This window comes from Sorex araneus, chromosome 3, assembly GCF_027595985.1.
Source record: "Sorex araneus isolate mSorAra2 chromosome 3, mSorAra2.pri, whole genome shotgun sequence".
NCBI classification, from domain to species: domain Eukaryota; kingdom Metazoa; phylum Chordata; class Mammalia; order Eulipotyphla; family Soricidae; genus Sorex; species Sorex araneus.
This window is the reverse complement of record NC_073304.1, coordinates 134,425,588-134,713,945: the sequence shown is the minus strand read 5'-3', so window position 1 is coordinate 134,713,945 and position 288,358 is coordinate 134,425,588. Positions and strand designations below refer to the sequence as shown.

At 38.7% G+C, this 288,358-nt stretch overlaps 2 protein-coding genes, 1 non-coding gene and 2 pseudogenes across 5 annotated transcripts in view; 2 read left to right on the top strand and 3 right to left on the bottom strand.

Annotated features, from left to right (window-relative positions):
- Window positions 1-97,102, bottom strand: part of MACROD2 (mono-ADP ribosylhydrolase 2) — a 2,262,400-nt gene extending 2,165,298 nt beyond the window's left edge. For all 3 annotated transcript variants that reach the window (XM_055132027.1, XM_055132028.1, XM_055132029.1), the window contains exons 1-2: window positions 96,772-97,102; window positions 88,869-88,985 (exon numbers count right to left, since the gene is read on the bottom strand). In XM_055132027.1, the coding sequence (XP_054988002.1) occupies window positions 88,869-88,985; window positions 96,772-96,817 (163 nt within the window). In that variant the 5' untranslated portion in view covers window positions 96,818-97,102. The remainder of the gene's footprint in view (window positions 1-88,868; window positions 88,986-96,771) is intronic.
- LOC101541709 (eukaryotic initiation factor 4A-II-like) lies at window positions 55,912-58,284 on the top strand (annotated as a pseudogene).
- Window positions 59,183-76,674, bottom strand: LOC105943089 (non-POU domain-containing octamer-binding protein-like; annotated as a pseudogene).
- Window positions 97,103-148,681: 51,579 nt separating the features above from the next.
- SEL1L2 (SEL1L2 adaptor subunit of ERAD E3 ubiquitin ligase) lies at window positions 148,682-270,200 on the top strand. The gene is made up of 19 exons (XM_055132141.1): window positions 148,682-148,690; window positions 150,395-150,560; window positions 182,272-182,374; window positions 193,825-193,987; window positions 223,495-223,548; window positions 225,511-225,570; window positions 225,658-225,739; window positions 227,232-227,386; window positions 227,944-228,000; window positions 243,163-243,231; window positions 244,926-245,003; window positions 249,038-249,100; window positions 249,559-249,646; window positions 251,271-251,419; window positions 252,586-252,751; window positions 253,253-253,327; window positions 258,548-258,720; window positions 268,992-269,120; window positions 269,975-270,200. The coding sequence occupies exons 1-19, from the start codon at window positions 148,682-148,684 to the stop codon at window positions 270,092-270,094; spliced, it is 1,959 nt and encodes a 652-aa protein (XP_054988116.1). The 3' UTR covers window positions 270,095-270,200.
- An 8,643-nt stretch (window positions 270,201-278,843) lies between these two features.
- Window positions 278,844-278,978, bottom strand: LOC129403919 (U8 small nucleolar RNA). Its single transcript, XR_008629557.1, has one exon. It is a non-coding gene; the product is annotated as a U8 small nucleolar RNA (small nucleolar RNA).
- Window positions 278,979-288,358: the final 9,380 nt, after the last annotated feature.

The following is a 288,358-nucleotide window of genomic DNA, read 5'->3' as shown; positions in this document are numbered from 1 at the left end:
AGGCAGGGGTGGGGGTGGGGTGGGGGAATGGGAGGTATACTGGGGGTTTTTTGGTGGTGGATTATGTGCACTGGTGAAGGGATGCTTGTTTCAGCATTGTATAACTGAGACTTAAGCCTGAAAGCATTGTTATTTTCCACATGGTGATTCAATTAAAAAATAAATAAATAGATCTTGCAACAATCAACAGTGAAGAATCCGGGCGTTCCACTAAGCACCGCAAGCCGGAGACTGCTCTGGACCCCAGACTGGGCCAACAACACCAGGGAGCCAGACGGAGAAGGTACAGCCAGCACGCCTTCTCCAGATGGAGCCCCAGTGACACTGAGCTTCTACTAACACGGCTCCGGGATGCAGGACTGGTACATCTCCAAACGCGGCCACGCAACCTTTCCTGAAAAATGAAAACATACACTCTAATGATGCCATCCAACATATCTGACTGTTGGAGGAAAACCTCCAAATAATTATAGTGAGATTTCTGTTGAAAATCGAATGTAATCAAAGTAAGGAAAGAGTAAAGTGAAAATTATCTGCCACATAGGCAGAGGGGGAGTGGAAGGGGGGTTTGTGGGGGGTTTAGGTGGTGGAACATGTGCACTGGTGAAGGGGTGGGTGTTTGAGTATAGTATGACTGAGACTCAATCCTAAAAGCCCTGTAACTGTTCCCACCATGACAAACTAAATAAATAAATAAAATTTCAAGGCTAGGACAAATGGAGACGTTACTGGCACCCGCTCGAGCAAATCGATGAACAACGGGATAACAGTGATATAGTGAAACAGTGATAACCAGAAGTGGTCCCCAGGCCCTCAGAGCACCACTTTAGGCCCATATCCACTACCTTGCAAATAAAAAGATAAAATTTTAGATACCATCAACATTAAAAATAGAAAATTAAGTTGAATACCTCAGAGTAGTACTTTCTCTGTGAGTTAATAGCTAAGAATGAGTACCAATAGACTAATTTTGTTTAACTCCTACTTCTCCCAATTAGTAACTATAAGATCATAAATAAGTTATTCTAGCCATGCCTCCATGTGTAGATGACTGGCTCTGTGACATGACACTTAATCTGACTGCCTCACTTTTACATTAATATTTGCCCTATAATAAACTACCACTAAATAATATCTTCTTTTTACAAAGGTAAAAAACATTATTTCAGCATGCATATTCTAAACTCATGAACCACAGTGTTAAGTAATGTTTTCTAACATATTATTTTTAATAAAGAATCAATATATTTATTATATTTTGTTTTAGGGACAACACCCAGCTATACTCAGGGATTACTTCTTCTGATGCTCTGAGGGCCATATGCGGTGTCAGGGATTGAACGTGGGTCAAGTGTATACAAGGCAAGCTTCTCATCCACTGTACTATCTCTCAAGCCCCTATTTTTATTCCATGAAAAACATCAGGTTTTGTTTGTGCTTTGCCAATGTTTGACCCAATGATAAAAACTTTGTTGCAGAAAAACCTAATTCTATTTCGATTATCACAACTTTTACAAGATTACAAACGCCTGATATCCCAAGTGAAAATCATTTGATGATAAATATTTGGTGACATTTATAATTTGGCAAATTATAAAATCAATACACAAAATACTATGGTTTTTCTATATGCAGATAATGAAAAAGAAGAAAGTCCCCCCCACACACACACACCCAAACAGAACCCTTGGCAGCCCAAAACCTCCAGAACTCAATCACTGCCATGCTCATGGCGGAACTCCACAGGCTCTGCTGAGCCTCATCCATGAATAAACCAGCTAAAAAACTCAGGTATGTAGATTTTGTGACCAAATCTCCAGGCTCTGATGGGTGACCTCTCACCGATATGGGAGATATCGGTGACCTCCTCTCATCCCCCTGTTCTTACAGGACCCTGGCAGCCATGCTCATGAACTACCTCTGGCACCATATAAGCTCATTAACTGGCAATGATCCAGAACCTCACAAAGAAATCTCTAAAGAGATCAACAAGCTGCCAGGATGCCTCTAGATCCCAAAGGCACTATCCAGTTAAAAGTTTAAATGCAGCTGTATCACCGTATTAAAAATTTTAGAATTCTTGGAGCATGACATCTCATACTCAGTACCATTGGTGTACCAGGAGTAGCACACCACATTGGATGGGATGTAAAGTAGAAGGTAATCAATCTCGATAAAAAAACCATTAGCAGACAAAGGTTCAACCTATAATAGCATGTTAGTAATTTCTTATACAAGGGTTTAATGGTCCAGAGTGAGATAAAACAATTGCCACATACTTTCTTCTAAGGAAATCTTTTTTGATCATTTTTAGCAAATTATTCATAACAAGCAATACACAATAAATTATTTAGGGTCTGCTACTGGGATAGGCTTGGGTAGTGGTGAAATAATGATGCTGGGAAGGTGTAATGGTGGTGGGATTGGTGCTGGAATATTGAATGTAATAAAATGTGTACAACTTTATAAATATAAAATAAAATTTAAAATAAAAATAAAATGAATACCCAAAAGACTATGACTTTTCTATATGCAAATAATAAAAAGTAAGAAAGTGTTATTTAAAAAAATATATTCCATTCACAATTGTCACAATTGTGCTCAACTAGGGAAGTAAAGGGATCTATGCAGAAAAAACTACAAAATACTACTTCAAGAAACAGAAGAGATCACCAGGAAACAGGACACATCCCCTGCTCCTGGATTGGAAGAATTAACATTGTCAAAGTGTCAATACTCTCCAAAGCATTACACAGATTTGCAGTCCCTACAGGGATACCCATGACATTTTTCAAAGATATAGATCAAATACTCCTGACATTCATATGGAACAAAAAAACCCATGAGTAGGTAAAGCAATCTTTGGGAGAAAGAAGATGGAAGATTATCACCTTCCCCAACTTCGAACAGCACTAGAAAGTTGTAGAAATCACAACAGCCTGGTATTGGAATAAAGACAGATCCACAGACAAGTGGAATGGAGTTGAATATCCTAACCCCAACACTCAAATATATGATCACCTATTCTATGATAAAGAAGTGAGAAATATGAAGTGGACCAAGGAAAGCCTCTTCAACAAGTGGTGCTGGGAAAACTGGTCAGCTACATGCAAATAAATGAAACCAGACCTCTTTCTAATGCCAGACAAAAAAGTAAGAACAAAACTGATTAAAAATTTCAGTATGATACTTTGTCAATTCATAAGGTATATGGAGGAAAATAGGCAGAATCCTCCATGACATTGAAGCTAAAGGTATCTTCAAAGGTGAATCACCACTGACCAAGAAAGTGGAAGCATTTCTACTATACCTTTTTACCTCTCCGGCATATATTCCCAGGAGTGGTATTGCTGGGTCAACTGGGAGCTCAATTTCTAATTTTTTGAGAATCGTCCATATTGTTTTCCAAAAGGGCTGAACCAGTCAGCATTCCCACCAGCAGTGAAGGAGAGTCCCTTTCTCCCCACATCCATGCCAACACCAGTTGCTTTTGTTCTTTTGAATGTGGGCCAGTCTCTGTGATGTGAAATGATATCTCATTGTTGCTTTAATCTACATCTCCCTGATGATTAGTGATGTAAAGCATTTTCTTATGTGTCTTTTAGCCATTCTGATTTCTTCTTTGAGAAAATTTCTATTCATTTCCATCCCTCATTTTCTGATGGGGTTGGATGTTTTCTTCTTGTAGAGTTCAACCAGTGCCTTGTATATCCTTGATATTAACCCCTTGTCAGATGCATATTGATATATTTCCTATTCTGTAGGCTGTCTTTGTATTTTGGTCACTGTTTCTTTTGAGGTGCAAATCGAAACAAAAATGAGATATCATCTCATACCACAGAGACTGGCACAAAGAACAAGAACAAGAACAAACAGTGCTGGTTCGGATGTGGGGAGAAAGGCACTCTCTTTCATTGTTGGTGGGAATGCCAACTGCTCCAGAATTTTTGGAAAATGATATGGACATTTCTCAAAAAAACTAGAAATTGAGCTTCCAAATGATGCTGCAATACCACTATTGGGAATATACCTTGAGGGTGCAAAATAGCACAGCAGAAATGACATTTGCACCTACATGTTCATCGCAGCACTATTCACAATACCCAGAATCTAGAAACAACCTGAGTTCCCAAGAACAGACGACTGGTTAAAGAAACTTTGGTACATCTACACAATGGAATACTATGCAGCTATTGAGGTTATGAAATTTGCTTATAAGTGGATGGTCATAGAGAGTATCATGTTCAGTGAAATGAGTCAGAAAGAGAGGGACAGACATAGAATGAGTGCACTCATTTGTGATATATAAAATAACAACATGAGACTGACATCCAAGGACAGTAGACAACAAGGCCAGAAGCCACATTGGAAGCTTGCCTCATGAGCCTGGAGAGAAGGCAGCTGGAATAGAGAAGGGATCACTAAGTCAATGATGGTTAGAGGCATCATTCGGAATGGAAGATGTGTGCTGAAAGTAGATAAAGGACCAAACGTGATAGCCTCTCAGTACCTGTATTGCAAATCATAATGCCCAAAAGTAGAGAGAGAGAGTATGGGGGAAATTGTCATAGAGGCAAGGGGAGGATTGGGATAGGGAGGAAGATACTGAGGACATTGGTGGTGGGAAATGTGCACTGGTGGAGGGAGGGTGTTCGATCACTGTATGACTGAAGCTCAAACATGAAAGCTTTGTAACTGTATCTCGCGGTGATTCAATACTTTTTAAAAATGCCACCATTTGGTTTCCTTGAAAGATATTCAAATCAAATATGGATTTTTAAACTAGAATATATTTTTAAAGTTCTAAATAACTCCATATATAGAACAAATATGTTACTGTAACATAATTCACTTAGTTTACTCAAAACAGTCAGAATTATCAGAATCACATGGAAATGTTTTCTCCCTCATTTTAAAAATGCACATGAGAATATATTTTTTCCTAAATAGCCAAACTGCTATAGGCTTGCTGCCCAATGACCCACATACCAAAAGATCATAAATGCACTCAAGTGCTATTATTGACAGTACTAGTAAATATCACTATTTCCTTCAACAATAAACAAAAAACAAATGGCATGTTTCTGATCAATTATTCTCTTTAAATACAACAATGAATACTACAACCAGGGGTCACTTCATTTGAATAGCAAATCACTGACTTTTATTTAACACAATTAGTACTGATTACAATATATGTTTTCCGATATCCTTTCCAATATCCTTTTGCTTTTATAAATAGAACAGAAACTTGTCACTGCTCCCACATGAGCAATTTATGTACACAAACCAGTTATTCATACTTATACATAACTATCTTTAACCAATTGTAAATTGAAATACTTCTCAATATAGACATGTGATAGTAATTATTCTTATACTATTGTCAGGAGGAAAATAATCAGAACTAGACAATAAAGTAATAAAGAAGCCTTTATTCATGAACAATAAAGCAGAGAGAAAGAAATCTAAGTGTAGACCTGGACACAATATTCAATAAGCATAGAGAGCAGGGATTTTAGCCAGGCAACAGAAAGAGGGTCAATGGATAAAAAAAAAAAAAAAAAAAAGTTACCAAATCAATGGGGAAGCCAAAAAGAGACTGGCTAAGAGACTTGGATTTCTTGCTAAAAATGACAGGACAAGGAAATGAAGTTCTCATCTGAGGTATGGACGAGATGCAAACTCTGACCAGATATTGAAAATGAAATCAAGGGTATAGAATTCGAAGTGACTAAGCAGGATTCTAGTTACAATGGGCCTATGCAGGTCTATCAAGATCTGGAACTAGTCAAACAAGATTTAACAAGGGCCTGGCAAAAGTTTGTGAGTTCTTCCTTTAACTCAAGGAAAGAAGTTTTCTTCTTTCTCCAAAAATAGTATGCATTGTTCTTTCCTTGGAATAATATTGGTTTCACTTCTTATTATGTTGTCTTTTACTCATTAAGGAATAATTAGATGAATCATCATTTGAAACCTGGTAGTAGAAAATGTCTGGCATAAGCTACCAAGCATGTAATAGAAATGTCTATGAAAAGGAAAAGAAAAACAAATATTAATGATTGAAGCAGACAATACATTGTTGGTCCAAAAGACAGACAACTGAGAAGCTTTCTAGAGGTTGGGCTTAAGTATCCTTTGCAGCTTGGAAGGCCTTGTGATGATATAATGTGTTCCACTGAACTTTCTGAATGATCCACAAAACATCAAGCACAAATGTCACCTGTACATAATCTTGCAGTGGTTTCTTTGAAGTCTGCATCAGGTCATTCAACTCCAGCTCAAAACGCATCAGGAAAAGAACAGTTTTAATTCTCCATGATATTAAATCAAGATAAGAGTAAAGAAAGTGGGAAACATTATTTTGAAGACTTATGAAGTCAGGTGTTGGAGAAAACTGCAAAGAACTAAGAAAGAGTTCAAAACAATGAACAGGACTACAAGTTAATAACCCACAAGTCTGTACTACTACTGCATTCCACCGAAACATAAAATTTGTCTTTACAGTCATCCAGCCTTTTATATTCTTGTTTACAAAATAGTCTGGTCTCATTAGACTTGGTCTATTTACATAAGGACAGCAAGGATAGCATTTAATCATTTAAGTCTTTTGAAGTTGATTTGCTGGAATTTTTCACAAAGAATCTGAGATTAAATGTCTAAAAACCTCTTGAGTCTAAGAAGCCATGCCAAGAACTTACTACCAGATTTACTTGTAATAACTATAGATTTGGGTGAATTCCACTCTTTAAAAAGTTGCCAAACCATATTAAAGTTCTCAAACTTGCCAGTAATTTTTCTTAAGCATCTGTAAGGTTCAGAAGCATATAAACCTGGTAGCAGACCATTTTTTACAACAGGACTTTATAAGCATTGGCTCTAAAAAGTCACCATAGTTTTTAAAACCTGTTTAATATCTGATTTCACTATAACCTTTTCAAATATTATATTCCAGTCAAGGTCTAAAATAGAACTTTTCCCAATAATGTTCTATTACAAAGAAGATAAACCCTGACTAAATTTATACAAATGATATGATTGCAATGAACAAGAATATTCAATAGTTTTTGACTTCTGGAGAAATCCAGTAGAGAGAAGAAATAAATATATTGATTCTTTTTACAAAACTGTTGGGGTCTCAGTAGCCAGCCTGAGACTTTGGCCAGATCCCCTGCCCCTGAAAGAAAGAGCCAGCCCTGTTTACAGGGCCCAGGGACTTGCTTCAGCATTCCACACATGTAGGCACTCTGGTTGAAGGTGAGGAATGTAATAGTTACCATCTGCCTAAGCTAATACACCTGGCCCTGAGAGCGGGAAATGTAAATCATTAACATCTGGATTGAGCCTAACACGGTAAAAGTGATACATGTGGATTGCCCCTGAAATGTATGTATAAAAACCCCTGTGTGATGGGGCTGGAGTGATAGCACAGCGGGTAGGGCGTTTGCCTTGCACGCGGCCAACCCGGGTTCGAATCCCAGCATCCCATATGGTCCCCTGAGCACCGCCAGGGGTAATTCCTGAGTGCAGAGCCAGGAGTAACCCCTGTGCATCGCCAGGTGTGACCCAAAAAGAAAAAAAAAAAATCCTGTGTGAGAGTTAATAAAACGGATTGCTGATTGACCACCAGCTTTCTCCCCTCCGCATGGTTCTTTCTCGGTGGCGGTGGGAGTCCGCGGGTGCATGGAGGGTCAGGGCAGAGGCTTCTCCCCTTCCCACTCCCTCTCTTATAGAAAATAAGTCCGGCGACCAGGGGGATGGTACTCCAGTGTGCCGGGTCAACTGGCCAGGACCCCGACATCTGGCACCTGAACAGGGACAGTGTGGACGTGGACAGCGCGGACATTGCTGGAGCAAGGTATGACCCCCTGATCGCCCCGAATCCATGCAGTAAAATAGGCGACTGCATCGGAGATACCCGGCTGGTAATTCAGGTAGGGGAATGAACGAGCGCTCAAGCTCTGCCCCCTGATAGTAAGGTAGACGATCAGAAGAGTCCTCCTTGAGACAGGACTGTTTCGGTCCGTTCCTACTTTTGTTTTTACTTCTCCCCCAACCTCTGGGGTGCCTAGCATCTATCCTTTTTTTTTTGGCATCTTGCCTCATTCTTGCTGTGTGTTTTTTCGACCTCTGTGTTCTTTCCTCTGCCTTGGTGGTCTTTTAGCGGAACCGTCATCTATCCTGACCTTCTCAACCCCACTAAATATCATGGGCAACTCCATTCAGAAGGTGCCTAACCTAGGTGTGAAGGCCTTATGTTATCTGCTAAAAAGCCAAGGGTTATAATTTTGAGGATAGGGCATTTAAGATTTGGAGCGCTTGGGTTACTACTGAGGACCTCTTTTCATGGGATACCTGGGATCAGGTAGAAAAGCTTGTTGTAGAACAAGCCAAAAAGATAGGCAAGGGGCCCCCCGCCAGGTTTGTATGCAGCAGTGGCAGCCTTAAAGGCATTCTTCCGGGAAGAGAGTGTCTCTCCTGATACTAGGCAGGCAGCCATTTCACGGTCGCCCTTTATCAATCGGGAAATAGAGGATGGAATAGCTGAGATTTGGGGGGAAGACAGACCTGAATCCTCTCACCCCACTGCCTCTCCAGAAGAAGCTTCTGCTCCCTTTTATGACCCGAGACTGGAGAAGGATTACCGGAGGCCCTTTGGGCATTCCGGTCAATCTCAATCCAGGGGGGAGGCTCGACCTTCAGTTTGGTATCCTTGGGAATCCAGGGACTTGAAAGAGTTAAAAGGCAGTGGCTAAGGATGGGCCCAACTCCCTGTGAGCTGATACCATCCTCCAGGGGCTAGCCCATCAGCCCTGCACCACTGCAGACTGGAGAGCCCTTTGTCCAGCAGTGCTCCCCAGCACCCAGCTTATAAAATGGGGCACTTTCTGTAAGGAAGAATGCCACACACAGGTGGACCATAACGCTGCATCCCAACCCCCCATCCCCATAACATACCTGCCTCCAGCAGGCTACCATCCCGGACCTTTATGGAGACCAGGTTCGTGTCCTAGTGTTATCAGCCTGGTGGTAGCTTGAGGAGGGTTCCACTGAGCCCCGTCCCCAGGTGGACTGTGTCAAAAATAGGGGAATACCTCCCAACCTTTGACAGGGTCCAAAAGAGCATCAAGTACAAGTTTCCCCCGGGGCAGCTGAGAAATCAGTTTATCAAACTGTTAGTATGGGACAGCATGACTATGGAGCATAGGACCACTTGTGCAGGCATGAAAACTGGCTCCATAGAAAATTGGATATGTGCTACCCAAGATTTAGAGTCCCCTATGCAGCAGACCCAGGTGCTAGCCGCAGCCTTACAGAATCAGAATGAGGGCCTTGCAGAAACTCTGGCAGGTGCACTGCAAGCTCAAATGGAGTCTATGACACAGGCACTTTCCCAAGCCTTTGTGTCACTTTGTGACAGAAATCTTTCCAACCACGGGGCAATGGAGAGTGTTATACCTGTGGGGAAAAGGGGCACTTCCACAGGCATGTTCAATGCCCCAATAGAAGATCCTGACAATACCCAGGAGTGTGATGATGCCCTTGAGGAGGATATCCCTTCTGTTTAATTTCTAGATAGCAGTCCTGCTCCTGATTCTAGGGACAGGGGATTTGGCCAGGATATCAGGCTGGCTTCTGAGACCCCAACAGTTATGTTATTTTTCCTGGATCCCACTGGCATGCATCTGGGTGTTAGATTTCTACAGAAGAATGCCAAAGATTCTATAATAGAATGACAATGTCTGCAGTAGATTGTCAAAATATTAATTACTATAAATCCAGAGTATCTATTAGAAATACACAGGAAATGGAAAATAGTTACTAAAGTCGCATGGGAAAAAAAGTAGAGCAAGATTCCATTCAAAATAAATGTCTGCATGCAAAATAACAAAACTGCAATTAAAGTTCATGTTGGAATTGAAGCTGTAATTAAAATATTTAGTAAATATTTAGTTAACTGGTAAAAAAAAGACAAAAATATCACTCTCCTGTACTAAACCCATGTAGAGTATACATCAACTATGATTATTATTCATGAGATTTGCTTTGTCCTATGGAATGTTAACAGGTATAATCCAAAATCTGCTTGTAAGACATAGGTATATTTATTTCATCACTGTTTATAATATAGAAAAAATATGAAAACAACAAATTTCCAGTACAGATAGTTAAAGAAGATATATACATAATGAAATATTATTTAGCTATAAAAATTAATGAAATTGTGCGTTGAGATATAAAAGATGGAGTTGATGGTGTTATGATAAGCTAAGACATAAGGAGAAAGAGAAATACCAGATAATTTAACTCGTCTGTAATATATAAACAAACCAAATGAATGAACAAGACCAATAAAAATTATCTAGACTCCGAGCAGAATGGAGGAAATGGAGGAACTGAAAGGGGTTCCAACTGACGGTGGCAGGGTGGTGATGGGCTTGATGGGATAAAAACACTGTTTAAGTGTAAATTTGTACCCTAAAACAGTAACAGTATTACAAGCCAACATTACCTCAATTTTTAAGAATGTTGCCCAAGAAGAGAGTTAAGGAGCAGCTTGTATATTGATATTTACCCTCTCTTGCCTATTAGGGCCATAATATTAAAAGTCCCAAGGATGTTTGGAGAGACAGCACAGAGGGTAAGGCACCTGCACAGCCAGGAGTGTCACTAAGGAGTAAGGCTCGAATATAGCTGGGTGTGGCCCAAAACCAAAAAGATTTAAAAATCCCAGGTGAATACTGGAGAGTAAGGTATCACTTCAGATACAAAATATCCCAGTTACAGGTTCCAGTTGCATGCACACAGACACACATATCTACAGGGCATAATGTAAAACATTTCTTCCTGGGGATCCTGGGTAAATTTTGCAAATTTGTGAAATCACTGTGTATTTATGTGTGTACTCTCACATGAAAGTGCTTTTAAATGTCACCTGGATATTCTGTAATTTAATTAAATGAATAAACATTAGGGTTCAAAATTTCATATACTAGACTTTTCTATATGGTTTCTGCTACGAAATCAACTCCTAATTAATTGATATCAAGCATGTCTATCTAAGAGATATATGTTTACATCTATCTCTGATAAAAACAGAATTCATTAACCAACTTATTATAAACTCTTCTAGAATACATGTTTGGTTTTGGGGCGTAGATGACAAGAAATGGAATCACTGCGCCACCTGGGAGCTCTGCTATATACTTTTAAATATTTTAATTGAATCACTGTGAGATAGACCATTACAAAGCTGTTCATGATTGAACTTCAGCCATACAGTATTCCAACAGCCATCCCTCCACAAGTGTATATTTCCCAGCACCAGTGTGCCCAGGTTTCCTCCTGCACCCCCTAAATGACAAGCCTCTCCCCCTCCCCTCCTCACCCCTTCCTCCGTCCCTCCCTCTTTCTCTCTCCCCCCACCCCTCTCTTTTGGTCTTTTGGGCATTGTGGTTTGCAATATTGATACTGAAAGGTTATCAAGAATATCCCTTACCTAATTTTAACCCTCAGATCTTGTCCAGCATGATCATTCTCAGCTATTATTGTCATCCTGGTCTCTTCTCTACCTTCAGCTCCACACACACTTGTGGTAAGTTCCAGCTATTGACGAGTCCTCCTAACCCCTGTTCTCCCTGGCCATGGATATTATCCTTCTACTATGTATTTTTTTCAATATACCACAAATTAATGCAGTCATTCTTTATCTGTCCCTTTCCCACTCATTTCCCTCAGCATGATACTCTCCATGTCCATCCATTTATAGGCAAATTTCATGATTTCATTTTTCCTGATAGCTGCATAGTATTCCATTGTGTAGATATGCCATAGTTCCTATATCCATTCATCTGTTCTTGGGGACTCAGGTGGTTTCCAGATTCTTGCTATGGTGAACAGTACTGCAATGAACATAGGAGTGCAGATGGTGTTTCTGCCCTGTGTTTTTGGGCCCACAGGGTATATTCCCAGAAGGGTATTTCTGGATCAAATGGGAGCTCAATTTCTAGTGTTTTGAGAAATGTCTATATTACTTTCCGAAAAGGCTTGACCAGTCAGCATTCCCATCAACAGTGAATAAAAGTCCCTTTCTCCATATCTCCGCCAATACTGGTTGGTTTTGTTCTTTTGAATGTGTGCCAGTCTTTGTTGTAAGATGATATCTCATTGTTGTTTTGATCTGCATGTCCCTGATCATTAGTGTCACTGTCACCCTGTTGCTCATCGATTTGGTAGAGCGGGCATCAGTAACCTCTCTCATTGTGAGACTTCTTACTGTTTTTGGCATATCCAATACGCCACGGGTAGCTTGCCAGGCTCTGCCGTGCGGGCACAATACTCTTGGTAAACTACTGAGATGATTAGTGATGAAGAGTATTTTTTCATGTGCCTTTTGGCCATTCGAATTTACATATACTGAACACATACAAACTACAGCATCACAAACAAAACTATAGCTCACTCACTGTTATAGTTATATATAACTATATTACATACAGGTTGTGGAAGAATTATGTCTAGTTTGTATCCCAGCTTTATCACTTACTAGGTATGTGGTCTCAACTGCCTCCCTGTAAAACTGTGAGTAAAATACTATTAGGGTGACTTTTAAGGCTGAATGAATTTTTAAAAACAGTAAAGCATATGAAACCATTTCCTAAACAAAATAAAAATACATCTAATATTTACTGGTAAGAAAAAGAAAATTACTATTGCAAGTTAAGACAGAATCTGTCCTTTGCCACCATCTAACATTTATATACAACGTAGAACAGTACTTCCCTTGCAAAATATACATATTGACTACATTAAAATATTCCTCTCCTGGCAGATTAGCCAGAGGTGATTCAGCGGACAGTCTAGGAATAAGAAGTTTCTCTCACAAATCACCAAAGACATTAAAATGTGGTGAGCACATACAGTCCAGGGGCAAGATGTATACAAAAATCTAGGAAATTAGAAAAGAGTGGCTAAAGTATAACCAGAGAACAAAATCCAACATTCCCAGTGTCAAAAGGTTAACTGAGAAGAGACAGAAGCTGTTATATTCAGTTAATACAGGATCTGCAGAGGCTCAGATGAATTTAAAGGAGCAGAGGTTGAACATACCCACTAATTTCAAAAACTATCTGCTCTTGTTTTCCCTACAAACCTGCACTCAAACTCATTAGGTTAAACATTAAAATGCCAAAAAAATTTTCCTTTAGTACTCCTTTCCTGGAACGATAGCACAGAGGGTAGGGCATTTGCCTTGCACGCAGTCAACCCAGGTTCAATTCCTCTGCCCCTCTTGGAGAGCCCAGCAAGCTATCCCGCCTGCCCGCACAGCAGAGACTGGCAAGCTCCCTGTGGCATATTCAATATGCCAAAAACAGTAACAAGTCTCACAATGGAGACGTTACTGGTGGCCGCTCAAGCAAATTGATGAGAAGACAGTGCAGTGCTACTCCTTTCCTGTGTCAAAACAACTTTTAATTTTCTTTCAGGATATATTTAATATTGGTAACAGTTTTTTGGTGACAATTTTATATTGGTGACAGTTCTCTAAAGTGATTACAAATTTTGATTGTCTTGATTCACAAGTTTTTTTCATTTATTGTCATTAGTATAATTTAGGCATTAACAACTGAAGTGCAGCAGGAACTCACCAAATATTACATAACTTAAACCTATCTGCTGGCCACCAACTACTGGCAGAAGAAAATTACTGGCATAATCAATTAGAATTGGAAGTAAACCTGAATATAAACATAGATCCTCAAGGAAACTCTTAAAATCAACTTTGTTTGAAGAAAGGATGTTACAATGGAGGCATGAAAGGCCAAATACCAGAAAATATATTCAGGAGTGCTGTATTTTGAATGTTAATCATTTATCTGATATATTGCATGCAAATATTTTCTGCTATTCAGGAGGCAATATTTTTATGTTAGTCTAAGTTTCTTCTGTCATATAAAAACGTTTTTAACTTTCCGTTGCTGCTGCTGCACGAGCACGATCTCGGAGGCCAACTGAACTACTCTGGACATGAGCAGCTTCCAGAAATGCCTCCAGACTGTGAACTGAGCCACTTCCCCACGCGGCGCCAGCAGGGCAGGGTTTCTCTCTCTCAACCCTTCCTTCCTGGGCACAGCATAGCGATCACCGCTTTTTGAGCACAAAATGGAGGCACCAGTCCGGCTGCCGCGGGACGCGTGGGAGATCCCAGGGAGCAAGGGGTACAGGCCCCACCCTCTGCCGATATTTAAGCCCAGTGGCCACACGTGTTCAGCCTTTCCGCTGCTGCTGCTGCACGAGCATGATCTCAGAGGCCAACTGAACTACTCTGGACACGAGCAGCTCCCAGAAATGCCTCCAGACTGTGAACTGAGCTACTTCCCCATGTGGTGCCAGTGGGGAAGGGTTTCTCTCTCCAGGCTTTTCCATCTTATGAACACCACAAAAGGGAAGTGAAAACTTGCAGCGATGCAATTTCTGGCAGAATTTTCCCTCGACTTTATACAGAAATCCAAAACCGCGTGGCCGCGACCTAATATCTCTTATTTGTCAGCAATGTGAAAGGGTTCCTTTTTAGCAGGTAGGACTTTGGGGGGGGGGTGAACTGCAAACAATAATAGTGAGTTTTTTGTTGAAATATTGAAGGTAATCAAAGTAGCAGCCATTTCTCTAGACTGTGAACTAAGCCATAGCCCCACGCCAGCCAAGGAGAGGAAATAGCCTTCTTTCTCAGTTCTTTTCCCTTTTCGGGGAGAAATGCGGCATGGCATCAGTCATATTATGAGGTCTATTAAACAGGCATGAATTTGGTGGCGCAGGAAGGGGATAAAAGGGAAAAAAGTAATTATGTACTTGGAACAGTGGGACACTTGGGCAGTCTCGGACCGAGGCCAATACCAGCGCATGCTAAGCCGAGATTCCACCTGGGTGGCCACACTTTTGTGCAGCCGCTTTGCTGCTGATCTACCAGAATCTGGAAGCCAACTAGACTATTTTGGTTCCAGAAACTGCTTGCAGCCACGTCTCTAGACTGTGAACTAAGCCATAGCCCCACACCAGCCGAGGATGGGAAATATCCTCTTTCTCGTTTTTTTTTTTCCTTTGTTGGGCAGCGTGACCTCAGCCATACTATGAGGGCTATTAAGCAGGCATGAACTTGGTGGAGCAGGAAGGAGGAAAAAAAAAAGAGTTATGTACTTGGAACAGCAGGACTTCATATCTCTTCATTCTCAGCAATGGAAAACTAATTATTAAATGCTTCCTTGGCAGTAGGGCTCTTTTTTGGAGGGAAACTCCAACAACAATAGTGAGTTTTGTGTTGAAATATGGAATGTAATCAAGGTAAAGAGAAAATGAAGTGAAATTCATCAGTTACGCAGGCGGGGGTGTGGGGGCAGGGGTGGGAGGTATACTGGGGTTTTTGGTGGTGGAATATGGGCACTGATGAAGGGATGTGTGTTTGAGTATTGTATAACTGAGACATAAACCTGAGAACTTTGTAACTTTCCACATGGTGATTCAATAAAATAAATTTTAAAAAAGTTTTTAAGTAATTCCAGTTATTTTTATTACCTTAGCCAATGGCGTCAAATCACTGAAAATACATTTGAGGTCCAGATCCTAGAATGCTCTGTCAATAATTTCAATATATTTCATGTATCTTGATCTAATATCAAGACCTTTAATCTACTTTGAATTTACTTTTAAAAGTAAATTCACTTTTAATATGGTTATTAAACCATTTGTTATTAAACCACTTATTAAACCACTTTCCAGCACCATTTGTTGAAGAGGCATTTACTGCTTCACTTTCATGAAACCAGCTCCTTAGTCACAAATTTACCTATCCCTCCATCTGAGGGTTCTCTCTGGCCTCTCAATTCTAACCCATCTGTCTTTCCCTCAAGGATTGCTTTAGTTATTCGGGGGGGAGAGGGAAGGGGGAAGATGCTCCATATAAAATTTAGGAGTGTTTTATTCATTTATTCGAAAAACATCATAGGAATCCTTATAGGGACTGAGCCGAATCTGTACAATGCTTTGGAAAGTTTTGTCATTTTGATAATATTAACCCTCCCAATCCATGAGCAGGGGATGTGTTTCCATTTCCCTGTGACCTCTTTTATTTCTTGAAGTAGTATGTAATGTTTTCTTTACATAGATTCGTTGTTTCTTATATTGATTCAAAGGTACTTGATTTTCCGAGGTACAATTATAAATGGAATGTTTTTAATATCTCTTGTTATTTGCATAAAGGAAAACCATGAACCTTTGCAAATTAATTTTAATTAACTATACAAATCTATTATTTTAGGAACTTTTCTGTAGTCTTTAGGATTTTCTAAATATAGTATCATATCATCCATAAATAGTGAGAGATTTCTTCCTTCCCTATCTGGATGTTCTTGATATACTTTTCTCACCTAATTGCTATGGCAACTACTTTGATTACTAACTGAACAGCAGTAATGAGTTGGTAACCATGTCTCATGCCTGATTTTCTTAAGTAAGATAAGGCACAAGACATGGTTGGAAAGACTTTCAGTTTTTCCCCATTTAATATAATGTTTCCTGTGGGCTTGTGATAAATGAGGAAAGATTCTCCAATTCCCATTATGTCAAGATTATGAGTGAGCATGGGCTGTAGCGATAGCAAAGTGAGTAGGGTGTTTGCCTTGCACTTGGTTGACCTGGGTTTGATTCCTTTGTCCCACTCAGAGAGCCCGTCAAGCTACTGAAAGTATCCCGCCTGCACTGCAGAGATTGGCAACTACCCGTGGTGTATTCGATATGCCAAAAACAGTAACAAGAAGTCTCACAATGAAGACGTTACTTGAACAAATAACGCCCACTTGAACAAATCGAGAAACAGGATGACAGTGATACAGTTATGAGTGGCTGTTGGATCTGGTCAAATATTTTCTCTGCATCTATTGATATGATCACATGATTCTAATTTTTTTAATTTATGTAGTGTTTCACACTGATTTATTTCATATGTTAAACCATCCTTGCATCCCCAGGATGAGTATCACTTGGTCATGGTATATGATCCTTTTAATTATTGAATTTTATTTGCTAGTATCTTATTGAAAATCATTGTATCTTTGTTCATCAGGGATAGTTGCCTGTAATTCTCTATTTTTGTGCTTTCTTTGTCTGGTTTTGGTATTAGAGTGATGTTTGCTTCATAGGAACTATTTAGAAGTGTTTGTGTGTTTTGTTTTAAGTTTCCTAGAAGGATTGGCAGTAGGTCCTATTTAGAGGTTTGAAAGAACTCACTAGTGAATCCATCTGGGCCTGGGCATTTGTTTGGGAAAGACTTTTGATTACCTTTTCAATTTATTCAATAGTGGTAAGTCTGTTCAGGTATTCCAAAACATCTTGGTTCAGCCTTTGGATAATATAGGAATTCAATTATTTTTCCATTTCTCTGGCTTCTCCTATTAAATGGACTAGAGATTCTCAAAGTAATCTCTGATGATCCTCTGAATTTCTGTGGTATCTATTTGACTTCTCCCATTTCATTTCTGATTCATTTTAGTAGGGTTTCCTCTCTTTTTTGTGGGTCTTACATGGTTTATCAATATTGCTTATTTTTTCAGAGAACCAGTTCTTGTTTTCATTTCTCAGGTTGCGTTTTTTGGAAATGTGCATTAATTTCTGCCCTGAATTTTATTATTTTCTTCCTCCTGACTGCTTTGGACTCCTTTTGTTGGTCATTTTCTACTTTTTTAAGTTATAGTTATGTGGGCCCTTTCTTCCTTCCTGATGTATGCTTCAATAGCTATGAACTTTCCTCTTGACTGTTTTTGCTGTGCCCCACAAGTTTTGATAGCTGTTGTCCTCATTTTTGCTTGTTTCCATAAAACTTGTAATTTCCATTTTGATTTCCTCTCAGACCCAATAATGAGCTATTTTACTTTCAGGTGTTTGAGTTACTTCTCTATTTCAATATGTGATTAACTTCTATTTTCAGTGCATCATGTTCTGAAAAGACAACTGGTATGATTTCTATCCTCTGGATTTTGTGGAGGCTATGTTTTGTGTCCCAATATCTTGAAAAATGTCCTATTTGCATTGGATAAGAATGTGTATTTGGCCTTTGGGGGATGAAAAGCCTATATATACAACATATATAATGCATGTAAAATATACAAATATATACATACAATATATATTAAATATTCTATTTAACATACAATATTTCTCCACTTCTTTTACACTTCTTCCTTCAAAGCAAGTATTTTATTGGACTTTAGTCTGATACCAAGAGGTGATAGAGCGGTGATGAAATCTCCAATCACCATTGTGTTTCTCTCAACGTCTTCCTTCAAGACTATTAAAAGTGGTTTTATGTATTTTGCTGATCACTCACTAAGTACATACATACGTACATATGTTTATGATTGTAAGTTGTTCCTATTGTACATGTCCCCTGATCTTTAAGAAATGATCCTCATTCTCTTGCAATCTTTTTGAGCCTGAAGTCTATGCTGTCTGATACGAATATGGCTCGCACGACCTTTTTGTGGGGGTTGTTTCATTGAAAAAATGTCTCCAAACTGACTTCTGAGCCTATGATTGCTCTGAACATTTAACTGTGTTTCTTGCAGACAGCAGGATGTTGGGTTTAATTTTCTAACTCATCCTCGCCACTCTGTGTCTCTTAACTGGTGCACTTTGTCCACTGACATTGAGAGAGAGATTATCAAGTTTTGTGCCATCTTTTTGTAGAAGTCTGGTGTGATTGTAAACTTTATTTTGTCTTAATGTAGCTCCTTCAGTTCTCCTGGTAAAGATTATTTGGTATCTATGAAGTTCTTGAGCTGTTACTGATCCATGAAGTGTTTAGTGTTCCTTCAAATCTGACTGAGAGTCTGGCTCGGTAAAGAATTTTGGTGGTGTTGATTTCAATAAAATTTTTACTACATCCCACCAGGGGTTTCATTTAATAGGTCTGCTGTAAATCTTAAGGACACTCCTTTGTATATAATTTTCTTCTTTGATCTTGCTACTTTCAGTATTCTATTCCTACCTAGTGTTTTTGTTAATCAGATTAGGATGTGACTTGAGTTTGGTTTGTTTGGGGGGTAGGCATGTCTTTTAGTTTGTACCCTTTCTGTCTCCTGTATCTGGGTGTATGTGCTCTTCAGTTCTGGGAACTTCCTATCAATGATATCCTTGACTTTTGCTTCTTCATCAGGGTTGAGCTTCTGGTCCTCAGGGATCCTAATGATTCTTATGTTGTTCCTCTTGAATTTATCCCAAAGCTCTGTCATGTGTTTGTTTATTTTGAGGCTTTTTTCATTTTCTGAAGCTTTTCTTCACCTCAAATGATTCTGTCTTCTGCAGCTCTCACTCTGGTGGTGAGACCTTCCAATGATTTTTTATTATCACTTAAGTTCTTCAGTTCTATGATTTGTTTGTAGTTTTCTCATTTCTGCTCTCGTGACTTCTTGTGTTCTACTGGCTGTCTGTTCAACTGTTTGTTTATTTGTTTTGAGCTCATTAGCACCCTAATCATTTCCACTCTCAAATCCCTTTCAAAAAGATTGTAGAGGGAGTTGTTACTGATTGGGACTTCAGGATTGTAGTCTTCACCCACTAACTGTTTTGGGGGTTCTGTACTGCTTTACTATGGTTCCTTTTGCAATCTGTAGGTACGTGTTTCCCAGTTCACAGTCATTGCCTGTGAAATCTCTGGGAGAATTTAATGGGGGATGGGAGAATATCTTGCAGGTGCATTAGCAGCTGCCTGCTTAGGAACTGTGCCTTTTGCCTTTCCCACAACTCTAACCTGTGGAAAGAATAGGGAGTCATATCTCCTGGGATAAATGTTCTTTAGTAGTGATTGAGGATCCTCTCTGTATCAGTCATTGGCTAGACACCTGGAGGGGCTCTCTCTCTCTCTTCCCTCCCTCCCCCAACCCCACTCTCTCTCCTCGCCTCTGGGTTGCTGTCACTGCCACTCATAATTAAGTAGTCTTTAAATTGTAAAAATTTTACTCTTCATACCCATTTTCATTTCCTCCTAAATGAAACTAAAATAGAGACCCCGATCCTAATATACTTTATAAACTTTATTTTCAAAACCCTGCATATCACCCTGCCTTCATCTCAAACCCACCTCCTCAATGCTTGTATAACTTAGTAAATGTTTTCACTAACAAGAATGACTCTTTTTCACTTTGATAAACTACTCATATAAGATTGTACAAAAAAAAATTCTTTTTAAAAATTAATGAATTTTCTATTAAATGCCTTAAACCTTAAATAGTTATCACTTACTTTATAAATGATTCCCCAGTCTCTGACTTTAAGGCTAGATACATGTTTAGGTATTTAAACCCTTCCAGGTATCTAGCTAATGACTGATACAGAGAGGATCCTCAATCACTACTAAAGAACTAAAATCTGGGACAGAGATATAACTGCAGGTAGGAAGTCTGCCTTACAGGAAGCCAACCTATTCAATCATTGGCAACCCATTTGGTGTCATAAGCCTTGCCAGGAGTGAGACTAAACACCACCAGGTTTGGTCCAAAAAAAAAAATACACAAAAGCAAGATTTGAGAGAAAAAGGCAAGAAAAGAGAGGAAATTAAAAAGAGAGGAATAAAAAAGAAGTGTAACTAATAATAGTTTTAAAATAAAGCTTTTCAGAATATTTTAGTGAACATAATGGATTATGTCAAAATAATGCAAGTATGTCACTATGCAGAAATGATGACTTGTACTTCCAAAATGATACACACACATTTTCTTTCTAAAAAAAATTTTTAATCTAATCACCATGAGAAACATTTACAAAGTTGCTCATGATTGTTTCAGTCAATGTTCCAATAGCCATCCCTTCACCAGTGCACATTTCCCACCACCAATGTCCCAGTTTTCCCTCTGCCTACCCCTCCCCTATGATTTTAATAATATATTTTTTTGTTCATTTCAGGGCTGTGCTCAGGTATCAATCCTATCTCTGTGTTCAGGGAGGGATCACTCCCAGAGTGCCCAGCGGACCATAAGGAGTCCCAGGGAACAAACGAGGGTCAGTCATGTGCAAGGCAAGTGCCTTACCTGACGTGCTATTTCTCCAACTCCCAAAGTTTTTATTCTTTTATATTTGATTATCTTGTTGGAATAGGGTAGGTACACCACATGTGTTCCATATAGGACAAAGGAAATTCTGGGAAGAGTGTAGAAAATGAAGATTTTTATCATGCTTCGGGATAAATCTACTGGAAATTAAAGTAGGAGAACTATTACTCTAAATTATTTTATTATAAAATGACTAACATTTTAGAAATATTATTGGAAGTCCAAAGATTTTTTACAAACTATACATATCATTCATTAAAAAGCAAAACATATAACTTACTGAGATCTTCCCTATGATGTCACTATGCTTAAAACGATAATGATAAATTCCTTTGTCACACATATGATCATTACTTCTGAAGTTATAGGTCTGCTGAATTTAAAGATTAGAAATCCAATATTCTATCAACTTTATCTTTCAATAATGTATACATTATTAAGATTAGAATTTCACTCTTCCAAGACTAGAGCCTCAAAATTTAGTGCTCAAAAAAAGTTAGTGCTCATGAAGTCAGAATCTAAATATATACAAATTATTATTGCCATTTCTCTCAAAGAAATTTTCATTAGTTTTGCATAAGCCTTTCTTCTTACTGCTCACTGATCGGTGTTAATTTTGAAAGTAGTCTTTGTAGTAGTTTTGTTTTTTATTCCACTCCCTCCTGCCATACTCCTTTCCTCTTCTAAAACTTAAAACCACATAATTACCAAACTGAAGTAGAAATCCCAATTCTGAATGGAAAAGTTATTTTGAGATATAATGCATATATCTGCATAATTTATATATACGTGACTTTCACTCTTAAACCTATTTTGTTAGATTAGCATGATTAAAACATTACAAAAAACTTTTAAATCTTTTTATATATTTATATAAGATTGAGAAAGCTGACAAACAGAACTCAGTTTTTTACTTAGTTCCTCCCCTGCTAGGGTGTTCTTCCTCTTGGGTTATTGATGTATACATAGACTTTATATACCATAGCTTGCCAGGCTCTGCCCGTGCAAGTGGGATACTCTCAGTAGCTTGCGAGACTCTCTGAGAGGTGATATATACACACACACATATACATGATTTATTGCATGCTGTCTGAACTCCATCAAATATGGTGTGGTAATTATGGAAAATGGGTAGGAAGTGTCTTATAATGTGTCCAGAAAGCAGCCTGGAGCGTGGAGGCAGTTGGGTAGTAGAGGTCGGCTGCTGGGGTTAGGTCCCTTGGGGCGGGGAGGGTTCTCACCTGCCCCCCTCTGGGGCACCCCAGTGAAAACAGCCTGGCGTGGAGTCCAGTGGCATTGCTAATGGGGGCCTCATTTTATACTCCTGTCTGGGAGGTGCAGCCATTGAGATCTGGAGGGTGGCGGATGAGATTACCTGGTACCGGCAGGGTGTGACAGGGTGTGGTTTATGGGTGTGATCTCTGGGTCACGGGAGTTTGGGGGATAGCAGGCAGAGGATCTCTGCTTCCAGGTTTGTTGAGTTCAGAATCCAAAGTCACACAGTTCTGCATTATTTTGGTTCTGTGGGACTTCATTCATGCGTGAGGTTCGGCCAGTGTGTCCAGAAAGCGATCTGGAGCGTGGCAGCGGATCGGTAGTGGAGGTTGGCTGCTGGGGCTGGATTCCTTGGGACAGGGAGGATTCTCACCCACCTCTCTTTGGGGTGCCCGAGTGAAAACAGCCAAGAGCAGAGTCCAGTAACATTAATACTGTCACTGTCACTGTCATCCCATTGCTCATCGATTTGTTCGAGCGGGCACCAATAACATCTCTCATTCAGAGACTTATTGTTACTGTTTTGGCATATCCAATACACACGGGTATCTTGCCAGGCTCTGCCGTGCGGGCTCCATACTCTCGGTAGCTCGCCGGGCTCTCTGAGAGGGGCGGAGGAATCAAACACGGGTTGGCCGCGTGAAAGAGGAACTCCACAGTATTGTGGTTTGAGGTTTCCTTATGTTCATGCATGTGGCTGTAGCCTAGTAATTGCTGTTTTATTCAATATTCAGTTTTACATATATGCCACAATTTATCTACTAGACACTCACTTAACTATACTTCTAAAGACAATCTTGAGTTTGTATTCATTTACACAGGTACAAGACTATCATGATGGTATATATTTTAATATATCACATATCATAAAGCATTCATAAATGTAGTGCCAAATAGCTTTCCTAAGTGACTACTAATTTACTGAGTCAACCTTTAGCCTTCTACAAGTTATCTGCTAACCCTATTAATCCACTGAAATGACTCAGCAGCAAGCTCTTCAGTAAATGACTTTACTGTCAAATCCAAAGACTACCTTTCCAATTCCATCTCACTCCATTTCCTGGGAACATTCACGACTACTCTTCTTGAACATATCTTTTTCTTAATTTACATCATCTTTTATTTGTGCTAGTTTTCTTCTTACCTAACTAGTCACTCTAAATGCTGAAGTTCCCCAAATCTTAGTTCTAAATCCATTTTCTTTTCCTGATGCATGCACTCACCCTGGAGATTTAATCAAGTCCCCATAGGATTTAAAAATCAGTAATGTTAATAGTTCTTATCTGTAACCCACATTCGCTGAGATAGAGCCTTCATCAGCCAACTGCTCTACTTCCAAAATAAATCTCAAAACCACCTACTTATCTGCAACCCCCATTGCCTCAAACTGGTTCAAATAATTAGGTCACCAAAAAGCATTCACTTGGACTAACTGGTCCCCATCTTCAAGTTTTAAACTCCCAACATTCTACAGTGTATTTGCAGCAACCATATTTTTTAAAAAAAAATGTAAAAAGTTCACTCCCCTATTGAAAACATTTTTGTGGTTCTCTGAAAAAAATTGATAAATATCCTCCAATACTTATTATCACTGTAGCCTGTTCAGTAATAAATCACACATATAGACAAGTTTTTACAAGATTCATGGTCAGACCAACTAGAAACCATACTTAAAAGATTCTGGTGCTACTGAGTGGTCATGTGACTAAGGACCAATAAACTGCAACCAGAAACTGTACTGTAAAAATCAAAGTCACCAATTCTAGAGTAAGCTGTTATATGAGAAATTTCATTACTGTTTGATGTTACATACTTGGGGAACTTTTTGGTATAGCAATTTAGTCAATGATCCTCACTACTTGGAATAAAGATTAAGGTCCTTAATAGCATGTATGCTATGATTCAACTACAGTTGTCTTATTCTCAATAACTCTGCCCCAACTCAAATGAAGTCCCCCAGAAGCTCACTATGTTTTCGGAAAACTGAAATACCTATTATCAAGATTTAAACTCAAACATCACTCACCTCTTTCAAAAGAACTTTCCAAACTCTACATCTCACCCACTTTACCTAACAATCTTTACTCACTTTTCATCATAGCAATTGTCAGTCTGAAATTGTTGACCTGTTTGTTCTAGGCAAAATGTAAATGCTTACATTGTTCATGACTTTATTTCAAATTAGCACAACACCAATCAACGGTACATTTTTTTAAAGTTCTTTAAAAAGGTTATAGCCCATCACTGTACTGGCTACTGGACTGCTCTCTACCTAGTTAGTTCTATGTCCATTCTTATTCTAAAATCTTAGCTAAATCTCAGCACTCTTTCAAAAAGGCCATCTCTAACCAACACAATACTACCACAGTCTCAATTACTTTAAGTCATTCTACCACTTCTATTATTTCCTTCATGTTAGCCTTCAAAACATATATTATTTACCAATTTATGGAGCATCTGTCCCAAAGAACAGAAGTCATTTATATCACATATCCCATCTTTTTCACTTATATTCTTATTTTACCAGAAGGGTATTTGGTGCTAAACTGGTGCTCAAACAATTTTTGTGTAAATAAATTATATAAACTGATTCTAAACTGGTATATTCCAAAATTAACTCAAGATTAAAGTCCAAAAATAATTTGAAAGCAGAATTTAATCTGAATCATTAACAACAGAAACAGAATATAAAATTCAGAGTAAAAATAATTAGAAGGGGATAGTAAATAAGGTAAGGCACTTGCCTTGCATGGACCCAACCCAGGTTCAATCCCTGGCACCATATATAATGGTGCACAGAGGTAAAAATGATCCCTAAGTACGGAGCCAGGAGTTAGCCATGAACACTATTCGACATGGCCCAAAAACTTAAATTAAAACAAAGCCAAAATCAAAGAAAAAATTATTTTGCGCAATTTGAAAGGATATTTGTTCACTACATTTAGAACAGCATTAATGGGTATAATGGAAGCAGCTTCCAATGGGTATAATGGAAGCATAGTCCTATAAGTGATATAAGGACAGTGGTAGGGATTCTTAGGCATTTTAATGGTGGTTAAGTGCTATAATTTTGTACATCAAGACCATAAGAGTTCATGTAACTATAACAATACTGCCTAACTACAATTAAAAATTCCTAACTAGAATTAAAAACTACAATTAAAATTTTTGTGTGTGTGTTTTATTTTATTGAATCACCATGTGGAAAGTTACAAAGTTCTCAGGCTTATGTCTCAGTTATACAATACTCAAACACACATCCCTTCACCAATGCCCATATTCTACCACCAAAAACCCCAGTATACCTCCCACTCCCGCCCCCATACCCCCACCTGGTAAATGGATGAATTTCACTTCATATTTCTCTTTACCTTGATTACATTCCATATTTCAACACAAAACTCACTATTGTTGTTGGAGTTTCCCCCAAAAAAGACAGCCCTACTACCGAGGAAGCATTTGATAATTAGTTCTCCATTGCTTAGAATGAAGAGATATGAAGTCCTGCTGTTCCAAGTACATAATTCTTTTTTTTCTTTTTCTTTTTTTTTCTCATCCCCCTTCCCATGCCGCCCAGTTTGCACCTGCTTGATAGACCTCATAATATGGTGGACACCACGCCACGTTTCTCCCTGAAAATGGGAAACAACCGGGAAAGAGGGATATTTCCTCTCCTTGGCCGGCATGGGGCTATGGCTTAGTTCGCAGTCTAAAGAAATGGCTGCTACTTTGATTACCTTCAATATTTCAACAAAAAAACTCACTGTTATTGTTTGGAGTTTCCCCCCAAAGTCAGACCTGCTAAAAAGGAACCGTTTCACATTGTGGCCGTGCGGTTTTGGATTTCTGTAAAAATTTCTGTAAACACTTCATTCTCAACAGAATCAAAGGCCTTTAAATCAATGAATGTTAGACAGAGTGGCATCTTGAACTCTCATGAAACTTCAATGAGCTTGGTCACTGTGTGGATATGGTCGATCGTGCTGAACCCTTTTCGGAACCCGGCTTGCTTGCATGGTTGTCCTTTGTCTAGTTTTCTGCCTATTCTATTCAGGATGACTCGAGTGAACCACTTGTAGACAACGGACAACAAGCAGATTGGGCGATAGTTGCCTATGTTGTGGATGTCTCCCTTCTTGTACAACAGAATGATCCTGCTGGTTTTCCATTGGGATGGAAGCTTGCATACAGACAGGTAGCGTGTGAAGAGCCGAGCCAGTGTATTGATGAGTACTAGCGGCAGATTCTTCAAGTGTTCGGGTCTGACCTTGTCTGGATCAGGTGCTGTCCATGTCTTTACCGACAAAATGGTGTATCAGATTTCAGAAGGGAGGAAGTTGGGAATGACATATCCATCCTGTGGAATTTGGTATGTAGGCAGGTGGATGTGACTCTTCAGTGCCACTCTAGAGAACATCATGTGATGACTGGAATGGGAAGGAATGAGAGTGAAGATAGACGGTTGGCAACTATACCACCTCCACTTTGCTGATGACATCATTCTAATAAAACCAAACATTAGCCAAGCAGCACAAATGCTGCCCAACTTCGACCACAAGTGTGGAAATGTCGGACTGCAGCTGAATCTCACCAAGACAATGTTCATGAAAAACAAACTAGTCCCTGATGTTCCATTTGCTCTCAACAGAACGAACATCTCTGAACGCTGCAGCTATGTGTACCCGGGTCGAGAACTCAACATGAGGAACGACTTGGCACCAGAATTTCACAGGAGGAAGAGAGCAGTGTGGAACGCCTTCAAGAGTGTCAAAGACGTTGTTAAGAGGATAAAGAACCTCCGGCTCCGGACACATCATTTCAACTTCACCATTCTTCCCGCACTAACATATGCCTCAGAGATCTGGGCCCTAGGAAAACAGGATGAGAATGCTATTTGGGTATTCCAAAGAGGAATCAAAAATGCTTGGAGTATCATGTTTCACTCAGAGTTCCAACCTCCACCGGTGATCAAGAATCAGTCTCATTAGCCAAGGCGTCAAAAATCAAATGGGCCGGACACAAAATGCAATTTAGAGATGACCGCTGGACTAGAGCTGTTACCAACTGGATTCTATGAGACGTCAAAAGACCGTGTGGCCGCCCACCTAAAAAGATGGTCAGATTTCTTCATCAAAACCCTGAACGAACAGTTTGAGGCTCTTCGTGTTCCTAGAGCAAGCAGATACCATTGGGCTACACTAGCACGGGACAGGGATGAATGGAGACATTACTGGCGCCCTCTCAAGCAAATCGAAGATCAACAGGATGACAAGTGATGACAAGTGACAAGTGATATCTCTTCCATTGGTATCTCTTTATGACATAAGTTCTCAAATTTGTCAAAAGTCCAGTTTACATCCTTTTCTTACCTACTGTATTATCTGCCTGGCCCTGATCACTCACTAGTACTTCTCATTAGCAAAGATCATTTGTCTATAGTGTCCCCAGATGTATCATTATTTTAGTTTTTACATTTAAATCTTCAATGATAATAATTAGAAAGCAGCGATCAAGTTTTATTTTTTAATATATTTTGGAAATTAATACCAATGTTAACTGAAAAAAACAGCATCAATCAATGAAATAAATAGTATTGAGTCAAATCCACCCTGAATATGCTAACATTTAAGCAACAAATAATACAGTACAAAAATATCAGAGAAAAAAATGTGAAAAATGACAAATGTACTATAGCAAAGCTTTAATATATTTTTCATAAGTATATAATATGAGAACGTCAGGATATAGAGATCTGGTACATGGCTTTAAAAAATTGTTGGATAACACTGGGTTGACCTTGCAGCTTCCGCAGGAAGCTTAGGGTTTATTCACTCCTACTGTGTAGGAGTTTAGCCACTCCTACAACAGTGCAACTGAGGCACAACTAATAATCCTATATTGCTTTTCTCTTTTCTTTATATTATTTGTACGGTTTACTTAGCAATGTCCTTTTTGTACAGACACAGAAAGACAATTGATGCTATGGAGTGTAATTTGGGAGTTAATTGACTCCAAAATAATATTTACTCCTCGGCATCCATAATTACTTGACTTATGCCTCAGTTGCCCTTAGTTCCTAGCACTCCAAGAGTAGGGTCCCGACGAGAGACTGATGGACCCAGGGCAAGCTGTGAGCTACCCTGGCATCGAAATGGGCCAGGCCAAGTGCCATGATACTTAACTATAAGAGCACGGCCATGGACAAACTCTGTCATGACCCCAAAAAAGAGGTAACTGAATAAGGACCCTGCTGGGGTTAGGAAGACTAACCTGGCCTAAGGACTGTGGTCTGGAATATACAGTGAGATGTCCCCAGGAGAACCAAACTTTAAGCTTATTATATCTCGTACTGTGCTCATAAAAAATGATATTGCTAGAAATATTATAAGTAAATGTACTATGATTAAGTGAATTACTAGCTGAGGAGAAAGCAATAAGCCCTGGACGAAATCACGCCCTTGGGTGGGTCTCCTAGTAATCTTGAGTAATCTCCTTAGATGAGTCCTTGAAAGAGTGGTCTTTACTTCTCCTTGTTGACTTGTTAATGTTCAACCCCACCTTTGTATTCCCACCCTCCATGATTCCTATGTAACTGTGCTTAAGGAGCTGGGGGTGGAAGAGAAAGAGAGAAGAACTGGAGAGACTAAACACTGAGGAGAAGAATACACAGCACAGAGAGGGAGCTGCAAAGATAGAGAGAAAGAAGAAGTGGGGAGTTGCAGAGGGAGACAGAGACTGAGGACTGGAGATGATGGAGCAAGACTTGGGAGAAGGTGAAGACAATAGCAGAGGAGGATAGAGGCTAGAGACTAAAAGGAAAAGGATGAAAGATAAAAGGGAGAGAACAGCAGCAGATTAGAGACCAGGAAGACAGAGGCAGGAGACTGAAGGGGAAGACTAAGACTTAGGGATAGAGAAGACACCAAGAGAAGACAGAGTGAAGACTAGATGTTGAGAACAAAAAGGTCGATGATGAGACGGTCGATGATGAGACGTTGAGGATGAAATGGAAAACTGAGACTTTGGAGACTTTGAGGTCTTTGAGGAGACTTGATGATGGAACTCTGATGACCGGGGCTACAGCCATAATGACGACTATGACTGCCCCGTAAAGGGAGAATTGGACCCGCATGCAGTCCCACCACTGCAAACCTACCTGTTCACCTTTTGTCTTCTTTCATCTTGTGGTGTTGTGGTTTCATATACAAAAAATAATATATAAAATAGTATATTCAACACTTTTTTCTCAGCCTGAGAAATAATTTTAATATTGGTCTTTATATGCATCACAATTAAAAAAACTCGAAAGCTTAAATCAGTACATGTGCATTCTTTGATCACATTGTAATAAATTTAGAAATTAGCAACTTATTATTTTATTTATTTATTTATTTATTTTTTGCTGACTTGTTACTGTTTATTCAATCTTTAAACTTCCATTTCCCGCACTCGCAGCTCCGGCCTCTCTCTGGATCTACTCTGCCCGCAACTTATTATTTTAGTTAGTTTTTTTTTTTTTTTTGCTTTTTGGGTCACACCCGGCGATGCACAGGGGTTACTCCTGGTTCTACACTCAGGAATCACTCCTGGCGGTGCTCAGGGGACTACATGGGATGCTGGGATTCGAACCCGGGTCGGCCGCGTGCAAGGCAAATGCCCTACCCACTGTGCTATCGCTCCAGCCCCGCAACTTATTATTTTAAACACACACTGACATACACCCATTACCTAACTGGAAAAAAAAAAACATTCTAACTATCTCATAGGTCAAGAAGAAATTAGAGTTTTATCTACTGGACACTTTGAAAAATGACAAAATTGGGGACTAAAGTACAGGGCGTAGGGCTTGCATGAAGTTCCTATCCCTGACATCTCATAGGTCCTCCAAGCACTGCCAGGAGTGATCCCTGAGCTCAGAGTCAGAAGGAGAGATGAGTACCACCTGGTGTAACCCAAAAGCCAAAAATTAAACAAGTAGGGACCCAGCCTGCTCTGCGGCCCTAAGCACCGCGCTTCCCTCTCCTCTGGACTGCCGGCCCCCGTTGACCGATGCCCGGTTGTGGGGGGAAGGGGCGTGGCCTAATTGTCAGGGTGCGTGGCCTAAGGAAAGTGGGCGTGGCCTCATTACCGGCGGCTGCCACTAACACGGCGGCAGATAGTTTCCTCAACATCCTATCCAAGACTAACATCCTAGCTATTCGCAAGCACTAGGACAATAAAACACAAGACTTCACATAAGAATTGAAGGAAACATCTCAGTAGGAGACCAGGTTCTACAAGTAAAAAGGCAACCACTATTAACTGAGCCTATCCACAATCCTTTTTCACAACAAGAGGAAACAGGGATACTCATCTTCAAGGGCCCTCTTTCATACCACAACAACAACATGAAGAAACAGCAAAAATCCCCAGTGCAAGCAGAGGACGAGCAAAGGAGTCCGGAAACCTCAAGGGGCGCTTCCTACAAACTTGACCTCTCTGATAAAGAATTCAGAGTTGAAATCCTCAACATGTTCAATGAACTCAATGCAAAGATGGACAACTTCAAGGAGGACCTGGCGGAAACAATACAACAGACAGCCGACAAAATACGGGAAGAAATAAGAGCAGAAATAAAAAACCTTCAAAAAGAAATGAAGGATTCGGAACATGAAATCAAAAACTCTCTGGCTGCCCTCAACAATAGGATGACTGCAGCCGAAGACAGAATCAGTATGCTTGAAGATGAGCTGCAAGAGGCCTACAGGCAACAACAAACCATGGCAAGAGACCTCAAAATAGCTCTAGCCAGAATCAGAGTCCTAGGGGATGATTTCAAGAGGAACAACATTAGAATCATTGGACTACCAGAACCACAGGGAAACAACCCCAACGAAAAAGACACAGTCAAACAAATCATTGCGGAAAACTTCCCACAGCTGGACAATGCGGGCATCCAGATTCAAGGCGCCCGAAGAGTGCCAGCTAAAAGAGATCCTAACAGAAAAACCCCAAGACATATCATAGTTATAATGATGGACATCGCTCAGAGAGACACAATACTGCAAGCAGCAAGGTCCAAGAAGGAAATCGCATACAAAGGAGCACCCCTTAGATTCACAGCAGATCTATCAGAGGAAACCCTCCACGCTCGAAGGCAATGGTGGGATATAGTGAAAAAACTCAATGAAATCAACGCTTCACCAAGAATACTTTATCTGGCTAAACTCTCATTCAAACTAGAAGGAATCATACACTACTTTGGGGATAAACAACAGCTCAGGAACTTCATAGACTCAAAACAAAACCTAAAAGAAGCACTAAAGGGGCTATTGTAAGACAAGAACAACTCCGACAAGCACAACAAACCCTTGCACAAAGATGGCACAAAATCCCATAACAATAATCTCCCTTAATGTCAATGGTCTGAATTCACCAATTAAGAGACACAGACTGGCAAAATGGATTCAAAGACTGAACCCAACATTCTGCTGCCTGCAAGAAACACATCTGAATAGCCAGAACAAACACAGACTCAAAGTCAAAGAATGGGAAACAATCCTGCAAGCAAACAACTCCCTCAAGAAAGCTGGGGTGGCGTTACTAGTATCGAACATAGACTTCAGGATGAAAAAGATTAGAAGGGATAGTGAAGGCCACTTTTTATTAATCACGGGATGTGTACATCAGGAAGAAATCACACTCCTAAATGTCTATGCACCCAATGAGGGACCAGCTAAATACCTACAACAGCTGCTAAGAGACCTGAAGAAGGACATCTCGAGCAACACAATAGTAGTTGGAGACTTCAACACAGCACTGTCTCCTCTGGACAGATCAAGAAGATTAAAACTCACCAAGGAAATACTGGCTTTGAAGGAAGAAATAGAAGAGAGAGGGTTAATAGATCTATACAGGGCTTTATATCCCCAAAAAAAGGAATACACATTCTTTTCCAGTGCACATGGAACATTTTCCAGAATAGACCATGCGCTAGGCCACACAGCATACCTCAGCAGAATCAAAAAGATAGACATTGTACCAGCTATCTTTTCAGACCATGATGCGCTGAAGATAAAACTTAATCGTGGACAGATGCAGAAAACCAAATCAAACACCTGGAAATTAAATAGCTCGATATTGAACAATGAGTGGATCAGGAAGGAAATCAAGGAAGAAATCAAAAGGTACCTAGAAACAAATGAGAATCAAGACACGAGCTACCAGAACCTGTGGGACGCAGCTAAAGCCGTTTTAAGGGGAAAATTTGTAGCTCTGCAAGCATATCTCAGGAAGGAAGAAAGGGCCCACATAAATAACTTGACTTCACAGCTCAAGACCTTAGAAAAGGACCAACAAAAGGAGCCCAAACCAGGCAGAAGGAAAGAGATAACAAAACTTAGAGCAGAAATTAACGACATGGAAACCCAAAAGACAATCCGAAAGATCAATGAAACCAAGAGCTGGTTCTTCGAGAAAATAAACAAGATTGGTAAACCACTAGCAAGACTCACAAAGAAAGAGAGAGAGAGAACCCTAATAAGCCGAATCAGAAATGAAAAGGGGGACATCACAACAGAAACCAATGAAATTCAAAAGATCATCAGAGACTACTTTGAAAATCTCTATGCCACGAAACAAGAGAACCTAGAAGAAATGGATAAATTCCTCGACTCCTATAATCTCCCAAGGCTGAACCAAGAAGACCTGGAGTACCTAAATAGTCCAATTAACATCAGGGAAATTGAAATGGTAATCAAAAGTCTTCCCCAAAACAAAAGCCCAGGTCCAGACGGATTCACTAGCGAGTTCTTCCAAACATTTAAAGAGGACCTTTTGCCAGTCCTTCTCAAGCTTTTCCAGGAAATTGAAGAAACAGAAACACTCCCAAACAGTTTCTATGAGGCTCATATCTCCCTAATACCAAAAGCAAACAAAGACACCATAAAAAGAGAAAACTACAGGCCAATATCCCTGATGAACACAGATGCGAAGATCCTCAACAAAATATTAGCAAATAGAATTCAAAAACTCATCAAAAAGATCATACACCACGACCAAGTGGGATTCATCCCGGGGATGCAAGGATGGTTTAACATCCGGAAATCAATCAACATAATCCATCATATCAACAAAAGAAAAGATAAAAATCATATAATCATATCAATAGATGCAGAGAAAGCATTTGACAAGATCCAGCATCCGTTTATGATGAAAACACTCGCCAAAATGGGTATAGAAGGGACCTTCCTCAATATAGTCAAAGCCATTTATCACAAGCCTATGGCAAGCATTGTCCTCAATGGGGAAAAACTAAGAGCCTTCCCTCTGAGAATAGGGACGAGACAAGGATGCCCACTCTCTCCACTTCTGTTCAATATAGTACTGGAAGTACTTGCAATAGCGATTAGGCAAGAAAAAGATATTAAGGGCATTCAGGTAGGAAAGGAAGAAATCAAGCTCTCACTATTCGCAGATGATATGATACTATACCTAGAGAATCCTAAAACCTCTACCAAGAAACTCCTAGAAACAATAGAGTTGTATAGTAAAGTTGCAGGCTATAGAATCAATACCCAAAAGTCCATGGCTTTCCTATATGCAAATAATGAGAGAAAAGAAAGTGACCTGAGAAAAGCAATCCCATTCACAATTGCGCCTCAAAAAATCAAATACCTCAGAATCAGCTTAACAAAGGAGGTAAAGGACTTGTATAATGAAAACTATAAAACACTACTTCAGGAAATAAAAGAGGACACAAGGAAATGGAAAGACATCCCCTGCTCATGGATTGGAAGAATTAATATTGTCAAAATGGCAATTCTCCCCAAAGCATTGTACAAATTCAATGCGATCCCTATAGGAATACCCTTGACATTCTTCAAAGAAATGGAGCAAGCGCTCCTGAAATTCATATGGAACAATAAGCCCCCACGAATAGCTAAAGCAATCCTTGGGAAAAAGAAAATGGGAGGAATCAACCTCCCCAACTTCCAACTCTACTACAAAGTGGTAGTCATTAAAACAGCATGGTATTGGAACAAAGACAGAGCTGCAGACCAATGGAATAGGGTTGAATACTCTGACATACACCCCCAAATATATGATCATCTAATCTTTGATAAGGGAGCAAGAAATGTGAAGTGGAGCAAGGAAAGCATGTTTAACAAATTGTGCTGGCAAAACTGGACGGCTACATGTAAAAAAATGGGCTTAGACCTCCATCTATCACCATGTACAAAAATCAGATCAAAATGGATTAAAAACCTCAACATCAGACCAGAATCCCTAAGGTACATTGAAGACAAGGTCGGCAAAACCCTCCACGACATTGAAGTCAAAGGTATCTTCAAAGCTGACACACTACTGGCCAAGCAAGTGAAAACAAAGATAAATAAATGGGACTATCTCAAACTAAGAAGCTTCTGCAACTCAAAAGAAACAATGACCAAAATACAAAGACAGTCTACATAATGGGAAAGGATATTTATGCAGTACCGATCCGATAAAGCGTTGATAACAAGGATATACAATGCACTGGTTGAACTCCACAAGAAGAAAACTGCCAACCCAATCAAAAAATGGGGTGATGAAATGAACAGAAACTTTTCCAAAGAAGAAATCCGAATGGCTGAGAGGCACATGAGAAAATGTTCAACATCACTAATTATCAGGGAGATGCAGATCAAAACAACAATGAGATATCATCTCACACCACAGAGACTGGCCCACATCCCAAAAAAACAAAAGCAACCGGTGTTGGAGTGGATGTGGGGAGAAAGGGACTCTCCTTCACTGCTGGTGGGAATGCCGACTGGTTCAGCCCTTTTGGAAAACAATATGGACGATTCTCAAAAAGTTAGAAATTGAGCTCCTATTTGACCCAGCAATACCACTCCTGGGAATATATCCTGGAGAGGCAAAAAGGTATAGTAGAGATGACATCTGCATTTCCATGTTCATTGCCGCTCTGTTTACAATAGCCACAATATGGAAAAAACCAGAGTGCCCGAAAACAGATGATTGGCTAAAGAAACTGGTATATTTACACAATGGAATACTACATAGCTGTCAGAAAACATGAAGTCATGAAATTTGCATATAAGTGGATCAACATGGAAAGTATCATGCTGAGTGAAATGAGTCAGAAAGAAAGAGACAGACATAGAAAGATCGCACTCATATGTGGAATATAAAGTAGCTGGAGGTACAAGCTTACAATGTTGCGATTCCTGGCAGACATTTCTCTGGACTTAGTTACTAAAATACAGAAATCCAAAACTATGCTGCTGCTAGTGTGGCCTCCTGACCTCATATATCTTCATTCTCAGCAATGGAAAACAAATTACCAAATGCTTTCTTTTCAGCAGATCGACTTTAGGGGGGAGAAACTCCAAATCAATAATAGTGAATTTTTTTGTTTAAATATTGAATGTAATCAAAGTAAAGTGAAAGTAAAATGAAATTTACCAGTTACACATGCGGGGTGGGTGGCTGGGGAGGTGGGGAGGAGGGGGGAGGTATATCGTGATTCTTGGTGGTGGAATATGTGCACTGGTGAAGGGATGGGTGTTTGAGCATTATATAACTGAGAGTTTAACCTGAAAGCTTTGTAACTTTCCACATGGTGAATCAATAAAAGAATTTAAAAAAAAATTAAACAAGTAGTATACATTTATTCAAGCAATAATTTACTCATTCAACAAATATGCATCCAGTAAAGATCCTTTATTGTACTGAATTATGTCAAAACATGCCAACCCAAACATGATCTCTAGCTTCTAGAAATTACTGAGGAATCACAGAGACTATACAGATTATACAGACTATTCTTGCTTTGCATGAAGCTGACCCTGATTTGATTTGTGCCAGGAGCAAGCCTGAAGTACTGTCAGGTTTGAACCAAAAACAAAACACACGTAATTAAAAAAAAAAAAATCAATCACTGTATCACTGTCATCCTGTTGTTCATCGATTTACTGAGCGGGTGCCAGTAATGTCTTCATTCGTTCCAGCCCTGAGATTTTATTTTTTTTGAAAATCTGATTTTCAAAAATATTTTTCAATTTAGAAATATTTTTAATTTTTTATTAGTGAATCATCGTGAGGTACAATTACAAACTTACAAACTTTCATGACTGCATTTTGTCATACGATGATCAAGTACCCATCCCTCCACCAGTGCCCATTTTCCATCACCAATGGTCCCAGCATCCCTCCCACCATCCACACCCAGTCCCCTCCACCCCACCCCGCCTCTGTGACAGGGCATTTCCTTTTGCTCTCTCTCTTTTTGGGTGTTGTGGTTTGCAATAGAGGTATTAAGTGGCCATCATGTTCAGTCTATACTGTACTTTCAGCCCGCATCTCCCATCCAGAGTGGGCCCTCTTAGCACCCTTTACTTGGTGTTCCCTTCTCTATCTGAGCTGCCTTTTCCCCCAGCATGCAAGGCCGGCTTCTAAACTGTGGAGTAATCCTCCTGGTACTTATCTCTACTATTCTTGGGTGTTAGTCTCTGATTCTGTTGTTTTATATTCTGTAAATGAGTGCAACCTTTCTATGTCTGTCCCTCTCTTTCTGACTCATCCAGCCCTAAGATTTTAGCAGCCTCTCCTTATTCGTCTTTCCCAATGATTGGAGGCTTCTTTCAGGGTCAGGGGAATGAGACCTGTTATTGTTAACTGTTTTTGGCATATCGAATATGCCACCAGGCTCTGATGTGCAGACAGGACACTCTCGGTAGCTTGCTGGGCTCTCTGAGAGGCATATATATTTATTTCCCTCTGTGATGATGTGTCACGTGGCTGCTTCGCCAGGTCCAGGACTATGTTCACTCATGTGTGAAGCTTGGCCTGAGCATGTGGAAAGTGGTCTGGAGCATGGTGGCAGTTGGGCAGTAGAGGTCAGCTGCTGGGGATGGGTCCCGTGGGGTGGGAAGGGCTCTCACCCGCCCTGAGTGAAAACAGCCTGACACAGAGACTGGTGGCATGATTATGGGGCCTCATTTTATGCTCCCTTCTGGGAGAAGCAGCTGTGAGTTCTGGAGAGTGGCCGATGAAGACACTATCTGGTGCCTGTAGGAGGTGACTTATGGGTGTGAGTGACTCCTGGGTTGCCGGAGACTGGGGGAAGCAGGCAGAGGATCTCTGTTCCAGGGTCCTGTTGAGCCCAGAGTCCAAGATCACAAAGTTCCGCGTTACCTGGGTTCCATGGGATTTCGCTCATGCATAAGGCTCTGCCCGAGCATGTGGAAAGTGGCCTGGAGTGTGGCGGCAATTGGGTAGTGGAGGTCAGCTTATAATTATTTATAAAATAATTTATAATTATAAATTAGTTATCAATAATAAAAATTTAAATTACAGAACACAGACAAAGAAATAAGCGATTTCAATAGAGTATGATGTTTTCTAATAACAGAAAAACAATAGGGGCAGAGGGCAGGGAAGAAGTACTGACCAGTAGTCTAGTGATAATAAGAAATGGGAAATTGAACTGGCACACATTTAATCCTATTTTTAGTTGTTAATTCCTATTCTTATTTGTGTTGGGTGTAATTTTTTTTTTTTTTGCTTTTTGGGTCAAACCCGGCAATGCACAGGGGTCATTCCTGGCTCATGCACTCAGGAATTACCCCTGGCGGTGCTCAGGGGACCATATGGGATGCTGGGATTCGAACCCGGGTCGGCCTCGTGCAAGGCAAATGCCCTACCTGCTGTGCTATCACTCCAGCCCCGGGTGTAATTTTTTTTTAAGTAGCCTTACTCATTAGAACTCTACAGCTAAATTGCTCTGGTCACCACCTGACAGTGGGAGGTAACAAATTATACAAAAAAAAAAAAAAAATTACTACAAATCTAATGATCTCTTAATAATGCCAAACACTCCCTTCCCCAGCCCCTACCTCCCCCCACCACCCAGCCCAACTCACACAGAGACCTGTCAACTGGTGGAGCAATAAGGGAGGACACAAAACAATGCTTACTAAGGCAAACAATCAGTGGGGTGTGTCATAAAAGAAGGAATGAACTTTTTAACAATTAATGCAGTTTTAGAAGCTATCACAAGAGGGCAGTATTGCAAAGACTACGAATATATGTGTCAACAAAGCTTATATTTTAAGTACTTAAAGGAAAAAGTTTCTCAACTGCAAATGTTTATAACATGTTTTGGTTTTTGTTTTAATGAGGTAGGGTTGGGGGTGGAGGTGGACACACGTGGGGGTGTTCAGGGCTTACTCCTGGCTCTGCATTTGGGGATCACTGCTGGTAAGCTGAGGACAATATGGGGTGCAAGGGATCAAACATTGGTACAGCTCTGGTCTAAGATGCAGCTGAACTGAGTTCAATCTCAAACACACCATACATAGGCCCCTTAGGAGTAAGCCCTAAGCACAGTCGGGGTGGCTCAAAAACAAGAAACAAAATTTTTTTTTAATAAATAGCAGAGAAAAAAAAATTTTCTGAAAGAAAACAATTGTCTGTTTTCTCATTTCCTAACCACACCATATCCAGAGTTTTCTAGTTTGGGGCCCCTACAAAAACTAAGGACAAATGTGCTTCCAGAAGCTTCTGTACCAGATATGAAGGACTCTTGTATTTTGTTTCTTCATTTCCTATGGCATTTCTTTTACCATACAATGTATCTCTAAGAGTTACACCACTCCCACTCTCCTAAATCCATCTAACTTGCTTGATCCTTTACAGAATTTGAAAACAGAACTTAATTATTTGTCACAATATTCTTTACTGGTCTCATTCTTTGCATGTCACATAATCAAACCACAAGAATCTCTTCTGTCAAGTACAGTACTCAAGTTTTCTCACTGATCATTATTTAAGCTTAGAACTCCTTAAGGTTACTACCCCCACAAGATATGTATTATTGATATATATTTGGATATTCCACAAGCATCTCAAGTCTAAAATGTCCAAATCTAAATCTCAGTTTGCAGCAAAAAAAGTGTGACTCCATCTCTTCCTTTGCTGTGAGTGGACAACAGAATTATCCAACCTTTCAAGACAGATATTCTACTTCCCAAGTCATTTTTTATTTCTGTCATCACTACCGCTAGAGCTCGGTTTTCAATAGATTACAATTTAGAAGGAGTTTAAGTAATATTATGGTACCTCAATATTTGAATATAATTCATTGGTGGGAATACACAGTGCATTTCCTTTATCATAAAATGTATCTCTAAGAGTTACACCACTCCCACTCTCCTAAATTCATCTAACTTGCTTGATCCTTTACAGAATTTGAAAACAGAATTTAATTATTTGGACTAAACAACTGCCATAACACACTGATGCTACCACTGCTTTTTTTTTTCCTTGCCATCTGGCAGCTTCATTTAGAGTACCCTGCTTTATTGGATAGTCACAAATGAACCTGTAATTATTTTGAAAATAATTTCCATTTCTGTTAGTACAACGGTCAGATAGAACACCCAGTGTGAGCCATTGATGGTACACACCCAGTCCAATGGAACATTCAGTGTGTTATATCATAAGTCCCATATTGTTTCTCTCCATTTCATCCTTCTCAGCAATTTAGAAAGTTCCTTCTAAGCTGTAAAACTGGGTTCAAAGCAATTGTACAACAGATAGGGGGCTTGCCTTAGAGGTGAACACAGTTTGACCCCCAGCACCACGTACAGTCTCCAAAGCCAGCGAAGAGTGATCATGAGTGTAGAGGATCCAGAGTAAGCCTTGTGCACCACAAAACAAAAAAAGTTTTTAATGTAAAAATAATCACTTCAAGTGAGCCCTCCCCCCGCTATGTACTGATTAAGAGGCTACAAATGGTCAAGTAAAACTGATACTTCATTTCACCCCTTTTTGTAATATGCTAGATATTAACAAAGAATGTGTCAAACAGGTTCCTGACAGATGATGAATTTGGCTGACATATATTTGCCAGATATAGCAATTTAATTATTTGGAGTGTTTAGCAGGCATCTTTTCTTACTGGCTCCCAGGCATAAGAAAATTAACCTGATTTCCCTCTCAAATTCAACAAATATCACCTGCTGGTCATTTTCTAAATCTAGAAATTTATCAAATCACTTCTTCCTCAACAACTGCCTTCCAGAATAAATAACTAAAAACTTGGTTCTACTTTCTTCCCATCTTTTCTTAGTCTTCCAGTATCAGGGTTCTGAGATTCTTTTTCCTCTCTTATTTTACGGTCTTCACATCCTTTACCACTATATAAAAATGGTTTTCTTAATGTGAATGTTCTATCGTTATCAGTCCATTCCCCACTAAACACAGGCAGAATTCTTCAGATAAATGTTTAAAATGGCAGCACCAGCCACAACAGCACCACTTGGCTGCATCTTCTCACCTACACTTTTACTGAATTATTGAAACCATCTCTATTTTAAATATACTTCACATACATATTAATTTGTAAATCATGAAAAGACACTGGTAAGATCTTTTATTAGTGGTCCTTAATTCCATTTGCCACTTGCCTTACCAGTCACTCAGCTCTCTAGCACTAGAAATGGCTGACTGGACTCACAAGACTTTAATACTACATCTTTTTCCCCCTACTTCCTGGTGTACCTCTACCCATTCCAAAATTCTCTTCTGCTTTTAGGTTTTAACTTTGCACTTAATACTATTAAATCTTCTAACTAAATCCTTTCACCCTTATCCCTAAATTCCCCTAAATGACTATATGTTGTTTTGTCACTTAAAGAATTTGAGAAGCAGAATTTTCAGCTCATTATACCAAGTGCCTAAAGCAAAGCTAAGACAGCTGAATGAAACCAAATAATAGTCAGTAGTCCTGGTGTAGTAAATCAATATTTCCTAATTCTGAGGAAGTCCACTTCTGTGTAGAGGCAATAAGCATACTTTATTCTTTTTACAGCAATAATAAACAAGTAGAAGTAAAAGTAAAGCTAAACTTAAAAATCCTATACAAAGAAATAATTCAGCAGTGATTCTGGCTATTTCATTGGAAGAAAGATTAACAATTAAAAGGACTTAAAAATGAAACTTTGAGCTATCAAAAAAAAGAAAATTCATCATACAAAGGAATCAGCTGACAGATAAGATTATCTATGTATGTTGGTTGTATAGAGCAGGAGAAAAATTGCTACCTTGGGTATTAATTTTATGTGCCAGATTATGCATGAAACTATGGGAGTGAGAGAAGGTAGTTAGATTCTTTGCCATTATGAGGACAGAAAGAAAGAGAAGAAATGTGCCTGCCGTAGGAAGGAAACTGAGTATATTGGTGGTGGGAGATGTACTCTAGGAAGGAACAGGTGTTGGAACATCTTCTGACTGAAACCCAATCAAAAACCACTTCATAACTGCATCTAACTATGATTCAACTTAAAAAAATCTATCATATACAAAACAATTTTGCAAAGAGTTTTACCTGAATAACGGGGATAATTATTTCAAATGGGGTTTAAAATTTTTTAAAATAATAATAAAACCAGTCCCAAATAAAACAAAATAGGATTTTTACAAGGACCAAATAGCAATTTGGAAAACAAAGTTATCTCTATGCCCTAGCAAGTGTAGGAGTACTATGAAAAGAAGGTTTTTTTCATAGAAAAGAAAATGTCAGGTGTAAGTTCTCTATTTGCAAAATGATGCAAAACAAGACAAACAATAAGTGTTTGCCTTAAGCTTTGTGAAATTTTTAACAGCATTTACTGAGACATAGTTTATATATCATTCCACCTTATTATTAAATTACAGGAAATAAATCTTAAGTCATACAAAAAATCAGTACCAATTATAGCAAGAAAAACATCTTCAACCCATGATTAAAAATTGCTTTTTAAAAGTGGAGATAGACCAAACTTGGTTTCTGGCTTTGAGCTTGGACTTTGATCTTCCCCTGCCCTTCATGATCTTGGTTTGTCAGAACTTTAAACCTGGACTGGAATTAATGCCATCAATTCTTTGACTCTCGGACCTACAAAATTATACCACCAGATTTCTTTAGTCTTTTTCCAGCTGCAAAGACAGTTCTTAGAACTTTTCAGCCCTTTTGTGATCATGTGAATCAATTATATGAAGACCATTCATAGAGTGATACTAACCTTTGGCTTGCTTTTACAAAGTTCACTAGTAATATTACAGTGTGTAAATAATATTCTTAAAATCTATCTTGAAATAAAAAAATTGCTTTTTAAATTTTTCCATGATAAAACCCAAGACTAATATAATCTAAAGGGCACCTAAACAAAGCAGGAATTAAATAGTACATTTCATTGGCAAACTGATAAATGAGTTAATTCTAATTTAAACTGTTATGAGAAAATACATCTTACACAAAAAAGAATCAGAAGCTTCTAATGTTTTAGTCTTTTCTTTTTTATATCTTAGCTCTCTCAATGGCTTGAACAATGAGCCTGAAGAATTACATCAATGGCTAAGGTGAAGAAAATCAAATAAATACAGAGAAGAAAAAGGGAGGGAGGGAGGGAGGAGGGGAGGTTGGTTGTTAGGGGCCAGAGCGATAGCACAATGGGTAGGGTGTTTGCCTTGCAGGTTCCATCCCTGGCATCCCATATGGTCCCCCAAGCATTGCCAGGAGTAATTCATGAGTGCAGAGCCAGGAGTAACCCCTGAGCATCACTGGGCATGACCCAAAAAGAAAAAAAAAAAAAGAAAGCTTATTAGGCTCAAAAGATGTGCAGTGGGCCAGAGCCATTGTAAGCAACTGATCCAGGTTTGATTCCCAGCATTCCATTTGGTTCCCCAAGCAACGCCAAAAGTAATTCCTCAGTTATTCCAGGAGTGACCCCTGAGTATCGCAAGGTGTGATCAAAAAAGGAAAAAAAAAAGTTTTGCAGTGTAGAATTTTCTCCTCCTTTTCAACTGTAGTGAAAATGAAATATGAAAACTAGTATTGCTACCAAAACAACTATATCCCATACCCACTTCCATTATCCATATTTAGCTTCCAATTTTTATTTCAAAAATAGGTAAAATAAATATTTCTGAGTGTTTATTAATTGAAAATCACCATGACAGGTAAAATGAGGCAAAGATTTATAAATCCAGTGCCTAGAAAATTTCTTAAGAACTCCAATATCATCATCATCATCATTATCATCATCATCATCATCATCCCGTTGATCGTTGAATTTCTTGAGCAGTCTCAGTAACTTCTCCATTCATCCTATCCCTGAGATTATAGAAGCCTCTCTCTACTCGGCCTTCCCGATGATGCCGCGTTGGAGGATAAGGGGAATGAGACCCAGCTTGTTACTGGCTTTGGCAGTAACACCATGGGAAACTTTCGAGGCTCTCCCATGTGGGCAGGAAACTCTCAGTAGCTTGCCAGTTTCTCCCAGAGGGAGAAGTAGGTTATACGATATCTTCTGGGAGTTTGCTTTTAAGTCTCTGAAAAATTTCTTTAAAACACCAATATAAATAACAATTTTCAATATATAATTTATGTCTTTTAATCTTTAATAAAATATCAGGATAAAAGTTTCCACAGTGAGCTGACACAAAATACCAAGTATAATACAAAGATTAAACTGAAAAAAAGGCAGTTCATCTATTCCTAGAAAAGCTTTTGATGTAGTGCGGAAACATAGTAAATATTCAATTACAAAAACTACAAGGGGCCAAAGAGGTAGTATAGCAAGCAGGGTGCTTGCCTTGCATGTGGTCCCCTGAGCACTGCCAGGAGTGCCCCGCTACTAAAAAAAAAATGTACAACTACTTTAGATATTCCTATACAGGGAGGAAAGGCAACGGAGAACAAAAAGCCTGAAGAATTACATCAACAGCTAACAGCCAGACAAGTACTAAGCACTGTAGTAATAAAAACCTCCACAATGATCATACAGGGGAAGTGGTTATGATTAAACTCCTTTTAAAAATTAAACAATCAATATTTAAACTTCCAAGAGGTCAGGTAATGAGGGTGAAGTGGGTCTGAACCAAGATTAAATGCTTCCAATAAATCTTGCAGCATCATAAAGAAGCCCTTCGTATCAGTTGAGTCCCTTAAGAATTCCTAAAGTGTGAGGGGCTAAATGAGTAATTTTATCAGCTCTCCCTGTAGAAAGATTGCTTGAGAAAGGTAAAGATGGGGATGCAGAACTTTATTGGAAAGTAGATGACTAATGAGGCTGCCATTACATTCCAATTATCAAATACTTGAAGACTAATCTCAGTTGTGACAGGGAAGACTGAAATCAAAGTAAGCAGATGCAGACACATATGCATAAACACAAACACACACACACACACAAAGGCAATTTAAGAAACCTTAATTTAGAAACTGATCAAAGTAGGTACTACTGAAGAACAACTAACATCTAACTTAAGTAAATGATTATCTTCAGGGTCATTCTCCAAAATAAGAATAAATGGTTAAGTCGAGTAGAAGCCCTTCCCCCGCCCCCTGCCCACAGTCTGGGGCTCGCTCTGACACCCCCACCCTCACCTGGCACCTTTCGGCCACCTCACCTACCGGCCCTGACCCTCCCCATTCTCCAGGTTAGGGTGTGTCCTCATCTTAGGGGGCGTGGTCTCAAAGTGGGCGTGGCCTCTTTCCAGAGCAGTTGCAGTTGTTTTTTCCCATTCCATGCATTGTTCTTTGGCCATAATCGATAGAATCTACTCCTCTGAAGAATACCCTGGTCATCATAGTCATTATATGTTAATAGTCAACTAACCTAACCTATCCTAATTTCAGAAAAACTGTCAGTGAACACATCAAGCTGCACATAAAAGTCCTTTGTAAAAAGAGCATAGCCCCACGTCTTCAGTTGAGACCCCTCCCAAGCTAAGGAGAGCGCCTGATAGTAAAGCCCATAACAACATGAAGAAACAGAGTAAATTCCCACCACCAGGAGAGATCGAAGAAAGTATCTCAGTAACCTCAGCAGCGACTTCACAGAAATACAACTTCCTCTTGGATAAAGAATTCAGAGAGGAAATCGTGAAGATGGTTCACGAACTCAAAGCAACTATGGAACGAACATCCAATAAATTAAGGGAGGATATGGATGCAACATTGGAACGGTCCACTAAGATAATCCAGGAAGAAATGAGAGCAGAAATTTCAAAGCTATGAACAGAAATGACACAACTAAAAGAATCAGTAGATGAAATAAAAAACTCGGTAGGAGCCCTCAATAGTAGAATGACTACAGCCGAAAACAGAATCAGTGAGCTTGAAGATGAGCTGCACAAAGCATATAGGCAACAACAAATAATGGCTAAAGACCTCAAAATAGCTCTAGAATGAATTAGAGTCTTAGGGGATGACATCAAGAGAAACAACATAAGAATCACTGGAGTACCAGAAGCACAGGGAACCAATCCCAACGAAAAAAACACAAAGACATCATTGCTAAGAAATTCCCAGAGCTAGAGAATGCGGGCATCCAGATCCAAGGAGTCCAAAGGGTGCCAGCTAAAAGGGGCCCAAATAAAAAAATCCCCAAAGCATATCATTGTCAGAATGATGGATACCATGGACAGAGACACAATACTGCAAGCAGCAAGATCAAAGAAGGAGATCATATACAAAGGAGCACCCCTTAGATTCACAGCAGACCTATCAGAAGAAACCTTCCAAGCCCGAAGACAATGGTGGGATATAGTGAAAAAACTTAATGAAATGAACGCCTCACCAAGAATACTTTACCCAGCTAAACTCTCAGTTAAACTTGAAGGAACCATACACTATTTCACAGAGAAGCAACAGCTCAGGAACTTCATAGACAGGGGGTGGGGTGGAGCTATACTGGGATTCTTGGTGGTGGAATATGAGCACTGGTGAAGGGATGGGTATTCGAGCATTGTATAACTGAGATTTAAACCTGAAAACTTTGTAACTTCCCACATGGTGACTCAATAAAAAATTAAAAAAAATAAAAAATAAAAAAAAATAAAATAAAAGACGGACTCAAAGCGCTACTATAAGACAAGGAAAAAACCTACAAGTACAACAAACCCTACAGAAAAATGGCAAAAAATCCCATGACAATAATTTCTCTTAATGTTAACGGTCTAAATGCACCAATCAAGAGGCACAGAGTTGCAAAATGGATTCAGAAACTAAACCCAACTTTCCGCTGCCTACAAGAAACACATCTGAATAGTCAGAACAAACACAGACTCAAAATCAAAGAATGGAAAACAATCCTGCAAGCAAACAGCTCCCTCAAAAAAAAAGCAGGGGTGGCCATACTAGTATCCGACAACATAGATTTCAGGCTGAAAAAGATCAGAAGAGACAGCTAAGATCATTTTCTATTCATCAAGGGATATGTACAACAGGAAGAAATCACACTATTAAATGTATACGCACCCAATGAACGACCAGCACAATACTTAAAAGAATTCCTCACAGAATTTAAGGGGGACATAACTAGCACCACGATAGTAGTTGGAGACTTCAGCACTCCCTTATCACCTCTGGATAGATCGAAAAGAACAACACTCAGCAAGGAAACAATAGCTCTGAAGGAAGAAATGGAGGAGACAGGGCTAATAGACCTATACAGGGCTATACACCCCAAAAAGAAAGAATACACATTCTTTTCCAGCGCACATGGAACGCTTTCCAAAATAGACCACGTTATGGGTCACAAATTATACCTTAATAGAATTGGGAAGATAAAAATTGTATCAACTATCTTTTCAGACCATGATGCGCTGAAGATGGGAGTTAATTAAACACAGACACAGAGAACCAAATGAAACACTTGGAAATTAAACAACTCACTATTGAACAATGAGTGGGTCATGAAGAAAATCAAGGAAGAAATCAAAAACTACCTTGAAACAAATGAGAATGAAGACACAAGCTACCAGAACCAATGGGACGCGGCTAAAGCTGTGTTAAGGGGAAAATTTATAGTTCTGCAAGCTTTCCTAAGGAAGGGAGAAAGGGCCTATGTAGATAGCTTGACTCTGCAGTTCAAGATCTTAGAAGAGGACCAGCAAAAGGAACCCAAAACAGATCAAAGGAAAGAAATAATAAAAATTAGAACAGAAATTAATGATATGAAAACCTGAAAAACAATCCGAAAGATCAATGAAACAAAGAGCTGGTTCTTCGAGAAAATAAATAAGATTGATAAACCGCTAGCAAGACTCACAAAGAAAGAGAGAGAGAAACCCTAATAAACCAAATGAGAAATGAAAAAAGGGACATCACAACAGAAACCGAGGAGATTCAAAAGATCATCAGAGACTACTTTGAAAGTCTGTATGCCACAAAACAAGAGAACCTAAAAGAAATGGATGAATTCCTTGATTCCTACAATCTCCCAAGACTGAACAAAGAAGACTTGGAATACGTGAATAGACCCATTAATATTAAGGAAATTGAAACTGTAATCAAAAGTCTCCCCAAAAACAAAAGCCCAGAACCAGACAGATTCACTGGTGAATTCTTCCAAACATTTACAGAAGACTTGTTGCCAGTTCTCCTCAAACTTTTCCAAGAAATTGAAAAGACAGGAACCCTTCCAAACAGTTTCTATGAGGCACATATCTCTCTAATACCAAAAGCAAACAAAGACACCACGAACAAAGAAAACTATAGACCAATATCTCTGATGAACACCGATGCGAAGATCCTCAGCAAAACATTAGCAAATAGAATCCAACAACTCATCAAAAAGATCATACACCATGACCAAGTGGGATTCATCTCGGGGACACAAGGATGGTTTAACATTCAAAAATCAATCAACATAATCCATCATATCAACAAAAATAAAGATAAAACCATATTATCATATCAATAGATGCAGAGAAAGCATTTGACAAGATCCAACATCCTTTCATGATGAAAACCCTCACCAAAATGGTTTTGGAGGAACTTTCCTCAAGATAGTCAAAGCCATCTACCATGAACCTGTGGCAAGCATTATCATGAATGGGGAAAAACTAAAGGCCTTTCCTCTAAGATCGGGGATAAGACAAGGAAGGATGCCCACTCTCACCACTTCTCTTTAATATAGTATGGAAGTACTAGCAATAGCCATTGGGCAAGAAAAAGATATTAAGGGCATTCAGATAGGAAAGGAAGAAATCAAGCTCTCACTACTTGCAGACGATATGATACTATATCTAGAGAAGCCTAAAAGCTCTAGTAAGAAACTCTTAGAATCAATTGACCTGTACAGTAAAGTCACAGGCTATAAACTCAATACCCAAAAATCCATGGCCTTCCTATATGCAAACAATGAGACAGAGGAAAGGGACATGAAAAAAGCAATCCCGTTCACAATTGTGTCCCAGAAAATCAAATTCCTTGGAATCAGCTTAATTAAAGAAGTAAAGGACCTCTACAAAGAAAACTATAAAATGCTACTCCATGAAATAAAAGAGGACATGAGGAAATGTAAACATATCCCCTGCTCATGGATGGGAAGAATCAACATTGTCAAAATGGCTATACTCCTCAAAGCATTATACAGATTTAATGCAATCCCTATAAGGATACCCATGACATTCTTCAAAGAAATGGATCAAGCAATCTTGAAATTCATATGGAACAATAAACGCCCACGGGTAGCTAAAACAATTCTTGGGAAAAAGATGATGGGAGGCATCACCCTCCCCAACCTTAAACTTTACTACAAAGCGGTAACAATTAAAACAGCATGGTACTGGAACAAAGGCAGAGCCACAGACCAATGGAACAGAGGGGAATATCCCTACACCCAACCCCAAATGTATGATCATCTAATCTTTGATAAGGGGGCAAGAAATGTGAAGTGAAGCAAGGAAAGTCTCTTCAACAAATGGTGCTAGCATAACTGGACAACCACATGCAAAATAATGGACTTAGACCTTGACCCAACACCATGCACAAAAATCAGATTAAAATGGATTAAAGACCTCAACATCAGACCACAATCCATAAGGTACATCGAAGACAAGGTAGGCAAAACCCTTCACGATATTGAAGCTAAAGGTATCTTCAAAGATGACACGGAACTAAGCAATCAAGTAGAAACAGATAAACAAATAGGACTATATTAAACTAAAAAGCTTCTGCACAGCAAAAGACACAGTGACCAGAATTCAAAGGCAATCTACAGAATGGGAAAGGATATTTACCCAATACCCATCCGATAAAGGGTTGATATCAAGGGTATATAAAGCACTGGTTGAACTCTACAAGAAGAAAACATCCAACCCCATCAGAAAATGGGCTGAAGAAATGAACAGAAACTTTTCCAAGGAAGAGATACAAATGGCCAAAAGGCACATGAAAAAAAATGCTCTGCATCACTAATAATCAGAAAGATGCAAATCAAAACAATCATGAGATACCACCTCACACCACAGAGAATGACACACATGCAAAAGAACAAAAGCAACCGCTGTTGGAGAGGATGTGGAGAGAAGGGGACCCTTCTCCACTGCTCGTGGGAATGCTGACTGGTCCAGCCCCTTTGGAAAACAATATGGATGATTCTCAAAAAATTAGAAATTGAGCTTCCATTCGATCCAGCAATACCAATTCTGGGAATATATCCTGGAGAAACAAAAAAGTATAGTCGAAATGACATCTGCACTTATTTTTTTAATTTTTTTTAAATTATTTTTATTTATTTATTTATTTATTTTTAATTAAAGACTCATCTTGAGGGTACAGTTACAGATCCATACATCTTTGTGCTCATGTTTCCCCCATACAAAGTTCAATAACCCATCCCTTCACCAGTGCCCATTCTCCACCACCAGTAAACCCAACATCCCTCCCCCCCTCCCCAGTCCCGTCTCCCCCCACCCCACCCTGCCACTATGGCAGGGTATTCCCTTTTGTTCTCTCTCTCTGATTAGGTGTTGTGGTTTGCAATAAAGGTGTTGAGTGGCCATTGTGTTCAGTCTCTAGTCTATATTCGGCCCGCATCATCTTTCCCCCACATGACCTCTAACCACATTTTACTTGGTGTTCCCTTCCCTGAGTTACCCAGAATGAGAGACCAGCCTCCAAGCCATGGAGACAACCTTCTGGTACTTATTTCTACTATTCTTGTGCGTTAGTCTTATAGTCTATTAAACTATATTCCACAGATGAGTGCAATCTTTCTATGTCTGTCTCTCTCTTTCTGACTCATTTCACTTAGCATGATACTTTCCATGTTGATCCACTTATATGCAAACGTCATGACCTCATTTTTTCTAACAGCTGCATAGTATTCCATTGTATAGGACATCTGCACTTATATGTTCATCACAGCACTGTTTACAATAGCCAGAATCTGGAAAAAACCTGAGTGCCCGAGAACAGATGACTGGTTAAAGAAACTTCGGTATATCTATACAATGGAATACTATGCAGCAGTTAGAAAGGATGGAGTCATGAACTTTGCATATAAGTGGATCAACATGGAAAGTATCATGCTAAGTGAAATGAGCCAGAAAGAGAGGGACAGACATAGAAAGATTGCACTCATCTGTGGAATATAGAACAACAGAGTAGGAGACTAATACCCAAGAATAGTAGTATATAATACCAGGAGGTTGGCTCCATAGCTTGGAAGCTGGCTTCACACGCTGGGGGAAAGTCATCCCAGATAGAGAGGGGAACACCAAGTAATATGTGATTAGAGATCCTGCGCGGAAGGGAGATGCATACTGAAAGTAGACTAGAGACTGAACAGGATGACCACTCAATACCCTTATTTGGAACCACAACACCCAAAAGGAAAGAGAGATATCAAACTGGAATGCACCGCTACAGAGGTGGGGTGGGGTAGGGGGATGGGACTGGGAGGGTGGGAGGGATATTTGGTTCATGGGTGGTGGAAAATCGACACTGGTGGAGGGATGAGCTCTTAAACATTGCATGAGAGAAAAACAAGCACGAAAATGTGTGAATCTGTAACTGTACCCTCACTGTGACTCACTAATTAAAAATATTTTTTTTAAAAAAAGAATAAATGGTAAGTAGGCATGGAAGGAAAATAATGAATTTATTTTTAGCCACACTGTCTTAGAAACAAAAATGTAATAAACTGAAGTACTTACAGCCATACATTAAAGTATAACTATGAAATAATCTTCAATATTCTAGTCACACAAAAAATGTTAACCAATCATGAAAAATCTACTGATTGAATTTAAAATATATTATTAGCTTTCCCTAAATTTTTCTGTATATCTTATTTTTCACATACCCGTATAATACAGTCAATCTAGAAAAATCTCATTTTTCACTGAAATATAAATAGTGCTATTCATAAAGAGAGTCTCTTGCCCGCATACCTGGCTGTCTTTGTCTTCCCCGGGGCCCCTTGGAGGGGATGGGTTCCAGCTTCCCTCCCTGCCCTGAGCAGAGCTTCCAGTGGCCAAAGACCCCGGAACCTAGCCACAGCCATGCTCGAGGCCCCTCTCCACACATTCGGATGGGCCTCACGCATGAAGGTACCGGCAGAGAAACCCAGGTGTGTGTAATCCCATCAATGGCCAACATCCAGAGACTTAAAAGCAAGCTCCCAGAAGCGCACAAAGTGGCCCCGCGATATCTTATAACCTACTTTTCCCTCTGGGAGAAACTTGCAAGCTACTGAGAGCTTCCTGCCCACACTGGGACAGCCTTGAAAGCTTCCCATGGTGTATCTATATGCCAAAGCCAGTAACCAACTGAATCTCATTCCCCTGACCCTGAAGCCTTTAGAGGCTTCTAAAATCTCAGGGATAGGACAAATGTAGAGACCGCTCGAGCCACTCGACGATCAACTGGATTTCATGATTCGTGATTCATAAAACTGTTTACCATCCCATTTCCACCTAACTTAATGAAAAACTGGAAAGGCATTTTCAGCTATTATAAGATCTTCTAACCTTTGAAAATCAGTGAATAAAACACTAACAATATATGAAATAATCTCAATAGTTTTCAAGTATATCTATTCACTATTTCCTTACATCTGTACTATAAACTTAATAATAAAAGCCAGATAACAGATAAGTCAATGAAACAGAAAAATGAAAGACAAACACAAAATCATAACTCATAAATTAGCTTATATTTTATGTTGCATACATATACAAAAGTTTTGTTACAATACAATATTCTGTGAATTGTTTTAGATTTATAAAGAATTGGATTTAGCAAAGCTTTCTTAACCTCGCTGAAAGGAAAGACACAGTAATATAATTTAAGATTGCAACTAAATAAAAAATAACCTAAGTAATTTATAATTATTCAAACTGTGGGAAAGGTGTTGTAGAGATTTAGAAAATGAAAAATAAGCCCAAAACTCCAAGTGGTCCCGGCCGCTGGAAGTCACGCCCTCGACCCACCCTCGGCGCCATCTTCATGCCACAATCCACAGAGAAGCGGCAGGCATTCTGGTGAGCAACGCGGCCTGGAAAATGCTCCGGACCCGAGTCGGGGCCAGCAACACCGGGGGGCCGGAAGGAGGAGGTGCCGCCACCACACCTTCTCCAGATGGAACCCTGGCGCCACTGAGCAGCAACTAACACGGCTCCAGGATTCGGGACTGGGACAGATCCGAGCCGCGGGGGCCACTGGAGTGGGGCAGCGCCAGCCCAAAACTCCAAGTGGTCCCGGCCGCTGGAAGTCACGCCCTCGACCCACCCTCGGCGCCATCTTCATGCCACAATCCACAGAGAAGCGGCAGGCATTCTGGTGAGCAACGCGGCCTGGAAAATGCTCCGGACCCGAGTCGGGGCCAGCAACACCGGGGGGCCGGAAGGAGGAGGTGCCGCCACCACACCTTCTCCAGATGGAACCCTGGCGCCACTGAGCAGCAACTAACACGGCTCCAGGATTCGGGACTGGGACAGATCCGAGCCGCGGGGGCCACTGGAGTGGGGCAGCGCCAGCCCAAAACTCCAAGTGGTCCCGGCCGCTGGAAGTCACGCCCTCGACCCACCCTCGGCGCCATCTTCATGCCACAATCCACAGAGAAGCGGCAGGCATTCTGGTGAGCAACGCGGCCTGGAAAATGCTCCGGACCCGAGTCGGGGCCAGCAACACCGGGGGGCCGGAAGGAGGAGGTGCCGCCACCACACCTTCTCCAGATGGAACCCTGGCGCCACTGAGCAGCAACTAACACGGCTCCAGGATTCGGGACTGGGACAGATCCGAGCCGCGGGGGCCACTGGAGTGGGGCAGCGCCAGCCCAAAACTCCAAGTGGTCCCGGCCGCTGGAAGTCACGCCCTCGACCCACCCTCGGCGCCATCTTCATGCCACAATCCACAGAGAAGCGGCAGGCATTCTGGTGAGCAACGCGGCCTGGAAAATGCTCCGGACCCGAGTCGGGGCCAGCAACACCGGGGGGCCGGAAGGAGGAGGTGCCGCCACCACACCTTCTCCAGATGGAACCCTGGCGCCACTGAGCAGCAACTAACACGGCTCCAGGATTCGGGACTGGGACAGTTCCGAGCCGCGCGGCCGCTAACGCGGCCGCGCGACCTTTTCTAACACCTGAGAACATACAATCTTTGAATGGAAAACTAATTATCAAATGCCTCCTTATTAGGGTTATCTTTTTTGGGGATATAACTTCCACAACAATAGTGAGTTTTGTGTTGAAATATGGAACTTAATCAAGGTGAAGAGAAAATAAAGTGAGGTTCATCAGCTATACAGTTGGGGTGGAGGGCGGGGGGTATACCGGGGATTTTGATGGTGGAATATGGGCACTGGTGAAGGGATGGTGTTTGAATACGGTATAAATGAGACATAAACCTGAGAACTCTGTAACTTTCCACATGGTGATAAAATTAAAAAAAAAAAAAAAAAAAAAAAAAGAAAATGAAAAATAGTCTTTGTTAATGAAAAACGGGTTCAGTGACTTGACATAATAGGAACTTTAGTAGTAAAAACTCACCTCAAACACATTGTTTATTCCTGAAGTAAGATTAAAGTTACATTTTTTAAAGTTATACACTCAATTCCATGGGCACAGCACAAGATAAATTAAAGGCTTTCATTTCCTTCAATATTTATAATAGCTATTTCCTGAAACTTTCATGTTTATTACCTATCACTTTGTGAACTCATGTTCACATCATTTTAGTAAGCCTAAAAAATCATGGTATTTGCTACTGTAGTAATTTTCCTTAAGTATCAGTAATCAAACCTTAGAGCAAAATATCTAATGTTCAAAAGTAATGCCAAATCTCATAACCAAAACTATTACAATATTGACTCCATACTCCTTTCCCCTGTGTAAAAAAATAAAAGCTATTCATTTTTTGTAGTAGAAAAAATGTTACTTTTTTAAATCAATCCCGTTTTGTAGAAATTCTTTATTATGTAATCCTATTTCCTGGAGGGTCTTCAGTACTTATGAGTCCAAACTCCTTACATAATAACTGAATACACGACGTCTAAAAAAATTTTTATAACAGCAAGGTTCATACTGCTAGTTAATATTACATGTAAATGCCAGGATTATTCTAATCAGTGCCTTCTCTAGCACAATATAAAATGATATATCTTTTCCCTTTCTATTCTTTGTATGTTCTATATTCTCTTGCAAGCCCCTTTCTACAGAATACAGGTGAATTCAATTAAAATTTACCGAACAATTAGCACTGTAGCACTGTCGTTGTCCCATTGTTCATTGATTTGCTGAAGTGGGCACCAGTAACGTCTCCACTGTGGAGCCTGTTATTAACATATTGAATATGCCACGGGTAGCTTGCCAGGCTCTGCCATGCGGGCGGGATACTCTCGGTAGCTTGCCAGGCTCTACGAGAGGGATGGAAGAATCGAACCCAGATCAGCCACATACAAGGCAAACGCCCTACCGGCTGTCCTATCTCTCCAGACTGAACAATTAACTACCTCAACTGCAAAAGCAATGCTCTCCAGACTGAACAATTAACTACCTCAAATGCAAAAGCAATGAGTGATGTGAGGAAACATACTGAAACTAATATCTATGATAAGAATTTTGAAATTTCCAAAATCCATAATAACCCTAACTTCTATTTATAGTGCCAACTTATAGATTAGTGTTCCCATGGATCATAACCAGTCTTACCTTCTCCTTCATTCAGTTCACAGTAACAGCAAACTATAAATACCAATGTCCCTATGTTTTTTTTCTCTAATTATTCTACACTGTTAAAATTACAAGAGAAATGAAGTATTTTACCATGATTTTTAAATTTTTCCTCAAAAATTACAAAAGGCAGGCAGGCCCAGGAGACAGTGTAAAGGGCTGGAGTGCACGCCTTACAAATATAAGGACTCAAGTCTTATCTGGCACCACCTATGTAGTTCTGGTGTTCCTGGCACTGCCAGGTCCAAGCAACACAGCATTCCTGGGTGCAAGAAAGAAAATACGAAGGAAAAAAATGTCAGGCCTGCACAGTGACACTAAGAGTCACTTAGAGTGACACTTGTGCCTCTGAGCTGCTGGGGAGACCCCCTACTTACTGTAAAAAAAAAAAAAAATAAGAGAAGAAAAAAACACTGAAAGCAATTTGAAAACATAAAATTATAAAAAAAAATAAAGCACCTCTATTCCCTCTTAAACCTTCATATAACGAACTAATGAGACCTGAAATAAAAATTTCAAACACAGCTTTCCAGTCGGGCGCTGAGCGGCTTTTCGGTTCATGTCTGGTGGCTCCGCGGATTATAACAGAGAACATGGTGGCCCAGAGGGAATGGACCCCGATGGTGTCATCGAGAGCAACTGGAATGAGATTGTTGATAACTTTGATATGAATTTGAAGGAGTCTCTCCTCCAGGGCATCTACGCTTACGGTTTTGAGAAGCCTTCAGCTATTCAGCAGAGAACCATTATTCCTGCATCAAAGGGTATGATGTGATTGCTCAAGCTCAGTCAGGTACTGGCAAGACAGCTACATTTGCTATTTCCATCCTGCAACAGTTGGAGATTGAGTTCAAGGAGACCCAAGCACTAGTATTGGCCCCCACCAGGGAACTGGCTCAATAGATCCAAAAGGTCATTCTGGCACTTTGAGATTATATGGGAGCAACTTGTCATGCATGCATTGGTGGAACCAATGTTCAAAATGAAATGCAAATACTCCAGACTGAAACACCACATATTGTTGTTGGCACACCTGGGAGAGTTTTTGATATGTTAAATAGAAGATGCCTTTCTCCAAAATGGATCAAAATGTTTGTTTTGGATGAAGCAGATGAGATTTTGAGCCGGGGATTTAAGGATCAAATCTATGAGATTTTTCAAAAACTAAATACAAGTATTCAGGTTGTGTTGCTTTCTGCCACAATGCCAACTGACGTGTTGGAAATGACCAAAAAATTCATGAGAGACAAGTTGGCAACGATGCAACTTCTGGCAGATATCTCTCTGGACTTAGTTACTAAAATACTAAATTACAGAAACCCAAAACTGAGAGGCCGCTAAGTGTGGTCACTCGACCTCACACTTCTTCATCCTCAGCAATGGAAAACAAATTACCTAATGCTTCCTTTTCAGCAGGTCTGACTTTAGGGGAGAGACTCTCCAAACAATAATAGTGAGTTTTGTTGAAATATTGTATGCAATCAAAGTGAAAGTAAAGTGAAATTTATTAGTTACACAGGCGGGGGGGGGCTTAGGGTGGGGGGGCTAGGGGCGTGGGGGTGTTTGGGGTGTGAGGGGGCGGGGTGGAGCTATACTGGGATTCTTGGTGGTGGAATATGAGCACTGGTGAAGGGATGGGTATTCGAGCATTGTATAACTGAGATTTAAACCTGAAAACTTTGTAACTTTGTAACTTTCCACAATAAAAAATTTAAAAAAAAAAAAAATTCATGAGAGATCCCATTCAAATCCTTGTGAAAAAGGAAGAATTGACCCTTAAAGGAATCAAACAATTCTACATTAATGTGGAAAGAGAGGAATGGAAGTTGGATACACTTTGTGACTTGTATGAGACACTGACGATTACGCAGACTGTCATTTTTCTCAATACAAGATGCAAGGTGGACTGGCTTACAGAGAAAATGCACGCCAGGGACTTCACAGTTTCTGCTTTGCATGGTGACATGGATGAGAAGGAAAGAGATGTTATCATGAGAGAATTTCTATCAGGAATAAGCCGTGTTCTGATCACTACTGACTTGTTGGCTCGTGCAACTGATGTGCAACAAGTGTCATTAGTTATAAACTATGATCTTCCTACCAATCGTGAAAACTATATTCACAGAATTGGCAGAGGGGGTCGATTTGGGAGGAAAGGTGTGGCTATAAACTTTGTTACTGAAGAAGAGGATTCTTTGTGACATTGAGACTTTCTACAATACTACAGTGGAGGAAATGCCAATGAATGTGGCTGACCTCATTTAATTCCTGGGATGAGATAATTTTTGAATGCAGTGCTCGCTGTTGCTGAATAGGCAATCACAATGTGCATTGTGCTTCTTTTTTGGGAATATCTGAATCTTGTCTCAATGTTCATAACGGATCAGAAATACAGATTTTGATAGAAGAGTGACTTTAGTCATGAGCTCTTGTGAGGAAAGGCATTGGCTTATCCTCTAGAGTTAGACTGTTGGGGTTGGGTATAAAAGATGGGGTCTGTAAAATCTTTCTTTCTTAGAAATTTATTTCCTAGTTATGTAGAAATGGTTGTATCAGATGTTCTCTATCATTTAATAATATACTTGTGGACTAAAAGATATAAGTGCTGTATAAAATCAGCCAATTATGTTAAACTAGCATACCTGCCTTTATTGTACTTGTCATTAGCCTCAATAGAAAGACCCTTAAGATTGACATTTTTTTCTAGAAAGCATTTGAATGCATTTTGTTTTGGTATTGTATTTATTCAATAAAGTATTTAATTAGTGCTAGGTGTGAACTGGACCCTGTTGCTAAGCCCCAGTAAGCAATCATATCTTAGTAGGGTATAACCCCAAGTAAAATTGCCATATTGCACATGTCTTAATGAAGTTTGAATGTTTAATAAATTGTATATTCACTTTAAGCAAAAAAAAAATTTCAAACACAAACTTTTTATAATTTTTACCTGCTTTCCTCAGCAAGTTAAATAGCAGCCAATTCTCTATTAACATAGAGAACTCACTTTTAAGAACTTCACAATATTTCACTGCAACACTTCTCCACCTCTACAATATAAAGTTATTCTGAGACTATTAGAAATTACAGTGATAAACATGTCTGTACAATTCAGTCAAATTGAAATAGTCATACCCTTAAAAAATACACAATATTTTTTAGAATTTTTGAATAAGGACACTTGGGAAACTAAGAATAGAGTAGACTCAGAAGAGGGCACCAAGAATACAACCCAGTATATGAGAGTAATTTTAACTTTTAAAAAATCCTCTTTGACAACAGCTAAAGATACATTCTATACTACTGATTCACTATTAAGATATTATTTAAAAATGGATTAAATTTACTTTTTCAAAAGGTCATTGAAAATAAAGTCAAAGAATCAAAAACTGAAGAACTAAAACAACCAATGATAAGATCAAAAGCATAGTCTTCCTCTTGTCTTCCAAAACACTGCTAAAAGTTAAATTTAAAAATCATAGAAAATAGGAGCTGGAGCAATAGCACAGTGGGTAAGGCGTTTGCCTTGCACGTGGCCGACCCGAGTTCGATTCCCAGCATCCCATATGGTCCCCTGAGCATCGCCAGGAGTAATTCCTGAGTGTACAGCCAGGAGTAACCCCTGTGCATAGCCAGGTGTGACCCAAAACGAAAAAAAAAAAAAATCATAGAAAATAATTCATTAGATTATTCCTATATAATATAAACAATTTCTAAAAATGGAAATAAATCTGTTATTTAGGATCATTGTTTATGTCAAACTCAACAATATTTAGTAAAAAGTCAGTATGACTGTTCTTGATATTATTTTGACATTTTTATTTTGACATACGGAAATACAAGGTATATTAAAAATCACAAAGAAAACAAATTCATTATTAATTGTCATAAATAACAATTATTTAAGTACAATAAACAAGACCTGTTCTATTATGCTCTCTATGGAATTTTAATATATGGATAAAACTGACCACAGTATTATTAACACCATCATACTTCACTTTTTTTTAAATGATTAAAATGTATTTAATAAATTGATGCTGCTTTACTGCTCCATATCTCAGAAAAACTCCAAAGATATCAGGGACAAATCAAACATGACACAATAATAAAACTTAACAACATAACTACCTAAGATAGAAAAGCCAAAGAGACATTAAGCAACCCCTATTTCTAAGACAGTACTAGCCTATCAAGAAAAGCTGTGACAAGCAACATCATAGACAAAATGGATGTGATCCCTGGGTTTTTTTCTTACCCAAGGAAATAATGAAATCAAGTTAACACTAGATTTTTATAACTAAAGATTATTGTACTAAAATGGAAAGCTCTAAGAGAAAATGTCTTCCTTAGGACATGAAATGGTAATATGTGGGATATAACAGAACCATATGTATGTTGCCTGTGACCTCTATGAACATTTGCTTAAATTCCCAATTGGAAATAAATGAAGCATGAGGCTAAAGTCACAGGGGATTTTTGGTTTTTGTAGTATATGTGGTAGTATCTTTGGTGTTGCAGGGTCTGAATAAGCAAATAGAACAAGATGGACAAATCATGCAATGATCATGGCTCTAACTGGATCCATTTTGTGATGGTTCCCCCGTAGGCTCAACAATCACAGGAGACTTCAGGAATACAGCACACAGAACAATACACCACACAACACAGATTTGTAATGTTCTCCCCTCCTTTTCCTTTTCCCTCCAGCAACTCCCTAGATAGAGAACTACAGGCAGAGAAGAATTAACTATTGGGAGTAATATCTAACACTTTTTCAGGGTAGAATTCTGGCAAGTCCAAAAAGGGTCCTTTTCTTTAAGGGTTTTAGGAAACTAGAAAATGCAATTTTACTAGTATCAGTAAATTTGTTTAAAGCAAATTCACCTCCAGGAGCTATACAGTTGAATGCACAAGAGATTCCACCCATTGCCCCAATTTTTTCCATTGTAAGAGCTTGGCCAAAGTGCTCAGTCATTGGTGGGGTCAATCGGATGGTTCCATCTGGCATCATAATGGCAGGTCCTGGAGGAGCTGCACTACCAGCTAGTACAGGAGCGGGAGGCATTGCACCTCTGTTGTTTATGCCCATAGCACCTCCCATAGTCATCTGGCCCATTGCTCGGTCCTGTTCTCTCTTATGAGCACTGGGAGATACACTGCATCAGGGAAAGTTCTCTTGAATCCTTACTGCTGTTTCCACATCACTTTTTCTTGTAGTTTCTGCATCTCTTCCTGAGGCACCTATTCTCCTCCTCCTGCCTGAGCTCCAGCTGCTTTCGCTTTGGCATTTCTTGATTATGGAGCTCTTCCATTCTTCATTCTTGATGCTCATCAAATCCCGCCTCATGGGTATAACCTGGTGCCCATGACAAGCAGCCTCCATCTCCATTTCCAGCTTCTCATGAGCTTTCCTGATATTACGGTCCACCTGGTCTTGCTGCTACTGCTTCTCCACCTCAGTGAGCATCTTCCAGCACAGGGCATACTCAGACTCAGACTCATTTTCTTAGCCAGGTTGAGCAAACCTGGGTAGCTGTTCCTTGTGAAATTGCTGTTCTTAAACAGTTTTCCTGATCATCCCTCTTCATCACCTAACAGGAACATGAGCTCCAAGTCATAGGCCTTGGAAATGTGGTTAGCAGGAAGGAGCCTTCACTACATCTGTCCAGAGCTTTCTAAACAGCTGGTTTCCCTGAGACTTTAACAGTGGCTTTTCTGAAGGGCCTTCCTCGATCATCCACAATGATCACCGCCCCCTCTACCTGACCAAACTCAGAAAAGGCTTCCTCCAGCAGTTCATTTTGAGGAAGGTTGCTGACTGTGAGGAATACACTATGACAAGCAAAGCACAAACAAAGTTGCTTTCCATGGAGTGGCATGCTGCCCAGCTCCACTTTGCCAATTTCTGCTACAATTCATGTTTCCAAACAAATAAAGCTAAATCCCTTATCCTTATGAAGACTTCACCAGCATTTCTATATTTCACCAACAGTTTTCCTCATTTCATACTCCAGTGATGTCAGAAGGAAGACTCCCCACAAAGAGCCAGCTACAATGGATAAAGGTTTTCTCTCCTGGTTTTCTAAAATTCTTCAACAGTCATCATGCTGGCTTGTTACATATTTGCAGGTATTGATGGTGGCAGCTGCTGTTGTTGCTGCTGGTGGGGATGCTTCCTTGAAGCATAGTTTCACTTCTCCAAGTTAAAGGTTTTATTGCTTTGTATTTTTGCAGCCCTCCACTAGTCTCTCCTCAGAATAATGGTGATGCTACACAGCCTCTACCATCCCCCATCATACTTTATCTTGAAAATGAATTAATTTCTGGACAAAAGAAATCAATCCCACAATGGCACCTCTAAAGTGCTATATAAACAAAGACACTGTACTTCTTATGTTTTGGCAGACATTAGTATAATTTTATTTTTTCTTGAAAGTACTGTTGAAACTAAAACAAGAGGACTACCATTCACAGAGAATGGAGTACTTCTTAATATTAAAATTTTTATACTAGAGGCAAAATATTTGTTTAAAACATCAACTATCTTACCAAACATTAGAACCTGACTATCATTATTCCATCAAGACCAAAAAGCAAAACAAAAATCAGTTATTTCCTAATTTTCTCAGGTTTCCATTTGATGAAATCCTATTACTATTAATACACACTCACACACCAAATACATATTTCTATACCCTTCTGGTAAATTTGCCTTCTCTCAACATTTTTTTTTCTTTTTTCATCTTCAAAACTCTTCTCAAAGTAGTCTCGAATGACTCTTTCTTGACTCAAAATGGACTGGAAGACAAGATGAGAAAAACTCTTTTCCTAGTTCCCAAACTAGAAAAGAGAGAGAGAGACAGGGAGAGAGAATAATACAAAATTCTCTCTTACCAGTAACACTAAAACAAACAAAAAACCCTTCCATCACCTTTTTTCATTTAACTTACTTTAAATTGGTTAGATTTATTTTTCGTATCCACTTCATTGTGCCCCACTCTTGTATATGCCCCACTCTTTTTCAAAAACAACTTTCCTCCTACATATTCATGCAATTTCTTATCAAGTTAAAAATACAATAGTATTATAAATTGCAAAGAATACAACTAAGAAACCATTTCTAAACTTCAAGTTTACATCTAGAAAATGCCTATACACCTAGAAAATGCCTATAAAATTTGACATATGGGTTTGAAAAAAACTCTTTTTATGCAGTATTTTTATAAATTTCTTGGCACCAAAACTGTATAGAAGTCATTCATTGAGCTCTTGGCACTTAAGTCTCAGCTATTCTAGTGAAAAATCAAAAATTTGAGAATTTAGGAGTTGCCATTAATTACTTAAATTAAATGCATAGCCATGTTAAATATTTTCATGCCTGGAAAATAAATCAGTATCAAATGGCTAAATAAGTAACATAGCCAAAGACAAGGTAATTACAGTTAGGTTTTTTAAGCACATATTTAAAGTATCTAAAATTCAATACAACACAGAGACCTAAATATTTTCTACTGGTTTCTAAAAGTCGCTACAAGCTAATACTATGAAGTCAGCATGCTATATACATAAATATTTTCATAGTCCCATGGACCTTATTATCATAGAAGTGAGTCTGTGACTTACGAACTGATAGATCCTTGTAGGATGACATTACTTTGTCCTCTCCTGGCTTGCCACAAGTAGCTTGTCCCGGTTTTTCCCGGAGTTTAGGCTTACCCCAGTCTCACCCATCAAGGTGTTCCCGAATCTCTCCCATCCCTTTGTTTAGCTATAATCACTTCTCCATGCTCTCTTCCCCAAAAGAGTTAATCCGCAGCTTTCCCTTAATCTGACTCTGCTAATTTGCAAGGTCAGACCTTCCTAGGATACTGAATTTATATTATATAAGTTAATATTGCCTTTCTCCTCTTCTTGTGCCTTTTGAATAATTTACTTTAAAGCTATGTCTGTTTTGTATAGACACAAGAAGACAATATTATGTTTTTATAACTTGAGAATTAATTGGCCTCGAATATTATTCCCTCCTGGGCATCTGCTTTCTCCACTTAAGCCTCAGTTGCCCTCAGTTCTTAGCACCCCAAAAGCAGGGTCCCAACGAGGGACGGACAGGTCCAGGGCAAGCGGTGAGTTATGTGCTACCCTGGCATCGAGATGGGCCTGGCCAAAGTGCCTAATTCTTAACTATAAGTTAAGAGCTTGATCATAGACAAACGCTGTCATGATCCAAAAGTAATGATGAGACTAGGACCCTGCTAGGGATAGGAAAGACTGATCTGGCCTGAGCACTGTAGTCTGAGTTTGAGATGGCCCCTGGAGAGCAATTCTATAAGCTTTAGTGCATTTCTTATTTTGTCCATACAAAATGATTAATATTATGAATTCTTATATGTTTGCTGGCTGAGGAGAGGAGAAACACACTCCTGGGACTCCGCCCTTGGGTGGATCCTCCTGCTGAAAGAGAATTAAGTCCTAGGAGAAGCATCCCCCAAGGGAAAGGAACCTTACCCTATTGATGGTGACCACACCTATGTGTATGCCCCAACCCCCTCATGCTGTGGAGATTTAACTAGGCTGTAAGAGTGGGTTGGGGGGCCAGATCCACGAGAGCGGGAGAGAAGCGGAGAGAGAGAATGAAATAAACTGATCGAGCAACCAGTTTGGCCTTCTTCCTTCTTCCTTCTTCCTTCTGTCGCCTGCCTTTGACCGACAGCACACACAGCGGTTCCGGGGCACCGGACACGGGCGGTGAGACAGAGCCGCCCGGAGAGCCTGCGAGTGCACTCGCCCCTCGGCGAGCCTTAGTTTTTTACAGATCCTTATTATGAATATTACATCAAGATATGTCCAAGAGCAAAAAAAAAAAGAAAATATCGATTTGTTTTTCAATTCTTTCACTCTTACAAAAAGTAAGATCAAAACATCCAAACCCTCACATCTTTCACTGCCCCACTACCAACTCCCACTCCTTCCAAAAGTATTATATTTCATCTGATAAAAACACAGAAACCAAGTGAAAATATGTTAAGAGTATCAATGTGTCACTGTCATCCCACTGTTCATCGATTTGCTCGAGTGGGCGCCAGTAATGTCTCCCTTCATCCCAGCCCTGAGATTTTAGCAGCCTCTCCTTACTCATCCTTCCAAATGGTGCCATACTGGAGGCTCTTTCAGGGTCAGGGGAATGAGACACATTATTGTTACTGTATTTGGCATATTGAATACGCCACCGGGCACTTGCCAGGCTCTCCCGTGCATGTTAAAAGTAATACCTGTAAAATTGTCTTCCCATGACTTGACTGAGGAAAGGATCATTATACTCTCTCCCATGTCATCCTCCACCATCTCTTCAACCATTAGAGATGCATCCTGAATGATGGTGGAGGTTCAGAAGTTGATAGTAGCTATGCCTTACTGAGATCAAAGATAATATCCATTTCCTCTCAGAAAAGATGGGATCTTTAAGGTGGTTCTGAATATCATTTTACACTTATGTGATTTACACTCACATACTACAGTTTTGATACTAAGAAACTCCTATTCTTAATCCAAATGATGCCATGAGGATATACCTCAAAATCTTGACTTCAGTGTTTTGATTTTTTCCTTTACTATTATTTTTATATTTACATTTTTACTCCTACAAGAGATACTGGAAAATACTACACTTTATAACTACCAACAAGATATTATTAAGTTATCCTACATATAAATGTCATCTCTCATGAAAATTTCACATATAATCTGCCAAGCCCTCCAACTCATATTCTAAGCAAAAAGAAGGTTAGAGAAGTGCAAAAAGTGGTTAAGTCTGAAAGTAGTGAGAAAAGGATATGGTTGCCAGGAAGTAACAGAAAAATACAAGTTACAAGAGAACTACTGATTTGAAACTATGAATGAGGTATTCACTCTATGTTACCTGTCTCTCTTCCTCTCCAACATAACTTTTAATGCTTTATTTTATAAAAATGTTTCTTATGAAAAAATGTTATATCTTCATACCTGAAAATATCTTTACTGCCTATAGAATTTTAGTCATAATATTTTATCTCAGATTCTATCAGAATTTTCCACTATTTCTTAGTAAAAGTGACTCATTAGAAAAGACTATCATGAATCTTGATTCTTTCATCTAATTAGGGTAAGCCAGTTTACTGAATGTGAAAACTTTATAAATTTCTTCTAGTTACTTTTAAGTCCTCTTTGCTTTTAGTATTATCCTGCTATTTTTTCCCTCTGGGTATACCAATTTTTCAATCTACTAATTCACATATTTTAATTTTGGAAAATTCTCAGCCATGCCTTCTTTGAATATAAACTATAATGGCATCGGCGGGACACAGAGAAACTGTGGTGGCAGCCACAGTGTTGCCACCTGCCCAGGATGGGCCCAGTCGCAGCACTGTCAGACACAGAGACATAGTGGCAGTGCACGCAGTGGCTCATCCAGTGTGGGGTGCTGTCAGCCAACCACCGGGTGACCTGGCACAGACCCTCCGCTATAGGGTCCTGCTCTGCCAGCTGCTCAACAATCTCCAGGCGCACTCCATCAACCTCAAGGAGATCAACCTGAGGCCGCAGATGTCCCAGGTGCTGCCCAGAGACGCAGGCAGGTGCGTGTTCGTCCATGTGCAGATCATTACAACATGCCAGTCAACCAAAAGCTAACATTCAGTAAATTGGGAACACCTGTAAAGGCCCAATTTACCCAAAAGCTTCTGTCCCTCTCTGAGAGCCCAGCAAGCTACCGAGAGTATCCCACCTGCATGGCAAAGCCTGGCAAGCTACCCGTGGCATACACAATATGCCAAAAACAGTAATAACAATGGTCCTCATTCCCTGATCCTGAAAAAGCTCCCAATACGCCATCAGGGTACACTAGCACTTGACAGGGTCAAATGGAGACGTTACTGGTGCCTGCTTGAGCAAATCAATGAAGAACGGGATGACAGTAATACAGTGATACAATAATACAAAGAATAATAATAATACAGATATACAATAATTCTCCTTTTTCTAAAACTACAACTTTACATGTTACAAATATTTATTCTTCTGCCTCTAAGTATCTTGTATCTGGCCAGAGAGAGAGAGAGTACACGTTGCCTTGCATGTGGCTGACACAAGTTCAATCCTAGCATCATAAGGTCCTCTGAGCACTGCAGAACAATCCCTGAGCTGAGTCAGGAATAAGATTCAGCAGGTCAGAACCAAAAACAAAATAAGTATCTTATTTTTGGCCCAAAAACAAAATAAGTATCTCATATTTCTATGTTTCTTATTTTAGATTGTCAAGCTCACCAATTATCCCTTCAGATACTTTAATCTACTTAAACCATTCAGGGTTTTTGAGTTTCAATTAATTTATTTTCAATTTGTAAGTTTTAATTATTTTTTAGTCTTCCTGGACTTTGTATTAAGTGTTTTCTTTCATTAATGTTTTAAAGCTGTCCTTCAAGATATAATCCAACTGCTACTTAATAATTTTAGCATCAAACTCACAGAAATATGATTCTGATTTCCTGTTTACTCTTGCTCAGGATTGCTGATTTTCTTCATTTTTTTGTTGTTTCAGTTCATTCATGTTCTATAAAAAGTCATGCCAAAGGCATCTAGCTTCTAAAAGGCTTACCTTGAAGGTACAAATTAACACAAAAGTATTAATTTTTGTGTCAATCAAGAGCTCTCTAGTACTATAAACTTTTTCTTGCTTTTAAATAATTGTATCTGCCTGCAGTTTTCTAAAATAAAATAAATAGCACATATTACAAACTCAAATCTACATGAAATAAGGTACACAGTCAAATTTTTAAGGGGAATTTCACACCCAAATACCAAAATAAGGAAACGTCTGTTGATCTCTGCTAAAAGTTAAATTAATGCTAAAAACTAAATTTAATTTTCTAGGCTCTCTTTTGTCTCATTTTGTTTTTTAATTTTCTTTTCAATTTTTTTATTAAGACACTGTGATTTATAAAGTTGTTGAAACTACTTTCCAGAACTCAATGTTCCCATATCAATCCCATCATCAGTGTCAACTTCCTTTCACTGATGTCCCCAGGTTCCTTCTCATTCATTCACCAGCATGACTTCTAAACAGGCACATTTTTATGTTTAGTTGTAGTAGTTTGGTTTTCATGCTTACAGTGTTATTGTCTCTGTGTTTTAGAGATAGACATCTACCAATCTTTATACTATAAATATGCCTAAACTCCCTGATCCCAGCTTGTTACCTCTCACCATTTCTTTTTACTCCGCTCAATTTCTTTTCTTCCTTTCATTCTCATATCAATAACCTAGGGTAAAGGTAATCTAGGTATACCCCTTTGATACCTTGCAATCACTCATCCTGTTATGATATATACCACAAGTATAAGTGAGATCATCCAGTATTTGTCCTCCTCCTGACTCTCTTCACTTAACATGAAATCCTCTTTTTTGAAGGCTTATCTTTAAGAGACTTTGTTTTTATGAAGATGCCCACTTCCAACTCTTCAAATACTTGGTAGCGCAAAGATTTATCCTATCAATCCATGTAATCTTTAAAGGCAAGACTCTGGATAAGCAAGAGTTCTGAGAACAGCTTTGGAGCACTCTGGTCCCTGGCAACTTTTCTGTTGTTTTTCTCTATTCTGGGAATTCTATATTGGTAATCATATTTTTGTCATGAACTTTTCTCATTGGTCCTTTCCTAAAGCAATGTTTTCTCAATAATAAACTGAAATGTTTGCCCTTTTTTTAAATTACATTAGCTATGATTTCTGAGCTATTTTGCATTCTTGTTTCAGTATGGGTTTCCTCCCAAGTAATATTTACTTAAATAATTATTTGCTTATCTTCAATTTTTAAATAGAAATCTAGATTCTTCCACAATAATGGCTCTTATGGATCATTGCTTTATTGTCCATAAACATGTGTTCTATTCCCATCATACCCATAATGTAAAGCTGTGAAAATTTGTGTAGTTTATAACATTATTGTAGTAAAAGGGAAAAACAAATCTTTTTTTCACTACATTCAGGCTCTTGACACTTCCCGAATACTGCCCAGAGGACCTTTTCTCTACCCTAGACTGCCATCTCAAAGCTTGATGAATTTCTGACTATTACAAGACACTTTTGACTCTAAAACCAGTTATTTTGCCATATTGATTTACAAATCATTCAGTACAAAAGATTTTTGATAATCTAATCTCATTAGCTTTGTATCTTCCTTAAAACCTCTACATTTTTTGGATTTTTTAAACTTGGAAATGTTTTTGTTGTTGACTTAATGGGATAAAATCACTGAAAAAACATCTTCAAGAATTTAATTTCTGCTTCTGGCTCATTTTCTGCAAAAGTATCAGAAATGTGGGCTGAAGAGATAGTACAGTGGGTAGGGCATTTGCCTTGCATAAAGTTGACCTGGCTTTGAATACCCCAGATGGTCCCCCAAGTATCTCCAGGGGTAATTCCTGATACATAGACAGGAGTAATTCCTGAGCATCCCTTGGGTATGACCCAAAAAACAAAAACAAAAAAGTACCATAAATTTGAAGACAAGTTATTGAAACATTTTTTTCTCTCATCGTGTGCAATTTATATTTTAAATACACTCTTTATTAAAAAGATAATTAGCCAAGTTTGCAATATACAGTTTTACAGATAAAGTAAACTAAGCAAACTTGAATGAGTAACAAATATAGTACTAAATCAATAAATTTAGACTAAGATCTTCAAAACCTAAGACTATGCCAATTTTATCAGCTGCTATTTTTCTTCTTCTACCAACTGCTATTTTTTTTCAGTCAAATCTAAATGGCAGGAAAACCAAAAGAACAAAGTATATATTTTTCTGATTTAATTTTTTTTTCTTTTTTGGGTCACACCCAGCGCTGCTCAGGGGTTACTCCTGGCTCTGCACCCAGGAATTACTCCTGGCGGTGCTTGGGGGACCATATGGGATGCCGGGGATCGAACCCGGGTCGGCCGCGTGCAAGGCAAACGCCCTACCCGCTGTGCTATCGCTCCGGTCCCTGATTTAATTTTTTATGAGAAAATGTTTTATACTTTAGGTACTGGATAACAACTTCCATACAGAAAATCTACTCCAAGAAAGCATGGAAAGTATCTAACTTGGCACTAGACATAATTATTCTATTTAAATAACTTCCTACCATCCAATCCACTTCTGCCTTCTTTCTGAAATAAGTAAAAAAAAATATTGTGCCACAATTTCCACCTGAATACCCTAAGAATACATTCAAGTCATTCCACAAATCAAATCTGTTTTAATCATACTCATTAATAAAAAGCAAGTGTAGCTTTTATTTTTTCTTTTTCAAATCCCAATTTAGAATTTAGTATATAGAATAAAGCCAATTATACCAATTTTCTTTATACCCAAATATGTTACTTTTAAAAACAGCAACTTTGTAGGTTTCCAAATTTATGTCCTTTTATTCTTTTCACCAGAGTAATTCATATTAATTATCTATGAACTCTCAGTGTCAGTGTTCCTTGCAGTATTTATAAGCAAGTCTTAACACTTGCTTAACTGAATATAATGAAATCAAGAATGCTTTTTAAAGGAATACTGTACTCAACACTTTTTAAAAATTAAATAAGACCAAAAATACCATTCTTATAAATTCTAAGTTTACTTAAGTTTTACTTAAAAGTGGTGTACTGAAATAAGCCAAGGACTTGTAATATTAGTTTACTTAAAAGTTAACTTACTTAAAAAGAGGTATACTGAAATAAGTCAAACCAATATTAATATTATATATTATATATACTGGTTAATAATAATAAACTGATATTATTTCCAAGATTAAAAATTATGCCTTTGTTTTACTTAAAAGAGCTTTGCTGAAATCAAAGTCAAGAAAACACCATTATTTCCAAAATTAAAAAATTACATATGTCTTTGATACTATGATCTTCTCAGTCAGTAAAAAAGTTTATTAACATTTGGTATATTAACACTACACATATTGCCTAATAAACTGAACGGTCCTCTAAACTTTACTAAACAACATTCAATGTTGTTCAGTTAAAAAATTTCACACACACAAAAAAAAAAGAAGAGAAAAAAAAAGTCACACATTTCAAAACATTATCAGATAATCAAAATGCCTCACAACTCTGTGCACCTTCTTTCCACTCTCTACCTCCCTCCCCCAAACTTAGATTCTCTAGGGACATGCCAGTAAAAACAGATGGCTTATAGTTTAGAAGATGTGACCAGTTCTTCAGGGAGCAACCACACTGTCCATGCTTTCACCTCGGAACTGAAACAGAGTCCTACAAATACCACTGCAATATTTAGACCTTCAGACCCCTAGCATAACAATACTTTGCAACGGAGCCCTCACCTATACCTATTTATTAACATATTAACAATAAAATTCTTACTAACAATTATCTGCCATTCTCTGTACATCAATTTATGTAGTATGTATGTCCATTTTATTTTCCCTTTTCTTACTGAGATACACAGTTACAAAATTGTTCATGATTGGGTCTCAGTCATACTATGTTCCAACACCCTCTCACCAGCATACATTTCCCACCACCAGTATCACCAATTTCCCTCCCACCACCCAGCTTCTTCTCTCTCCCTTCCTTCTCTCTACCCCCTCTATTCCCAAGCTCTCCCTCCTCCCTGCTTCTATCTTTCAGCACTCAGCTCTTATCCAGACTGATCATTTCCAACTATAATTGTCCTGGTAGTCTCTACTCTAATTGCACTCCCCCATCACCTACCACTTGTGTCAAGTTTCCACCACAGACCAGTCATCCTGGCCCTCGTTTCTACTATATCTGCATGTCTGGTTGTTGTTTATGTCCGACAAATGAGTGCTATCATTCTGACTGTACCTCTCCCTCTGATTCATTTCACTCATCATGTCCATCCATTTAAAAGCAAATTTCATGTCTTCATTTTCCTACCAGCTGTATGGTATTCCATTATGTATATGCGCCACAGTTTCTTTATCCAGTCATCTGTTCTTGGGCACTTGGGTTGGTTACAGATTCTAGCTATTGTGAATAGCGCTGCAAAGAATATAGAAGTGCAGATGGCTCTTCTGTATTGTATTTTTGAACCCCTAAGGTATTTTCCTAGAGTGGTACTGCTGGGTCATATGGAAGCTCAATATCTAGTTTTCTGAGGAATGCCCATATTGTTTTCCAAAAAGCTGGACAGTCTGCATTCCCACCAGCAATGAATGGAAGTCCCTTGCTCCCCACATCCATGCAGGTACTAATTTTATTCTTTGGGATGTGTGGCAGTCTCTGTGGTATAAGATGATATCTCACTGTTGTTTTGACTTGCATTTCCCTGATGATTACTGATGTAGAGCATTTTTCATGTGCCTTTTGGCCATTTGTATTTCATCTTTGAAGAAGTTTCTATTCATTTCTTCTCCCCATTTTTTGATGGGGTTGGGTGTTTTGGGGTTGTAAAGTTGTAACAGTGCCTTATATATCTTTAATATTAACCCCTTATCAGATGGGTACTGGCAAAATAAATTTTTCCATTTTGTAGGCTGTCTTTGTATAGTGGTTACTGTTTCCTTTGAGATTCAGAAGCTTCCTACTTTAATGTAGTTTATCTTTGCTTCAACTTGTTTGGCCAGTGGTGGTTCCTCTTTCAAGATGCCTTTAACCTCAATGTCACTGAGGGTTCTGCATATGTTTTCCTCTTCATACCTTATGGATTCTGGTATGATACTGAGGTCTTTAATCCATTTTGATTTGACTTTTGCATCTGGTGTTAGAAAGAGGTCTGAGTTGACTTTTTTGCAAGCAGCTGCCCGGTTTTCCTAGTACTTGTTGAAGAGGCTTTCCTTGTTCCACTTCATATTTCTTGCTTCTTTATCAATAGTTGCGGGCTTGTTTGTGTCAGGATATTCAACTCTATTCCACTGATCTGAGGATCTCTCTTTATTCCAAATCCATACTATTTTAATTACTACTGCTTTGTACTACAGTTTGAAGTTGGGGAAGGTGATGCCTCCCATCTTCCTATTCCCAAGAATTGTTTTAGCTATTTGTGGGGGTTTATTGTTCTATATAAATATAAGGAGTGTTTATCAGTATCTTGAAAAACTCTCATGGGCATCCTACTAGATACTACATTAATCTGTACAATGCTTTGGGAAGTATTGTCATTTGGTGATGTCAAACCTACCAATTAAAGACAAGGGGGTATACTTCCATTTCCTTATGTCCTCATGTATTTATTAAAACAGTATTTTGTAGTTGTCTTTGTATAAGTCTTTCACCAGTTTTGTTAAGGTGATTCTAAGGGTTTTTTTATTTTCTGGAGCACAACTCCAGAACAGGATTGTTTTTCTAATATCTCTTTATTCTATTTCATTATTTGCATATAGAAAAGTCTGGATGGGGGGAATACTGGGGACACTGATGATGGAAAATGTGCAGTGGTGGAAGGACAGGTGCTCAATCATTGCATGACTGAAACTCAAACATGAAAGCTTTGTAACTGTATCTCATAGTGATTTAATAAAAAATAAAAATAAGTAAAAAAGAAAGTAATGAACCTCTGTGTATTGATTTTGTAACCTGCCACTTTACTCAACAAATCAATTGTTTCTAGGGGGTTTTTTGTAGAAGCTTTAGGATTTTCAAAAATACATTATTGTGTAATCTGCAAATAGTGAAAGATTAACTTCTTCCTTTTAGATAGGGATGCCCTGGTACCTTTTTCTTGCCTAAATGGTAGGCAAGTACTTCCAGTACTATATTGGATAGAAGTAGCAAGGGTGGGCAGCCTTGTCTTTTACCCGCTCCTAGAGGGAACTCTTTAGTTTTACCCCATTGAGAATAATGTTTGCTGTTAGTTTATGGGAAGTAGCTTCGAATATATGGAGGAAAGTTCCTTCCACTCCCATTTTGTTCAGAGTTTTTATCATGAATGGGTGCTGGATCTTGTCAAATGCTTTCTCTGCATCTATTGATATTATCATATATTTATTTTATTGATTATGATGTATCATGTTGATTGATTTGCATATGTTAAACCATCCTTGCATCCCTGGGATGAACCCTATTTAGTCATGGTGTATGATCTTTTGGATGAGTCATTGGATTCTATTTGAAGCATTTTGTGAAGGATCTCTCTTGCATTCATCAGGGATATCAACCTATAATTCTCTTTTTTTATGATGTCTCTGTCTGCTTTTGGTATCAGGGTAATACCTGCTTCATAGAAACTCTTTTGGAGTGTTTTTGTTTCTTCAATTTCCTGGGAAAGTTTGAAAAGGATTGGCAGTAAGTCCTCTTTATAAAAGTTCGAAAGAATTCACTAGTGAATCAATCTGGGCCTGGACTTCTGTTTAAGATTTCCAATTGCCATTTCAATTTTCTCATGGTGATAGGTCTGGTCAGGTATTCCAAATCTTCTTGGTTCAACTGTGAGGGGCTATAGGAATCCAGGAATTTATCCATTTCTTCTAGGTTCTCTTGTTTCATAGCATAAATATTTTCAAAGCAATCTCTGATGAGCTTTTGAATTTCCGTGGTTTCTATCGTGATGTCCCTTCTTTCATTCCTGATTCAGTTTATTAGGGTTCTGTTTCTTTGTGAGTCTTGCTAGTGGTTTATCGATCTCATTTATTTTCTCAAAGAACCAGATCTCAATCAATAGATATGCTATAAGTCTTATGGATGCTTCTTTGATCTTGCTGTTTTCAGTATTGTATGAATACTGAAAAGCTATGGTTTTTGTCATTTTAAGTAGGACAAAATGTAACCTATCCTACTTTTTATTCTTTTTATTCGGGTCGTTTTTAGCTGGTATTCTTCAGGTTCCTGTATCTGGATGTCTGTGTTCTCCACTTTTGGGAACTCTTCAACAATGATGTTTCTGACTGTTATTTCCTCATTGGGATAGCCTTTCTGTCCCTCTGGGGCTCTGATGATTCTTATGTTGTTCCTCTTAAACTCACCCCAAAGTTCTCTTATCTACCACTGGTTTATTTTGAGGTCTTTCTCCATCTTCTGTTACTGCCTGGAAGTTATCTGCATTTCATCTTTGAGCTGTGTCTGTCTTCAGCTGCTGTTACTCTACTGTTCACAGCATCCATTCAGTTTTTCATTTCACCTGTCAAAGTTTTGAATAACATTTCTGCTTGTAATTTTTTTTAATTTCTGCTCTTATAACCTCCTGTATTTTATTGGATGTCTGTTTCACTGTTTGAGCTCATTAAATGCCCTTATCATTTCATCTCTGAAATCTTTATCAGAGAAATTATACAGGTGGATATTCCTTGCTAAAGTTTCAGGGCTCCTATCTTTGTCCACTTCCCATGGTGGGGTTTTGGGCTGCTTCTCCACGATGCCTGTGGTAGTCCAAAGGTGATTCTTTCCAATACATTATCGGCATTCTCCCACACCCCCATTCTGCCAGGAAGAACTCTGGCAGAACACATGGTCTCTTCTTTCCCCACCAAAGATATTCCCCTCCTATCTGGTGTTTCGGTGTAATTGTATGGAGCCTCTCAACTGATTCAGGGAATAAATTCCTTGGCTTGAACTTACTACTACTCTTTGATTCTTGCAGTCACTTCTATTTTTGTGGGACTGGAGGGAATGTTAATTGGAGTAGGGGTTAATAAGCCTACATTACCCTAGGCCAATGTAGTTGGGGTAGCCAGGCTGCCCTAGTGAAAGTTCCAAGAGGCCAAGATGGAATATATGGGACATGGAGGAGGAGATTAACTGGTGGCCAAGTTAGCAACCCCAGCTCAGAAAACCACGCCCACTACTGGTCTGAACAATTGGAGGAGACAAGCTTACTGGTCTGAACTATTGGAGGAGCCAAGCTTTAGTAGGGCTCAGGGTCAGTCACAGAGTATACATTTGAATCCTGGCACTGACTTGCTTGCAGAAAAATTCTTTCCTGCAAGGTGTTCACCTGGGAAGACCTTCTATAGGGCACCCACAATGGGAAAGTTTCTTCCCACAGGGTTATTGCATGGAGAGGTCACCTGCACTGGAGCGCATGTTCACTCTGCATTTCTTAACAACAAATGTTCACCCTTTCCCTTACAATGTATGCAAAATTTTTCCTGAAAAATCCTAAATATGTTCAGGCTAGTCAATGTCATTCAAATTCTATCAAGCATAAAATTAGATGTGCCACTTTCTCTTTCAGAAGCTTGCTTGCTTGATAATCTGTCCTGGTTTGAAATGTAGTTCAATTACATTGTTTTCTTGCCAATAAAACCTGCTTTCTATTCTATTGTTCCTGTGATTTGGAGAAGGATACCAAATGAGTTCCTTTTTTATCTTTTTTTAATTTATCTTCTTTCTTTGGTGGGGGGAGGGGCTTACTCCTAAGCATTGTTGTCAGTGATTTGTGTCAAGGATCATTATTGAAAGTGTAAGGGAAACTTAAGTGGTGCCAGAAATCTAACCTAGGCCAACTGCATGCAAGGCAAATGCGTTACCCACTGTACTATCTCTTCATTTCCAATATAAACACGGATTCCTTTGTACAGGAAGAACTAATACATATTTTTGATGTCTCTTAAGAGACCATTATTGACAAATTCTTTGCATTTTACCTTGAGACACATTTTGTTTCAATAACAAAACTTTTCCTTTGATGAGCAATTAAATTTCTTCATTAAATAGTGAGCACAGAACACAGCAACATATAGGGGAAACAAAATGCAACACTAAGTGAAGGTAAGTGACAAGGATGTAAAGCCAAAGATTCTGGATTTAAATTGAAACTTACACTTAACAGGAGTTGTCTGTGGACAAGTTCTATGCCTCAATATCCACACTTGCAAAATCAAATAATATCTATTCCTACTTAATGGGATTGTTGCGATTACAAAAGTTCGTATCTGTAATGCACTCAGAACTATGCCTTGCATATTAAGTTTATAAATTATCTGTTAAAAAAAAAGTTTAAGAATTATCTTTTGGGAACCTCAAAGGCACATAGAGGGGAAAGACCTGTGCTTACTTTGCAATGCAGTCAATCATAGTTGAATCCCAAGCACCGCATATGGTCCACTTGGCACTCTCAGGGATCACTCCTGAACACAAAGCCTGGACCAGCTTCTGAACATTCCCTGGAGTAGCCCATTCCTGCCCTCTCCAACCAATCTCCCCAAAAGAAGGGAAAATCCTTTCTAATTCCAAGGGAATGTACATTTCCCTTATCATGAATCTCTAATAACAGTTCTATTGTTACTTTCATATCTAACCTTAATACACAGAGGTAAATACAGGTAATTATGCTCTTGATTGGCAACATCAATGACAAATTCAAATATGAAACGCATATTCTTTTAGTTGAATAAAACTCAATCAAGATGGAACCAAGTCAATAAGTAAACTACGTGCCTCTAATAGAAACTATCAAATAAATATTTAAAGGTGTATAAAGATGAGATCTATTTGTATTCAGTTACATAATTCCATGAATGAATGCTTTCTCATTCACTAAATAGGACTTTGTAAAAATACTTTTGTAACTCTGACTCAATGTTTTTAACTTAATTTTTAATAGTAGAAATGCAAGGGCCAGAGAGATGGCACGGCAGGTAAAATAGCAGCCTTTCAATGGGCCAAAGTAAGTTTGATCCCTAGCACCACATATGGTCCCCCAAGTAAGCCAGGAGTAAGCCCTGAGCACTACTGGATGTGGTACCAAAACAAAACCATAAAAATGCAATGGGGGATCGGGGGTAAGAACAATCAAGTAGAAAGCAATTGAGCCTACCCACTAAGAAAAGAGTTCAATAAAATTTTACTCTATAATTTCTGTAAAATTTCTATAGAACAGACAACTTACAACTTATTAAGAAACATTTACAACCCATATAAAAAACCTTACAAATTATTAGCCCCCTCCTTTCTTGTCATTTAGTTATTTTTTGGCAAAATTAATGATATCAAGATAATACATTTTACAAACTTACAAATATGTCTCTTTAGTCATGGTTTTTTCATATTTTAAAATGATGATTATGTGAAAAACTTACAAAAGTTTATAAAAGAAAAGAGTCTCCTGCCCATGCACCTGGCTGTCTACCCCGGGGCCTCCTCAGAGGGAATGGGCTCCAGCTTCCCTCCCCACCACAAGCAGAGCTCCCGGTGGCCAAAGACCTCCGGAACCCAGCCACAGCCATGCTCAAGGCCCCTCTCCACATGTTCGGACGAGCATGAAGGAACTGGCAGAGGAACCCAGGTGTGTGGGACCCGGCTGCTCGGTTCGGGACTGGGCCTCCTCCGCCCAGATTTCCCATCTCCCAGTAGCTAGGCGGTCACACCCAGGGACTGCCTGTCAATGGCCAACATCCAGAGACTTAAAAGCAAGCTCCCGGAAGTAATATCTTATAGCCTACTTCTCCCTCTGGGAAAACCTGGCAAACTACTGGGAGTTTCCTGCCCACATGGTAGAGCCTGGCAAGGTCCCTGTGGTGTATTAATATGCCATAACCAGTAACAAGCTGGGTTTCATCCCTCTGACCCTGAAAGAGCCTCCAGTACAGCATTGTTGGAAGGATGAGTAGAGAGAGGCTTCTAAAATCTCAGGGCTTGGACAAATGGAGATGTTACTGAGACCACTCAAGAAATTTGACGATCAACGGGATGATGATGATGATGATGATGATGATGATGATGATGATGATGATGATGAAAAACTTATATAAAGCAAGCTTAGACCATAATAAGTCAATAATGTAAGATACTCTTAAAAAGATATTACTGTGCCCCATCCTTAAAGACATTAACTTTTCAAGTCATATGACAAGGATCTTAAAAAAGAAAAAAAGTATAACTTAGTTTTTAAATATATTTAAAAAAATAAAAACCACCAATATTAATTTTAAATAAATTATCAAAATTTGAAAAAATAGTTAATTCTATAGCTGTTAAAGAGTTATCAATATTAAGTTACTTTCCAAATTTACTAGGTAGATACCAAGAGTCCAACAATACTAAGCAAAATTTTACTAAGAACCCAAAAGCTTTTATAAACTATACAGGAATTGGAGGGTGTTAAAATATTAGTCTCAGTACATCTCAGTTCCGGCAAGCTACCAAGAGTATCTCGCCTGCATAACAGAGCCTGGCAAGCTAGCTGTGGCATATTTGATATGCCAAAAACAGTAACAACAAGTCTCACACTGGAGACGTTACAACGGTGCCCGCTCGAGCAAACCAATGAGCAATGGGATGACAGTGACAGTGACATCTCAGGGACTCAAGTGATGACTATTAAATACTGCACAAAATTCAAAAATGCAGGTATCATGTCTTGTTTATTACTAAATCCTTGTCAACTATCTAAATTATGGATTTCAACAAAGTGCTTTGAAAATCATCACTATTTTTTATTTTCCTTTGGGAGATCATTCCTCTAAAGAAAACCCCAAGAATGCAACAGTCCCCTAGACAAAACAGTATGGGTCTTAAGAGTAAAACTCATACAAGGGGGGAAAAAATACGCCAGAAAAAAATGGAACAGATTACAAGACAAGCAAAAATATGCCCAGAATAAAACAATTTAGGCCTTCTAGACATAGAGGAAATCAAAGGCAAAAAAAGACTCAAAATTGTCACAACTTTTATATTTACAAGTACCTCCTGACTGTCTACATGTAATTTCCCAGTCTCTGCTCTGAATGTACCCACTGAATTTTGATGTGCTTACCTAAATGTTATTAATATCTTTGTCTACTTAAACAATAACTCACATGTTGGGAACCAGGGTTTGCTTGCCTCCTTCTGTATTCGTTTGTCTCTATCTCTGAGGCCTACCACCATTGGATGGGAGATCAAAAATGCCAATCTGACTGGCTTTAGACATTTTCCAAAATAATGCAGAAGTTCACAGGAAACAAACAAAAACTGTTACATTTGTATCACATTAATTTCATTATATTAAGTCACTACATACTTTCATATTATTTATGAAAAATAACAATTATATGTAAGAACAAAGTGACCAACAATTTTTAACAAAAAAACCGTATGTCATGTGCCACTTTGAAATATCAATAAGGAGTTGAAAATAACTCAACAAATGACATTGTCATATAATAAATTCCTTTTTAAGTCAACTACAATAACTTTAACATATTTTTAGTAATATACAGGGATTTTTAATTATACATTAATAAGTATTTTCACTGTAACAATGAAATAAGAATAAGAATGTACAACTCCACGTATTAAAAGTTAGGTTAATATTATTTAACATTGTACTTAACACTCAAAGTACTATACCCATTCAAGACAACTTTGCTCCAAAATTACTGACCCTAAAAGAACATTACTATCCTAATAATTCACACATAAATAAATCTCATTAGGGTTAAAAACAAGACAAGAATACCTGATATGAGCACTGTTACTTAACACTAAACTGGTGACTTTGACAAAACAGACCAAAAAAAGAAAAAAACCAACAGAATTACGAGGTACAATATTAAGTAGTTTGCTTGTCTACTTAGAAAATTCAAAGTATCACTAAAGTGTATGATTAAGGAAATTCCCAACAAGTATTCAAAAATTAACACCTTCTTAAACTTTATCAGTAACCAATTAGAAAATTAATAATAATAACTACTTTGTCAATTTTCAGAATCTAGCAATGAGCTGACATCCTACAGATGTCACCATGTAAATAATGGCCTAGCGTCTCAGCTTCACAACTGATCTCAAAAGAGATTCAAGGCAAGCCTCTAAAACTCCTGCGTACACTGGTCCCTCAGGATGAAAACTCTGATGTGCCCTTAGAAGGGGGTCAGATCAAGTGCCTGCCCTGCAGAAGCCCAGCAGACAGCAACTGTATCACACAGCTGTTGCTATGTAAACAACTGCCCAGTTGTACAGCCTAGTGACAAATCTCAAAAGAGATACAAGCCAAGCCACTAAAACTATTTGCCTCAGTCCCATAGTTCCTGGAGCACAACACCTTCAAATTCCACAATACAGACAGCCCCATAGAGCACAGCAAATTAGATGAGAAAGTAGCATAGAAGCCAACTAATCTTAATAAATGAAAACAACACAGAAAAACTAGCAACACATAGGTCAATAAACCCTCCCTTAGACAATGACTTTACTGACCCCATTGTGAAATAAAATAATTTTCATAATTTTTAAATTATTTTTTAATAATTTCACTACCATTTTGATGTAACAAGCAATATAAAATTATTTTCTGCCTGCTAAGGGGACAGACTTGAGAAGTGGGTGGGAAACTGGGGACAATGGTAGGGGGAAGGTCACACTGTTGATGTTGTTGTTGATAATGTTGGTGTTGGAACACTGAATGCCCCAAACAATTGTATTATGAAAATCTTTGTAAACCACAGTGTGTAAAAGTTAAAATAACCTTTTTAAAAATATAATCTATTGATAAACAATGAGCTTAACCAAAACTGACAATACAAAGATGAAAAGCTATGAACATCAGAGGACATAAAACACATGTAATACACATATAGCCATTATTAATAATAGTTTTATTTATAACAATTTGTTTAATAATATTAATAACCATTATTAATAATAATAAACTAAAAATCTGCAACTAAAGTTTATGACTTAATGTAAAATAAAAACTTAAAACATTAATAAGAGAATTTCCTAAAATAAGCAAATGATATGAGGAATAATTCACTAAATGAATATGCAATCCACTTAAAGTAGACTAGGTTATGTTTGGAAATGTTAGTATTTTTTGCAATAATAAACAGGAAAACAAATGATTCATGAACATGTTAAAAGAGGTTCAGACCTCACCCATAGTTTAAAGAACAGTAGAACGGTGGCATAACAAAACACAGTTGATTAAAAACCATAATTGGTACTGAGAAATATGAATTTTCAGATACCTAAAGTGGGAATATAACAGCGGGTATGATATTCAATATGGGGACTAAGAAAAAAAATCTGTCAATTGAAAACCTTAAATCTTTTGTGCTAGCAATTCCATGGCTTAAAAATTACCCAAACACTAAAGAATTCAAGGAGGAATACATAAGAACACTCTAATATAATAATAATACTAATAAAAACCCAAAACGAATAGAATCAAGGAAAATTGATGAAAAAATCCAAACATGATAAATGATGATAAACTGATGATAATGATGATCATTATCCAAATGATGATAAACTATAAAGCCCTAGGGAAACTAAAGATTTCTTAGGAAGTGAGTCCATAATAGATGACAGGTGGGGAAAATAAAACTGATTAAGGAAAAAAAAATAAACATTAAATCATGATTATAAAAGGAACATTCTTAACACTTGTATAAATTTATATAAATTTTTCAGTAACATGCAACTATTAATAGTTGAAACAGGTTTAGAGAATTATCCAGATTTATCTTTCATTTTATGTTCAATGTTTTACTCTTCATTGTACATATATCAAGTTTATTAAATGTTTAGAGAAATATATATTGGATAAGACCACTCAACATTGTAAAAATGTTGAAAGCAACCCCTTTCAAAGCTTGATAGGTTTTTAAGTACAATATGAAGAGAATTCTAAATATTCTATGAGTAGTATCTAAAATCATTCTGAAAGACTACTGAAAAATAGGGAAAATTTTTTTAAGGTAAGAATGAATTGCCCCAAATTAGCATAATACATAAATACCATAATTACAACAGTGTCACATACTGAAAGAAGTATTGATAAGTAGAAAAAAGGCTATCAACTAAATAGATTACAGCATATATAGAAATTTCAGAATATCAATAAAATAAATCAGTAGGGGTGTTGAGATATCTACTGAGAAGAAAAAATCTTAAGACCACCTACCTCTCATCCTACATAAAGAAATTTCATAATATAAACCTAAAACAAAATTAAACCAACCTTTTTTTTTTTTTTTTTTTTTTGCTTTTTGGGTCACACCCAGCGATGCTCAGGGGTTACTCCTGGCAGTGCTTGGGGGACCATATGGGATGCCGGGGATCGAACCCAGGTCAGCCGCGTGCAAGGCAAACGCCCTACCCGCTGTGCTATCGCTCCGGCCCCCAACCTTTTAAAGAAACAAAAAAGTACTTTCATATTAGAATGAGAAAAAGCTTAATTTAGTATATCCTAAAATGTAATATACTTATAAAAAAATTAGCTGATATGACTAAATTTTAATTGCTATTAACAATAGCAATTTTAAATAACAATAGTAATAAATTTTAGCACTTAGGAAGAATTATACTGTTCTATATTATTTGTAATTACTCCTTCATGCTCACAGTAATTTCTTAAATTATACCATCACTAACTTCACTTTACCTTAGAATGAAGAGAAATACAAAAATCAAGTAACTCTCCCAAGGAACAGCACAGCCACTGCTGAGTGTGGCCCAAAACTGCAGTACTGCCAGTATTCAACCTGGCTATCTTCTTAACTACCTTAACATTCAAAATACATTTTAAAAAATAACATCCTTACAAAGTAAAACGCAAAAATGGGCAACACAAAAGAAAAATGAACAAAAGTAATAGAGATAATTGACAAAATAAATCCAACAGGAAATTTCTGAAAAAATGCAAACTGAAAGAATTTACTAACTTTTACATACTAGACTAGCAGAGATGCTGTGGATTAATGGCACCTTTTGTTAGCAATTATAAGAAAACAGGTATTTACACTACATTGATATACATGTTATTTCCGTCATTTGGAAAATAAATTATCTCAGTCTTACCTACATTTTAAGTGTGCACTACTATGACCCAACAATTTTACTTTTAAAAATCAATTTTCAAGGGTCAGGAAAATAACACAAAGAGCTGAGTTTATGCTTTGCAAGCAGGAAGCTTCTGTATGCATGGTTCCCGCAAACCAAGCTGAGCACTCTCACAAGAAAAAAGAAAAGAAAAAACCCAAAGAAATCAACTCTTGGAAATCCTGATATATATATATATATTGGAGCAATAGCACAGCGGGTAGGGTATTTGCCATGCACGAAGCCGACCTGGGTTCGATTTCTCTGTTCCTCTCAGAGAGCCAGGCAAGCTACTGAGAGTATCCTGCCCGAATGGCAGAGCCTGGCAAGCTACCCGTGGCATATTCGATATGCCCAAAACAGTAACAACAAGTCTCCCAATGGAGACGTTACTGGTGCCCACTCAGGCAAAATCGATGAACAATGGGATGACAGTGCTTCAGTGCTTCATATTATCTACACAAACATATATATATATATATACATATATACAAGAATTACAAATATATCCATCAGAATCTTGTTTGCACTCATGAAGAAAATAAGTATGCATCTAGAATCAAGAATCACATCTAGGTTCAAGCTAGGAAAGTAGCTAACCTGTAGATACCTTGAATGCACATGCCTAGAATATATAAGGTCCTGAGTTTGATCCCTGGAACCACATTTTCTACCCCAACATTGCAGATATAGGATATAACCCAGGCAGGGGCTGGGGGATGAAGGCCGTAAATCACTGATGTTTCAATCAATAATCTAAAATATCAATAAATTACACTGTCAGGAATCAAAATTAAAATTATTTTACAATAAGAATCTCAAGACCCAGAAAACAAGCAACTCCTTGTTCCATTACGACAGATGAAGCACTTTAACAAACTAATTTTCATTCAGAACCTCTCCAAATACTTCCACTGTCCAAAAATGCACTGTGAGAGCCCATTCCATCAAAATGAACTAAAATTTTTTTGAAGTTTTCTTTAAATTTTATTACTCTATCATGATAAGCTAAAAAGCATTTTTTATAGATTCAAATAATCATTACTTTCAACATTTCAACAGATAACATTCTTTACATCTAAATACTAAAAGCCACAAAAACTTGAAATTCAAAATAATTCAACATATTATGCATCTGTAATTCTAATATTTGTAATAATAGTTTAATACCTCTGAAAATAACAGTTGCCTTACAACCGAAGACAACTGAAGGCAATTACAGTTGATGCTACAGAGGTAGACAGTCTTCATGAAACAATTTTCATTTGTCTTTCTACTATATATTAGGACTACCATTTAATAATTATATTCATTTGTATACATGCTACACTGTAAATGCAGGTGAATCTTAATGTGTGTCACTGGAAAGGAAAAAAAGATAATTTAAATAATTAAAATTTAGGAATTCAAGGGATATGGCTCAAAAGATTAGTGCACAAGCTTTGCATGCAGGAGCTCCAAGTTGAATCCCTGGCATTTCATGGTACCAGAGCACCACAATAGCAACCACTGGAAAAAGCACTAGGAGTAGCCCCTGAGCTCCAGGAGTAACCCAAAAATAAAACAAACAAAAAAATTTTAAAAGAACCCTTTTGTTACATATGGTAAATTTCAGAAGACTAATTCAGCCTGAAAGTGGTAAATAAATTTAGCATTTATTTCACCCTTTCTATACAAATACATTCAAAATAAAACAATGGTAAGACAAAATTCATCATATAAACTCAATGAATTAATGATTTAAATTAAAATGCTATTGTGCAACTTCTAATAATGTATCTAAGCAACAGTCATCAATGGTTGATGAAAATCTGATTAAGAAGTTTTACAATGAATTGTCAGGTTGACTATACTTAAATCTACTTCCAATGATCAATTTTACCACCACAGAAAATTAAAAAAGACATTATCTTGCAATTTTATACAAAAAGATGCACAATAACTCTAAAGCATTCCTTTCAGAAATTATTTCAAAAAATTTTTTTGAAAGCAGGCTTTTTTTAAAAAAAGTCTAATCAGGTCTCTGAATTTAACTATCTATACAGAGGAAAGCAGAGGGGACAAAGGATGTTGCTAAATACATACCGAAGATACATTCTGCAAAATCCATAATGTGAAAAAATCCCGCAAGACAAATAACCTTGAAGTAACCTTATTTATTCATCAACTATATTACAACAGGGGAGAGTAGAACAAAAAAAGAACTATAGATAAAAGAGATTGAAGAAGCATACCAATTTAACACAGTAAGTGGACCTTAAGTTCTGACACAAGTAAACAACAATACAAAAAAGCAAATCCTTTATGAGACAAATGGAAAAAACATTAAGTCTAACTGGTACTTAATTATAAAAATTATAAATATTCATTTCTTAAAATTTTTATTTACAAGCTTACAATATTACAAACTGTTGCAGAGAGTACTAGTGGGTATGCTTTCAAAACGTGTCTATATCCTTGCACATTCTCTGTATTTATACACATTTATAGACAAAATGACACAACATACAAGAATTAAGTCAATAGAAACCTATGGGAAAGGTACACAGAACACAAGTACAAATGAAGTGGTATATTATGTATTTAAAATGGTTGACAGGTGCATGAAAGTTCATTAAACTTATCAACTTTTTTATATTTTCAAATGCTCATTTCAAAATTTGAAAAGAAAAGAAAGAATTGTTCTTTGTAGACTATTAGCCTTTGAGGCATTCTTATTTTAACATACCTACTATTGAGCCCACTGCACAAAAGTAACCAGGTGCTGGAAACAAGTATAACAGGAAGACAAACATTTCTTTAAACATTGCAAACAAGTCACAAATGAAATACAATTACATAATTGCTAATACTGGGGGGAAAAAATTCAATAGTAGCATGCAATTCTTGAGATTTACTAATAGTAGACAAATATAAACAACAGGCAAGCAAGTGGGTTTGGGAAAACGGGTTGGGTACATCTCTCATTCTTGCTTCTTCTGATTTCCAGCTTTTTCCAATGTTACCAAATCAAAGTAAAAATTAGCTACAAGTAATCTCTTTCCTGCACAACGAATTTATATTGTTTGGCAAGTTTTCTTTTATTTCCTCTTGTTAGAACTACTTAAAATAAAAACTGTAAACATTCAGCCACACTTTTTCCTCTTTAACTTTCTCCTATATTAAAATAACAAGAAGCATTCAATATTTGTGGAAGTAAATTAACAAAGAAGCAATTCTGAAAACTGAAGCCTGAGGATGTCCCACATGAAGAACATCAAGAATCAGGAACATCAAGAACATAAGCATAAACATCAAGACCAAATGTCCTTCTCTAAAGATACACATGATAATAATAATAAACTAATAAATTTTAAATTAAGTCTACTGTGCTAACACAAAAAGTACTGTGCCTTTCCTGAAAAATTTGAAACAATGTGACAAAATTATAGACTTCTACTTCTTTGAAAACTTGTTTGAAAAATATTTCTAAAATTTTAAACTACTGCTGCTACAGGGACAGTATAGGGGTTAATGTTCATGCCTTGCAGGTATGAGGCACCGTATGATCTCCAAAGCATTGGTAGGTAAATCTGGAGGCCCCAGCATCACTGGGGGTAGCCCTGGAAGCTCCCAGGCACTGCAATTGTTGGCTCTGGTAATCTTAGGCACTCGAACCTCAGAGCCTGAGCAGCACTGTAGCCTCAGGTCCTCTCAGTGAACCAACCCGACTCAAGTGGAGCCCAGAATTGCCAGGAATGGTTCTAGGCCGCCTTAAAACCACTTTGAAGACCACCTCCACAACCAATTGTAGATATCAATACCTATTTGTAAACACATATAACAATTAGCAGTAGCTTAAAAATTTCAAACTAAAACATAGAAATATATAAATATCTTTATAGTTGTCCTTTACCATTTGTTTATATATGTAAAGACTATTTCAGTTGGTTAAAGCACTGAAACTCTCAATTATTCTTTCAATGTAACTGAGAAGTAAATTAGGTAACCACTGGAAGAAAATCATATGAAATAAAATACATATGAAATGATGAAATTAATAGGCATTACTTGTAGGATGAGTCAGTTTCTAGAAAAAGAAAAGACTGGTTACCACTTTCTAGATCATAACAAAGTAAGTAAAACTAGATCAAACGAATTAAACACTTTTATAAAAATATACCTTTGATCACATTACAACATCCCCATGGACTATCATGTTGAAAAAAAAAGCATGAAGGAAAATACTAAAATACAATGAGCAATTGTAAAGCACATGTAAAGTTAATTTGGGGATGTAAGACTAACTATGTAGGATCTTATTAGGAAAGAATAATGCCAGGTGTTGTTCGCTGTATCCTCTATGACTTGAATACCATATTTTGGTGTGTGATTATCTCTAGAAACATCTGAGTTTTCTAATGACTCAGTTCAACCCTACACTGCTAAAGGCTTCAAATAGAAGCAGCCAACAAAAGTGAGTAGGAATGAGCACACTAAACATTGGGCAATGCACCCTAGGTGTCACTACTGCTTTGCAAATTGTATTGGCAGCAGAAGTCTACCTCAATCTCAGAAAGAAAACTTGTTCTAAAAGTACATCATGTTTTTCATTTCATTGCAAAGCACTACCTTCTACCTTCTCTTTCAATGATTTTAATTAAACTAACTTGCATCTACTGAAGAACTAGACAAGCATGTCAGACATATACATCTCAATCAGTCTGTACAATAACCTTATTAGAACTTGATGTAGAATTGCTATCTCAATTATCCAAATTCACATACTTCAGGAAGAATAAGGTCTAAAAGATTCTAAATATTTTCACTCCCAATTCTACATGTTTTGCATTAACAGGGGAAAAAAAGGTCTAAATCCCCACCCTTAGGTAAATATTTTCTCTTTAGACACCAAAGCTTAATCTTATTGCCCCTTCCCACATATTCTGTCCTTAAAAATTCACACTAACCTTCTGGTTTTTAGTCCATAATAGTCAGTATAGTTCAATCATCTAAGACCTAACCTGTGAAATCAGAAGTTCCAATGTCACTTTTTCAAAATTACCCTTCTTCCTCAGCTATTAAATACTGAAAAGTATCATTTTCCTCTAACTTCACATCCAGACTATTGTAACGTACAATAATAAGTTCTTATTCAGAGATAAGAGAATACATGTGGCCAATAAAACTGTTTTAGAATTTTTCCATTGAACCTTTTTAATATTTACAATTTCACTTATGTTCTAACCTATATGCTTTCCCTCGATGTAGACTACAAAGACTTTTTGAGAGTAAATGCCATCAAATAAGTACATAAAAATATATACTACACGATACAAAACACAAGCTTTTCAACTAACATTATCTTAAGTTGGTTTTTCTTTTCTTACATATAAACTATCTTCCAATTAAAATACCTTGAGGAAATCTGATATAAATAAACGGAATCAAAATAAACTCTAAAGATAACACAAAGGAGGAAAATTGCTAAAATATGCAATTTTCCCAAGATAGTATTTTTTAAGTAACTGTATTAAAAGAATCATATTTAAAAATAAATAAATAAAAATGTAAAAAGAGAATCATATTTTTAAATCATATAATGTGGAATATTTTATGTTAGTGTAAATTATTAAGTTTAAAATAATAGATTGCTGAAAACAAATGGTAACTGAACAAACATTTCAAAATACAATAATGTCATCTTTTAGTTGAATGAGTTATCTATAACAATTGTGCTACAGAATTCATAAATTGGAACAGTACCTGGAAAATGTTCTAAAAAACTTACCATCATTTTGGCTCTTGCCCTTCATCTCCTCCTTCCACGTTAGGATGGTGTTCAGGGGAACATAATCCCTTGTATATTCTTTGCGTCTCTCCTCTAAGGTCATCTTCAGTAAACGTTCTTTGTAAAATAAAAGCAGAGTTCCCATTTGTATTTAAAAGTTAAATTTAGAAATTATCTTATAATTTAAATCTTAAACATCTTTAACTAAAGAACCGGTGTGGACTTGAGCCAAAACAAAATGTAGATCTAATCTAATCTCTCCATATTTGAGTGATAAGTGTCAATTTATTCCATCACTTTATCACTGTATCACTGTCATCCCATTGTTCATCAATTTGCTCGAGCGGGCGAAGTAACAACTCCATTTATCCCTGTCGCATACTAGTGTAGCCGGACGGCATATTGGGGGGCTCTTTCAGGATCAGGGATTTATTCCATATCAGAAGAAAACAAAAAGCAAAGTCTAACGGAGAAAACTTGTTACAGATAAATGAATAAATGGACAAGACACAAAATTCCTTGGACAGAGAGTCCAGAGGGAAAGCATTTGCTTTACACACAGGCCAAAACCCATTTCAATCCCCAGCACAGCATATGGTCCCCCAAGCACCACCACGAATGATCCCTGAACACAAAGCCAGGAAAAGTCTCTAAACATGACCAGGTGTGGCCCCCAACAACAACAAAAAAAATCCAAAAGTAAATAATTTCTAAATAAAATGAAAAAAATGTTTAAGATGTAAATACAAAGAGTACAAGAAAGGCAGTCATCAAGATACTAAGTTTACAGTCGCTAATGATAAAGTACACTTTCATACTTTTATATTCAATACATTTATATATAAATTGTGATATAAATTAATACTACTTCTTGGTTTTTTTTATAACAAGATGTTTAAGTACCTATTTTGATTAAAAGAATCTAAAATTTTTTTTAATATTTTTTCTCGGTTTTAGGGGCTATACCTGGCAGTGCTCAGGGAATCATGTGGTGCAGGAATCAAACAGAAGGCTCCTGCATGCAAAGCACAAGCTCCTGCCCCTTTGAGCTATCTGCTTTGCCCCAAGACTGAAATATTTTAAAATCCATCTTAGAGGGGCCAGAGCAATAGTACAGTGGGTAGAGAACTTGCTGTGTAAGAGGGCAACTTGGGTTCGACCCCTACTATCCTATATGGTCTCCTGAGCATCAGCCCTGAGCATCACCACGTGTTACTCCGGAACATCATCAAAACAGCAAAAAAAAATTTTTTAATTCATCTTTAAAAGTTAATCCATATTAGAAAAATGGTTATCATTTATATACACTTCATGCATAACAGGTATTTCACAGGTAAAACATCACGAAAATAATCTTCCCAATAACTAAATTACTGATATCATTTTCATTTTTCATTTAAAAATGAAACACATCAAGTCTAACAGTCTTCCAAAGCAAGAGCACATTCCATTAAAATCTAGTCAGGGCCAAAGAGACAGCACAGGTATTAAAGTACTTGCCTTGCATGCAGTCAAGGTATATAAATAACCCATGAGGTAGGCCAGATAGTACAGTAGGTAGGGCCCTTTCTTTGCACCTGGCCAACCCCAGCACTACATTTTGTCTCTGAAGCCCCACCAGGAGTGATCTCTGAGTCCAGAGTCAGGAGTAAGCCTGAACACCACCAGGTGAGCCTTGCCCAAATCATCATCATCATCCATCAGAACAGTGGTTCTTTAACCTTTCTACACTTGGAGATCAGCACCTGTCATATATATTGGTCCACAAGTAGGCAATTAAATTCAAGGTGGTTTACCAGAGGCATTCAACCTTTCTATACCTGTGTACTTACACTGGAAATTGAAGACCACTTCACTAGAATACAGAAAAAAAATGTAAGAAATTATATTTAACCTAAAGAATTAAAGAAATTAAATCCTCCACTTATAAACTGATTCTGACATCCTCCATTCTATTTCAGCTCTTGTGTACTATACACTTTCCCAATGTCTGCCCAATGTGGAGACTGATAGTCACCATATCATTATCCAATTCTATTTCAGTGGGTTATACAGTACTGTACTCTAGGTGAATTGATTTAAGTCATATCTAGTTTTGGGTGATCTAACTATCCTAAATTAACCACCTTAAAAGATGCTCAGAAATAAAATTTTCTGAATGTTTCAACCAAAACACAAGTGAACAAGATATGGGACACAAATATTTTCCCCTGATCTATAATTGTTTTACCTTAAGCCACATTACAACAAGAAGTGAACAGAGTAGTTAGCACAGGTACCTTGATTCCAATCCCACACCATGCAAATCTATGTGATCTTGGATTAGAAATCTCTTTATGCCTCAGAAATTTTTTGTGTTGGTGTACTTTTGGTATAGTTTTTGTTGTTGTTGTTTGGTTGGGGGTTTGTTTGTTTCATTTGGGGGCCACACAGTGCTGAGGGTTACTCTTGAAGGATTTCAGGGTTCCATACAGGGTTCTCGAATGGAACCTGAGCTGGGAATGTGCTAGACAAGGCTCGTCTCAGTTTCTTTTTGAAGTAGACATATAGATATTCCCAATTTACAGGTGAGACAACTAAGACAGATTAAATAATTTACATCTAAGGTTCCATAGCTAATAAGCAGCAAAACTAGAATTCAAATTCAGTATTAACTGTCTTGACCCTACAAAAGCTACTTTATATTTTGAGAATTAAATATAAACCATTATAACCATGTAATTAGAATAGAGCTGAGCACACAAATAAAACTTAAATATTTATTAGCACGATCATTTTTTTACTGAGTAACTAAGAATCTTCACTATGTTTAGGATATAATTAAGATCTGAAGGAAGGCGAGAAAAGTATCTCCAAGCTAAAGACCTTTAGGCACTGAAAAATTAAGTACACAAAGAAAGATAATAAATGATAGCATGTCTCCAAGACCATGAAAACTGAGACTGAGCTAAACAGAGAGATTAATCAGGTACAAAGAAGAAAAGTGCTTCCTCAAAGAAAGGAGAAAGCTAAAGTAAAGGCCACAAAGAAACAGGTGAGACTACAATGCAAAATGTTAAGGTTATTAATATTATACGACATGTATTCTCCCCATAAATTAAAAGCCAATGTTATGGGGCTGGAGCAATAGCTCAGCGGGTAGGGCATTTGCCTTGCATGCAGTCGACCCGGGTTCAATTCCCAGCATCCCATATGGTCCCCTGAGCACCGCCAGGAGTAATTCCTGAGTGCAGAGCCAGGAGTAATCCCTGTGCATCACTGGGTGTGACCCAAAAAGCAAAAAAAAAAAAAAAAAAAAAAAGCCAATGTTATCTGTTTAGTACAGGACAAAAGGGTCTTGATTGATGTGATGGGCTGCTTAAAAGATACAGTAGAGTTCAAATAATCACAAAAAGAAAAAAGAAAGGACTAGCAACTACCAAAATACTACTAAAAAGTTTCAGATCAATATAAAAATTTAGAGTGTCATTTGATATTTTTAAAAGTTTGAAAAGTAATATGAAACAATTTGAAATTTTTGTTAGAGAGACATAGAGCAAAGTGCCACACTTAAGTGTGGACATTTATTTTTAAAAAATCGGTAATAAGGTAGTAAGCATAAAACACCCCAGATATATGATAAGCTCATTTTTGACAAAAGAACTGAGGGCATGAAATGTAAAGACAGATTCTTCAACAAACAGTTCTGGGGAAACTGGATAAACATGTATAAAAAAATTAAAACTTACACAAAAGTGGATCAAAAGTTGATGAATTAAAAGTGGTTTAAAGATCAGAATCTATGAACTACACTGATGAAAAAATAAGCAGAATGGATCCACAGTCAGCCTTGAATACATCTTCAATGATACAATGTCACTAGCAAAGGCAACAGAATCAAAAATAAATGCGACTACATCAAATTAGTTTTTACAAAAAAAAAAAAGCGCTGGCTAAAACTAAAGGATAGCTACCTGAACAGGAGGAAAAGTTTGTATTCAACATATCAAATAAGGAGTTGATATCAAGATATCTGAAGAACTAACAAAGATAAAAAAAAAATTTAGCCATCAAAAAGATGGGCTGGAGTGATAGCACAGCGGGTAGGGCTTTGCACACGGCCGACCCGGGTTCCGGCAAGCGACCAAGAGTATCCCGCCTGCATGGCACGGCCTGGCAAGCTACCTGTGGAGTATTCAAAATGTCAAAAACAGTAACAGGTCTCACAATGGAGACATTACTGGTGCCCACTGGAGCAAATCGATGAACAACGGGACAACAGTGCTACAGTGCAGTGCATCAAAAAGATAGGAAGTAGAAATGAACAGGGTCTTATCTGAGGAAGACAAATGAATGGCCAACAGGTACATGAAAACATGACCATCATCACTTATCATTAGGGAAATATAAATTAATACGACAGTGAGAATGGCACATATCAAAAATATTGGTAATTATCTGTGCTGGCAGGGGGTGTAGTGAAAAAGAAACTCTCATCCACTGCTGGTGAGAATGTTGTCTGGTTCAACCTTTATGGAAAACAGTATAGAAATACCACAAGAAGCAAAATCTTTCATTCAAAAAGACATACACATACCACTATTCATTGTAGCACTTAGTACAATAGTTATGATATGGAATCAACCTATGTGTCCAATAGATAAGTGGACCATAAAGATGTAGTATTTATACACAACTGAACACTATGCAGCTGTAAGGAACGATTAAATCATGCAATTCACAGTGGCATAGATGGAACTGAAAGATATCATGTAAAATGAAGCCAGAAGGATAAATACAGGATATCACTTATGTATCGCATATAGAATAACTGGACAAGGAACTGCAATGTTTTAAAGAGTGAATGCCTAGATCACTCTTGGCCCCAGAGTATAGCGAGAAGGACAGAGAAGAAAAGAAATGGAGAGAAAAGATAGACGATAGCCAAGTAGGCAAGAAGCAATTGGAACCAGGGAGTCAAGGAGATTCAAATGGTGTAAAGGACTATAGCTAAATATCCAAACCATAGAGTCAACAATGCTGAAAACAAGAGAGCCAAACTTCAACAACTAAACTTAAAAATATGCCTGTCATGTAACTGCAGCAACATGGATGGAACTAGAGGATACCATGTTGAGTGAAGTCAGAATGAAAGCGATATACAGAACTGTGTCTCTCATATGTGAGAGTTAAAAGAACATAGAAAGCTAGCAACAAAGGTCCAAAGGCAACATAATGGAAAACTGATCCAGACAACTGAGTTAGGAAGGGAGGGGTAAAAGGGATTGGTGTTGGGGTCCTCTGGGGAGGAAGACAGTACACCAGCAATGACTATCATGTTGAAATCATGTTCATGAGAAATATTAGTAATAGAATTCTTAATTCTATTGTAAACTAAAAATATAAAATACATTTTTAAGTAATAATAAATTAAGTGGATTTCAAAAAACATCCACCTTAAAAAAAAATCCAGCCTTAAAAAAAAAAAAGTGCCTGTCAAAGTGGCAGGCTGGGGATCGGGGTGTGGGTGGGAAACACCCCAGGAATCCTGGTTAGGAAAGACACTGGTGGTGGGATTGTGCTGGGACATAGTATGTCTAAAATCAACTATGAACACTTTGTAAATTATAGTGATTTTAATAAAATTTTAACAAAAAATAAAGATATAATTTAAGTTTTGGTTCTTGAAAAGGAAATACACCTTTAATAATTGGTGGTTTTTAATTAAGGCTTAAAACATTAGCTCAAAACACTTATTATCCTTACAACAACTAAGGACAGAACACTTTAGTTGTTCAAACAGTGAAATACACTAAGAGCTAAAAACACATATAAATTCCTTTCACATTACACAAAACTTTTCCTTAAAGAATGCTTTACATTGGGAATGGTCCTTTCCTGTAAATAGGGAGACACACATCTTAGCTAGTATACTCAGCAAAAGTGCTAATAGAGTGCCTTGACATTTCAATCAGATTGGCATCTTTCCTTTACAGTAACAGCTCCAAAAATATACACCATCCTCTTCATAAGCATAAAACAGGTAAAAAGCATCATGCATCCCATCAGCTTCCTTAAGACTATCTGTGCTAGAAGATTTAGTTCCTTCTTGATGGGATATTATTTAAATGTTCCAAAAGTAGATTTCCTGATAAAACACTGAGATATACATTAAAGTCTTCAATTCATGTTTACTTTTAACATTAAACTAAGTTTGAACAAGAGGAATTTACTTTGCTAAATAACTTCTCTGAACACCTGCTCCTTCCTTGAGGTAATATTCATAGGCTTGTATTTTTCCCATTTGAAGGAAAGGGAAAATAATTAAAAATTCTAATATGACTGCTTATCACTGCCCAAATGTGAAAATGTTAAAAGAAGGAAACAATGTAACATTGTTGCTTTAAAAACGTTATCTTTAATAACAAAGTAATTTCTATAAGTTAATTATTTACATATCCAAAAAGTCCATAGCTTCTATTTTGTGTTATTATTAATAAAACAAAGCTCACATTTCAATACTATCCAAAATAAGAGTAAAAATAATGTCTTAATGCTGATAAGAAAAAATCCTTGCTGAAAATGTGCTGAAACTAAAGTGGTTACCACAAAATCAAAATTATTTTACACTACTTCATACATCAGTTTATTTCTCCCAACAGTATTTGTTTTGTGAAAATGGAATTTTTAGATTTCTGACAATATACATGTATATTTTCTCATAATGATTAAAACACAATTAAATGTCTCACAACCTCAGTTTTTAACATATAAAGACAATTTTAAGTGGCTCCTTCAGGTATGATGTCCAAGTAGCAAATTGAAAGACATTCCCCTAACGCCTTTCCTAATACAATGTCTAAAACAGGCCTTGTAGAGAGAATCCCCTTACCACCCCCGGAGTCTTTCCTCTGTCCGTCCACACGTTTAAGTCCAATTAGAACCAGGGCTTGCAAGTAAAATCTATAGGTTTAGAAGAGCCTAGAAATCAACTTCCACTCTAGCTGTCCCTTGCATCGTTCGACAAAGCTGGGACACAGATTTGCATCACCCTCACCACGGGACCTCCCCCTGTGCCAAGAGGTTCCGTTCGTCTTAACAGGAGCAAGTCTAGACCTTTGGGGCTACATTCCTGTAAAAGGATAAAGACTTGTCAAAAGGTGGGGCACAACCGCCAGGGACTCAAGGTTTGCTTTAGACTATCATCTGTACTGGGGCCAGGAGCTGGGAGGGGAGAGAAGTAAAGAGTAGGGTACTTCTGTGTCTCACGGGAGGACTCAGTGCCACGTTCGTTCAATTTCGGATCTGGAGATGCCTCCACGGGCATTTAAAAAAAAAAAAAAGAGGAGCGGACTCATTCACTGCGAGTGACATCAGTCTCCCGATCTCACTCGGGGCAACTTCAGGTCCTGAGGCTGAGGCGCGGGGAGAGCCCGCCGAGAGCAGAGCATCCGTCCTCCGGGACGAAACGCTCCTCGGACTCCTCCCGGGGAGTTTCGGGCTCCGAAAAGTCAAGGGGCTGCGTGGACTCCCAGGTGGGGCCCCCCCGCTCGCGGAGGCGGTGAGGGCAGACCGCGGCGAGTTGTTCTCGGACGAGGGTCCGCGGCGGGACAGCCCGGGCGGGCAGGCGGGCGAGGAAGTACCACCCGGGGCCGGGGCACCCCCAGAAGTTGCGCGGCCCGGGGGCGGGCGGCGGCGCGGGCCGAGGGGCGTGCGCCCACACGTGCGGTGGCGCCGGGTGGCGCGTGCCCGCCGCGGTGCACGGGCGTGTGCGCGTGTGTACACACGGACTCGCGAGGGAGGCGGCACCGGCCGGGCCGGCGCGAGGGAGACGCGGGCGCAGGGCTCCGCGGCGCGCAGCAGCCCTGACCCCCGCCCCCACCCAGCCCCCCCGGAGGCCCCCGGGACTCGCCGGGCCGGTTACCTTTCTCCTCTCTCCACACCTTTTTCTTCTTGTTGCTGGGGTACATGTTGCCGTGGGGGTGGCTGGCTTTAAGCTGCAAGTTCCCCAGGCTCACGGGCAAACAGGGTGTGTGTGTGAGTGGGAGGGTGGGAGGGGGCACTCGGGAGGGAAAAAGTGACAGAGGCTCCGCGTCCCGCGCCGCTCGCCGCTCTCCAGACGCCGCCCTCCTCCCGCTCCCCGCGCTCGCCTTCGGCTCCGGCTCCCACCCGCCAGAGCCCCGCCGCAGCCGCCACAGCAGCACCTCAGAGCCTGTCAACTAGGTCACGCCTCGCGCTAACCTAACACCCGCGCAGGCCCCGCCTCCCAGCCGCTAGCCAGCGCCGCCTCCCATTGGCTGCACCGCCCGCCGCTCTCCGCTCTCCAGCCGCCGAGAGCCCTCACTTCGGCACCAGAGCGCACGCGCAGGCGCAGGCTCGGGCCCGACGCCGAGGACGTTAGGGAGCTGGAGGGGGCGGAGCCAGGGCGCGAGGGGCTGGCGACGGCTCGGGACGAGGGCGGGACTTGGGCGGGCGGCGGGGCGGGGCGTGAGGAGAGGGCTGGCGCTTCTGGCTGCTAGGATGGGAGCGGGGCCTCGAGGGCCAGGTGAGCCAGGTGGAGGGGAAAGATGCTTCGTGGACTGAAACTGGAAAATGAATGAATACGAATGGATCGAGCTCTTTCTAACTGCCCAGACATATTTTACCAGATAATCTTAAGCTTTATCCATAGGGTGCAATGGTAGTCGAAAAAAGCGAAAATATTGGAAAGTGGTGCCAGATTACGCAAGGTCAGATCCTGAACCATATAGAAAAAAAAATTAGAAATCTCTAGAATTTGGACAAGGGCGAAGTGGACTAAACAAAATTTTAAGATTATGGAAGTAGTGGAAAACCAAAATTTATATTGGGGACAGAAGTCAAGCAAATTTAAATGAATGCTAACTAAATACAGACTACCATTTTGTTTTTCCACCAATTGATTGCTTTGTGAAGGTAATGGTCCGAAGAAGTGGATTTATCCTGGATAATACTATTTTGTATGTGTTCTGGTATAATGTGCCTACAACAGCCAGATGATCTAAAATGTAAAGGAAGTTTGATGACCCTCTTCCTCAATTTTTTTGTTTTTTGAAACATCAGATAATCCACAAGACTGGTTTGGGTTTTTTTTTTCTTTTTATTTCTTTTGGGGTCACACCTGGCGATGCACAGGGGTTACTTCTGGCTCTGCACTCAGGAATTATTCCTGGCGGTGCTCAGGGGACCATATGGAGTGCTGGGGATCGAACCCGGGTCAGCCGCGTGCAAGGAAAAAGCCCTACCCGCTGTGCTATCGCTCCAGCCCCTCCACAAGACTGATTTGATGCACGTGGTTAATACAGATTTATCTGGCAATTGTGAGGGTGTTATATACATTGTACTTAAGGCAGTTTGTAAGTGCAAATCGGATGATTTTGAAGTGATTATTTGAAATACTTGTTTTTAATAATGAAAAAGGGAAGAAAGGTTAGTCCTATTAAAAATTGCAAAGGGGGCCAGAGAGATCATATAAAGGGTAGGGTACCTGCCTGGCATACCACTGACATGTGTTCTGGGTTGATCCCCCAGCACCAGCTATGGACAACCAAGCCAGCCAGGAGAAATCTCTCTTGGCAAAGTCAGGAATAACCCCTGAGAACTGCTGGGTGTGACCGGAACAAACAAACAAAAAAAGACTACAAAGAATATACTTTCTGTTTGAGTGATGTGGCTCTCATTTTTGCTTCTGTTTTATTTTTTCCCTAGTGCTGTGAAATATGGGAATATTTATTTCGCTATGAGAAATGGAGAAGACTTCAATAAGGGGATGATATTTGAGCTAGTTATAAAAATAAATACTCAATTTTTAGCCTTGGAAATTAAAGGAAAGCTTTGACTCAAATTAGAATCAATGAAATTTAATAAATGCTTTGGGGGATAGGATTAAAAATAGAAACAAGAGGAAGTTTTGTGGGATAGATAAAGAGACTAGCAACTTTACTAATATTTGTCAATTTAGGAATAGTTGAAGGTTTTGTGAGAAAGGCATTAAGTTCTCTAGAGATACTAAACATAAGTGTCTACAGAAAAGGACATCATAATAGACTACTTCTTTTCTGTTATAAGAGGGAGGTTTTCACTTAGACTTCTACCTGTACCTCCTTAGGAACATCTTTTCTTTCATGTCAACTCAAAGAACTAGAATTATTTGTCAACTAAAACTTTCTGAACTGAACTCTTTCCTGTGTTAACTTTTAAAAAGTATACTATGATTACACAACCCCTATCAGCTATTGTGTCTTTTTTCCTTTTAAGAGACTTTTAACACTTGCTTTGTGAATGACCTTACATCCTATATTCTGCAGTTCATTCCACTCTGAAATTTAGCCTATCAATTAGCTATCTCTTACTACACTAACCCAGGACCTTCATGCTGTTTTGTGGCTTTGTCAAATCTTACATCAACTCTTATAAAATCTCTCAAAGGTTTAACATTTAACCTCACATTTCTTCTAGGAGAATTTTCTTTCTTTCATTTCCTTGCAGTTCTCTTTCTTCCTGTCTGTTCATTCCTTACCACTCTCCTTTATTAATCAGTCTTTCTATTCTATCAATTATATCTTAAAGTTTGACAATATTCACTTCTTGCCCCTAACCTCTTTTCAATTTAATACTTGCTTTGAATAATTGTATCCATTCTTATGGTATTGGTTTTGTTTTGGTTTGATTTGATTTTGTGCCACACTCAATAGTGGTCAGGGTTACTCCTGGCTTTGTGCTCAAGATAACTCCTGACTGATATTAGGGGACCATATTAGTGCCAACAATGGAACCAGGGTCAGCAGTGTGAATGCCTTACCTGTCGTAGATATCCCACTAGCCCTGAAATAACTGTTAAAAAAGTAATTCTTAACCAGGGTCCATTTTGTCTCTAGGGAGATACTGAACAGTTTAAACATATTTTGAGTTACACATCCAGGAAAAGAATGTTCCTGGCATCTAGTGCATCTAGGCCAAGGATGTGCTTAAGCATATTTGCGTAAATCCCAAAACAAAGAATTATCTGGCAAAAAAAATCAATATTGTTGAGGTTGAAAAATCCTCAAGTATACCAAAGACTTCTTACTAATTTTCTACCAGAAAGACTTTTTTAGCTTAAAACCTATAAATTCAACTATATACTGAATCTTAGCTTTAAGATAAAATGTTATGTACTGGTTAAAAGGCATCTGAAAACAGATCATCTGGATTCAGATTCTACTTCAATTTGGATTGAATTTTTTTTTAATTCAAATTCTAAGCTAACTCTTACTGAATATATGACCACCCTTGACAAGTTACTCAGTCTCTGTGCTTTTTACGTTTTATACATTTATAGGAGATAATAATATAGTGAAATATAGGTCTGGAGCAATAGCACAGCGGGTAGTGCCTTGCATGAAGCCGACCTGGGTTTGATTCCTCTGTCCCTCTCAGTGAGCCTAGCAAGCTACCTAGAGTATCCTGCCCACACAACAGAACCTGGCAAACTCCCCATGGTGTATTCTATATGCTAAAAACAGTAACAAGTCTCACAATGGGGATGACAGTGCTACACTGCTATAGTGCTACAATAACATAGTATCTTTTATAAGATTGCTATGGATTAAATAAGTTGAAACATCTGAAGGACTTAGAAACATACGAAGTAAGTAGTACATAGTAAATATGATTGACATGCTCAGTTATACAACCTCTTTTTTCAGAAATAATAAGACTTTATTTCCTTAGCCTTCCCTGAGGTTAGCACATTTAACTACGTCCTTTAATGTAGTTAACATTCTGACATCAGATCCCCTGTGCAATAATTCACTTTCCTTTCCACACCAATCTTAGAAACTGCTTTAAAAGCAAGGAGCTTGGATTTCTGAATCATTGTTTAGATGAGATCTCAAGTATCCAATAAGTACTATATCAATCAATTATATAAACAAAAAAAGTATTTGTTTTGTTAAGTATTTGCATTTAGAGGGAAGGAATTTATTTCAGCATGTAAAAAAATTATAGGGTAATACAAATACCAGTCAAAAGTGTTAAATATTAATAATATTTAATTTCTATGAGGGACTCTGCAAAAGGCTGTTTTCACTCGGGGCACCCCAGAGGGAGGTGAGTGAGAACCTTCCCCATTCCAAGGGACCCAGCCCTGGTAGCCGACCTCCACTACCCAACCACTGCCATGCTCCAGGCTGCTTTCCGGACCACTTTGCAGCGGCACAACACATTATAAGCACTTCCTACCCATTTTCCATAATTACCACACCATATTTGATGGAGTTTAGGTTCAGACAGTAGGCAACAAATCTCATATATATATATGTATATATGTATATATATATATATACGTCTCAGAGAGCTCAACAAGCTACCAAGATTATCCCGCCTGCATAGGCAAAGCATGGCAAGCTACCCGTGGTGTATTTGATATGCCAATAACAGGAACGATAGGTCTCATTCCCCTGATCCTGAAAGATCCTACCATCATTGGGAAAGATGAGTAAGGAGAAGCTGCTAAAATCTCAGGGCTGGAGGAATACGTTACTGGTGGCTGCTCGAGTAAATTGATGAACAACGAGATGACAGTGACTGTGATACTGTGAATTTCTATCAAACACTTGAAATACACTCTTCCACACTGAGCTCTTGATATTTTCCCTAGCACTTTGATTTGTTTTCGATTTATGGTTCCCTTACTCTTGCAGTTCAACTACATAGAAGCCAAAGCCCTCATTCTGGTCCCTCTTATTTATAACTTCAATCTCCTTTAAATTTAATTGCTAATGATAGCTCTCTTTAAGCCAGGAGAAAAAAAACTTTATCAGAACCAAACCATGATGACACTCTGATCTTGGACTTGCAGTTTCCAGCTCTGTGAAAAAAATTACTTTCTGTTACTTAAGTCACCTAGTCCGTTATAGCTCATTATAGAAATCCAAGCTGTTTATTATAGTCTTATTATAAAAATTAATCTCACAGACTCTCGAGAATCTTGCACAGCAGAGCTTGGCAAGCTACCATGGCATATTTGATATGCCAAAATCTGTAATAATAATGGGTCTCATTTCCCTGACCCTGAACGTGACAGGGATGAATAGAGACATTACTGGTGCCCACTCAAGCAAATCAATGAGCAACGGGATGACAGTGATACAGTAATACAGTGATAAAAATTAAAATCTTAGGAATCAAGTGACCAGATGTTTGGTGGTAAATGTAAAGAGACATATACACTGATAGAGATGTGACGCTGTATGCCCAATACCAAATCAGCTTTAACTTATCCTGTACTTTACTCCTAATATCCAATCACCATTCCAATTATACTAACCTTTAGGACTTTTCATGTCTTTGAATCATTCTCTGCAATGGCCTTTTATGTGATGTTCCCTGGTTATAATATGCATAGTTGAACCATTCTTTTTCTTCAAAGCTTATCTAGAAGTTTATCTTGTGCAATGCCTGGCACAGGTTTCCTTGAATCTGACTCCACATGATCTCTACCCACAATTTCTCCTTAAATGCCTTCAATGTTCATTTATTTTCCTACAAAGAACCTTTTACAGATTGTAACTGATGTTTGTCAGCTTGGGCCTTAAGGACTAAATAAAAATTAAGAACTTTGACTAATTTGAGTTCTCATTTGAACTGTCTGTGGACATGAACAGAATGAATTTTTTGGTGTGTTTCTTTATTTTCAGAGATGAATTCTTCAAGCTGACCTTATTTTCTTCCATCCTAGAAATTATAGAAAAGATTATATTACCCTTCCAGTCTGGTCTCTCCAGAGCTGCCTTTATTCTAGGTGAAAGGAACTTTCCCGGAAGCTCATTGGTCCAAGTGTAAGCAAATGGTTGCTTAGCAACTGAGTCTTGACCCTTCACCAAACAGAAAAGTAGCAGCTTGTGGGCCAGCCACCTAGGTCTGCCTGTGTTACAGTGAGGAGAAGCTGCTTAGAAGATGATGTCCTTGACCATGTTAATAGAGATATTGATAACTCTTGGGCTCACCACTCACTGTAAGCTTTTTCTCCTTATGGTTCTTTCTGAGAATCTTTTCTCATTAACAGCATTTAGAAAATCAGAAGTAAACTCTATTTTTAGATAAGAACTTACAAGTTCCAAATCAGATAGACAGTATTGCTACAATCATTTAAAACAATAACTGGGAAAGACATTTTTATATTTGCTTGTGGTGTGTGTGTTTGTGTATGAAATAGAAAGAACGTTGAGAAAAAATATATATGGAAAAATTATAATAATTTTTATTGAGAAAGAATTGTTGAAAGGGGTAGCTAAGTTTTATTAAGAAAATCTAATTCCAGAACATTAAAGTAAAAGTATAGGAATCAATGAGTGGTATCATGCATAAATTTAGATCCTTATTTAAAAAATTGCATTAAAATTTTACCCACAGATAATCCATATTTTCTAATTTGTAGCTTCCTTAAATTGGAAAAAAATTTTGAGGTTTGTTTCTCTTTATTTTATGTTTGGAAGACTAGCTGCTATCTTTTTTAAAAAAATGTATCATGCAAAATCTAAAAATTTGGGCTGGAAAAATATTATAGTGAATAGGGAGCTTGCTTTACATGTGGTTCACTAGATTCAATCTTCCCATGCCCACCAAGGAGTAAGAGCACAGAGCCAGGAGTAAGCCCTGAGCACCACTGGGTATAGGCCCCCATCCTCCAAAAAAACTCTAGAAATTTATTAGTGGCAGGTTGAGATTATGGCATTCACAGAGAAAAGGAAAATTTCAAAGTCCAATATGAGTGTAATCAAGGATACATATATACATCATTGTGTTTTTAGCAAGGAGAGACCAAAACAAGTAGAGCCTATGGTTGAAGAGGGAACAAATGATTGAAGACAAAATAATTGATTTAAAACAAAATAATTATCCTAAAATTTATTTAGAGTTTTATTATATCTGTGACAATAGCAGATGTTAACAGAAGAAATATGAGGAATCAAATATTCAAATAAAGCAATTGTCCTGTACTGTCCTGTTCTCCCGTTGTTCATCAATTTGCTTGAGTGGGTAAAGCAAAACTCTCAAAAATGAATAATAAAATTGACAAAGTTGAAAAACAATCTAGAGACTCAGAGATCAAACTTGATTATTTTTTTTATCACAATACAGATAGAGAGATGAATGTGCCAAAAAAAGGTTAAAGTTTTTAGAGAATCCATCAGAAAGTTACATATCGGGATTTTTAGAAAAAAAAAAATAGAAGAACTGAGAGGAAGCAATAACTAAACCAAATAAATTCTTCAAATGTAAAAAGACACAAGATTTTAGAGTTCCACTGAGTGCCAAGAAAGAACTCTTAGAATGACCTACTCCTAGAAAATAATGACAAAAATTTAACACTTTTAAGGAGAATATTCTGAAAGTCTCTAAAGAGAAAAATATATATTCAATATGCCAAAAACAGTAACAAGAAGTCTCACAATGGAGACGTTACTGGTGCCTGCTTGAGCAAATTGATGAACAACGGGATGACAGTGCTACAGTGCTACAAAGGAACAAGGACCATGATGGCTTCAAATTCATTAGTCCATTTGGTTTAAAAAGACATTGGAAGTAAATACTAAAGCAATCTCCTTTTGTTCACTTCTATGGACTCCTATGATTTGACAAACTATCAGACAAGTTTAGTAGCAAAAATTTTTCAGAAATAAATGAATTCAGAAATTTATCACCAACAAATCCTAGCTGAAGTATTAAGTAGAAGATACACTCCAGCAAAAGAGCACAAATTCAGGAGAAAAATAAAAAATCAGCTAAGCAAAACATTTAAGATAACTAATCCATTTGAGTAGATGTTTACTTTAATTTTTAAAATTTAATCATAAAATTTATTTTAAGAAATTATTATAACACCACACCTGGCTATCTTCCCCGGGGTCCCTCGGAGGGGATGGGCCCCAGCTTCCCTCCCGCCCCAAGCAGAGCTCCCGGCGGCCAAAAACCATCCGAACCTAGCCACAGCCATGCTCAAGGCTCCTGGCTACACATTCTGACAAGCCTCACGCATGAAGGTACCGGCAGAGGAACCCAGGTGTGGTAATCCCATCAATGGCCAACATCCAGAGACTTAAAAGCAAGCTCCCAGAAGCCAAAGCAGTTGCTGGATATCTTATAGCCTACTTCTCCCTCTGGGAGAAACTAGAAGCTACTGAGAGTTTCCTGCCCACATGGGGACAGCCTTGCAAGCTTCCTGTAGTGTATTCATATGCTAAAGCCAGTAATAAGCTGGATCTAATTCTCTTGACTCTGAAATTCAGAGCCTCCAATGCGGCATTGGCATCATTGGGAATGCTGAGTGGAGAGAGGCTTCTAAAATCTCAGGGATACGACAAATGGAAAGGTTACTGAGCCCATTAGAGAAATCGATGATCAACGGGATTTTGTGATTCGTGATTATAACACCAAAAGTTATAAAATATTAGAATAAATATAATAAAAATAAAATAAGACATGAGTAATAGAAGTAAAATTTTTCTGAAGAGCATTATATACAAAATCTGAGTAAATTAAAGCCATACACCTGAATGAATCCTGATATTATAAGTATATAATTAGTACATATACACAGTGCAACTTTAGTTAACTATTTTGATTAATTTTTATCATTGCATTATACAATGATATTGTTTTACAGATGCAAAGCTACTACACAAATCCCTCTGACTGTTACCTCAGATCCCTTCCTCATCCTCCTTTCCCATCCTTCTCCTAGCTTCCTTGGTTCCTAATTTTCTGATTATGGAAGGCTGGAGAATTAATACAGCAGGTGGGATGTTTGCCTTGCACATGTTTCATCCCCAGCACCCAAATAGTACCCAAGCTTCTGCAGGAGTGATCCTGAATGCAGAGTCAGGAGTAAGCCTTGATCACTTCAGGCATAGACCCCAACCAAAATCAGTAAACAAAAACAATTCTCTTTATCATTTTCCAGTGTCTAATTCTACTGGAGTCTGTCAAATCTGTTCCTTTGTTTCTTTATTTTCCATTTCTGGCAAGATCATTAGATTTTTATCTTTCTGACTCACTTTATTTAGAATGATCCCTCTAATTCCATTTAAATTGAACAATAAAATTTCATCTTTTCTCAGAACTGAATAGTATTCTGTTGTGTATATATACCATATCTTCTTTATCTACTCATCTGGTCACCAGTAGTGAACAAGATTTAATTTTTTGCCACATTCTGGCCAGCACTTACTGCTTCTGACCTTTCTCTTTTTTCTTTTTAAAAAAATTTATTTATTCTAGTCACCAACTAGTTACAAAGTTACTCATGATTAGGTTTCAAGTGTACAATTTTTCAACACCAAACACTTCACCAATGTCCACTTACCTCCACCAATGCTACCCCACACCCTATTTGCTTCATTCACACCAGTCCATTTCTATGAGAGACTACATAAATATATATAGTAAGTTTTCACTCTATGTCAATCATATAAATTATTTTAGATGGATAATATAAATTCTACATTTTTTATTTGGTTGCCCATTTTATTCAGTGCGTTTATTATATCTTATAATTCTCTCATTGTTAGAATTTCATTTGAAAAATATTGCATAAAATTTAAGAGTTTCCTTTGGAGGAAATAATCTACTTTTGTCCTGCTAACCTTAGGATTTTAACTCTATCTTTGGATTCTGACATTTTAATTATGATGGTTTTTGGTCATTTTTCTACTTGGGTTGATTCTTTTTGGAATTCTTTGGACTTTGTTTATATGCATGTGTGAATCAATCCTCAGATTGAGGAAACTCTTCACTATAGTTTCCTCCAACAAAGCTTCTTCCTCATTTCTCATTCCATTCCTTCTGACAACCTTATAATTTGAATATCAGTCCCACAGATCCCAAATGTTTACATTTTTAATTTTTTATTTCCTCTTCTACTCATATTTTATCCATCTTCTACCCAAGCACACTGATGCATTCTCCTCCTGTGAGTCAACTGCTTGTTCTCTCTGTTGGGATTTTTTTTTGGTTCTCCCTGCTGTGTTCTTCTTTCAGTGATTTCTAATTGAAGTGTTCTTTAATTTCTCTTTCATTGCTGAGACTCTCTTCTATTGCTTACTTCACTCAATGAAGAGTCCAGCCCTCAGCACTTTGAATTTTCCAGGTGTGGGTTTGGGTTGTTTGTTTGTTTATTTATTTGTTTGTTGGCTTTTGGGGTCACACCCAGAGTTGCTCAGGCATTACTCCTGACTCTGCGCTCAGGAATTACTCCTGGCAGTCCTCCAGGACCACATGGAATGCAGGAGATCAAACCCAGGTCAGACTCATGTAAGAAAGATGCCCTACCTGCTGGACTATTGCTTTTGACCCAGCAATTTGAATTTTTCATCAGTAAAACTTGAGAGCTTTTGTGAGTCTGGGGCCCTTCCTAAGTTTTCAGCACACACCCTTAGTATAGATGTGTTCCTGTGCTGCTTCCTTGTGCCCGGTATAGATCAGTAGGAATCCTTCAGGCAGCCATGGCTGCTACTCTTGCTTCTTTTCCCTGAAGTCTGGGAAATGATTGTCTTGTCTGCCTGTGAATGTGGATCTAGTTCAACGGGGTGTCCAGCAAGCCTAGATCCTGCGGTTGGGTTGAAAGTACCCTTGTTCAGGAAACTCCAGTAAACAATTTATAAATAAACATGATAACTCTGTTCTAAACTCACTTAGAATTGGAATCGCCAAGCTAAATGAGGTGAGTCAGAAAGTAAAAGACAAATACCAGATGATTTTACTCATACAAAGAGCCTAAAGAAAGAAAGAATAAGATTAGACATCTACAACACAAACACTGAGACATGATCAATAGAACTAGAAATTGGGGAAGTGGGATTTGAGGGGAAAGAGAGCTTCGGCTAATGGGGAAGGGAGTCACTAGTGGAGAGATAGGTATACAGCTCTGCAACTATACAATAATGACTTTAATACTATTGTAAACTATAATGTCCCAGTAAAAACAAATAGATAAACAATAGCAAAATTAATCAAGCAAATAAATCAGGGTAGTAAGTAATATCAGGATAAATTTTAATAAGGCAGTGGGGGTATGATGCCACCAACAGGTCAACCTGTACCAGTGGGGCGAATACATCAGCAGCCTGATAGTGCCTCCAGGCTTCCTGACACCCCAAAATTGCTGCTGTGCCTTTGGCCAGACCCCTATAAACTTGGGACTAAGTTTACCAAGGAATTAAATGGCCAAAAGTTAAGTATGTGGGAGCCATGCCCATAAAACACCTCTGACTCTGTTATACAAGCTCATTTATTGGCCTTATTTCAGAGACTATAGATAAATCTCAAAAGAGACCAAAAGCCACAGTTACTCCCCGACCTGCACATGGCTGAACAGACTGGGGTAAATCGGAGGGGGGCAAGGTTGGCTTGTGCCTGCCAAAGCAGAGCCCCCAACAGCCACTTGCTTTCACAATCCAAAATCGCTGCCATACCCCCCACCTGACTCCACAGTTCTCAGGATGGACCTCACCACGATATAATCTGCTGAAAATTCGGGTGTGCAGGTTTTGCAAGTGAAATGTCCAGGCTTTCATGAAGTTGAGGTGGGCTACGTCCCCCAACTTCCCAAAACACATGAAAGCACTGGTAGTCACCCCCATGAACCAACTGCAGCACCACCCTGTAAACTCTATTACTAGCCTTGCTTCAGAGACCCATAAATCTTGAAAGAGATCCAAATCCAGAGACACAGCAGTGAGTCCCAGAAAACACCACAGAACCGTAGATCTCTCTGGGTCCCATACCGAGCCAATTTCACCAGGGGACCCCAGATGGAGCAGGTGTAGTCTCCCCACCCACTCCAGATGGAATCTTAGCGACCAATAGCTTCTACAAGCAAGGCCCAGGTATGTGGGTTCCAGAATTAAATTTCCATGCCACATAGCAGCAGAGGTGCTGGGCTGTCCCTCCCGGGCTCCCCACCCTTTTGTTGGCCTGGTTATCAGCACACAATGTGCCTCTGGGCACCATTTTAGCACACCAATAGCCCTGGTCCAGAGATGCCCAATTGAATCCCAAAATGGATTAGTGCCCTACAGAAACATCTCTGGAACCCAACCATTTACAATCTAGGATTCAGAAGTGCATGGCCGCGTCACCCAAGATTTTCAAAATAAGCAATGGACAATAAATGATTTAGCATCTGCCCTTGGCAGGCAGGCTTAAATGGTGGTGGGAAAATTTGAGCAAAACATAATGCCCAAAAGTAGAAAGAGAGTATTAGGGAAATTGCCTGCCATGGAGGCAGGGTGAGGACTGGGATAGGGGTGGGGGGGATATACTGGGGACACTGGTGGTGGAAAGTGTGCACTGGTGGAAGGATGGGTGTTCGATCATTGTACAGCTGAATCTCGAACATGAAAGCTTTGTAACTGTATCTCATGGTGATAAAGAAAAAAAAGTAATGTGGAATTCATGCCCAATTCAATCAACTTAGTCAATGGCTGAATAAATAGCCGTATGCCTACATTTTTAAAAAATTTAATAAGCTACAAAAAGTGAGATGTGTCATATATGTGTCTGAATATATACACCCATGTGAAAAGGTTCTTGCTTTTGCAAGATAGTAAAACACTCAACCTATAACTAGAATATTGGCAAAACAATAAACATATATAGTTTAAAGTTTCAAAATGTACAGTGATAATTTAGTACCTTAAAGGAGGTTTTTCAATGTAATGGAGTAAAGGATGGACTATAATATATTATATAACAAATTACCCTTCACTTATGAGAAAAGTAAAATTTCACTTTATATCAATCATATAAATTACTTCTAGATGTATCAAGAACATACAATAAAAGTTGAGGGACTTCATTAACAGTTATAAGACTAAAACAACCTGAAAGATGTATTTACAGAATGCATAACAATAAAAGAGCTCAGAATATATTTTAAAAGCTTTTTATTAAAAGCCTAATATAAATTTGGTCAAAATAGCTGAAGTTACTTCCATGAAGAGGAAATACAAATTCCCCTAAATGTAGGAATATCTTTATCCTATACTTAACGTAAATAAAAATTAGCAACAATATACCAATGCTATCCCAATAAAGTGGCAAAAATGAAAATGTCTGGGTTAGAGTTAGAAAAATAGATATTATACAATAATTGTGTGGAATAAGAGTAATTTGGGGAATGCATATTCATGATTATCAATTAAAATTAATTATCATGATTATCAATTAAAATTAACATGGGGTATAGTCCTCAAGTGAGCAAATAAACATTTTTATAACTACATATTACAAAGGAAAAGTATTCAAGGTTATTGAATACTAATATTATATATTGTATAATATTTTATAATATCTCATAACATTGTTTATAACAAGTAATTTGAAATAATAGAATGTGCATCCATATTTACTAATTAAATATAAAATCATTATTGAAATGACTGTTCTGATCTGGAGCATACTGGGTTTCATTACATAGCATTTAAGATGTAGTTTTTAAATTAGAAAATTCCACAAAATTTTAACTAGCTTCTCTTTTTCATCTTTTTTGAAGGGTATACATACCCGGCAGTGATTGTGTTAACCAGGAAGTTTGACTCTAGTCATTTGAAGCGTCTCCTTCCCTCTCCTCCTTTCTTTTAAAAAAAATATTGTTAGTTTGCAACACTGCATATTTCAGATAATTTCTTATGTTTTTGATATATAAATTATTTCTAAATATCTCACAAAAATAAAGTTATATAACAAAGATAAATAAGTATATGCACATATCATATAGACACATGTATTTATATTCACATCACATTTACCAACTAATGTGCTATCACCATTCACCAGTAACCAATCAACCCCTTCTACCTATTTTGCCCCCTTCTTTTCTCTGGTAGCCACTGTTCTGTTGTCAAATTCTGAGGGCTTGTTTTTAATTTTGTTTTGTTTATCTGTTGACAAACTGATTTTTCAGCTCGCATTCAGTAGGTGCTGAATTACCTCAAGTACTTTTCAATATCAAAGTTATTTGGGGGCTGGAGCGATAGCAGAGTGGGTAGGGCATTTGCCTTGTACGCAACTGACCTGGGTTCAATTCCTGCATTCCTCTTGGAGAGCCTGGCAAGCTACCGAGAGTATCCTGCCCACAGAGCAGAGCCTAGCAAGCTACCCGTGGCGTATTCGATATGCCAAAAACAATAACAAGATATTATTGTCTCATAATGGAGAAGCTACTGGTGGCACCAACTCTCGAACAAATCAATAAACAATGGGACGACAGTGCTACAGTGCTACTATATATTTTAAGATCATGTACATAATTTTGACAAGTATATAATTCTAATATATATATATATATAAATGCCAAGGTACAAGAAAGGATTTTCTATAATTATTTCTTGTTTGGGCTAAATTAGAACATGCAAGTAAACCACCTATCTTTAAACTTGTCAATTGAATGGATCAATTAGTACTTTTAATCACTGAATCATTTTCAGTTGTATTGTAGTGATGTCAGTTAATTCTGCTTGATACCATTGTCATTTAGATTAACAAAGAAGGCAGAGGGAAAGTGCCTTGCCTAGGAATAATTGATACATTCTTTATTATAAAGGGATAAGTCTAGAGTTGGAGACTGTTGAGTTTCACTATCTTACTTTAAAACATACATTTATTTATCCTTAAAGTGATACACATTGATCATTAAAGGACATAAAAGCTAAAAGCTCTTTGAAACTGGTTCTTATAATACTCAAAACCTTCTTCAAAACTTCTAATAATATTCAAAACCGATCATCCATATAAAGGTTCCAAAGGTGACTGACAAATCAATCACACATATAGAAAAGCATTTAAATTTTATGGCCCATTAAAACCAGTCAATTTATTCCCAAATGTGCAGTATTCTAATGGTGAAGCAGTAAGCAGTATAGATGAAAAGTCCATTAGTGCAGCTAGTGAGAAACAAGAAACAAAATAGTCCTACTTTGAATGGAATTACCTTACAGAGGTCTGGACATTCTTCTACCTTTCATAATTTGTTTTTCTATCACAATTTATTTTTTCTTTACATACTTCAGCACTTAATTCTTCATCCATCTTCATATCATTTTTGCCTAGGCTGAGATTGTTAGTTTCTCTCAGTAAAGAGTAAGATTATACCTAAGGGCTCATCAATTAAGAACATTTAAATAAAATGCAAAAATATCTAGGTAAACAATAGTGTTCAAACAGATATACAAATAGTCTGTTTCATGAGGCCATTTTCAGTATGTTAAATAGAAATATTTTGGAAATAGCAAAGAAATGATGTTACACTAAAATACCATATTTTGAAAAAACAAAATATCATATAATGATTAAAAACTAATAAGACTTCAGAGACAGCTCTTCAGTTCAGAGTCGTTGCAGTAATGAAATATAATAATAATAACAATAAAAAATCTTCCTTTGGTATAATGAGCTGGGGTACAATCATTATGCAGATTTAAGGTTTATCTCTATTGACAAGTTAATTATAAAAGGTTATTCCACACACAACAAGGGAGATATTTTTGTTATACATGACAGTGTCTATTCCAAAAGACATCCTCAAAATAGCCTTGACTCCTTCCTATAAAATAATTATTTTGGGAAAAAAAGTCAAACTTTTTAAAAAGTGAGAAAACATATTTTGGAGAAAAAAAACCACTATTTAAAGTGAATTAAAGACCTCAGCATCAGACCTGAATCCATAAGGTATATGGAAGAAAACATAGGCATGCCATAGAAGGTAAAGGCATCTTCAAAAATGAAACACCCTTGATCAAGCAAGTGGAAGCAAAGATTAACAAGTGGGACCACATTAAACTAAAAAGTTTCTGCAACTCAAAAGAAACAGTGACCAAAGTATAAAGACAGCTCATGAAATACAAAAAACTATTCACCCAATATCCATTCATAGGGTTGATATCAAAGATATATAACACACTGCTAGTACTTTACAACCCCAAAATACCCAACCCCATCCAAAAAAGGGGAGAAGAAATAAACAGAAACTTCCTCAAATAAAAATTTGAATGGCCAAAAAGCACATTAAAAATGCTGTATATCACTAATCATCAGGGAGATGCAAATCAAAACAACAATGAGATATCATGTCACACCACAGAGACTGGAACTCATCCAAATGAACAAGAACACCCAGTGCTGGCATGGATGCAGGGAGAAAGGGACCCTCATTCATTGCTATGGAAAATAATATGGACATTCCTCAAAAAACTAGAAAATGAGCTCCCATTTGATCCAGCAATCCCACTTCTGGGAACATACCCTGGAGGCTCAAATATACACAGCAGAAACACCATCTGCACTGCTAGGTTCATTGCAGCACTAATCACAATAGTCAGAATCTGGAAACAACCTGAGCCAAGAACAGATGACTGAATAAAGAAATTAGGAAAAATGAGGTCATGAAATTTGCCTATAAATGAATGGACATGGAAAGTATCATGCTGAGTGAAATGAGTCAGAAGGAGAGGGACAGATAAAGAATGACTGCATTCATTTGTGATATATTAAAAAAATAGTATAAAACCTAATATCCAGACCAGGGAAAATAGGTCAAGAGGACTGGTCAATGGTTGGAAATTACCACAAGGGTATGTGGGGGGTGGGGGTGGGAGGGAGGGTAGTTAAGATACAGGAAGATCCATTATGATAACATTAGTTGAAAATGATCACTCTGAACAAGAACTGAGTGTTGAAAGTAGGTAAAGGGATATACATGACAATCTTTCAGCATCTGTATTGCAAAGCACAATGCCTAACATGAGAGAGAAAAAAGAAAGAGAAAGAAAAGAGGTGCCAGCTATAGAGGCAGGCTGGAGTGGGGCGTGGTTTGAGGTGGTGGGAGGAAAACTGGGGACATTGGTGCTAGGAAATTACACTGGTGGAGAAATGGGTATTGGAGCATTGTATGACAGAAACCCAATCATGAACAGCTTTGTAATACCTTACCTCAAGATGATTCAATAAAAATAAAAAATTTTAATGGAATAATAATGATAAATAGAATAAAAATTTTCTTCAGGTCAGAGAGATAGTACAGGGTTTAAGTAACAATATTAGTAAAACTCCTGGCACCTCATGGTTACAGGAGCAGTTAGGAGTAACCCCCAAGCATTACCAGATGGGGCCCCAAGAACCACCCACAAATGTGGTTAGAAAATTTAATTTGACAATGTTTAACCTAAAAGTTTTTGATTCTAAGCTTTTAGTGGTGACTTAAAAAGCAATTTGGTTGAGTCTTTATAAGCAGAATTTTATGATATATTATAATAAAATTATTTAAATCAGTCATTACTTTTAACTAAAGCACTGTGCAGGGTCTATGGATGGTCACAATCCCTGAAAAAAATAACAAAAAGAGCAAAGTTATTGAAGTATGAAGTATTTAAGGAAAACTACAGGTAGGATAAATTTACTTGGTCTTTTAAATAAATACAATTTACAAGCCTTTTATAGGTATCAGGCAACAACATTGAAATAGGACAAATATGTCCTGGAAGGAGGGCTAAAAATTGGATATCAGGAGAAGAAAGGAGAGACACTACAAATTAGAGCCACAAAAAGAAAATGAAAGAAAAAGAAAGAGTATAATGTACAAGAAAATACGAGATGACCACTTTAGTTAGTAGAATGTATTGGGAAATAAACTGATTTTTTAAAAAATCACATTTGTTAATAGCCTAAAATTGTCAAGCAGAGAAAATGAAAAGACATAAGATGTCTAACTCACATCACACACTTTCATGTACTCATTTTTTTTTAGCTCTCAGTTCAACTTCTCTCACTCCCTCCACTACTCCTACAATTTGAATTCTGGATATAAACAATGAATTTTCTTATTTTATTGATAAAAACTGGTTCTTCCAGAACCTAGCCACAGCCATGCTCAAGGCCACTCTCCGTACGTTCGGATGAGCCTCGCTCATGAAGGAACTGGCAGAGGAACCCTGGTGTGCAGGTACTGGGGTCGAGATCTCCAAGGCTGCTCAGATTGGGACTGAGCCTCTACCACCCAGATTCCCCATTTTCCAGTAGCTAGACAGTCACACCCAGAAACTGCCCCCAGTGCTGTGTAATCCCATCAACAGCCAACATCCAGAGACTATAAACCAAGCTCCTGGAAGAGAGTGGCCGCAATGCGGCTGCACGACAGCTAATAGCCTACTTCTCCCTCTTGGAGAATCTGACAAGCTAGGGAGAGTCTATTGCCCGCTGGGGAGAGCAGGCTCTCCGTGGTGTATTCATATCCCAAATACAGTAACAAATATATACATACCTCTCGGAGAGCCCAGCTAGCTACCAAGAGTATCCCACCTGCACGGCAGAGCATGGCAAGCTACCCATGGCATATTTGATATGCCAAAAACAGTTAATGATAGGTCTCATTCTCCTGACCCTGAAAGCCTCCAACTGTTGGAGAAGACGAGTAAGGAGAGGGTGCTAAAATCTCAGAGCTGAGTGTAATAGAGACGGTATTGGTGCCCGCTCGAGTAAATTGAAGAATGACGGGATGACAGTGATACAGTAATTGATAAAAACATGGACTCAGATGTTTTAAGGCATGCTCAGGATCACATCTCAGAAGAAATTTGACTCTATGTATCTTCTGATGCCAAACTCAGTGTTTAATCTTTATTGCAAGAATTTAACTTTTTACATGACATGGTACCCAACAGTCACTCGAAGAAGCAGTAATTTAGTGATGGAAGCAGAATGGAGCTAAATTTCAGGAATGATTAGGACCTGAACTTAAAAAAGGTTATTTTGGAATATAGGAATTATGTCATAAAAGGTCTCTGCCGTATTACTTATAGTGGTTAGTAGATAAAGTTACAAATAAAAGGGCAGAGTGGGAATATTTTGCTTGTCTTTAACAATACTGCACAGGATGAAAGCAAATGAATCATGATGTTTAATTTAGGAGCCAAAGATCCTCTTGACTGGAACAGAAAGTCAAAAAGTAGAAATTAACATTGGGAGAAGGTGATAGAACAGTGATGATTTAGTCTGGGAACCAGAGAGATAGGATAGCAGATAAGGCCTTGCATACAGCCAAAGTAGGTTCGATGGGGCATCCCAAATGACCCTTTGAATAAGGAATGATCCTTGAGCACAGAGCCAAGAGTAAGTCATGAACACTGCCATGTGTAGCTCAGACAAACAAACAAAAGGCCCAGCGATTTTTCTGGGGACATTGGGTCTTAGAGGAAACAATAGTATATGTCCAGTCACTTTGGCTTGCCTATTCAGTTAGATCTCATTCACTTTAATAATGATTTATTGATTTAATCCTTCCTTCTCTCTCTTTCTCTCTCTCTCTCATTTTCCTTTTAACTCTTTACCAAATTTTGCCTGGAATGTCTCTCAACCCCCTGAGCACTGCTTAGGGAGTCCTCCAAAATAATTTATTATCCTATTTCTGAAAGACATCAAATTTTGCACTTAATTTTACATTAAAAATTAACAAAATAATCAAAGTCTTTATGCATAGTATTAACTTAAATAATGTATACATTATAAATTTTAGATCACAAACTCCAATGTAAGGAATGTATGATTTTAATTAAAAAATATTTAATTTTAAGTTTCAGTCTATCATATTAGTAATCACACTAGTAACTCGATTTTGGTACTCCAATTTTCTCCTTCCTCTGGGCCTGAGGGAATGTTTTTTTGCTTATACCTTTCTTGGTTTTGATATATCAGGTAATCTCTTATAATAATTCTGTTGTCTAGATTTTCTTTTCTTTTCTCTCTGAGTGCCAAAACGACATTTCTTTCTATCATATATCATCCTTTTTTTCTGACACAATGAGCAATTGACTGGCTGAATGTTAAAAATTACAGAGTACAAATAAAATACTAAGAAAATCATATTGACATCCTAAATATGTTCTACCATGCTTTACCACTTAGAATTTGTTCCTCCCAAATTATTTCTCATTAAGAATTAATAAAAATGACACCAACCACTTAATGTGCTAGATACTATGCCAGTACCTGGATGGATTATCTAAACTCAAGTAAGCTCTTTATTTGCACACTATAGGAGGTAATTAATTAACAGATTTCTGGTTGGAACAGAATCAGCAATATTGAGTTATTCTATCTCTGATAAACTGCAACTCATAAAAATAAAATAATTACTCATTCTTAGCCTAATTCTCTAGTATTCATGGAAATTTTCTCATCTTTACTCTTGAAAAATAAAACTGAAAAGAAAGAGGATTCAAAGTTTAAAACACCCTTTTAAAACATTAACAGTAAATTAAATTTACAGTCAATATTACTACATTAATATGACTGTCATTAGTCTTTTACCAAACACCATTACATATTTGTTGGTCAAATAAGATTCAGTAATATATTAATAATTTTCATCATTTTCACACTCCTTTTGTTATAAACTGCACTTTCCTTTATATTTGTATCTGAGAACATTGATAATATTCAAGCTTGGGTTAAGTATAAAGAACTAATCCTTGCACCTTATAAATGATAAAAATAGAAAGGAATATTCTCCTCTATCTCTGCAATATCTTACTATCTTCATTATTATAAGATTGAGACATAGGTCTCTTGGAGATTGAACTGCTTATTGGCACAGAGGATGTGTCTTATCTGAGAGGTGAAAATATGAGTCACCCTATTTCATCAATGACTGGGGAATGGAAGAGCTGTGACCTCTATAATGACCTTGAATGAGTGTCAGAGTAAGAGGTTGTATTCTTGCTTTCGATAATAAAGAGAACCAGCTGTCAAGAAAAGTAGCACTCATGAGATGAAAAGGTGACACTTCTCCCAGTAGGTGGGAAGGTGCTTGTAAAATTACTCAAGAAAAAGAAATGAGTCAGGAAGAATATAGGATATTATAAAATTATTGATAGGTCTGTACATATTGTTCTTCCTTAGGATTATTAACATTATTTTTGAAATGTTTGTTGATTCATAAATGGTAAGAATAGACAAAGAGAAATCAAGAAAACATTTTTGAAAAGAAAAGTGATTCCAACAATTTTCTGAGAGACAAAAGGCCAAAATAAAATAAAGGTAAAACTCAGGACAAAATGCTTCTTCCAATTCTTCTTCACACAATGAAAAGGAAAATTCTTCTTCCAATTAAATAAAGGGACAAAACTTTTAAAATCATTATAAATAGCTGATTAATGAGAGATTATTTGAATTTTAAATCTAGTACTAAATGTGGAGTTAAACCTCCTTGTGGAGGGAATTGAACATCAACAGACTTGTCTTTAAATAGTTGCAATGGGAACCTATAACCTAAAAAGCAGTTTGCATCTTTGCTAGACACAATGAAAAGGAAAATTACACTAAGAGTCTATAGAATAAGACTAAGTTAAAAGGAAATTAGAATACTTATGATTAAATAGATGAGGAAGCTGTTGTAAAAATAGGGAATGACGAAGATCTGATTTATGCAAATGTCCACAGATTATTGAATTAACAGTCTCATAAGAATCCCATTGGCAGAATTTTCTCTGTATCTTGAATCTGCAAATTTCAACTCTCTTTACCTCTACATTTTCTTACCCATTTCTTGTTATGTTAATTCATCTGTATGCTTCTCTTCCTAGTTTAGCCTAGACATATTTTGTCCTAGGTTTTGAAACTATCCTGCCTGCCAGGTCAGTCTTATGACTTGTCTTATCCCTGCCAGACTGAATTCCTTCTCTAAATTATCCTGTGACCTATGTTTTTCTACTTTCTGATCATTTCCTTTCGATTCCCAGAGCTTTACTTTATAAGGACCTGCCTGTCCTAGTATCACCACATTATCCATTCCTACTTTCTGACCTTCATTTACCGCTGTTCACTCCAAAGCTTTAAATGATCCAGCCCAATCTTTTGATCATGCCAGAGAGAAGAGGTTAAGATTATGTGTGGAAAGATACATAATCATTATAATATATAAAACCAAAGGGAATAGGGGGTTGGAATGAAGAGGGATATCCTGGGTTGTGTAAAATCACAAAAATCCTGTGCACTACGCAATTTAAAAGAGATATCAGAAAGAAACCCATAATAAATATATTTTTATTTTTTTATTTTTATTTTATGTATTTATTTTATTTTTTAATTAGTGAGTCACAGTGAGAGTACAGTTACAGATTCAAACATTTTGTGCTTGTTTTTCCCCCATGCAGTGTTCGGGAGCCCATCCCTCCACCAGTGTCCATTCTCCACCACCAATGAATCCAGTATCCCTCCCACCCCTCCAAATCCCATCCCCCACTCTCCACCCACCTCTGTGGCAGGGCATTCCAATTTGTTCTCTCTCTCTTCTTTCGGGTGTTGTGATCTGCAGTAGGGGTATTGAGTGGCCATCATGTTCGGACACTAGCCCACTTTCAGCGCGCTTTCCCTTACCACTTGGGATCTCCATTCACAATTTACTTGGTGTTCCCTTCTTCATTTGTTATGACTTTCCCCCAGCTTGTGAGGCCAAGTTCCAAGCTATGAAGTCAACCTCCTAGTATTATATACTACTATTCTTGGGTATTAGTCTCCTACTCTGTCATTTTATATTCCACAGATGAGTGCAATCTTTCTATGTCTGTCCCTCTCTTTCTGACTCATTTCACTGAGCATGATACTTTCCATGTTGATCCACTTTTTTGCAAAGTTCATGACTTCATCTTTTCTAACAGCTGCATAGTATTCCATTGTATAGAGGTACCAGAGTTTCTTTAACCAGTCATCTGTTCTTGGGCACTCGGGTTTTTTTCAGGTTCTGGCTATTGTAAACAGTGCCGCGATGAACATACAAGTGCATATGTCATTTCGACTATACTTTTTTGTTTCTCCAGGGTATATTCCCAGAAGTGGTATTGCTGGATCAAATGGAAGCTCAATTTCTAATTGTTTGAGAATCGTCCATATTGTTTTCCAAAGAGGATGGACCAGTCGGCATTCCCACCAGCAGTGCAGAAGTGTCCCTTTCTCCCCACATCCTCTCCAAGAGCGGTTGATTTTGTCCTTTTGGATGTGTGTCATTCTCTGTGGTGTGAGGTGGTATCTCATGGTTGTTTTGATCTGCATCTCCCTGATGATTAGTGATGCAGAGCATTTTTTCATGTACCTTTTTGCCATTCGTATCTCTTCCTTGGAAAAGTTTCTGTTCATTTCTTTGGCTGATTTTCTGATGGGGTTGGATGTTTTCTTCTTGTAGAGTTCAACCAGTGCTTTATATACCCTTGATATCCACCCTTTATCGGATGGGTATTGGGTGAATATTCTTTCCCATTCTTTAGATTGCCGTTGTATTTTGGTCACTGTGTCTTTTGCTGTGCAGAAGCTTCTTAGTTTAATATAGTCCCATTTGTTTATCTCTGTTTCTACTAGATTGCTTAGTTCCATGTCATCTTTGAAGATACCTTTAGCTTCAATATCGTGAAGGGTTTTGCCGGCCTTGTCTTCGATGTACCTTATGGATTGTGGTCTGATGTTGAGGTCTTTAATCCATTTTGATCTGATTTTTGTGCATGGTGTCAAGTCGAGGTCTAAGCCCATTGTTTTGCATGTGGTTGTCCAGTTATGCCAGCACCATTTGTTGAAGAGGCTTTCCTTGCTCCACTTCACATTTCTTGCCCCCTTATCAAATATTAAGTGATCATACATTTAGGGTTGTGTGTAGGGATATTCCACCCTGTTCCACTGGTCTGCGGCTCTGCCTTTGTTCCAGTACCATGCTGTTTTAATTGTTACTGCTTTCTAGTAAAGTTTAAGGTTGGGGAGGGTGATGCCTCCCATCATATTTTTCCCAAGAATTGTTTTAGATATCCATGGGCGTTTATTGTTCCATATGAATTTCAGGATTCCTTGATCTATTTCTTTGAGGAATGTCATGGGTATCCTTATAGGGATTGTGTTAAATCTGTATAGTGCTTTGGGGAGTATTGCCATTTTGACAATGTTGATTCTTCCTATCCATGAGCAGGAGATATGTTTCCATTTCCTCATGTCCTCTTTTATTTCATGGAGTAGCGTTTTATAGTTTTCTTTGTAGAGGTCCTTTACTTCTTTAGTTAAGTTGATTCTGAGGTATTTGATTTTCTGGGGCACGATTGTGAACGGGATTGCTTTTTTCATGTCACTTTCCTCTGTCTCATTGTTTGCATATAGGAAGGCCATTTTTTGGGGGGTATTGACTTTATAGCCTGCGACTTTACTGTACAGGTCAATTGATTCTAAGAGTTTATTAGTAGAGCGCCGAGATGTGATCCCGGGGGCCGCACACATGTGCGGCCTCTCCGCAGCTGTACAAGCCTGAATCCAGACCCAGCAAAACCTCTTTCGGTGTGAGCAACTCCTCGCAGAATGTCTCCAGCCTGAGAACTAAGCCTCGGCCCCGTGCCCGCCCAGGAGGGGAAAGGTATTTCTCTCTCTCGCCTCTCTCTCTCCGGGGATGAAGGGCGCGGTGGCCGCCATATTAAGACGACCACAGATTGGGTTTTGAAACCTGCAATTATCTAATATCTGGAAGAAATCTCCCTGGACTTCTTGTTAAAGTACAGAAATTCAAAACCGCGCGGCCGCTACCGCGGCAGCGCAACCTCATTTGTCTTCACAGTAGGTCTGAATCTAGTGGGGTACTCCTAACAACAATAGTGAGGTTTGTGTTGAAATATTGAATGTAACCAAAGTAAACAGAATGTAAAATGAAACTTATCAGTTACAAAGGTAGGGGGTGGGGGGGCAGGATGGGAGGTGTACTGTGTTTTTTTTTTTTTTGGTGGTGGTATATGGGCACTGGTGAAGGGATGGTTGTTTCAGCATTGTATAACTGAGACCTAAGCCCGAAAGCATTGTAATCTTCCACACGGTGATTTAATAAAATAAAATAAAATTTAAAAAAAAAGTTTATTAGTAGAGATTTTAGGCTTCTCTAGATATAGTCTCTGCGAATAGTGAGAGTTTGATTTCTTCCTTTCCTATCTGAATGCCCTTAATATCTTTTTCTTGCCTAGTGGCTATTGCTAGTACTTCCAATATTATATTAAAGAGAAGTGGTGAGAGTGGGCATCCTTGTCTTATCCCCGATCTTAGAGGAAAGGCCTTTAGTTTTTCCCCATTGATGGTAGTGCTTGCCATACGTTCGTGGTAGATGACTTTGACTATCTTGAGGAAAGTTCCGCGAAAGCCCATTTTGGTGAGAGTTTCCATCATGAATGGATGTTGGATCTTGTCAAATGCTTTCTTTGCATCTATTGATATGATCATATGGTTTTTATCTTTACTTTTATTGATATGATGGATTATGTTGATTGATTTTTGAATGTTAAACCATCCTTGCATCCCCAGGATGAATCCCACTTGATCATGGTTTATGATCTTTTTGATGAGTTGTTAGATTCTATTTCTAGTATTTTGTTGAGGATCTTCACATTTGTATTCATCAAAGATATTGGTCTATAGTTTTTTTTTGTTAGTGGTGTCTTTGTTTGCTTTTGGTATTAGGGAGATATGTACTTCATAAAAACTGTTCAGGAGGGTTCCTGTCCTTTCAATTTCCTGGAAAAGCTTGAGGAGAACTGGCAATAAGTCTTCCGTAAATGTTTGGAAGAATTCGCCAGTGAATCCGTCTGGACCTGGGCTTTTGTTTTTGGGGAGACTTTTGATTACAGTTTCGATTTCCTTGATATTTCTGGGCCTTATTCAGGTACTTCAAGTCTTCTTGGTTCAGTCTTGGGAGATTGTAGCAATCAATGAATCTGTCCATTTCTTTTAGGTTCTCTTGTTTTGTGGCATACAGACTTTCAAAGTAGTCTCTGATGATCTTTTAAATCTCCTCGGTTTCTGTTGTGATGTCCCCCTTCTCATTTCTGATTTGGTTTATTAGGGTTCTCTCTCTTTCTCTTTCTTTGTGAGTCTTGCTAGCAGTTTATCAATCTTATTTATTTACTCGAAGAACCAGCTCTTTGTTTCATTGATCTTTTGGATTGTTTTTCGAGTTTCCATGTCATTAATTTCTGCTTTAAGTTTTATTATTTATTTCCTTCGATCTGGTTTGGGTTCCTTTTTCTGGTCTTCTTCTAAGATCTTGAGCTGCGAAGTCAAGCTATCTATATAGGCCCTTTCTTCCTTCCTTAGGAAAGCTTGCAGAGCTATAAATTTTCCCCTTAACACAGCTTTAGCCGCGTCCCATAGGTTCTGGTAGCTTGTGTCTTCATTCTCATTTGTTTCAAGGTATTTTTTTATTTCTTCCTTGATTTCCTTCGTGACCCACTCATTGTACAACAGTGAGTTGTTTAATTTCCAGGTGTTTGATTTGGCTCTCCGCGTCTGTGTGTGATTAACTTCCATCTTCAGTGCATCATGGTCTGAAAATATAGTTGATACAATTTCTATCTTTTCAATTCTATTAAGGTATAATTTGTGGCTCAGAATGTGGTCTATTTTGGAAAGTTCCGTGTGAGCTGGAAAAGAATGTGTATTCTTTCTTTTTGGGGTATATAGCCCTGTATAGGTCTATTAGCCCTATACTGTCTCCTCTATTTCTTCCTTCAGAGCTATTGTTTCCTAGCTGAATGTTGTTCTTGTCGACCTGTTCAGAGGTGATAAGGCAGTGTTGAAGTCTCCAACTACTATCGTGGTGCTAGTTATGTCCCCTTTAAATTCTGTGAGGAGTTCTTTTAAGTATTGTGCTGGTCGTTCATTGGGTGCATATACATTTAATAGTGTGATTTCTTCCTGTTGTACATATCCCTTGTATAGAAAATGGCCTTCGCTGTCTCTTCTGATCTTTTTCAGCCTGAAATCTATGTTGTCAGATACTAGTATGGCCACCCCAGCTTTTTGAGGGAGTTGTTTGCTTGCAGGGTTGTTTTCCATCCTTTGACTTTGAGTCTGTGTTTGTTCTGGCTATTCAGATGTGTTTCTTGTAGGCAGCAGAAAGTTGGGTTTAGTTTCTGAATCCATTTTGACACTCTGTGCCTCTTGATTGGTGCATTTAAACCATTAACATTGAGAGAAATTATTGTCATAGGATTTTGTGCCATCTTTCAGTAGGGTTTGTTGTTCCTGTACGGTTTTTCCTTGTCTTATAATAGCCCTCTTAATCCTTCTTTTAAGTTTGGTCTTGAGTGTATGAAGTTTCTGAGCTGTTGTTTCTCCATGAAATAGTGTATGGTTCCTTCAAGTTTAACTGAGAGTTTAGCTGGGTAAAGTATTCTTGGTGAGGCGTTCATTTCATTAAGGTTTTTCACTATATCCCACCATTGTCTTCGGGCTTGGAAGGTTTCCTCTGATAGGTCTGCTGTGAATCTAAGGGGTTTTCCTTTGTGTGTGATTTCCTTCTTTGATCTTGCTGCTTGCAGTATTGTGTCTCTATCCACGGCATCCATCATTATGACTATGATATGCCTTGGGGACTTTTTATTTGGGTCCCTTTTAGCTGGCACCCTTTGGACTCCTTGGATCTGGATGCCCGCATTCTCTAGCTCTAGGAATTTCTTAGCAATGTTGTCTTTAATTGTGTTTTTTTTCGTTGGGATTGGTTCCCTATGCTTCTGGTACTCCAATGATTCTTATGTTGTTTCTCTTGAGGTCATCCCCTAAGACTCTAATTTGTTCTAGAGTCATTTTGAGGTCATTTGCCATTATTTGTTGTTGCCTATATGCTTTCTACAGCTCATCTTCCAGCTCACTGATTCTGTCTTCGGCTGTAGTCATTCTACTACTGAGGGCTCCTACTGAGTTTTTTTTATTTCATCTAAGATTCTTTTAAGTGTGTCACTTCTGTTCGTAGCTTTGAAATTTCTGCTCTCATTTCTTCCTGGATTATTTTGGTGGACCGTTCTAAAGCTGCATCCCTATCCTCCCTTAATTTATTGGATGTTTCTTCCATAGTTGCTTTGAGTTCATCAACCATCTTTACAATTTCCTCTCTGAATCCTTTATCAGAGAGGAGGTTGTATTTCTGGGAAGTCCCTGTTGAGATTTCTGAGATCTTCTCTTCCATCTCTCCTGGTGGTGGGGATTTTCGCTGTTTCTTCATGTTGTTGTGGGCTTTACTGTCAGGCGCACTTCCTTAATTAATAAATTATTTCTGTTTAGTTTCAGAATATTATGTGGACTAAGAAGCAAATGCTTTATTTGCCAATAATTCTCAGGTAGATTTTCCTAAAAAATGCAAAGATAGTTGATTTTTCAGAGCCACAGTTACTAATGTGACAGAAACATGAATCAGAGTACCAAAGTCTATTCCAGATGAGATAAACCATGTCCTAGTGAAATAGGTGAGCCACTATCAGCCATTATAATAATAAGGTGGAGAAATGAATGGTAAAGACAGGAGTAAATGTTCAAGTGTTTCATGGAAAAGTAAATCTGAAAATTACTCTAATCAAAGATAACATTTTATTTCTTTTTTTTGCTTTTTTTAAAAATTTTTGCTATTTTGGGGGGTCAAACCCGGCAATGCACAGGGGTTACTCCTAGTTAATTTTTAGAACAGTGATTTATGAACTCTCTGTGAATTGACTTAGTGGTTTTTCTACTGGTCTTACCCGGGCTCAATCATGTAGCTTCACTCTAGTGTGTTTAAATAACTGGTCCTTTTTCTCCATATGATCTATTACTGACTTCTTTAGGGCATAGTGGTCTCAAGATATTAATCCCAGATGGTGTCAGAGGCTAAAAGACTGAAGGACTTACATCAGAAGATGAATAATATCCATATGTTATTCTTCTGTTGGTCAAAGAATTTAAAAAGTCACATCCACATAAAAGCAATTAATTGGGGTTAGTGCTACACTCTGATAGATGTTTCATAACTATTTATTCTCTCTATCTCTTGGCAACATTCTCTAGACTATGGAATCTGCCTGCTAAGTTGGTCTTCCTTCTCCCTAAGGAAAACATCTATCTTTCTGTTTCCCACTCATACAAAAATGGGTACCCCAGATGTCTTTTAATTTATTAATATCACAATTGCTTTTAATCCAAACCAGCATTTTATCAAACAACTTGGGGTTCACTGAAAGCTCCATAAAGTCACAAAAATAATTGTTTTGGAAGCAATAAACTAGGCTGTAAGGCTAGTTTATTCCTTACCACTTCACTACTCTCTCTCAGTGGGGTAGCAGAGGGTTGTAAAATTAAGCTCTAGCATACACAAAATATAATATTTCACATTGTGTAAATAAACTTATGCCATAAAAGATTTTTAGTGGATTCATTTTCTATCATGGTAATTGAATTGTGTAATTGTAAAAGCTTGACATTTAAGTACTAGTCTTTGAATTCTTTGGCAAACTTTGACAATACAGAGTAGAAAACTGATTAAAGAGCTGTTTTTCTCATCCTGCTATGCAACTTTGGACAAGTTACTCATTCTCACTTAGTTTTCTTGTGAGTAAAATTAGAATATAGGTATTATGTGCTTATATTTTATTGGATTATGGAGATTGAAGATAGTTTATAAAGCCACTGGAATATAATAAATTATAGCTAGAACTCCTTTATAGCTGAATAAAACTTCAATTGCTATCCTAAGGCTAACTTCCTTCAACTTTTTTTATTGTTATACTGTATACATATTTAAAAAACTTTTGATACAGTTTATAATTTTATATTTTCTCCTACATTTGAAACTTTAAGAGTTTCACCCATAGGGAGTAAAAATGGGGAGTTGAAGAGAGAGTATAGACAGGATTTAAGACACTTACCTTGGATGCCATCAACCCCTGACCAAGATGGACCCACAAGTACAGCTGAGAGTGAGCCTGAAACACAATCATGAACAATTTTATACTTTTATGGTGCTAATTTTTTTTAAAGAGTGATCCCTGGGTCAGAGCGATAGTACAGTGGGTAATCTGCCTTGCACATTGCCTTGATCCCTGGCATCCCATATGGTCTCATGAGCAATGCTGGGAGTTAATCCTGAGGGCAGGGCCAGGAGGAACCCCTGAGCATTGCTAGGTGTGACTCCCCACCCCTCCCAAAAAATGTTGTCACAAAGTCAGGAGTAAACCCTGAGCACTAATAAATCTAATGACATATTAAATCTCTAACATTGCTTTATTTCTGTTTCCTTTGAAATATTAATTTGCATATATTATATTACATATTGAGGGTCTCTGAAGCAGTGTTTAGAGAGCTAGAGGCAAATCTCCTGCTAAAATTTAACCAACTGGGCTGAAGTGCTTGGACCCAAAGATGTGGTACCATTCAGCCCTCTGGTGCTGGAGTTTGAACTCAGTCCAGATGTATGCCCCTGACTGTGGAATTACCCCCCTGGATAAACAAGTCTCATATAAGTATAAGACTTAAGTATCATCATAAGTATATACTTAGAGATAACATTCATTAAGCACTGAATTTGTATTAAATTACTATGCTACCTAATGAACGACCAGCTAAATACTTAAAAGAACTCCTAACAGAATTTAAGGAGGACATAACTAGCACCACGATAGTAGTTGGAGATTTCAACACTGCCTTATCACCCCTTTCCTTCTCTCCTTTCAAGCAGGATTTCTCCCAAGTCAGCCATTTAGCAAATAATAAGAAAAAAAAAGACCAAACAACAGATAATTGATATTTATTGTGGATCAACTATAGACCTGATCATATATTTTTTTAAGCACAGTGGATGGGTCAGAGAGACGGTTCAAAGGCTAAAGCACCTCCCCGTCATGCAGCTGCAACCGGGGTTCAGATACCAGCTCCAAACACAGTGCCCACGCACCACACGGCATGGCCCCTGCACAGAGCCAGGAGCAGTTCCTGATTACCACCAGGTGTAACCCAACTGTGTGCACTCTAACACACGAACACACACACGAACACACTCTCTCTCTCTCTCTCTCTCTCTCTCTCTCTCTCTCTCTCTCTCTCTCTCTCTCTCTCTCTTCCTCTCTATCTCCTCCACCCAACCCACCCACCCTCTCTCCCTCCCTTCCTTTGCAGGTTTCTGCTCTGAGCATAAGCTATTCTAGCCTTCACGCAGCCCTTAATGATCCCCAACTTTCAATTCCAAAGTCACTCCTCTCCTCTATGAAGCTTCCCTCCCAACACTGTTTGTCTAAGTACTAAGTATTTACTCAGTATCATTATGCTATAGGTCAGGTTATTTCATTCCAACAATACTGAAATGAACTTTATTACCCTCATTTTTAGACAGGCTCTAACTCATTCAGCTAGTAAATTGGTGCTGGATTGAAAGTGAGGCCTGCCAAAAGGAGAGAGCAAAAGGGAAAGCCCTGCCACAGAGGCGGGGTGGGGTGGGAGGTGGGGTGGGGTGAGAGGTGGGGTGGGGGTGGTGGGAGGGATGCTGGGACCATTGATGGTGGAAAATGTGCAATGGTGGAGGGATGGATACTCGATCACTGTATGACAGAAACGCATGCACAAAAGTTTGTGCTCTGTAACTGTACCTCGCGGGGGATTCACTAATAAAAAATTTTTAAAAAAATTACTATGTTAAACACCTTAAGTGGATTATCTTTATTATCTAATGAATTAATGAAAATAATTAGAACTAGAACATATAGACCTGTTAGATGTAAAAGAAAAATATGAGGTTTTATCTGCATGAGCATCCCTTTTCTGGCACAATTCAATTTACATACTGAATATAAAGTCAATTCTAATGTTTTGTTACTATGCAGTCATTTAACTTTTATTTAGAATTCACCGACTGCATTCCTGACAGAGGACTGAGTAGTAAACAAATTGGAATCAGTTTCTGTAAGTCTGACTTATAAAGTAAGTGGAACATACATAGAATTGTAAGACCAAGTACTGAAGTGCATATTTGAGGGAAAAAATCAAATTACTAAATATAATTTGGCATTCAGCATATAAAATGTGAACATATCACATATGTGCATATTTTTCATCAAAAGATGTAGAACCATTTTTACTATCTATCAAAATATTTTCATTTATTTAAACTATCAATCATGTGGGTAGCAGGGAACCTTGGGACACTGGTGGAGGGAACTTAACACTGTGGTGGGATTGGTGCTAGAACATTGTATGCCTGAAACTCAACTATGAATAACTTTGTAAATCATTACTGTCACTGTCATCCTGCGGCTCATCGATTTGCTGGAGCGGGCAACAGTAACATCTCCATTGTGAAACTTGTTACTGTTTTTGACATATCGAATATGCCACGGGAAGCTTGCCAGGCTCTGCTTTGTGGGTGGGATACTCTTGGTAGCTTGCTGGGCTCTCTGAGGCGGATGGAGGAATTGAACCTGGGTCAGCCACGTGCAAGGCAAACACCCTACCCACTCTGCTATCGCTCCAGCCCTTGTAAATCATCATACCTAAATAAATAAAAAATAAAACATTTGAAATGAATGATTAATCATAATAACATTGTTAACACTATAATGTGTTACCCCAATTATATCAGGTTTCTAAATAGAAGTTAAATTTATAATAAAATACGATACAATTTCTGAGTATATAAAATTTCTAATAAAATACAAAACAAAATTTCTAACAAAATACAAAACAAAATTTACAAAATACAAAAAATACAAAAAAATTAACTATTTATTTTACATGATGTATAAATGAGATTCTTTATTAAAAGTTTCCTTTTAAATGGTTCCAAAAGATGTTTTCTCAAATTATCAAATGATGCCTTTTTGACATGTCTGAGTGTTGGGGGAAATTTTCAAATAATAATAGTGGGTTTTTTATGCAAATATTGAATGTAATCAAAGTAAAGAGAGAGTAAAGTGAAAATCATCTGCCACACAGACAGGGTGGGGGATAGGATGAGGGGAATATTGGGGTTTTTGGTGGTAGAACATGTGCATTGGTGAAGGAATGGGTGTTTGATCATTGTATGACTGAGACTTAAACCTGAAAGCTTTGTAACTGTTCTCACGGTGATTCAATAAAAAAATTTTTTAAAATAAAATAAAAGACATTTGCTCAAATTTTAACATGCAACATTACTATGTTAATCTATGCTTCTCAGGTATTTATGACATTTAAAACTTTTAATTGTTAGTGCCTGGAATATAGGTGATTATATAAGAATGAGATTGTATTTTCTCCTATGTTTTAATAATGTATTAATATATGGATATTTATTTACAGATTTATTTTCATTAAATCCTAGTTTCTCCTATTATAATTAGCTTTATTATTTGTAGAATTCTTCATACTAATTCAATTTCAGAATGCTTGATTTAAGTATTAGATGATCTCTAATGTCACATCTTTAAAAATTATTGTGGATGGAATTATTTTGTAACACTTTCCCTACCAACTTTAAATTGCAAATTTATTTAAATTATTATTCTTGGAGGACTGGAGTGATAGCACAGTGGGTAGGGCATTTGCCTTGCACATGGCCAACTCAAGTTCAATTCCTCCATCCCTCTCAGAGAGCCCGGCAAGCTACCGAGTGTATCCCACCCATACAGCAGAGCCTGGCAAGCTACCCATGGCATATTTGATATGCCAAAAACAGTAACAAGTCTCACAATGGAGACGTTACTGGTGCCTGCTTGAGCAAATCGATGAACAATGGGATGACAGTGCAGACAGTGCTGTTATTCCTGGAATTAAAAAAAAATTTAAAATCTTTGAACAAGAAACTGGTAAGATTTTATTTTATTTCTTTTTAATTTATTTGCTTTGGGGCCATAATCAGTGGTGCTCAGGACTTACTTCTGACTCTGAGCTCAGGGATCATTCTTGGAGGTGCTCACAGTACTAGGGATTAAACCAGGATTGGCCATGTGCAAAGCTTGCATCTTAACACTTACACTATGTCTCTGACCCTGAAACTATTAAGATTTTGTTTTACTTATTTATTTTGGTTTGGGGCTACACCTGGCTCTGCTCAGGGTTTACTCCTAGCTCAGGGATTACTTTTACTCAAGATTACTCCTCAGGGATTACTCCAAGTGCACTCAGGGACCATATGGGAGACCAAGGATTGAACCTGGGTAAACTGTGTGCAAGGCAGGCGCCCAAATTACTGTACTATCGCATTGATCTCACTAGTAAGATTTTTCAAAGAAAGTGCTTTCGAATTCTGGACCTTCTGCTTGCTGCTCCACTATCCCAGATGAGGCTTACCTCTGATTGATATCAATGGACCTATTCTGAAATGGGAGTCAGAGCTCCCCTTAGCGGGTGGGTGGAGCTGTCTCCACACCCAACCTGTGCCCTAGCAAGAACCCACATCACAGCTCCTGCCTATCTTCTGCTTGCTGCTCCACCATCCCAGGACAGCTGGACAGGCAGAGAAGACAGCAATCTCCAGCTTAATCCCCCAGTACCTTCCAGAGGTGGTAACCACTGACTTAACTCTCAGAACAACAAGAACACAGGAAAATCGATGGGGAAAATACTGGAAAGCCCACCAAATTCAATGAGTGAAAAATACCACCAATCACATAAACAACAGTCTATCCTTACACTGCCTTTAGTGACGCCATGGTGAGGATGTTCAATGAGTTCAAAGGAATGATAGCACAGGTAGTCAGCAAAGCCCAAGAAAGTCTGAGAGTCAAAATGAAAAAAACTACTGCAGTCAGAAATGACAGAAATGAAAAAAAAATAGGTGATATCATTGCCCACAGAAGCTCTGAACAACAGAAAAATAGAAGCTTAACAAATGATCAAGGAGATCCTAGATGAGAAGGAAGAAACTACTAGGAAACAACAGCAAGTGAAAATAGCCTGAAAATAAATGAACAGCACCAGAGAACTATGGAATGAGTTCAAGAGGAATAATATAAGAATCACTGGAGTCCCTGTAAAATAGGAAGGCATAAGTGATGAAGAGACATTAGTTTAAAAATTCATTAGAACTTTCCAGAATTGAGGACTACAGGCACTGAGATCCAAGGGGCCCAAAAAGTCCCAATGAAAATGACCCAATTAGGAAAACTCCAAGAAATACACTCAAAATTACTAAAATACAAAGATAGAGATAGAATATTAAATGCAGAAAGATCAAAAGAACTTATATATAAAAGAAAGGCCATCAGATTCTACGAGCCAGAAAAATATGGAAGGATATAGTATAAAAGCTCAACGAAATGAACACCTCACCAAGAATGCTCTCTCTGCTAGTTTACCTTTCAGATCTGAAGGAACTACACTGAGCTCATGGATGGGCAACAGCTTAAGGAATTCATAGCCTTGAAGCCTGTTTTGCAAGAAATGTTGAAACAGTTCCATTAAAAGACAGGAGAAAACTCCCATCATGTGGTATTGAGTATGGCACTCACTAGTGGTGCATATGGTGGTCCTCTACTAGATTAAGAAAGGATAAAAAACATATAGCAATTTTCAAAATTGACTTTTACTGATCTATTGGCCATTTATTTATGTTTTATTGAGCCAAGTAAAAATGAAATAAATTTGTTATATGTCTGCCAAAGGGTGTAGGTAGGTGGTGGCGGAGGTGGTGGGGCGGGGGAGAGGAAATGAAGACATTGGTGATGGGATTGGTGTTGGAATGTTGAATGCCCGGAACAACTCTATTATGAACAATTTTGTAAATCATCATGTCTCAATAAATTCTCCTGAGAAAAAGAAAGAGGAAAAGGAAAAGAAAAACCAAAACAAAAAAAAGTTTATGTATATCAAATAGTAGCATGCATTCTTATATACTTTATAATTATTTTGTCAAATAACACTCATTAAAAATGAAATCTAAAAGTAAAAACATGCTTTCAAAATTTATTTTTAAGACAGGGTCGAGGAGTGGGAGGGAAACTGGGACCATTGGTGGTGGAAAAATATACTGGTGAAAGGACGGGTGCTGGAACATTGTGTGACTGAAATCCAATAATGAACAATTTTATAAATATGTATGTCACAGTGATTCAAATAAATAAATAAATAGAAAAATAAAAAATAATAATTTATTCAGCAACTAAAAAAACTTATTTTTAAATGCTTGTATATTACAGATATTGAAGCAGAAAAAAATGTCACCACACAGGTAGGTACTTTTCTCTCATATCTAATGTAAAATGTAGGTTATAATGTTCTATTGTATTTATTCAAAATGCTTAAAGATTTTTTGTAATTCTTGAATTATTTTTTATTCTAAATTGATAATATTAATTAATTCATTCAACAAATAATTGCTGATGCTACAATGGGAAAATATTTTTACTAGTCCTGAGTCTTTTCATGAGACATGGACTGTCTGAGGTTTTAAATGTTAAGATAAAAATTATAAAGATTAGTCTGATTATAGAGTCACTGCATCACTGTCATGTCGTTAATCAATGATTTGCTCAGGCGGGCCCAGGAACGTCTCCATTCGTCCTAGCAGCCTCTCTTTACTCGTCCTTCCCAATGGTGCTGCATTAGAGGCTCTTCAGGGTCAGGAGAATGAGATCCATCATTGTTACTGTATTTGGCATATGCATACACCATGGGGAGCTTGCCAGGCTCTCCCATGTGGGCAGTAAACTCTCGATAGCTTGCGAGTTTCTCCGAGAGGGAGAACTAGGCGAATGCGGCTGAGCGCTTCCAGGAGCTTGATTTTATAGTCTCTGGATGTTGGCCATTGATGGGGTTACATGGAGCCGGGGGCAGTTTCTAGGTGTGACTGCCTAGCTACTGGAACATGGGGAATCTGGCTAGAAGAGGCCCAGTCCTGATCTGAGCAGCCTTGGAGATCTCAGCCCCACGTTCTCTGCACACCTGGGTTCCTTTGCCATTTCCTTCATGCGTGAAGCTCGTCTGAGTATGTGGAGAGTGGCCTTGAGCATGGCTGTGGCTGTGATTATAGAGTCACAGATGCTTATTAAATTTCATTAATCCTATATCTTCTGATGGACTGGAGCTATAGCACAGATGGTAGAGCATTTGCCTTTCACATGGCCGACCCAGGTTCAATTCCTTTGTCCCTCTCGAAGAGCCTGGCAAGCTACTGAGAGTATCTCGCCTGCCCAGCAGAGCCTGGCAAGCTACCTGTGTCATATCCAATATGCCAAAAACATGGGGGCTGGAGCAATAGCACAGAGGGTAGGGCATTTGCCTTGCATGCGGCCGACCCGGGTTTGAATCCCAGCATCCCATATGGTCCCCTGAGCACCGCCAGGAGTAATTCCTGAGTGTAGAACCAGGAGTAACCCCTGTGCATCGCCGGGTGTGACCCAAAAAGCAAAAAATAAAAATAAAAACAGTAACAAGAAGTCTCACAATGGAGACATTACTGGTACCCACTCAAACAAATCAATGAACAACTGGATAACAGTGACAGTGACAGTGACAATCCTACATCTTCTGATATCTTGGAAGTAGGGAATGAAACACTTTCAATCTTTTATTGTTTAATTGGACTAACATGGTTAATAATGGTATTAACATTTCTGATTAATAATAGTATTAATATTCCTGATACAGGCATATATTACTCCACCACATTCACTACCAAAGTGCCTCACCTAAGTCTCTTCTCCTCTGCCCTCTTTCTCCACCTTATCCCCACCTTGGTATACTTAATTTTGTTGACAGTCTGAAGATTTACTTTCATGGTCCATATTCTATTCCCTAGACTTGCTTTGTTATATTCCATATCTGAGTGAAATTCTGCTTTTGTCTTTCTCTTTCTGACATATTTCACTTACCTAAGCACCACAGAAGGCTTTTTACACAAAGGACCATGTGGTATAATGTATGGAATTCTGGTCTCCTGTTTGCAAAATATGCACTCAGCCCTATGGATTATGTCTCAGGCTGTTTCCAGATGGATGCTTTGGTAATCAGTCCCAGCAATGCTTGGAATATCATGTGTTCTATCACAGAGCCATAAACCCAGTCCTTACACTTCAATTTTTTATAGTATTTTTATGCAATTCAATTTATCTATTTTAATATTATTTAGACCAGTGCATTTGGTGCCATATCCAAAAACTCCGGATGAGACATTAATACAGGCCAATGCATTAAATTGTTTTTCTCTTTTTTTCTAGAAATTTTATATATTCAGGTCTTATGTTTAGGTCTTTAATCTATTTTGTTATTTTGCTGAATATTTTGATCATAAAAGGGTAATGAATGTTCCCAGATGCTTTGTTTCTGCAATAATTAAGATGAGTGTGTACTTTTCACCCTTTAGTCTTTTAATGTAGCATTTACACTGATTAATTTTTGCATGTTAAAATATTCTTGGATTTTGTGGATAAATACAATTTAGTTATGATGCATATTTTTGTACTATTTGATTCTACTTTTTAGATAATTTAATAATTTATATCAATATTTATTAGGAATAAATTGATCTGTATTTTCTTTTGTAGTGTTTTTGTCTGGCTTTGTTTTTTTAGTAATGCTGGCTCAAAAATATATCCACACCAACTTGAGGGAAGATTTAAAAGCAAAATCAAAGGGTTTTTTAAGTGTGAAAATTGACTGCATACAATTTATTATTGACTATTTCTACTAGACACTAAGGAAATACTTTATTTTGGAACATATTGATATGCAGTAAAATGTATGAATATCCACATTAAGTGGCATAAATATAGAATATTAACAACATAAATTTATATCAGGTCCAAAATGGCTTTTTCACCTGCTGAATTTGAGAATCAAACCATTAAAAGAAACTTTCAATTTTCTGATAACTTTTGATTTTGAATATTCAGATAAACATTTGGGGTCCTATAAAAATCACTGCCTCTAATTCCCATATAGACATTCAATTTAGCTTCAATTTAGTTTTTCATCTTGCACTCCACCCATTTCAGTGGTAAAAACTCCACTCTGATTTAATGCAATTCTCTACTCAGTTTCTGCACCTGGATAACTAAATGTGGCTGTAAATATACATAGCCATACAACAAATCTCATTTCTGTTTTCTGACCCACAAACCTCAAGTAGACTGCAAAGGTTTCCTGAAAATTTTGAAGTTGACAACTGGTTAAATTTGTTGTTTCCCATCTATAAGGCAACTGTATCATATCTTTTCCTTCTCAGTAGGCAACCCTTGTTTTCACTAAAGACTTTTTTTTTTCTCTCACTGAGAAAATGGAAACAGTCTTAAGCAAAGTGCTACATTTATCAAGTATCTACAACCATGTACACTGTGTCAACTCCAACACAAGCACCTAAACCACAAATCTAATGGGATGCTTAAAAGACATCTGACACTTGCCATGTTGACTATTGAACTGTGAATTTCATCCCCTAACTTATTCCTCCTCTCTTTGGGTCTCTCCTATTAGTAAATGACACCTTTATCTACCTGGTGCATAGAGTAAACAACTCTTAAGGTCTTTCTTCACTTCTTCCTCTCATATCCAACAGAGTTATTATCTTAAACTTTAAGATGTCTTCTAAATCCTGGGGCTGGAGTGATAGCACAGCGGGTATGGCATTTGCCTTGCACGCGGCTGACCCGGGTTCGATTCCCAGCATCCCATATGGTCCCCCAAGCACCGCCAGGAGTAATTCCTGAGTGCATGAACCAGGAGTGACCCTGTGCATCGCCGGGTGTGACCCCAAAACCAAAAACAAAAACCCCAAGATGTCTTCTAAATCTAGTCTCTTACCAACTTCACAGTCACTGTTCTCATACATCTAGATTCTGTAGTAGTCAAATCTCTTCCATCTTCTCCTATCATGGTCTAGTCATATCAAAATATATGTTCCATTATATATATGAACAAAACAAAACTCTTTACAATGCTCCGTGGGGCTCTATACAACCTGATATTCTTTGCTGTTTATATAAACTTTGGCTACTTTCCCTGTTACTTACTGTATTCCAGGCTTGTTAGCCTCCATTCTACATTTGGAATACCCAAATATATCTGTAGCTCAGTGTGTATCTCGTGGCCTTTCAATGTACCCTTCATATGGATATCTATTTTTTTCCCAAAGACAGAAATTAAAATTTAAGAAATATATCTTTTTCAATCACCACCCTAAAAATAACATACTCCATTACTTTCAATTCCTTGCCATGATTGTGCTTTTGTGTTTTATTTACTATGTTTCATAATATACTTATGTAATTGTATTTTATTTCCTCATTGGGTATTGGGCACCATCATCATATTCTCTAATTTTCTCTTTGTTTCTATATCTCAAAGCCTTGGATAGTCTATAGAACATGCTTGATAAAATTTTATGAATGAAAGAATTATTGCAATAGTTTTATGAGGGATAGAATAGAGACTGATAGTAGCTCCAGTGAGAGAAAAATGCTGAAATTTATTTAAAAAAATGGGTTTCTAAGTTTCCCATTTGACTTTGATCAATTCATCCCCCAGAATACACATAGTTACAATAGGTTTTATGTTAATATCCTGTTCCTTGCATGTAAAAATGCAAAATACAAATTCTCTGAAAATGTATTAGTTTTTGTGTCATACTTATTTTAGAATTCTACCATTATAGTACGTTTATAATTAATAAAAATGTTTCATCAGTGGACTGGAGTGATAGCACAGTGGGAAGGGCATTTGCGTTGCATGGGGTCGACCTGGGTTTGATTCCCTCCACCCCTCTCAGAGAGCCCGGCAAGCTACCGAGAGTATCCCGCCCGCACATCAGAGCCTGGTAAGCTACCCGTGGTGAATTCAATATGCCAAAAACAGTAACAACAAGTCTCACAATGGAGACATTACTGGTGCCTGCTCGAGCAAATCGATGAACGAGGGGTCGACAGTGCAACAGATTCTTTAGCACTCTATTTTTAAATATCAGTTTTACATTTTAATTTTCTCCTGTCTAAGAACATCAGTACTTTGTTACACACTAAAAGTAGTTGTTGGATAACTATTAATGTTGTCTGTGACTTTTGGAGACATGTAGCAAATGCACTGTAAATTAATTGGCAATTTTTTTTTTGCAAAGAGAACTATTTTTTTTTATTTTGTTTTTGGGCCCATTGGCAGTGCTCAGGGGTTACCTCTGGGTCTGTATTCAGGAATCACTTTTGGTGGTGCTCAGAGGATCATAGGGTATGCCAAGGATTGAACCTGGGTCAGCTGCATGCTAGGCAAACCCCTTACCTGCTGTACTATCTATACAGCTCCTGAAAGATTTTATTCATTTATTTATTGGTATACTATGGGCAGTTTTCAGGTGCCCATACGCTGCCAGGGATTGAACTGAGCTCAAGTGCATGCAAGGCAAGCACCTTAACCCCAGCATTCCCACTCTGACCTTCATTCTGTTTAGATTTTCTTTTAGTATACAAAAGTGTTTCGATTTAACATAGTACCAATTTTTGTTTTACTTTAACTTAATTGATGTCACATGCTCTTGGTGCTTAAACCCCAAAGATCTCATTAATGCTGATATCGCAAAACATTTTACTGTACTTTTATGTTCCTTATGGTTTTATACTTGGCATTAAGATCTTTAATCTTTGAATTCAATTTGAATTTATTTTATGGGATTAGAAAATAGTCCAATTTATATTTTTATTCTTTTATATATATTATAATTTTATAATATTTTATAAAATATTCTATTTTATAGTTTGTGTGTGTATGTGTGTGTGTGTTGCTGGGAATCAAACTCAGGACTTCACACACATGCAAGGACGCAAATTCTCTGCCTCTAAGTTACATCCTCATTCTCCATACAACTTTAGTTACTGCTGATTTATAGTAGTTTAAATGGTAGCGTTATGCCTCCATTTTTTCCTTCATTTCTGTCAGTGTTGTTTTAATTGTCTGTGGTCTTTTATGATTCCATGTAAACATAATTAATTTTTGGTTCTATTTTATTTTAACTATCATTGTTGTGGGGCTTTGGCTCGTGTGAGGCTCTGAGTTTGATCTCTGGCACTGCATGACCCCTGAGCACTACAACAAAGTCCATTTCATGACAATCATACTTTCTCTGTGAGACAGCCTATAAGACTTTTTATTTAGCACTTAAATAGAAAACAAACATGGATTAGTTAGCATGTTTTTTTATTTTTATTATAAATGTGTGGACTGGAGCAATAACATAGCAGTTAGGGTGTTTGCCTTGAACGCGGCCAACCTGGGTTCGATTCCTTCCCTCTCGGAGAACCCAGCAAGCTACCGAGAGTATCCCGCCCGCATGCAGAGCCTGGCAAGCTACCCATGGTGTATTCGATATGTCAAAACCATTAACAACAAGTCTCACAATGGAGACGTTACTGGTGCCTGCTTGAGCAAATCTATGAACAACAGGACAACAGTGCTACAGTGCAGTGCTATTTTATTTTATTTTGCTTTTGGGGTCACACCCAGCGATGCTCAGGGGTTACTCCTGGCTTTGCACTCAGGAATTACTCCTGGCAGTGCTTGGGGGACCATATGGGATGCCGGGGATCGAACCCGGGTTGGCCGCATGCAAGGTAAACGCCCTACCTGCTGTGCTATTGCTCTGGCCCCTGCAGTGCTATTTTAAATGTGTGTTTCAGGTCTTCCCCTTTCATAGAAAATATGACTCAAAGTTATTTCCTCTTAGACAAACAGTAAAACATTATGCTTTTCATATAATATTTCATAACTTATAGACATCATCACCTCATTATAGTTCTGTGTTGGGAATGGATGAGAACAGTTTCTTTTTCCCAAGTACCCCTTTATTTGCCATTTTTTGTTCATATAACTGCCATTTCCACACAGTTTGATCAATTTACACAGAAGTTACCTTTGATTTTCTCCTTCACTGTATCCAGCCAATACCAAATTCCCATCTATGCTACTTCCAAAATATATTTTAAAATTTCCCCTATAATTTATCTTCATTGCTGCTTTTATCTATAATGTCATTCCTAATATGGCTGACTATAATAGCCATTCTTCCAGGTCTACTTTTATCCTATGAAATCCACTCCTCAAATATCATCTATCTAGAATGTAATCAAGGCATGTCCCTTAGAAGCCCTCCAGGGTCTTCCTTCTGTCTCTTGAATAAAAACCAACCACTCAATTTTATGTCTCCATATGATTTAATCCCTGCTTCTTTTTCTATCCTTAGATCATATTCACTTATTTAGCTTTATTGGTTTTGTTTCTATTCCTAGAACATATATGTTTATTTCTACTTTAGAGCATTGGTGGTGCTGTTCTCTCTGTCTGGAATTCTCTGCCCTTGTGCAGAACTACATGTCATTTTTTTTTTTGTTTTTTAAGTCACTTTCTCAGTAAGTAATTTTTAGGACATACAGTCTAAGTTGTTTGTATAGCTATACCTCTTTACCCATCATTTTATTATTTTTTATATTTGTTTTTTTCTCTTCATAGTATTGTTGATATCTTATACTAGTGTATTTGTTTGCAGGCAATTGTTATCTTCTCACACACAAATGAAATTCCTCAAAGAGCAAAAATATCTATCTACTTTGATATACTATATCTTCTATTCCTAGAGTAATCGAGCATAAATATATCAAATGAATAAAACTCTGATTCCTGTAGCACTTTATAAACAAGGTTGTTTCATTACTTGATTATTGCACACCTGCTGCCTTCCCAAAACAATCTGATGAAGCCATCAAAGCCCCATTAGCATTATTCATCTTTCTGTTATTGAAATTCTTTTAAAAAATAAAGATTTGGGGCCTAACATATTCAACATCAAATATATCATGGACAACACTTGAGTACTGGGATATGAAAAAAATGGTATTTACTATCTCTAAGTGAAATTAGTCCATGAAGTGTATGGTCTGAAAGTATTTTCTACTACTTTAAAGGTATTTCAATATTCTTTAGATATTATGAAACTTTATTTTAAAAACCCAATAGATGTTTACTAGATCTCTAAGACTCAAAACAGTATAGCTTATTATGAGCATAGTAAACAGAGTACCAGGAGAAGTAATTTTATTACACAGAAAAATAGAAATATTTACACAAAAGCACTCATTGTATGGATGTATGTTGTTACATTTACTGAGAATTTACTATGTGCAAGACTTTTCATGTGCACTTGTTTTTTCAATCCAGTGAAGGGAGGCAACATAGTAGCCCCAATTAAAATTTACACTTGCACTCTCACCCTTTGGAGCATCACTGAAGCTTCCCTGGAATACACAGGCTCAGGGTTCAATCCCTGGTATACTGTTTGAGATACCCCCTACTCCAGAAAAATATCATAATGTTGCCATGAGCCACTCATCTAGAATTATCAGTATTCCTAGTGAAACAAGCTCTTATCCACATCATTAAGATATCCTGTGCTGGATGTGACAGTCTGCAGAGAAGCAGTCAGGGTGCCTTTAGAAGACCCCAGAGCACAGTGGTCAGAGTGTGGCCAAATCATCACTGTCATCACTGTCATCCCATTTCTCATCTATTTGTTTGAGCGGACACCAGTAATGTCTCCATTGTGAAACTCGTTGTTACTGGTTTTGGTATACTGAGTACGCCATGGGTAGCTTGCCAGGCTCTGCCCTGCGGGCGAGATATTCTCGGTAGCTTGCCGGTGTCTCCAAGAGGGACGAAGGAAGGCAAATGCCCTACCCGCTGCGCTATTGCTCCAGCCCATTGGCCAAATAATCATGTTTATTTGTATCAAGCTATGGGGGGGGGAAAATCAAGTTACTGAGGCTTTACTAAGGGTCAAATTCAGTTTTCTAGCTATCAGAAGAGGATTATCTAAGAAGTGGAATTTTATCAAATTTAATGTGGATTAACTTGGAAATGTGGAAACTAAAAAGTGGCTTGTCCCAGATGGTGATAGAGTCAAACACCCCCCTAATCAGACACCTTGGACAAATAGAGGGTTTGCACTCATGAGAGATTCATAATTACCTTTCTCTTAATCACATCAGTCAATAAATGCTATATGGTATGCAAAATTAATAAATAAATCTATAGTTTTCATTTATTGTAAACCAAGTCAGTTTATAATAAACACAGGAAAGTGATAAGTCAGTTTACAAAGAAACACAGGGAAGTAATTAAATTGCCCAATCTTAGATACATCTTAATCTGTGATGAAAAGAAACACCATGAAAGCACTATAAATGAATTTTTAAAAAATCAATAGCATTTATTTTGGAATATGAGCAATTAGGACAATTATGAATATATTTTAGTAGTAAGCAAAGTTTATTGTAGTTAAAAAGTAAAAATTTTCATTTTTAATGAATTAAGCTAATTGTCACCTAAGCAAAATAATGTAAAATCACTTAAATCTTTAGCCTTAGTTAATTGGCTAGTTCTTTTAAACAAGATGCTATTAAAAGTGCATCTTAGTACTATTTTTATTTATGCATTTTCTTTTTGTTTATAAGCAAAATATCACAGTTTGATATTTTTGATCCAACTTTTGAAATAGCTCTAGGCATAGGAAGCACTTTTTACTCATAAATAACTTAATATTAAATTTACAGTGACAGTAACTAAAAAAAAAACCTTTTTGTAAGGCACAGATAATTTAGTTTCTCTTGTAAGAGAATGCTCCTTACTTTTCTCATTTTTAGGGAAGCAAAGCATTTTCAAAAATAAAGAAATATGCTCTTCTATTCAAGTTACTACTCAAAATATGAACTACATTAGAAATATTATAAAATATCTATAATTGAATGAAAATAAGTGATATGTGATGTAGAGTTATCTTTCCTTAGAGAATGGGGTTAGTTACAGCTAACAGAGAAGAAAGATAATCACTACAGGGTCAGAGTAAAGAAAGATTAATATGGGTTAGAGCGTATGGGAGAACTTGAGGAGGAATAATTTCACTTAGCCCAGGAAAAGAAGTGATATGGGATAATAGAAAAGATGTGGCAATAAAAACTATGTGTGTAAAGATATGGAAATAAGAAATAACCTATTCAATTTGGAGAATAGTATTTGGAGGGGTTTGACTGTTATGGATAAGTGTGTGTATAGGTATGAAATAGTAAGAAAAAAGTTAGTCGGATATCTTAAGGTCAATTTGTGAGAAATCTTGGACTCTGAAAAGCAATTTCATTTTATCCTATTGTTAATGAGGACTGTGGGTTACTGTGTCAGGCAGAGATTTGTTCAAATGAATACTTGAGGAAAAGAGCATGAGTCTTCAGGAAACAAGGAGTAGAAGATTATTAAAGCACCGTATCAGACTAGTTAAGAGCTATAGCTAATCAGTAAACTGATCTGGGAATTTAAGCATGCTTCCAAAGCACATTCTTTACACATAGAGTTTATTTTATTTTACTTTATAATTTTTATTCACACTTGCAGTGTTCAGGGGATCCTCTCAGCTCTGTGCTCAGGGATCACTTCCAGCAGTGTTCAGAGGATTGAATTTGAGCCTCCCAGAGACAATACATGCTCTTATGCCCACCAAGTTATCTCTCTAGCCCAATAATTGGAAATTAAAACATCCATCCCAAAACACTCCTCCATTGTCAAGTCCTGTTTGAAAACTTAAAATTACATTAAAAGTCCTAAGCAGAAAATTATGCTAGTACTTCTAAAATGTATCCAGAAATCAGTGAACATTACCTCACCCCATCTTGTTTCACTTCCACCATCAACTCTCATCCATTTTTTTCAATGACCATCTTTCTCTTCTACTTTCTCACAACACGATTTTTTATACAACTGGATAATTTCTTTGAAATGTGAGTCAGTCTTTCACTTACAAGGAACATGAGTCATAACCTTGATGCTGGTCTCAGAGTTGCCTCTTTGCCTGATCATTTGCTACTCCTTGCTCCCTACCTTATTTTTCTCAAGTTTCTTCATCATACTTGCATTTCTGTGTGCCTGTCTCAGTTCATTTACAATTGGCTTATCTGTACCAGAACTCTCTTGGGCATTTGTGTGACTAAGGCTTGTTCCCATTAGCTACCAAACATGATCAGAGTAATTGTCAAAGTGCCTATTTTTCTACACAGATCCTATATCAAATAGCACCAACTTCTATTCATACTTTCCCTTTACTCACTTTTTTATGAACCTCCTTTTGTTAATGGACTATTATCTTCATCACCAATCTATCAGTCTCATGTGAGCAGAGAACTTTTTATATTTGCGACTGTTTCCCCAACTCTTTGAACTGGCCCTGAGATACACAATAGATGCTAGTTATTCACTCTCACCGTCACTGTCACTGTCATCCCGTTGTCATAGATTTGCTTGAGTGGGCACCAGTAGCGTCTCCTTTTTGAGACTTGCTGTTACTGTTTTTGGTATATTGAATACATCATAGGTAGCTTGCCAGGCTCTGCCGTGTGGACAGGATACTCTCGGTAGCTTGCCGGGCTCTCCGAGAGGGACAGAGGTATAGAACCTGGGTCGGCCATGTGCAAAGCAAACGCCCTACCCACTGTGCTATTGCTCCAGTCCAGATACCAGTTATTAGTAATATTGTATTTAATTACCTTTAAAAGTTATAGAAGGCCTGGAAGAACAGTGCAGGACCTTAGAGTACCTGCCTTCAGTGCGTATGGCTGTGATTTCAAATCTTTAGTGTTCCACATGTGCCACACACAACCCTGGAAGTTTTGCTGTTTGAACCGGCAGCTCTACTATCTGTGATCCCTGGTACCACAAAGCAATTACTGACTATCTCACAGTCTGATGTCTGTGAAAAAGGAATGCAATTCCAGTGCACCTCAACTAAAAAGATGTGCAAGCACCACAGCTGGGAAGTGAGAGCTCAAGTGAGAATGTGTGAGTGTTGTAGTGACAACATTGCAGACACCATAAAATGAGCATCACAACCAAGTGTGCAAACATTATGGCCTGATATGCAGCCCCTGGAAAGCAACATAGCTAAAACAGTGTGCAAGCACCACAGTGGAGTTTTTGTGCAACCTAGCTCTTAGCAAACACAGTAATAACAATAAAAAATAATGAAGGGAATGGTAAAAAAAAATAATAGAGACCAAGACAAAGAGAAAGGGGGGAAGAATTAAAGAAAGCAGAAAAAAGAAAGAAAGAGATAACATGAGACCCCCATAGCCATGCCATCAGACTCCGAGCCAGGCTGCTTTCACTCAGGGTGCCCCAGAGGGGGGTGAGTGAGAGCCCTCCCCACCCCAAGGGACCCAGCCCCAGCAGCCGACTTCCACAATCCAACCACTGCCACACTCAAGGCCGCTCCCCACAGGCTCAGGCTGAGCCTCATGCATGAGTGAAGTCCCATAGAACCTAGGTAATGTGGAACTTTGTGACCTTGGACTCTGGACTCAATGGAACCCGGAAGCAGAGATTCTTGTCCATTTCTTCTAGTCTTGGCGACCCAGGGGTCACGTCCTTAAGCCACCTTCTGCTGGTGCCAGATAATCTCATCATCAGCCACCATCCAGATCACACGGCTGCTTCTTCCAGAGGGAGCATAACATAAGCCCCCCATAACCATGCCACTGGACTCCGCTCAGGGCTGTTTTCACTTGGGGCGCCCCAGAGGCAGGAGGATGAGAGCCCTCCCCACCAAGGGACCCAGCCCCGGCAGCCAACCTTCACAACCCAACCACCGCCATGCTCTAGGCTGCTCCCCACATGCTCGGGCCGAGCCTCACATATGAGTGAACATATTTCTGGACCATGCGGCTGCTTTTGCACCCGCCTGACACATTATAAGACACTCCCTGCCCATTCTCCATAATTACCACACCATATTTGATGGGGTTCAGACAGTAGGCAACAAATCATAGAGGGAAATATATATATGCATATAGACATATTTTCAGATATATATTCCAAAGTTCACATCACTCAAACTTTAACAACATGTTAGTGATACCCTATAGAACGTCTTAATGACTCCTATCAAAATAGAACAATATTCACACTTTTTCCTATATGAACACTATTTTGTAAGCATGTTCAGCAGTTCTTATAACAGACAATACGATATACATTATTTCAGTTGTGTTTTGGATCCGGGATTGGGGCTTGGGATACACAAATCCCAAATTTGGTGGTGGGAAGGTGTAATGGTGGTGGGATTGGTGTTTGAATATTAAATGTAATCTAATATTGCTAACTAACTTATAAAATAAAAAAATTTTAAAAAGAAAGAAAGAAAAAAGAAGAGAAAGAAAGAAAAAAGAGATAAAGAAAAAGAAAAATGAAGGAAGGAAGAAAGAAAAAAGGAAGGACGAAGAGAGGGAGGGAGGGAGGGAGAGAGGGAGGAAGGAAGGAAGGAAGGAAGGAAGGAAGGAAGGAGGGAGGGAAGGAAGGAAGGAAGGAGGGAAGGAAGGAGGGAAGGAAGGAAGGAAGGAGGGAGGGAGGGAGGGAAGGAAGGAAGGAGGGAGGGAGGGAGGGATGGAGGGAGGGAGGGAGGGAGGGAGGGAAGGAAGGAAGGAAGGAAGGAAGGAAGGAAGGAAGGAGGGAGGGAGGGAGGGAGGGAGGGAAGGAAGGAGGGAAGGAAGGAAGGAGGGAGGGAGGGAAGGAAGGAGGGAAGGAAGGAAGGAGGGAGGGAGGGAGGGAGGGAGGGAGGGAGGGAAGGAAGGAGGGAAGGAAGGAAGGAGGGAGGGAAGGAGGGAGGGAAGGAAGGAAGGAAGGAAGGAAGGAAGGAAGGAAGGAAGGAAGGAAGGAAGGAAGGAAGGAAGGAAGGAAGGAAGAAGGAAGGAAATAAAATTATTCTGTAAAAACAAAAGAGTTTGAAAATGATTGGGCTCTCTAAAAGTTCTTCCAACCGATGATTATTTTGCCCATTCTTACAAGTTAGAGAATCAAAAATTAAGAAGCAATAGCCTCTGTATGAGGATGAAGGACCCAGATAATCAGAGGCATTTCCTAAGCTTGTACTGCCTCCTCAATTCAGATGTTGATTTTTTTTCCATTGAAAAATGAAGACTTGCATTTATAAGCAAATTTCATGACTTCATTTTCCTAACAGCTGAATAGTATTCCATTGTGTAGATGTATCATAGTTTCTTTAACCAGTTATCTGTTCTCAGGCACTCAGGTTGTTTCCATATTCTGACTATGAATACTGCTGCAGTTAACATAGAAGAGCAAATGGCATTTCTGCTATGTGGGGTTTTTTGGGGGGGAGGTCCCCAAAGTATATTCCCAGAAGTCCAGAAGTGATATTGCTGGGTCATACAGAAATTCAATTTCTAGCTTTTTGAGAAATGCTCATATTGTTTTCCTAAAAGGCTGGACCAGTCAGTATTCCCATCATTGAAGAGGAGTCCCTTTCTCTCCACTTCCATACCAGCATTGGTTGCTCTTGTTCTTTTTGATGTGTGCCAGTCTCTGTGGTGTGAGATGATACCTCATTGTTGTTTTGATTCGCATCTCCCTGATGATTATGAATGGATGGACATGGAGAATATTATGCTGAATGAAATGAGTCATAAAGAGAGGGATAGACATAGAAAGATTGGACTCATTTGTGATATGTGTGTGTGTGTGAGTGAGACCCATACCCAAGAACGGTAGAAACAAGGGCCAAGAGGATTGGTCTATGGTTGAAGCCCACCTCAAATGCTGAGGGAGAAGACAGTTAGGAATAGAGAAGGTTCCACCATGACAAAATCACTCTGGGTAAGAACTGTGTACTGAAAACAGGTAAAGGAACAAGCATGATAACTTCTCAGTACTTGTATTTCAACCCACAATGCCCCAAAGGATAGAGAAGACAGACAGAGACAAACACAGAGACAGAGAAAGACAGAAAGAAGGAAAGTGCCTGGCATAGGGATAGGTGGAGGGGAGGGTGGCAGGAGGGAAACTGGGGACATTGATGGTGGGATTTACATTTTCACTGGTGGAGGGACAAGCACTGGAACACTGTATGACCGAAACCCAACAATGATTAGCTTTGTAACTCTGTATCTCATGGTGACTCAAAAATAAATAGATAAATAAAGAAATAAATAAAGAAATAATGTGAACACCTCAAAAAAATTAATTGTATTGGAGAATTACAGAGGTTCATCAAAATTCATATTTTCTCTTTAAAAAAATTTTTTTTTGTTTTTGTTTCTGTGCTATACCCAGCAGAATTCGGGGCCTATTGCTGGCTTTGCACTCAGAGATCACTTTTGACAGGGCTCTGAGGACCAGATGCAGTGACAGTGGATTGAACCTGAGTCAGCTGTACTATTGATCCAGCCCATGATTTATATTCTTTTTTTTTAATACCCAGATATATTATGCTTCCCAGATGCTTTGTTGAGTAGGGCCATGTAATCAAAATGACTATCAAAACATTGTGTGTCACTCCCAGATTTGGCCTTTTCAAAGAGCAAAGAAAGCCAAAAAGAAAAAAAGAAAAGAAAGTCAAATGAAGTGGAAGAAAAACCCCTCTCTGCATATAATCTTTCATGTTCTTTCATGCTCTGTCTGCTTGGTACTAATGCTTAAAGAGATCTTGGGATCCACATGCTGAAGTTGGCAAGCCTTGCTCTAGTTGCCTGTGTCTCTAAATAACAATATCAAACAGACTGGGTATAACTTGAATACCTGCTGTTGATTTTTTCTAGTTTATTTGACTATGCATATTTACTACCTACTTACATTTTAAAAATTTTATTTAACTGAACATCTTTCATTTTTATATTTGAATGTGGATGCCCTAAATAAGAATAATCACATTTGAAGTCCTTAATATTCACACAGAAACTTTTACATGAATATTTATATCGGCACTATTTATAATAGCTTAAAAATGGAAACAGTCCAAATGTCCATCAGCAGACAAATGGATGATAAAAATGAAGTAAATGCATAGACAAAATATTATTTAGCCAGAAAAGAATAAATTACTGGTACATGATACAATATTAAAAAAAAGTTATGCTAAGCAAAAGAAACCCTTTACAAAAATCCATGTATAAAATTCTTGGATATCAGATGTAAACCATAAAATATATAGGGAAAAAAAGAGGCTAGAGAGATATCACAGAAGCTTGTGCCTGCCTTGCGTGAGGATGACCCAGGTTTGTTCCCTGGCACCTCACATGGTCTCTGAACCCACCAGGAGTGATCCCTGAACACAGAACCAGGAATAACCCCTGAGCAGTGTCCCTGCCACATCCCCCCCAAAACAAAAAGAAAATAAGAAGAAACACTAAAATATAGGTGACACATTATAGGAACCTAATATCAGAAATGTATTTGGAGTCCTATTTAGATCCATTGGCAAGAAAAACAAAAGCAAAATAAAGGAATTCAGAGAGATGTAACTAACATATTAGTAGTTGCTGGAGATGAGTATATAGGGAAGAAAAGAGTATGAGTGTGTAGTATATAAAAAATTGTTTTTTCCTTGAGGTGATAAAAATGTTTTCGACTTAACTGGATGAAGATAGCATATAACTGTGAATACTCAACAACTGTTGAATTGCACACTTTCAATGCGCAATCACTTATAATCATAGCATGTAAGTCACACATTTATAGCATGTGAATTATAACTCGGTAAAGATTGTTTTTATTTAAAGTTACTTGATTTTATATCCCTGAATGATAAGCCTTTGACTCACTGCTCTGATATCTTTACAAACATATAGGAACTCCAGGCTTACAATTTACCTCAGAATAAAAGATGTTCAGATTGTGACAGTGTGGGTGGGGAGTGTGGGCGCGAGGGGGTGGCGTCAGAACCTGAGAACAAAAGCCTTGACTCTTCTCAGAATCTTTACTTTTCTTAGAAATAGTAGTGATAAATAATTTTTTTGACCAGGTCTAGCATGCTGCTCAGGGTCTGTTCCCAGCTCTGTGCTCAGGAGTTGCTCCCAGCAGTTCTTGGGGGAAAAACAGTGATGGAGATCAAACCCATCATACAAAGCATACACTCAGCACCTTGAACTATCCTTTCAGCTCCAACAAATAAATTTCTTGAAACTTCCATATAATTTTTGCTGAAAAAAGGTTCTTGTAAGTGATGAATATGCGTTTCCATAAAGCTTTTAAGTTTCAAAATCTGCGTTATTTTCAACTCTTCAAAACCAATGCCTAGAGCACTATTCATTAAAATAGATCAATGATATAATTTATGGTATATTGTTTGGACATTCCTAAAATTTTTTTTTTAATTTTTGGATCACACACTGCGATGCTCAGGGGTTTCTCCTGTTTCTCCTGGCTCTGGCTCTGCACTTAGGAATTACTCCTGGAGGTGCAAGTGGGGTGGGGGGAGGGGATCATGCACCTCCAGGGATCAAACAGGGGTTACCGCATACAAATCAAATGTCCTATCCACTGTGCTATCACTCAGGTCCCCTAAAATAAATTTTATTCTAGTTACATAATTTTCTATGTTCTCTGCCTATTATAAACTTGTGTAATATAATAAAACAATGTCCAGATCTTTATTTGTTCTTAGTTCACTAATTGCTATTACCATGACAATATATTAAAACTGGTTAAATTACCTTACAATTTTACAACACTGAGGTTTTAACGCTTGAAACTGCAATTCAGGTGATAATGTATAGGTTTCTTTAAGTATTTCCTTCACAAAAGTTAATAATTGTTAAACTGATTTTTAAACTGATTACTATCATTTTGATCTTTAAAAAAGCAAGAGTGGATTGAATTAGACCAGCATTTAGCCATTAATTGGCAAAATTTTTAATTTGCTATTGTTTCTATTAAAAGATTACAAATTAAAAATGTGAGCAAAAATTTTTTCTTTGTAGGTACCAATGAACAGAATTAAACAATTTTTATCACATATATCAGAACAAAGAAAATTGAACAAACTAACCAACAAAAGGGAAAATCTCATAGAAAGGAAAAATCAACATAAATTAAGAATGAAAGGACTTCAAAATGAAGATCTCTTAAAAAGGAATAAAAATTATGGTGAGTAGAATTTTCCCTCACTTATGTATTTGAAGTGATTTCATAAATTATCAAATAAAAAATTTAAAGCTACTTTCTTGTAAAGTCTTCAAATAGAATAATAAATATTTATAATACTTAATTTTTCTCTTAAAATTTTCATCTTTTATCTCCCTTATGGGCTGGAGCAATAGCACCGCGGGTAGGGCATTTGCCTTGCCTGCGGCCGACCCAGGTTCGATTCCTCCGCCCTTCTCGGAGAGCCCGGCAAGCTACTGAGAGTATCTCGTCTACACGGCAAAGCCTGGCAAGCTAACCGTGGCATATTCCATATGCCAAAAACAGTAACAACAAGTCTCATAATGGAGACATTACTGGTGTCTACACCAGCAAATCAATGAGCAACAGGATGACAGTGATACAGTGATCTCCCTTATGCACTCATAATTTGTACTGATGATGATAAGCAAGATTGATTATTAGGACCAGATTGAAAAACCTCCAAAAATATGTTGATAAAACATTTATTGTCTACTCTGTAAGTAGAAACCCTAATAATTTAAACAAAATTGAAATTAATATAATGCTCCTTTTTCTAGTCTAGCAACCTAAAACTTTTCCTAGTAAAAGCATATTTGATTAGTTAATAAGTTTCTCTTAATGCAAGAAGAATCTGAAGAAAATAAGGAATAACATACAAAGATTTTATGTATGGTATATAACTGGCACTCAAATAGGCAAGAATCATTTTCAATATATTTTGTGTTGTGAATGGTGAATGGAAGTTTTCCCTTTTCTAAGATTTATATATTCTTTAATAGTTATTAGCATGTTATTATCTATATATCTTATGCTATTCTCAGGGGTGCTCTGGTGGTCCTTTGGAGATCCACATGCAAAGCATCAGCTTGGATTCTTGAACTATCTCTCCATTCTAAGAATATCACTTTGTAATGACATTACTATATATATGTATACAATTCCTTTAAAATCTAAATTATCTACTTAAAAACATCAATGAGCTATTTTGGAAATAGAAGCATGGTCTACCTTTTATTTATCTAAAATTCATTAAATGATACTTCTATTATAAATCATTCTCTGATGGCATTTTTAATGATTTCTCATGTCATGGACTATTTGCTTTTGGTTTTGGTTTTTGGTTAACATCCATTATGCTTAAGGCTTGCTCCCAGCTCTGAGCTCAGGATCACTTCTAGAAATGCTTGGGGGACCATCTGCTGTGCCAGGGGTCAAACTAGGGGGTCAGCTGTATATAAGGTAAGCAGATTATCTGCTGGGATATCTTTCCTGGCCTTGTATTATGAAAATATTGATAAATTAGGACAATAGAAATTAAGAGAACTTTTGCTGTTTAATATAGTAAATTTATCCCTATGTATCTGTGGTTATATTTTGATTTCTAATATATAATAGTAATGGGCCTGGAGAGATAGAAAGCATGTAGGGCACTTGCCTTGCAGGAGTCTGATCTGGGTTCAATCTCTGGCAACCCATATGGTTCCTGAAACACTGCCAGGAGTAATTCCTGAGCACAGAGCCAGGAGGTAATCTCTGAGTGTTGTCAGATGTGGCCAAAAAATGGGGGGGGAAGGGTTTTTAATTGTAGCTCAGGAAACACAATCATAATAGTGTGAATATTATGCCTTAATGTACAAAGTTGCTGCAACTCCACCACCACCAAAGTGTTGAAGACCCTCCACCACTGTCTTGAGGTTACTTCTAGCCTACTTCTTTGTTTCCCATGCCAAACAAATTACTGTCTTCCCTAAATGATGAAAATCATGTAACACAGAAAAATAATTTTCTTAAGAACAAACAAGCAGAAAACAAATTTAATATTTAGTAGGGAAACAAATTTGGATTTTGATAATCTGGTGCTGAAGTCACTTTTAGCTACTTTGCACCTCACAAAGCAAGCTAAAGGGAGATGGTGGAAGTGGCACAAGGACATGGCAAAAGAAAATGCTTTGTGTCTGGAGTGTAGAGGTTATAAGGACAGCCATCTGCAGATGGAGAAAGCTTGAATCGGAGCTCAGCCATGCTGGCACTCTGTCCTTGGGTCAGCAGCATCCAGAACTAGAATTTGGACACACAAAAATCATTGTCAGCACCCACATCCCACACCTGCTGCCATGTAAGCTTATCTATTGGACCAGCTTTACAGACTCATGATTAAATCTCAGAAGAAATCAACTAACTGGAGAAAAACTCACGGATACTCTGGGGTGACACTGAGAGGGGGCGGCCACGTGCCATACTGTAGAAGCCCCAGAGCCAACTCACACCCAACAACTGCCACCATGCCAACAACTGGACTCCACTGCCTCAGAGCTGAGTTCAGCAGAGAAGCTAAACTGCCGAAATTTTCAGGTTTATCAGGTTTTTGGCTGACAACTCTGAGGTCTTTCCAGAGTGGTGGCTGGCAGCCTTCCCTCCGCTTGTACTTCTGGAAGCCCTTGAAGCCCCATTCACATCTCACAACTACCACCACATGAGCTCACTACCCAGTTAAATTTTCTGGGATATCTTCATACTCTACAATACTGACATCCCAGTTGGAGTGCACCAAAATTGGTGGGAAGGTAACATAGAAACCAACCAAGCTCAATAAACAATAAGCATTATCACCGAAGTCTCAACTAGCAACAACAGCTCAGTAAACCCTCAGACAAGGACTGAATGTCCCTACGGTGAGATAGAACAATTTTCATAATTTTTCTTTTGCTAAAATATTTTTGGATAATTCCATTAATCATTTATTTTTAACAAGCAATACAAAATAAGATACTTGGGGGCTCCTAAGGAAGCAGACCTAGGAATGGTTGGGAAAATGGGGACATTTGTGGAGGGAAGGTCACACTGGTAGTGGGATTGGTGTTGAGATATTGAATGCCTGTAATAAATGCATTCTGAGCAACTTTTTAAGCCATGGTGTTTGAATAAAGTGGGACAAAGGTAAGCTAGCATCAAGAAAATTCAATCCCTTGCTTCTCAAAATAGTCTTGGGCAAATATTGAACTATATGATAAGGATGCTGAAATTTGCTTAACACCAAATTCATTTGAAAGTTTTAAGGATGAATAAATAATGGTATAATGGTATTTTATAACTATCAGGTATAATGTATGCAATAGGTTTCACAATTCATATTTGAGTAATTTTAAAGAAATGTCTTCCTGTCTTTTAGACCTGTAAGGAATGCATTCATTGCTGCAAATTAAAAGTAATATCCACATGTCAAGATTTACATAAATGATAAAATGTGCCCTCTGGCTATGAGTAAATAAAGAAAAAAAGATCATGGCAGGAACTGTAGTACAGCCAGTATGCTTCTTGCTTTGTATACAGTCAACCCAGGTGTGACTCCCACACTCAACATGTTCCCCTGATTCCATCAGGAGTGATACCCAAATGCCAAGCCAGAAATAACCCTTGAACACCACCATGTGTAGCCCAAAAGCAAAAAAAAAAAGAAGAAAATTTCTCATGTCTACTAAGAGTAATAGGTAGAAACCAAGAACCAAGCTATTTCAGAGGGCCAGAGGTGAGAGGGAAGAGTTTTAAGATTGGAACTATCTCATTAACACTTGATTTTTGTAAGAGTTGTTTTAACAATTTTTTTTGCCTCAGTAATTGTTTTGTCTTCTTTAACTTTCTGAGTTCAATCTTTGTTTCCAAAGCCATATGGTGTCTGACATTCTTTTTTTCCCATCTATTTATTTTTTAAATTGAATTTAAATTGAGTTTAAATATATTACAAAATTTTTAAATTAAATTTTAAATGTAATTTAAATCATCATCATCCTCATCATCATCATTATTATCATCATTATCATCATCATCATCATCCCGTTGATCGTCGAATTTCTCGAGCGGTCTCAGTAACGTCTCCATTCATCCTAGCCCTGAGATTTTAGAAGCAATTTAAAATTAAAAAATTAAATTGTATACTTAAAGTGATATACACATTCATAAATTGTTCATGATTAGATTTCTGTCTTATAATGTTCCAACAGCTATCCTTTCACCAGTGTGTTTTTCCCACCACTAATAGTCCCAGTTTCCCTCCCACCCACACCCACCCCATCCCACAGCCTGCCAGCCACCATGGCAGGCACTTTTCTCCTCTCTCTCTCTCTCTCTCTCTCTCTCTATCTATCTATCTATCTATCTATCTATCTATCTCTATCTCTCTGTCTTTCCTTCTCTCTTGGACCTTATAGTTTAGAGTACTGATAATGAAAGATTATCAGGTATATCCCTTTACCTGTGCCCTTTACCTGTCACACACTTGTAGCAAGCTCCAACCATTGACCTGAACATTTAACCTTTGAAAAGGGAGCAAGAAGTATGAAGTGGAGCAAGGAAAACCTCTTCAACAAGAGGTGCTGGGAAAACTGGGCAGCTACATGTGAAAAATGAACTCAGACTTTTTTCTAATACTATACACAAAAGTCAGATAAAAATGAATTGAAGACCTCAGTATCATACCTGGATCCATAAGGTACATGGAAGAAAACATAAGCAAAACCTTCCATGACATTAAAGCTCAAGGCATCTTCATTTAGACCACTGACTAAGCAAGTGGAAGCAAAGATAAACAAATGGGACTACAAGAAACTAAGAAGCTTATGCACCTCAAAAGAAATGGTATCTAAGATACAAAGTCAGACCACAGAATAAGAAAAATTATTTACCCAATATCTATCTGATAAAGGGTTAACAACAAAGTTATAAAAGGCACTAGTAGAACTTTACAAAAAAAAATCCAACCCCATCAAAAAGTGAAGAAAGGGTTTGAGTAGAAACTTCCTCAAAGAAGAAATTTGAATGGTCAAAAGGCACATGAAAAAAATACTCTGCCTCTGTAGGATTCAAATCAAAACAATAATTAGTGCCCAAGAACATATGACTGGACAAATTATGGTACATGTACACAATGGAATACTATGCAGCTTTTAGAATGAAGTCATGAAAGTTGCTTATAAATGGATTGATATGGAGAGTATCATATTGAGTGAAATGAGTCAGAAGGAGAGGGACAGGTACAGAATGACTGCATTCATTTGTGGGATTATATTTATATACATATAAATATGTCTTTGACAAATTATTAATGTTGAGTTTACATGTTTATGGTAGTGGCAATGTTTATACATCTGGTGCAGAAATTTTCTACACTGCCATCATTACAAAGTGTCAAAGACCCTCCACCACTGTTCCAATGTCATTGCTTTCTGTCCCTTCATCTTTCTCCAAACCTCCTCTAGTGTACATATATATTTTTGAGTTAATGTTTTTGTGTTCTTTGATATATGTGTTCAAGGAGTGTAATTGCTATTTCATATAGTTCAGTTTTTCATTTTTTGAAAAATCTCCATACTGTTTTCCACAGAGGCTGAAATAGTTTACATTTCCCCCAACAGTGAGTGAATGAGGGCTCCTTTTTTACTACATCCCTACCAGCAGTGGTTATTTCTGACCTTTTTGATACAGGCCATTCTCACTGATGTGAAGTGACATCTAAATATCATTCTGATTTTCAGCTCCCTTATAATAAGAAACCAATACAAATACTTTATTATTTGCCTGCTAGTAAGTCATCTGTGTCTTCTTTGGAGAAGTATTTGCTCATTTCTCTTTCCATTTTTGGATGGGGTTGTTTTTGTTTTCAGCTTTGTGAGTGCTTACCACACCTTGGAATATTAGACTTTTGTCAATTTTATGGTATGTAAATATTTTCTTCCATTTAGTGGGGTATAATTTTATTTTCATTTTAATTTCTATGACAATGCAAAAAATGTTTTAGTTTGATACATTTCTATTTGTTTACTTTGACTTTTGTTTGCCAAGTCATTAAAAATATATCTGAGGTCAGTATTTTAGGGGAATTCTTAGGGAATTTCTCAAAGTGTTGTACAGATTTTAGTTGAGTATCAAAGTCTTTACTTCATCTTGAATTAATCTTTATGTATGGTGTGAGTTAAAGGTTCATTTATTTTCTTTATTCCTATGCTGTTTCCAGTTTTCCAATACTATTAAAAAAAATAGCTCCCCTAGCCTCACACGCTGGGGGAAAGTCATCCCAGATAGAGAAGGGAGCACCAAGTAAACTGTGATTGGAAATCCCGAGCGGGAAGGGAGATGCACGCTGAAAGTAGACTAGAGACTGAACATGATGGCCACTCAATACCCCTATTGCAAACCACAACACCCAAAAGGAGAGAGAGAGAGAACAAATTGGAATGCTCTGCCACAGAGGCAGAGCGGGGTGAGGGGATGGGATAGCGGGGTGGGAGGGATACTGGGTTCATAAGTGGTGGAGAATGGACACTGGTGGAGGGAGGGGCTCTCGAACATTGCATGAGGGAAAAAACAAGCACGAAAATGTGTGAATCTGTAACTGTACCCTCACTGTGACTCACCAATTAAAAAATAAATAAATTCTAAAAAAATAAAATAAAAGTCTGGAGGTGTCTCTACAGGGGAAAAATTTTTTTAAAAATAAATTATTATTTAAAAAAGCTTCCTTCAATTAATGCACTTGTCTCATTTGTCATTTATTAACTCTCCGCATATATATTTCATTTTCAAGTTTTTGATTATATCCCATTGGTCTGAAAGTCTTTTGCCTTTGAGAATGATGTTAGCAGTTGGTTTGTTATATAGGGTTTTTACTATTCTGAAATACATTGTAGAATTTCTATTGTAGCATTATCGATGTTTATTGGTATGATCATATTATTTTATCTTTCCTTTTATTAATGTGGTGTTTGATGTAAATTTATTTATAAATATTGAACTCTCCTTACATTAGTTGAATAAATCCCTACTGATTATGGTATGTGGTTTTTGGAAGGATTTTTTAATCTGTTTTGTTTGGTTTGAGGGATGGTTGGCCTCACCTAATTGTGCTCAGGGATCACTCCGAGGCGCCATATGTGGTACCTTAGATTAAACCAGGATTGGCTGCATGCAAGGAAAGCTTCTTACCTGCTGCATTATCTCTATTATAACTTGATCCTTTGTACTTTTCTGTTTGATTTTTGGAGGTCCACAGTCACACCCAGCTACTACTGGCTCTGTGCTTAGGGACACACCTGGTTAAGCTTGGGAAACAAAGTGATGCCAGACATTGAACACAGGCCTCCTACATGCAAAGCAATTATCCAGTCCATTGGTCTGTTGCACTATTGCTCTAGTCTTCTATGATCCTTTTGACATATCTTTTCTAGGTTTTGTTGAGGATTTTTGCATCTATGTTTGTCACTGTCACTGTCATCCCATTGCTCATCGATTTGCTTGAGCAGGCACCAGTAACATCTCCATTGTGAGACTTGTTGTTACTGTTTTTGGTATATCGAATATGACAAGGGTAGCTTGCCAGTCTTTGCCATGCAGGCAAAATACTCTCGGTTCCTTGCTCGGCTCTCTAAGGGGTGGAGGAACTGAACCCTGGTTGGCCGCATGCAAGGCAAACGCCCTACCTGCTGTGCTATCGCTCCAGCCCTTATAAGCATCTATGTTTATAAGGGGATATTTCTCCAGGTTCCTATTTTGTTAGTAGTATCTCTGTCAGGTTTTGGTATTGAGTAATGTTGACTTCTATAGCCTTTAGGACAGATTCTGGTTTCTTTGCTATATTGGGAGAAGTATAGATAATTAGATAAGAAGTATAGATAAGAAGCTTGAGAAGTATAGATAATACATATTTGAAGGTTTGATACAATTCACTAATGAACACTTCCAATGTGAACTTTTGTTTTGAGATAACTTTTTTAATTACTGTCTGAACTTTCTTACTCAATTAGTCTGCTCTTGTTTTCTATTTCCTCTTGAGTGAGCCTTGGAAAGCTGTATAATTCTTAAAAAGTATCTATTTCTTGTAGGGTTCTTCATTTTAGTAGCTGTAAATTTGACTCAGTGTCTCAAAGCACAGAAAAGATCTACCTGATTCACTTGAAAGGCAATCACAAGACTCACAAGACAATAATAACTAAAGGTTTCAGATGAATGGCATAAACTTAAAGGATGAAAGATTTTTTTAGACTTATAATAGAAGTGTAACTATGAAACAGAATTAATTAGGGATAATTAGAGGTCACTAAGATTAAGATTTTACATAAGATTTTTTTTGGTAGATGACCCCAGCTTGTATATAAATAAATGATCAAAGTTACTATACACTAAAGCAATGTGTGACACTATATAATATAGCTTTCTTATAAAATTCTTAACATTACATCAAAATTTCTTTCCAATAGTGGTCTTTGATGTTGGGCTGTCTCAAATTATGTGTATCAGAGCTGAACTAAACAACTTTGCCATGCAATGCTCTGTGCAGAGCACAATGAAACTGTACCCTCCCTCACTGAATACTATCATATGTCATGTCATTTCCAAGACTGTGGTGGTTTTTAGCACCTCCTCATAGTGACAATATATAACAAATAAAGCAAATTTAAATAGTAATTTTCTCACCTAAAAATATAATCTAACTATAAGACACTACTTCAGGAAACAAAAGAGGACACAAGGAAATGGAGACACATCCCCGTCTCATGGACAGGAAGGGTTAAAATTATCAAAATGACAACACTGCCCAAAGTATTATACAGATTCAATGCAGTCCCTATCAGGATACCCATGACATTTTTCAAAGAAATAGACAAAACACTCCTGAAATTCATATGGAACAATAAACCCCCATGAATAGCTAAAGCAATCCTTAGGATAAAGAAGATGGGTGGCATTACCTTCCCCAACTTCAAACTGTACCACAAAGCAGTAGTAATTAAAACAGCATGGCATTGGGCTAGAAACAGACCCACAGGCCAATGGAACAGAGTTGAATATCCTGTCACAGACTCTCAAATATATAACCACTTAATCTTTGACAAAGGAGCAAGAAATGTGAAGTGGAACAAGGAAAACCTCTTCAACAAGTGGTGCTGGGAAAACTGGACAGCTACCTGCAAAAGAATAAACTCTGACCTCAGTCTAACACCAGACACAAAAGTCAAATCAAAGTGGATTAAAGACCTCAATATCAGACATGAATCCATAAGATACATGGAGAAAAGTGGAGGAAGAACCCTCCATGACATTGAAGCTAAAAGCATCTTTAAGGATGAAACACCACTGACCTAGCAAGTAGAAACAAATGTAAACAAATAGGACTACATCAAACTAAGAAGCTTCTGCACCTCAAAAGAAACAGTGACCAAAATATAGAGTCCACAGAATGGGAAAGAATATTTACCCAATACCCATCTGATAAGGAATTAATATCCAGGATATACAAGACACTAGTAGAATTATATAAGAAAAAACCCTCTAACCCCATGAAAAAATGGGGAGAATAAATGAACAGAAGCTTCCTCAAAAAATAAATACAAATCCACATTGCTAATCATCAGGGAGATACAAATTAAAACAGCAATAAGATATCATCTCACACCACAGAGACTGGCACACATTCAAAAGTACAAAATCAACCATATTGGCATGGATTTGGGGGAAAAGGGACACTCTTTCACTGTTGGTGAGAATGAACTGGGAATGCCGACTAGTCCAGTCTTTTTGGATAACAATATGGGCATTTCTTTAAAAACTAGAAAAGGGGCTGGAGCGATAGCACAGCGGGTAGGGCGTTTGCCTTGCACACAGCCACCTGGGTTTGATTCCCAGCATCCCATATGGTCCCCTGAGCACCACCAGGAGTAATTTCCGAGTGCAAAGCTAGGTGTAACCCCTGAGCATCGCCAGGAGTGACCCAAAAAGAAAAAAAAAACCTAGAAATTGAGCTTCCATATGACCCCTGCTTCTGGTAATATATCCCAAGGGTGCAAAAAAAGCACAGTAGAAAAGTACATCCGCACCTATAGGTTCATTGCAGCACTGTCCACAATACCCAGAATCTGGAAACAACCCGAGTGACAGAGAACAGATGACTGGTTAAAGAAACTTTGGTACATCTACACAATGGAATACTCTTCAGCTGTTAGGAGAGATGAAGTCACGAAATTTGCTTATAAATGGATGGACATGAAGAGTAGCATGCTACGTGAAATGAGTCAGAAAGAGAGGGACAGACATAGAATGACTGTACTCATTTATGGAATATAAAATAACAAAATATGAGACTGACACCCAAGGACAGTAGACACAAGGGCCAGGAATATTCCTCCACAGTTGGAAGCCTGTCTTATGAGCTGGGGGAGAAGGCAACTGGAATTGAGAAGTGATCATGAAGGCTGGAGGAATCATTCAGGATGGGAGATGTCTGCTGAAAGTAGATAAACTGATAGCCTCTCAGTATCTGTGTTGCAAACCATAATGCCCCAAAGTAGAGAGAGAGTATGGGGAAATTGTCTGCCATGGAGGCAGGGGGAGGGTTGGGCTGGGAAGGGGGGAGGTATACTGGGGACATTGGTGGTGGAGACTCATGGGATGGGTAATGGGATGGGTGTTTGATCATTGTATGACTGAAATTCAAACATGAAAGCTTTGTAACTGTTATAACTGTATCTCACGGTGATTTAATAATCAAAAAAAGAAATATTGAATGTAATCAATTATTGTGAACAACTTTATAAAAAAAATTGAAAATATAAAGAAAAAGAAAAATCTCCCCCCAAAAAGAAGAGAAAAAGAAAAAACATTTCAGCCATTCTCTGCAGGGCTCAGGACTTTCTTCTCCTGGCTCTGCATTCAGTGATCCCTGAGCATAGCCAGTTATGGCCAAGACTCAAATAAATAAAAAATATGTAAAAAATTAGTCTCTTATAATCCAGTTATTCATGCTTAGATATTTACACACACATAAGCACTAATTTAATAGACATCAGCACTCCCATGTTAACTGTAGCATTCTTTACAATATTCAAGAATTGCTAAAGATAGTGTTGACTATTCATTAATTGATGAATGAATGAAGAAATATGTTAAGTATAAGATGCCATTGGGAAAACTGGATAGCCACAAGGACGCTACCTGCTATACTATCCTCTGGCACCACAAATGACACTTATTGAAGAAACAGGCTTTCCTTGTTCCAGAGGAGATTTTTGGGTCCCTTGTTATAAATTTGTTGCCCATATATGTGGGGTTTTATTTCTGAGATCTCAATTCTGTTCCATTGATCTGTGTGTGTTTTTATTCTAATACCATATTCCTTTAGTTACTATTGATTTGTATTTTGAAGTTGGTGAATGTGATGCTTTCAGTTCTGTTTCATATTTTTAAGGAGTAGACATTTCTGCTATTTTGGATAGTTTATAAAATCAATTTTATTATTTCTTGTTCTATTTCTATGAAGATTGTCTTTGGGCTTTTAATAAGGACTGGTTGTATTAAATTTATTCATTGATAAAGATAGTAAAGCCATTTTAGTGATGGTAATTATGAATTCATAAGCATCATAGGATTCTTCTCATCTCTTTGTGTTTTCTTTTATTTATTTCAACAGTGTCACAGATTTCCTGATATAGATCTTTGACTTCTTTCTTTGATTAAATTTATTCCAATATCTTTATGCATCTTAGATTATAAATGGAATAATTTTTCTAATTGCTTTTTCTGTTGATACATTATTTGCACGTAGATATGTAATACATTTGCATATTTTATAGCCTGTCATTTTATTTATTTTCAATAGTTTTAATACTGGAATATTTGGAAGAAAATCCTTCCTAATTCCCAGTGATCACATCTTAGCATAAGGTTCGCATACCAAATATAATAATTTATTCTGGGAATACATGAACATCAGACTGTTTTTGAAATATGAATACATTTTGGAATATGAGTATCAAGAAAATGCAAGAAACAGAATAAATGTTAGTACAGGGATTAAGGCCCTTTCCTTACATACCACCTACCTTAGTTTTGAATCCCCAGCACCACAAAGGGTCTCCAGAGCACTGCCAGGGGTCACTCCTGAAGTAGGAACAGTCCCTGAGTACTCCTGGGTTTGGCTTACTTAGTTTTCTCTTGATTCCCAAAAGAAAAAGAAAATAGAGGAGCTACTTTTTCATTTTCAGTAACCTACCAACATGCCCCTTGACAAAATATTTCTCAAGTATAGCAAATAGCATTTGTACCCTATAACTTTACAGCGGTAAGGCATTTGCCTTGCATGCGGCCGACCAGGGTTGGATTCCTCCATCCCTCTCGGAGAGCCCGGCAAGCTACCAAGAGTATTCCACCCACATGGCAGAGCCTTGCAAGCTACCCTTGGCACATTCAGTACACCAAAAACAGTAACAACTAGTCTCACAATGGAGACGTTACTGGTGCCCTCTTGAGCAAATTGATAAAAAACGGGATGACAGTGCTGCTGCTGCTGCTGCTGCTGCTGCTGCTGCTGCCCTGTAACTTTAATGTAACAACTGTGCTTGTCATTATAATTTAAATAAGTAAAGACTTTTCAAGATAAGCTGATTGGAATTACATATATACACATATATCACTGTATCCTGTTGTTCATCGATTTACTTGAGTGGGTGCCAGTAACGTCTCCATTCATCCCAGTGTTGAGATTTTAGCAGCCTCTCCTAACTCATTTTTCCCAACAATTGGAGGCTCTTTTCAGGGTCAGGGGAATGAGACCTGTTATTGTTACTGTATTTGGCATATCGAATACACATGGGGAGCTTGCCAGGCTCTTTAGTGCATATACACATAAGATAAATTTTTATTTTCTTACTCTAATTTCCAAAAAGAAAACTTTGAGAAATGCTCTAGTAAGAAAAATTAATAAATAGGATATGGAGATAGTTACCAGATTTCAGAGATGTCATCATTAGAGGTGTTTAGCAGTTAAAATGCAGCTGATGAGAGGAAGCTGCTGCAAGTCACGTAATAGAGAAATGATAAAATTAAAATGGTCTTTATTTTGGGATTAGACTATCAATAAGGGACTCCGCACTAGGCTGTTTTCACTCCGGGCACCCCAGAGGGGACGGGTGAGAACCCTCCTCGCCCCAAGGGACCCAGTCCCGGCAGCCGACCTCCACTACTCAACCGCCGCCATTCTCCAGGCTACTTTCCGGATGCTCTGGCCGACCCTCACACATGAATGAAGTTCCATGGAACCCAGATTACAAAGACACTTCCTACCCATTTTCCATAATTCACTGTATCACTGTCATCCTGTTGTTTGTCTATTTGCTCGAGCAGGCACCAGTAACGTCTCCATTCCATAATTACCACACCATATATGATGGAGTTCAGACAGTAGGCAACAAATCATAGAGAATAATATGTGTGTGTGTGTGTGTATGGTGTTTGCCTTGCATGCCACCAACCCAGGTTCGATTTCTTCGCCCTGGCAAGCTACCAAGAGTATCTCCCCCACGCACCAGAGCCTGGCAAACTACCAGTAGTGAGTTTGATATGCCAAAAACAGTAACAAGTCTCACAATGAAGATGTTACTGGTGCCCGCTTGAGCAAATTAATGAGCAGCGGGATGACAGTGATACCGTGATATATATATATAGTGATATAGGTATATATATATTAAACTATATATATCACTACATATATATTATATATATACATATAAATATATACATATACCTCTCGGAGAGCCCAGCAAGCTACTGAGAGTATCCTGCCCGTACAAGCAGAGCTTGGCAAGCTACCTGTGACGTATTCAATATGCCAAAAACAGTAATGATAGGTCTCATTCTCCTGACCCTGAAAGAGCCTCCAATCGTTGGGAAATATGAATAAGGAGAGGCTGCTAAAATCTTCAGAGCTGGGAGGAATAGATATGTTACTGGTGCCCGCTCGAGTACATCAATGAACAATGGGATAACAGTGATACAGTGATACTCAAATTTCAGCATTCTCCAAAATATATTGCAATATAAGTAGTAAAGAAATAAAACCTTAGATTCTAAGAATGCATTTGAATAGTGTTTTATGATTAAACACAATGTTTTCATGCCCATACATTTCTTTACATGTTTGTTTTCCCTCATACTAACTTATCTCTTTAATATCAAACAAATAAATGGGACCAGAGAGATAGTACAGAAGGCAGGGCACTTGCCTTGCACATTCTGACCTGGGTTTGGTCTCAACATATGGTCCCCTGAGCCCTGATCCCTGAGTCCTGCCAGGAGTCATACCACCTAAACTCAGATCCAGGAATAAGCTCCGAACACCTCTGAGTGTGACAGAAAAAACCAAAAACATAAGACATCAAGAACCATTTCTTTCTTAGTCTAAATTTAACATAATTACCATTTTAAAATTCTTAGCAAGACAAATCAATAGTCATACAATGAAAACAATGAAGCCTGTACCTCCAGGCTTCTTTGTAATAATACCTGATCTGGTTCTTCTGGACATTACTCATCATTAATTTTCTTGACAGACAAAATTATTACTGAGTTTCTTGGCTGGAAGAAATGAGTTGGAATCTTGCCTTAAGCCATTCTTGACTTCTTCTTCCATTCTTTTGGGGCTTGTGATGAACTGGGCTCATTTATCTTTTATATTCCGATTTACTGAATTTTGCATGTAAGCGAAAGATGCTGTGAAGTTCCTGTCAGTTCCCTCTTTCATATCCCCCACCAGAGAGACATTTAGCCCAAGAAGGATCAATCTAGTTCCAATGACAGATCAGATTAGGAATATAAAGGCCACACCATCAGAATTAATAAATGCTTGGAATCTTAGAATCATCTTCTCGTAAATCCTATCTGTATATCTGCTTACTCTTCCTCTTGCTTACCAAAATGTTACTTTAAATGAACCTGATTAAAAATGATTTTTTTAGATTACTGAAAATCTGCCACATGGGCCAATCCTTCATGAAAATCCTGCTGCTACCTACAAATGATACCTAGAGTGTGCCAAAACTTCTACTATTTTTAGAGTAAAACTGGCTCACAAGAAAGTGAAATCCCCAGGTGCTAAAAGTGATTAAAATAAGCATGCGAGCTGATGTTTTGGCAAGTTGTGATTGGATCTTTTAATAGTTGAGCTTGGATTTTAAACTCCAGATTAAGGAAGTAAAACTGGCGTTAATTTTTTATAGGAGAGAATTGGAAGAAGAAATTTGAATAATTCTAGACAGCTTCTAGAGCTGTGTGCTGTGAAGGAAGAGATTATGGGAAATAAAAAATATCACCCATCATTACAGGGTGACAATACTTAATATTGATATTTGAAATATCCAGGGAGATCTTTGTCACCTTAAACTTCCACAGGAAAAAGTGTGCCACAATCCTGCACTTACACAAGAATCTAAACTTATGTACCTTGATTTTTTTTTTTTGGTGAATTCTTCAAACCAGTACGTAAACATATAAAATTTATCTTTAATTCTTAAATCTAGAAATGACATCAACAACCAAAATACATTTTGTGGAAAATATTTTGATAATTCCTAATCCCAAAGTCTCATTGAATATGAGATTAAAAGAAAATTTTATAAAATCTATAATCATAGAAACAATAAATTTGGGGCTACAGATAGCACAGGGTTCAAAGTGTTTATGCTGGTGGCCAAAGCTGGTTCAATATCCAGAATGGTTCCCAGAGCACTGCCTGATGTGGCCCAGCAGCCCTCTCTACCCCACCTCTCCCATGCACAAACAAAAATCTATGTAGTGAGAGTATGTTTTCGTACACATATACCTGCCAATGCGTATATTCAGTTTCTTGTCTGTGGCTTATTTGAAGTGGAGAGGAGTGAGGCAGCTGCCTTGAGACAGAAATCTACCCCTTTTTCTCTACCTCTATCATTCGAGGGCATGCCTGAGAGAGTTAGGACTGATGAAAGTCAGCTATGAGCTCCTGCACAGCATGGACACTCAAAGTCTATCATCCGCTTGTTCTATGTAATGTGGAAGATAATCCCTGCTACCCAATTTTGCAGGGACCCATGGTCCTGCAAAATGAAAATGGTGCAAGGAATTGTTCTTTGCAGGAAAGGAAAAATCAGTCCTAATCTTACCCAGGCCTTTCCTTCACAGAAAAGAATTTCAGGAGAAGATAAAACAGTGAAGTATATATAACAAGTTTATTAGGGAAATACAGGGAGGTAAGGAGAGAAGTAAGTTAAGACACATGGCAGTTATCGAGACAGTTTATTTCCATGCCCCCCCAGCAATTTCCCTATATTTCCTAATAAACAACTTATATATAATTCACTGTTTTAGAAACAAGGGCCAGGAGGGTTGGTCCACATTTGGAAGCCTGCTGCTACAAGTGCTGCGAGAGAGGGCAATTGGGATGGAGAAGGGACCACCAAGACAATGATGGCTGGAATTGATCCCTCTGGATGGGAGCTACCAGCTGCAAAATAACGGCCTTATCTTTGGTGCTTTACCCACTTGCAGTGTGTGTATTGAAAACCACAATGTTCAAAAATATGTGTGTGTTTGTGTGTGTGTGTTTGTGTGTGTGTGTGTGTGTGTGAAAAGAGAGAGAGAAAGAGAAAGAGAGAAAGAGAGAAGAGAGAGAGAGAGAGTCATAGAGAGGTAGTGAGGCAGTTTGGGGGTAGTGGGGCCATGGACCTTGGTAGTGGGAAATGAACGCAGGTGGAAGGATGGGTGTTGAACATTTTATAACTGAAACTGGATCATGAACAGCTTTGTAACTATGTATCTGACCGTGATTCAATTAAAACAAACAAACAAAACGTACTCAAGAGAGAGCACAGGCTTTTCCAGCGTGGCAAGAGCCCAAAATACACAGGGAAAGAGGGGAGGTGCAGGTGGCAAGTGCTGGAGCAACACATGTACCCAGGGCAACTTATGTAGGTGACCTTTGTCAAAAGCAGTTTAAGCTCATTTCCAAACTGGCCACTAGCCCCAGGCTGTTGCTAGGGTGGTTGCCAAGAGGAGTTGGAAGTAATTGACGGTCTTTTGTTCTTCGTGGGGTCTTTGTTGGGTGGCGGGAGGGCCTCTCCCCCAGGGGTCCAGCCCCCTCTCCTTTCAAGAAGCTTCCTCACACTAGGCCTGAAAATCTATATCTCAATGGCTTTCTACTAAAATGGATTCTCTTTGTTAAAGTGTCCATGCCTTCTGGCTGGTTCAAATTTCTGCGTTTTACTCAAAATACCCCTTATTTTCCTGCCTAAAACAAATTCAAGGTAAGCTAGCCTAAGTCTTCATATAGTGAAACAACAATGTGAAAGCAAGGCATCATGAACCAAAAAAATTGGCAACTGTGCAAAAATATAAGCTGAGCTAAGAAAAATGAAAATATGTTTATTCAAGTTGCCTGATGGGTCAAACAGACACCTAAACATAATGGAAGAAAATGTTAATAAATTTAACGCAATATCAATAGAATTTTCCTGAATGCAGCCAAGAAAATACACAGAAGTTGAGTGACAAAACCTGTTAGGTTAAAATAAAACATTATACTCAGCTATATGCTGTTTGCAAGAGACATAATTGAAACATGACACAAAAAGACTTTGAGTAACTATGGAAATGATTTCTCAGGCAATACTAAATTTAAAGTAATTTGATAATTCAGATGAAATAAACTAAGATAAGAAATCCATAACTTAATGTCCAAAGGAATAGTTCACCAGAGAAATATGATATCTGTTGGAAAATTCTGGAAAATGTATTAAATTATAAGAATTAATAGGAGCGTGGCAAAATTTTTATATTAAATTTTGTGTTGCTCTTTCAATTGCGCCTGTGCCTCCAGCCAGCCCTGTTGGAAAGCTCCTTAGGCAGCCCGCCCGAGTCGCCTGAGCCCCCGGGACTTCCGGCCCTGCTGCCCGGTTGTTCTGTATAGCCGGAGTTGAAGGGGCCAGTGAGGAGATCTCTTCCTGCCCCTCCCTTCTCTCTTATTACATCACAGTGAGCAATTACTGACCTGTCAAGACCTCCCTCAGCATCTTTTTGGGTCACACCTGGCGATGCACAGGGGTTACTCCTGGCCCATGGACTCAGGAATCATTCCTGGCGGTGCGCAGGGGACCATATGGGATGCTGGGAATCGAACTTGGGTCGGATGCATGCAAGACAAACGCCCTACCCGCTGTGCTATAGTTCCAGCCCCTCACTCAGCTTTTTAAAAAAATGCATTTAAAAAATTGGGGGGCCTCTAGGTAACGTCAGGGAAGCCAGCGGTACTCCCAGGGGGTATGTTCGTCAGCTGCGGGGTCTCACTCGGGACACCCTACCCAGGCGCTGCTCAGAAGCATCAGGCTACAGCAGGGGGTGCTGGGGGGGTAGGGCTGGGATTCAAAGTACCAGCTCCCCCCCCCCTCTGCTTTATTGTGTTGGTTACACAGTTGCAGAGGCTGACTCCTGCTCACTGGAAGGGAAAGGACCTGTCCCCCACCCTCACACCGTGGACGCAGGTGAGCTGCGTTAGAAACTGCAGTTTGCTACATGTCAAGGTGAAACACATTCGGTAATGGCAGAAATGGAACTCATTTCAGATTCCCAACCACCATAAAGTTACTGTTTGTTACCTCTAGATTGAATTCAGTTTTCCATCAAGTGACTCGGTATGCTAAGCCTAGAGGAATCTTGGTTTGAAGAATGATTTGGGAAACATTGGTATCGCATGTAAATATATTGTAAAGCCCGGGACTTTTGGTCTACCTAAATAGCACAGTGGGTAAGGCATTTGCCTTGCAGGCAGGCAGCCTGGGTTTGATTCCACCGGCATTCTCAGAGATCCCAGCAAGCCGCGGAGAGAATCCCGTCCACACGGCAGAGTCTGGCAAGCTACCCCTGTCGTATTTGATATGCCAAAAAACAGTAACAGCAAGTCTCACAATGGAGACGTTACTGGTGCCCACTTGAGCAAATCGATGAGCAACGGGATGACAGTGACAAGATTTGTTATAGGGTTAAAAGTTAATCAAATTAATGTTATTTTAAATAATAAAATCTAAAGTGTGTGCTAAAATAAATCTTTGAAAGTACATGATGTCTAAGAAGAGAAAAGCATAAAATTGTATTGAAAATATACAAAAGACTTGAAATAAATGATTATTTATCTACTGAATAAGAATTTTCGAAATTCTTAAATATCATTTCTTGCCAATGTGGTTTTCAAAATGCTTAAAAATTTCATGGCATTCAACGAACTCTAAAAGTATATATGAAAACAAGACAAGATACTTTTGAAGCAACATTGGAAAATATAGCTTGTCCACCTTGCATGAGTGAGGCTGTCAGTTTTATTTCTGGCACAGGTAACTGCTGCAGAGCTTAATCTGCTCTCTGGTATGAGCCTCAGTGCTATAACCAGAAGCAAGGATGTGACCCCTGGCAAACTGCAACCAGGCAGGCAAACTCCAAAACTTCATATGTGTAACCCCAACACACTGCAACTAAGTGTGCAAGCACTGCAGTCAAGTGGTATGCTCTGAGGCCAAGGATGTGATCTTTAGCATATAGCCATTATCACCACAGCAATTACAACAAAGAGGACGGTGAAAAAATAAAATGAATGAGATTTGGATAAACAAAGCAGAATTTGGCGCATTAATTGAAATGTAGGAAAAAAATCTAGAATCATAATTCATTTTGGTGATCTGACAAGATTACTGAGGAATTTGGTAGGACAGAGGTGGCGTCACAAATCAGCTAGAAGGTAAGGCAGAACTCATACCTTGCATGTATAAGGAACTACATTTAATCCCCAGCACTGCAAATCAACTGAGAATGTATGCAGGCAATTTACTCTCATTTAGAAGATGATTTAAGATCAGATTCCATATTCATACACAAAAGTAAATTCTAGATTGGTTATAGGCATAAATATGAATATAAGACCTAATTTATTTAAAAATATATTGATATAACAAAGATTCTTTTTGTTGTTGTTGTTGTTTAGTTATTTTTTATTTAATTTTTATAAAGTTGTGCACAATAATTTATTACAGTCAATATTCCAACACCAATCTGACCACAATTGCACCTTCCCACCACCATTATTTCAACCACCACCCAAGGTAGCAGGCCCTAAATAATTAATTGTGTATTGCTTGCTATGAATAATCTGCTAAAAATTATCAAAAACGTTTCCTTAGAAGAAAGTGTGTGAAGATTGTTGTATCTTATCATGGAGTCATGAAGCCCTTGAATAAGAGATTACTAACATGTTGTTACAGGTTGAGCTTTGTGTGCTAATATTTGTTTTTATCAATGTCAGTCGCCTTCTACTTTACACCCCATCCAATGTGGTATGTTGCTCCTGGTACATCAGTGATGTAGAGTAAGAGATGTCACTCCAGGAATTCTAAAATTTCGATAGGGTGATACAACTGGATTTAACTTTTTAATTGGATGTTGACATTGGGGTCTGGAGCCATCTCTGCATCTTGTTAATCTGTTCAAAGATTTATTTATGAATCTCTGGATCATGGTTCTTTATGAACTTATATGGTTCTAGAGGCAATTCCTGGGCATGACTGCCAGGCTTCTGGAAGAACAGGGAGATGGGAGGAGGTTGCCCATTCCTGACTCCATGAGAGCCTGGAGATTTCTATTACAAAACCTGCATACCTGGGTTTTTCAACAGATTCACTCATGAATAAGGCTCATTCTGAAATTGTGGAGACTGGCCTTGAGCAGGGCAGCAATTGGGTTTTGGAAGTTTTGGCTGCCCTTGAGCTCTGTTTGGGTGGATGGTGGGCTCACCTGCCCCCCACTCTGGGGTGCCCCTGATGAGACTCAGACTGGTGCAGGGTCTGGAGACATCTCTACAAAGAAATTCTTATGAAAGCAAAAGTATAGTAGAAGAATTCATAAATTTAACTACATTAAAATTGAAAAAAAATTTAGGGCAAGGAACGTAGCTCAGAAGCATTTGCTTTGCATCAGTGAGGTCCTTGGTTTCATCCCGGGTGTGGGACAAAAAAAATTAATAAGTAAAGCATGAGCTAATTCTAGTTTAACAAAACTTTTTATAATAAAATGAAGAAAAACACCAGGAGACTGTGGTATTGCAACACACATAACCAATTAAGCATTAGTATTTGGTTATATCAGGAAAATCTACCAAAAAATCAAAGGAATACTAATAGATAATTCTGAAAAGAGGGAGACTTTTAAAGGTTAATAGATATACTTTTCAACTAATTGCAGAAATGCAAATTTGATAGCATAAATTTATTATTTAACACATTGAAAATATGAAATTACCAGCCTATGAATGATCCAAAGCCTGAGGATTTGAGAACCCTTATATTAGTAGTAACAGTTTGTAACAATCTCTCTTTCAAAAGCAATTTGGTAAAGTTTAAATTACATGTACCCCACACTCAGTATGTGTACTTCTAGAAGTATATCCTAGAGAAATTCTGAAACATTTATATAACAAAATTGAAGAGAGAATTTATATTGCAAAATTGATTTTGGTAACAGAAGTGAACCAAATTTCTAGTTGGAATGCTTGTGGAATGGGTAGGATAAAATTTGATAGGATAAATATTAATATGATTAAATAAATGGAACTATTTATACAATATTAAAATTCTTTGAACTTTTAAAGGGCCTAAACTGGTACTATTAAGAGGAATGAGACTTGCTTATACTTGGATGAATACATCTCAAAAAGTGCAACAGGAAGTTGCAAGACTAATTAGAGTATGATGCTACTTATATAAAATATAGGAGTAATATCGGATACATACATGTAGTTTAAAAGCAACATAACAACTATAGCACAATAACTCTAAAAAGGGATAAAGAGAACAGATCTGGGAGTAAAACTTGTATATGACACCCTGTTTCCTAAAACAAGGCAAAATGTTACCATCTGTTAAGTTTTGTATTTTAAGATGGAGGTTTATATTCTATTTTTTCAATTTTTTTTGTATTCCTGAAATATTTCATGGTTAACTTTGGGGGTAATTGGAGGGGTTCCCAGCAGTGCTCAGGAGCTTTGTTGCCCTTCCAAAGATATAAGGCCCAGCTGACCTGACAGTTAAGTACTTGGCTCTGACAGTTCTATGTTACCCCAGTAGTGCCAGGGGCCACTATAGATACTCCCAGCAGTGTTGGAAGTGGGTGGTGGTACATATAATATAGTTCTGGGTATTAGACTTGGAGCATATGGAACTGGAGAGATTGTACAGCGTGATATGGGTACTTGCCTTGCATGCACTCGACTAAACCCAAAGAGTCCCCCAAGCACCTTCAGAAGTAATTACTGAGTGCAGAGTCAGGAGTAACCCCCGAGCATCACTGGGTGTGACCCCAAAACAGTAATAAAAACTTATATTTAAAAAATTGACTTGGGTCTCAAGAAAATATGGCATGTGCTCCACCCCTTTGAGTTACATCTCTGACCCAAAGTTAATTTTGTTCTGTTTTGGGGGGGCACACCTGGCAATGTTTAGGGGTTATTTCTGGCTCTGCACTTAGGAATTATTCCTGGCAGTGCTTGGGGGATCATATGAGATGCTGGGGATGTAACCCAGGTTAGCCACATACAAGGTAAGTGCCTTACCTGCTGTACTATATCTTCAGCCCTCATGGTTAATATTTTTTAAAGAAAATAAGTCTCCTGGACACTTATAGAATCTATAAATGAATATATACAAAATATATTAACAACAAAAATGTTTAAGTTTGTGTGTATGTCACTTAAAATTATCCCTGCACCCTTTGGGAAACAAAAGTAATCCAAAGTGATACAAATTAGAAGAAGCAGTTAAGTTAGTTCAGTCTGTCAGCTGACCACTTACCCCACAGAGGGCTGCAAGTACTGCATGTCACCATCTGTTTTCCCCTTTTTCTTCTCCTTTATTTTAAGGGCTTCCTCTCACAGGCATTCTTTTAAAGGTTCTTGGTGGGGTTTTCTCAGGCATGCTCTTGAGTCTCAAGAACAGGTTAAATCATTCTCATTATAGCTGAAAAAGGTGGAGGAATATGTAACATCCTTGTTAGACAGATTGTCATTAGAAAATAGTCCAAATTAAAGCTATGATATCTAATGAGAATAAGTTATGTGAAACCCATTTCTCAGTGTGATTGAGTATTACTCTAAAACAACTTAAAATATTTATAAGAAATTATTTTAAATTTCAATTTTAAAACACCTTTAACCTAGTGCAAAACTTTCACAGAAAATATGTATATCGCATAATTCTGCATGTCATATAACACTGAGAAGCAGTATGATCACAGATTCTGGGGACCACACTGCATAGAGTTGAACAGTCTGCCTATACCAAGTGTATGACATAGGACAGGTTATTAAACTTGCCTGTGCTTACATCACCTCCACTATAATATGGGATTGATAGTGGTCAATTCCTCTTATAGTCAGAGAGAAACCCATGCATAAGTATTTTATCAATGTTAGCTATGTTAGCTCCTATTATAACACATATTTGTTTTGACTTTTCACTTTATATATTTGTAAACTTCTTTCTCTTTACTCATAACTTAACGTAAATGTATTACTGAATTAAAGCTTTGCCTTCTTTATGCTGCATTTTTCTCTATGTAAATCTTTATACCACATTTGCTTACTAGAAATTTGAATAGGAAACATTTTTTTTTCTACTTACAATTTGTCTACCATTTCCTAGCAGTTCCACTAGTAGCATTTATGTTTGGAAGTCATAAAAAAGGGACAATATGTATAAACCTGGTTGTTGAAAATATCTTTATTTTTATTCAGTACATTTAAGTTGATCACATTTTATTTCATTAGACTTTGCTGAGTCATTCTTTCTAGGATAGAATGTTGTTTTTAGTAATGGATCATTTTCCCTCTCTATCTAAATTTTATCTTTTGGGCACACATTAAAGGCAAATGTGAAGAGCTATTCTGATGAATTATTCAGGAAATCAGAAGCTGAAGTTGGTTTATATTAAATGTAATTGAAATTAGTCAAGAAGGATGTAGTGTCTGTAGGCAAGATTTTCTGCAAGAAAGAGAATTTCCTGTTTTATATCTATATCACTTTAATGGTGAAAACTGATTTTTAAACTAAATAAAAGTCTTTAGCTCAAGCAAATTAATTCCTTTGATTCAATAATCTTTTATGGGATTCATAAGTAGTTAACTATAATTTGGTATACAAAATAATTAACTTATTATTCTTTTTTGGATGATATAAATGGTATTTGTTTACTTATTTACATTTAAATTAAAACTTCTAGTTTTGGGTTTTGTGGTGGAAACAATATAATGGGAGTGTAGAATAGAATAAGGAAAGGAATTGAACAAATATAGGGTTCCAGAACTTTAGGAAGTTGAAGAAAGAATTGTTCTAGGGGATTATCACCTTCCATAGACAAGGGGCCTGGAATGTATTTTCTAAGATTGGTCAGTCAATAGTTGTAGATCCTAGAATGATATCCTAGTGGAAACTTGATTAGTCACTAGATGCCTTAATTTCAATAATTTGTGTCTCAATTTCTCTTCTGACACTTGCCAGCTAAGTGTGGAGCTATTTTAGCAATACATTGATGTCTAAAATAATTTTCTCTGATCATAGATGCATTTCTCCCACTTGCTATCATTCTTTCTCTTACATAATCTGCTTTCACCTTTAAAGCTTCTTCCCATGTTCTCCTCATTCTTCTATCCACTCTCCTCACTACCATTTGTCAGCCTGAACACAGTGATCAACGAGTTCATTCAACCCTTATTCTTCTTTGAAGATGTGCTTTCTGTTCCTGATCTTCATCATTGTCTCATACTCGGGTGAATTACAGAGACACTTCTTTTTTAAAAAATGCACAATTTCATATATATCACATGAAAAAATCCTACCTATTTTAAAATACCAAAGTGTGAAATTTCTTTCTTTTACTTAGCCAGAGAAAAACATTTGGGTTATTTGCTGTTTGCATCATGCATTTTACTTCTCGAAAGCACTCTTGTTTTCTTTCTAGATGCTAGGACTTCTACTATTGGTATTATTATAGATAATTAATGAGCAGCCTTATCTTCAACCTATTAGACTCATCAGAGTCTTTGTGCTCAGAGTTGGAAGTCCTACAAGGATTGGATTTCAGTCCATTTCATTAGTAACCTCTTTGGTTGAAAAGATGTCTTTTTGACCTGATAAGATCCGATTGATTCATTTGAAGTCTCTTTTTGGGAAACTTCAAAACTCTCCCAAAAAGATCTTTCAGATTAAATCAATAGACTAAATTTCATTTGCTTACAACACAATCTCCTTAACTCCAACAGTGCTTTATTACATAGTGTTTGCCATACAGCATTGTAAACTTTGGCTACCATGTCTGTCCTTGAGACTTTGACAGTTCCTCTATCTTTGTAACATAACATCAAAAGCTATATCCAATACATAGTAAGTGTTCAATTCATATCACTTAAATGAGCAAGTTTATGTTTGAATGATAAACAGGTTATCTCAATTAAATTCCTTCCTATTAATATCTGAAATTAATAAATGGCCCCTTTTGCTCCAAAGATTAGTTTTTAGTCATCGTTGGGCAAGAGAATGCTGTGTGAATTCCACAATTGATAGGATCAAGAAATAGACTTGATTGGGGAAATTTTCCGTTTTTGAAGCTTAGTGAGAGAGGCTCTCTCTCTAAATATATACATATATATCTACATATACATGATATTTACACTATGGTTTACAGTACTATTGCTGATAGGTTTCGTCCATAACCTTTTACCATCTTTCAACACTACCTCCTCCTGGTGGTAGACATTGCCCCCATTCCTCTCCTCTCCCCCAGTTCCCTTGAGAGGCATATACTGAATACTAGTTCTCATGCTCTTTGTTTTTATTATTTGGGGGTATTCATTGTCCCACTGTTTTGTTTCTTGATATCCCACATATGCAAGAGATCTTTCTGTGTCAGTCTCTAACTAACTTGATTCAGCCCAATGCTGTCTGGGTCCCTCCATGTGGCAGTAAATTGCATAGCTTTGTCCTTCCTTATGGCTGAGTGGTATTCCATTGTGTAGATGCACCTTAGCTTTTTTATCCAGTCTTCTATTCTTGATACTTGGGTTGTTTCCAGATTGTGGCTAGTGCTGCAGGATCATGGGGGTGCAAATGTTTTTTCCTTAATTTGTTTCTGGATCTATAAGGCATATTCCAAGAAGTGGAGTTGCTGGGTCAAATGGAAGCTCGATTCTTACTTCTGGGTTTTTTCTTTTTCAGCAATGTCCATATTATTTTCTAGAAAGGCTGGACTAGTTCAACATTCCCACCAGCAGTGAATGGGGGTGGGAGTAGGATATTGGTAGAGGGAAGAGGACTCTAGGCACAGGATTTGTGTTGAAACATTGTATATACCTGAAACCAAATATCATGTATAACTTAGTAACTTCATGTATATATCATGTAACTTCAGTTATAACTTAGTAACTTCAGGTTTTTTTTTAAAAAAAGCACAAAATATTTTTTAAAAAATATTTTTTTAGTAGTTAGCAAGAGAAGAAACAGATTCCCATTTCTCTGAAAAGAAGTAGCCTGGACACATGGCAATTCTACCTACTACACTGCCCACTTAGGACATTTGTCAGAGGTGGGAAACCAGCGCCTGAAGAAGTCAGATGCCCAGCACCTAAAGACTATGGAAATATGGTAACTTAGAATTCCTAAAACTTAACTTTTTTAATTTTTAAATTAAAAAATCTTAAATTTAGTAAACTAAAAGAAATGACTTTCCCATCCCTTGGCATATCCAGACCACTGGAGGTTGACTGGGCCTTGAACCCTGAAGTTGTGTGGAATAAGTAGCCCACAGGCAGTGGATGTGATCCTGGAGTTGGGGTCCAGAGGAGTTTTGTCCTGTTTTGCTTACATCTTATTATTATTGTTGTTGTTGTTGTTGTTGAATCACCATTAGATACACAGTTACAAAGTTGTTCATGATTGGGTTTCAGTAATAGAATGTCCCAATAGGCATCCTTTCACCAGTGAACTTTCAGAAGAAAGTATCCATTGTTCTGTTGGGAAGCTAAGTTTTCTGTACCCTTTTCCTACACAACTGTGAATTGCATACACACATACAGAAAGAAGGAGAAACTCATTTCCTTTACAGTTCATGGTTCAAGTCCACATTAGTTTGCTAGGACTGCTACAAAATAAAAAAATTGCACACACACATATATGTATATATATTATGTACATATATATACATATATACTTTCAACAACTGTCATCCCGTTGCTCATTGATTTGCTCAAGCGGGTGCCAGTAATGTCTCCATTGTGAGACTTGTTGTTATTGTTTTTGGTATATCGAATATGCCACGGGTAACTTGCCAGGCTCTGCTGTGCAGGCGAGATACTCTCGGTAGCTTGCCAGGCTCTCCGAGAAGGGTGGAGGAATTGAACCCAGGTCGTCCGTGTGCAAGGCAAATGCCCTACATACATATATATATATATACACACAATATATATACACACACAGATATATATGTATGTATATCTGTATATATCTATATATCACTGTCACTGTCATCCTGTTGTTCATCAATTTGCTCGAGCGGGCACCAGTAACGTCTCCATTGTGAGACTTGTTACTGTTTTTGGCATATTGAATATGCCACGGGTAGCTTGCCAGGCTCTGCTGTGTGGGTGAGATACTCTCGGTAGCTTGCCGGGCTGTCTGAGAGGGGCGGAGGAATCGAACAAGGGTCAGCTGAGTGCAAGGCGAATGCCCTACCCACTACGCTATCGCTCCAGCCCCTGTTTATATATAACATAGATATATATATATATATATCAGTGACTTAAACTGAATAACTTTAATTTCTCACAGTTCTAGAATCTAGAAGTTCAATATCAAGGGGTCAATGGTGGTGAATTCATTCTATGGCTTCTGTCCTTGGCTTATAGTTAATTGACTCACTATGTTCTTTTCTGGTTCTTTCTCTGTATCCACATGATTCTGGTGTCTCCATCTTACAAGAACATCAGTCCCCGGTAAAACAGGGGCCAGAAGGGACTGGTCAATGGTTGGAAACTTGCCACAATGCATGGCAGGCAAAGGACAGTTAGAATAGAGAAGGGACCAGTATAATACTAATAGTTAGAAATGATGACTCTGGACAAGAACTAAGTGTTGAAAGTAGTTAAAGGGATATACATGGTAACTTTTCAGTGTCTGTATTGCAATATATAGTGGCCAAAAAGAAAGAGAGAGAGAGAGAGAGAGAGAGAGAGAGAGAGAGAGAGAGAGAGAGAGAGAGAGAGAGAGAGAGAGAGAAGGTGCTGGGAGCTAGGGGACTAGGGGATGGTGGTGGGAGGGAAACTGGTGACATTGGTGGTGGGAAATGTACTGTGGTGAAGAGATGGGTACTGGGACATTATATAACTGAAACCCACTCATGAACAACCTTGTAACTGTGTATCTCACTGTGATTCAATAAAAATTTTTTTTCTTAAAGAGCATCAGTCCTTTTGGATTAGGATCAACCTTTATGGTTTCATTTTAAGTAATTGCCTTTCAAAATAACTTACCTATAAGTAAGTCTACATTCTAAAGTTCTGGAAACTTTGTCTTAAAATATAAACTTTGGGATATATTCAGTCTACATCATATCAGTCAGGTGTGGAGAAATGATAAAACTGTGCTTTCCACCAATTTGGAAATTGTTATACCATAAAAAATTAAAGCATTATCAAGATAATTTTATCTAATAATTTAACCTACTATAGCAAATGAAATTTGTATTTCAATCATTTGGAAGTATGATAAAATAATTACTCTAACACATTCAAATAAAAGTTAAAGCCATAGCTAGAAATCTGTAGTGTAAATAATTGCATACACACATGCATCCATGTATGCAGATTTGACCTTTCAACATTTTTACTTGCTCTTTGAAAGCATGTTAATAGGAATGATTGCTATTCCAAACACGTTTACAAGTTTTGCCCATTATTTTTCTCTTTAGTCATGAGTATCAATGACATATAACTCAAAGCATAAATTGAATGCTAAAAGCATTAGTGTTACTGGATTGATTAAATAACTTGTAGCTTTCAAACTAACCACAAATTGGCCTTTGGATTTTAAAAATTCAACTTATAAAACAGTGTGAACAGCTCTGCTTGCCTCTTAAGAAAAGTAAAAATCACTGAAAATTCTTTGTGGTCTTGTTAATGAGGCATAAAATCAAGGAATGTCTTTGTTAAAATGCATGGTTCACTTAATAAGGTTTTCAGAATATGGTAAAGAGGTGCTATGATATTGTGAAAGGTGTATGTATGAGGGAGTGTGGGGATGAGTTGGATGATCTAAGTCTGATTTTCCCTTCAAACACCTTTCCCCATCTGTAAACCAGTGTTGTGTTTGGAAAACTATGAAGTTTTGTATATTATACTAAATCTACATATTTTTGAGAAATGTTGTAGCTAATAAAATTCTATTTCTTATTCTTCTTAAATCCTATTAATTTAATCTGTGATCTCATCCAACAAAGTAAGATATTATTGGTATTCTTTCTATCTGTCTTACCCATGCTATTAGGTGAGCTCTAACACATCCAATCAACCCTCTTTGATTCTTGATGCTCATCACCAATATTGCTTAATCAAGGGTGTGAAAAGGAGAGGGAAACTTGGACAGAGCAACATATTCCAGAATTCTCTTTTTTCTATTCCTAGGTGTATATTGTTCATCCCAGAGATGCCAGCTGCTCAGGTCCTTATATCTTAAGTTCTTTTTTTTTTTCTTTTTGGGTCATACCCAGCGATACACAGGGATCACTCCTGGCTCTGCTCTCAGGAACCACCCCTGGAGGTGCTCAGGAGACCATATGGGATGCTGGGAATCAAACCCGGGTCAGCTGCATGCAAGGCAAACGCCCTACCTGCTGTGCTATCGCTCCAGCCCCCTATATCTTAAGTTCTTACATCTTTGAAGTTTATAGACCATTGAGAGACACATGTCAAAGATCTAGATTTTAGGGTATACCTGATAACCCCCTCCCTTGGAGACCAAGCTTCCTGCTTCTTGCAGAGCACCACATTCCAATCTAAGGCTGGGAACATCCCTTCTTCTCCTCTAGCCAGAAGCATCTTTCTGTATCCTGCACTCTCCAGAACTTTTTAAAAACAGACAGAAAAAAGGTGGGGTCACTATAGTCCAAAGAGAGGAATTCTGTGAGAGTTCCTTTGGAGCCAACACAAAGAACCCATAAATCCTAAATAGAGCACAGCACCCCACAAGGGGTCTCAATGAGAAAATTCCCTGGGAAAGTGGCCATCATCTCAGGGAGACTAAACTGTGAAATGAAGAACTGCAGTTAAGTCCAGAGCTAAGAAGTGTTCCCAGGGCTGGGTAAAGGGAGAAACTGGAAGAGGAAAAGAAGAGGAAAAGAAAGAGGAAAAGAAGCAGTCAGTCCAGATATCTGATACCAGAAGGAAACGCCAACATCAGGCAGGAGAGTGATGAATGCAAAGGACTCAGTAACAGACATAGGGTTTGCGGGTCTCAACTCAGTGGGCTGCCAATCCCAGTGTGAGCATAAAGCAGCCATGACTGAGATAAACCACACCTCTAGGGTTGCTGTCTCAGTTTCACCACAACAGGCTTGCTACCTGGACAGATAAGGCCCCATCATACCTGACAGATTTTGGCCGAGATGCTGCACATTTAGGCTTCTTACAGAATTCGATTTTGTTGTTGTTATTTTGGGGGTGACTTATTCCTGGCTCTGCACTCAGGAAACGCTCCTGGCGGGGCTCTGAGAACCAAATGGGATGCCAGGTATTGAACTCTGGCTTGTCAGGAGCAAGGCAAGTGCCTTGCTCTACTATCTCTCTGGCTCAGATTCAGTTTTGTACTCAGCATAATGTCAGGATTATACTTGGCCTGGACTGGGTGTAATCATTCCCAAAGTGAGCCCCATCATCAGGGTGACAATCTCAGAGTCTCACAGCATGAGTGTAGACATGATACCACCCCATCTGACTTAGCCCACCCTCCGATTCAAACTGCCATACAATCTGACCGGCTTGTAGTAGCTGCTGTCAGTTGGAACCGAAGGAAGTTCCCATGAAGAGAATACACTAGACTTGAATTTGCAACCTAAGAGGGCACCAAACTCAAAGGATGCACAAACAATTCAGTTTGTGTTAGTCCAGCAGATAAGGCACTTCCCTTATCCAACCTGGTGGCCAGATTGGATACTCAGCACCCATATGTTCCCCAGAGGACTGCTAGGAGGGATCCCTGAGTGCAGAGGTAGTACTAAGTCCTGAGCAACATGAGGTATAGCCCTATATTTTTATAAAATACTAGGTTTTTTTTTTGTTTGGATCTGTAGTGTGTTGGAAAGAGACTAGGAACTAGCAGGGGTGCAGGTGTCCTCGGGCTAGAGTTGCAAGCTGTCCTTCCTGAGAGAGCAACTAGAAACTGCTATCTCAGAGGTGGCAGCAAATATCAGGTTGAAGGTGATCCCTGCTCATCAGACCATGGTTCAGGTCAGCCATCCCCAACTGGTAGTGGCAAATGTGAAAATCCCCTGATAACTCTGAAGATCAGCTTACTGAATGGCTGTTGTGGTACATATGACCACAAACTCCATTCACTATCCATATAGTCCCATAAGCATGTACCAGGAGAGATCCCTGAGCACAGGGTAAGTAAGCCCTGGGTGACTACTTGGTAATGACCCCCAAACATAAATAAATATGAATATTTATTTATTATTAATTTATAAATAATGCTTGAATATTATATCAGATCATTTTTTATTTTATGAAGATAAAATTGGTTTATTTTTGTTTGCCTACATGTAGCAGATAAACAAGAAAAGAAAAATATTACAGTTGAAGGAGACCAGCTATTTAGGATGGGTGTCGAGATTCTCCAGCAGTCTAAAAGTCAAAAGCAGAAAGCAGAGTAAGTCTTCACAAAATTTCTTAACTTATGTTTCTAGCTTAGATAAAAAGAAACAATTCAAAATCTAACTTATCATTGAAAGTTTAAGGGATAGTGAGTGATTAAGTTTATTTTCACACAAGTTTTTTGTTTGTGTTGTGATCACATGCGGTGGTGCTCAGTATTTACTCCCAGTTTATCTCTCAGGAATCACTCCTGGGAGAGCTTGAAGGACTGTATCGGGTGCTAGGGATCAAACACAGCACAACACAGTTGTTTGTGTGCCAGGCAAGCACCCTACCTACTGCACTATCTCTCTGGCCGCCATGTTTTTATTTTTAAAATCATCAAATTATATTTAGAAAATTTGAAGAAGCATATGTGAAACTGTGCTTCCTGCAAAATAAATGAAGTGAAAAATTAAGACACACGTCTATATATTCACATTAAAATATTAGCTTGTCTTCAATTTATTATTTATTATGAATGAAATAAAACTATATTTTCAATTTTAGAATGTTTTGCCTACCTGAGCATTTGATCAGTACTTTATAATCTTTCAACATTTTTTTCTGGTATATGAGTCCTTTTAATCCCCAGAATGATCTTACAAATTAAGAACTTGGTTGTTTCCCTTTAAATGTTGAGAACAGAAATTGAAGGACGTTCATTCAAGTGAAGTAATCACCAATGCACAGGCAACTGTGGTTACACAATTTCACTGTGTCTATTGTTTCTTTTTTCTCTAAATTATTTTGTCTCAAGAAGAGAAATCTTGGGGCTGGAGCGAAAGCACAGTAGGTAGGGCGTTTGCCTTGCACGCGGCCAACCCAGGTTCAATTTCCAGCATCCCATATGGTCCCCTAAGCACCACCAGGAGTAATTCCTGAGTGCAAAGCCAGGAGTAACCCCTGTGCACTGCCAGGTGTGACCCAAAAAGCAAAAAAAGAAAAAAAAAGAAGAGAAATCTCCCCTCCTGGCCGCTCCTCCACACCTGAGATGATCATTCCATGTCTCCAATTAAAATCTTGGGATCAGTTTTGAATACTGTCATTTATTGAGACACAAATTACTCTCTTTGAGTCTTGAATAATATGATCAAGTTTTAGAGCAGTTCCTGACATATAGCCAAGAGATATTTAATACTAGTATTTTAAAAAGTCATGTAATTCTCTCCTGTAGTTAGTATGTGGAAGTCATGGGAGAGAAGGCATGTGTCTTGAGCCAGTAATTGAAAGGATGGGTTCTAGAGCCTCGACAAGAAGACCACTTTTGCTTTTACATAGATGAGCAAGCCAGCCCTGAGGGATGCATCCCAGAGTTGTGCTAGACAATTCTATATGAAACAGCAGCAGAGTCTATAAAGTCTTAGTTCAAATATGAGGCTTTGGGGATGAAGTGATAGTATAAATGGTTAAAGTACTTGGCAGTTGATCCAGATTTATTCCTGGAGGGGAAAATATTATCAGATAATTCTAGATAAACAACTTAACATGGGGTACCTCACACTGAAAATTCAAGAATTTGTAGGAAAACCCACCATTGTTACTCATTTGGGTACCTTTCAGTCTCAAGATATCCCCCCTCTATCTCTTGTTTTGGGGCCACATCTGGTTGTGTTCAGGGCTCACTCCTACCTCTGACCTCAGGGATCACTCCTAGTAGATCTGGAGGCTCATATGTGGATTCAGTAATTGAGCTTCAGTCAGCCTTGCATAAAGCAAGCACCATAATGCTATAATGTCTTTCTGGCCCTCAGCTATTCTTGACTAGCAGACTCTGCTCATATCCTTGCTCAAAGGTGCAAAAAAAGCATCTTATTTTGCTGCAGCATAATTAGTGAAGTCTTCTGACCCTTCTGATTTGGGAGCAGTGGGGTATTCAAATTAAATTTGCTCATAACTAAACATACCAGTGTTTTTTGGTAAAACTAGTTGAAAAATCATTGTTTTCATAATTATATGCTCTCCCCTTAATCCAGATATACATCTAGACCCATCTAGAAATTCTGGTATGGAAAGATAAAGATACATACCTTACTAGCCAAAGAGAAATAGTTTCACTGCCATTTGTTCCTCAATCTTACTCTATTCTTGCCTCACCAATTATTTTGCTTTGTTTTGTTTGGGGGCCACACCCAGCAGTGATCAGGGTTTTACTCTTGGCTTTGAGCTCAGGGATCACTCCTGCTAGACTAAGGGGACTACATGAGGTGCCAGGGATTGAGCCCAAGTCAATCAGATGCAAAGCAAGCACCTTTCCTGTTGTGCTATCTCTCGGGCCCAACCTCACCAATTCTATTGTCTTACATCTGAGAGAGCAGTAATTAGTAGCATCAGCTCATCGTCCACTTCTAATCCTGGGCCTATTTATTCATTCATACATTCGGGATCATCTTATATTTGAAGGAGAAATTATTTAACAAGCCAATGCTGTTACAAGTACAGATGCTATATATAGTATTGTAAGTCCTAACAAGAGTAATTAAGTAAAGATTTATAAAGAATCTAAATTGGTAAGGAAGAAATAAAACTATCACTATTTGCATACGATATAAGATACATAGAGAAATCTCAAAGATACAAATAAGAACTTTAAGAAATGATAAAAGAATATTGCAACATGGCAGGCTATGAAATCAATATACAAGTATCCAATGTATTTATATGTGTAAATAATGAATGAGCAGAAAGAGGAACCAGGCAACCAATGTCCCATATATTTGTATGAAAAAAATTACTTGCAATAATTTAACTTGAAAAGTGAAAGGCTTCTAGCTTCTATGCCATGGAGAGTTCTGCCTATATTTTCCTTATTTAAGTTATGGATTTAGGTCTGATATCTAGGTCTTGTGCATGGCATTAGAAAGAGAACAGTTCATTTTTTTTGAACATGCCAACCAGTTTCCCATTTTTCGCTTGTTGAAGAGGCTTTCTCTTGATCCACTTGATGTATTTTGCTCCTTTATCAAAGATTAACTTATATGCCTGAGAGTCTATCTTTGGGTTTCTATTCTATTCCATTAATTTGATGGTCTGTCCTTGTTCCAGTACCATGCCACTTTTTTTTTCTTTTTGGGTAGCACCCGGCAATGCACAGGGTTTACTCCTGGCTCTGCACTCAGGAATTACTCCTGGCCCATATGGGTAACAAGCCAATGCTGTTATAAGTACAGATGCTATATATAGTATTGTATACTATATACAATCTCGGGGGACCATATGGGATACTAGGAAATCAAACCCAGGTCAGCCGAATGTAAGGCAAACACCCGACCCACTATGCTATTGCTGCAGCCCCCCTGTGCTATTGCTCCAGCCCCCCCACATGTCACTTTTAACTACTACCACTTTATAGTTTGGTGTTGGGGAAAGTAATGCCTCCGATCTTCTTTTACCCAAGGATTGCTTTAGATATTTGCGGGGGCTTATTGTTCCATATAAATTTCAGGAGTGCTTTATTTATTACTTTGGAAAATGTCATGGGTATCCTTATAGGGACTGCATTGAATCTGTATAATGCTTTGGGGAGTTTTGCCATTTTGACAATGTTAATCCTCCCAATCTATGAGCAGGGGATGTGGGGATATGTTTCCTTTTTCCTTGTGTCTTTTTTTTCTTAAAGCAGTATTTTATCATTTTCTTTTTTTTTTCTTTTTTTGCTTTTTGGGTAACACCCAGCGATACACAGAGGTTACTCCTGGCTCATGCACTCAGGAATTACTCCTGGCGGTGCTCGGGGGGACCATATGGAATGCTGGGAATTGAACCCAAGTAGGCCGTGTGCAAGGCAAATGCCCTACCCGCTGTGCTATTGCTCCAGCCCCTCATTTTCTTTTTATAGGTCTTTTGCCTCTTTAGTTAAGTCAATACCTAGGTAATCAGTAAGATGTGAATGGAATTTATGAAATACCCCTCTCTTCTCTTTCATTATTTGCATATAAGAAAACCATGTATTTACACATGTTAATTTTTGTAACCTGTCATTTTACTGTGCAAATCTACTGTTTCTAGGAGCCATTTTTGTGGATTCTTTAAGGTTTTCTAGATATTGTAGGATATCATTGGCTTGTACTTTCTCCCTTGCCACAGAGTTTGGGCTAATCTGGTAATAATCTCTAAACAATTCTAGACTACATTGGTATGTCCTGCTCCCCTTGCCACTAGGAGTTTAGGTATATCAGTCACGCCCATCAAAGTGCTCCCGAGTCACTTCCATTCCTTTGTTTATCTGTAACCACTTCTACCAGTTTATCTGCTCTTCCTCTAATCAAACTCTGTTAATTTGTAAGGTCAGACCTTGCTAGGACAGTGAACTTGTATTGTAAGTTAATATTGTCTTTCTCCTCTTATGCCTTTTGAATAGTTTACTTTAAAATAATATCTTTTTTGTGTGTGCTGTCGATCAAGGGCAGGTGACGGAAGGAAGAAGGCCAAACTGGTTGCTCGATCAGTTTATTTCATTCTCTGTCTCTGCTTCTCTCCCGGCTCTGGATCTCTCTCTGGATCTGTGGATCTGGCCCCCCAACCCACTCTTACAGCCTAGTTAAATCTCCCAAGCTTGAGGGGGTTGGGGTGTCCACATAGGTGTGGTCACCATCAATCGGGTTGAGGTTCCTTTCCCTCAGGGGATGCTTCTCCTAGGACTTAATTCTCTTTCAGCAGGAGGATCCACCCAAGGGTAGAGTCCCATGAGTGTGTTTCTCCTCTCCTCAGCCAGCAAACATATAAGAATTCATAATATTAATCATTTTGTATGGACACAATAAGAAATGCATTAAAGCTTATAGAATTGCTCTCCAGGGGCCATCTCAATCTCAGACTACAGTGCTCAGGCCAGATCAGTCTTTCCTATCCCTAGCAGGTTCCTAGTCTCATCATTACTTTTTGATCATGACAGCATTTGTCTATGATCAAGCTCTTAATTTATAGTTAAGAATTAGGCACTTTGGCCAGGCCCATCTCAATGCCAGGGTAGCACATAACTCACCGCTTGCCCTGGACCTGTCCCATCCCTCGTCGGGACCCTGCTTTTGGGGTGCTAAGAACTGAGGGCAACTGAGGCTTAAGTGGAGAAAGCAGATGCCCGGGAGGAAATAATATTCAAAGCCAATTAAGCCCCAAGTTACAAAAATATAATATTGTCTTCTTGTGTCTATACAAAAAAGACATTGCTTTAAAGTAAATTATTCAAAAGGCATAAAGAGGGGAGAAAGGCAATGTTATAATATTCAGTGTTCTAGGAAGGTCTGACCTTATAAATTAGCAGAGTCAGATTAAGGGAAAGCAGATTAACTGTTTTGTGGAAGAGAGCATAGAGAAGTGATTATAGCTAAACAAATGGATGGGAGAGATTCTGGAACACCTTGATGGGTGAGAATGGGGTAAGCCTAAAATCCGGGAAAAACTGGGACAAGCTACTCATGGCACGGGGTAGAGGACATAGTAATGTCATCCTACATGGGGGTAGGGGCACAAATTGAAGAATCGAACACTAGGATAATGGGGGAAGGAAAAAAGTGCCTTCCACAGAGGCAGGCTTGGGGATATAGGAGGAAAACTGAGGACACTGGTGGAGGATAATGGGCACGAATGAAGGGATTTGGAAGTGAGTTAGAACAATGTAAGCCTGAAACTCAGTCATAAATATCTTTGTAACTTTGTAGTTCACAGTGATTCAATTTTATAAAGGGAAAAAGGAAAAAATGAAAGCTTTTAATCACATATACACACAAAAAAGTGAAAGGCCAGGGTCAGAGTGATAGTACAGCTGGTACGGTGTTTGCTTTGCAGGTGACTGACCCAGGTTCGAGTCCTGGTACCTCATATGATCCTGTGAATCCCATGAGGAGTGATCCCTGAACCCAGAGCCAGGAACAAGCTCTGAACACCACTGGATGTGGCCCAAAAACAAACAGCAAAAAATGTAAAAGGCTGCCATGCAAAAAAAAAAAAAATTATAAGACCTCTTGGAAAAAATAAAATAGAAAGCACAAGGAGATGAAAATATATTTGAGCTCAAGTGTCAGAAAAATTAACAATAAGCTCTATCACCTAAATCAATCAACAAATTTAGTGTAGCCCTATTAAAAGTTTAAAGGCAGGGGTATGGTGCTGCCAGCAGGTCAACCTATACCTGCGGGCAAATGCATCAGCAACCTGATGGTGCCTTCTTGATACCCCAAAATTGCCACTGTGCCTATGGCCAGATCCCAACAACTTGGGACCACATTTATTAAGAAATTACATGACCAAAAATTAGGTAAGTGGGAGACACACAAAGCAACTCCTGCACAGCTATACAAGCTCATTTATTGGCCATATTTCAGAGAACCTTAGATAAATCTTGAAAGATCAAAAGCCACAGTTAATCTCGGACCCGCATATGGCTGAACAGACTGAGGTAAATTGGAGGGGAGCAGATTGGCCTGGTGGCCTGCCCAAGCAGAGCCCCCAGCAGTTGCTTGCTTCCACAATCCAAAATTGCCGCCATATCTTCGGCTTGACTCCACCATCTCAGGAAAGACCTCACCAAGATACCATCTGCTGAAAATTTGGGTATGTGGGTTTTGTGACTGAAATCTCCAGGCTTTCACAGACTTGGATGAGCTACCTCCCCCAACTTCCCAATACACGTGGAAGCACTGGCAGTCATCCCTATGAACCAACTCCAGCGCCACCCTGTATACTTTACTGCCAACCTTGCTTCAGGGTCCCCTAAATAAATCTTGAAAGAAATCAAAAGTCACAGAAAACATCAGACCCATACATTGCTGAACAGACCAGGGTATATTGGAGGGTGGTGGATTTGCCTGTGCCCACCCAAGCAGAGCCCCCAGCCGCCACCTGATTTCACAATCCAAAATCGCCATCATACCCCGAGCCTGACTCCACCGTCTTAGGATGGACCTTACCAAGATATAATCTGTTGAAAATTTTGTAATGTGGATCTTAGCACACCAACAGCCCTGGTCCAGAGAGACAGTAGCAAGTCCCAGAAGACACCACAGTGCCAGAGATCTCTCCAGGCCCCATACCAGGCCAATTTCACCAGAGCACCCCAGAGTTTTACTTCTAAGAAAAGTGCCTTATTGTTATGTTTTTTCTTATAATCTAAAATATTTCTATTCTTGTACCCATTGATTTGTATCAGTTTAAAAAAAAACTATATCCTAAATTGTTTGTCTGTGATATTTTTGTTGTATGTTCTGCTTTCATGTGACTTGTCTTTTAACTTTTAATAAAAAGAGTTTTCTTAATTTAAAGATTTGTCCTTTTTGTGTCTAATTCAAAAATTATTTTCTATATGATATGAAATGAATATTAATATTATTCTAAAAAACTTTCTCAGTGAGGGGCTGGAGAGATAGCACAGTGGGTAGGGCGTTTGCCTTGCACGCGGCCGACCCGGGTTCAAATCCCAGCATCCCATATGGTCCCCTGAGCATGACCAGGGGTAATTCCTGAGTGCAAAGCCAGGAGTAACCCCTGTGCATTGCCAGGTGTGACCCAAAAAGCAAAAAAAAAAAAAAAAAAAAAACTTTCTCAGTGAATTCTAAGACAATATCTACCCTGTATACTAAATATTAGCATTTTTCACAGTTACTTCTTCCATGGGCTCTTTAAATTTAATATATATATATATATGTATATATATTTATCCCTATCACTGTCATCCTGTTTCTCATTGATTTGCTCAAATGGGCACCAGTAACGTCTCCATTGTGAGACTTGTTGTTACTGTTTTTGGCATATCGAATATGCCATGGGGAGCTTGCCAATCTCCCAGCCTACTCCAGATGGAATCCCAGTGACCAAGTGTTCCCACAAGCAAGGCCCAGGTATGTGGATTCCAGGACTGAATCTCTAGGCCGCATGGCGGCAGAGGATCTGGGCTGCCCTTCCCCAAATCCGCGCCTGCCCAGCATACTGGCTATCACACCCACAATTTGCTTCTGGGTACCATCTTAGCGCACCAACAGCCCTGGCCCAGAGACACAGCAGCAAGTCCCGAAAGACAACACAGCACCGGATCGCTCAGTATGCGGGTTCCGGGACTAAATCTCTAGGTCGAATGGCATCAGAGAACCCGGGCTGCCCCTCCCTAGGTCCCTGCCCACCCAGTAGACTGGCTGTCACGCCCACCAACAGCCCTGGCCCAGAGACTCCCAATTGAATCTCAAAAGGGATTAATGCCATACAGAGATGTCTCTGGAACCCAACCATTTACAATCTAAAAATTTGCACTTAGAATCGTGGCCATGCAAGCTCTAATGATATTCAAATTGAGCAATGGAAAATTAACTATCTAGTGTCTGCCCCTGGCAGGTAGGCCTGAATGGTGGTGGTAAATTTCAAGCAAAATATAATGTCCCAAAATTAGAAAGAGAATTGGGGAAATTGTCTGCAATAGAGGCAAGATGAGGACTGGGATGTGGGTAGAAGAAAATGTGCACTGGTGAATGGATGGGTGTTCCATCATTGTATAGCTGAATCTCAAACATGAAAGCTTTGTAACTCTATCTCACGGTGATGCAATTAAAAAAAAAAAAGTAATGTGGAGTTCATGCCCAATTCAATCAGCTTAATCAATGGCTCGACAAATAGCCGTACTTGTACATTATCTTTTTAAAAAAAGTTTAAAGGCATTCTTCAAAGAAATAGAACAAGAAATCAGAAGACTGATTTATGATTTATTATTAAGTTCAGCACCACTGGATATGGTCCAATTCCCCAGTAAAAACAAATGCAGCTATTGTGGAAATCCAGTACAGAGATTTCTCAAAATAAAAACTTTTTATCAACTAGTTATTCCTCTTCTGGGTATAGACTAATATAAAAATACTAACTCAAATACAAAAACATGCACCTTTGTATTTTATTGTAGAATTATTTACAATAGCCAAGAACTGGAAACAGCCTAAGTTCCCACCAACTAATAAATGGATAAAGAAAACATGGTATATGAACACAGTGGAATATTATTCAGCTATAAGATAAAATTTTCCTATTTGTAACAATATGACTAAGTCTAGAGTATCATGCAATTATAGTCACTGCACAAGACTGTGTCTCCTGATCCTTTTGAGTTGGTAGTAATAGTAGACTGTGTGTTTCTTCCTGTATTTGAGTCAAGGTCACAAGTAAGGGTTAATACTTTCTGATTTTACTGCTACTAAAAAGAGTGAAAATAAATCCCCAAAATATCCATATGACCTTGCAAGTCTCCCTATCACTTTTTGTTATATATATCAGATATATATATATACCAGATAACTTCTGATAAGAACTCAAAAAACTCAGTGTAAAGCTATGTTATGATCTATAATGCATTTTTTGTGTGCGGGGTTGGGGGAAGTGGGGAGCCACATCTAGTGGTGTTCAGGGTTTACTCCTGACTCTATGCTTAGATGTTACTCTTGGTGGTTATTGGGACCCAAGGGTGTCCAGGGGATCTATTTAAAAATTTTTTTTTAAATATAAGTTTAGTTTTTTGAAGTATCACTGTATCACTGTCATCCCGTTGCTCATCTATTTGCTCAAGCGGGCACCAGTAACATCTCCATGAGACTTGTTGTTACTGTTTTTAGCATAGCAAATACAACACGGGTAGCTTGCCAGGCTCTGCCATGCGGGCGGGATATTCTTGGTAGCTTGCCGGGCTCTCAAAGAGGGGCGGAGGGTTTTATAAAGTAGTTCACAATATTTGATTACATTTAAAATTCTAACACCAATCCCACCATTACACCTTCCCATCACCATATTTAGGATGTTTCCATCCTGAACCCCAACCCCTGCCCCTAAAGCAGAACAAAACAATTTATTTTGTATTATTTGTTATGAATAATCTGCTAAAAATGATCCAAAAAAAGGTTTCTTAGAGGAAAGTGTATGAAAATTATTTTTGGAGCCATTAATCCCTTGTATTAGAGAGTGCTAACATGTTGTTAAAGGTTGAGCTTTGAGCCTTGTGTGCATATATATATACGTATATATATACACACATACATACATATGTATATCTATACCCATATATGATATATATATATCTGTAAAAATATATTTCCCCCTAAGATTGGTGCCTTCAAACATCATCAAATGTGGTACTCTACTCTTGGAATATTAGCAGTGTAAAATACAAAATATTGCACAGCCACAAATGCAACTGCTAAGTCCAGGAATAGGATCACTTGTGGTTGAGGGCTTGACCCAAACATGTGGAAAGCAACTGTGAGTTCTGGGGTTTTGGGCTGCCAGGGTTGGCTCTTTTGGGTCAGGGAGGAGCCTCCTGGTTGACCTAAATGAAACCGTCTGGCTCAGGGTCTGGAGGGATGGCTATGCGTGACGTTCTGTCCTCTCTTCCGAGAGGTTTATTGAGTCTCTGGATTATGGCCATTGATGAGATTATATGGTGCCAGCCAGAGATGGCTTGTGAGGGTGACTGCCAAGTTGCTTGAAACAGGGAGATGGGGGGGTCACCCATTCTGAGTTCCATCGAACCTGTCCAGGGGAACTAACCCGGGCTAGCTTGTGAGCAAAGCAAACATTGTATCTACGGTACTATATTACCAGCTCCTATGACATCTATATTTAAAATTATAAAATTGTATGAAATTTATCCACAGATACCATATTAGAAAGCTTCAGAATATATGCAATTGTTCTAGTAATAATAGTTACATTTATTTAGTGCTCACTCTATAACAGGCACTATGCCAAACACTCCACCTGGATTATTATATTGAATTTTCCCAGCATTCTATGAAATAGATGCTTTGTTATTCTCATTCCTTTGATGAGATTAAATTGACTGTAATTTTCATACTGAGTTCTCAAACTAATAAGTATAAAGACAGAATTTGAGCCCAGGTGACAGAATCTAGAGGCCTAATAATCCTGGGTTGTTTGGGTCCTTTTTTTTTTTTTTTTTTTTTTTTGCTTTTTTCTATAGTCTGGTTTAGCCATGGTGAGGAATATATTCTGCTTTAAAAAATTATTTCGGAATATAAAGGAACCAGTAACTTCCTAGATGTGATGTTCTAGTTTTGAATAATTTTGTTGCTTTGGGGTACTTTGTTTTACATATATGTCAGAGTTAATTTTATTTAAAAAGTAAAGTATAATTTTTTTTTGGCCAGGAAAGAATTTACTATTTTCGGACAAGTGCCTCAGTTTTCCACTTGATAATTAGCTTAAAGCATGATGTATTTATGCTTATTTATTTTATTTACAAATATTTTCTTTTTAGTATCTCTACTTCTTTTCAGATTTATTTTAGACAGACTTGAGGAAAAAATTAATTATTGATCTAGAGGTGTACTGAATTTTAGCTATACTGTATTGTTAAAAGTAATAACATCTGGGTCCTCCTTGTAGAATAGTTTGAAGTAGTAATATGAAGCAGTAGTATGAAGGAGAACAGCATATTTTATTTTTGATAATACAATTTATGACTTCCCATTCTTGAAACAGAGCCTACATGTTCTTTGCCAAAGCAGCTGACATGGGAAACTTGAAAGCAATGGAGAAAATGGCTGATGCTTTGCTGTTTGGAAATTTTGGCATGCAAAACATAACAGCAGCTATCCAATTATATGAGTCCTTGGCCAAAGAAGGATCATATAAAGCCCAAAATGTGAGTTTTAAAGAAAGCAAAAACGAGTAACTATAACCAAAAAAATTATTTCTGAAATAACCACAGACAAATAATGTGTCAAAGGAATTGAGCAATACATCTTAGTATTATGCCCTCTACCATGTTAATCCATGCCTAGGATAGTTATCATAATTTACTGAAATGGGGATGTCAGGGCAGAAATACACCAGAATCCTGGACAAATTCTTCTAGCTAATTGGTGGTTTTCAGGAAAGGAAAAAAACCTTCTTTTTAATTGAATCACCATGAGAGTCACAGTTACAAAGTTGTTCATGACTTGGGATTCAGTCATACAATGTACCAACACCCTTCCCTTCACCAGTGTACATTTCCCACCAATATCCCCAGTTTCCCTCCCCATCCCCCGGTCTGCCTCTGTGACAGACACTTTGCTTTTTTTCTCCTCTCTCTCTCTCTCTCTCTCTCTCTCTCTCTCTCTCTCTCTCTCTCTCTCTCTCTCTCTCTCTCTCTCTTCCTCCCTCCCTTCCTCCCTTCTCCTCCCTTCCCACTTTGGGCATTATGGTTTGCAACACAGGCATGAAAAACTATGATGTATATCCCTTGACTTCCTTTCAGTACTAAATTCTTGTCCAGAGTGACTACTTCCAACTCGTTTTCTCAGTGGTTCCTTGTCTGTCCTAATTTCCTGCCCCCCTCCTCGCCTACAAAAACAAAACTTTGGTTAGCACCCTTTTACCAACTTCCATATCCCTGCATATATTTCAAAGTTATAATCTCAAGTTCCTAATAAAGTTAAAAGTTAAATTTTATATCTGATATGTTCACCTGCATAAAGAAATATAGAACTAAATTTATTATCTTAGAATAACATTTCTTTGAATTTTATATTTCAAATATCTTATAAACAAAATATTATGTCCTTTTCTACTTTAATAGAAATTAAAGAAATAGAAATTAATAGAAATAGCATTTTATTTTGTTACAAGAATAACAAGCATTTCATAGAAAATGTTAAATAGAAGGGAAAAGCTTTTTACAAACAACTTTACAAGTACTGTTAGACTGTTTCAAATTTTTGCTTTATTTCTTTTCCTGTTCATCTCTTTATACAACATTCTCATCACAACACAAGTGTATATATCATCTTATTTTTCCTAGTATCACTTAGCACTGTAGCACGTCATCCCGTTGTTCATTGATTTGCTGAGCGGGCACCAGTAATATCTCCATTGTGAAACTTGCTGTTACTGTTTTTGGCATATTAAATACGCCGATGGGGAGCTTGCCAGGCTCTGCCGTGTGGGAAGGATACTTACTCTTGTTAGCTTGCCGGGCTCTACGAGAGGGACAGAGGAATTGAACCTGGGTTGGCAGCGTGCAAGGCAAACACCCTATCTGTGGTGCTATCAATCCAGTTCAGTATCACTTAAAGTTAGAATAATGTTTTAGGGTTGGTGTTATTTTAATGAAAGAATTTTGATCACTTGTATCACTTGTAGTCCCGTTGATCTTCGATTTGCTCGAGCGGGCGCCAGTAACGTCTCCATTTGTCCCTATCGCGAGCTAGTGCAGCCCAATGATACCTGCTTGCTCCAGGAACAGGAAGAGCCTCAAATCGTTCATTCAGAGATTTGATGAAGAAATCTGACCATCTAGTTGGTGGGCAGCCACGAGGTTTTCTGACATTCCGTGGAATCCAGTCGGTAACAGCTCTAGTCCAGTGGTTGTCTCTGAATCGCATTACATGACCGGCCCATCTGATTTTTGATGCCTTGGCAAATGAGACAGCATCCCTGATTTTTGACTGTTGACGGAGGTCAGAACTCCGGATTCCTTCTCTCACTGGAGTGAGACATGATATTCCCAGCATAGCTCTTTCGATTCCTCTTTGGGATACCCTAATAACATTCTCATCCTGTTTGTGTAGGGCCCAGGTCTCTGAGGCATATGTTAGTGCAGGAAGAACGGTGGAATCGAAAAGATGTGCCCAGAGTCGGAGGTTCTTCATTCTCTTAACCACCTCTTCGACGCTCTTGAATGCATTCCACGCTGCTCTCTTCCTCCTGCGCAGTTCTGGCACCAAGTCATTCCACATGTTGATTTCTCGACCCAGGTACACATAGCTGCTGCATTCGGAGATGTTCGTTTCATTGAGAGCAAATGGAGCTTCAGAGACCAGTTCGTTTTTCATGAACATCGTCTTGTTGAGATTCAGCTGCAAACCGACCTTTCCACACTCGTGGTCGAAGTCGGTCAGAATTTGTGCCACTTGGCTAATGTTTGGTGTTATGAGAACTATGTCATCAGCGAAGCGGAGGTGGTGTAATTGCTGACCGTCTATCTTCACTTCCATTCCTTCCCATTCCAGTTGTCGCATGATGTTCTCCAGGGTGGCACTGAAGAGTTTCGGTGAAATGGTATCACCCTGCCGCACCCCTCTCTTTACATCAATGATCACTTCCTTGTAGAATGGTGAGATCCTGGTGGTGAATCCACAATACAGCTCGAGGAGGATTTTGATATACTGAGTTTGAATGCCCTGTTTGGCCAGGGCTTCGATGACTGCCTCAGTCTCAACAGAATCGAAGGCCTTCTTTAAGTCGATGAACGTTAGACAGAGTGGCATCTTGAACTCTCGCGAAGCTTCAGTGAGTTTGGTCACTGTGTGGATATGGTCTATCGTGCTGAATACCCTTCAGAACCTGGCTTGCTCACATGGTTGTCCTTCTTCTAGTGTTCTGCCTATTCTATTCAGGATGACATGAGTGAACAACTTGTAGACAACAGACAGCAGGCAGATTGGGTGATAGTTGCCGATGTTGTGGATGTCTCCCTTCTTGTACAAGAGAACGTCCTACTGGTTTTCCACTGGGACGGAACCCTGCATTCAGACAGGTAGCGTGTGAAGAGTCGGGCCAGTGTATTGATGAGTACTGGTGGTAGATTCTTCAGGTGATTTTGATCACAAAAGAAATTTATTATCACTAGAAAAAGAAACTGACTTTCTTAAAGCATGAAGAGTCAAAGCTGTCTAAATTCTTTCTTTCCAGAGATAATCTTTGTTTCCATTCAGTAAAAAGCAGAGCTAGACTTTCAGTTCCACAGATCTAAGTCTGAGTTCACTGTCACTTGCTTATTTGATAGCTGCTTGATAGACCTCTTTCCATTTATATGCATGAGAATTTAATCTTTGGGGGCACTCTTCAATGGTTTCCCTAGTAATATGATATAGGAATAAATTGTTAGGTATATTTGTACAGTAACACTGGTTATGATGGAAAAGACCTCTGACTGACAAACTGTTAGTGGTATAAAACTTTGTCTTTCTAAAAATAAAATGTTTTGAGCTGGAAGAAACTAAAATGAGCCACAAAAACTTAAAACTGATAATTATTATTTATTTTCAGGGGTCAGGAACTCCCCAGCAGTGTTCAGGAAGCTGGGTCACTCCCAGTGATACTGGTCTGGTTTGGCAGTGCCAAGCCTGATTCCAGGTGGTCAGGTCCTGCAGTCAGTGTTCTTTGGACCAGCAGGCACACACCGGCAGGGCCACACAGAGGTGGTACTCAGAGGCCACCAGGGTAACACCTGATAAGACCAGGAAGCCATGCAGTGCCACATGAGAAATCCAAGATGTGGCCTTACACTTGAAAAGCATGCATTCTATGCCTGTGACCTATGCCCCTGGATCCAAGAGGGATTATGACAAAGAACCTGGATACTGTACTACATGGAGAATGAAGCTCAAATGTCAGAATCACTCCAGCCCCCACCCAACGTGGCTTTTAGCTTTCTGAGTCTGAAACATCATCTGATGAAGTGAAGATGTTTAGGAAGACTGTGTGAAATGCTGCAGGAAGTGCTTCCTACATAAAGAAAGGCCTAATGCTGCCCTGTGGGAAAAGTGTGATTTCTGTGCTATATCTATCAGAATAGACTAAGTTGCTCTAGTCTTAAAATCTTGTTTAATTGAACCAGATATTGGTCCAAAAGACTGGTAATGTGTGAGGTAACCTCCCAAATTTTCACTAGACTTAGGACAATGATAAAACTTAGATTATAAGCCCTGGGTAATGTATCTGTCTGGCCCACAGCTATAGCACTAACATTTAGCACAGTGGATGGAACAAGAATAGTCACTTGAAGGCTAAATTAATCAATAATAAATGAATTGATAGTGTTATTATGAGGGTTTTATGGCTCCCGCTCTAGCAAATCAATGAGCAGCAGGATGACAAGTGATACAAGTGATTATGAGGGTAAAATAATGTATAAAAACTCTGAGCTATAGATCTGAAACTTCATTATCATTTATTACAAAGAAATGATGCAAATATTATTGTTATTTCTACTATCATTATTCTAGCAATTTTCCTGTAATGATGTAGAATTTATTTCTGCAAGACAGATCATATTTTAATTACTGTTTCCTAATCTTCTCATATCCATTTAACAATATATTAGACATCTACCATAAAAATGTATTCATATTGACATCAGTCTAAATTATATGTATAATTTTAGTTTAAGTTCTTGAATACTAATTTTAAAAATTTTTTATTAACCACTGTGAAATTACAAAATTATACATGATTGCGTTTCAGGCACCAATTGTTTCAACACCAATCTCTTCACCAGTGCCCACTTCCCTTCACCAATTTCCCACCCCACCTCTACCCCTCTTTGTCTTCTACCTACCAGTTTGCCTCTAGGAGGGACAGTTTTAAGAATGTGTAAGATGTTGCATTATTATTTACTGTACTGTTGCCAGGGAATTTTTATAATGGCACCCCCTCCCCATCCCACTCTTGCCTCTGTTTCTGGCACCTTCCTTATTACTGTCTCCATGCATCATGGGTTGCAATGTAGATACTGAGAGGCCATAATGTTTGGTCCTTTAGCTACTTTCAGCACACATCTCCCATCCCGAGCGATCCCTCTAACCACCATTGACTTATTGGTCCCTTCTTCATCCCAATTGCCTTCTCCCCCAGCACGTGAGGGAGGCTTCCAAACAATTGGCAAATCCTCCTGGCCCTTGTCTCTACTGTCTTTGGAATTAGTCTCATATGGTGTTATTTTACACTCCACAAACCAGTGGAGTCATTCTATGTTTTTGTCCCTATTTTTCTGACTCATTTCACTTAGCATGTCCATGTCCATCCACTTAGAAGCAAATTTCATTACTTCATCTTGTCTAACAGCTGCATAGTATTCCATTGTGTAGATTTAACCAGTCATCTGTTCTTGGGTACTCAGGTTGTTTCCAGATTCTGGGTATTGTGAACAGTGTTGCAATGATCTTACAGGTGCAGATGTCATTTCTACTGTGCTTTTTTGCACCCTCTATGTATATTCCCAAAAGTGGTAGGGCTGGGTCATTAAGGAAGCTCAATTTCTAGTTTTTGGAGAAATATCTATATTGTTCTCCAAAAATGCTGGACCAATCGGCATTCCCACCAACAATGAAAGAGAGTCCCTTTCTCACCACATCCACGCCACCACTGTTTATTCTTGTTCTTTTTGATGTGTGCAAATCTCTGTGGTGTGAGATGCTATCTCATTGTTGTTTTGATTAGCAACTCCCTGATGATAACAATTTAGAGCACTTTTTCATGTGCCTTTTAGCCATTTGTATTTCTTTCTTTTTTTAAATTTTTTTTTTTTTTTTTTGCTTTTTGGGTCACACCCGGCGATACACAGGGATTATTCCTGGCTCTGCACTCAGGAATTATCCCTGACGGTACTCAGGGGACCATATTCGATTCTGGGAATTGAACCCGGGTCGGCCGAGTGCAAGGCAAACACCCTACCCGCTGTGCTATTGCTCCAGCCTCATTTGTATTTCTTTTTTGAAGAAGCTCCTGTTCATTTCTTCTCCCCATTTTTTTGGAAATCCAGTTTTCCCAGCACCACTTATTAAAGAGACTTTTCTTGCTCTACTTCACATTTGTTGCTCCTATATCAGAGATTAGGTGATAATATACTTGAGAGTCTGTGTCAGTATATTCAACTTTATTCCATTGTTACAGATATGTTTACATTCCAATACTACGAGGATCTGTTTCTATTCCAATACCATGCTGTTTTAATTACTACTGCTTTGTAGTACAGTTTGAAGTTGGGAAAGGTGATGGTATTCATCTTTTTCCCCCCAAGGATTGCTATTTGTGGGGGTTTATTGTTTCATATGAACCTCAGGAGAGTTTTATCTATTTCTTTGAAAAATGTTATGGGTATTCTTAGGACTGCATTGAATTTGTATAATTCTTTGGGGCATATTGCCATTTTGATAATGTTAGTCCACCCTATCTATGAGCAGGGGATGCGTCTCCATTTCCTATTGTCCTCTTTTATTTCTTGAAGTAGTGTCTTGTACTTTTCTTTGTATAGGTCCTTCTTCTCTTTAGTTAAGCTGATTCTGAGGCACTATTGTAAACAGGATTGTTTTGTTGTTGTTGTTGTTGTTTTCCTTTTTGGGTCATATCTGGCAATGCTCAGGGTTACTCCTGGCTCTGAAATCAGGAATTACTCCCGGCGGTGCTCAGGGGACCATATGGGATGCTGGAAATCAAACCCAATTCTGTTGTGTGTAAGGCAAACTCCCTTGTCACTGTACTATCACTCCAGTCCAATGGATTTTTTTAATATCTTTCTTCTCTTTCATTACTTGTATACAGAAATACATGGACTTTTGGGTATTAATTTTTTCCATTTATTTATTTTAATTTATTTTTTAATTGAGTCACCGTGAGAACAGTTACAAGGCTCTTAAGATCGAGTCTCAGTCATACTATGCTCAAACACCATCCCTTCACCAGTGCATATGTTCCACCACCAAAAACCCCAGCATACCCCTCTTCCCACTCCCCCTCTGCCTGTGTGGCAGATGATTTTCACTTTACTCTTTCCTTACTTTGATTATATTCAATTTTTGACAGGAAATTCACTATCATTATTTGGAGTTTTCCCTCCTGTAAAAAACTAAGGCACACCGAGGGGCGTGTGCACTCGAGGGCTCTCTGGGCTGCTTTGTTCGGTGCCCTGGAACTGCTGTGTGTGCTCTAGGTCAAGGGCAGGCGACGGAAGAAAGAAGGCCAAACTGGTTGCTCGATCAGTTTATTTCATTCTCTGTCTCTGCTTCTCTCCCGGCTCTGGATCTCTCTCTGGATCTGTGGATCTGGCCCCCCAACCCACTCTTACAGCCTTGTTAAATCCCCCCAGCATGAGGGGGTTGGGGCATACACATAGGTGTGGTCACAATCAATAGGGTAAGGTTCCTTTCCCTCAGGGGATGCTTCTCCTAGGACTGACTCTCTTTCAGCAGGAGGATCCACCCAAGGGCGGAGTCCCATGAGTGTGTTTCTCCTCTCCTCAGCCAGTAAACATATAAGAATTCATAATATTAATCATTTTGTATGGACAAAATAAGAAATGCATTAAAGATTATAGAATTGCTCTCCAGGGGCCATCTCAATCTCAGACTACAGTGCTCAGGCCAGATCAGTCTTTCCTATCCCTAGCAGGGTCCTAGTCTCATCAATACTTTTGGATCATGACAGCATTTGTCTATGATCAAGCTCTTAACTTATAGTTAAGAATTAGGCACTTTGGCCAGGCCCATCTCAATGCCAGGGTAGCACATAACTCACCGCTTGCCCTGGACCTGTCCCGTCCCTCGTCGGGACCCTGCTTTTGGGGTGCTAAGAACTGAGGGCAACTGAGGCTTAAGTGGAGAAAGCAGATGACCGGGAATGAATAATATTCAAAGTCAATTAAATCCCAAGTTACAAAAGCATAATATTGTCTTCTCGTGTCTATACAAAAAGGACATTGCTTTAAAGTAAATTATTCAAAAGGCATAAGGGGAGGAGAAAGGCAATATTAACTTATAATATAAGTTCAGTATCCTTGGAAGGTCTGACCTTACAAATTAGCAGAGTCAGATTAGGGGGAGAAGCTGATTAACTCTTTTTGTGGAAGAGAGCATAGAGAAGTGATTATAGCTAAACAAAGGGATGGGAGAGATTCGGGAACACCTTGATGGGTGAGAATGGGGTAAGCCTAAACTCTGGGAAAAACCGGGACAAGCTCCTCATGGCAAGGGGGGAGAGGACAAAGTAATGTCATCCTACACCCTCCAACAGTCAGACCTGTTGAAATGGCATCATTAGATTGTATGTTTTCTATTGTTGGTAACAAAGAATATATGATGTTGCATGGTCGTGAAAGTGGCCGCCCAGTTTTGGAATTCTGTTATTAAGTCCAGAGGTATTTCTGCCAGCAGCCGCTGCATTCCAAGATTGGTTTCTGTGGCGCTGGGATCATGGCTGTTCAGGAGCGGAGGAGCTGTTCATGGGTGACCGCTCGGGGTCTCATTTTGGCAGGAGGCAGGGTCAGTTCTGCCTCCCCCATCGCAAGATTCCCCATGCATCCCGTCCCATCACTGCAAACTCCTACCTCTCTATCCAATTGGTTCTGAATGATGGCAGTCACCATGCTGTCCAGGGGATGAAAGACCAAGGGACAGAAATCCTTCCCCTCCCAGGGCTGCATGGGGCCATAGCTTAGTTCAGAGTCCAGGAGTATATCTGCCAGCAGCAGCTGCATTCTGAGATTGGTTTCTGTGCCTCTGGGATAATGGACGCTCAGGGTTGGCGGAGCCATTCCTGTGCATAATTTTTTGTATATCAGGAAAGGTTTGGAGATTTTGTAGTCGGCCATTTTACTATACAAGCCTATTTTTTCTAGGGGCTTTTTTGTAGTCTTTAGGATTTTCTTAGTATCATGTCATCTGCTAATAGTGGTAGCTTGACTTCCTTTTCTATCTGTATTCCCTTATATCTTTTTCTTGATTAAGTGCTATGGCAAGTACTTTTAGTACTATATTGAATAAAAGTTGTGAGAGTGGGCAACTTTGTCTTGTCCCCAGTCTTAAAGAGTAAGCTTTTAGTTTTTCCCCATTGAGAACAATGCTTGCTGTGAGCTTGTAGTAGATGGCTTTGACTATATTGAAGAAAGTTTCTTGACTTCCGTTTTGTTGAGAGTTTTTATCACAAATGGATGCTGAATCTTGTCAAATACTTTCTCTGCCTTTATTGATATGATCATATAGTTATCTTTCCTTGTATTGATATAGTGTATTATGTTGATTGACTTTTGAATGTTGAACCATCTTTGCATCCCCGGGATGAATCTTACTTGGTCATAGTGTATGATCTTTTTGATGAGTCGTTATATTTTATTTGCCAGTATTTTGTTGAGGATCTTTGCATCAGTGTTCATCAGGAATATTGGCCTGCAATTCTCTTTTTAATGGTGTCTCTGTCTGTTTTTAGTATTAGGGTGATATTTACCTCATAGAAACTGTTTGGAAGTATTTCTTTTTCTTCAATTTCCTTGGAAAGCTTGAACAGGATTGTGAGTAGGTCCTCTTTAAAGGTTCAAAGAATTCACTAAGTAAATCCATGTGGGCCAAAGCTTTTGTTTTTTGGGAAAATTTTGATTACTATTTCAATTTCCTTGATATTGATAGGTCTGTTCAGGTATTCCAAGTCTTCTTGGGTCAGCTTTGGGAGATTATAGGAGTTTAGGAATTTATCTATTTCTTCTAGATTCTCTTGTTCATGACATAGAGACTTTCAAAGTAATCTCTGCTTATCCTTTGAATTTCTGTGGTTTCTATTGTGATTTTTTTTCATTTATGATTCTGTTTATTAGGGGTCTCTCTTTCTTTGTGAGTCTTGCTAGTGGTTTATTGATACTGTTCATTTTCTCAGAGAACTAGCTCTTGGTTTCATTGATCTTTTGAATTGTTTTGGGTTTCCATGTCGTTAATTTCTGCCCTAAGTTTTATTATTTTTTCCTCCTGCCTGATTTGGGCTCCTTTTGTTGGTCCCTTTCCAAGATCTTAAGCTGTGAGGTTAAGTTGCTTATGTGGGCTTACTCTTCCTTTCTGAGGAATGCTTGTAAAGCTATAAACTTTCATCTTGACACTGCTTTTGCCATGTTCCATAAGTTCTGATTACTCATGTCCTCATTCTCATTTGTTTCCAGGAATCTTTCTATTCCCTCTTTGATTTCCTCTCTAAGCCACTTGTTGTCCATTAGTGAGCTATTTAATATCCAGGTGTTTGATTTGAATTTCTGTTTCTGTGTGTGATTCACTTCTATTTTCAGTGCATCATAGTCTGAAAATATTGTTGCTACAATTTCTATCCTCTTAATTTTTGGAGGTGTGTTTTGTGGCCCAGAATGTGGTCTATCTTGGAGAATGTCCTATATGCACTTGAGAAGACTGTATTTCAGCTTTTGGGGGATGAAATGTCCTATACATATCTACTAAACCCCTGTCTTCCATTTCTTCCCTCAGAAAAAATATGTCCTTTCTGAGCTTGAGTCTGGTTGATCTATAGAGATGTGATAAAGCAGTTTTGAAATCTCCAACTTGTATTGTGTTGCTATCGGTGTCTTTCTTCAAGTCTATGAGCAGTTGCTTTAAGTATTTTGCGGGTCCCTCATTTGGTGCATATACATTTAGGAGTGTGAGCTCTTCCTGATGTACAAATCCTTTGATCATTAAGAAATGACCTTCACTGTCCCTTTTAACCTTTTCAGTCTGAAACCTATGTGATCTGATACTAATATGGCCACCCCAGCATTTTTTTAGGGAGTTGTTTGCTTATAGAATTGTTTTCTATTCTTTGACTTTGAGTCTGTGTTTGTGATGACCATTCAGATGTGTTTCTTGCAGGCAGAAGAACATTGGGCGCAATTTTTTTTTTTGGTTCCATCCTGTTGCTCTTTGACTTTTAATTGGTGCGTTTAGCCCACTGGCATTGAGATAGATTATGGTTATGACTTTTTCCCCATGTTTATGTAGTAATTTTGTGTGTTTTGAGTGGGAGGCTTATCAAGTCTCAAAATAGCCTATTTAGTTTTTCCTGCAGGCATGGTTTTGGGTCTATGAAGTTCCAGAGTTGTTTTCTATGAAGCTGTGTGTTGTTTCTTCACGTATGAATGAAAGTCTAGCTAGGTAGAGTGTTCTTGGTAACGCATTGATTTAACTGAGTTTTTTTACTATCCCTGACTGTCTTCAGGCCCAGAAAGTTTCGTCAGATAAGTCTCCTTCAAATCTTAATAATGCGCCTTTATAAGCAATTTCTTTCTTTGATCTTGCTGCTTTCAGAATATTATCTGTCTCTCTCTCTGATATTTATCATTCTGATTAGGATCTGTCATGGAGTATTTTTATTTGTATTTCTTTTGGCTGGTACCCTTCGAGCCTCCTGAATCTGCTTGCATGTGCTCTTAAGCTCTGAGAATATCTCAGCAATAATGTCTTTGACAGTTTCTTCTTCATCAGGGTTTTCCTCTTGTCCCTCTGGGACTCCAGTTATTCTTTTGTTATTCCTCTTGGCTTCATCCTGATTTTCTCTTGATATCTGTTGATTTATTTTGAGGCTCTTTTCTATTTTCTGCTGTTTTCTGGAGATTCTTTGCACCTCATTTTGGAGCTCCTGAGGCCTTCCACTGAGTTTTTCATTTCACCTAACAGATTTTTTAGATCTGTCATTTCTGCTTGTATTTTCATTTGCGTTTTTCTCATTTCTGCTCTCATATCCTCTTGTATTTTATCAGCAGTCCGTGCCATTGCTTCTTTGTGCTCCTTATGCATCCTTAACAGCTCCATTATAAATTCCTTATCTGAGAGATTATATAGTTCATTATTACTGTTTGATTCATCTGGGCTAGCGATGAATCAAATGTAAGCCTAGTGAGTTCCTACATTGTTTTACCATTGTGACCTTTGTGATTTATAGGGGTTTTTTTCCTGTATGGTGTTGTATGTTCTGGCCCCTGCAGTTGGGCTGTCTTTGTATGTTACCATGGGTTTCAGAGAGGTAAAGAATATGAGGCCTGGCTAAATTAATACCTCAAATGTAGGGTATAGAGGAAGTAACTTCTTCATGCGGATTTGATAGTGTCCGCACAGTTTGGGGGTTAGAGATTTTAAAGGTATGCCATGAGAGGTGGATTCGGGGACAACACTGGGAGTCCACATACCTGGCTTGAGAAGTTATATTGGCGTTTTGGGGACATTTCGGCAGGGGAAGGCAGTTCCCAGGTGAGATGCTGGGTGGTAGAGCTTCCCTTTGGGTGGTGGTCAGATTCAGGCTGGGGGATGGGCGTTTCTAGATGCTGAGCTCCACACACCTGGCTTGAGAAGTTATATCAACCTCATTTAATTCTTTTTAAAAGTAGTAAGCATGTACTTTTTGGTTAGTAAATATTTTTCCTAAATACTATGTGCCAACATAATCCAGTTGGTGAGGCAGAAAAGAATTATCAGGTCAAAATTCTTTTAACCTAATCTGAAGTACAGACAAATCATTGCTGCTCCGTTTAGGTGAAATATAGTTATATATGCATAAGAAAATTTACGTGAGGAAAAGGGAGTGAAAAGGGAGTGACATGAGAAAGCACCATAGTACCCTTAACAAAACTGAAAACTGCAGAAAAATAGACGGTTTTCTTATTTTTTGCATTGAAGTTTCACTGGGAAGATCAAAGAGACAACAACTATCTCAGGATGTTTCATGTGGACTGGAACCATCAAAAATGCAGATAAAGAGCATATGGCTGGGGAGAGAGCTGAAATTTCTAAGGCTGAAACTACCTGGAGCAAGGTGTGGTACAAAACCTGACAAGTGCCACAACACTGAACCCAGGGCCAGCGTTTGTACAATGTATGCCTCCCGCAAGCTTGCAAAGCAGGGATTTTTTTTAGCCTTTTTGAATTGGAAACCACCCACCCAGGGGCAAAAACTATCATCCAAAAACAAAGGCAGAGAAACTGTGAGCTGTTCTGCACCTGTGACCCCCAGGTGAAACAAAGCCCAAAGTCACCTCCTCCCATTGACTTCTGGTTGCTGCAGGAAAATAGAGCCCTCAGTTCATTCCTTGATTGAGCCACTGAAAATTTGGCAAGAAACCAGGCCTGGGCTTGTGAGACAGTATAATGGCGAAGGCTCTTGCCTTGTATTTAGCCAATGCTTGTTCAATCCCCACCACATGTTCCCTGAGCACCACCAAGAGTGATCCTTGAGCGCAGACCAAGAGTATGTCCTGAGCATCACTGGATGTGTACCCAAAGGGAAAGGAGGGAGGAGGTAGCAAACTTGTACAGCAGAAAAGGGCTTGCCCTGCATGCAACTGAACCGGGCTGAGCCCTGGAACTATATAGGGTCCCCTTAGTGCAGCCAGGAAAGGTCCCTGAGCACAGAGCCAGGAGTGAACCATTAGTGCAACCTGGTTTGTGTGTGTGTAAGAGAGAGAAAGAGAAAGAGAGAGAGTGAAAGAGAGAGAGAAGATGGGGAAAGGAGGCAGAAGGGAGGAGAGAAGGGGAGAGGAGAGAGAAGAGAGGAGAAGAAACAAGAAAGAAGATGAGAAAAGAGAGAGATCAGGCTTGTTCACACTTGGAAGCTTTGGGTCCCAGGAGCATCCCAGGTTGGCTTGTAACTGGTAGGCAGGCGATGCAGCAGACACCACAGCTGTGTGGAGTTGCAGAGTAATTGATCACTTTTGAGCATCAGAATTCAGTTGTGCCTAAACTGGTGGGTTGACACCACAGTCACCATTGGCACCAACACTGGGAAAGCTGAGTGGCAGCATTAGTTTTCTGGCTTCAAGGTTCCAGTTGACAGGTAAGCTAGTGACAGCAAATTGCCAGCTGTGGTCCAAGCCACACAAACCAGCACCAGCCTCTGAGAGGAATCATCTGATAAACAGGAACCATATTCTATTGCTTTGGCCTACAATAAACCAGAACCTCACTGCTAGCACTCACATTACACCAGCATAAACAAACAATGAAAGGATTCACCTGCACTAAAGAATAAAGAACAAAACTGGGAAGAAACCCAAAGCACACAAGAACTCTCTACTCTCTTTGACAAAGAATCCAAAGTATCAATGACAAGGCTGTTCATTGAATGATAGAAAACAATAGAGGAGAGCTCCAAGAAGAAAGATCAACTATGATAAAACTTTAGTCAAAAATTTCTGAACTGAGGCCAGAGAGAGAGAGAGAGTACAAGGGACAAGGAATTTGCCTTTAATGTGGTTTATCTAGGTTCAACTCTCAACCTGAATCCTGCCAGGAGTGATCATTGAGCTCAGAGCCAGGAGTAGCACTGAGCACCCCAAAGAATCAGATATGGTAACTCAATGGACTGAATGCTAACCTAGCACCAAGAAAAATAACTCAAATGTATGACCAAAGAACTGGGCTTATATTTCTCAGTAGTAGAGAGAATGCTTGCATGTATGGGTTTGATACCCAGCACCATCAAAAAAAATTATTTTTTATAAAGTACTTGAACAAAATTTTCCTAGTAAATTTGAGGCTGGGGACATGGCTCAATAGTAAATTACATACCTTTCATACACAAGACTGGGCTTGATCACAGCACCAGAAAAAATACATAAATACATAAATAAATAAATGCATGGCCTTTGTCTGTGTTATCAAGCTGTCTCTGTAGAGAAGTGTGGGCCTTATTGGAGACAGTGATCTGGAAAATGTGCAGCTATGGATTTCATGTGATGTAGCATGACAAAGTTTCTAGAATCAGAAATTCTTATATGAATCCATTTTCTCAACTTAATGAATTTCCCTTTTTTGTTCATTCTTTAAGTATCCATAAATAATTTGCTTCCCCAGAAACCTGACTTCTCCATACTGAAAAGGTGTGATAATAAGGTCCACACTACTTCATATGGCTGTTATTTAAAAAAAATCAAATAACTGCAAGATCCCTTCACAAATGTTAAAGAATATTAATGAGAAATGCCATGTAGTATTTTTGATAGAAATAACTTATTCTTTGTTTTTTTTTTTGCTTTTTGGGTCACACCTGGCGATGCACAGGGGTCACTCCTGGCTCTGCACTCAGGAATTACCCCTGGCCGTGCTCAGGGGACCATATGGGATGCTGGGATTTGAACCCGGGTCGGCCGCGTGCAAGGCAAACGCCCTACCCGCTGTGCTATCTCTCCAGCCCCAATAACTTATTCTTTGGAATCAATAAGTTTTGCTGTTACATCTCACCTCTAACACTGGCCTTCATGACCAGAATTCTGAGTCTCAATGTACTCATTTGTAAAATTAAGAGTAATAAATGTGCAGTAAATGTATGCATGTGGTCACAGTAGAAGACCGAATGTGGGTGAGGGCAAATTCATTGCCTGAAAGTCTAATGTGGACTTGTTATGCAAAATCAGCTACACTGCTTCTTTAAATGTTACAATACTGGTTGGCTAAGAGTCTGAGCAAACTCTTCTTAGGCACTTTCTGATATCCAACATCAACATTTTTATTCCTTACCCAGATTTTTCTTTCTCCAAGAACTCCTATAACCTAGCAATTGAAGTGTTGACATCTGGATGAGCAGGAAGACTATGCAACTGTCCAGTTCTACAGCTGTATTCTACTCTGATGGTAGCTGGATTCGATTATAAAATTTTTAATTCTTTTCACCACTATAGGAAAATATTTCCAGTTGCAGTTCTTCATGTAGTTGATTTATCTTCTTGTATCAAGAACGACTGAAAGATATCTATGCTGCCAGCAATTCTTAGTTCTGTGGTTAGTTGCTGGAACCATTGTGGCCAGATACAGTCAGTTTGTTGAATTGGTCATGTGTTGCAATCTTCTCAGGCTATCTGTGCCACTTAATACAAGAATCTAACCTGTACTAATAAAAAACATTGCTGGGAACTGTAAGGATGGTTCAGAAATGTGGCTAAAGGAGCTGAGAACAGGGACAGGGAAATAGCTCAAAGATTGCAGCACATGCCTGACATGTGGAGGCCCCAGGCTCAACGCCTGCACCATGTGGTCCCCCATGCACTACTGTGATAGCACTGGTGGCCCCCAGCGTTACTGGATCAAAGTAGCACATGGCCAGAATTGACACTGAGGCTACCTGGTTACTGCTTGGGAGATTACCCTTCAAAGGAAAAGAATAACCTGGAAATGTATTGTGGTAATGATAATGAAAGATAGAGAAAAGGATGGAGATAAGAAGAGAGCAGGAACACATCTCTCCACCAGGGAAAGGGGAAGAGCAATCAGATGAACCAACATGTAGCAGATGGGAGAAGCCAGGGGTGCCAGATGACTTGCAGAAAACTGAATTTATAAAGGAAAGAAAGATATGAATTCATAGCATAAGGGGGGCATTGGTGTTTGAAGGTAATTTCAAATTCTGTGTAAAGGGAAGCTGGATGAAATTAAAAAGGAGGGGAGAGTAATATTTATTTTTATGAAGGTTGAATGGTTCTTCTCACAAAAGTCTAAATAAGCTTTAGGAAAACCTGATTAGAGCAACAAATACAATTAAAGTTATGAACAGTCATTGAATTGATTCTCAAAGGTTCTGTATCTAATAAAAAGCATTGAGTAAAAAATGGTAGAAGTGGAAAAAATGGTTAACATAAAAGAGTCTAGTGGAAGTCTTATAAATATTGCAATATGCCATTTGGAGCTTAAAAGTTCATTTTCTTTATTTCTGATTCTTGTTCAGGAAACAAATTGTTTAAAATTAGACTTTTTTTATATACATCAACAAACTGTTTCAGCAGAAAATCTGCTCATTTTCAAACAGGTGGAATTAAACTTCATTTGCTCTAAGAATCAAGTAATAAATTATACACATTGCACCACTATAAAACCGAAGTTAATAATGGCAGTTTCTAAGCATGTTGCTGCTTGTTTCTACTTTATTTTTGTTTTGTTTTTGTTTGGGGGCCAGACTCCACAGTGCTCAGTGCTTACACCTGGTTTTACACTCAGGGATCACTCGGTGCTGCTCAAGGACCATAAGGAGCACCAGCAATTGAACCCAGGCCTTCCTCGCTGCCAGCTCTCTCTCTAATATTTTAAACTGTTTTTGGATATGGAAGAATATACAGTGAGTAAGGTGCTTCCTGGACTGGAGCTATAGCATAGCGGTAGGGCATTCGCCTTTCACGAGGCCGGCCTGTATTTGATTCCTCTGCCCCTCTCGGAGAGCCCAGCAAGCTACGGAGAGTATCAAGTCCGCGCAGCAGAGCCTGGCAAGCTACCCGTGGGTATTGGATATGCCAAAAACAGTAACAATAAGTTTCTCAATGAGAGACATTACTGGTGCCCGCTCGAACAAATCGATGAGCAACAGGATGACAGTGACTACTACTAAAAAGAAAATTATTTTCCTATTAATCCAATAATTATCTTGATAATTCTAGGCCTCCTTGTGAGGAGCATTTCATCTTAACATTAATGCTTTTTCCTGTATTAAGGCTCGAGATAGTACCTGAGTTGTTCATTAAGGTTGATTCACATTCTGATATGCAATTTAAGCTAAAAGTAATGGTCATCGATGCTTTTAGGATTCATATAAGAATTAAAGAAAATTTGACTTAACCATTTTTCTCTTTTAATAATTTCCTACTTAAAAAGTAAAAGGGAGAAATATTTAATTTCTCAATTATTATTATAGAACCCAAGTAATGTGCATAAAATATCTTGTGCATTTAACTCTTTCCCATTCAAATCCCAGTGACTTTAACGATTTCTTTAAAACCATAGCACAGTGGTTAAATTCAGAACCAAGCCTTATAAATAAAGCTATTTTGCAGAATTTGACCTTTAGAAACTAAAAAATGTGTCATCAATGTCATCTAACTCTAACACGGCCTTTCTTTGGACTCATTTTTCCCCCTGGCTTAATCATTCTAAAATCCATCTCATCTCATCTCAACTCAGTTTCATCTCAGAAAAGGAGCAAATACCAAAACCTGATTATTGTAAATCTGTTAGGTGACAATGCCAAGTGTAAAGAAGTAAGACAGCATTCACTACTGACCACAATCAGCATATTTGCTACATGACAGCTGGGAAAATCATTTTGCTTCATTACTTATGCTTGTCATGCTTAAAGCAATGCAGTGGGGTGGAGGTGGGGGAGAATGAGTTCTTCAGAGAATTAATTCAAATGAAGCCATTGTTATTTTTCTTCCAAACAGAGGGGGGGTTCCCTTTGGACTGATCATTAGAGGCTGGTAAAATGATGATTTTAGTCCTTGCTTTCAAGAATAAGCTAAATTGCCTACCAAAGAGGCACACCAGGGGTGGGGGTGGGGGGTGATGGGAGGGAACCTAGGGACACTGGTGCTGGGAAATGTACATTGGTGGAGGGATGGGTGTTGCAACACTATATGACTGAAATCCAATCATGAATGACTTTGAAATGCTCTGAAAAAAAAAAAACCTAGGGAAAAAAAAAGAATATTTCAGAGGCTTGGGAGATAGCTCCAAGGCCTGGAGCACATGTTTTCATGCAAGCATCCTGGGGTTTATTGATTGCTTAACTAGAGTGACAACTCCGAAAACTGGAATAGTACATTGGATAGGATGTAATGTAGAAGGGAACCAATCTCAGCTAAAAAATATTAGTATACAATGCTCAACCGTAACATCTAAGTAATCTCTTATACAAAACTCAATGGCTCCAGGGTGAGATATAACAATATTCACACTATCTTCTAAGGAAAGTTTTTTTGATCATTTTTAGATAATTATTCATAAGAAGCAATACAAAATAAATTATTTAGGATCTGCTATTGCTGTAGGCTTGGCTGATGGCTGGGAAAACTCGAAATAATGATAGTAGGAAGGTGTAATGGTGTGGAACTGGTATTGGAATGTTGAATGTAATAAATTATTGTGAACAACCATATAAAAATAAATTATTAAAATTATATAACATTAACACAAACTAGTTAAAAAATTAGAAGCATGGGTTTTGATAATGGTAGGTATATAATACAGACTAGGTCCACGAATCACCTCCAGTACCATATAAACTCTAATAGCCTTGCTCCAACGACTCATAAGTAAATCTCAAAAGAGATCAACTTGCCATAAAAAATTTGCTCAAACACCCACTCAACTTGAAACATCTGGGACTCCCCAAAGGGGTGGGGGGGAAGGCTCATCCTAGTGCCCATCCAAACAGAGACCTGGTAGCTGCTTGCTTTCATACTGAAAAGTCACCACCATGCCTCCACCCACACTCCGTTGTCTCAGGGCTGAGCCTCAGTCAGAAATTAACCTGCTGAAAATTTGGGTATGTGAGCGAAAATTCGGGTATATGGGTCTTTGTGTCTGAATTCTCCTGGCTTTCTCAGGGAAGCCCAGGCAGTCACATCCCCACCTAAAACTCAGTTAAAGATTTAACTCCAACTGTACCACCCAGTTAAAAATTCTGGACTTCCTGGAGCATGTGGCTGCATTCTCAGTTTTGTGACATCTTCAAACTCTACAACAGTGAGAATTCAGTAGTAACCCACCAGACTGGATTGGATGTAACACAGAAGGTAACCAATCTCAACTAATCAAACAGTAACACAAAAGGTTCAATCTGTAGCAACATCCTAGTAATCCTTCATACAAGGACACAAGAACTTAATGTCTCCATGGTGAGATACAATAATTTACACTAATTTTCTTCTCAGGAAATATTTTTTATCATTCCATTAGTAATTTATTGAAAACAAGCAATATAAAATAAATTATTGTGGGCCTGTTATAAAGACAGGCTTCAGAGTGATTGGGAAAATTGGAGACAATGATAGAGGAATGTTGACAACAATGGTAGGATTGGTGTTGGAATATTGAATGCCTATAACAAAGCATCATGAACACCTTTGCAAACTACAGTATTTATACAAAATGTAGGGGTGGAAGTTTACATAACTGGCTTTACCTATTTTATGTAAGCTCCAAAATATGCTAAGATAGAATTTTTAAATTTTTTTATTAATGACATAAGAAATGATTATCATAATGAGATCCAAATCACTGTCACTGTATCACTGTCATCCCATTGCTCATCAATTTGCTTGAGCAGGCACCAGTAACGTCTCCATTTTGAGACTTTTTTTAACTGTTTTTGGCATATTGAATATGCCACAGGTAGCTTGTCAGGCTCTGCCGTGCAGGCAGGATACTCTCAGTAGCTTGCCAGGCTCTCGGAGAGGGATGGAGGAATTGAACCCGGGTCAGCCGTGTGCAAGGCAAATGCCCTACCTGCTGTGCTATCGCTCCAGTCTGGAGATCCAAATATAAAATAAAATTTAATGCAATATGTCTTAAATTCCAGAGTTGAAAGCCTACTTATGTAAATGAAAAGAAGCATTTTATTATATTGTATTAAAGATTTTTATTTTCCTCATTTACATAGGTTAAAATCCTACAACAATCACAGATTGGCTCTTACTGATTTATTTTCTGATCATTCTATTTGTCATTTCTTAGTTTCCTTGGAACAAGTAGTATAAAATAAATTTGTTGAGATTGGAGTGATGGTATAGTGGGTAGAGCATTTGCCTTGCATGCGCCCAACCCGAGATCAGCAGTCCTTGGCATACTGTACACGCCCCCGAGCACTGCCAAGAGTAATTTATGGGTACAGAGCCAGAAGTAACCCCTGAGCACTGCCGAGTATAACTCTAAAAGCGAAAATAAATGAATAAATAAATAAATAAAATTTGTTCTGTGCCTAAGGGGGCAGGTTGGGGATGGGAGTGAAAATGGGGGCATTGGTGGAGGGAAGGTCACACTGTTGGTGTTAGAACACTAAATGCCTGGAACAAATGTATAATGAACAACTTTGTAAATACTGTTGTTTTTGATAAAAATAAAAGTTTTAGAAAAGAGTATAGACTAATGGGTTCATGACAAGCTGAAATCAAGTCTATAGTATATCATTAGATTCTGCCCGTGATCCTCTGCTCTTCAAATCCTTCATCAAATATTTAGGAATGGCTAAGTCCAGATTGTTTTAAATTATGAAGCAAGAAAAAGAAAACTTTCTGTTTGGTGTGTGTGTGTGTGTGTGCGTGAGAGAGAGAGAGAGAGAGAGAGAGAGAGAGAGAGAGAGCAAGAAAGGGGGGGACTCAGTCTAGCTGTGCACAGAGATTACTCCTGGCTCTGTGCTCAGGGATTACTCATAGTAGGGTTCTGTGGACCATACCCAGATTGGCCAGGGTTAGCTCCCTACTTGCTATACTATTTCTCTGGCCCCAAGAAAAAGAAATGTTTATTACCAATGCTATACATAAGAATGTTAATTGAATTTTTAGAACTGGTAGCAGATGATAAAGCACCAAATGAGTAGAATCTTAAAACTATTGTAGCACTGTAGCACTGTTGTCCCTTTGTTCATCGATTTGCTCGAGTGGGCACCAGTAACATCTCCATTGTGAGTCTTGTTACTGTTTTTGGCATATCGAATATGCCACAGTAGCTTGCCAGGCTTTGCTGTTCGGGCGGAATACTCTCGATAGCTTGCCCGGCTCCATAACTTTTTGATAGCTATGATACATTATATATGCACACACATATATACATATGTACATATATATATATGTTTGTGGGTATCTATTGTGAAAATCCCAAGGTTATACATCAAACTGTTAAAGGCAGAGCTGGAGGGAGACCTCAATAGTCTGGAGCACATGGTTTGCATGCAGGAGGCCCCATTAAAATTTATTTTTTAATTTTACTTTTATAAAGTTGTTCACAATAATTTATTACATTCAATATTTCATTACCAATCCCTCCACCATTACAGCTTCTCACCACCCTTATTTCAAATTTTCCTACCACCACCCAAGCCTGCCCCCAAACCAGGTCCTAAATAATTTATTTTGCATTGCTTCAACCAATCTTAATTAAAAAAATATTAGCACACAATACTCAACCTGTAACAACATATTAGTTACCTCATATATAAGGGCTTAACAGCTCCAGGGTGAGATACAACAATCTTTACACACTTTCCTGTAAGGAAATGGAAACTTTTTGGGACCATTTTTAGCGGGATTATTCATAACAAGCAATACTTAAAACTATTAGAGACCCAAAGTAATTTTGCTCTTTGTCCTTTTTTTAAAAAAAAAATAGTGTTCTTTGATGGCCACTCAATACCTCTATTGCAAACCACAACACCCAAAAGGAGAGAGAGAACGAAAGGGAATGCCCTACCACAGAGGGGGGGGTGGGGGAGATGGGGTAGTGGTGGTAGGGATACTGGGATCAATGGTGGTGGAGAATGGGCACTGGTGGAGGGATGGATACTTGATTATTGTGTGACTGGAACGCAAGCACGAAAGTTTATAACTGTAACTTTACCCCATGGTGATTGACTAATAATTTTTTTTTTAAAAAAAGTGTTCTTGTGGCAAAGTGATAGTACAGTGGGTAAAGTACTTGCCTTGCATGTGGCTGACCTGGGTTCAATCCCTGGCATCGTATGGTCTCTCAAGTGTAGAGCCAGGAGTAATTGCTGAGCATTACTGGGTGTGGTACCCCAAAAAACAAAAAAAAATAGTATTGCGACTTTACTGAGATGGAGAGCAAGCAGAAAAAGTGAGAAGTAGATATCAATGACCCTATCAGATAGAAAATCTATGGCAATATGTGAAATACATAAATGAATAATAAGTATTAATTTATTGTATATAATAATGGTGGTAATTATCAAAAGAAAACATTTAACAAAATTAAAAGTAGTTGTTCTAAAGAAAATAGAAAGTATCCTGGAAAGAAGCCAAGCATTGGTGTTTATATATCCTCAAAAGTATTAGAATTCCATTTTTTGCTACATATGTATTTTGTTTGCTAAACAATATATAAGAAGTTTCATTTAGGTATCAACTACACCCCCAAAGTAATTATGTTTGAAATGAAAAAACAGAAGTCCTTTCCATAAAAAAGAAATGGCATTTTTGGAAAACATCAAGTTTGGAAATCAACAACCACTGTACCATATGATTGTAAAATATCTCATTACGCATGAGAGCATGGAAGTTGTAAGAAATTACTAGGGTTATCTTTCTCAAGATTAATATTTCTTGTTATTTCTGGTCCTTTGGATATTTCAGTGTGGTGCTTAATTTTCACACATTTGAACTTTCCAGTCTTTTATATGCTATTTATTTTGCTAGCTTCATTCTACTGTGGTCAGAAATGTAAACACTGGATATGACCTCAAGAATCTTAAATTCATTAATATTCTTAAATTCATTAAGCCTAACATAGGATCCACCTGAAGAGTGGTCTATGTGTGCTTTTTTCCTTCCCATTCCTGTCTTTTGTTGTTGTAATGGGTAGGACTCACACAAATACCTGCTGTTGTACTCACATATTTAGTTGTGTTGCTTGCCATGGTTTACACATTGGGTAGTAGTTTTTGCACACATTTGTGTGTCACAATTACTGAATTGTGGTGTTCACATACGTTCTAGTTGGTATGGACTCCTAGTGCTTGCTAGGAGTCACTGCAATGCTCATACATGTGCTCATCAGAGGCTTCGATTCCTGATCAAGGTGCTTGTACTTCTTGTGGTACTTACCAAGAATATCACTCCTGAATTATTCTTCCACACATCTGGCTGCAGTGCAACTGGAAATTTCTTGCACTAGGAAATTCTACAGAGAGTAGAACTTCCAGCACAACCAGTAGGGCCCTCTGGACTGCACTCAAGAGCATTTGGCAACACTATGGATCAAACTTAGAGCATTAAGCTTGCAAAGCATGATACTCTAAACCTCTGCGCTATACTCTAAACCTCTCCTGAGCTATATGCCTAGAGAAAAATTTATGGGGTTTTTGTTCGTTTGTTTGCTTGTTTGTTTTGGTAGTGTGTAGAACATTCAGTCTAGGTTATTTTGCCCAATTGTTCTTATTTATTTATTTTTTTATTGAATCATCACGAATTACAAATTGACAAAGTTATTCATGACTGAGTTTTGGGCATAGGATGTTCCAACACCAGTCTCTTTACCAGTGTCAACTTCCTTCTACCAGTGTCCTGCTCTTCTTCCTTATTTCCAGGCTGCTTCTATTGCAGGCACTTTTTTCTATTTTCCTTTTCTGCACTGTACTTTATTACACTGTTAGTGATAGGGTCTCATGCATACTCGTTTATCTCTTTTCAGCACCAAGTCCTTGTCCAGCGTGACCACTTCCCTCTATTATTGTTATTACTGGTCCCTTCCCTGACCTAAACCCTCGCAAGCTTCCTACTAAGGACCAGTTTTCCTGTTCTTCATTTCTAATATTTTGGGGCATTAGTTATTTCCCTAATATGGCTTTTATATCCCACATATGAATGAGATTATTCTGACTCTCATTTTACCCTGCCTCTGATTCATTTTATTCAGCATGATACTCTCCAGATCCACACATGCATCAGCCAATTGATTGACTTCATTTTTTCTTGTGGTCATTAGCATTCCATTGTGTATATATGAACCATAGCTTTATCCAGTCATCTCTTCCTGGGCACATGGGTTGTTTCCAGATTTTGATTATTGTTAATAGTGCTATGATGAACATAGGAGTGCTGCTGTCTTTTTTGCATTGTGTTTTTGGGCCGTTGGGGTATATTCTCTGGGAAGGAATGCTGGTTTTTTTTTTTTTTTTTTTTTTTTTTGCTTTTTGGGTCACAGCTGGCGATGCACAGGGGTCACTCCTGGCTCATGCACTCAGGAATCACCCCTGGCGGTGCTCAGGGGACCATATGGGATGCTGGGATTCGAACCCGGGTCGGCCGTGTGCAAGGCAAACGCCCTACCCGCTGTGCTATCACTCCAGCCCCAGGAATGCTGGTTTGTATGGAAGCTTGATTCCTAGTTTTTTAAGGAATGCTCATAATGATTTCTGAAAAGACTGGATCAGTCAACATTGCCACTAGCAATGAATGAGGGCTGCCCAATTTTTCTTTATTGTTTTTTAACTGATCTGTTGACATAGAGATTTTTTTGCTTGTTTGTTGAATGAAAAATATTATTGAAGTATAACTGTAGCACTGTAGTACTGTTGTCCCGTTGTTCATCGATTTGCTTGAGTAGGCACTAGTAGCATCTCCATGTGAGACTTGCTGTTACTGTTTTTGGCATATTAAATATGCCACGGGTAGCTTGCCAGGTTCTGCCATGTGGGCGGGATATTCTTGGTAGCTTGCCGGGCTCTCCAAGAGGGATGGAGGAATTGAACCTGGGTTACCCACGTGCAAGGCAAATGCCCTCCCCGCTGTGCTATCATTCCAGTCCAATACAGTTTAACAGATTACTAAAATCCATTAATATGTTACTATTTAGCCATTAAATTATGTCAATATTTACCTCAAATATTTGGGTTTCCTGATGTTAGATATATATATACTTATAATAATTATATTTTCTGCTAATTTACCCCTTCAATTATATGATGTCCTCCCTTGACTCTTAAGACAGTTTTTAACTTAAAGTCTATTTTGTCTTATATAAATATGTTCATACCTTTTACTTATTTCTATTTTCCTCTCTTGATTCCTTCCATGTTTTGCGCATTAATTTTTTAGTAGCATGAAGTCATTTTCTTCCTGTTTTCTTTTGTAGGTATTGTCATTGTACTAACTATGGGGATTACATAAAACATAATAAATGTACTTGGAACAATATTTTAAATCGATATCAGTTTAACTCTAATCATATATTCTTCCTCAATTTGATATCAATGATACAAGTTATACCCAACTATATTTTGGTCTATTAATATGAATTTTTAGTTATATCTATCTTTTATACCTTGATTTTTAACTCTATATAAGAAAAATAACTCTTAAGTCACCATCATATATGATACTGTATTTGACTGGCTGGAGCGGTAGCACAGAGGGTAGAGCATTTGCCTTGCAATGGCCGACCTGGGTTCGATTTCTCCATCCCTCTCAGAGAGCCTGGCAAGCTACCGAGAGTATCCCGCCCGCACTGCAGAGCCTGGCAATGGCTACCAATGACGTATTTGATATGCCCAAACCAGTAACAAGTCTCAACAATGGAGATGTTACTGGTGCCCGCTCGAGCAAATAGTCGAATAATAGAATGACAGTGCTACAGTGCTACTATATTTGCCTAGGTATGTATCTTTTCCACAGTGGTTTTGTTTTGGGGTACTTTTGTGTAGCTGTCTAACATTGTTTTCTTTTAATTTAAAGATTAAATTATTTCAGTCATTTTAGTAAGGTAAGCCTAGAGATAATGAACTCCTTCCGTTTTTATTTACTTGGTAAAGTCTTTATTTCTCCTTCATTTTCAGGTCAGTTTTACCAAATATAGTAATCTTAATGATAACAATTTTTCTTTACAGCACTTTGAAAATATGACTACATACTCTCTCTCTGCTGAATGTTTCTGCTAAGATATATGCTCTCTCTATATATATATATACACACACATATATATATACACCTTATGGGAGATTCTTTGCACATAGTGAGTTTCTTTCTCTATGCTGCTTTCAAGATTCTCTGTCTTTGCTTTTTTGACAGTTGATTATAATGTTTCTTAAAATGGGCATCTTTGAGTTTATCCTCGCTGGAGTTTCTGGTGCCTCTTGAATCCAAATGTCCATTTACTTCCTCACATTTATGAAAATTTGGCAATTGCTTCTTGAAACAGTTTCCTACCCTTATTCTGTCACTGTGCTTCACTTGTGACTTCAACAATGCTTGTGTTAATTCTTCTGTTGATGTCCTGTAAGAACCTTAGATTTGTTTTTGTTTTGTTTTGTTTGGAGGACATGCCTGACTGTGCTTTGGGCTTATTCCTTTCTCTCTGCTCTGGAATCACTCCTGGTGGGGCTCAGGACCATATGTAGTGTTGGGGATCAAATCTGGGTCAGCTCATGAAAGACAAGTACCCTACCCTTTATCTGTCTTTCTGTTTTCTTCTCCTTTCTTTATTTTTTATTCCTTGGACTTGATAATTTCAAGTAACCCTATTTATTGGTTCTTTCCTTTGTGTGATCAAGAATATTTTTCTCTAATGAATTTTCCCATTTTATTAGTCAGTCTTCAGATCCAGGATATCTGTAAATTTTAAAAAATTGTTATTTTCACTTTGTTTAGACATCATTTTCCTGATTTCTAGTTGTTCAATGTGCTTCCTTAAAGGACTATGAGCTTTAGATGCTTTTTTAAAATACTTGCTTCATAATTTATAGCTCTATTTCATTTGTGCTGGTTTTATTTAAGATTTATTTTGCTCCTTTGATTGAGTCATATTTCTCTCTTTCTTCATATTCTTTATTTTTTCATATTCTGATTTATGATTTTGAAAATATATCCGCCATTCCTAATCTTTATGAACTGAATTTGTTTAAGGCTAATCAGTATGGCCAAAAGCTTCTGGGTTCTCTGAAATTTTTTTCTGTGGATTTATCTTTTATGGCTAATATTTGTAATTTCCCAACTAGAGAGCTTTTCTTGGGACCAGAGGAATAGCTCAGTGGTTTAGAATGCATGCCTTTCAAGTTTATAGTCACAAGTTCAAGTCCCCAGTGTTAGCACATGCACCAAACACAATCCTGGTAGTTCCTCTGTCTGTAATCCCTGGTACCCCCAGTGATTTCTGCCCATACTGCAGTTAAACGAGTGCCCGGCCCCTGGTGAACACCACCACCACAACAAAAAGATGTACAAGCACCATGGTTGGGAATTGTGATCTCTGGTGAGCACTACAACCATAACTAGTGTGTCTCAGCTTAAAGTGTGACCCCAGTAATCAAGTGTGCACACCACACCCTGATATGTGACCCTCATTGAGCACCATAGATAAATGTATTGGAGTACAGTCATGTGTGAGAGTCAGGCATGTGTGAGACCCACTGCCCACCCACTATCACCAGAACAACAGTGGCAATGATGATGATAATGATAATGAATGAAGGGAAGGAGTAAGGAATTTTTTTTAAAAGTAGAATTTTTCTGTTTTATTTTTCAGAATTTTGTAATCACTTTCTCCCTCTGGTATTGCAGGCTCTCTATAGTTGCAACAACCTCTAAATTATTCTTTTATTGGGGGAGATGCTGGGAGTTGGGGGACCAAACCTTGTAGTACTCAGATCTTACTCCTGGTTCTGCACTCAGGGATCACTCGTGGCAATGCTCAAGGATATGTATCCCAACTATATGGGATGCTGGAGGTCAAACCCCAGTTGGTTATGTGCAAGGAGAACATCGCACCTGCTGTATTAGAGCTCTGGCCCTTAAATTCTCTTTTCATAGTGGCCCCTGGCATCTAAGTATGTCAGTTCCATCAATTCTCCAAACAAATAAGATTAAAACAATTCCTTTTGACATTGTACTGAAAGTCAGAATGTTGGGCACCAGTTCTGCTCTTCTCTTTTGCTTCCAAACAGGATGATCTTATTGTGCTAGTATTTGTATGTAGATGCTATGTGTTATGATATAGCAACGTGCTGCTAAGCTTTTTTTTTTATTCTCAGGAGTCCCTTCTTCCCTATAATCCAAAGTTAGACAAAGAGAAAACAGTAACTTCCACATTATCCAGCAAACCCGGAAGATTGGTCTTAAGTTCTATTCTTTTTCTCTTCCAAGGAAGAATCCCCAATTGTGTTTTTTCTGCTGATGATCCCAAACTGTGCTGGCTCATAAAAATGGTGATAGTGAGTGGGATGAAACTTCTCTTAAAATTTTTGTAAATTTATATTAGTTTTGAGTTTTCCTACATCATTATGATTTCTTAACAGTTTCTAGCCTTCATAGGAGGCTTTAAAGATTATATATTATCGCTTAAATTGGCATCTCTGGGAGGCACACTTTACTTACCATTCTACCACATTGTGAAGATCAGATTTTCACATTTTAGTCAATATAGTTCTTCATGTTTTAGTTTGTACATGTATCACAGTTTACTTTAAATGACAATTAAAATATCCAAATTAGAAATTAATGAAGACATAAAGTTTTTATAGTCAAAAAAGGCAAACACATAGATCTGCATACCTCCATGGTCATCAAAGCCTTATATCCTATAATCAATAGCTAAAACAACCTAAGTGACTACTGAAATATAATTGAGTCAAGATGTATTATATAGACTATAAGACCAAATTAACGATTATCAGAATGGTAAAGGGAAGGTAGCACTGCAGCACTGTCACACTGTCATCGATTTGCTCAAGCGGATACCAGTAACATCTCCATTTTGTGTTACTGTTTTTGGCATATCGAATATGCCATGGGTAGCTTGCCAGGCTCTGTCATGTGGACGGGATACTCTCAATAGCTTGTTGGGCACTCTGAGAGGGACAGAGGAATTGAACCCAGGTCAGTCACATGCAAGGCAAATGCCCTACCCACTGTGCTATTGCTCTAGTCCAAAGGGAAGGTAGTGGCTAAATTAGGTAAATGTAATAAATTTTATGGTGAAGGATAGAATTGAACTTTTAGTGATAAATATAATGTAATATACACAGATACTGATTTATAGTCGTAAAATTATAAAAATAATAAGAATGCAAAACTTGGCCTAACCTTTTTGAACCTCCTTCTCAATGTAGATAAGAATAATTATCAGACAAATTCGTTTATTCAGTTTTCCTTTTTTTTCTTTGGTGCTTTAGGCACTAGGACTTTTGTCTTCTTATGGGATAGGAATGAAATATGATCAAGCAAAGGTAAGGTCTTTCTATTCTATCCTAGAACAATGTTGCCTTTTATTTAACTTATTTAAAATATTTTTATTCAGTAGCATTAGTTTTCTATCACTTCATATGTTCCAAGAGAGCTTCTCATCAACAACTGTCGGATTCCTCTCAACCCTTTGTGCTGGTCTTGTCTTTCTCTCTGTAACTTATTTTGCTTAAAATTACTTCATCCAGTCCCATAACATGTGATTACAAATGGCAAGATTTCACCTTTTATTTTAGCTGAGTAATATTCAATACAAAAATCTTATTTCAAATAAGTCTGGAATCCACCACAACCTTCCAGCAGGATGATTTGAGAGGACTTCCCACAGGGCTGGAACCTCAAGTCCAGGGAACTCGCAGAGGACAGAGTGCTTGTTGGGAGTCTGGCAAGAAACAGTGGCTAGCAGATCTCGGGCAGGCAAGGAAGAACTGTCAACACAGGGTTGCTTGCTGCCTGTTTTTGGAAAGTCCATGGTGCATTACTGGATTCAGGGGTATCCTACTTAACAGTAGGCAGGTAAGAACTGTGGGCTTCTAGATATGTCTCTCCAGTCCCTCTTGTGGACTTCTTCACAGCGTCTACAGACCTAGAGTGTGAGATCCAGTTTGATGAGCCTTTTGGTGCTATTATTAACAAGGCTGTGAAAGGTTGTCAAGATGTTGCTTGGCAAATTTCTTAGTCATAGTCTATTCCCTAAATCTATTCCAGGCAAAACCTGCAGATAAAAGCCTGACTGGGTTTGGTCCCCTGCATCGCATTGGCAGCCCTGAACCTGCCACAAGTGATTCCTGCATGTTAAGCCAGGAATATCCCCTGAGCACTGCTGGGTGTGGAAAAAAATCAATCCTACAGATGAAGTATTAGGGATTCCTTCTACTATGGATCAAACAGGTGTTACTGCTTTGTTTCTTAGTGCAAGTGATTTAGAGATGAGCAAGAACTATTTCCTATGTTCCCCTCACTCTGGTCCTCAATGTGGAAGTCCCTGGATTCATCTCTGCTATGCTGATTGTTAGGAGTGAAGTATTCGGTACTACCTTCTACCCAGTCCTCCAACAACCCCTGGATTCGCCAGTTCTATACCTAAACATTTCTTCCTGGATATACCTCTTCATTCTTGAGGTGGTATTTCTTCCTTTATCTGTCTCTTAGCCTGATTGCTGCCTCTTTATTTCTTACTGTGGCAATTCTGCTAATTCAGGTTTCTGGTTTGCTTCCCTAAATATTAATCCTTATTTTGGAGTAGATTTTCTGTTATCATGGAAGGAGGTAAACCTAGACTGCTCCTATTCCACCCTCTTGAACCTTCCCTCACAATGGAATTTTTGACAAGTACATTGAAGATAGAGTTTATTTTGTTGTTGGTGGTGGTCGTCGTCGTGGTTTGGGGTCCACACCAAGTGTGCTCGGGGGTTAATCTTGGCTTTGTGCTCAGGAATTACTCCTGGTGGTGAACAGGGGGCCATATAGGATGCCAGGCATCAAACAAAGGTTGGCCACATTTGATGGAGACACCCTACCGTCTGAGCTATCTCTCCAGTTCGTAGTCTATTTTTTTATATAAAGATGCTAGCCCCGGTGTGGTATCTAACAGGAAGAGCACAATAGTCAGAGAATTTTGGAGCTAAAAAATGCCATAGTTTCCTCAATGTTCCATACGTTGGTTCTTTTCTTAAATTAAATAATATGCTTCATATTTTGTAATTATTAAGCTAAACATCATGGAGGTACTTTGTGCAGTGTCTTTTGCTCAATAGGCTTTTCCCCCTAAAGAGTAGTCATTTACAGAGAAAGAATCAAATAAAGAATTTATTTTGGAGTAGTGCAAAGTTTATTGCTAAGCTACAAATTGAAAGGCAATGGATCATTTGATTGTCAAATTATGATGACCTACATATGAATTACATATGTGCCTACATATGTACATATTATTTTTTTCACTCTAGGCCCTAATATACTATACCTTTGGAAGTGCTGGAGGAAGCATGATGTCTCAGATGATTTTGGTTTGTAAATTTAATATTCTATAGTCAAATGCAGATGTTATAAATTTAGCATTTGCTGAATACTGAAAATATACATGTCTATTTTAGGGGTACAGATATTTGTCAGGAATTAATGTTCTACAGAATTGTGAAGTTGCCCTAAATCATTACAAGAAAGTGGCAGATTACAGTGAGTAAACCATATATATGATAAATAAATTGCCCAGAAAGTTTTAAAATACCAATACCAATACCATAGGTAAACCCCTATGAAAATATTTAAGTATTACACTTTCACATATGTTATAATGTTATCCTTTCATTGTAAAAGTTTCTAATTTTTGAGGGAACCACCCCAAAATTATTATAATAATCATACTATAATAATAATAATTATTATTATTATTGATGCTCAGGACTTACCCCTGGCTCTGCACTTACAGATCATTCCTAGTGGGACTCAAGGGATCATATGGGGTGCCAGAAATTAAACCATGGTTGAACGCATGAAAGGCAGATGCCCTACCCACTTTTGGACTACCTTTTTTAAGAAAAAATTCTCAGTGGTTGTCCTCATCTTTTATTTATTTATTTTTAAATTTATTTTGCTTTTGGGGTCACACCTGGCAATGCACAGAGGTTACTCCTGGCTCATGTGCTCAGGAATTATTCCTGGCGGTGCTCAGGGGACCACAGGGGATGCTGGGAATCGAACCCAGGTCAGCCTTGTGCAAGGCAAATGCCCTACCTGCTGTGCTATCGCTCCAGCCCTCTCATCTTTATTTTTTAAGAGTATCACCCAACTACATTTTACTTATTCTTAGGTTCTTTCCTTAAATTGAAAGTTTGAATGTAAATCAATAGTCATTAGTTTTCTTAGTTCTAAAATTTAGAATATGGAATGACTTGATTAATGGACATAAGTTATATATATTGGCACATTGACAATCTACCACTGCTCTTTAAAATAATTCAAACAATCTATATTCTTTACTTTATCCCTTGTTTACAAAAATGCCACATGAGGTTAATATATTATATTCCTGAAATAATTTTAAAGGTGTACGTAATTTTTCATTTTGCAATCTTGGAAGTAAGCTAAAAATACAGCTTTAGGGCAAAAGATAAAAGTCCACCTTTCTAATTTCAATTGTTTAGTATAATGTCCAAATAAATTTTTTTACATTATTCGGAGCTAAGAACATAACAAGAGAAGAAACTACCTTGAAATTTCAGGTGCTATGTATAATAAATCATTGCACATACATGAGAATTACAAGGCAGTTCAAACTGCATGCTTTTTAAAGAAATTCATATATATTTTTCTTACTTTCATAATTAAAGAGCAGTTATTATTCTTATACTTTCCATCCTGGAAAAAGTTCGTGATAATCAAGAACTCTGTTGCATGCTAGATTCTATCTCCTTTCCTTGAGCTTCATGACCAAAATCTTCTGATAAATGTTTGTTATAGGCTCATACTTTGCAAATAGTTTTGGTATTTTCATACTTTGCAAAGAGTTTTATCTGCTTTTCTCAGAAGTAAATAGACCAAAATCAGCAAAATTCTATTTCCTAAAAACATTTTCTTTTAGTAGGCCTGATCTCCACACAAAATGAGAATAGATCGATGTTTTCTGCATGTTGGCTCTTACAATCCTGATTCTTCTGCCTATTCACAGTTGCTGATAAGTTGGAAAAAAACGAAGGTTTTCCAGTGGAAAAAGTGAGACTAACTGAGAGACCTGAAAATCTGAGTTCTAACAGTGAGATACTGGATTGGGACATATACCAATACTATAAATTTTTGGCAGAAAGAGGAGATGTTCAGATACAAGTAATGTATACAAAAAATCTTGAATGTTTAGAACATGCAAATTATAAGGGGCTTGGTTTTCTAAGTTTGTCAGAAAGGTTTACAACCTTAAATAATAGAAGAGACATTTTCTCTTTGTTTCCTTCCAGTTGGAGTTTCTGTGACCTGTAGGAAATAATTAAGAGCAATTAATCTTTTTATCTACTGTTGTTTTTAATATGGATTAGATTGTTTTTGTAAAATCAGATTTATAAGTGTCTGTCTTAAGAATGGGCATGGTCTAGTATTTGAAAGATTATATGGGCCAAGAATTAAGGCCCCTAAATTTATGTGTCAATATGGACTCTACACCAGCAGGCCAATTTCCTGACAATGAGGAAACCAATGACCCAGTATCAACCAATTACCCAATTATATGTTGATATGTTGAGTACCTAGAACATTTTCATGGTTTTTTAAAGACAAGTCAACTATCAAATATGATCAGTATACTATACTGAAATCACCAAGTAAAAATCTTTTATTCTCTATGTATATTGATACTAGTTTAAAAATTTTTCTAAACTCATTGTTTCCAGGTATCTCTTGGACAATTGCATTTAATTGGGAGAAAAGGTCTTGACCAAGATTACTATGTAAGTAAATCAAAGGATCAAGTCAGAATTCCACTGCTGTTTCCTGTTCCTTTAATCATATTTTCTTGCTACCTGTTGAGGAGGGCTGGAACGATAGCACAGCGGGTAGGGTGTTTGCCTTGCATGCGACCCACCCGGGTTCAATTCCTCCATCCTTCTCGAGGAGCATGGCAAGCTACCTAGAGTATCCTGTCCTCATGGCAGAACCTGGCAAGCTATCTCTGGCATATTCGATATGCCAAAAACAATAACAATAAGTCTCACAATGGAGATATTACTGGTGCCCGCTCGGGCAAATTGGTGAATAACAGGATGACACTGACAGTGACAGTGACCTGTTGAGGAAGAACAAAGCTCACTAAAGGTAGCTACTTTCCCACTTCCCTCCAAGTAAAAAGGGATAGAGGATTCTGAAAAACGAGTTCAATCAGGAAAGTTTTCCATCCAACTGAGCCTACCCTGTTCCCACCCAAGCTCATTGGAATGGATTTTACTGAGGACAATACCTCCACACTGTCCAGTCTCGGACATATACTTGCATTCTCGCCAGAGGCCAGCCATGTAAAGTCTGTGTGGAAGTTTCCTGCTAAGAAACCTAACGACCAGTCTCAGCCCCAATTCACAATGAATTGGGCTACTGCTTTACATACATCAGAAAAATAATTGTAAACATCTTTATAAAATTGCAACTGTCACTGTCATTCTGTTGCTCATTGATATTGCTCAAGCGGGCACCAATAACATCTCTATTGTGAGACTTATTAATGTTTTTGGCATGTCAAATACGCCATGGGTAGCTTGCCAGTCTCTGCCGTGAGGGCAAGATATTCTTGTTAGCTTGCCCGGCTCTTGGAGAGGGGTGGAGGAATCGAACCCCAGTTGACCGCGATAAAATTGCAAAGTTTCTTTAAATCGTTTTGCATAACTTTCTTTTAGCCCAGTGAAGTTAAGGGCTGAAGCAATAGTACAATGGGTAGGGCGTTTGTCTTGCACGTGGAAAATCCAAGTTCAATTCCTAGCATCCCATATGGTCCCCCGAGCAGTGCCAGGAGTAATTCCTGAATGCAAATCCAGGAGTAACCCCTGTATATCGCCAGGTGTGACCCAAAAGGCAAAATAAATAAATAAAAATATCCCATGAAGTTAAAAGAGTAATTAATAATTTAATTTTGGGGCCAGAGCGATAGTACAGGGAGTAGGACATTTGCCTTGCATGTGCTGACCCGGATTCAATCCCTGGCATCTCATATAATCCCCTAAGCACTTGCAGGAGCAATCCCTGAGCATCTCCGGATGTGATCCAAAAAGAAAAAAAAATCAAATTTATAGTGAAAAAATAAAAAACAAATAAACTTGACCTACAACAGCATCCTGCTCAAAAAGATACCAAAGTCCTAGGAAACGAATTTATCTAGAACTGATTGTAGTTTCAAAATCTTAGACCCCAAGAGATCTGGAGAAGACACTATTATTCTTTTTAAAGGATTATTTTCAGTCCTTGTTATTTTTATGAGTCATGTGCTCATTGTCTCAAAGAAAAACAAATCCTATTTTAACACTGGCTAAGTACCTCCAAGGTGGTGATCATTTCCTGGGACTAGAGTAATAGTACAGTGGGTAGGATGCTTGTGTTGCATGCAGCTGGCCAGTCCAGGTTCAACTCTGAGTTCAGCACTAGAAGTAAGCCCTGAGCATCACAGGGTGTTGTCCAAAACCAAAAACAAACAGACAAAAAGGAGTATCAGGGACTGGAGTGGTAACACAGCGGGTAGGGCATTTGCCTTGCATGTGGCTGACCTGGGTTCAATTCCCAGAATCCTATATGGTGCCCTGAGCACCACCAGGAGTAATTCCTGAGTGCATCAGCCAGGAGTAACCCCTGTGCATCGCCGGGTGTGACCCAAAAAGCAACAAAAAAGAAAGAAAGAGTATCAGTTTATACTTTCACTTTATGAATGTGGTTTGGGTACTGTAGTTTGTGTTTTATATGAGGTACAATTGAATCAAATAAATATCAAAGTTAATTTTGTAAAATGTGATCAAATAGGTAGCAGTTGAAATATGTATACCAGGGCAACTCAATTCAAATCTTTGGATATTTTAATGTTCCTCATAACCAATATTTTAGCTTCTTAGGAAATTCTGGATTCATAATATCACCTTAATATGAGACTTTAGCCTTCAGTGAGCATATCAGATTAAACTATAGGCTTAATTATCTACTTTCCATAAATGATAGTGAAGCCACTCAAACCTCAATTATAAGGAATTCCTGACAACTCTTGCTGAAGTACATCAAACTACACAAAACTAAGTATCTCTGCTCTGCTCCTCCACTGTGAATACTAGATGAGAGCTCCAGCTACCTCCAGGTAAGGTATGAAATGCAAGTCAATGGCTGTCACTGAAGCACTATTGGCACAGCCAGGCATTTTTCATCCTTGAGTTCAGTCAACTCCTATGGGCTCAGTTGTAGAAGTTTTATTGTCTCTGTTTGAGAAAGGAGGAGCTGAGTCTGGAGAGGCAAATTGTTTCTAAGTTTCATAGTTAGTAGAAGGCTGTTAAGTAGAATTTGAATGCAAGGCTTGAGCAGTCAAACCTTTTGTTCTTTCTATTAAGCCTTACTGCCTTTAAAATTTTGTTTTCAATTGAGGCACTGTGCTTTACAATATAGTTAATGATAGGGTTTCTTGCATACAATGTTCCAACATCACACTTTCCACAGTGTCTGCTTCCCTCATAGTTGTCTTAGCCCCCCACCCAACATTCCCTCAACTCCACCTCCACCCCCCATCATAGTAAACTCTTCGTCAGTTTCTGTTACCTTTGGACATTTGTTATTCCCTTAGTATGTTTATAGCCCACATATGAGAGAAGTCTTTGTGTATCTGTTCTTCTCCTTATGACTAACTTAGCTCAGCATGATACTCTTCAGGTCCATCCACATAGAAGTAAATTGCATTATTTTGTTTTTTCTTAGATCTGAGTAGCATTCCATTGTGAATATATGTCATGGTTTCTTTATCTAGTCATCTGTTCTTGGGCATGTGGGTTGTTTTCAGATTTTGGCTACTATGAAATAGTAAATACAATGAAAATAGTAAAGCAAATGTCTTTTCTGAATAGTTTTTGGGACCTTGGGATAGATACCAAGAAGTGAAATTGCTGGGTCATCTGGTCAACTCAGTTCTTAGTTTTTTGAGGAGTGTTTCTTTTTCCCCTGCTTTGATGAATTCTAATATCACTAGTGTGAAGTGACATCTCATGTTTTGATTTGTATTTCTCTAATGACAAGTGATGCAGAGCATATTTTTATATACCTATTGGCTATTGGCATGTCTTCTTTTATTTTTATTTATTTGGACAGTTTGTTTGGACAGTTTTGGGAAGGCCGTGCCTAGTGGTGCTCAGGGATTACTCTTGTCTTTGTGCTCAGGGATCACTCCTGGCGGGGCCTGGGAGACAATCATGGTGCCTAGGATCAAACCCTAGTTAGTCACTTGCATGCAAGATAAGTGCTCTACCTGCTTTACGCTCTTCCCAGGCCTTGTATGTCCTCTTCGAGAAATTTTAATTCCTTTTGATCTGGGCTTCATGCTCACTTTCTGATGAAGAATTGTATCCCATACTACTTATCCACATAAGACTGATTCAAAAAAATGCCCTGTAATTTAGGTGCATTTTAGAGCAGCAGTACAGACTTATTCTTTGTGCTTTGCTCTACCTAATAAACTCAAGTTTGCATAGAAGGCACCAGTTAAGATCTCAAACCTTAGCACCGATGGGCTTATTTATCATTTAGCAAGTGGCCTGAAACAAGAGTCATTTAACTTGTGACTTTGATGAGTCAATAGTGTTGGTTGTTGCCCAAACTTCAAACATTGCCAAATATTTGACTAAATTCAGCCAATAAATTATGGTTTGCGCCAAGCTTAACTAATCATGGTTAAATTTGCTATGTGTTAATAGTCAGTCAGGGCTGGCTGGTTTATGATAGCTTCATTTGTGACAAGTAGGATAATTGGGTCTCTTCAAATGCTCCAACCAAGTGGCCAAGCTTTTCATATGCAAACTTCAGTGAAGGTTTATTTTTGTTAGTTCTACTCTTCCGTACTTGTCTCATCATAGTTTATTTTCTTCTAACCATCTCACTACCAGAATTACATTGATCTGAATTTGTTTACTTACTCTCTCCCCACAATAGAATATAAGTTCTTGTCTGTCTACTCTATGCTGTTTCCTGCACTTAGCTTTCTATCCTGCATTTATCTGCCACAAATTACATATTTAGCATTTATTAAATGAATAAACAATAGCTTTCTAAATGATGTATGTTCCTCCTCAGTATGAGTCACTATATTAATGCATTATTCCACAAAAAAATTATCAGTGTAAAGTTTTTTAAAGTTTGAGGTTTATTATCCAGAAAATTAAATATTAAAATATCTAAAAATAACTTGCCTTCCTTCCACCCTATCGTTGATTAAATTGATCTCTTTCATGTCGTCAATATTGGCAACGTTTTTACTTCTCTCACCACCAAATTTCAATTATTAAAGAATATTGTAAATGAAATTCCTGATTACATTATCTTGAATTTCTACACACACATTTTAATATTATTTGCATTTCTAAATATACACAAATTCAGAATAATTGTATTAGGAAATCTGTATGTTTGGAGCATACTATTAAAATGGATAATGCACAACTAAATTAAATCTAGCATTATGATACTTTCAAATAGATAAGGATAGCTGCCTATCACCCATTATGAAGAAAGAAGCCAATATTACTGCCCTCTCAGGATGATTTACAGAGCCTAGGATTAAAGAAGTGTTCATAAATTTTTTTTAATAATGCATATTTTTTGGATTTCATTCCAAAAATAGGAAAAGTGTTGCAAATTGATTAGGGACCTAAACCTTTGGAAATCAAGCTCAATTCTTTAAAAAATAGATGTGCTTTCAAAATAAAACTAACAATTCCTGGAACACACTTTATTTAATCCTTATTCAAAACACCAATTAGAATTTGTTATTTTATGTTCTTCTGAAAAACAAAAGTGCTGCCAATTTAAACTATTATGTTGCCATCAATAATATGACATGAAGAGTTATGGAAGGAGGAATTAGAGATTGTCTCAATTTTTCCAGTCTTTATTGGATAATTATATTGAGTGAAAGGAATATTCCAGGATAATTATTTTCTTCTGAGAAATTTATTATTTTCTTCTAGCAGTTCAAATCTAGTTTTTCAGAATGTAACCTTTCTCTGTTGATTTTTTTATTGCTAAATACTTGAGATCCAAATGCTGAACCAGAACTTAAAAAATAATTTAATGGAATCATATACTAGACTACTAAAGGACAATAAATACATTTTTTATTATATAATCTGGATTCGAGTGGTAGCACAGTGGGTAGGGCATTTGCCTTGCACTCGATTGACCTGATTTTGATTCCTCCATACCTCTTGAAGAGCCTGGCAAGCTACCAAGAGTATCCGGCCTGCACGGCAGAGCCTGGCAAGCTACTTTGGCGTATTCGATATGCCAAAAATAGTAACAACAAGTCTTACAATGTAGACGTTACTGGTGCCTGCTCGAGCAAATTGATGAACAATGGAATGACAGTGCTATTATATAATCTTGTTTTAAATATTTATAAACATATCCTTTTATTTCACTATTAATTCCAGAAATATTTCCTGAATAATATAATGAAATACACTAATAATACAAATAAATCAAATTGGGGAAGACAGACAAGTAGACAAATCAATGAAGCATACCATGATAGTTACTTGGGAATATTCAGGAGTCTTAGCTCCAAAGAGAGATTCATAATACCTTTAAAGTTCTATGATAAGAGAACTTTATATGTGTTCTATATGTGTTTATATGTGATTACTAAATCATATATTTGATATTTGATCACACAATATATTTGTCAATAATTGATAAATCACAATTGTCATGTCCTCTCTATTTGACACATTATTTCAATATTTTATACAGAATTTATTTCTGTATAAAAATATTCAGACTGGAGCGATAGCACAGTGGGTAGGGCATTTGCCTTGCATGCAGCTGACCCGGGTTTGATTCCTCCGTCCCTTTTGGAGAGCCAGGCAAGCTATCCATGGCGTATTCGATATGCCAAAAACAGACAACAAGTCTCACAATGGAGACATTACTGGTGCTTGCTGGAGCAAATCGATGAACGGGATGACGGTGCTACAGTGCTATAAAAATATTCATATATCTCAAATGGTCCATAATTACCACACCATATTTGATTGGAGGCAAGATGGCACTGATGCTGCCGAAACCCCTCGCGCTCTCCCAAACCCGACTTACCATCTCGCCTTAGACAACGCACAACTCAGCAGCCAGGCATGGAACTCTACACGTGATCCCTGCTGAAACTCTCCATGTGATTCCTGATGGACATTGCCAGCTGTTTTGCAAGATTCAGACAGAATGGCGTTGGCAGGGCACAGAGAAACCGTGGCAGCAGCCGCAGTGTCGCCACCTGGCCCTGCCTGACTGAGTCACAGCACCGTTGGACATAGAGCCATGGTGGCAGTGCGCACAGTGGCTCATCCACTATGGGGTACTGTCAGCCACAACCAGGTGACCTGGGACTTGGCGCAGGTGTTTGACCCGGCACAGATCCTCCTCGAAAGGGTCCTGTTCTGCCAGCTGCTCAACAACCTCCCACTCCCATCAACCTCAAGGAGATCAACCTGAGGCCACAGATGTCCCAGGTGCTGCCCAGAGATGCAGGCAGGTGCATGTTTGACAGTGTGCAGATCGATACAACGTGCCAGTTGACCAAAAGCTTACATTCAGTAGACTAGGAACAGCTGTAAAGGCGATTAGAGGCTGCCCCAAAAGCCTCCATCCCTCTCAGAGAGCCCAGAAAGCTACCGAGAGTATCCCTCCTGCCCCCCCCCCACACACACACAGCAGAGCCTGGCAAGCTACTGTGACATACTTGATATGCCAAAAACAGTAACAACGATGGTCCTCATTCCCCTGATCCTGAAAGAGCCCTCAATACACCATCAGGCTACACTCTCACATAACAGGGACTAATGGAGACATTACTGGCACCCACTCAAGAAAATCGGTGAACAACAGGATTACAGTGATGCAGTGATCTCAAATGGCTTATGTTTTTTGGCAAATAAAAATCCTAATTGAATGATATGCCATCATTATATTTTTGCAAGTCTTTTTTTTTTTTTTTTTGCTTTTTGGGTCACACCCAGCGATGCTCAGGGGATACTCCTGGCTTTGCACTCAGGAATTACTCCTGGCGGTGCTTGGGGGACCATATGGGATGCCAGAGATCGAACCCGGGTCGGCCGTGTGCAAGGCAAATACCCTACCTGCTGTGCTATCGCTCTGGCCCCATTTTTGCAAGTCTTAACTTTGGGATTTTCTACTTCAGCTATATGAAAGCAATACTGTTTCCTGGGGCTGGAGCGATAGCACAGCGGTTGGGCTTTCGCCTTTCACGAGGCCAACCCGTGTTCGATTCCTCCGCCCCTCTTGGAGAGTCCAGCAAGCTACCGAGAGTATAGAGCCCCCGCGGCAGAGCCTGGCAAGCTACCCGTGCGTATTGGATATGCCAAAAAACAGTAACAATAAGTCTCTCAATGAGAGACATTACTGGTGCCCGCTCGAACAAATCGTTGAGCAATGGGATGACAGTGACTGTTTGCTGGACTTATCTTGGACTTTCCAATCTACTAATCTATATTCTTTACTCATGTGAATACTTTAATATATCATTTATACATACTGGTAAATCCTCTCAATATTTTGTAAGAACTTTATAACATTTAAGCCCTCTTTTTACCACTAAGGCTGATTATCACATACATGGAAATGGGGTTAGACTTCCTGTAGCCTACATGCTTCTGTAGTTTGGCTAAATAAGTATAGACATCAATATCATCTTTACACTGCTGTCATAAAGATTAACACATCATACATCAGTATGACATAACTCCTAACTATTCAATACCTCTTGATTTCTCTTTTATATTCCTTTATATCCCGTATGTTACCTACTGTCTTTGTTTTGTTTTGGTTAGTATCTTTAGTTCTCAGAGACTTACTCCTAGATCTTAGAAGTACTCAGAGGGGACCACATGCAGTGCTGGGGATTAAACCAGGGCTGGCAGTGTACAAGATAAATGCCTTAACTTTTTTTTTTGCTTTTTTTTCGGGGGGGTCACACCCAGAAATGCACAGGAATTACTCCTGGCTCATGCACTCAGGAATTACTCCTGGCAGTGCTCAATGGGATGTTGGGATGTTGGGAATTGAACCCGGGTCAACTGCATGCAAGGCAAAAGCCCTACCCCCTGTACTCTAAATGCCTTAACTTTTGTGCTATCTCTCCAGCCCTGTTATCTACTGTTTATATATATTTCCTTTTTCTCAGCAGAATTGTTAGGGACCATGTAGAGATAGTGTTTAATTGCTATTCAGATATGAATCATCTTTAATATATAATATACTCCTATATATGCATATCTGTAGTTAGTCTTAATCATATATTTGAAAGGATAAATGAATAAAAATAATTGTTGAATGGAAGCATGAAGTAATGAAGATCAGCACTGGAAGCATTTAGTCTTCATTCACAACTCTGATTTTTAAGGACATGGTGTGTTTATCAAGTGAATTGCCAATATTTCTAGGTCTGTTATACATATAAAAGAACAATCTATATTTATTCCCTGAACATTGAATGTTGAAAAAGAGGAGTCTGTTGTTGTTGTTTCTTGGTTTTCTTCATTTTTGGGGTCATACCCACTGATGCTCAGGGGATACTCCTGGCAGTGCTTAGAGACCACTGGGATGAGATGATGGAGACTGAACCAACTTGACTGCATGCAAGGCAAGCACATAAGGCATTTAGTTTTTTTTATTGAGGTAACATTAACTTGCACAACTGTGTATGCTTTAGGAGTAAAATTTCATGCCTTTTCTAATTATGTCATCACAGTATAACCATCTCAAAGGACAATGGAGATCTTTGTTGCCATACCAAAGTCATATGGAATTAAAAAGAATTCCTTTCTCTACTTTGTTGCTTGCATATAAAAATACAGCAGCAGATTTTATAATAATCTACCATTTTATTGGGTAATTTATTGGTTTGTTTCTATGGTGTCTTTAGGAAACTTTCAGATTTTCTATGAATACTATCATGCTATTTGCAAATAATGGTAGTTTTACTCTTTTTCTATTTGGATTCCTTTTATTTATTTTTCTTGCCTAATTGCTCTGGCTAAGAATAAGAATTTGAAGTTAGATTGTTTGAGATTTTTTTGTTTCCTAATTAAGCCTAAATTTTTATGAATTTTCTTTCTTAGTCTTATTTTGGTTGTTTCCTATTATGTGCTGATAGCTTATGTCTTCATTCTCATTAATTTAAAGAAAAAAATTAGAAACTGGGACATTTGGTAAAGGGAAGTAAACACTAGTAAAGGGATTATTGTTGGAATACTGTGTACCTTAAAATCAGTCATGAATAACTTTGCAATTCATGGATTCAATAAATATGAAAAGATTTTTAAAGAAAAAATTTACCACAACTAATGGAAAAGGTGAACTTGGAAAGACTAAAGTCCACTCCTCGCACTACTATGCCTAATTGTGCAAAAATGATGGCTCAAGACTTGGGTTTGACACTATAATGCCTAGGACCCAGAAGGGCTAGGTCCCACAAAAGCCAAAATCAATGGTGCTTAGGGACACATATAATGTGCTCATCTAACTCAGAGCCTTGCACATGCCAGCCATTGTCCTATTCCTTTGAGACATAGCCCTTATCCTGCCAAGACTTTTTTGTTTGTTTTGAGACCACATCCAGTGGTGCTCAGGGGCTCAAGGGCTGCTCCTGGCACTATGCTCAAGGGACTATATGAGGACTACATGCCAGGGATCAAACCAGTGTTGGATGCATGTGAGACAAGCATTTTAACCTTTGCATTATTATCTCCAGCTCTTCTCCAGGATTTTCTTGCGCGTTCCCCTGGAGATCTCTCCGGCCCGCGGAGAGACAACAGTGGAAAGCGCTCCTAATTGGGTGGGTTCTGTGAGCGGTTCCGACCTGAAATAAAACTAGTGAGGATAATAAATAGGGGGCCCAAGACGACACATGCCGATCAAGGGCAACTTTATTAACTGCCACGCTGGTTTTATACTTTTCTTAGCAGGGGGTTGGTACATAAGTTGTCAATCATCAGGGAAGTGTCTTCTCAGACCAAATAAGGAAAGGTTCGGGGTGTATTAGGTGGGCTTACAACATTCTTCAAGAGTAGATTGAGAAATAGTGGGGAGGGGAAGGCAAGGGTCTATCTGGCAGGAGCATCTGGCAGGAGGAATGCACAAGGTAGAGGAAGGTATTCTACTTAATGGGGGGCTTAATGGCGTCTCTTAGTTAACTGCCCTGGGCTACTTTTACCTCTTGAGTTTGGCTATTTCCTTTGTCACAAGGGCACCTGTGCCTCAGGTCAAGCAAAGCTGGTAATGGAATTTTCTGGTTTGTCCAGGGTAAAGGTTTCGGGGTCCTCTTTTGTTCAGGGTCCTGAGCAGTCCCCAACATTTTCTTAATTCTATTTTTAACTTTTTCATTGATCTAATAGTAATCAATAACATATTGTTTAGTTCATATAGTTAAGTTTTTAAAAACTTTATATGTTCATTTCAATTTGTATGAATATTTTATTTTTTTTATTTAACTTTTTATTAAATCACCATGTGGAAAGTTACAAAATTCTCAGGTTTATGTCTCAGTTATTGTATGAATATTTTAATCTGAAAGGATAGTTGCTGAGATTTCAGTTTTCATCAATAAATGGACATTTATTCCCAAACAGGTAGTCTATCTTGAAAAATGCTCCCTGTATACTTAAGACAAATATGTATTTGAAATTTTAGGCATGGAAATTTCTGTATATGTCTATTAAGCCCATATTGTCTTATTCCTTATTGAAAGTTGTTGTTTCCTTGTAGGTTTTCTATCACGTCCTCTGGTGGAAGTGTTAGGTACTCTTGCTGAGTTGATCCTTTAATTTTTATATATTTTGTCCATCCTTCTCTGTTACTTTTTCCCATTTGAAATTTTATATTTTAAATTTGAAGTACCATGGTTTGCAACACTTAATAATAGGTTAGGATTTCATGGGCCATCATTTCAACACCACACCTTCCCCTGAGTGTCCACTTCTCCTCATCCTTATTTCAGTGTCCCTCACCTCCCTCCACTCAGCCCCATACTAGGTCAGCTAATCTCTATAGACTGGCTCTCAGATTCTAGTGTTTTTGGCCATTTGTTTCTTTCTAACTATGCTTTTTTAATTTCTCCACGTGTACGAAAGGTCATTGTGTAGCTATCCTTCTTCCTTATGACTAGTTTCACTAAGATATGTTCCAGTTTCTTCCATGTAGTGTTAAAATGCATGATTTTCTCTTTTCGTATACCTAATAAGTATGAAATAGTTTATAATTATTTTTATTCATTATGGTTTGGGTAGTTACAATAATATTAACATTTATGGTGCCATCGTTGAGGGAGCTTTCAGCAATAATAAGAGGTTCACAGCTGTGTGTGGCTGCCATTAAGACCATTAAGACGGCACTCAGTAGTGCGGGCCTGAGAAACCACGGCCAGAGTCCATACCACAGGAGGTCTGAGGACGTGCTGGCAGTGCAACATTCACCCAGAGAGTGGTGGGAAGCAGAGTCCGGCTAGTCACATGACGCGGGAGCACTGCAAGATGCCGATTGCTGTTACAAGTGCTCAGTGGTGCCAGCATGCCAAGCCAAAGGGATCAGAGCACCAGCCAGGATGTGCCCTCAGAGGTGTCCCAGTAGTGACTGTGCACTCGTGTCAGAGATCTGGATGGAGGGTTAGAGTTTTTGCATGTCCAGAAACCACTAGGCTACCAAAGTTATGGGGAGAGATGTGGACAGCCTCTGGGGAACTATGCTAGAGTGAACCCTCAGAGGTGATGGAATCAGGGCCAGAGAGAGAGTCAATGGTCTAAACTATGCTCCATAGGAGGCTAGGTTCCAATCCTGTTGACACGTGTTCCTCCAAGCACCACCAAAAACAACCCTGGAGCGCAGAGTTCCTGAGTATTATGAATTCTAACCCAGAAACAAAAATGGAAAAGGTCAGACTGGGAAAGAGGCCCAGCTGGTGACAAAGCCCCTGCTCAGGAGGAGTCTGTCTGCTGTACGTGGGGAAGGCCCTGGGCAGACAGGGAGAAGTCTGTGCTAGCAGCAGACAGAGTGGGCCTGGGCATCAGCCAGCGATGTGTGCCCTTGTGGGACCACAGCTGTGCACCAAATCCAGAAGACAGGAGTCTAGATTGAGAAAATGTAGCCACCTTTCGACTACTTCTGTCAATGAGTCTTGGGCTGTGCCTAGGAAGTGTGTGGGCACAGGGAGGCATTCAGTGGCCAGCAGCAATGTGTTGAGTTCAGGAGTTCAGTTTCCAGGCGACGAGTATTCTGAAGCCACTGGACTACCGCAGGACACTCAGGGGCTGACTAGCTGGCAATAGCCAAGGAATAGTCATTGGCGCACTTTCAACGAGGCTCCACATACCCCCACACCCTGCCTTGCCAACGATGCTTTGGAAGGTCCCCTGCTTTCTGCCTACAGGAGTGCAGTTTACTTGCTAGGAGTCAGAAGTGGCAGGAACTAGGTCTGTTTGTCTGCCAGAAGCAAGTACTATCAATCTTAGAGTTTCCCTTACAGTCTCCAGTTAACTCAACAATTTGTTTAGATCCCATATATAAATTGGGCTATTTCCTCCTGGTGGGCGGGGGCCTCCTCAGAAATGTCTCCCAGGGTCTGTTACCTGGATTGGAGAGTGTGATTCAATTTGGTATCTCACATCCCTGCAATCAAGAAGATTGAGAGGGGCCGTCATGATGATGTGAACCCTTATTTATACCTTTGAGTTTCTTGTTTCCTGATCCCATGTTGTAAGTTTCGTGTCCTGTGTTCAGTGAAACCCTTTCTTCTGCTCCCAGTGGGACAGTCTCACTCAGAAATCTCTTCTGAATCACAGCTAGTTACCTCAGGAAGGAATTTCTTTTTTGGTGGGAGAGGTGTGAGTTTTCCTCTCTCCAGTAAATCTGGCTGCTGCCTTTTCAACCCTTGGTTTTTCCATATGCTCCATATCAACTTCTGTGTAAATTGATCCAAGTTTGGCTGTAGATTTTCTGTGACAGCAGGAGGAGGCGGTAAATACAGTTTCTCCCCACTTGGCTATCTTGACCCCACCAAAGCTTTTTAAAGAGTAGAAGAGGGCTCGGCTCCGGCCGGCCGGGTTTTCAGCCCGGGCGCCCATGCCCCTGCAGAGCCGGTGGATGTGGAACAAGCGGGAACCAGAGACAGCTTTAGGAATTGGGGTTCCAGCAAGTGCTTGCACCCATGTATGGAGACTGTGAACTAAGCTTTTGCCCCACGCCGGCTAACGGAGGAAATAACCTTCCTTCTTGGTCTCTCTCCCCTCCGGGAGAAGGCGTGGTGTCCGACATTTTGTGGATCCGTTGAGAAGGTATGAACTGTTGGCGCGAAAAAAAAAAAAAAGTGTGCTTCGAACTTTAAACAGCCGCGGGATACAGGGCCAGCCCCAGCCGGGGTCGGTGCTCCGGCCGGCCGGGTTTTCGGCCCGGGTGCCCATGCCTCTGCAGAGCCAGTGGATATGGAACGAGCGGGAACCAGAGACAGCTTTAGGAATTGGGGTTCCACAAAGTGCTTGCACCCATGTATGGAGACTGTGAACTAACTTTGGCTACATGCTGTTCCAGGAAGGGAAATGATTCATTTTCAAACTTAAATCTTCGCGAACTTAATTACTATAATACAGAAATTGTAAACTTTGAAACTCTAACAACAATAGTGAGTTATGTGTTGAAATCTGGAATGTAATCAAGGTAAAGAGAAAAGGAAGTGAAATTATCACTCACGTACGGGGTGGGTTGGGGGGTGAGGGGTGGGATGTATACTGCTCTTTTTTGTTTGTTTGTTTTGTTTTTGTTTTTGTTTTTGTTTTTATTGGTGGTGGAATATGGGCACTGGTGAAGGGATGGGTGTTTGAGCATTGTGTAACTGAGATATAAGCCTGAGAACTTTGTAACTTTCCACTTGGTGATTCAATAAAATAAATTAAAAAAAAATAAAAAGTAGAAGAGTTCTGTCTTAATAAAATACCTTGGAGACTGTCTTCCTTGCCCATTTTTGAAGTTTATTTCTTCGTGACTTGAACAGATAACAGCCCCACAAAGGCTCTAAGCAGATTTTCTAGAAAGTCAGAATGTAACCTGGGGAGTAAAGCACGGGGTGGATGAACCTTTATGCCTTCTGTTTTTTTTTTTTTTTTTTTTGCTTTTTGGGTCACACCCGGCGATGCTCAGGGGTTACTCCTGGCTTTGCACTCAAGAATTACTCCTGGCAGTGCTTGGGGGACCATATGGGATGCCGGGGATCGAACTTGGGTCGGCTGCGTGCAAGGCAAACGCCCTACCCGCTGTGCTATCGCTCCGGCCCCCTTTATGCCTTCTGAACCGAGCATTTCATTGACATTGTGTCCTAGAGAGAATCAAAGGCTTCATTGACCCCCTTCACTTTGATTTAGAAAGAAATGTTCTAAAGCTCTGTTCTGCGAAGGCCTGATCTCAGCATGCAATCAGGCCTGTCTGGTCTCATTCATTCTGCCTGATAAACATTAGGGCGCTGCATATCCAATCTGGCTAATTATACAAACTGGGTTATGAAATAAGTACATAGTGTCAACATAGAAGCCTACTTTTTCAAAATAGACTTTTCATTCTATAGTTGGGATTCATCTGTCCTCACAGAGCCACAAGCCCGTCATGCTTTTCCAAATGTGAGAAACAAGTTCTCACTTCCTAAGATTATATATGTGATATGTGATATATATATATATAACTTATCAATTTCATAGTTAAAATAGCACTTGGAACAGTGCCTTGACACAGTGGGTATTTCATAGATAATTTTGATGCATATTGAATGAAATGAAGTTGGGTTTAAGAGCCATTTTGGGGCATATGTTTAGGATTGTCAATAATAACGTTCCTCTTCTTTCCAGAAAGCATTGTATTACTTCTTAAAAGCAGCAAAGGCCGGGAGTGCAAACGCCATGGCATTTATAGGAAAGGTATGTGCTCCTTTTTCAATATTTTTCACTTCCTATAAAACTAAGAAATTTGTGGCATTCACCAGTTGAACCCAGTGTAGAGTGGCAGGCTCTAGGCCCCTTTGAAACAGCTGACCAGAGTTTTGAGCTGCAAACTGAGGGCAGTATTCCTGAGGTAACCATTTGGGATTAAATCCCACACAGCAGCACTCTTTTTTAAAATTATTATTATTTTTAATTTAGTCACTGTGAAATGACAAAGTTATTCATGACTGGGTTTCAGGCATACAATGTTTCAACATCGATTCTTCACTTGTGTCCACTCCCCTCCACCACTTTCCCTCAGCGCCACCCCATTTGCTTCCCACCTACCAGCCTGCTTCCATAAGAGGTATTTCAAAAATATATACATTTTTGCAAAGTGATTTACACTACTGATAGGGTTTCACATGTAACACTACCACCTTTCAGCACCTCCTCCTCCTGGATGAAACTTCCTTCCCTAGATGTTGCTTCTTCCCTATTCTATCCCCCAGCCCTTTCAAGAAGCATGTTGAATACCTGTTCTGGTGTTGTCTCTCTTGTCTTTGGGTATTTGTTATTCTACTATTTTGGGTATTTGTTATTCTATTATTATGTTTCTCTATATCCCAGATAAGAGAGAGGTCATTCTGTCAGTCTCTCTCCGTCTGACTAACTTTACTCAGCATAATAATCTCCAAGTCCCTCTCATATAGCAGCAAATTTCATTACCCTATTTTTTATGACTGAGTAATATTCCACTGTGTATATGTACCATAGTTTATTTATCCAGTCATCTATATTTGGTTTGTTTCCAGCAGCACTCTTTACCTGGGACACCAGCTTTGAAAGTATGCTTTACCAGGGTTCCTTGACTAAGTGTAATTCTAAACCCTTTTATTCGCACCCCCCACCCCACCCCTACCTGCCACCTCTACCCCCAAACCATAGAACAGTCTCTTCTCTCTCTAATGGCACATCTAGGCTAATTGTGCATAAAAAATGGGTAGAGTCCTTGGTAGATCTGGTAGATCCAGTTAAGTGCTTCAATTTTCTCAGAGAGTGAGAAGCATCTGCAGGCTGACCACTCTCCATGCAAGGGCCTCCTCCCATAATTGCCAGTTCTACCTTTGACTCTCTGCAGGCAATTTGCATTAGTAACAATGTAACTTCACACATACACTAAATTTAGATGCAAGAAAAAAAACACTAATAAGGTCCTTTCTTTGCCCAAAAGGAGTTATTCCACAATGTTTGCAATAGGTTATTTCCTTAGTTTTCCTATTTCTAAAATTGAAGTAAAATTTAAATAACATCACAGTCACGGTCATCCCATTGCTCATCAATTTGCTCAAGCAGATACCAGTAACATTTCATTGTGAGACTTATTGTTACTGTTTTTGGCATATCGAATACACTACAGGTAGCTTGCCAGGCTCTGCCATGCGGGCGCGATACTCTCGGTAGCTTGCCGGGCTCTCCGAGAGGGGCGGAGAAATCAAACACGGCCTCATGCAAGGCAAAAGCCCTACCGCTGTGCTATTGCTCCAGACCTTAAATAACAGAAAATTAACTATTTCAAAGTGCCCCATTAGGTGGCATTTACCATAACCTTGTTTTGTAACTACCACCTCTATGTAATTCTAAAACACTTTCATCACCCTCAAATGTTTGTTTCTACATCTTTTTTCCAGATGTATCTAGAGGGGAATGCTGCAGCACCACAAAATAATGCAACTGCTTTAAAATACTTCTCCATGGCAGCCAGTAAGGTATGAACTCAGCTCTTATAGTAAACACATACACACTCTTGGCTTTTATTCCTTACAGACTGGTGCCAGAGAGTTAACTACAAAGTTTCATAAGTGGACTCGGAAGTATTTTTGTGTACTAGGAAAGAAAAAATATCAACAATAAAATAGGGGGTGAGTAGGGAGAGACCTATTGTTTACTGACACATGGAAAATGGCAGCAATATGTATTGTCTTAGCATAATGCAGAGAGAAGCCGATCTCTTCCCTCACCTGTACAATAGTAAGTGAGGCTATCCAGGTCACAAAACAGGGAGTAAAAGAAAGTGGAAATGAGGAAAAGAAAACTCAGTAAGTGCTGGACAAAGACAGCAATGAAAGGTCTGTAGTATTTTCCAACAATCTTATCCAAAAGCCAAAATGCCCCCAACCCCACCCTGAACCTCCATCAGGCAGATTATCAGAGGTAAGCAGGACTTAAGAAGAGCAGAGCTCTGGAAACAGAAGCCCTGACAAGGCCAGAAATGTAGCCCACTAGTTGTTAAGATTGGACAAGTTATTTACACTCTCTGTGCTCAATTTCCCTACCTATTAAATGGGTACATAAAATAATTTACCTCATGTTGCTGTTTTCAAGATTTAATAATGTGTATGTCCATCATATTGCAAACTTCTGAAAGTGATGCCTGGCTATATCCTGGGAATTATCTTTCATTTTCTGGGACCAGTTAGGTAGAGTTCGGTTAAAGCATATCTGAAGCAGGAGAAGATGGATCTGTGAGAGAATATAGAAATCATGTAAGATGGCTTCAGTTGTCGAAGTTGTTTGCCTTGGTCCCTAGACTGGGTGAAGCTGGTTTGTTTTTCCTCAGATGAAATTTAGTACACTACTCTAAATCTCTTAAGCACAGAAATAATGTCATCACCATAACACACTTATAGCCTAATGCTGATGAATGGCCTTGATAAACTTTCTATCTTTGGACATGGAGAAGCAGTTCGTTGTCTTACAATATCAGACTGCAACACTGGCTGGAAGATGTGCTCCAATCGGGGAATATTTTCAGCTGTTCTCAGTTTTTAAAAGCCCACATGCTGCTTCAGGAGCCTATTTATAAATGACTAGCACCTCCGAGTGCTGCTATTGTGGTGTAAATTACTGAGAAGGCTGGTACTCTCCCTTGTAATTTATATAAAATTGTTGCTCAGCAAGATCGTTATCTAGAGTACCATTAGATTAGGATGACAAGACTAAAAAAGAGGCAGAGGATGTAACAGAGGAAGAATGCTTCTAATCTAGCAAATAATGCTGATTTGTTAGCCCGAAGGAATAACACCAGAAGTTGAGTGTGTAAATTAACCCACCTCCCTAGCTATTCAGACTGAAGGATATGAGTGACTTGTATTCTAAATGTGAGCTGCTTTTCTTCACAAAGGAAATCTGAAATTGCTTCAAGGTAATTATTTTAAATTGCATCAGGTGGACACAGTGCATTTATTTCTTTATCATCACCTGGACACCTTAAAGGGCTATTGCTTCCACCTTCAAACATCCATAGTCTTACTACTTTTGAAAAAAGCAGTTACTTTTAAAAAGTGTCAGTTTAAGTCATATCAGTACCAGAAGGCAAAGGTACAGATTTTATGACCTATTTTGGCTTATTTATTCAAAAATATAAATTGTTATCCTATTTATTGTTAGATTCACTTAGGCCATGTTCTCTCTGGGTTCTCTCTCTGTCTCTGTCTCTCTGTCTCTCTCTCTCCCTCCCTCTCTCTGATCATTTAAGACACACCTCCCACTTTCTATTTTTTGTCTGTTTCTTCCCATTCACAGTCCCCATTCTGAGCCCTATTCATCTTCCGAAGCAGATCTCAATCCTATATTCCTGCATAGAGCCACCCCGACCCTTAGCACACAGTCTCATTCCTTTCCTGAAATGTCATGCAGTTATTCTGCACAGCTTGACTTGACTGCTTCTGCCTGTGCCCTCTGTTATTTGAAAGCCCCTGTATCCTCAGCTAGAGAAAGGCAAGTCTTAGTCCAAAGTAGCACTGCAGCAGTCGTCAATTTGCTCGAGCATGCACCAGTAATGTCTCCATTGTGAGACTTGTTATTACTGTAGGGGCCAAAAAATGACTCTGCTCCTTGCATGTCTTTCTTACCTTACTTGCATGATTCTTAGATCTGTGTTGGCTACTCTTCAAGTTATAAATAGATATTCTGAACTTTGAATAATTGGAGTCACATTCAAAAAGCCTCTGGTTTATCCACCACAATATTGTCAGGAAAGAACAGGAAGAAGAGAGCAGAGCTAAACCACCTACTTTAAATACAGATGAACTATTATTTATTCATTTAATAGCCCTCCTAGTCCCTGCTTTTACTGGCCATAGATATTAGTGTTATATATATATATATGTGTGTGTGTGTATATATATGTATGTGTATGTATGTATATATACATGTATACTTATACATATATGTAATACCACAAATGAATGCAGTCATTGTGTATCTATCCCTCTCCTGACTCATTTCACTCAGCATTGTACTCTCCATGCCCATCCACTTATCGGCAAATTTCACGATGAACTATTCTTTAGAGGAGCCTCCCACACGGTGCTTAGGAGGCCCATGGGGCCATTCCCAGGTTTCCAGAGATCCTTGGCCAACCAGGCTGGTAGCTGGTAGTTCACTGGGAAGGCCCAAGAACACAGTGCTGCTTGGGCCCTGTGGTGTCAGATATTCTCTGGCCATCCTCTGGTGCTCAAGTGCTTTCAGGCCATACCTAGCTATGTTCAGGGGGCCCTATGGTGCTAGGGATTGAACCCCAGTCAGCCACATGCCAGGCATATGCCTTAACCACTGTTAAGATCTCTCCTGTCACATATTCTTTAGGATCCTGACCCTTTGCCTAAACTCAAATTCTAGAGTCTTGAACTAGTATATTAACTATGCCTTCTTATGCATACCTAAATATGTCTGCATCAAATCTCTGACTGCATCGACAATGAATACATTTGGAAGGGAAGGAGACATCAGGATAGTTTCTGTCAGAACTTAAGTTCCTGAAGAAATAGTATAGATTTCAAAAATAAACATACTGATGTGCCAAATGAGAGCCAAGTGGCCAAGCATGCTTCCGTCCTCAGTCTCATGATAGCAAATGGAAAGATAAAGTGACTTTTCTTTAAGGAACGTTGTTTTCATTCTTCATTCAGGATTGCTATACTAAGTATGAATATATTTGAATGAATGCTAAATGCTAAATACCACCTTATATTATTCAGAACACTAATAAAAAACAATTATAATTAATAGCATCAAGTGGAAAATATCAGTAATGTTATAAGGTGTCATATTTTATTAAAAAATAAAAATAAAAACCACCAACAGTTCTTTATCATCCATTATAATTAGAATTAAATTCAGTGTCTCTAAAATGTTATTTGACTATCAATGTCAAGCTTCTTTGACCAGCACAGGTGAAAACTGTCAGGACTAACTACTCCCTTCTGGAAGATTTCTGTACATTATTCAAGATCCAGCTCAAATGCTGTCATCTCTGACAACTCAATCCCCTTAATTCCTAGCTTTGTCTAGTCATGTCTCTCATCTTGGTGCCCATATTACTCCCAATATGTTTCTACTTTAAGATTAACTACGTTTGACAAAATTGCTTTCAGTGATTCTACGTAGTGTCTCAGAGCCCATTAGCTCATGAATACTCTACAGCAGGGATCAGGTTTGATTTGTTTTTCACCTTTCACTCCTGCTTCCGCCCAATGCCTGTTATATAGTCGCACATATATAAACACTAAATAAAGCTGAGTGTAAGAGCAGGGGAAAGATTTCACTTTTTATTTCTCACCTCATTAGTCAGAAGGGATTATAAACCTGGAGAGGGTCAGAATAACTAATAATTACTTGGTTAACTTCTTTTCATTATCTCCTACTAGAGACACTTAAAATATTTTGAATAATTTTGTAGCGAATTTCTTTTCTCATAGATTCTCCTATGATTTTATTTTTATTTTTTAAAATGTTCTAGGGCAATGCAATTGGTCTTCATGGGCTTGGTCTTCTGTACTTCTATGGGAAAGGAGTTTCTGTGGTAAGTTAAATCATTTCACTTTCTTTTTGATTTCTAGCATTACACAGGGCAAAAATTTATTATCTTTGACTAACTTGCCTGAGATTGAGGAATAAACTGTGACAAGGATAAAAATCATAATTACATTTTCAAATCATAGATTCTAAGTTATCTTAGAAATCATCTTGTCCTTGAGGAATTTTCTATAGAGAAGTTAATTTTTTAGTTTAACCTTTTTTGTGAGTAATCTTTCCCCAGTATTTAACAAAGCCTTTAGTCAATGTAGGGAAACACAGAATTTACATAGAGAATTAGATGAGTTTCCTAATTGAATCTAATAAAATAAAATAATTAAATAAGATGTGTAATACTGCAATACTATTTTAATTAACCTAAACCTCATAGGGAATTATCTATACTCCTTGTTACCTTGGAATTTTCTATACACTTTTGTGTAATAGAGTATAATTACATTACAGGATTATGCTGAAGCACTTAAATACTTTCAGAAAGCTGCAGAGAAAGGATGGCCCAATGCACAGTTTTATTTAGGCTTCATGTACTACTGTAAGTTCTACAAATATGGCTGTCAAGTATCATGAAATTTGCTTCTTTTAAAAACAAATGTAAAAAGGTTGGTGTCAACGGTTTAGATAAAATATTCAAGCAGTAGTTTTAGAAAGAATTTCAAGACTGAAGGAAAGTACATTAGAAGGGGGAGGAGAGAAGAAGGTGCCGACAGCCATGGTTGAAAAAATTAAATTTGAAGTTCCATGTTTACCCAATAAATATATCCAAAATTAAAGAAGCACATTTAAAAAAAGGGGGTCAAGTTTAGAATATTTGGGAAACATCAAATCTACAGGAGTCAAGTTTAGATGAATCAGGCAAAAGAAATGGCCCAGCTTCATTACTGATCTCAGGGAGACAACAAAGCTGAGTAATTCCAGCTAGGCGTGGCTCACAACCAGGCCTAGAACTCCAAGCCTTAGCTGGATACGGGCAGCTTGAGTTCCCTGCCCAAAGCCTAGCACTCCATCCACCCACATCCGCTCCCACCGCTGCCAGCTTCAAGACTGGTCTCAGAAAGAAGCCAAAGAGACACTGGAAGCTGATCGCCCCAACTCCAAAGCTCCTGCACCCACAATACCTCCAAACTTCACAGAACTGACAGCCTAGTATAAGCACAGAAAATTGGATGGAAAAATTGAGTAATGATCCCCTAAGCTCTATGAGTCAAAACAGTAATACAGAAGGCTCAACTCACACCAAACAGCTCAGTAAATCCTCAAGCCATGATTTTAGCAACACCATTATGAAATATATGTTGTAACAAGCAATATGAAGTAAATTATTTTGTGCCTGCTAAGGGAATAGGCTTGGAGAATGGATAGGAAACTGGAAACATTGGTGGAAGGAAGGGCACATTGGTGGTGAGACTGGGGTTGGAATATTGAATACCTGAAACAACTGTATTGTGAACAACTTTGTAAGTCACAGTGTTTAAATAAAGTTTTATTCAAGGCATTAAAAAAAGAGTAGTTGAATCTGCAATCTGTTGCTAGACACTTTGTTCCTTTATGAAGTGGAGGCCACACCTCGTGGTGCTGGGGAGTGCTCCTGACACAGTGCTTGGGCTAGCAAGCAGTGCGGGGGATCCAGGCAGGGCTCCCACAGACCAAGCCCTTTGCGCTGTTTCTCCAACTTTGAGTCTTTTAACTTCAGTTTTACTGTTTCTAAGGACCCCAGAAATTTTAAGTTGGGAATGGAAATTAAACAGCAAGGAGTAAAAGCCCTCTTCTTTTGCAAATGAAGTATACCTAGAAATATCCAAAACAAAAGATATAATGAGAGATGCAGGAAATAGCAGGCATCCCTACGACCATTATATCCATGTATTGTATTGTAAAAAAACTAATTAAAAAAATAGGGCTGGAGAGAGAAAGTATAGCAGGTAGGGCACTTGCTGTGGACATGGCAGACTGAGATTTGATATCTGGCACCAAAAATGGTCCCCTGAACCCAACTAGGAGTGATCCCTGACCACAGAGCCAGGAGTAAACCCTAAACACCAGCAGGTGTGGCCCTCAAACAAAACAAAAACAAAATAGAATAAATAAGGGGTGAAAAAAATAAAAATAATTTTAAAAAGAATAAATAAGTGGTGGCTTAAAATAATTTTAATTTTCAGCTGGCTCTGGAGTATGGAAGGACTATAAACTTGCCTTCAAATATTTTTACTTGGCATCTCAGAGCGGGCAGCCCCTCGCCATTTATTATCTGGCCCAGATGTATGCAACAGGAACGGGAGTGTTACGATCATGCAGAACAGCTGTGGAGGTAAATAATGACTTTTTATTAAAAGTGATTTTCTCTCATCGCATGGAGCAGACTGTCCTGTCCTTAAATTGTCAATGTCTTTGATTGTATTGATATTATTTCCGTTCTTCCCATTGACAATGTGAGACCTGATCTTTGCCAGGGAGGAATCTCAGTGACATAACTAAGACTAGAAAAGGGAGGAGGAGAAATGATGCCTCATCTCTCACATTTGGCTCTTTATCAAGTTCAGAGCTTACCTCAGAATTGACTTAAGATGCTCTTCAGGAGTTGTTTTAAGATGTTCCAGTGTCCAATCAAATCACCAAGGCAGTCGGGAATTTCTAGGGGTATTGGAAATTGCTGCTTGGAAAATGAAAGGTTTGATTTAGACTAGAAAATGTAACCACTTCTCAGAAAATAGGGACCATGGGTTTTTGATAATTTGGATGACAACTGAGAAAGTGAATACTTTTAGTGTGGGCCAGTGAGATGCACTTTTGAAAAGAATGCCTTTAGAACTTTAATGCCCTTCATTGATTTATTAAACACTTCCGCTGCACCAGTATAAATACTCCTATGCAAGCTGGCCCCTCTGAAGCTCATTGCACAAGCTGCCAGCTAATAATCTATCTTTAGATTTGCTCCTTTGCCGACTTCCTAATGAATTATGTATGGCTAACATCTCTGGTTACATAAAGGGTATTCAGCTAAGTTGACGTTGGTCCCTATGGATTTCAGCACACCCCCCTTCTGATTATGTCACCTCCACCCTCAGGCACTGTCTTCCCTTGATTCTCTCCTTCCCACATCAGCTGTGGTCTTATGCTTGCTCAAATGGAGCAGCAGTGCTCAGAAAGACCTTTTACAAAACAGAAGGAAAGACATTCTTGCCCTGCCAACAGGTCTCCTGGCCTAGGAAACTTATTATGCAAGTCTGAAATAAGCATCAAGAAGTTTTGGTCTATCACACACACACACACACACACACACACACACACACATTTAATCTTAGTTCCAAAAAAAGACATTAATTTTACCCTAAATAACTTATACTAAGCAAGTTTAAATTTGAAAGCCTTGTCTGATTAGCCAGCAGCAGCTTTAGACTAATGTCCTCTGTCATTTATCTGAGACGAAGTATATACTGGATAACTAACATACTTGATCTCTCGTTCCATCTACAGCTTTATAAAGGTGTCTGTGAACTAGGCCACTGGGCTGAGAGGTTCCTTACAGCATACTTTGCCTATAAAGATGGTGATATCGACTCTTCTCTTATTCAGTATGCATTACTTGCAGAAATGGGGTATGAAGTAGCTCAAAGCAATTCAGCGTTCATTTTGGAATCTAGTAAGATAAGTTTAAAATTCTCTGCAATTCCCCAGTCATTCATACATTCATAAGCATATATGACTTTACTATATATGACTAAGGCATTTTAGGCCTTCCTAATGGAACGTTTCCTACCTTCCTTCCTTCCTTCCTTCCTTCCTTCCTTCCTTCCTTCCTTCCTTCCTTCCTTCCTTCCTTCCTTCCTTCCTTCCTTCCTTCCTTCCTTCGTCTCTCTTTCTTTCTCTCTCTTTCTTTCTCTCTCTTTCTCTCTATCTTTCTCTTTCTTTCTTTCTTTCTTTCTTTCTTTCTTTCTTTCTTTCTTTCTTTCTTTCTTTCTTTCTTTCTTTCTTTCTTTCTTTCTTTCTTTCTTTCTTTCTTTCTTTCTTTCTTTCTTTCTTTTTCTTTCTTTCTCTCTCTCTTTCTTTCTCTCTCTCTTTCTTTCTTTCTTTCTTTCTTTCTTTCTTTCTTTCTTTCTTTCTTCCTTTCTTTCATCTTTCTTTTGTCTTTTTTCTCTTTTAGAAAAGGCTAAAATTCTTGAGAAAGAGAAGATGTATCCAATGGCACTTCTCCTCTGGAATCGGGCTGCCATTCAAGGTATAGGACCTAGATCCAAATAAGCTAACACCGGGTTCCCAGTTACTATTATTCATCTCCTTTGCTGAGTTCTTGCACACATCCACAGAAAGACACAGAATAGCGTGTGTAGAGATCCAAAATATATTGGTGTTATGGTCAGTCTAGTGTTATGGAGTGTTTCTATTTTCTTTGTTATTCACAAGGCCCCTGATGTAACAAACTAAATTCCTGTTATTCAAAACATTACAATTTTACTAAGAAACCCCACAGTTTTCCTGGTTTGGCATGAGTTTTTACTACCTTGTCAGAAATGTGATCCATATAAAAATATCACATTGGTCACTGCCACAAACTCTTGCATTAGCATGTTAGCGTTATTAAAAGTATAAGCCAGAGTTCTCAAATAAAAATTACTAAAAATAAATAAAATATGAATACTGGGCTGGAGAGAGTATAGCAGGTAGGGTGCTGGCCTTTACATGACTGACCTAGCTTCAACGCATTGGTCCCCGAGCCCTACCAGGAGTGACCCTGAGTCAAAGTCAGGAGTAAGTTCTGAATGCCACTGGGTGTGGACTGAAATCCAAAATATATAGTATATGAATAATGTAGCACTATAGCACTGTCATCTCGTTGTTCATCAATTTGCTCGAGCGGGCACCTGTAATGTCTCCATTGTGAGACTTGTCATTACTGTTTTTGGCATATCGAATACGCCACAGATAGCTTGCCAGGCTCTGCCATACGGGCAGGATATTCTCGGTAGCTTGCCAGGCTCTCCGACAGGGACCGAGAAAATCGAACCCGGGTCGGCCACGTGCAAGGCAAACGCCCTACCTCTGTGCTATCGCTCCAGTCCAGTATATGAATAATACCGATATATACATATACATAACATAAATCCAAACTCAGAATTGATAGCCGTGATCCCTTCTCCTTTCCTAGTGTTTCCACGCCCCACCTACAGGCATCACATGTGAAGTAGAAGGTAAGATACCCTTGGTGGCAAACACTGGAAAGTGGTATTTGCTTTACAATCTCTTTCCACTCTTTCTAAACTATAAGAAGCAGAATCTTTAAAGCTGTCATTAGGCATTTGAATGTATGAATACTAATTCTTGCAGTAAGAGAACTGTTTTACGTCTAATTTAACTTCCTGAAAACATCTCAGGTTGAGGCCAAATCATATCTCCTTCAACAACAAGTGGATAGGTTTAAAATGGTCCTTAGATGATGCTAATGTGAAGGAGAGGACAAAATCACAGTGGGGCCTTCTCAGATCCAGCTGAGCTGGCAACAAGCCTTCCATGCAATTTTAGTGAGGAATTCCTTTTTAAAAAAATACCCTATATTTTCTAAAATGTAGTAAGGACCTTGTTTGGAGCTATGGTGATCAACTTATTTACAGCACAGGCAGGTTTATTCCAAGCCAAGAAATTATGTGAAAAGTGTCCCAAGGAAAGGAAACATTAACACAAGCATGTATTAATATTAAACAGAATTCACTGATATAAAAAAAAAAGTCATGTTGCTAAAAATAATCATGGATCACAAGACAGGTCAAGCATGAGTGTCCCCAAAGATCTGGATGCTGAGTGACTCATTTGAAGTTAGAAAATTTAGGTCCCAACCAGTCACTGAGGATGCTGCTTCTGCCGGTTGCTGCTTACTAGGAGGGACATTAAATCTCAGGACTTGGCCATTAGCCTGTGACTCTGGAATTGAAGGGAATATTCCTTGTACTGTCAGTGATGCCCCTGGGAGCCCGTCAGCATGGCCATGGGCCCTAATCAGTCTAGTTGATCAGGGTGGAGCCGAACCTCTGGAGAGCAGCTGTTCTTAGTCATCGCCTTCCCTTTCATCAGACCCTTCAGGAATCCCACTTTGTGACCGTAAAGCTCAAAAATGCACTTTTGTCCCATCGTGACTTTGACCCAGAAGGAACCCAGGGATCAAAGGACTAAGTAGGAAATGGATTAGCTCGGGGGATCTCTTGCCTATCCAGGCCCCGAAGTTCCCTGTCCCAAGTAGCATTTTTATAAGATCTTGGCCCCAGCTGCCTGCCTGTTCATTTTGTTGTTGTTCTTTAGTTTGGGGGCCACACCCAGTGGTGCTCAGGGATAACTCCTGGCTTTGTACTCAGGGATCACTCCTGGCAGGGCTTGAGGGATATATGATGTCGCAGGGATCGAATCTGGGTCTGCCTAATATGAAGTACCTGGGGGAAAAATACTAATAATGTGCATTGGCAGCTAAATAATTTTGTTAGTTAATGTCACTCAGAGAAAGCTAAAGATGGCTCATGGTATCACATTTTAATAAAAGATTGTAAGAATGTTAGAACTCAAATTCATTCCAAATGATTTTTAGAAATTAGCCCAAGTGGAAAGAAAATTTTGGAAGTTGTATGGCCCTTATAGATACCCTTGCGACCTAAGTATGAGCAATTCTTCCTTTGCTAAAAGAGTCTAGATTGTCCAAGAGTAGAGTAGTTAGCAGCAGTTGAAAATGTGTATCTGAAATGAGCATTTTCTTTTTATCAATCAACATTAGTTTCCTAGTAAATGAAAACGAGCTCCAAGGAGAACTTTAATGTCTTTCAAAAACCTAAACAAAACAATCTAAACAAATAACTTTTTAAAAAGTAATTTTTAAATACCCCTAAATATATCCACATGTGCTAGAAAATAAGATTCTAAATTACTTAACCTGGAGAAAGTGTTTTCTAAAAATTTTCCCATCTCTAGTCATTCGCTCCATAAATATTTATTAAGTACCGTTCTAGATTCTGGAACTAAATCATTGATGAAAAGCTTCAAAGTTCTTGCCCTCCTGGGAGTGAGGGGGAGAAAAAAATAAGCTAAACAAATAAGATAACAGTTGCAGGTACTGTGAAGAAAATAAAACATAGAAATGAGATAGATAACTAATAAAGAGTAATGCTTTAGATAAGGTAGTCTAAGAAGGGCTTTAGGAGAGAAGTAACATTTTCAGTAAGACTGATGAGTACCAAATTACATTAAGAATTAGAGGAATTTTAAACATACCAATTCTAAAAATGCCAGCAGAAATATTTAAAGAATCTTAATTCATGTTTCATTCTCAGAATGAGGTTGGGGCATTGAAGAATAGTAAGAAGTTTCAAAGCTACAGAGAGAAACTGACATGATAAAAGCCAGTAAAAGAAGTCAAAGGCAGATAGAATCAGGCATGACTAGTAGATCAGGGAAGGAGTTTGGAAATTATTCCCTGTGCAAAAGTAAACACTTGGGAGATTTTATACAGATTAATAACAAGATTTTATTTTATATTTTTAGATTATACTACCTATTATAGACAAAATATATTGAAAAGTAAAAGAATGTTTTGGAGGTTATTGTAGTATTCCAAATTTGAATAGGGTTGTGGAAGTTTTAGAAAAAAAGGGTATATTTTAGAGGTAGAAACAATAAAATTTATTGATTTTATTGATAATCCAATGGCATGGAAGCCTGAAAAAAATAATTATCCTAGGCTTATGGCCTAAATGATAGTGCTTACACTGAGATTAAAAAAAAAAAAACTTCTGTTTTGTGTGTGGGGGGTGGCAGGTTGTAGGTAGTAGGAATTTATGATAAGTATCACTATTCATGATCACGATCACGAAATCCTGTTGATCGTTGAGTTGCTTGAGCGGTCTCAGTAACCACTACATTTGTCCTATTCCTGAGATTTTAGAAGCCTCTCTCTTCTCGGCCTTCCCAATGATGCCACAGTGGAGGCTCTTTCAGGGTGGGGGAATGAGATTCAGCTGGTTACTGGCTTTGGCATATGAGTACACCATGGGAAGCTTGCAAGGCTGTCCCATGTGGGCGGGAAGCTTGCAAGGCTGTCCCATGTGGGCAGGAAGCTCTCAGTAGCGTGCTAGTTTCTCCCAGAGGGAAAAGTAGGTTATAAGATATCCGGCAGCCCGCTTCTGGGAGCTTGCTTTTAAGTCTCTGGATATTGACCATTGGTGGTTTTACACACACCTGGGTTCCTCTGCTGGTACCTTCATGCACGAGGCTTATCCGAACGTGTGGAGCGGGGCCTCCAGCATGGCTGTACCTAGGTCTTCCGCCTCTGGGAGCTCTGCTCAGGGCAGGGAGGGAAGCTGGAGCCCATCCCCTCCGAGGCGCCCCAGGGAAGACAGCCAGGTGTGTGGGCAAGAGACTCTCTATTCACTATTAGATGTTTGAAATCCAATTGTGGGAGCCAAGAAAGAAAATTGAGGGTTTAGGACCTGCATAGAGAAAGATTATACATATAAATAGGAATAACAACACACAAAGATTGCTGTGGAACTAGATATGATCACCTGAAGAAAGATTTTTAAGATTAGAGAGTAGTAGAGAGAAGAGGGGAAAGGATAGGAGAAATGGAAAAACAGGAAGGAGAGATGAAAAGGTGTGAGGGAATCAAATAACCATGCCCTTGATGTTTCAACACCTGAAAGTTTGACAGGAAGGCATTAGGCAAGAGTTTGAAAAAGGCCTATGAGGCCAGAGGGAAATAAAAACAATGTTGTGATATCAAAAAAAAGGAAGTTCTTCGGCAGGCTGTTGAATAGCTCCAAGTGTGACTTAGGAGTCCAATAAGAAAAAGACAGATTGATGATCAATGATTTTGTTGCCCAGAAAATACAGAGCACCTTAAAAGTGGCCATTTTTTGGAGGAGCAAAGCAGAAGTCAGATTGGGGTGGATTGAGAGTAGGACATAAAGCTCGGAGAGGGTGAGTGTAGACACATGTTTGAAATGACTATGTGAAGGAAACAGAAGGGCACTAATGGGGTTTCTCTGGGAGGAAAGATCAGGTAAAAAAGAATTTGATTTTTTTCATAAAAGGATATCAAAACATGTTGGAATGACTGATGGGGTTGATCTAGGAAAGAGAGAACCCTAAGTGTAGAGAAAAGAAAGCTTCAGGAATAAAGCCTGAGAACAGGAAGGGTCAGATCCAGTTTGCAAGAGTTGACCTACCTTCAAAAAATAAAAGGTAAATTCATTATTTTTATTCTTGAAGAATTGTGTACTATGGGAATTATCCTACAAGGAAGACAGATTATAGTATTGGATATAATATTTTTATTTCATAAAGCCTAGTACTGATTTTGGGCATTATGAATATTTTTCTTATGTATATATGTATCATTAGGTTTGGTTACTAGGAACTGTACATGAAACATTTGTTTTTATTCTCTTTGTAATATTTCTATCAGGCAATGTATTCGCTAGAGTGAAAATTGGAGATTACTATTACTATGGCTATGGGACGAAGAAAAACTATCAGACGGCAGCCACACATTACAGCATTGCAGCTGACAAATACCACAGTGCTCAAGCCATGTTCAACCTGGCCTATATGTATGAACACGGTTTAGGTATTGCCAAGGTAATTGTGCTGGCAGTAATCCAAACATCCTAATGATGGTTGTATGGAAAGGGGAAATTTGTAACTGTCTTAGCTTTCATTGACATCATCATTGTAGAGGAGGGATGGGAAAGGACCTACTACGTGTTTATTCCCTCCCATCAAGTTTTACTATTGACACATATTACTTTCTCTACCACGAACTCTATGAAATGGAATTAATTTTCTCCGTTTTATTGTGTGAGGACATAACCAATGAATAGAATTAATCTGTGTATGCCAGTTTGATTCACAAATTCAGACTTTCACTAGTAGTACTGGTAGTCTCTGCCTCTCCTTTCTTTCATCTCCAGGCCATTTGCCAAATTTTAACTTCCACTGACTCCTAAGCTCCCAATAAATAGGAAAAAGTGATTATGAGGTCTGAGCTAAATACTGAGATGACATTAATCTAGGAATGTCTTAAGAAATGCTCATTGTTGGGGCTGGAGCAATAGCACAGCAGGGAGGGCATTTGCCTTTCACGTGGCCGACCCAGGTTTGATTCCTAGCATCCCAGATGGTCCCCCGAGCAACACCAGGAGTAATTCCTGAGTGCATGAGCCAGGAGTAACCTCTGTGCAATGCAAGGTGTGACCCGAAAAGAAAAAGAAAAGAAATACTCATTGTTTACATTGCTGAAGTGTTGGGCACCCTAGGTAGGCCCAAGATGATGGCTTTCCATTCTCCAAAGACTGTACCTGACTTGAGATGAGCCATGTCCATTATGAAGAAATGCTAACACTGAAAGGACGTGTGTGTGTGTGTGTGTGTGTGTGTGTGTGTATGTGTACATTTTATACTTAGATGGGTAAGTGGGGAAAAAAAGATGCTGTTGGAGTCTGATTATCCATAATGACGATATTTATCAGGCATTATCATTAGGTGATATGTATACTGTGTCCTTAAAATACTATCACTTAATGAGATTATGTACTATAATTGTCTTCAATATGTGCATAAGAAAATAGAAATGTTGGGGCTGGAGCGATAGTACAGGGGGTAGGGCACTTGCCTTGCATGCAGCCGACCTGGGTTAGATCCCTGGCTTCCCATATGGTCTCCCAAGGACCAAGTTTATAGTTGTGAAGTCAGAATTTCTACTCAGATCTATCTTGGTCCCATGTTTTTCTGGGGAAATCTAGAGTCTGCATTAAATCATTTTTAGTGCTCAAGCATATAGTTCATTTCAATTTTTATATTCCTGGATATATTTCAAGAGCCAAAACATGAAGGCATCATTGGTTTTACTGTGTTCACTTCTTTCTTACAGTTGTGCAAATAATTGAGAATTACTTGTAGGGAATATCATATCTAACACTTGCTAATGGTGCACAATGCAGTCAAGGGTTTATTACTCAGGTACCCATTATCCAGAAGCTGTAATCTATGTCTTTCTGTGATTTGTTGCCGGCTTTTGTGAAAATCTTTTGGGGGAGAGGGGCTTATCTGGCCATACTCAGGGATTACTTCTGACTCTGTGCTCAAGGTTCATTCTTGTTGGTGCTCTAGGGGCAATATGGGGTGCTGGGTGCCGAACACAGGTCTGAAAGCACCCTACCTATGGCTCGGGCCCCTAGCCCTAGAATCTTAAGTAGTAAAAAGAATTCAAAAATTCAAATCCAATCCCTTTATAGCCTATTCCTAGCAGGAGAAAGCATCCTGTGTTTTTAAATTTATGGGAGAAATGAGAATGGAACTGGATGGAATAGGAAACTGGATGATTCTTTGGATGTCTCTTAGCTACATGCTGCTCCTTTCCAACCACACCCATCTGCATTTGTAAAAAGCAGAACCTGCCTAGCCCTGAGCTTTGGGGATTTAAAAAACAATCAGCTTTGTGAAAGGGCTCTGTAATCAAGCCATGTGTGGAATGACTATTATGTACATCAGAAGAGAATTTGAGCTAAGTGAAACTCTAAGAGGACAAAGCTTTTGTGCATTCTTTACGCAAAAACATAATAGTAAGAAGAGCATTGCATACACTGACAATAAAAGTGACCCCACCCATGAATTTAAAATGTGATTTAAAGAAGGGCTAGAAATCCCAGAAAGCTTCACCCTCAACACAGAGGCCAAATTTAGCTCAGAGGAACAGGGGCCCATGCAAGAAAAGATAACGGTCCTGCCAGAGCACAGCTGATCAACTGCCAGAGGGTTTGGTTATTCTCCTTGGAGTCACCCCTGAGCTCTGTCCTAGCCACCTTCTTCACAAAGTCAAATAGATGTTGGACAGATATACCTTTCATGTTTAGGAAAGACTTTGAAGTTTCTCTCTGGTGCGCATTTCTGTTGCGTTCTCACAGCATTCCTATAAAATTATGGGTCATTTATAGTTGATCAGTCTCTCTTGGTCACATTATTGCTTCTCTGTAGAAAGTAGCTACATACACAAAGCAGATGGACAGCACTTAATATCAGACCTAGTCATGGGACTTTAGATTTCGTTAATTAGGTACCATTGCTCTTTGTCTTTATTAATTTCTTTCAGTTAGCAATCAGCAAAATAATAATCTAGCACCCAGGGGCAAAGTGGTTTTTTTATTATTAATTTTGCTACCTCATAGACAAATTAGCAAAGAGAATACTACCTTTTCTAATTCTTAAAATGAATCTATAGATAATTAAGTTTAAAGCTTATTCCAAGGATGGTTAATAAAAACAAAATGATTAGGAAAAAAAGTTTCACTGCACTTAGTCCACTGAATAATTAAGCATTTCTTCAATCCCCTAATTAGTTAATCTTCATGTAAACCAGGGGGAAAGAGGGAAAGGTGAATATGATATCATTACCAGGGTTTCTCTACAAATCAAAAAAGTTATGGTATGGGGGCTGGAGCGATAGCACAGTGGGTAGGGTGTTTGCCTTGCATGCAGCCAGCCCAGATTCGATTCCCAGCATCCCATATGGTCCCCTAAGCACTGCCAGGTGTAATTCCTGAGTGCAGAGCCAGGATAACCCCTGTGTATTGCCAAGTGTGACCCAAAAAGCAAAAAAAAAAAAAAAAAGGTATGGTGGGGAATTAGATTTTCTAAAGCCTGTTGTATTCATGCCTTCCAGGAAAATACAGTAAGATTTTAAAAATAAATAAATAAATAACTCCTATTATGTTGATGTAGAAACAAAAGCAAGAGAGAACCGGGGAGACCGCGCAGGCAGGTGCATGCCTTTGCACTCTACATGCCCCCTACCTAGCCAAATTGTCGGACCCTCACTGCCATAGCACCACTCAAACACTGGAAATATCTCGGAATGGCCCCTATTTTTAAAACTGGGTCAATGTCATTCTTATGTCTTTAGAAAAGGAGATTGGGGCTTGAGTGGTGAAAGGGAGTCATTTTAATGCCTTCACTAAGAAACATCCTATTGCCCAATTTCTGACTTCAGATGAAGTTTAATGATCTCCTTATCCTTAGCTTAAACTACGGAACAGAACTGTCTGTACTGTTCTGGGAAGACAAAATAATACCTGGCAGAAAACTGGGAAAGGATGTGATCTAATTTATATGCATAAGCATTATAGTCATAGGTTACTAGGAAACATTTCAGAAATGTGACATGAACAAAACCCATTTCTCCATTTTTCATGCCCTCCTGACCATTCATTCTGTCTGAATCCTGATAGAGGCTTGAATTGTGTAAAGGCTCCTCACAGATTCTCAGAACAACACTCCAGCATTCTTCCATATAAATCTGGGGCAGAGAGCTCTGTTCATCAAAGCTTTGTAATCTCCAGTACTGAAGTACTGTATTATTGTACAGCAGCTATGGTTCTTGCCTTGCAATATCAACCCAGGCTTGATCTCCGACACCCCATTTGGCTCCCCCAAACCCCTTCAGGACTGATCCCTGAGTGCAGAGCCAAGAGTAAGCCCAGAACACTGACAGCTGTGGCCCCCAAACAAACAAAAAATTGTAACCCCCAATTTACAGAGCAAACTTGCTGCTTGGATCTGTCTCTATTTCCTAACTCACTTCTTACCTATATGACTCGTTTTCACCAAAGGAATAGAAGTATAAGGAAAGGCTGATATTTCTGATCTATGGTTATGAAGTAGATGGAGCTTTCCCTGGTCTCTTCCCCTTCTATGAATAGAATTCAGAAGACACAGAGATTCTAGAAGCTGTCAAAAATCACTTGGTCACAGGTATTTGGACCTGCCAATTACATGCGAAAAAAAATTTACCATAAACCAGGAATTCCACACTAGAATACCACTGAAATGTGAGCGTTTATTTGTAACAGATATTAACATTACCTTAATACAGATTACCTTAATAAACTAATACAGATAGTATTTATTTATTTATTTATTTATTTAGGTTTGGGGGGCACGCCCAGTGGTGCTCAGGGCTTATTCCCGGCTCTGTATCCAGGGATCACTCTTGATCTGTATCCCGGCTCAGGGGATCACATATGGTGCCAGGGATTAAACTACGGTTGACCATGTGCACAGCAAAGACCCTATGCACCATATTATTTCTCTGACCCCAACAAAGTTATTCTTGATAAAGGATGACTTCTGGTGCTATTACTTCTCCACTTTACCTATCCACCAAACACCTGTGAGCGCGGACGCACACGCGCGCGCACACACACACACACACACACACACACACACACACACACACCAAAGAAGAAAAATAAATAAATAAAAGAGTCTTACTTACATTTTATTACCTAATAAAGGTATCAAGTTTTTTACTTGATATTTCTTCCTGACACTCAGAATTTTTCTTGACTTAACCTATTTTGACAGTAATAGTTTGGTTTGCTGGGCTGGAACAATAGCACAGCGATTGGGCTTTCGCCTTTCACGAGGATGACCCGAGTTCGATTCCTCCACCCCTCTTGGAGAGCCCGAGCGGCAGAGCCTGGCAAGCTACCCATGAGTATTAGATATGCCAAAAAAAGTAACAATAAGTCTCTCAATGAGAGACGTTACTGGTGCCCGCTCGAACAAATCGATGAGCAACAAGATGACAGTTTGCTTTGCTATGTTGACTTTACCCCTCCAACCAGTGCTGCATGGATCAGGGAGAAAAGGAGTCTCATTCATTGTTAGTGGGAATGCCAAGTGATCCAGCCTTGTTGGAAAACAATATGGGCATTCCTCAAAAAACTAGAAGCTGAGCTTCCAAATGACTCAGCAATTTCATTTCTGGAAAAATACCCCAGGGGCGCAAAAACATATTGCAGAAAAGCCATCTCCACGTGTATGTTCAATGCAACACTATTCACAATAGCCCGAATCTGTAAACCTAAATGCCCGAGAACAGATGGCTGAATAAAGAAAGTATGCTACATCCTCACAATGAAATACTATGCAGCCACCAGAAAAAATAAAGTCATGAAATTTGCTGAATGAAATGAGTCATAAGGAGAGGAACAGATATAGAATGATTGCACTTTTGTGGGTTATAAAAACCATAGTAAGAGACTAATAACCCAGAATAGTAGCAACAAGACCAGGTAGATGGGCCCATGGCTGGAAGCTTACTACACATGGTGGAAGGGCGGGGATAGTTAGGGTAGAGAAGTCCACTATGACAGTGGTAGCTGGAAACAATCACTCTGGGCAAGAACTGAGTACTGTGAGTAGGTAAAGGGATAAACATGACAACCTTTCAGTACTTGTATTGCAAACTATAATACCCAAAAAGAAAGAGACAGAGAATGAGAGAAAGAGAAAGAAAAAAAGTGCCTGCTACAGAGGCAGATGGAGTTGGGGGACCAATGTGGTGGGTGGGAAACTTGGAAAGTTGGTGCTAGGAAATGTATACTGGCGAAGGGAAAGGTTTGGGAACATTGCATGCTTGAAACCCAATTGCGAACAATTTTGTAACTGTGTATTTCACGGTGATTTAAAAAAAATGTTAAAGAGAGAAATAAGAACTCTCCTAGAGTTCTATTATAAAATGTTTTTGTGAAATGGAGTATAAAAATACATGACAATCTTTTTAAATTGAAGAAAATATGGGTCTTGTAATGAGTAGGAAATTTATTCTAAATTAAGACAAAAGGTAAGCGAAAATGAGTCTCAAATATATCTAGCTAAACCTACTTAAAAATAGATATTTGGATCCTGCAGAGAAAATAAAACTGCATCCATTTGATAACATATAAATATACCTATCAAAAATAAAAGTAGTTATAGCATGAAATATTTATTATTTGTTTTGTCTGACCACCTTTGGAGTGTTAGAACTAAAGCTTTAAACAGCAGCATAGAATAGTTTTCTGGAAAGGATAAGTTTAAGCTAAATATTTTATGTGTTTATTTTGTTGGGTCTCCGAGGTAATATTCAAGAGACCACTCCCACCTCTCGGCCAACTAGGCCAGTGTTTCAATGTGAGGGCCCTGGGTACTGGGCTGATAGAGCCGTGCAGTGCTAGGGGTTACCAGGACCACCCTCAACCAAGGATCTCAGGGATGCATCTAGTAATGCTTGGAGGATCATGTGATACCAGGAGCAAACCAGGGTCAGCTGCACACAAGGAAAGTGGCTGAACTGCTTCACTAATCCTCTGGCTCCAAAGTGTGATACTTTAGGAGCTGGAGAGATAATAGAATGGGCAGAGTGCTTGCCTTGTGTGTACCAACCCAGGTTTGGTCCCTGCACCCTTGGCACAGCAATGCCAGGAGAGATCCCCCAGGGCAGAGAAGTCAGGAGTAAGCCCTGAGCACTACCAGTTGTAATCCGCAAACCAAAATCAAAGCCAAACAAAATGAAATTAGATATTTTAAATGATGCTCTCAAAAATATAATAGGACAGAATATACATGATTTATAAATGGTTATAACCTTTTTTGAAATATACTTCAATAATGTAATGAAATAGGAATGTGTGGAAATATTTTGTGTAGTTTTATTTGTTACAAAACAAATGAACAAATAAAAATCCTCTGAACAACCAAAATAGAGAACATTTTAAGTAAACTCCTTATAGTGGTGTACAATTCCATTACGTACTTTATGGCGTAGTTGGTTAAGTGATAAAGCTATTCGCAGACTATATGGATTTGAAACTGTTATAAGTTATATGAATTTGACTAAGTGAGGCAACCTCTCTGTACTTTATCTTCTTTATCTTTAAAATGGACTTAATTATATTTCCTTTGAAAATTGTCATGAAGGGGCTGAAGCGATAGTACAGTGGGTAGGATGTTTGCCATGCACGTGGCCAACCCAGGTTCGATCCCCAGCATCCCATATTGTCTCCTAAGCACTTCCAGGAGTAATTCCTGAGTGCAGTGCCAGGAGTAACCCCTATGCATCGCTGGGTGTGACTCAAAAAGCAAAAAAAATTTTTTTTAATTGTCATGAAGTTTAATTAAATGACATTGATGACTCTTTGTTTTTACTGAAGTAAATATTTAATATTTAATATGCTAGTCATCATTATGAAATACTATGCAACCATTAAATGTAAAAGTATTATAGAAGAAAGGAATTTCCTAGCACATGGTATATTGTTTGAAACATATTTTGGATAAGAAAGCAAAAAATTATGCAAAACAAAAAATGCTAGGGCCAGAAAGATAATATAGTAGATAAATGGCCCTGCATACGGCCAAACCAGATTCAAACCTTAGGACCAAACCCTGCTAGCAATGTTCTTTGAGCACTAAGCCAATTGTGTGTTTGGATTATAATCAATTATTATGAGTATTTGAACATTGGTGGCATTTTGGCATGCTTAATTTTTTAGAGACTTATTTAAAGAGTCTACAGATTAGATTTACTGCACCTAATTTAAAATGAACCCACATTTAAACAACAGAAACTCAAATACAGAAAGTGAATGAGGTATACAATGAACTTATTTAGTGAACACTAGTCATCTTGAAAGTATTTATTAAGAAGAAATCCTTTGGGTCTCTCTCTTGTCTCTCTCAGATGTGGGACTTAAAGATGCACAGCAAGAGAGCAACAAAGGACCAAAGTCAGAACAATAGAAAAACTGGTCCACACAACTGAGTTGATGATGGGTTTGGGGCTTAAAGGGGGAGAGACAGGGTACTTGGGAGAGGGAGATGAGCACACTGGTGAGGGGTGAGGGGCATGGTGTTTGAATCATGTGTATGGGAAACCATTATTAACAGTATTGTAACTCGAAGAGCCTCAATTAGCAAAAAAAAAAAAGGGGGAGGAGTCTTTTTAAACATTTTTTAAAACAAGGGAATATTTTCTAAATTCTAGCACTTACATTTCTTTTATATGTGTTGTCCTAATTAGCTAAAGTGTGCAGAAATTCTTTTCTCTGGACCTTTTAAAGAAATCATTTCAAATTCCATCCTAGCCCCCCTGAGAACTGTGAGACCCCCCACTGCAATGGGTGATTCACAGTATATTTTTATTATACAATAAGATATTACATATTACATTGTGCTGTTTGTGCTTAAGGAAATAAATGAATAGCTATGGCTAAAATAAGAACAAATAGCTGTGATATTGACAAGGTTATCTTACCCTGAACATCCTTTTAAAGTCAGTTTGCCTCTCACTCATGGGAGCAGTTTAACTGTTATAATCTGCAAGGTGCTTTTAAATGACCACCCACTGAATTTGTTGAAGCTAAGACACCCAGATTAGAGTTTTTGCACATTTTCTTTAGAGTTTTTACACATTAATTTTCTCTTCTTCCTATGTTTTTAAATTTTAAATATTTTAAGTGAGAAAACATTTTTCTTTCTCTGACATGTGCCATGATGCAAAGATTTGAGTAAATTTAAGAAGTAGTGAGCCAGGACATAGTTGTGAGTTGGCACCACCCAAGAAATGAGTCTAGGAGCCAGAGCGATAACATAGGGGGTGGGGCGTTTGCCTTGCATGCAGCCGACCCAGGTTCGATTCCCAGCATCCCATATGGTCCTCTGAACACCGCCAGGAGTTATTCCTGAGTGCAGAGCCAGGAGTAACCCCTGAGCATCACTGGGTGTGACCCAAAAATTAAAAAAAAATTAGTCTAGTGGAGGCCTTGAGGATTCACAATGATTGGATTCCATAAAGAAGGTCTGGGGGTTGGAGAAGACAAAAAGATACTAAAGGATCATGATTTGTAAAAAGTCTCTTCTTTTCCTTATGTTGAAAATAATCCTCAAGCAACCAAGTAAAATTCAATCCTTGAATTGGTCAGGGTATTTCAACTTTTAAAGCAACTCTACCTAGCCTTTTCATTACTGTTTGGGAAAACAAAACAAAACAGAACAAAACAAAATAAGTAGATAGGTTAAATTCTTTCTACCTGCAGGACATAATTTATTAGGAAAAAATCCCTAAAAAGATAGTTACATAAGTTATCAAATTCCAGCCAAAACCCAAGATAATTTATTCATTATCATTGTATTATTGAAAAGCATGCACCCAATTCATTAAGCACTGGAAATTCAGGGGTGAATAGGTAGTCTACATCTTTATAAGTCTCTAAGATATACAAAATTTTAGCTTCAGATATGACAAATTCTATGAATTTTAAATGATTTCCACTCTTTTTATTGTTGCATGTTTGGAAATTGTATTGTAAGTATCTAATATTCTCCTGCCCATATAGTGGAGTCAAATCTAAGCTCTAGTCCAAGTTTATCCAAGAAAACTCTGTAGGTGATCATAATTTCCCACCATTGTTGGTAACAAATTACCACAAACTTAGTGTCTTAAAATAGCATACGCTCATTATTTTCAGTTCCATAAGTCAGAACTCTAAAGTTTGGGTAATCTGTGTAGAATTTCATAACTGAAATCAAGACTATGTACCTTGATAGAAGCTGGGACAAGAATCTGCTTTCAAGCTCTTTTGTGTTGCTGAGAAAATTCAGTTCTTGTACTTGTATGACTGTAGATCCCATTTCTTTGCTGACTGCTGATATACTACCTCCTTCATTCTTTGTGACCCATCTAGAAATCACATGTTGAGTCATTCCCATGTATAAAGTCTCTGGGTTTTCATTATGCCATATAACTCTAGCTTTCTATTCTGACTTCAGCTCAGAAAAATCAGTGGTTATAGACTCATTGGATTATATTATCTCTATTGGATAATCCAAAATATGCCTTGTCACAAAGGGTGCATTCTTGATTACATTCATAAAATACCCTTTACTATGTGGCATAACATACTCACAGGTTCCTTGCACATGAATATTTGGGGGGATTATTATTCCTACAAAAATAAAATGATGCTATTTTCAATGGCTTTGTTAAGTTATCCTTACAAAAATCTGAGTATGAGATGTTCTTTTATTTCCAGGATGTTCACTTGGCCAGGAGACTATATGATATGGCAGCTCAAACTAGTCCGGATGCTCACATACCTGTATTTTTTGCTCTCATGAAACTGGAAACTGTACACCTGCTCAGAGATATCCTGTTTTTTAATGTAAGTTTGTCTAAAATAGGTTCCATATCTCTGAAAATTCCAAAGAATAACAACTTGGGTGATGGGTGATGGTGCTGAATACATTGAGAAGTTTGTATTTTTCTCCCTCCCTCCCTTCTTCCCTCCCCCTCCCTGCCTCCCTCTGTCCCTACCTCTGTCCCTCCCTCCCTCCTTCCTTCCTTCCTTCCTTCCTTCCTTCCTTCCTTCCTTCCTTCCTTCCTTCCTTCCTTCCTTCCTTCCTTCCTTCCTTCCTTCCTTCCTTCCTTCCTTCCTTCCTTCCTTCCTTCCTTCCTCCCTTCTTCCCCCCTCTTTCTTTTCTTCTTTCTTTCCTCCTTCCTCCTTCCTTCCTTCCTTTCTTCCTTCCTCCCTTCCTTCCTTTCCTTCTTGTTTTCCTTCCTCCCTTCTTTTCTTCCTCCCTCCCTCCCTCCCTCCCTCCCTCCCTCCCTTCCTTCCTTCCTTCCTTCCTTCCTTCCTTCCTTCCTTCCTTCCTTCCTTCCTTCCTTCCTTCCTTCCTTCCTTCCTTCCTCTTTCCTTGTTTCTTTTTCTTTCTTTCTTACTTCCTCTTTTTTCCTTTCCTTTCTCTTCCTTCCTTCCTTCCTTCCTTCCTCCCTCCCTCCCTCCCTCCCTCCTTCCCTCCCTCCCTCCCTCCTTCCCTCCCTCCCTCCCTCCCTCCCTTCCTTCCTTCCTTCCTTCCTTCCTTCCTTCCTTCCTTCCTTCCTTCCTTCCTTCCTTCCTTCCTTCCTTCCTTCCTTCCCTTTTTCTTCCTTTCTTCCTTTATTCCTCTCCCTTCCTTTCCTTTCTTTTCTTTCATTTTTTTTCTCTTCCTTTCTTGACAAAATATCTCATGTTATCAGTTTACAATGAGATGGAAATGGATCCAGCTGGACAACACCTTTGCATCCTACTGGGATTTACTTTTGATTGGCCTCATTGTTGTTCTCCTGATCTTCCTGCTGAGAAACCACTATTGGTAGGGTGTGGCTCATAGAAAACCTGCTGATGGAAACTAGTTCACTCCAAGGTAACTCTGCTAAATAAAGAATTTCCTCCTCAAAAAAGTGTGTTGCAGGTTCCTCACATGTCTATAAGACGAAGATGAGCAAAGCTTTGAACCTATCCTCTCTGAAATAATTTCAGACTTCCAACTTAGTTGAGATGACCTTCTTAGAGAATGGTGGGGACTGGTCACCAAAGGATAGAAATTTGAGTAGGAAAAGAACCTGCTCTTGAAAGTGCAATCTAGGAACAGGAAGAGCTAATAAAGTTAATAAAGAGAGATAGTACAGGAGGTAATTAACTTGCCTTTGCATGCAGCTGTGGCACCTGCAAACCCAGTTTAAATCCCTGGCACCACATAAGGTCCCCTGGCACTGCCGGGGGTAATTACTGAACATAGTCATGGATAGCCTCTGAGCATCAATGGGTGTGCCTCTCAAAACCAAAATGAATAAATAATTAAAAAGTACTTTAAACATAAACTTCAAACCCTTCTTTCCTCCACAAAATGAAATTGATTCCTATTTTACTAGAAAATTATCAAGTCGAATTTCAAAAGTCGTTTATAAACAATATATATATACATACTTACTACCTATCACCATTTATTCATGAACTGCTCCATGCCTAAGTATCTAGAATTTCCTTACTCCCCTCCCCGTGTTTCTTTATGTATTTTCTTTTTTTTTGGGGGGGGGGTGGGGGGGTTAGGGTCACACCCAGTGGTGCTTAGGTCTTATTCCTGGTTGTCTGCTCAGAAATAACTCCTGGCAGTACTCAGGGGACCATATGTGGTGATAGGGGTCAAAGCTAGGTCAGTAGCCTGCAAGGAAAGTGCCTTAACGTCACTAATTCCAGCCAGAGAATTTCCCTTTTTATTTCCCAAAGGGAGGGCTTCCCAAGTCGTGCTCTGGGGCGCTGGGGGCTCCTCCAACAGGCCATTAGGGCCCACTAAACGTCTGGATGTGGCACTGCTTGGGCCCTGGAATGCTGCAGTGCAGGGTCTTCGTGGCAAAGCTAGCACAGGGCGGGGCAATCTCCAGTTCATTAATATATATGTACATATACATATATATATATTTTTGTAACTCCCTTTCCCCTCCATAATTACTTCGCCAATTCTTTGGATCCCCCTTGGGGATCCAAAACACAGCAAAAAAGAGGTGTGATGATGCTGAGAAGAGCAAAGAATGCTCTGGAAGCCAGAAATATGAGACAGGTTCTTTGTTTTCTCATTCTGTCTTCATGAGCCTGGAAGGTAGATGTAAGTACCTCATTACCATGGAGAGGGACATGAAAACTAGAAGTTACGTAACTGGGTGTGGTGTGGCGGGGTAGTTCATCTATTTCACATGGCATGGATAGATGTCAGTGGCTGGTGTTTAGTGGTGAACAGAATGTTCTTGGGTCCAAGACAGTTTTATTCACCTCCTGGCAGGGAAGGCTCAAAGGCTGGCTCAGTTGTGAGGTTGACCAGAACGTCTACATGTCACATACCAGATCTTCAAGAGGAGTCTTGGAGAGTGTCCAGAGAGACTTAGGCAGAAGCTGCATATCTTCAAAACCTTATTCAGAAGTTTCAGGCTATCACTTTTGTTACATTTTTTTAGTCAAGCATTAGACTCCACCCTTCAATGAGAGAAACCACAGGGAATTAGTAGCGAGGGGTTAGAGTGATAGTATAGAAGACAGGGCACTTGCCTTGCACGTGGCCAACCCCAGCAGCTCACATGGTCCCCTGAGCATGACCAGGAGTGATTCCTGAGCACAGAGTCAAAAGTAAACACTGAGCATCAGGTGAGGCCCCCAGACAAACAAAAAACATGGGTCAGATTCTGAGATGCTTAGATTGGAAGATAACAATGAGACAGACTAGTCAGATTTCCTTCTGGCTCTGTCTTCCCACTTTCAGACTGAAAATGTCCCTATGTCCTGTGGTCTGGGAGATGTTTTTCTTTCTTCCTCATTCAGGTACATGCATACCTCAAGGAACTAGCTAAAAATGCTTCTTATTTTTCTAGGTCTATTTACCACTTTGTGCTGTTCTTCACCTCATTGCAGGGTTGGGGGTGACAGCTACCTTGCAGTGCTCAGGGATCACTGATAGGGCTCTGAAAACTATATGCAGTGTCAGGGATTGGACTTGGTTTGGCCGTGTGCAAGGTAGGCACCATATCACCCCAGGCCCAGTTCCTCACATTTTTTAGCAAAGGGAACATATTGATTCATGCTCCCAGAGTCTCCTAATTGAACCAAAGAGAAGATAAAGAAAATCAGGGATAGACAGTAACAATAAGCTGTCATCTTTATAAGTGCCCACAAGTTGGTTGAGGACAATGTCTCTTGACCATCTGAGGTTATCTTGGGATAAGAAAATAGGCAGGTCTGATTGTTCGGGGGAAATTCCAAATAATAATAGTGGTTTTTTTATTTTGTTTTTTGTTTTTTGCTGTTTGGGTCACACCTGGCGATGCACAGGGGTTACTCCTGGCTCTGCACTCAGGAATTACCCCTGGCAGTGCTCAGGGGACCATATGGGATGCTGGGAATCAAACCTGGGTTGGCCACATGCAAGGCAAATGCCCTACCCACTGTGCTATTGCTCCAGCCCCATAATAGTGGGTTTTCTGTCGAAAATTGAATGTAATCAAAGTAAAGATAGAGTAAAGTGAAAATCATCTGCCACAGAGGCAGGGTGGGGGGTAGGAGGAGGGGTACACTGAGGTTCTTGGTGGTGGAACATGTGCACTGGTGAAGGGATGGGTGTTTGATCATTGTATGACTGAGACTTAAACCTGAAAGCTTTGTAACTGTTCTCACGGTGATTAAATAAATAAATAAATGAAAAGAAATATTAAGAAACAAAAAAAGAGAAAGAAGAAAGAAGAAAGAAAGAATGAAAGAAAGAAAGAAAGAAAGAAAGAAAGAAAGAAAGAAAGAAAGAAAGAAAGAAAGAAAGAAAGAAAGAAAGAAAGAAAGAAAGAAAGAAAGAAAGAAAGAAAGAAAGAAAGAAAGAAAGAAAATAGGATGACTTGTGTTCCTGCAACAGCTAGGGGGCCATTGTGGCACATGGGAAAGACAGCTTCCACCTAGACAGCTGGGGCAAATGACTGCCTCACCAGCATAAATAAAGCTCTAGTTGCCTGGCATACAGGCTTCAAACTCATTGAGTTAGGTCAAGTCATGCACACAGGATCCAAAGCTATTGAACTGAAAGTGACGCTAAGACTGGGGGAAGGGAAGGCTAGCTTCATCAGGCAGCAGAACATTTCAAATCCAAGTTGTGTGATTGTCTCAGTTTAGGTTCTCTCAGATGCTGATGTTGTCAAGGGACTTAGGGGTATGGAGTTTGTTGGGTAGGGATCTGAGGAGACAGGAAAGTGAAGAAGTGAGACAGGAATGGAACCAGAGCAGAGCTTGAGAACACAACTCCACTGGATGTTCTGGATGCCCCATGAGACAGTGCCTCTTAGAGTTATCCCAGCCACGGGAGGAAGGCCAGAAAGTTGGGCTATTTATTCACAACTCTCTGCAGTCATTGGTGTTTCTCTTAATTGGGGCACTAAGTGTGCACTTCAAGACTCCACAAAGGCACGTGGGGTCACACAGAAAGGCCTGAACAAATAGATGCCGGTGCTGGCAGTTAGTAACACATGGAAGTCAATAACAATGGTAAGTCTTGGGTGGGGTGGGTGCTAGCATCTGCTGCAGTGATTAAGAGGTACTTTCTAGGCCTTCTAACCATTCCATTCAACAATGTACTTGTGGGGGCCAGAAAGACAGCACAGCGGATACCCAGGTTCAATTCCTGGCCTGCCAGGAGAGATTTCTGAGTACAGTCAGGATTAACACCTGAGCACTGCCAGGTGGGGTCCCCCAAACTCAAAAACCCCAAACAAAACCCAACGTACTTGCTGAGCACTTTAGTGTCCCAAACAATGTGTCACTGGGCCAGAGAGACAGCTCAATGGGTGGAGCATGTGCTTTGTAGGTTTGATACCCCAGCACCACATGGTCCAGTCCCCTGAGCATGGAGCCTCGAACAGCCTCCAGGTACCACCAGATGTGGCACCAAACTGTCCCCAAACCAAAATCAAACCAGAAAATCTCACCCAAGGTAATTTATTGAAAAGATTAGACTCACAGAACTGATGCCAAAGCCAATGCTCTTTGTTCCATTCTATCCTTCCTCTCAAATCCTGACAACATACAAAAATAAAAAAGGCACTGTTAATCAGCATGGTATTAATTGATGATTCAGAATGGAACCTGGCAACTTAACTGTGATCCATCAGTACTGTTTTTTGTTTGTTTGGGAGGCGATGGGCCAAACTCTGCAGTGCTCAGGGCTTACTCCCTGCTTAGGGTTAACTTCTGGAGAGGGTCAGAAGTGCGATAGATGAGTGCCAGAGTGTATCTTCATGCAAGGCAAGCACCTTACCTACTATATTATCGCTCTGGCCCCAAGTCCTATTGATCAATACTACAAGTACTGTTGACAATACTATGTTGATGATTCAATTCCACCAATTTCCCATGTCTGATTTTTCTCTCCCATTGCTCTATGAAATGAACTTTCCAAAGACTACTCCCTTTTCCAGGTGGACAAGTGTGTGTAAGACATTACGACCAGTGTCTCACTCATGACCCAAAGCCCAGTTCTGAGATCTCTGCATCCTTTTCTGATGTCTATAAAGGAGGCTCTCTGGCTGCAGGAATATTCTTGGCTGTACACAGAACAGAGCATATGCTACAGAGCTAATGCTAGGAGCTACTCTGCCCTATGAAGAACCCCTCGGTTTCCTTGCCTCTCTGTAGACCAAATGGAGTATTTTCCAAAGAGTTGCTTGGCAGGTGTTTGGCAGTTTTGAGTACCGGCAGTTCCCTGCCTGATCATTAACACACTTTTGGTAGGATTTCCTCTATTCCACTTTTCCATTTCCCCCTCTTTCAGACCCTCTCCAAACAAATGACTTACATTCAAATTTTTATCTCAGGTGTGCTTTATAGAAAAACATAAGCCAAGAAAGCATCTAAGGAAATATCATGCTAAATATACCAGAAGACACATGATAACCAAGCAGGGAATAAAATCAATATCTATTTATAGACTGTGGACCCTGTAGAGCAGAAATCAGTATTTCATTTGCACACCACACCCTGTGCCTGAACATAATCATCTCAAATATTTTTTAAATGAGAGATTAACTAGATGAAGACTTTTAGCTCTCTTCTGCATTTTTTAAAAATGTAAGATAAGTTACAAGAGGAAACTGAAATGATCTAATAAAAGTATCATTAAAATTTGAGTAAATATAAACATATCTTGTGTTTTAATAAGAAATATGTGAAAATATAAAGGTGTTAATTTTTCCCTAAAATATACTTTTCTGGGAAGTGAGGTGGTGCCACACCCTGTGGTGCTCAGGGCTTACTCCTGGCTCTGTGCTCATGGATCAGTCCTTTGGAGTCTCAGAGGACCATAATCAGTGCTAGGATCAAACCACCCCCAGGCCAGCCACTGGCAAGGCAAGTGCCTTAATGTCACTCTGAAATCTTTCTCTCTGCCCTATATTCTTGATATATTACCAATCATATGCCCTTCTTTTTGTTGCTATTGTTGCAGTGCCAAGGGTCTCACACACACCTGGCTGTGGCATTTGCAAGAGTCATAAACTTCAGTTATGGTGCTTGAGCACCATATGGTGCTTGAGCGGCAACACTGCTCACTCGTTCAGTTGCTGCTCGTCCACATTTTGTTGCTGTGCTGGAAATGCCAAACGGCTCCTCTTTGTGAAGGGCGGTTTTGGGACCATGCGCACATGTGGTCGCACCGAGAATTGAGAACTGAATTTGTGGCTGCTCTTCACACATGCAACGTTGGTACTGTATAGCTCTGAGCCATCTTCCTCAAAAATGCTGTTAGAAGTTACTTCTGGAACCAGAGCGGTGGTACAAAGGATACGGGGCCTGCCTTGTATGTGGCTAGTCCCAGTTTGATCCCAGACCCTGCATATAATACCTCAACCCCACCAGGTACCATACTACCCTGGCTTACTAGCTGTGTGTGCACCTTCCAAAAGAGAAGATACTCAACATTCATAATTTAAAAGCAAACTAATGGCAAGACAACTGTGGAGATCAATGAGGGAGAAATAACTGTACCAGCCAATAAAACATGACAATACACCACTGACATGAAGTGGGGCCTTGGTCTGATTTCTCTGAGGATCACTCTACACTATAGAAAGTCCTCATATTTGTCTTAAGGTACCAATGTGCTCTCCAGCCTGGCTGGCATGAGTTCTGTGAGGGCTGTAATTGGGTCCTTCTCTAGTCTAGGTAACCAGTGCCTCTGAGGCAGGTGGTGCTGGGTAAGTTCTGAATAAACCTGCAGCCCATGTGAAGGTATACTTAAACACAAAAATTTGCTCTAAAAATTCTGTTTAGAGGGACCCAGGTTTTTGCTCCAGGACCAAGAACTCCTGTTTTGCAAGTGTAAAGTCACCATTGCTGTCATGTGCAAAGTGTGAATCTGGCAGCTCTGAGGTCTTTGATGCCCAGGGCTGCAAGAAATTTCTGGCTACACTGCACCCTGGTGTGAAGAGCACCACAATTAAAGAGTTGTGAGCCTTGAGCACAAGTGAAAGACAAGTGTGCACCACAGTCAGGAGTGTGACCCCTGGTCAGCACACGTGAGTACTACAGCAACTTTGGGTGAACACCACAACCAAAATTGAGTGGCCCGCAGTGAGCATCTGTGCACTACTGCAAACTAAAGGAGTGCAAGTCTTGAGTAGAATGGTGGTTAAGTGTGCAAGCACCACAACCTGCTGGGTGACCTGCTGCAAACATCACAACTCAAAACGTTCATGAGCCACAGTTGTGTTTTACTCCCTGGTCCCCACCACTGCCACAACAAAGGAAATAAGAATGAAGGAGGGCCGGAGTGATAGTACAGCAGGTAGAGCATTTGTCTTGCACATAGCCGACCCGAGTTCAATCCCCGGCATCCCATATTGTCCCCCCAGCACCGCCAGGAGTAATTCCTGAGGGCAGAGCAGGAGTAACCCCTGAGCATTGCTGGGTATGACCCAAAAAAAGAAAAAAAATTTTGACTTTTTGCTTAAAAAAAAAATAAAGAATGCTATCCAGCATTTGTGCCTGTGTTTTGATACAGAACCTTTCTTTTTTTTCTTTTTGTTGCTGTGTGCTTGTGGGAGCTGAGGTATTCTACCTTGTATCTCATTAATCAAAAAAATAATTTCTAGGTAAAGCACCTCTAAAAAAAACCATTCAATCTTCACCTAATCAGAGTTTAAGAACAAATCTCTTGCATTTGAGGTTTATTTGGATTTCACCATAGAGGAAAAACAGCTGTTTGAGATAATGTGATTTATTCTTTTTAAAAAGGAACAGAGACTTTAAATGGAACCTGTTTATCCATCTTCTAATGTGAGCTAGAGGGGATTTTATGTAGGACAAATGGTAAGCCATTATAACAGCAGTCAATAATTTATTCTTAAAGCCATCTCTAAATTCCATTCTGTCGAGAACAGCTAACATATCACACTAAAGATCTAGCACTGTTCTAATGGAATATGTTACAACTACCTTCCCAGGAAGATACCCTACCATTTTTCTTCTTTTATGAAAAATTAACAGGAATTTTCTGGTTCTGTTGGCCGCACCCAGCAGTGCTCAGGACTTACTTCTGGTTGCACTCAGAAATCACTTTTGATGCTCAGGGGACCACAGAAGGTGAAGGGGATTGAACTTTAGTCAGTTGAGTGCAAGGCAAGAACCCTGCATCCCGTACTATCACTCAGGTCCTAAAGTATACAGCCAGGACTGCAGGTGAGTCCATACTTTTTTGAGGGGCAGAGGAGACTCTCAAGATCACTCCTGGCAGCACATGGCTGACTGGGCTTGAGTATCAGTCTAAGGCCCAAGGGTACAGTGCTACTCCAGGCCAGGGTTGCTGGTGACCCACAAGGTCCAACAAAGAGGTGCTCAGAGACCTGAGAGGATTGAGCTGGGCACACACCCTAACCACTGTACTACCTCCTTGCGCCTGGACTTCATACTCTTAATCACTGTACTGAATTTCCTCGAGGAAGTTTATATATAATTTTAAGGTGAACAAATTCTGATCACTGAGTTATTATTTTTAAAAGGAAGAAGAACCTGATAAGAAACGATCAGAATAGCTTCTGAATGTAGATTTTCCCCAGAACTCTTCAAGCAATTTAACAATTAAGAAGCAATGCCTAGCACCGTACCAGGCTAATGTTTCTTAAAATATGTTCGAGGCCTTACAAGGAAGGTACTCCTTGACCAAGGATTACTACTGATTGGATCACTGAGTCTGGCACATGCCACAAAATACAGGCTCTTCTGTGAGATTCACACGAATATATGAAACGGTGTCAAGGCTGAATTTGATCCCTGTTGCTAGGGTGGCCCCAACACTGTCTAGCAGTTCTATCTGTGATCTCTGGTGCCACAAGCAATTTCTGGCCACCGTCAGGTGAGTGCAAGGACAGCTAAAAGCGATGTCCAAGTACTCAGCCCGGAGTGCAATCAAGATGAGCATGTCTATGGGCACCAGCGACACCCACAATCCTGGGGTAAAAGAAACGGGAGTTCACTCAGTGTCATCAGCTAGGAACCTGCAAGGCCAAGCTTAAACCCAGGCCACCTGACTCCCAGCCCTCCCTCCCTCCCATCCAACAGGAGCGATTAGGGAGTTGTGAGCCCTAATCATGCAGAGACATTAATCACGAATCATGCAAACTCCAATCATCATATTCCATCTGCCCTCTGAATAGGGAAACAGGTAAGGATTATCCTACCTGACAATGTTTTTTGAGTAGGAGGGACATCAGGGAATCACTCTAGGACCTCATACATGCAGATTACGTGTCCTATCATTAAGTAATATTTGCAATACCCTTATTAAATTTGGGGTGACCCAGAGGAGAAAGGGATGGTAGATTTTGTCTTTGAAATTTTCCTTCCACAGCCTCCTTTTCAATCTCAACAGACTCCTTACTTTTCCATCTGGGAACTGCTCCTGATTATACAGAAACAGCAAAGGGCATCTTGATGAGCACAGGCATGAGATTCTTGTATGAAGAGCTGGAGACTGGCCAGACGCCCTTTGCCACGTGGAAGGTGCAGGCAGTTGACTTCCGCCTGGTTTTAGCAAAGGTTAATGCCAATCAGTTCAACTCTGGCTTTGAAAAAGCCTGTAACTATTTCCACAGCGCTTTCACCTGAATACCTAGTACTAGCTACATCAAAATTAGATCCTGATAATAAGCTGTCAGCACCTCAGTAGCCAAGGCAGAAGGGAATTAACTGGAAACCAGGCGTAGTTGTTTAGCTTCCTGAAGTCTCAAGGTCAGAGCCTTCTCTGGTTTCTTTTGGCCCAGCCCCAGTCAGGCTTTCAGGCATTCAGAAAATTGATTCTAATATTCTTAGGAAATGATATTTGAGGCCTACTAAATATACCTTGGGAGATTAGTTCTATTTTGAGATACCATGGTCTCAAATCTCAAAGAATGATCTCACTCAGGTCCAGTTTTCCCTGAGAAGTTTATGTTGATTTGCTATCGTGTCAAGGAAGCAAGTTATCCTCTATACATACCCCAGGCACTCAACCCTCCCCAAAGAGAGCATATTCATTCTGTACTGCTGTGAAACAAATTGCCCCAGCAGTGTCCTCTAACAAGGTTAGCTAGGTAGTTGGGGCTCAATGTGCCTCATTGTATTAACAGGATGTTGGTTTAACAGTGTGATGATGTGAAGTTAGCGCCTGGAGGACCTGCTTCCAAGAAGGCTCGCTCACATGGCCACGGAGCCTGTTCTTCCCTTTACACTCTCTCCAGAGCGTTGTTTTGGTGTCCTGGCAGCTGGCTTTCCCAGGAATGAGTGAGCACAGACAGAACAAGGAAGAAGGGACACGCCATCACTGCCTGTTGTATTTGGTGGGAGGAAATCATTAAATTCAGCCCATAATCTAAAGGGAATGAAGTTTGTTCCACCTCTTATAAGCTTATCAAAGAATCGGTAGATTTTTAAAAATCACTAGAAATACCAAAGCATTTCATTTTCTTTCTGTTTTGGTTTGGGGGCACACCTGACTGTGCTCAGTACTCCTGACTCTGGTTCAGGACTCACTCCCAGCAGTGCTCAGGGGACTATATGTGGTGCTGGATTGAACCCAGCTTAGCTGTGTGCAAGGGGAAGTACTTGACCAGCTCTACTATCACCCTGGTCAATTGCCTTATTTCTTAACAACCACTGCCTGCTGTACCAACTATTTTATTTTTATAGTAATTTTTTCTAAATGAGCCAAATACATATTTGTCAAGTGCCCAGGTAAAGAATAAAAAAGGGATACAATGAATACAATATAAAGTCTCTTTTCCATATATTAACAGAGGCTAATCTGGAGCAAAACATTTTTATGCCATCCATACTTAAAGGATTGATACAGAAACTAAAAACTACATATATTTTCAAAACAGCCATACTGGAACTGTTTCCACCTAGTGGATATAAATGGTACTAAAAGTGTAAGAAAAATAACAAAACTTGCTCCAGATACTTTTTGAGTAACAGACTTAAGTACACCTTTTTATTAATCATATCACATACCTAATTAATACCTATGACTACCTTACATCTCAATAAAATTATTTTTTTTCTTTTTGGGTCACACCCAGCAATACACAGGGGTTACTCCTGGGTCTACACTCAGGAATTACTCCTGGGGGTGCTCAGGGGACCATATGGGATGCTGGGAATCGAACCCAGGTCAGCTGCGTGCAAGCCAAATGCCCTACCCGCTTGCTATCACTCCAGCCCCCAAGATGACTTTTAAAAAGTTAAAAAAAAACCCAAAACTTGTATATATATATATATATATATATATATATATATATGTGTGTGTATGTGTGTGTGTGTGTATATATATATATATTTTTTTCACATATATTGCAACCTTTGGAATTCTCTAGGCCTACAATCTGGAGTACTGATAAAAGCCAGGAAATATTTCATTGTCCCAGCTGACTGGTGGAAGGGAGAGGAAGGTATAGGGTGAGTGAAGGGAGATGTGGGGATTTTAGCACTTGGAGAGTAGATGAAGTATGACAAATTTGAAGAGGAAAGAAAAAGCATTCCTAAACACAATAATGTAAATCAATGTTATTTCAATTTTACAAAGAGCCCCCAGCAGCCAGCTAGCAGTGCCAGCACCTCCAGATGAAGCCTTCCCTTCTTGACTGACAAGGGAGCTGACAGGAGTCGGAGCGCGGCAATGGACTCCATGAGGATTTGTAAGAATCGATAAAGCCATTCACTGCAAAGGACTGACATTCTCCATGAATCTTACTCTCCTCCGCTTCCTATCAGAAGGAACTGAGTAAGCTCATTTTTGTCAAGCTTACTGACTACAAGTAAGACATGTTGGAAGAGAGACAGAAAACAAACCAAATCCTTCTAGGACTAGATCAGGGTCGGAGCAAACAAAGCCATGTAACTGGAGCTCGTGACAGCAGCACAGGGTTCTAATGGGCTGCATTCCAAAGATTCTTTAAAAATAAAATATTCACTGAAAATATTTTTGATAAGAAAGACACTTCCAAGTTTTGTTGCTAATAAAGGTGCTTAATTATTTGGAAAACACAGCTATTCAAAATAATGAATTCCGGGGCTGGAGTGATAGCACAGCGGGTAGGGCGTTTGCCTTGCACGCGGCCGACCCGGGTTCGATTCCCAGCACCCCATATGGTCCTCTGAGCACCGCCAGGGGTGATTCCTGAGTGCAGAGCCAGGAGTAACCCCTGTGCATTGCCAGATGTGACCCAAAAAGAAAAAAAAAAATGAATTCCCTGTGGGTTCCTAACAAAGCTTGATAGACACTTCAAGCCATTAATTAAAAAAAAAATTATTACTATCACTCAAAAGTAACTTTACTACCTCTACTTATTCTATTGATAGAATAGCAAGCTCTCCGTGGCATATTCAAATGCCAAAAACAGTAACAATGATGGGTCTCATTCCCCTGACCCTGAAAGAGCCTCCAATGCGGCACTGTTGGGAAAGACGAGTAAAGAGAGTCTGCTAGAAATCTCAGGGCTAGGACAAATGGAGACGTTATTGGCGCCCGCTCAAGCAAATCGATAAACAACGGGATGACAGTGATACAGTGATACTGATTCTATGAAGTGTTCTCAGTAATTTTTCTTTCCTTTAGTTTTTAGAACTAATTCAAACTTGGTTTTATGAGATAGGTAGATTCCTCTCTATCCTCACAAAAGAAAAGTAATGTCCTTGGTCAGGAATTTCCAAATGTATACAAAGACTAAAAAGAAAGAAAGCTACAAGCCTCCCACTTAACTTTTGGCCTGTTTCTTACACCCCTAACATTTCATATAATGACACTCTTAGACCCTTTCCTCAGCTATGGCTACTTAAAAGTTTTCTTTGCATAAACCAAGGACAGTGGTTTTCAACCTCTTTACATCTGTGCACTGGCATCAGTCCATGGAACAGTGGCTTAAAATGACTGCATTTAGTGGCAATAACCTTTCAAAGAGCAGCAGAAAATTTGTGTACACTGGCATCCATCCACAGACTGAAGCCTGTAAATGGTTGCTTTAGGAAACAGACATCAGGAAATTCAATTTTTCTTCAGTCATCACAACTCTTCACAATCCTGTACAAAGGGTTCTTTGTTGTTGGTCTCTTCAAACTCTGAAAAAAATTTAATACACTTTCTTCTCCTTCCCTTTTGCTGCTACTGATACTGCAATGTAGGATACTAGCCCATTAGGTTGTGGGTGAGATCACAAGACCAGTGCCTGTGGACACACCCAATGAAATGGAGGGCAGGGCAGGGCCAGGGGTCAAACCCATGGTCTCATGGCAAGGCAGTCAAATCTACCATTTCCAGATCCTAAATTAACAATAAAACCCCATTTCTATATTGTGCTTCCTAGGCACCTTTACCTTCGTCTCTTTTTCCTGGGTACCCTTTCCTTTGTCTGTGTGTGTATCTTTCTCTCACACACACCCAGACACACACACATACATACATACGAAGACACACAAAGCTACAAAGCTCCTGGGAATATCCCAGCTTCAAATACCAATGAATTTCCTAAAAATTTTTCAGGAGTGGGGAGTTGGAGAGAGAGGGAAGGAGAAAACAGAGAAACTGACTTTATCTCAGACTGAAGAAAAATCCAAGTCAAATAAAAAAGGACGTCAAAGCCTGTAACAGATGGAGACTTGGCACTCAGTGAGCTGTTGCCATCTTCGCCCCAACTCTGTCCAATAATATTATGCCTCTAAACAATTTGTTGTTGTTCTTTGGGTTTTGGGGGCCACACCTGGATCACTCCCGGCAGTGATAAGACCATATGTGGTGCCAAGGCAAATGCCTTAATGGTGGACTATCTTTCCACTCCCGCCTCCAAATAATTTTGATGACTGGACAGTGGACCTGAATTAAAAACACTTCTGCCAAATACTAAAGTAGTGTCAAAACAGTGTCTGAAATGAGAAAAACATAACAGCACTTTTCATCTTCGTGCAGATACTCTGCCCCTCTCTCTTTTTGGTTTTGGGCCACACTGAGTTTGTACTTAAGAGTTTACTCCTAGTTTTGTGCTCAGGGATCACTCCTGGTGGGGCTAGGGGGAACAAACCTGGTGCCAGGGACCGAAGCTGCGTCAGCCATGTAAAAGGCATGTGCTCTAGCCCCGTACGATGTCTCAGACTCTCTAATTCTTAAAACATATTCTCCTTACCTATGGTAGGATGGAATGCAAAAGATAATTTGGTTCCAATTAGATCATGGGGGTGAAAAATAAACAATTAAAAAGGTCAGGGAAGATTCAATAAAAAATATTTTAAAGCACAGAACTAATTAACTCTAGAGAAGGTACATAATCCGCTGTGTCTCTTTATGGAAAAGATGATAGTGCGACTACTAATTTTGACTTAATCTTAGAGTAATTTTTTTTTTAAATTTTTATTGAATCACTATGTGGAAAGTTACAAAGTTCTCAGGTTTATGTCTCAATTATACAATATTCAAACACCGGGCTGGAGTGATAGCACAGCGGGAAGGGCGTTTGCCTTGCATGTGGCCGACCCGGGTTCAAATCCCAGCATCCCATATGGTCCCCTGAGCAACGCTAGGGGTGATTTCTGAGTGCATGAGCCAGGAGTGACTCCTGTACATTGCTGGGTGTGACCCAAAAAGCAAAAAAAAACCCCCAATATTCAAACACCCATCCCTTCACCAGTGCCCGTATTCCACTACCAAAAACCTCAGTATACCCCCCGCCCCCCCACCCCCAACTGTATAACTGATGAATTTCACTTCATTTTCTCTTTATCTTGATTACGTTCCATATTTCAACACAAAACTCACTATTGTTGTGGGAGTTTCCCCCCAAGACAGACAGCCCTACTACCAAGGAAGCATTTGATAATTAGTTTTCCATTGCTGAGAATGAAGAGATATGTAGCCCCACTACTCCAAGTACATAACTCTTTTTTTTTCCTTTTCCTTTTTTTTTTCCCCCCCCTCATCCCCCTTCCTGTGCCTCATGGTATGGTGGACGCCACACCACGTTTCTCCCTGAAAATGGGAAACAACCGGGAAGGAGGGATATTTCCTCTTCTCGGCTGGCGTGGGGCTGTTGCTTAGTTCACAGTCCAGAGAAATGGCTGCTACTTTAATAATCTCCAATATTTCAACAAAAACTCATTGTTATTATATGGAGTTTCCCCCCAAGTCAGACCTGTTAAAAAGGAACCGTTTCACATTGCTGACAATTATAGATGTTAAGTCGCGAGGATGCTACTGCATCCGCGCGGTTTTGGATTTCTATATAAAGTCCAGGGAAAATTCTGCCAGAAATTGCATAGCCCAGCTCACAGTCCCAGTGCATTGCTGTAAGAAGTCTCTGGAATCAAAGGCTTTAGGCGCAGAGGGTCCGTTTCACTCAGCAGCTCCGAGTTTATCTGGGCCGAGGGCGTGCCGGTTACACCCACTTCCCATGATTCCCTAGGAGCCCCAAGTGTAAAAATCTTATACCTCTGGGTTAGGAGTCTTAGAATGTCTCCTGCCATGTGGATGTTGCTGACGCCGCCATTTTCCATGCAGAAAGACAGGATGGGGAGGAAAGATCCACCCCCGGGCAGCACTGAGTTGTAGCCCAGCTCACAGTCGCAGTGCATTGCTATAAGAAGCTGCGCTGGGGGGCTGGGGCTGGAGCTTGGGCTTCGGCCGAGATTCCACCCGGGTGGCCATGCCTTTGCACAGCCGAGTGGATACGGAACGAGCAGGAGCCAGAGCGAGCTATATGACTTGGGGTTCCAGTGAGTGCTTGCAACCATATATCCAGACTGTGAACTAAGCTTTTGCTCCATGCTGCTCCAGGAAGGGAAATGATTCAATTTCCAACTTAAATCTCCCTGGACTTAATTACTAAAATACAGAAATTGTAAACCTTTTTACAATTTTTTAAATTTTTTATCTCTTCATTCTCATCAGTGGAAAACTAATTATCAAATATTTCCTAGTCAATAGAGTTGTATTCTTGGGGGATAAATTCCAACAAAAATAGTGAGTCTGTGTTGAAACTCCAACAACAATAGTGAGTTTTGTGTTGAAATATGGAATGTAATCAAGGTAAAGAGAAAAGGAAGTGAAATTTATCAGTCATGCAGGGAGGGGTTGGGGGGTGAAGGGTGAGATGTATACTGGGTTTTTTTGTTTTGTTTTTGTTTTTATTGGTGGTGGAATATGGGCACTGGTGAAGGGATGGGTGTTTGAGCATTGTATAACTGAGACACAAGCCTGAGAACTTTGTAACTTTCCACATGGTGATTCAATAAAATAAATTTTAAAAAAAAAAACAACATAGCAATGAAGATGTCTTTGAAACATTGAATAAACTGCTGTACATCTATGCAATGAAATTACATATAAATATAAAAAGAAATGTTATCAAACTTAGCAATATGTACTTCCATGTCTTTTTCAAGTTTGATGACATTTCATGTTCAAGTTTTGCTATTTTTAATGATTTGTGCTTTCACAATTATTTTTCTTTCTTTGTAAACCCATTTTTTTGCAAACCTTTTAATAACAAAAGTATCACTGTATCACTGTCATACAGTTGCTCATCGATTTGCTCCAGTAGGCACTAGTAATGTCTCCATTGCGAGACTTGCTGTTACTGTTTTTGGCATATCGAATACCCCACAGGTAACTTGCCAGGCTCTGCCGAGCAGGCGAGACATTCTTGGTAGCTTACCGGGCTGTCTGAGAGGGGCAGAGGAATTGAACCTGGGTCGGCCACATGCAAGGCAAACGCCTTAACTGCTGTACTAAAAGACAATCACTGAGCTATAGATATTTATTCATAAATCCAATAGATATGAGTACTCATATATATTCCATATAATCCTCACTATACAATGTACTGAAAAAAAGTTAAACTCTAAGGAAAATAAAAATTATCTCTATAAGTTAGAAGAACAAAGAGAGGACAAGAATAATGTGGAGAATAAAGCATATGTAGGGCAGGGAAACTATTCTATATGATTCTGTAGTGGTATATACATGAAATTATGCATTTGGAAAATCCATTAAATTGCATACAGCAAGAGTGAAACTTAATCTACCCAGGGATATTGATTACTGGATATATGAATATTGACTCACTAGTAATAACAAATGTACTACATCAATTAAAGAAAATTGAGGTCAAGGGAAAATAGAAACCTTCTAATCTTCCTACCTTAATTTTCCTATAAATCTCAAATTGTCCTAAAAACTAAATTTCATTATAAAAAATCTTCTGATGATATAGTTTTGTAACTATGTTAATGGACTGACTAAAAATAATTAGATAATTAACATCTAATGAAAGTGGGGCTGGAGAGATACTATAGTAGGTAAGATGCCCAGGATCAATCCTCCTCATCACAATGTCCCCGAAGTGCAGTAAGGAAAAAGCTGTAGTCAGGAATAGTCCCTAAACTTTGCTGGGTGTGTTTCAACACTGCTCCCGTAGAGGAAATGACAACCTATCTTAAAATAAAACAAATACTCAGTAGGCATCCCAAATGCTTTAACAAAGCATTGTTAACGTTCACAGGCTTCTAACATAAATGAGATTGCTGTTTCGTTAGTAATGGTGTGTGTTTTTGCTTCTCCTTAAGCTCAATAGCTTTTTAGAGTGATTGAGACATTTCTTTAAAAGAGAAGAGTTAGATATACAGGGTTCTCATTTTATTCCATATAAAAAGTATGTCCAGAGATTAAGAGAAATAGAGAAATCAATAAAAACTTTTGTACATGTCATATATACAACATATAAATTTTGGATTAATAAACTGTTCTTTGGATGGAAATCTAATATTAAAAGGGAAAATGTTCTATTTTTATTGTATTTTATTTGACTTTTATTTACTGGCTATTCATTAATTGACCAAATGTCAGAACCACTTATGATTAGACTGGTATAAATGAGTGCTTTGATTATTTACTACAAATGAATTTTTGTTAGCCAAAGATTGTTTTTGATAGTGAACCTTTGATGTATTCTGTTCTTCATACTGTTAGAGTGGAAGTGACTTTAACCCTGAACTCATGGGTTCTTGAGGATTGTATGAAAGACTTCAAATAAATAAATCTGGGTCCCTCCCTAAAAAAAAAAAAAAAAAAAAAAAAAAAAAAAAAAGATGTGTTGGATGCCCGAATGTGTTAGGTCTCTGGAATCAAAGTCTTTAGGCGAAGAGTAGAGTAATTCTTAAAGAAAATCTGTACTTTCATTCTAAATGAACCAGAATTATAAAGAATGTACCAAATTAATCTTCCCTAACCATTATGGCTATGTTTCTCTCCAGAAATAACAAAAACTGAAGGAGATAAAGATACAAAGTGCCAGCATGAGTAAGGATTTTTCCCCAAATGACTGGTATTTATACATGTGAGTTTTTCAGAGAAACATCTTCTTGCTTTTGGACTGAACCTGCAAACAAAGCACTAAAATCACTAGGTAACACTAATCATATTAACAGAGAAGAACCCCCTGTATTCACCATAATGACCAACCAAGAAGGGAGGTCATTATGGTGAAGGGAGAAAAAGAGAGGGGTGGGGAGGAAATTGGGTACACTGGTGGTGAGAAATGTACACTGGT

Coding starts and splice junctions, on each gene's coding strand:
- SEL1L2 (XM_055132141.1), top strand. Junction 249,647..251,270: donor TTTAGGCTTCATGTACTACT/GTAAGTTCTACA, acceptor TTTAATTTTCAG/CTGGCTCTGGAGTATGGAAG. Junction 253,328..258,547: donor GAATCGGGCTGCCATTCAAG/GTATAGGACCTA, acceptor TATTTCTATCAG/GCAATGTATTCGCTAGAGTG.